Here is a 288,358-nt window from a genome sequence, read left to right as displayed (position 1 = left end):
AAATACAATCGGAATCGAAAATACAAACGCAGCGCAGACGGGGCAAGAGCAGTAACAGCGGTGGACCAGGGTCACAGCTGCGGGCAGCGGCGGCACTTGGCGGGAACAGGGGCAGCCTGGGCTAACTCACGAGGAGTGTGCGCGGTGCGTGGGGGTGACCGGCCCAGAGGGACAGAGATAATGATCTAGGGAGAGAAACATCTCAAGCTGGAGGTTATGAGACAGAGGGTAGTAAGGGGGAAAAGGAGGGCCTCTTTGTATACCCTCTGGATATTAGCTTCACACTGGACGAGATAGTATGTGCAATACAGAAAAGCGCCTAAGGCAAAGCCCCGGGGCCGGATGGTGTCCCAGGTGATGTCTACCGGTCAAATACCGATATTTGGGCACCACTTATAATGAATGTTTTAAATAAGTGCTGTCAAATTGGTTTTATAAAGTCCTGGTCAAATGCAATTTTAATACCAATTTTTAAGAAGGGAAATTGTGACGACCCTAAATGTTATTGTCCCATTTCACGTTTAGATTCTCTTTTAAAGGTGGTTGGGAGGGTAATTTTAAATAAACTACAATTATGGGCTGAGGAAAATGAGGTTTTATCACTGCTACAATATGGTTTTAGGTCTGGACTGGGCACAATAGAGCAAGGACAAAAAAATGGAAACGTGTTGTTAACATTTGTCAATTTATCCTCCGCGTTCGACTGTGTTATACACAAAAAATTATGGGAAACTTTATTTGAGTTGGGCGTCGAAAGTGATATTTTATTATTTATCAGAGAACTTTACCGAGAGGCGGGAGCTAGGGTGAGATATGGGGAGTGCTCGGCTATATTTGCCATTGGAAAAGGAGAGAGGCAGGGATGCGTCCTTGCCCCGTTCCTTTTCACATTATACATCAATAGCCTGGGTGAACGACTGGCCGAGCTCTCCCAAGATTACCCAAGCATTAATGGAAATTCACAATCCCAATATTACTATACGCGGACAACGCGGTTTTAATGTCAAGGACACCAATAGGCCTACAGAAAACAGTTACACACTTTGTTAACTACATGCAGGTGAGGCGGCTGTAAGTGAATATAAGTAAAACTTTTAGCATGAAATGTGGGAAAAGAACTGCAAAGAATTGTAGTATCTCTATCAATGGTAAAAAAATTGTGTGTAAAAAACTTTGCCTACTTAGGGATACATTTTGATGAGAATGGCACCTGGCCAGCTGCAATATTAGCCCGGGAAACTATGTTTCTAAAAGCTACCGGGGCACTTGTCAGCATGTCAATACAACTGGGTTCTCGACCGGTTCCAGAATTGCTTGCAATCTATAAGACCAAATGTGTTCCAACTGCCACTTATGGTGCCGGCATATGGGGCTTTACCAATGTTCAAACTATACAGAGTTGTGAAAATAATTTTCTGCGCTACTTATTAGCTGTCCCTAGATCAACTACTACATACATTTGTCATTCCGAGGTAGGTTTGAATCATATTGTAGATATTATAAAATCTGGCCCTTTATTACTTTGGCACAAGATTTGGAATTCCCCCGAAGCAGTTTTTAACCGGAATGTCATCATGGACTGTTTAAAATTGGATAATGTACATTGCATCCCATGGCTACGACATATTAAGGAAACGGCAGACGAAATTGGCCATCCAGATTTATTTTCAAATCCAGAATGTATGAATATTACTTCCAGGATGTTATTAAAAAAGAAATACTTGTCCTATCTGGAGGAAAAGCGCTGGTCTGTGGAGAAAGAAAAACATTCTGTCATGGAAAAGCACATTATGTTATTATGCACTGGGATTCAGCCATATCTGTCATATGTGACACGCCCCTTTGATTGAATGTTACTGACACGTTTTCGTTTAGGTATTGTGCATAGGGTCATTACATTTCCAATGATGAACGATTGGTCACGTACCTTAGCACTATGTCCTTGTGACGGTACCTCGTCACAATCTACACTGCATGTAACTCTGTTTTGCAGGTTTTATACGGCACCAAAGAGGTTGTTTTTATTACCGATTTTAAAACAGTATGGTTTAAGACATAGCAGAGCAGCCTACCTAAAAATACAATGTATGGAAGAGGACTTGACAATGGGGTGTGTAGGAAGTTATTTAAAATGTGTGATCAGATTAAGAAAGACAATCAGGTTGTAAACTAACTGTACCCCCTTATTTATTGTTCTGGAAAATTAAATGGCTAAAGGATATAAAAGCACTGCGATGTGACCTTGACCTCCTAGAGGCGTGGACGAATAGAACTGCTCCATCAAAGGCAGAACTCAAGAAGGCCTATTGGTCCTGGGTCCGTACCAAGGGTTTCCTCGATCTGAAATTAGGCAGGTTATCTGAGGAGTTTATGCAACATAAGCACTCTACTTGCTACGAACCATACCTAGATATCGTCCAAAAACCGTATGACAGAGCACTGTTTTCGAGTTCAGGGTTGGTTCGCTCCTCACTCGTGAAATGACCGCTTGCTGGAAGGCTCGCTATCAGACACCAGCCTCCTGCCCGAACTGTGAGGCAAATTGCGAGTCAATAGGGCATGTTATGTTCGCCTGTCCAGCTTATAAAGTGCCAAGGGAACGCTGGCTGACCACTCTGCAGGGAGTTGGGTACTCGTAGCCACTTTGTGGCATTGCGCATTCTAAGATCTGACACACTTATCATGAATATTTTAATCAATTTTGTTATACAGTCATTAGGGTATATTTACTATGTCTCATCCTTTTTAATAATATTGCTTTTTAATTGGAGTATTACTGCTTTTAAGATATGTTTTTATTGAAATAAAGCAAAAATGACAGACTGTTCTGGAAATGTATTTTTATCTGTGCTTTTATGTTTTTCAAATGAAATACGAATAAAGTAATTTGACTTTACTTGACTGGACACCACATGCAGATTTTTTTCCATTTAAGCCTGTACGTCTTAACAGTGGCAGGCGCTCAAGTGTTAGCTAAAACCTATTTACAATCCGCAGGAATGTTTAAATGAGCGAATTCAATGTGTTCAGGCGTCAGGCTGCTAATCTCAGAGATGCAAGGTCCGGGTGGTAGATCTGTCTGTTCTGTATGGACAGGAGGTTCAGTATTGGTCAAAACTGAATGGGATTGCTTTCTGATAGAAGGAGAATTTCGGTGAACCAGAACTGGCGAGGCCATCTGGGAGCAATAAGAATCAGGCGACAGGGTTCTCTTCCTTTTCCGGAGAACTCTGGGAACCAACTGTATCGGAGGAAAGGCGTAAGCATATACCCGAGACCAATTCATCGAAAACTTGTTCCCCTAAGACACCTTGTGGGGAAGCCAACTTGCACAGAATGGGCATTTGTGGTTCTGATTGGACGCAAACAGGTCTAGATCGGGACGACCCTACGCAGGGGCTGTCGTCGTCGTCGGTTGAGCTGAAGTCAAAGGAGTGACCATCGTAGAAAACTTCCTCATCCACAATGAGGAAGTCTTCGTTGACGAGGCAGTCTTCGTCGACATGGTGGCCGTCGACGACGAGGTAGTCTTCGACGACAAGGCGGCCGTCAATGACAATTTGGCCCTCGACGAGGCAGCAGTCGACGAGATCCTTCCAACCTTCGTCTTCGATGAGATCCTTTCAACCTTAGTCGTCGACGAGATCCTTCCAACCTTCGTCGTCGACGGAACGTCGACAGTAGGCAATATCTCCCTTGTCGACGAGATTGGCTTCACAGAGACAGAGACTAGCGTCGACGAGGATGACACCAATGACAATCATTTGAGATCTCGGCGACGACAGTGGATGTAGAATTCGCGTCAATGGTGATCGTCAATGAAAAAGTCGTTGACGACACTGTCGACGACGAGGTCTTTTTCTGAGGTAAATCCTTCTCAGAAGGCTGTTTTGAAGCGAGAGACTTTGCAGGTTTTCTCCGGGGTGTAGAGGGCAGAGGCTTGCCCTTAGAAGGTGGAGGAGCCTTTTTTGAGGTGGAAGGCAATTCCGAACCCTTAGAGGGTTGTTGTTTCTCAAAACCTTAGCCCAGGAGAAGATAAGTCCTCATTGGCAACCCGCTTCCTAGAGGACATAGTTGAACCAGAGGCAATACTTCCCACCTCAGATAAGGGGTTGTCTTGGTCCTTAATCTTCTGTAGCCACAGAAGTGGACTCCCTTCTCTGTCCCTGACGGTTTTCTGAGGGAAGGTCCTGCATATCTTGCAGTCTCTCCCCTGGTGATCCGGGTAAAGGCAGTAAATACACTTTTTGTGGGAATTTCCGGAGAACAGCCAGAGCTTCCCACAAGACTCACAAGGTCTAAAGAGAGATTTCTTTGAAGAAGACATCTTGATGTGAAGAAATTCCTGAGGAATTAGGAAAGTACTGAGCAGAGCTCAGGGAGACTCCCTTCACACGACATGCGGTAGAAAATCTGAGAGCCTGAGCCTCTGAGGAGAACATTCTGGAGGGTGCTGTCGCCTGATTGGCTGCAGTTTGGACTGTATATAATGACTTGAACAAGTCATGGATGTGGAAGGTTTTTTTTCCTTGTAGTTCCTGACTACTTTACTTCCTTTTTCTATGTTACCTATGTTATGGTTAGCATTAGCATAAATATTGCTTTTTTTTGTACCGTTGGACTCTCACTCTGATGACGGGAAATGATTCAGGCATGTGAATCTATGAAAGACACCAATACTGGAGAATATTACTTTCCAAGGGATCGTTTTCAAAGCCAGTAAAAGGAATATGCTACTTACCAGTATGCATCTGTTCTTGGCATGTAGGGCTGCTGACATTCATATCTGTGCATAGATCGCCGCCTAGTGTTGGGTCCGGATGATTGCACTTTGTTGTCCTGGAAGAGTCTTCGAAGTATTACGAGATAGGTGACTCCTCCCCTGGACTACAGTGCGCATGGGCATCTTCTCCATCCTCAGATTGTTTTTCGCCATTGTGGCAGAGATGGAGGTAGGAAAGTAAGAGATGGCCATGCCAGAGATAATGCTGCGACAGGCACCGGGGAGGAGGGAGGGCGATATGAATGTCAGCAGTCCTACCTGCCAAGAACAGATGCATACTGGTAAGTAGCATATTCTGTTCGAGGCATGTGGGCTGCTGAATTCATATCTTAGCCTAGACTGAATAGCAGTATCTCCTCTAGCGGTGGCCACCTGTGCCAGCTGCAGCAGTTTGGAAAAGAGTTTTAAGGACAGCCTGGCCTACAGCAGCTTGCTGTTTTGCTTGCACGTCTACACAGTAGTGTTTAGTGAAAGTGTGTATGGTGGACCATGTGGCTGCCTTACAGATGTCTTCAAGAGGAATATTCCCTAGGAAAGCCATGGATGACCCCATTTTCCGTGTAGAGTGTGCTCTAGGGGGGACGGTTAAAGTGTGTTTAGCTTTTAGATAACATATTTGAATGCATTTAACTATCCATCTGGCTATTCCTGACTTTGAAACAGGATTTCCTTTGTGTTGTGGTGCAAAAGAAACAAACAGTTGTTTTGTCTTTGTAAATGATTTAGTTCTGTCCACATAATAAAGTAGAGCTCTTCTTACATCTAATGTGTGTAGGGCTCTCAGCTACTGACTGTGGATTTTGAAAGTATACTGGCAGTTCAATTGCTTGATTGATATGGAAATTGGATACAACTTTAGGCATGAATTTAGGGTTGGTTCTAAGAACCACCCTGTTAGCATGTACCTGCATGAAAGGTTCTTGAATTGTTAGTGCTTGTAATTCGCTCACTCTTCTGAATGAGGTAATGGCAACTAAGAATGCAACCTTCCATGTCAAGAATTGTAGTTCGCATGAGTGTAGAGGTTCGAAAGGAGGTCCCATGAGTCTGGTAAGCACTATGTTTAGATTCCAGACTGGGGACGGGGGATGTCTTGGAGGGATCACCCTTTTTAAACCTTCCATGAAGGCTTTGATTGCTGGCACTTTGAACAGTGAAAGGTGTTGCCTGTTCTGAAGGTATGCTGCTATAGCAGCAAGGTGTAGTCGTATAGAAGAGTATGCTAAGTTACATCTTTGTAAATGGAGCAGGTAACATATAATGTTTTGTATGGAAGCGTCTAATGGGTTGATTTGGTTATTGTTGCAGTAAATAACAAATCTCTTCCATTTAGCTGCATAGCATGCTCGTGTGGTTGGTCTTCTTGCCTCCTTAATGATGTTCAATCAGTCTGGGGGCAAGTTAAGGTATCCGAACTCTAAGACCTCAGGAACCAGATCGCTAGGTTCATATGATTGGGATCTGGGTGTCTTATTTCTCCATGGTTCTGAGTTAGAAGATGGGGAGCAAGGCACAGTCTTTGATGAGGGACTACTGAAAGTTCTAGGAAAGTTGTGTACCATGGTTGTCTCGCCCATGTGGGAGCAACTAGGATTAGTGTGAGTGAGTGTTGCCGCAGTTTGCGTGCCACCAGCAGGATCACAGGCTGGGGGAAAAGTGTACGCAAATTTGCCTGACCATATCGCATTGCCCAGTGACAACGGATATGGAAACCTGGCGGCAAAGTACTGGCATTTGGAGTTTTCTTTTGTGGCAAACAGGTCTACCTCTGGGTGACCCCACTCTTCGAAGAATGGCTGGAGAACTTGGGGGTGAATCTCCCATTCGTGTAGTTGCTGGCTGTGCCTGCTGAGCAGGTCGGCAATCTTATTGTCCTTCCCTGGAAGATGTTCTGCTTAGAGAATGATGTTTTTTAAAATTGCCCACTTCCATATGCTTTGTGCCAGATGGGACAGCTGTGGAGAGTGCATTCCTCCCTGTTTCTGGATATAGTACATTGCGGTCATGCTGTCCGTCCGGATCAACACCGTCTTGTTGTACAAGTATTTTTTAAATGCTTTCAGGGCTAGGAATATCGCTAGCAACTCTAGTTGGTTAATATGCAGCTTTTTCTGTTTGTTTGTCCAGAGCCCTTGTACTGTGTATTGAAGGAGATAGGCTCCCCAGCCTGTTAGTGATGCATCCGCTGTTAGTACTAGTTGTGGAACCGGCTCTTGGAACAGTCGCCCCTTGGAAAGGTTTTGTGGGTTCCACCACTGCAGAGGTGTGAGGGCGACTGTCTACCAACACTAGGTCTTTTATTTGTCCACGAGCCTGGTTCCATCCGAGCTAGGCATTCCTGTAATGGCCGCATTTGGAGTCTGGCATGGGGGACAATGAATATGCAAGAGGCCATCATGCCTATGAGCTGCATAAAGACTTGAGCTGGCAGGGAGTGTTGTGGCAGGAATTTGCGAGTGAGTATCTGCATGCTGGCTAGCCTTGCTGTGTTTGGATATGCCTTTGGCACTGAGGTGTTTATAGTGGCTCCCAGGTATTGCTGTACTTGGGAAGGTTGCAGGTGCGATTTTGTGTAGTTGATTGAAAAGCCTAGGCTGTGTAGCAACTGGATTGTTTGGGACGTGTGTGCTGCACACTCTTGGTACGATTTTGCTTGTATTAGCCAATCGTCCAGGTAAGGGTACACATGCACGTGTTGCCTCCTGAGATGTGCCGCCACTGTCACTAAGCATTTTGTAAACACTCTTGGAGCCGTGGTAACCCCGAAGGGCAAAACCTTGAATTGGTAGTGTTGACCTATTGTGAACCTGAGGTATTTTCTGTGGGCTGGATGGATGGGTATGTGAAAGTACGCATCTTTGAGGTCCGGTGTTGCTAGGAAGTCTCCTTGCTGTAGCAAAGGGAGCACTTGTTGTAATGTGATCATATGGAAGTTCTCTGATAGTATATGTTGATTTAGGGGTCTGAGGTCCAATATTGGTCTGAGGGAACCGTCCTTCTTTGGAGTTAGGAAGTATAGGGATTATACTCCTGTCCCTTGTTGGTGGAAAGGGACTTGCTCTATGGCCCTCTTTTCCAGCATGCATTTCACCTTTTGTTGTAGCATGGTGATGTGTTCTGTGGATATAGGACGATGTCTGGGTGGTATGTTTGGTGGCGTAGAAGTCAGTTCTAGGCAATAACCAGACTGGATAATTTCTCTCACGCACCTGTCCATGGTAATTGCGTGCCAGACAGGTAGGAACTGCTGTAGTCTGCCTCCGACTGGTGTTAAGTGGTCTGGAGGCAGCGTAATGAAGTCACTGTTTTGTGGCGGTGGAGGCCCTGGTGTTATTGCCTCCACGCCCTCTTCCCGCATTACTGTTACCTCTGTAAGCTCCCCCGGTTGTGTTCTTGTTGAAGGAACCTTGTGTGTTACTTTTGTATGCGGCAGATGTTTGCGAAGCATTCCCTCGTGTATTTGCTCTGTACGAGGAGCGTCGAAAGGAGCCCCTATGTTGCAGAAATTGCAATGCACCCATAGATTTTGCGCTTTCTGTGTCTTTTTTCATTTTGTCCAAAATGGTATCGACAGCAGGGCCAAATAGAAAATATTGATTGACAGGTTGGTTAAGAATGGTGGGCTGCACCTCATTCTTAAACCCGGAAATACGCAGCCATGCATGTCTGCGTAGGAGGACACTAGTATTAATTGACCTAGCTGCGGTGTCTGCAGCGTCAAGCGCACATTTGATGGAAGCGTTTGATATGAACTTTCCCTCTAGGATGAGATTATTGGCTTGTGCTTTAAAAGGCTTGGGCAGGTGTTGCATAAGGCTTTCGACCTGATCATAGTGCGCCCTGTCGTAACGAGCCAGTAGGGCTTGTGTACTAGCAATCCTCCATGAGTTGGAGGCTTGTGCAGCTACCCTTTTGCCTGATGCCTCTAGAATTGTTGACTCTTTGTCAGGGGGAGGTGCTTCCCCTGTTGTCTGAGAGTTACCAGTGAGTCTAGTGGCAACTGGCCATTGATGTAAGTAGGGTCTGTAGGAGCTGGTCTATACTTTTTTTCTATTCTTGGATTGATTACCCGTGTTCTGGCTGTATCCTTAAATATGTTAGGTGCATGTTTTAGAACTCCCTTTAACATGGGAAGCATTTTGACACTTTTTTCTGCAGTAGTGAATGTGTCAAAAAGGAAGTCTTCTTCCACGGGGTCACTATGAATGTCCACATTATGGAATTGTGCTGCCCTGTCTATGAGCTGGTTGAAGACTACTGTGTCATCAGTAGGTGACGGCTTAGTAGGATAAGTGGGTACATCAGGGATGGGATGGGTGTCATAAGGGTCTGTTGGCTCTTCCCAAGGTTCCTCTTGGTTAGGATCTTGTGGGAAATCATATAGGGGCTGTGGCTAATTCCCTGTGTCCCCCTCACCGTCCCATTGGTGAGAAGGTGAGGAAGGTGCAAAAGGTGTGGTAGGCATGATAGGTTGAAAAGGGCTGAAGGGTCTTGAGGGAGAAGTCCCAAAGTCCCTTTTCTTCAGTGGAATAGGTGAATCAGGTTGAAAGTCCAAAGGCCTCTTTTTCCTATGCAGGATGGTAACTTTACCAGTCTCTGGATTAATGTATATTTTAGCTTGGTCGTCTGAAGGATCTGGGTGGAATAGTTCTTCCTCTACAGTCCTGGGTTTAGTGTTAGACTTTTTTCGGTCGGTAACACTTGGTTTTTCGACGACTTTTGGAGTTTTGTTGGACTTTTTCGGCTCGGGCACTGAGGGCAGTACTTGAACGGACTTCGTTCCATCGACGGTCAGTCCACGTGGTTTCGAGAAGGCCTCACGGCCCGATTCGACAACTGGAGTGCAACCGAGTTGTAAAAAGGTGTATCGGCACCGAGCGCTTAACAATACCGACGGATCCGAAGGCCTTTTGGCCTTTTGAGAAGTTTTCTTGATTCCGAACTTGGAGAGTAGGAAAGTACATCCGAACCCAATGGCGGAGAAAAACAATCTGGGGATGGAGAGGATGCCCATGGGCACTGTAGTCCGAAGGAGGAGCCACCTATCTCGTGATACTACGAAGACTCTTCCAGGACAACAATGTGCAATCATCCGGACCCAACACTAGGCGGCGATCTATGCACAGATATGAATTCAGCAGCCCACATGTCTCGAACACTCAGTTTATCAAGTAGAAACGGATATACACTAAAATGGCAAAAGGTGGATCCCACAGCGTTTTTGGGGCAACTCGTACATGAAACACAAGAGGATTTTAATGTGTGTCTAGCAGAGGAAAACAATGGAGCTGACGTGATAGAAGCATTCTTGAACATTTCAGCTAAGATTAAGAAAATTCTTACGGTTAAACAGAAGATGACATTGGGCAAAAGATGGGGGTGGTTTGATAATGAATGTAGCAAAGCACATAAGAATCTAAAAATAGCCCTGAAAAAGCTACCTAGGAATAGAGAAGAGATAAGGAAAGCAGAATTGCTTTATAAACATGCCTAAAAGAACAGAAAGCATAAATTAAAAGAGGAAGTTTGGCTAGATCTACATGAGGCTTGTGTTAAGAAATATACGTTTTGGAAGATAGTGAATTCTCCAGATTTAACAGTGAGGGACCGTGATAAGTTGGACATAGCAATTACAGAAGATACCTGGATTGGCTAATTCAGTGATTTATACTGCGCCGGGTCAACCCCAATCAATCAATCAATCACTGCATTTATATAGCGCACTACTCACCCGGAGGGTCTCAAGGCGCTTGGGGGGAGGGGGTCCGCTACTGCTCGAACAGCCAGGTCTTGAGCTGCTTCCTGAAGGCGAGGTGGTCTTGGGTCAGGCGGAGGTGGGTCGGGACGGAGTTCCAAATCTTGGCGGCCAGGTAGGAGAAGGACCTTCCTCCTGTGGTGGCTCTTCGGATGCGGGGGACGGTGGCGAGGGCGTGGCTGGTCGATCGAAGCTGGCGTGTGGGAGTGTAGAAGTTGAGGCGACTGTTGAGGTATCTTGGGCCTTGGTTGTGTAAGGCTTTGTGTGCGTAGGTGAGGAGGCGGAAGGTGATTCTCTTGTTGACCGGGAGCCAGTGCAGGTCTCTTAGGAGTCCGGAGATGTGGCTGTGTCGGGGGATGTCGAGGATGAGTCTTGCTGAGGCGTTCTGGATCCGCTGGAGTCTCTTCTGGAGCTTGGCGGTGGTTCCGGCGTAGAGGGCTTTGCCGTAGTCCAGTCGGCTGGTGACGAGGGCCTGGGTGACCGTCTTCCTGGTCTCGGTGGGGATCCACCGGAAGATCTTACGTAGCATGCGTAGGATGTTGAAGCACGACGAGGAGACGGCGTTGACTTGTCTGGTCATGGAGAGGGAGGAGTCCAGGACGAAGCCCAGGTTGCGTGCATGGTCTGTTGGTTTGGGTGCGCTGCCCAGGGCGGGGGGCCACCAGGAGTCGTCCCAGGCGGAGGGTGAAGATCCCAGGATGAGGACTTCCGTCTTGTCTGAGTTCAGATTCAGGCGGCTGTTCAACATCCACTCGGCTACATCTTTCATCTCTTCGTGTAGGTTGGTTCTGGCGGTGGCGGGGTCGTTGGTGAGGGAGAGGATCAGGTGGGTGTCGTCGGCGTAGGAGATGATGTTGAGGTTGTGTTGGCGTGCGATGGCCGCAAGGGGGCTCATGTAGACATTGAAGAGGGTGGGGCTGAGCGAGGAGCCTTGAGGAACGCCGCAGATGACTTCGGTGGCTTCTGATCTGAACGGGGGGAGGCGGACTCTCTGTGTCCTTCCGGCGAGGAAGGAGATGATCCATTCTAGTGCCTTCTCCTGGATTCCGACGTTGCTGAGGCGCTGCACTAGGGTGCGGTGGCAGACAGTGTCGAATGCTGCGGAGAGGTCCAGGAGGATGAGGGCCGCTGTTTCTCCGTTGTCGAGCAGGGCTCGGATGTCATCGGTGGCTGCGATGAGGGTGGTATCGGTGCTGTGGTTGGCCCGGAAGCCAGACTGCGAGAGGTCGAGGGATCCGTTCGTCTCGAGGAAGGCGGCCAGCTGCTTGTTGACGGTCTTCTCGATGACTTTGGCCGGAAACGGGAGGAGCGAGATGGGGCGGTAGTTTTTGAGTTTGGTGGGGTCAGCTGATGGTTTCTTCAGCAGAGCGCTGAGTTCGGCGTGCTTCTAGCTCTCCGGGAAGGTAGCGGTGTCGAAGGAGGTGTTGATGATGTCCCGCAGATGGGGTGCGATGACAGCGTCGGCCTTGTTGAAGACGTGGTGGGGGCAGGGGTCGGTTGGAGATCCGGAGTGGATGGAGTTCATCATGCGTATGGTCTCCTCGGTGTTGATCGGGGTCCAGGCGCGGAGGGTGGTGGTGAGAGGCGTTGGTGCGTCCGTGGGGTGCGTCAGTTGTGTCTTGAAGCTGTTGTGTATGTCTGCAATCTTGTTGTGGAAGTAGGCGGCGAGGGAGTTGCAGAGGTCTTGTGATGGGGTGATGTCGTTGATTCCGGCGTTGGGGTTGGAGAGCTCTTTGACGATGTTGAAGAGTTCCTTGCTGTTGTGTGCGTTGTTGTCCAGTCGTTCCTTGAATGCTGTTTTCTTGGTGGTGTGGATCAGTTGGTGGTGTTTTCAGGTGGCGAGCTTGAGGGTGGTCATGTTGTCTGGTGTTGGGTTTCTGCGCCAGGCTTTCTCGAGGGCTCGGCAGTTCTTCTTGGAGGTCTTGAGTTCGTCGGTGAACCATGGGGCTTTCTTGCTGCCGGGTCTGCTAGGCGGGGTCCTCAGAGGAGCGAGGTTGTCTGCGCAGTTGCTGATCCACTTCGTGAGGTTGTTTGCGGCCAGGCTGGGGTTCGCTGAGCTGGCGGGGGGTCCTGGCTCAGGGATGCGGCGAGCTGGTCGGCTGTGATCTTGTTCCAGCTTCTGCGTGCAACCTGTTGCTGGTGGTGGTGGGTCGTGTTCTTTCTGAAGCTGAAGTGAATGCAGCTGTGGTCCGTCCAGTGGAGTCCGGTGGCGTGGCTAAAGGTGATGTCCTTGCTGGATGAGAAGACGGGGTCGAGCGTGTGTCCGGCGTAGTGGGTGGGGGTGGTCACCAGCTGCTTGAGACCAAGGTTGGCGAGGTTGTCCAGCAGGGTGGTGGTGTTGCGGCCGTTGTTGTTCTCCAGGTGGAAGTTGAAGTCCTCGAGGAGGATGTAGTCAGCGGAGGGGAGGGTGAGCGGGCTGATGAAGTCGGCGATGTCTTCGCTGAATTGTGTGCGTGGTCCCGGGGGTCTGTAGATGAGGGTGCCTCTGAGGGTGGTCCTGGGGTCGGTGTTTATCTGGAAGTGCAGGTGTTCGGCGGTTGTGAGGGTGTCGTCGGTGTTGGTTGTGATGCGGATGGTGTTCCTGTGGATGATGGCGATGCCTCCTCCGGTCTGGTTGCCGCGGTCCCTCCGGGTGATCTTGTATCCGTCCGGGATGGCGATGGCGATGTCGGGTTCTGAGGAGGCGTTCATCCAGGTTTCCGTGAGGAAGGCGACGTCTGGTGATGTTTTATCGAGCAGGTTCCAGAGCTCAACGGCGAGTTTGTGGACGGAGCGGGTGTTGTGTAGGATGCACTTCAGGTGGTTGCTGCTGGTGCTCGGCATGGTGGGTGCGGGTGTAGTGCAGGTCCGGATGCAGGTGAACTTGCAGGAGTGGCAGCTGAAGGGTCCGTGGGTGCGTCTCGGGGTGGCTCGGTAGCATCCCGGAATCCGGTCGGCGTTGAGTGCGTTGAGTTCGGTGGCGTCGTACGTCCGGCGGGAGGGCTAATGTCTGCGGGGGCCAGGGGATCTGGCGCTGGGCGCGGTCCAGGCGCGGACGGGCGCAGACGGGCTTACCTTTGGCGCGCCTTCGACGCGCTTAGGGCGTGCCCGCTGCGCGTCAACGCTGCGTGTTTGCCACTCTGCCATATGTGGAGAGTGGGGGGGGGCAGAGCGAGGGAGGAGCAGCTGGTAGGCAGGAGCGGGGCGGCGAATGGGAAGGGCTGCAGAGGGAAGGGGGCGGGGCCGCAGGGTGCAGCGGCGGGGAGGTTGCGGGAAGCGCGGCAGGGGCTGGGTGCGACGAGAGGAAAACAATCACAAAATAAAACAACACGGGGCACAGGGAGAGAAACAGAAATTAAACAAGGAGCAATAACACAGGGGAAATACAATCGGAATCGAAAATACAACGCAGCGCAGGCGGGGCAAGAGCAGTAACAGCGGTGGACCAGGGTCACAGCTGCGGGCAGCGGCGGCACTTGGCGGGAACGGGGGGCAGCCTGGGCTCACTCACGAGGAGAGTGCGCGGTGCGTGGGGGTGACCGGCCCAGAGGGACAGAGATAATGATCTAGGGAGAGAAACATCTCAAGCTGGAGGTTATGAGACAGAGGGTAGTAAGGGGGAAAAGGAGGGCCTATTTGTATACCCTCTGGATATTCGCTTCACACTGGACGAGATATTATGTGCAATACAGAAAAGCGCCTAAGGCAAAGCCCCGGGGCCGGATGGTGTCCCAGGTGATGTCTACCGGTCAAATACCGATATTTGGGCACCACTTATAATGAATGTTTTAAATAAGTGCTGTCAAATTGGTTTTATAAAGTCCTGGTCAGATGCAATTTTAATACCAATTTTTAAGAAGGGAAATTGTGACGACCCTAAATGTTATTGTCCCATTTCACTTTTAGATTCTCTTTTAAAGGTGGTTGGAAGGGTAATTTTAAATAAACTACAATTATGGGCTGAGGAAAAGGAGGTTTTATCACTGCTACAATATGGTTTTATGTCTGGACTGGGCACAATAGAGCAAGGGCAAAAAAATGGAAACGTATTGTTAACATTTGTCGATTTATCCTCCGCGTTCGACTGTGTTATACACAAAAAATTATGGGAAACCTTATTTGAGTTGGGCGTCGAAAATGATATTTTATTATTTATCAGAGAACTTTACCGAGAGGCGGGAGCTAGGGTGAGATATGGGGAGTGCTCGGCTATATTTGGCATTGGAAAAGGAGAGAGGCAGGTATGCGTCCTTGCTCCGTTCCTTTTCACATTATACCTCAATAGCCTGGGTGAACGACTGGCCGAGCTCTCCCAAGAATACCCAAGCATTAATGGAAATTCACAATCCCAATATTACTATACGCGGACAACGCGGTTTTAATGTCAAGGACACCAATAGGCCTACAGAAAACAGTTACACACTTTGTTAACTACATGCAGGTGAGGGGGCTGTAAGTGAATAGAAGTAAAACTTTTAGCATGAAATGTGGGAAAAGAACTGCAAAGAATTGTAGTATCTCTATCAATGGTAAAAAAATTGTGTGTAAAAAACTTTGCCTACTTAGGGATACATTTTGATCAGAATGGCACCTGGCCAGCTGCAATATTAGCCCGGGAAACTATGTTTCTAAAAGCTACAGGGGCACTTGTCAGCATGTCAATACAACTGGGTTCTCGACCGGTTCTAGAATTGCTTGCAATCTATAAGACCAAATGTGTTCCAACTGCCACTTATAGTGCCGGCATATGGGGCTTTACCAATGTTCAAAGTATACAGAGTTGTGAAAATAATTTTCTGCGCTACTTATTAGCTGTATCTAGATCAACTGCTACATACATTTGTCATTCCGAGGTAGGTTTGAATCATATTGTAGATATTATAAAATCTGGCCCTTTACTACTTTGGCACAAGATTTGGATTTCCCCCGAAGCAGTTTTTAACCGGAATGTCATCATGGACTGTTTAAAATTGGATAATGTACATTGCATCCCATGGCTACGACATATTAAGGAAACGGCAGACGAAATTGGCCATCCAGATTTGTTTTCAAATCCAGAATGTATGAATATTACTTCCAGGATGTTATTAAAAAAGAAATACTTGTCCTATCTGGAGGAAAAGCGCTGGTCTGTGGAGAAAGAAAAACATTCTGTCATGGAAAATCACATTATGTTATTATGCACTGGGATTCAGCCATATCTGTCATATGTGACACGCCCCTTTGATTGGATGTTACTGACACGTTTTCGTTCAGGTATTGTGCATAGGGTCATTACATTTCCAATGATGAACGATTGGTCACGTACCTTAGCACTATGTCCTTGTGACGGTACCTCGTCACAATCTACACTGCATCTAACTCTGTTTTGCAGGTTTTATAGGGCACCAAAGAGGTTGTTTTTATTAACGATTTTAAAACAGTATGGTTTAAGACATAGCAGAGCAGCCTACCTAAAAATACAATGTATGGAAGAGGACTTGACAATGGGGTGTGTAGAAAGTTATTTAAAATGTGTGATCAGATTAAGAAAGACAATCAGGTTGTAAACTAACTGTACCCCCTTATTTATTGTTCTGGAAAATTAAATGGCTAAAGGATATAAAAGCACTGCGATGTGACCTTGACCTCCTAGAGGCGTGGACGAATAGAACTGCTCCACCAAAGGCAGAACTCAAGAAGGCCTATTGGTCCTGGGTCCGTACAAAGGGTTTCCTCGATCTGAAATTAGGCAGGTTATCTGAGGAGTTTATGCAACATAAGCACTCTACTTGCTACTAACCATACCTAGATATCGTCCAAAAACCATATGACAGAGCACTGTTTTCGAGTTCAGGGTTGGTTCGCTCCTCACTCGTGAAATGACCGCTTGCTGGAAGGCTCGCTATCAGACACCAGCCTCCTGCCCGAACTGTGAGGCAAATTGCGAGTCAATAGGGCATGTTATGTTCGCCTGTCCAGCTTATAAAGTGCCACGGGAACGCTGGCTGAACACTCTGCAGGGAGTTGGGTACTCGTAGCCACTTTGTGGCATTGCACATTCTAAGATCTGACGCACGAGCCCTGTATGTGGGTGGTTTGGCCAAATACCTGAGTTGGGCTGGGAACATTAGATCGAGAACCCTTAAAGCCAATCCCCAAGCATTGAAGATGCTATGAGCTATCTGTACCTCGTGAATTGAACTTTCTCTTTCTTATGTTGTATACATCTTTTTAATGTCATTTTTAAAATTCCTTATCATGAAGATTTTAATCAATTTTGTTATACAGTCATTAGGGTATATTTACTATGTCTCATCCTTTTTAATAATATTGCTTTTTAATTGGTGTATTACTGCTTTTAAGATATGTTTTTATTGAAATAAAGCAAAAATGACTGACTGTTCTGGAAATGTATTTTTATCTGTGCTTATATTATTTTTCAAATGAAATACGAATAAAGTAATTTGACTTCACTTGACTGGACACCACATGCAGAATCTTTTCCATTTAAGCCTGTACGTCTTAACAGTGGCAGGCGCTCAAGTGTTAGCTAAAACTTATTTACAATCCGCAGGAATGTTTAAATGAGCGAATTCAATGTGTTCAGGCGTCAGGCTGCTAATCTCAGAGATGCAAGGTCCGGGTGGCAGATCTGTCCGTTCTGTATGGACAGGAGGTTCAGTATTGGTCAAAACTGAATGGGGTTGCTTTCTGATAGAAGGAGAATTTCGGTAAACCAGAAATGGCGAGGCCATCTGGGAGCAATAAGAATCAGGCGACAGGGTTCTCTTCCTTTTCCGGAGAACTCTGGGAACCAACGGTATCGGAGGAAAGGGTAAGCATATACGCGCGACCAATTCATCACTCGTGAGTGGATACGGTTGATCTGCTGTGGGAATCCGTTAAAACATTGGAAACTCTCGGCACATGGATCGCTGATAGGCTGACTGTGTCGTATGGCCCAGTCCCAGATTTCCTAGGCTTGTTGAGAGAGTAGGGCAGACCTTGTTCCTCCTTGTTTGTTCAAGTAGTGCATACTTGTTGTATTGTTCAAGTTCAAGTTCAAGAATTTGTATAGCGCGCTACTCACCCAGAGGGTCTCAAGGCGTTTGAGGGAGGGTGTGTGCCTTACTTATCGAATAGCCAGGTTTTAAGCTGCTTTCTGAAGGAGAAGTGGTTCTGTGTAAGGCGGAGGTGAGTGGGGAGAGAATTCCAGGTTTTGGCCGCTAAGTAGGAGAAGGATCTTCCTCCCATGGTGGATCTATGGATGCGCGGAACTGCGGCGAGGGCTTGGTTGGATGATCGTAGTTGGCGGGTGGGTGTGTAGAAGGACAAGCGTGTGTTGAGGCATTCAGGACCTAGGTCGTAGAGGGCCTTGTGTGCGTGGGTGATGAGGCGGAACGTTATTCTCTTGTTGACGGGGAGCCAGTGGAGGTCTTTCAGGTGGCCGGAAATGTGGGCTTGACGGGGGATGTCCAGTATGAGTCTGGCTGAGGCGTTTTGGATGCGTTGGAGTTTTTTCCTTAGTTTGGCTGTGGTTCCTGCGTAGAGTGTATTTCCATAATCCAGTCGGCTAGTGACCAGTGCGTGGGTGACTGTCTTTCTTGTCTCGGTGGGGATCCAACGGAAGATTTTTTTTAGCATGCGAAGGATGTTGAAGCATGAAGCTGAGACGGCGTTGACTTGTCTGGTCATCGAGAGGGAGGAGTCTAGGATAAAGCCCAGATTACGTGCGTGATCTGTAGGTCTGGGTGCTGTACCCAGGGCCGGTGGCCACCATGAGTCGTCCCAGGCAGAGGGGGATGATCCTAAGATGAGGACTTCCGTTTTGTCCGAGTTTAGTTTTAAACGGCTGTTCTTCATCCATTCGGCTACTTCTTTCATTCCCTCGTGTAGATTGGTTTTGGCCGTGTTAGGGTCTTTGGTAAGGGAGAGGATCAGCTGGGTGTCGTCAGCGTAGGAGATGATGTTGAGGTTGTGTTGGCGTGCGATGGCCGCAAGGGGGCTCATGTAGACATTGAAGAGGGTGGGCTGAGCGAGGAGCCTTGAGGAACGCCGCAGATGACTTCGGTGGCTTCTGATCTGAACGGGGGAGGCGGACTCTCTGTGTCCTTCCGGCGAGGAAGGAGATGATCCATTCTAGTGCCTTCTCCTGGATTCCGACGTTGCTGAGGCGCTGCACTAGGGTGCGGTGGCAGACAGTGTCGAATGCTGCGGAGAGGTCCAGGAGGATGAGGGCCGCTGTTTCTCCGTTGTCGAGCAGGGCTCGGATGTCATCGGTGGCTGGGATGAGGGCGGTCTCGGTGCTGTGGTTGGCCCGGAAGCCAGACTGCGAGAGGTCGAGGGATCCGTTCGTCTCGAGGAAGGCGGCCAGCTGCTTGTTGCCGGTCTTCTCAATGACTTTGGCCGGAAACAGGAGGAGCGAGATGGGGCGGTAGTTTTTGAGTTCGGTGGGGTCCACTGATGGTTTCTTCAGCAGAGCGCTGAGTTTGGCGTGCTTCCAGCTCTCCGGGAAGGTAGCGGTGTCGAAGGAGGTGTTATTGATGTCCCGCAGATGGGGTGCGATGACAGCGTCAGCCTTGTTGAAGACGTGGTGGGGGCAGGGGTCGGTTGGAGATCCGGAGTGGATGGAGTTCATCGTGCGTATGGTCTCCTCGGTGTTGATCGGGGTCCTGGCGCGGAAGGTGGTGGTGGGGGGCGTTGGTGCATCCGTGGGGTGCGTCGGTTGTGTCTTGAAGCTGTTGTGTATGTCTGCAATCTTGTTGTGGAAGTAGGCGGCGAGGGAGTTGCAGAGGTCTTGTGATGGGGTGATGTCGTTGATTCCGGCGTTGGGGTTGGAGAGCTCTTTGACGATGTTGAAGAGTTCCTTGCTGTTGTGTGCGTTGTTGTCCAGTCGTTCCTTGAATGCTGTTTTCTTGGTGGTGTGGATCAGTTGGTGGTGTTTTCGGGTGGCGAGCTTGAGGGTGGTCATGTTGTCTGGTGTTGGGTTTCTGCGCCAGGCTTTCTCGAGGGCTCGGCAGTTCTTCTTGGAGGTCTTGAGTTCGTCGGTGAACCATGGGGCTTTCTTGCTGCCGGGTCTGCTAGGCGGGGTCCGCAGAGGGGCGAGGTTGTCTGCGCAGTTGCTGATCCACTTCGTGAGGTTGTTTGCGGCCAGGCTGGGGTTCGCTGAGCTTGCGGGGGGTCCTGGCTCAGGGATGCGGCGAGCTGGTCTGCTTTGATCTTGTTCTAGCTTCTGCGTGCAACCTGTTGCTGGTGGTGGTGGGTCGTGTTCTTTCTGAAGCTGAAGTGGATGCAGCTGTGGTCCGTCCAGTGGAGTCTGGTGGCGTGGCTAAAGGCGATGTCCTTGCTGGATGAGAAGACGGGGTCGAGCGTGTGTCCAGCGTAGTGGGTGGGGGTGGTCACCAGCTGCTTGAGACCGAGGTTGGCGAGGTTGTCCAGCAGGGTGGTGGTGTTGCGGTCGTTGTTGTTCTCCAGGTGGAAGTTGAAGTCCCCGAGGAGGATGTAGTCAGCGGAGGGGAGGGCGAGCGGGCTGATGTAGTCGGCGATGACTTCGCTGAATTGTGTGCGTGGTCCCGGGGGTCTGTAGATGAGGGTGCCTCTGAGGGTGGTCCTGGGGTCGGTGTGTATCTGGAAGTGCAGGTGTTCGGCGGTTGTGAGGGTGTCGTCTGTTTTGGTTGTGATGCGGATGGTGTTCCTGTGGATGATGGCGATGCCTCCTCCGGTCTGGTTGCCGCCGTCCCTCCGGGTGATCTTGTATCCGTCCGGGATGGCGATGGCGATGTCGGGTGCTGAGGAGGCGTTCATCCAGGTTTCCGTGAGGAAGGCGACGTCTGGTGATGTTGTATCGAGCAGGTTCCAGAGCTCAACGGCGTGTTTGTGGACGGAGCGGGTGTTGAGTAGGATGCACTTCAGGTGGTTGCTGCTGGTGCTCGGCATGGTGGGTGCAGTGCAGGTCCGGATGCAGGTGAACTTGCAGGAGTGGCAGCTGAAGGGTCCGTGGGTGCGTCTCGGGGTGGCTCGGTAGCATCCCGGGATCCGGTCGGCGTTGAGTGCGTTGAGTTCGGTGGCGTCGTACGTCCGGCGGGAGGGCTGGTGTCTGCGGGGGCCAGGGGTTCTGGCGCTGGGCGCGGTCCAGGCGCGGACGGGCGCAGACGTGCTTACCTTTGGCGCGCCTTCGACACGCTTAGGGCGCGCCCGCTGCGCGTCAACGCTGCGCGTTTGCCACTCTGCCATATGTGGAGAGTGGGGGGGGGCGGAGGGAGGCAAGAGCAGCTGGGAGGCGGGAGCGGGGCGGCGAATGGGAAGGGCTGCAGAGGGAAGGGGGCGGGGCCGCAGGGGCAGCGGCCGGGAGGTGGCGGGAAGCGCGGCAGGGGCTGGGTGCGACGAGAGGAAAACAATCACAAAATAAAACAACACGGGGCACAGGGAGAGAAACAGAAATTAAACAAGGAGCAATAACACAGGGGAAATACAATCGGATTCGAAAATACAAACGCGGGGCAAGAGCAGTAACAGCGGTGGACCAGGGTCACAGCTGCGGGCAGCGGCGGCACTTGGTGGGAACGGGGGCAGCCTGGGCTCACTCACGAGGAGTGTGAGCAGTGCGTGGGGGTGACCGGCCCAGAGGGACAGAGATAATGATCTAGGGAGAGAAACATCTTAAGCTGGAGGTTATGAGACAGAGGGTAGTAAGGGGGAAAAGGAGGGCCTATTTGTATACCCTCTGGATATTAGCTTCACACTGGACGAGATAGTATGTGCAATACAGAAAAGCGCCTAAGGCAAAGCCCCGGGGCCGGATGGTGTCCCAGGTGATGTCTACCGGTCCAATACCGATATTTGGGCACCACTTATAATGAATGTTTTAAATAAGTGCTGTCAAATTGGTTTTATAAAGTCCTGGTCAGATGCAATTTTAATACCAATTTTTAAGAAGGGAAATAGTGACGACCCTAAATGTTATTGTCCCATTTCACTTTTAGATTCTCTTTTAAAGGTGGTTGGGAGGGTAATTTTAAATAAACTACAATTATGGGCTGAGGAAAAGGAGGTTTTATCACTGCTACAATATGGTTTTAGGTCTGGACTGGGCACAATTTATTTATTTATTTATTTATTTAAACGTTTTGTAGAGCGCGTAGTAACCCTAGAGCATCCCAGCGCTGGAACCTGAGTTCGGGAGGGAACAGTAGCGGAAGGGAGGAAGGGTTTAGGGGAAGAGAAGAGTTTTCAGTGCCTTCCTGAACTGAAGGAGGTTAGGTTCGGTTCTCAGTCTCCGAGGGAGACTGTTCCACTGTTTGGCAGTGTGTACCGAAAAGCGACGTCCTCCAGACCGAGCTTTTTTTACTCTGGGAACAGTGATAAAGTTCTCTTCTCTTGATCGAAGAGCTCTTGTCGCTTTATAGGGAACGATGAGATTCTTGAGGATTGGTGGTCCTTTGTTATGGAGAAGTTTGTGGGCCAGACAGAGGGCCTTGAAAGCAACCCTCTCTCTGACTGGGAGCCAGTGAAGGAGCTTCAGAGCTGGCTTAGCCGAGGATCTGGCTGGGGTGAGAGTGAGTAGGCGGGCCGCGGCGTTTTGGATTCTCTGCAGGGTGTTGAATGTGGCTTCCGGGGCGCCCAGGTAGATTGCATTGCTGTAATCTAACCTCGCCAGAATGAGGCCCTGGATCAGAATAGAGCAAGGGCAAAAAATGGAAACGTGTTGTTAACATTTGTCGATTTATCCTCCGCGTTCGACTGTGTTATACACAAAAAATTATGGGAAACTTTATTTGAGTTGGGCGTCAAAAATGATATTTTATTATTTATCAGAGAACTTTACAGAGAGGCGGGAGCTAGGGTGAGATATGGGGAGTGCTCGGCTATATTTGGCATTGGAAAAGGAGAGAGGCAGGGATGCGTCCTTGCCCCGTTCCTTTTCACATTATACATCAATAGCCTGGGTGAACGACTGGCCGAGCTCTCCCAAGATTACCCAAGCATTAATGGAAATTCACAATCCCAATATTACTATACGCGGACAACGCGGTTTTAATGTCAAGGACACCAATAGGCCTACAGAAAACAGTTACACACTTTGTTAACTACATGCAGGTGAGGGGGCTGTAAGTGAATATAAGTAAAACTTTTAGCATGAAATGTGGGAAAAGAACTGCAAAGAATTGTAGTATCTCTATCAATGGTAAAAAAATTGTGTGTAAAAAACTTTGCCTACTTAGGGATACATTTTGATCAGAATGGCACCTGGCCAGCTGCAATATTAGCCCGGGAAACTATGTTTCTAAACGCTACCGGGGCACTTGTCAGTATGTCAATACAACTGGGTTCTCGACCGGTTCCAGAATTGCTTGCAATCTATAAGACCAAATGTGTTCCAACTGCCACTTATGGTGCCGGCATATGGGGCTTTACCAATGTTCAAAGTATACAGACTTGTGAAAATAATTTTCTGCGCTACTTATTAGCTGTACCTGGATCAACTGCTACATACATTTGTCATTCCGAGGTAGGTTTGAATCATATTGTAGATATTATAAAATCTGGCCCTTTATTACTTTTCACAAGATTTGGAATTCCCCCGAAGCAGTTTTTAACCGGAATGTCATCATGGACTGTTTAAAATTGGATAATGTACATTGCATCCCATGGCTACGACATATTAAGGAAACAGCAGACGAAATTGGCCATCCAGATTTATTTTCAAATCCAGACTGTATGAATATTACTTCCAGGATGTTATTAAAAAAGAAATACTTGTCCTATCTGGAGGAAAAGCGCAGGTCTGTGGAGAAAGAAAAACATTCTGTCATGGAAAATCACATTATGTTATTATGCACTGGGATTCAGCCATATCTGTCATATGTGACACGCCCCTTTGATTGGATGTTACTGACACGTTTTCGTTTAGGTATTGTGCATAGGGTCATTACATTTCCAATGATGAACGATTGGTCACGTACCTTAGCACTATGTCCTTGTGACGGTACCTCGTCACAATCTGCACTGCATGTAACTCTGTTTTGCAGGTTTTATACGGCACCAAAGAGGTTGTTTTTATTACCGATTTTCAAACAGTATGGTTTAAGACATAGCAGAGCAGCCTACCTAAAAATACAATGTATGGAAGAGGACTTGACAATGGGGTGTGTAGAAAGTTATTTAAAATGTGTGATCAGATTAAGAAAGACAATCAGGTTGTAAACTAACTGTACCCCCTTATTTATTGTTCTGGAAAATTAAATGGCTAAAGGATATAAAAGCACTGCGATGCATTTATGTTTCCTATGTAACTCTGAAATGTATATAAAGCTCAAGCTTTCTGAATTCTTCAGACTACCTCCTACAGTTGCCACGGCTTCTGTGTGACGTAGGCTCAACTCATGTGAGTTTTAATAGAGATGTTTCTTTGATATTCTAGCATTCCAACTTCTGTGTCAACTTTATGTAGCTTTTAAAGGATTAAGCATCAGTGAGACCCCTGATATAAGAATGGAGTTTCAACAGATGGCGCCCAACGTGGGGCTCATCAGAGAGGTGGCTGTCTGAAGGAGTGATCTTGACAGGAGGCAGAAAATCTACCGAGGACGACGGGGCTGGAGTCTGCCAGGAAGGTATTCTGTGCACGGCGCGTCTTGAGATTCTTCGTCTTTGCAGCCCGGTGTCTTTCTGATTTTCCTGCTTTGATCCTCCATATGCTGTCACCCCTGACTGAGAACATTTTTGGCGTGAGTATTTAAAAAAAAAAAAAAGAGAAAGACCGTTAGGTCATTTTGAACTTGGCAGTTAGAATTTGGACAGCCTATGATTGGTAAGAGTCGCTTTGCGGCGCTTGCCGCCTGTTGTAAGTTTTGGCTTTCTAAGGCTCCCGTATTGGCAAGGCAGTTTTAGGAACGCTTGCCTGAGCATTCTATGTTTGGATAGACTTGTCTACTTTAGTTTGGTTTGGTTTCTATGTAGCAATATGTGGGTTGCAACTCATGTAGGCAGGCGAATACACGGAGTTTTCTCCGCCTCTTCCGATGTATAGCGCGTCGTACTATGAAAGTACCTTACGCGTTCTTTACCTGTGGTAGTGTATATTTTGCACTATTTTTTTTGAAGCAATGCCTGTTTGCCGCGCACTTCGAAAGATGTGCTGCTTGTTTGGTGGGCGCCAGTTTATGACTTGAGGAATCGCAGCCGGCTTCCCTTAGAAGGGATGCCTAAATAGGTTTAGGTGTACAACATATTTCTTCCTTGGTGATTTTGTGTCCCCAGGGAATTAAAATATGACATAATACATGTAAGGATCCTTTGTTCTGTGTAATTTTATGAATGGAGATGCAGAACAAATTTTGGTGTTCTGCCAGTATTGAGAAGCGGTTCTTGTAAATATGACTTACATTTAGTATTTACAAAATGGTTTGGTTTGGGTACAGTCTTTGTAGCTGTCCTCTGTTTCAGTCCTATGTGTTGACCTGTGGGTTCCATGTGTGTTTAAATGCGTTTTTTTTTTACCGTTACTGTAACGTCTGTTGTGAATAGCGTTGGCACGAATTTATGAAACAAATGCCTACAGCGCTGTCTTGCGTGTCCTGAATGTTTTGAACACTTTCTGTTTCTGTTTGAAATGAGCTCAATATGTATATTGTGGGTTTCTTGATGTTTTTCAGTTTGTTGAGTGAAATGTTTGATTAATTAATATTAGGTGGAAATTAAATGAACATGCAGCAACTTACCATGCGACATGCTAAAATCGCTATATGTTGCTATTTAATTTATACATTAAGCAAAACGCATATGTGCAAAATGTTAAAGGCTTAAATTAGATAAAGTTAAAATTCGCATTCACTTGGAATATGAAAGGCCTCAAAAATAAATTGTGTGTTTAGTAGAAAAACGAATTTATAGCATTTTTGTACCTACATGCATTGTAGTTTATGTACATGATAAAAACTTCAGCTAAAATGAATCTTTGCTACATTTAAATGCATCTTATTGCACACGCATTTTAAAACTTGAAATGTCTGTTGTGGAAAAGTAAATTTTGCCATGTTGTATGTGCCTACGTGTTCCCCATCTTATGTTATATGTGCATGATCGATATGCATGTATTCCCCTCTGATCGATTAAAGACGCAATTACAGTTGTGTCCATCTTTAGTATGCCAGTTTCCAGTCTTCGTGAAAACAACGAGTATTAGGCCTATGTAAACCTATGTTGCCACGTTTTACAGTGTGCACGTTAATTCATTGAATTGTCCCCGTTCCTAGGCCTCAAAAGGGCCCGGACACCAGATTCAGCTCCTGTCTTCTGAACCCTCTCCGAGGAGCGATACAGCCCCCACCTGCATCCCTGACCCTTCGCTTACTTCCTGCCACGCAGTGCCCGGCCCGGCCTGGCTCTGCCTCCCAGTCTGCCAAGAGTATGTTATGCTTCTAGTTATCAGTCCAGCCCTCCTTCTCTGCATTCCTAAGCTACTGCATCGCATCAATAGTTTCCGTCATGGTCTAGCCTTTATGTCTCCATATAAGAGAAATACTGTATTAATATTCATAGAATATTCCTAGCACACGCAATACATGTAGAATTATGCACGCACCAGTCTTAGTGTCTAGTAGCCTTTGCCCTGATAACTTTTGGATTCTATCAATATGTACTCCAAACATTAGATACTAGATATGCCTTGGGTACATGTCGCTCTGACACTGCAGACTTTAGTCTCCTCTTCTAGTGCAGAAGTCATAGCCCCCAGTTCTCCTTGGTAAACACGTCATTGCCCGTTTGCGCGCACTACTAGGTTAAAGGTCCCAGCTGCTCAGGTAGCCCCCTCCATGTTTTCCGCCCCGTTTATGACACTTCTGTTACGTTTACATCACATGTCTATGTACACGCCCTCTTGTTACACCCATCTTGTCCTTATCTTTCGCGACTGCTACAAGCTACGCCTACTGCTACGCCTACTGTATTGAATGTAATGTATTTGTTTAAGTATAAATACTGTGTCATGTTACTTTTCGGTGTGCAGCTGCCGTCCCGTGCTTTCTATTGCAGGCTGTCCTGTTCCTGTCCCTTATGCCTGATTAAAGCCTGTAGACTCAAGATACCTCGAATCCTGTCTCTTATTTATTGAGCTATCTGTTTCATTCACTGTATTAAAATATAGAACCGGTAATTAATTATTTATTTACCACACTGTTTTCGGTAACATTGAAAGCGCTCAGATTTCAGCATTGTGCAGAGAGCCCTTGCTTCCAGCCGTTAAGGCAGCAGATGTTGTTTTTCGAAGGCCATGAATAGCATTGGAATGTTTATTTAGCCCAGGACTTCGCCGTTAGTTCATTGTAGTTGGGTTTTTTTCATTTCAGAATAGTGGTTTAGAGGGTTACAAAAATAAGGTTCATCGTTTTTGAATCACTGGAAGACATTTCAACTCTTTATGCATTCTTTTTTCAAAATATATTTTTGGGTTTTTTGCTAAATACTGAGTGTCCTTTTAAAATGAAAGAAATTTGTGGCGCGAAAAATGTCATGTTTCAAGTTAGGCTTTTTGTGCTTCGGCGCATAAATGGATGCATATAAAATGATAGGCAAGGGATGCAGCTTACCTTTATATGTGGAATTCTCATAAAAAAGATAATTGGTTTCATTGAAAGAAAAATTATTAATTATGAAAAAATTATCTGGAAAAAAATAAGTGCTTTTTAATATCGTTTTTTGATATTTATAAAGCTTAGTACTCATACTATGACCCCCTAGCATTCAAATTTGATTTAAGTTATGTGTTACTGAATAATTAGGTAATTTGCATGTCGGTTTTCACTTGGCGTAGGCGTAAAACACTAATTTTTCTAGGATTTACATGAGAGATGTCCAATGTTCAACCTCTGTAATGTATAAAGGACATTCTGAGGATGATTAATCTGTAAAGCAATCATAGGATATTAACTTTTAAGTTCCCTAAATTCCAAAGTCGAAAATGGGTAAATTAGACTATTAAAAAAGGCATTCTTGCCATTTAGAGTAGTTTTTCAAGTGCCTTAGGTTTTAGTAAATGCATACATTTAGGTATCATACACATTTGCATGTTGTTCTTATTTGGATTTGTTTTTCATAGCTCAGTGAGCCAATGTGCCTGGTGCATAGGGTCGAGTTTAATATCGGGATTGAAGGTTCTAACTTTGGCAGGGCCCATTTGGTCGTTCATCTTTAGGATTGCTAAAATGAGTACCATTGCAGGGGGTGGTAACAAGCAGTTGTTTTAAGATGGTATGTTGTGTTGTTGTGCTCAGCAAATTCTTCACAGTGAATGTTTTAATAATCTAAGAATAAATGAATTTTAGCCCCTAAAAGAAGTCATTTATAACATGTCTTTCAATAGGGTTGATTATTGGAGGGTTAAAAAGAGTTGGACAGCTTTTTGCCTTTGTCAGCTCGAGAGACGAATAGGAGGGGGGCCAAGGAACACGCGGAGTGCGCCAGGCAGAGTTTGACCTGAAGGTCAGTGAGGTGGGGGTTTAGGAGTAAGTGAAAACAGATGTTCTGCTGCGGTGTTATCAAACAGAGGCCTCCAGGGCCTCAGGGCCTGCTGGCGCAGGGGATGTTGAGTGTCTGTGAATGAGTTTTGCTTTTGGAAAGTTGAAATTTAGTATGTTTACGGAAGATGGTTAATTACAGTTGGTATTTTTGTATGTTATGTGCAGTCAGCAGTATGTTGAAAAGAGATGTTTTTTTTATTATGACTCCTTTGCAAAGAAATGTTTGTGTGTTTTTTTCATGATTTTGCATTTCCCCCTTTATGAATGGTTCCTGCTGGTCCAGTGTGTCAGAAGCGACACTGTAAGTTTTATTTGACAGTTCGATCTCCAGTGACTGGTGATCTCCTGTCAAAGGGTGGGAGTAAGTGAAAGTGTAATTTTGGGACTAGATGAAAGTATAATTTTGGTGCAATTTTGATTTTGATTCTAAACCTGACAAATTAAGCAGGCCTGCATTTCTGGGTTTTGGGATGCATGAATGCATGCATCACTGCTTATTTGCATGTGCTATTGTAATTTGTCTATGTTTTTTGTGCTAGCTATACTGCATGTATATCTGATGGCTTGGCATATGTTGTTTGTGTTTTATGTTGCTGCTTTTGATATTATTACAAGTTTGCCTGTGTTGTGAATGGACATGTATGACGATATGTGTCACTTTACAATAGTTGGGTAAAATTTGTGTTGATACTAAATTTCACAGACATGATGTTTGCATGCTGTGGACAAGAATAGACAACACCTCACCAGTGTATGTCAAAATTTGGCCATAATAGTATTGAAGTAAAATAAGAAATGCGTTACTTACCTGTAACGGCAGTTATCCAGTATTGGTGTCTTTCCTAGATTCACATGCCTGAATCATTCCCCGTCGTCGAGATGGGAGCCCCGGTAATAGAAAAGTAATGTCCTATAGACATACATAGAGAAAAATAGGCCTAAGGGCCTTGCCTTAGTAGCCTATCTATGTCCTTTTGTAAAAAGGACCAAATTCCTAAAGGTAGCCAATCAGCTACCACCTCCCTCTAGAACCTTCCTGCCAGGAGCCTCAGTCTCTCAGATTTTCGTACGCACCAAGCTAGGTAGACGTAACATATGCTCTGTAGTGAGAGATGAGCCCTTCCTGGGGAGGTGGGAGGGTTGCATGTGAATCTATGAAAGACACCAATACTGGATAACTGCTGTTACAGGTAAGTAACGCATTTCTTATCCAGTATTATGGGTGTCTTTCATAGATTCACATGCCTGAATCAGAATAGCAAGCAATACATTATGCACATATGCGATGGAATATAACAGTCTGAGATAATACATATCATGTGACTAGATACCATCAGTAATATAAAGAGTAAAGTAAAGAAATGTGCATACCATTGCAGGACGGTGGGAAGTAGGAAGGCTCATCTTACTGGAATAGATGGCGAAGTACAGCTTGGCCCACAGCTGCATCCTGCATCAGTTCCGTGTCCAGGCAGTAGTGTCTGGTAAAGGTGTGCGGCAATTTCCAGGTGGCCGCTCTGCAGATGTCCAGAATCGGTACTCCAGCGAATAGTGCTGCCGATGTGGACACAGCTCTCGTGGAATGTGCTCGGACTGAGGAATGTAATGGACGTCCGGCTTTGTCATGACAAAATGCATTTGCTGCCGATATCCATCTGGAAATGGATTGTTTGGAGAGTGGCATGCCTTTTCTCGGCCTGCTGAAGGCAACGAAAAGTTGTTTTGTCTTTCTGAAATCTTTTGTTTTGTCCAGGTAAAATTTTAGACATCTCTTAATGTCCAAAGAGTGAAGAGATCTTTCAGCCACCGTGCTTGGGTTCGGGAAGAATGAGCGAAGCACAAGCGGTTCATTGAGATGGAAGTCCGAGGGGACTTTAGGAATGAAACGGGGGTTGGTTCTTAAAATGACTCTGTCCTCTCTAAATTGCAAGAAAGGATCCTGTATCGAAAGAGCTTGTAACTCACTGACTCTTCTGGCTGATGTTAAAGCTAAAAGAAGTGCAGTTTTCCAGGAAATGTATTTGATATCAGCCCTATGGATAGGTTCAAATGGATGCTTCATTAATTGATTGAGTACAATATTCAGATGCCACGTTGGTGGTATTCGTCTTGGTCTAGGGAAAGATCTGTAAAGCCCTTTAAGAAACTGTTTTATCAGTCTGTTGGACCATAGTGAAGGACCTTTTGAAGACCTTGTGAAGCGTGAGATTGCTGCTAGGTGTACCCTGATGGAAGCATGCGCAAGACCTGCTTGGGCCAGATGTAGGAGATAAGGCAGTATCTGCTCTGGAGTGATCCTGAAAGGATGTATATTGTTGTCTTTACACCAAATACAAAAGCGTTTCCATTTCAAGGAATACGTTTTGTTCGTGCTAACTGCTCTTGCTTTAGCTAGGACTTCCTTGCACTCCTGCGGGATGCGTAGGTGACAGAATTCTCGGTACTCAGGAGCCAAGCCGATAATCTGAGAGATTTCAGATTCGGGTGGAGTATCTGGCCTTTGGACATCGAGAGTAGAGAGGGATGTTGATGCAGTTGGATTGATGGTCGGACTGAGAGGCGACGGAGGTCCGCGAACCAATGTTGTCTCGGCCAGTATGGGGCAATGAGAATCAATGTGCAATGCTCCATTTTCATTTTCCGGATGACTCTGCTTATCAGGGGAAATGGCGGAAATGCGTACGCAAACACGTTGCGCCATGCGATGGAAAATGCATTTCCTAATGACCTCTGTTGGGGATGCCAACTTGCGAAGCTGCGGCATTTTTTGTTCTCCTTGGTGGCGAAGAGGTCTATTTGCGGTTTTCCCCATGCCAAGAAGATGTTGTCTAGAACTTGTTGGTCCAGTTCCCATTCGTGGGACAGTGACCTCTGTCTGCTGAGAGCGTCTGCTATGACGTTGTCTTTTCCTGGGACATACTCCGATGTTAATGTGATGTTGTTGAGCAGTAGCCAGTTCCAAATTTTTTGTGATTCGCGAGACAGTGTCAGCGAGCGTGTCCCTCCCTGCTTGTTTAAGTAGTGCATTGTGGTCGTGTTGTCCGTCCTCACGAGCACTGCTGAGTTTTTGATGCGAGGGAGGAATGCCTGTAGAGAGTGAAGGACTGCACGTAGTTCTAGGAGGTTGATATGCAGAGCCTTCTCTTGCTCCGACCATCTGCCGCTGATTTGTAAGTCTTGAAGGACTGCACCCCATCCTTCGAGAGATGCGTCCGTCGTTATGACGTGTGGAGTTTCTGGTAACAAGAACGTGAGACCTTTGGATAGGTTCTTGTTCTTCATCCACCAATCCAGCGTCTCGGATATTTGTCGAGTGATGACTATGTGATCCTCGAAGGAATCTGTACATTGGGTCCACTGTTTGGTCAGGGCCTCCTGAAGGGGGCGCATTCTGAGCCGACAGTGAGGGATGAGTAGTATGCAGGAAGACATCATCCCTAGAAGAGATTTGAAAATCCGTACTTTGATGGTTTGTTTTGAAGATATTGCGGTAGCTAGAGTCATCAGTTTGTGTTTTCTTTCTTGAGACGGGAAAGCTTTGGAGGAAATGGTGTTTATAGTGGCCCCCAGGAATGTTATAATCCTGGTGGGTTGTAAAGTAGATTTCTCGAAGTTGAGAGTCAAACCTAGGTTCCGGAAAATATCGAGACAGGCGTTGGAAGACAGCTGCGCGTCTGTGAGAGACGGTGCTTTCACCAGCCAGTCGTCCAGGTAGGGGAAGACCTGGTGATTCTGTTGTCTCAGGAAAGCTGCCACAGGAGCCAGGCACTTTGTAAAAATGCGTGGCGCTGATTTGAGGCCGAATGGGAGGACACAAAATTGGTAGTGGAGACCTGCTACTTCGAATCGTAGGAATTTTTTGTGTCGTCTGTGTATTGGGACATGGTAATATGCATCTTGCAGGTCCAAAGACGCCATAAAGTCTCCTTCCTCCAGGGAACCTAAGATTTCCTGGATAGTCACCATTCAAAACGATTGGCTTTTCAGGAAGGCATTGAGCGCCCTGAGATCTAGAATGGGCCTCCATTTCTTCTTTTTCTGTTGGATTAAAAAGAAGCGGGAATAAAATCCCTTTCCCTTTTGAGCTGATGGGACTCGCTCTATTGCTCCCTTTTTTATCATGGAAGAGATTTCCTTTAGTAACATACAAAGGTGTTTGTGAGGATGTTTGTGAGGAGGAGTTAACGGTGGGATGGAGTTGAATTCCAAGGTGTGACCGTGTTGAATTAATTGTAGTACCCACCGATCTGTCGTAATCGATTTCCAATTGTGGAGGAAGTGTGTCAATTTGCCTCCAATTTTGAGCGGACAGGACGGTGGGGGGACTGGCTGCGGGAAATGGTCATTGTCTTCCGCCAGCCGTTTTCTTTTGAGATTTGCCCCTGAAGTTCGATCTCCCGTAGGAGGTCTGACGACTTTGTTTTTGCTGTCGCTGCTGATATTGTGAGTGATTTTGATTGTATGAGTATGTGGATTTTCCTTGATAGGATCCTCTGTATGTGGATTGTCCTCTTCCTCTGTGCCCTCGAAAGGACTGGTTTCTGAATTGTAAAGTCCCGAGAGCCCTTGCAGTGTCGGTGTCTTTCTTTATCGTCTGCAAGGCTTCATCTATTTTTGCTCCAAATAGTTGTTGTCCGTCATAGGGCATATCTACAACTTTGGTTTGGACCTCTTGTCTGAAGGATGTCGCCTTGAGCCATCCTTGTCTGCGCAAAACTGCGGCGCCTGCCAGCTGTCTGAAGCCTGTCATGGCGACATCGACAGCTGAATCTATGATTTCCGATGCTGACATTTGACCTTCATGAAGGAGTGCCTGGACCTCATCTTTCAAGTTGTCAGGTACGTGCGTGAGATATGGAGCAACATCTTCCCATAGTTGCCTATTGTATCTGCCTAGCAGAGCAATGGCGTTGGCCACTTTGACCGTCATGGCTGACGTTGTGGAGAAGCGTTTGCCTATGCCATCTAATTTCCTGCCCTCCTTGTCTGGTGGTGCTGACAGTGGCGAGGATGGGTTTCTGGAGTTCTTCTGGGCGGCTTGAGTGACGACCGAATCTGGTTTAGGATGTGAATTAAAGCAAGTGGGTGCCGTTGACGGAGCCCTATATTTTTTATCCAGTCTAGGGACCACTATTGAAACAGATGCAGGTGTTTGCATGAGTTGTAGCCCCTGTTCCCAGATGTGATCTATTATGGGAATGGACCTTGCCTCTTTCTTTATGGGATCTTTAAAGTCATATAAGAAACAATCCGTTACTTTTGTTTCCATTGTCATGTGAAATCTAGTGGCCGCTCTCTCTATTAAATTGTGGAATCCACCGATATCCACTGGTGGAGAGTCTGACGTGCTGGGTTCCGGTGTGGCCGGAGAATGAGCAGCGTAATCTTCGTCATCTCTGTTTTGAGAGAGGTCATCTCTAACCTCACCTTCCTCAGGAGGTTCGTCGTCCTCATCAGAGGATTGGATGTTGTGAACCTGTTCACTATCTTGAGGAATAACCAAAGGCGCTGGTCTTGTCCTTGGTGATCTGTGCTGTTTGGAAGATTCTTGAGAATTGTCATTTGAAGGGGTCGCTGACGATTCTGGGAATCGTTTTTTATAGTCTGTGATCAGGAATTGAAGATCAGTGACTATCTCAGCCGGCAATACGATCATTGGAGTGACTCGAGTATTTACTTGAGCCTGAACAGTTTCCTCTGTAAAAATAACATCATCTCCGTCATCGTCAGTACTCTGGCATTTGACATTGAGATCTGACGGGCTAGTAGCTTGTTCGAATTGTTCATCAGCTGATTCCTCATCTTGTAGTATGCGAGAAGGGAGCAGTGTTTGAACCCTACTGGGTGATGTTAAATCGGGCGTAATAGGGAGTTTGGTGACCTTTTTTGATGGAACTAACTCCGCTTTTTTCCATGGCGTCGACGATGTCGTCGTCGACGAGGTCGTCGTTGGTGCCGTCGACGGTATCGACGTCGATCGTTTTTCAAGCGTCGACTGTCCCTTCGCCGATGAAGCTGTCGTCGACGGAGCGGGCGTCGACGGTGCGGCCGTCGACGATGTCTTTGTGGTCGTCGACGGTGCCTTCGCCGTCGTCGATGTGGTCGTCGACGGTACTTTCGCCGTCGTCGATGCGGCCGTCGACGGCACTTTCGTCGTCGGCGGCGTAGTAGGCGTCGACGGTGCATTTGTCGTCGGCGGTGCTCCTACCGTCGTCGGTGTCTTCGTCGACGATGCGGTTGGCGTCGACTGAATTCTCGTCGACGATGTAGGTGTTTTTTGTTTTGTCGACGTCGACAGTGATGACGACGGAGTTTTGACAAACGACTGCTGCTTTTTAATAAGTACAATCGACGATATTGGCTTACCCGTCGTCGACGAGTGGGTGGTCATCGTCGTTGAAGTCAAGGCTGACGATGCCACCGTCGTCGAGACCGTCGTCGTCGATGTGGAGACATAGTTCGTTTTTCTTGAGGAGAACGTCGTGGAAGTAGACGACGAGGACTGTGATGGCTTTCTGAAGGTTGCAGCATCCTTCACAGACGTGTCAGATCTTGCCTCAGAAGACTTTGAAGCTGTCTTTTTGTGAGGGACGTCTGAATGGCCAGGGGAAGCCTCCCTTGGCCTTTTCAAGGACAGTTTTGAAGAAACTGAAGCCATTTCACTGCCCTCCGAGGAGAGCACCTCATCATCTCTGGTTTTGAGTCTGTTTACCCAGAGGAGCAGTCTTCCTTTTCTATCCTTAGGTGTTTTGGTAGAGAATGTTCTACATACCCTGCAGTCCTTTACTGTATGGTCAGGGTAGAGGCAGTAGAGGCAAGTCTCATGCTTGTCGTCGACGTGCAGTCTCTTCTTGCCACAAGAAGAACAGGCTCTGAAGAGTCCTTTTTTCTGTTGTTCAGTCACAGTTGAAGTATAATCCAAGTTTTTAGAAGAAAAGGAGAGAAATTGAAGAAACCTGAGGAGAGCTCAGGTGGGGACTCCCTAGCACAACGTGCGGTAGAAAATATGAGAGACTGAGGCTCCTGGCAGGAAGGTTCTAGAGGGAGGTGGTAGCTGATTGGCTACCTTTAGGAATTTGGTCCTTTTTACAAAAGGACATAGATAGGCTACTAAGGCAAGGCCCTTAGGCCTATTTTTCTCTATGTATGTCTATAGGACATTACTTTTCTATTACCGGGGCTCCCATCTCGACGACGGGGAATGATTCAGGCATGTGAATCTATGAAAGACACCCATAATACTGGATAAAAAGAGAGATACAGGTGTCATGATACTGCCCTCTCCCTCATGGACCAGGTAGTTCTAGATTTATGTATCCTTGATTGGACCTAAGGATGAAATTATAGATTTGTGACTCTTGTTAAAGGTGACCTAAACTTTTCATTTTTTCCCTGCAGAAGGAACTGGACCATTAGCTGAGATTACCGTATATGGTGTAGGGGCCAGTGGTAGAGTCCAAATTTCTGCACTATTGTGACTTTTGTGTCCATGCTTTTGGTATTATGTCACAAACTTGACTATCACCCAAGTAATTTTCGTTCTTCCTATAGATTTTTCTTTTGTGGCTTCTCCCCTGATGTTGCATTGTGCCTATTTATTGGGGATTTTAGCCGTGTCCTACTTCTATTTCTTCTTTCCGTATTCCTTTGTTCAGATTCACACTTCTAGAATGCAGTGATGTACTAGGAACCACCATATTATGTATAATTCTCTTTTGTATGACCACACTGATTTTTAGGAATTTTCTTTAGGCCTATTTTTGATGTTTTCCAGTCTGACTGATAAGGTAGTGATAGTCTGGTTAACTGACTTAATATTATAGTAAGATAAGTTTTCCACCTCAATAGGAGACACTATACATTTAGTTTTTCTGCTGCTTGAATTTTTTGATAGACCAGATGTGTTTTAATAATGGAAACACCAGGACTCTCTAGTTCTTTTCTTTTGTTTCCACATTCTGATAATTAGCCTTTGTCTACATGTCCCTGATAAAAGGCATTGTGTGATTTCGCTTTTGAGATGTTCTAGATAAGGAATTTAGGAACACCCATGTGTAATCATTGAGAGAAAAATGTGTTTACCCCATTAGACAATGTCATTATGTATTATGTGTGAGGACATCCACTCACATAGATTCTTCATGTAGCTATCTACCCTTAGATGGTAGAGGATATACTCTCATATGGAAATCCAATTGAAGAAACTAGAGTCACTGTTTTGTATTTGTATTCTATGAGAATGACAGAGTATTTTAGATCATGATAGTCCCATGGCGTATGGCCACTCTTTTGAAGATTGCAGGCAACCTGTTTGCAGCCCCTTTGCTAGATATTGAACAGTTTTTTGTACTCAATTGAAGGAAACTAATAATTGTGTTACATTTCCTATATCATTAGGTTCTGCAGGATCTTCCAGAGTCAAAGGGAGAATGATACCCTGCAGAACAAATGGCCAAGATGAATCCTAACTCCCATTATTGACAGCTAGATGAAAGCAGGAAGTATTGGTCTGCAGTCCCAGCACCCAGAAAGCAGCAAAGCTGAATAAGTGATCGCCAGCACGTTAAATGGTCACTCCGAAATTATTTTGTTTGCATCATCAACCAGCGGTGAAAAAAAAAATCAGAGAAAAAGGAGGATCTGATTTTGCCACAAAACAAAAGTTTCAATGAAAAGAGCAAAAGCTACCTGTCATGTACTGGCAACCTCTGACAGTGTACAGTCCCTTGATCCCCTTGGCCTGAGTTTTTGGCCACTCCCCTCTTTCTTTTGCTCCAACGGAATGGCAGTGCACCGGAAGGTCTAAGATTGGAAGAAGGCACTACATGTGTGGTACCCATGAAAGAGCAGCCTGAGCATCCTCTGACACCGAGTAATGAGTGTTGGAGCCTGAAAATGTTGAAGTTTGTTGCTCTTTTACTTGAGTTTGCACGAGATGATCTGTGCTCATGATCCATGAAGAGCACACTATCTGTAGTGTCTGCCACAAAGGAGAGAGATGGGTGCCATGCCATGAGACATTGAGACTTTCAAGTGAGCTATGAGTGTTTGCCAGGAGGGCACTCCAACGGATACTGAGAAGCACCATCTTCATGGAAAGCCTGAATCAAGAGGCCCAATAAGACAATGGAAGGAGATTCAATGGACGATAGAGGTCTGCCAGAGAGACTTCGAATTGACTCTGGCTACAGTTGTAGTTGCGTGAAATGGGTGCTGGGGAACTGATTTTGGCAGTGTTTTAGAGTAGTATTGCGTTTAGTAAAAAGGTAGAGCGAAGTTCATTCTTTGTGAAAGAGTATCCCTATTTCAACCTGAGAGCATTGAAGGATTGCCACTGTTTCACCTGAGTATATAGTGTTTTCTGAAAGATTTTAGGATTTGCTTCTGCTTAGGGTTGTGAAAATGCTAATTTTCTCTGTAATAGTGGTTGTTATTTTCTCCTACTGTCTGTATGTAAGTTTATGACCTAATGTCCCGTTCTTTTAAATTCCTGCTCATACCTTAATGAAATGTTTAGGATGCAAAATGCTTATCTGACAATGAATTAGGAAATTGATAAATTTATGCGAATTAATGAGCACACCTTTTCTATGTTCCTACTGGATTATTCTAATGTCTTCAGCTAACGCTAAAACGGGCGACTGTTGTAAATTGGCAGTAATGGGTTAGCGTTAGCAGAAGCCATCTTGTATTTAGAAGTTATCTTGTCCGCTTTATAGAAGCCATTTTGTGTTTCTGGCAGCCATCTTATCTGCCATGTGCTGCCATGTGCTCACCATGTGCTTTGTCCTACCTTCTTTTTAGCTGCGCCTGAAGTCTGCCCAGTAACAGGATATATTTAGCCTCCTCCACTTTAACGCATGCTCAGAAATGCCCGGTAGGGTCTGCATCTGGTATTGATTAGTCTCACATAGGAATGTGTTTACTACGTTCTGAAAACTGTTAGCTCCTCCCACTTGGTTGAACAAAGAGAACTTGTATGTCCATATTAGGTAGTTTTTTGTGCTCACATGAGCCAGGACTGCCCCTTGCATTTATGTTTCCTATGTAACTCTGAAATGTATATAAAGCCCATGCTTTCTGAATTCTTCAGACTACCTCCTACAGTTGCCACGGCTTCTGTGTGACGTAGGCTCAACTCATGTGAGTTTTAATAGAGATGTTTCTTTGATATTCTAGCATTCCAACTTCCGTGTCAACTTCATGTAGCTTTTAAAGGATTAAGCATCAGTGAGACCCCTGAGATAAGAATGGAGTTTCAACACGATGTGACCTTGACCTCCTAGAGGCGTGGACGAATAGAACTGCTCCACCAAAGGCAGAACTCAAGAAGGCCTATTGGTCCTGGGTCCGTACCAAGGGTTTCCTCGATCTGAAATTAGGCAGGTTATCTGAGGAGTTTATGCAACATAAGCACTCTACTTGCTACAAACCATACCTAGATATCGTCCAAAAAACGTATGACAGAGCACTGTTTTCGAGTTCAGGGTTGGTTCGCTCCTCACTCGGGAAATGACCGCTTGCTGGAAGGCTCGCTATCAGACACCAGCCTCCTGCCCGAACTGTGAGGCAAATTGCGAGCCAATAGGGCATGTTATGTTCGCCTGTCCAGCTTATAAAGTGCCAAGGGAACGCTGGCTGACCACTGTGCAGGGAGTTGGGTACTCGTAGCCACTTTGTGGCATTGCGCATTCTAAGATCTGACGCACGAGCCCTGTATGTGGGTGGTTTGGCCAAATACCTGAGTTGGGCTTGGAGCATTAGCTCGAGAACCCTTAAAGCCAATCCCCAAGCATTGAAGCTGCTATGAGCTATCTGTACCTCGTGAATTGCACTTTCTCTTTCTTATGTTGTATACATCTTTTTAATGTCATTTTTAAAATTCCTTATCATGAAGATTTTAATCAATTTTGTTATACAGTCATTAGGGTATATTTACTATGTCTCATCCTTTTTAATAATATTGCTTTTTAATTGGTGTATTACTGCTTTTAAGATATGTTTTTATTGAAATAAAGCAAAAATGACTGACTGTTCTGGAAATGTATTTTTATCTGTGCTTTTATGTTTTTCAAATGAAATACGAATAAAGTAATTTGACTACACTTGACTGGACACCACATGCAGAATCTTTTCCATTTAAGCCTGTACGTCTTAACAGTGGGAGGCGCTCAAGTGTTAGCTAAAACTTATTTACAATCCGCAGGAATGTTTAAATGAGCGAATTCAATGTGTTCAGGCGTCAGGCTGCTAATCTCAGAGATGCAAGGTCCGGGTGGGAGATCTGTCCGTTCTGTATGGACAGGAGGTTCAGTATTGGTCAAAACTGAATGGGATTGCTTTCTGATAGAAGGAGAATTTCGGTGAACCAGAACTGGCGAGGCCATCTGGGAGCAATAAGAATCAGGCGACAGGGTTCTCTTCCTTTTCCGGAGAACTCTGGGAACCAATGGTATCGGAGGAAAGGCGTAAGCATATACCCGCGACCAATTCATCGAAAACTTGTTCCCCTGAGACCCCTTGTGGGGAAGCCAACTTGCAAAGAATGGGCATTTGTGGTTCCGATTGGACGCAAACAGGTCTAGATCGGGACGACCCTACTCCTGAAACGTTGGTTGATGCAGTTCCCACTCGTGAGTGGATATGGTTGATCTGCTGTGGGAATCCGCTCAAACATTGGAAACTCTCGGCGCATGGATCGCTGATAGGCTGTCTGTGTCGTATGGCCCAGTCCCAGGTTTCCTAGGCTTGTTGAGAGAGTAGGGCAGACCTTGTTCCTCCTTGTTTGTTCAAGTAGTGCATACTTGTTGTATTGTCTGTCCAAATTAGCACTGAAGCTCCCAGAATGACGGTTCGAAAGGATTTCAGGGCCAAGAAGATGGCTCGCAATTCCAGAAGGTTGATATACCACTTCCGTTGTTGGACATTCCCTTTGCTGCTGACCGTCAGCCCTTGAAGATGTGCCCCCCCCATCTCTCGAGGGGCGCATCTGTGGTGATGGTAACATTTGGCGCTTCTTCTAGGAATGCGCATCCTTCCTTCACATTCTTTTTTAGTGTCCACCAGAGGAAGGCTTCTCGCATTCGAGGAGTGATGTGAATGAGATCAAATGATCCCGAAACCTGCAACCATTGGTGGTTCAGTTCCTCTTGTAGGGGCTTCATTCTGAGGCACAGTTGGGTATCAAAGGGATGCAAGAAGAAATCATCCCTAAAAAAGACTTGAACTGCCGGACTGAAACGCACTCTTTTGATCGTAATAGGGGGGCCAGTTTGCAGATCTTTTGCTGTCTTTCGTTTGAGACAAAGGCTTGAGTCAGCTGCGTGTCCAACGTGGCTCCAAAGCATGTCTGTCTTTGTGAAGGAACAAGATGAGACTTGTCGAGGTTGATAGAGAGACCCAGAGATAAAAACAGGGACAAACATCTCTGGATGTGGGTGCTTGTGGTTGAAAAAGAATTCGCCTTGATAAGGCAGTCGTCTAGGTATGGAAAGATTTGAATCCCTTCCAGACGAAGGTGTGCCACCGCCGGTGCTAGAACTTTGGTAAGCACATGGGGTGCTAAACGTAATCCGAAAGGAAGGACTTTGAACTGGAATTCCCTGCCAGCCACTCTGACCGCAAGAATTTTCTGTGTCTGGGAAGAATTGGCACATTGAAATATGCGTCTTGGAGGTTGAGGGTGGCCATATGATCCCCGCCGAAAGGAGTTGAAGGATTTCTTGAAGCGTTAACATCCGGAAGGACAACTTCTTTAAGTATTTGTTGAGGGAGCGAAGATCGAGAATGGGACGCCACTCTCCCGATTTCTTCATTATCAGGAAAAAACTCAAATAAAATCCTGCTCCCCTCTGTAACTGAGGGACCCTTTCGATTGCTCCTTTTTTTATCATCAAATTTATTTGGGAAAAAAGCTCATTGAGATGAGCTGGAGGTGGGCCTCTTGGAGGAAAGTTTGGAGGAATCTTCATGAACTCTAAAGCATGGCCTCTGGCCACGATGTCCAGGACCCACTTGTCTGATGTTATTGCAAACCAGTTCAAGTTAAATTGGGAGATCATTCCTCCAACTTTTGCATGGGAATGCGGTAGAAGAGGTGGCAGGTGGCAGTTCTCATTGTTTCTTATTGGAATCCTTTCCGTGGTAGGAGGGCTTCATTTTATTCTGCGAATAGGATGTATTACGTTGTCCCTACGACTGTTGTCTTTGAGACTGATATCGCTGATTACCTTGCTAGAACTGGCATGATCTTTGTTGGTTGTAGCCCCCTCGATTAGGGAATGATCCCCGTCCTTTAGCACCCCAAAAGAGCGGCTTACGGAATTGCAGAGTACCGAGAGATCTTGCTGTTTCTGTATCTTTTTTGATGGTCTGCCGGGCCTCTTCCACGTGCTGGCCGAATAGTGACTCTCCATCAAACAGCATGTCAATAATCTTTGCCTGACCCTCCTGGCGAAAAGATGTTGATTTCAACCAGCCTTGTCTCTGTAGCACTGCAGCACCCGCTAGCTGCCTAAATCCTGTGGATGCGACATCTACGGCCGAATCTATGATCTCAGCAGATATACGCTCTCCTTCTAGTAGGATATTTAAAGCTTCAGCCTTTGATGCTTCCGGGAACATGTTGATATATGGCGAAATGTCCGACGACATTTGCCTGTCGTACCGACCTAAGATGGCCGGTGAATTAGCAGCACTGACTATCGTGCTGCCAATGTGGAAACCTTCTTGCCAATTGCGTCTAATTGTCTGCCATCCCTGTCTGGAGGAGCTGTGATTGGAGAAGCGGGATTCCTAGCTCCGTCTTTGTGCCGCTTGTACAAATAACGAGTCCTTTTTTGGCTGACCTATGAGGCATGCCGGTGTGTTGTCTGGCGCTTTATAGTTTTTTGTCGAGCCGAGGCAAAACCAGAGGGATAGAAGCAGGAGCTGTCATAACCTTCAATCCTTCCTTCCAGATAAAATCAATAACGGGGATAGTCCGTATCTGCTTCCTTGGTTGATTCTTGAAATCGTATAGGAAGCATTCATCCTTCTTCATTTCCATAGGTAGAAGGAACCTTTGTGTTGCCCTTTTCATCAGGAGGTGGAAGCCTCCGATGTCCACTGGAGGAGAATCAATGGGAGCTGGAGTTGAAGGAGACAGAGTTTGAATTTGGTATTCTTCCCACTCCGACATAAGAGATCTATCATTAACTTCTCCTTCCTCCCTATCCTCATCATCAGATGAGTTCTCATCATGGGAATGATGAGACGGTAACGGAGAAGGCGGTCTAGGAGACCTGAAAGCAGAAGTGGAAGCTTGAGTTACAGGTGTCGGTGGAATGGACTGCGCAGATTCAGATGGAAGAAACCCGCAATAGTCGTCTAACATATATTGAAGATTGTTTAGCAGAGCTAGAGGCATCTGTGCTGTAGGTAACGTATCAGGAGGTGGGGCCACAGGCTCTGGGGAAAGCTGTTCATCCTGGTCATCCTCCTGATATTTAATGAACAATTCTGAAGGGCTTCTGGCAGTAAAAAATCTGTCGTCCTCTTCAGAATCCTCCTCATTCTCCTCTGACTCCAGTAATTGTTCGGGGACCTCAAGAGGTACCTTGGTTGGAGAAATATGCAATGGAGAGAGGGCCTCCAGTGAAGAACCACATCTCTGTAATAAAGAAGATGCTGTAGTAGACTATGTAGATGTAGCCGTAGACGCTGACCAGACCTGCAATTCTGTGCAAGATGATAAATGTAGCGTTGACGCAGGGGCTGTCGTCGTCGTCGGTTGAGCTGAAGTCAAAGAAGTGACCATCGTCGAAAACTTCCTCATCCACAATGAGGAAGTCTTCGTTGACGAGGCAGTCTTCGTCGACATGGTGGCCGTCGACGACGAGGTAGTCTTCGACGACAAGGCGGCCGTCAATGACAATTTGGCCCTCGACGAGGCAGCAGTCGACGAGATCCTTCCAACCTTCGTCTTCGATGAGATCCTTTCAACCTTAGTCGTCGACGAGATCCTTCCAACCTTCGTCGTCGACGGAACGTCGACAGTAGGCAATATCTTCCTCGTCGACGAGATTGGCTTCACAGAGACAGAGACTAGCGTCGACGAGGATGACGCCAATGACAATCATTTGAGATCTCGGCGACGACAGTGGATGTAGAATTCGCGTCAATGGTGATCTTCGTCAACGAAAAAGTCGTTGGCGACACTGTCGACGACGAGGTGTCAAGCCCGCTCTGGTGTCGAAGCATTCTGGTCCCTTGTCTTTGCCTATGCGGAGAGACCGTTTATTCCAGTTACGATCCACTCCCAGCTGGTGTGAATTGGTGGCTCAGTTTAGGCGGAGAGTACCCAGTTCTTCCGCTTAATGTTGGAACGCTAGCCCTTAGGTTAGTGTTCTAGTTTCCTGCAGCAGTTCCGCCATTTCGTGCGCGCGCTGCTTTAGCGCTGCGCACTTCAACTGAAGTTTTGACGGAGCCGGTCGCGTCCCTGAGAGCCTCTCCTGAGGTGTCTCAATTATTTTCTCGCGGCTCGTCAAAAGAAGATTTCCAGAGCTTAGAGAAGAACCGGAGTGTTAAGAAGACTTGTGAGCATTCCTGACACCGCAGTTAAGTCCCGGCGTTTGAAGTTCGTAGTTGCCGTTTGTCTCTCACTCTCTCATATGCCGTGCAGTTTGGTTAGAGAGTAAACGGTAAGCTTCAGTCCAATTTTGACGTTCAGAGATTTCAATGTCAGAGGCAATTTTCATTTCCTGAGGTGCAGTCTACGTGAGCTAGACTCCTACCTAGTGTTTGAATATATATATAATTCTACAAGACACTTTCAGGAAAATATAATTGACAATACTCAGCAGCTTCCAAGAGAAATACTAATACAATATTAACTTGGCCAGAAATTCAAGTTCTCAGTGCATCCAGACCTGATAAAAGTTACTGGAGGATATGTACAGTGACAGAGAAACTACGAATTGCTTCAACAGAACATTGCTGTCTAGGTAGTGTTTAGGGGGATATCTATATGCGCATGTAGTTATATTCTCTTACTCGCACCTTTAGCTTGAACATAGTAGCGGCAAGAACTTTACACTCTTCCACCAAATGTTGAAGCAGAATCTACTTTTGGTTGTTCTTTCAATCTGCATCTAAGCAAGAGAGAGGCGCATTCCACACCAAACACAGGTATACCAGAACCTTCTTCCGGACCTGGGATTAGACTGAAATTGAATGTCAAGTTTTGTGGGAATGTATTAATTTTGTGTTACTCTTCTAGGTGCCAGAAAACTGAAGACACCAGGGTGTGGCAGTCTCTGTTTGTTATCCACTTCCCCTTTCCCCCTCATTCCTGAGCTCAGAGTTCTCTGGGACCAGGGGTGTTTGGGAATTGGGAAATTCTCTTCGAAAAGGCCCTCATCAGATCGTCCCCACAGACTTAAGGAGGTTCAGGTACAGCATTCTTGACAGATTGAAGTGCCCAATAGGTTGCCTTCTGTCTGGGCGAGATGGCTGAGGGTTGGGACGTTAAGGCTTTGACCTCAATCCTTGAAAGTATGCAGAAGCAGTTGGTTGAAACCAGGGAGGAGGTTAAGAAGTCCAATTTAGAGACTAGTTATCTGCGTCAGAGAATAGATGAGATTGCAGCAACTCCCAGTCCCAGTTTTGAAAAGGTTAAGTTCCAAGGTTTTGCTCCATCCCCTTCCTCGTCTGAGTTAACAACACAAGTGGTGCATGCTATGTCTCCCACTATACCTTTGGCCCCCCGGAAAGATTCCAGGGAGATCCTCATAAGGCTCAGATTTTCCTTACGCAGTGTGCCTTGCATTTTTTATGTAAACCAATTTTGTTTAAGGAGGATCAATCTAAAGTGGCTTTTGTTCTGTCTTACCTGAGTGGGGATGCAGCGGCTTGGTCGATGCCTTTGGTATCTACAAATGATCCAGTGTTGTACAAGTTTGAGGATTTCAAGACAGAATTTTTGCGAATCTTTGACAGAAGAACCATATCTCAGACAACTGACAATGAGTTACTAGATTTGAAGCAAGGAAATAAGGAATTGATAGCGTACCTAGCTCAATTTAATAAATTGATTGTAGAGACTAGTTGGCCAGCGGCAAAGAGAGCAGCCATCTTCTATCGTGGGCTTAAGGATGAACTTAAGGATGGTTTAGCCCAGATTCCAAAGAGGCCTACAGATTTATCTGAGCTGATTGATTTGGTCTTGCAAATTGACCAACGTCAATCTGAAAGACGTAGTGAACGTCGAAAGGATTCTAGAATACTTCCACCCAGGTTTGATCGAGCTCGTTTGGAAGTGAGTAAGAGTTCTGAAGGAAGCTCTAGTGAAGAACCGATGCAAATTGGAACCGTTCGTGGCCCTCTGAGTAAAGAGGAGAGAGAAAAAAGACGTGCTGGTAAGCTTTGTATGTATTGTGGCCAATCGGGTCATTTTGTTCGAGAATGTCCAAGGAAGCCCAAGTCATCAGCTTGGGTAAAAGATCGGCTCCACCAGTAGACGGAGTTGCTCTGGTGGGAGCTGAATCTGAATCGACTCCTGCATTACAATCCTTGGCTAATACTCTTCAGTCTTCTGCTCCGCATTTAATCCTATCCAGTCGGATTAGTTTTGGAGAAACTGAGAATTATGACATCTCCATAATGATTGATTCTGGAGCAACTGGAAATTTCTGTGACATTCAGTTTGCCAAGTCAATGGGAATCCATTTTGAAAAGAAGTTGAGACCTGAGCCTGTTCGCGCAGTGGACGGCACCAATTTGTCATCAGGCCCTATAGTTGCTGATAAAGAAGTAATCACTGTGTACGGTCCAGGAGATCATAGAAGTTTTGTACGCTTCAACCTGATTGATGCCCCTCAGTTTCAGCTTATTCTGGGGTTGCCTTGGCTCACCGAGCATAATCCAAGGATAGATTGGGCAACACGCACAGTGGAAATGAATTCTGAATTCTGTCATGAACATTGTTTCAAAACTTCCACTGGAGTTCCTATTCAGACGATGTCCTCCAGTTTAGCCAATCAGACTCAAACTATTTGTGCTTTAGAAGTTCCAGAGATTCCAAACGAATACTTAGATTTGAAGGAAGTATTTAATGAAAAAGAAGCTAGGAAACTTCCTCCACATAGGCCATATGATTGCAGGATCGAGTTGGAATTGGGTGCTGCATTACCTTGCAGTCGCATCTATGCTTTATCGGAACCGGAGAATTTGCATTTGAAAGAATATATTGATCAGCACCTTGCCAGTGGATTCATACGGCCGTCCAAGTCTCCTGTGTCTTCCCCTCTTTTCTTTATTCCGAAGAAGGATGGAACCTTGAGGACCTGCATTGATTATAGGGCGCTGAATTTGGTCACAAGAAAGAATCGTTACCCTTTGCCACTCATATCTGAGTTGTTGGATCAAGTAAAAGAGGCTCATATTTACACCAAGTTGGATCTGCGTGGGGCGTACCATTTGGTTCGCATGGCCGAGGGGGAGGAGTGGAAGACTGCATTTTGCACTCGGCTGGGATTATTTGAATATCAGGTGATGCCCTTTGGGTTGTGCAATGCCCCGGCAGCCTTCCAGCACTTCGTGAATGACATCCTTCGTGAGTATTTAGATCATTTTGCAGTCGTCTACATTGACGATATTTAGATTTTCTCAAACAGTCTAGAAGAACATGTAATTCATGTGCGTGCCATTTTGGAGCGGCTACTAGAACATCAACTCTTCGTGAAATTGGAGAAATGTGTCTTTCATTCTTCGAAGGTGGAATTTCTAGGTTTCATACTTTCTCCAGAAGGAGTGTCTATGGGCGATTCTAAACTTCAAGCCATTAAGAATTGGCCTGCTCCTCGTTCAGTCAAAGAGATACAGAGTTTCCTTGGCTTTGCCAATTTCTACAGGCGGTTCATTCTAAATTTTTCTAACAAGGTGAGCCCAATAACTCGATTGTTAAAGAAGAACGAGAAGTTTGTTTGGGGACCAGCCACTGAGGAGGTATTTCTGCAGTTAAAGGAGGCTTTCACCACTGCTCCAGTGTTGCAACATCCAGATTTGAATGAATCATTCTTTGTGGAGGCTGACGCTTCAAACTTGGCTATTGGAGGAATTTTGTCGCAGCGACAGAAGAATACTGGACAGCTCCACCCAGTTGCTTATCATTCTCGGACATTGTCTCCAGCAGAGATAAACTATTCAATCGCCGATAAGGAACTGTTGGCAGTTAAGGATGCCTTCCAGGTGTGGCGACATTATTTATTGGGAGCCGGACATGTCTTAACTGTTTTTACTGATCATAGAAATTTGCAATTTTTAAAGTCTGCTCGCACGCTCACTCCTCGACAATTGAGATGGTCTCTATTTTTTGCAGACTATGATTTTGTTTTGACTTAAAAACCAGGTGCAGCAAATGCCAAAGCGGATGCCCTATCTCGGCTGGAAACGGGGAGTGAAGCGGAACCTCTGATGAAGCATTTTGTCATTCCGGAAGAAAAAATTGTAGCCACTTCTGTAGAAGATGATTTGGGCAATAGGATTCGAGAAGAATTTGCTAAGGAGGAGTTTCAAGATTGGAAGAATGAGGGTCCTGATCGGGAAGTCAAGGATGGAAAACCCTATCTTCACGGAAAGATATTTGTTCCTAATCAAGATTTGCAAAATGAAATCATTCAATTGTCTCATGATCATATGTTGGCTGGACACAAAGGCTTTGCTAAGACTTTGGAATTGGTGAAGAGAAACTTTATTTGGCCTAGCATGGACACTCAGGTGAGACAGTACGTTGCCACATGTGAACAATGCCTTAAGGGGAAAAGTGTAGGCAGTCTCCGCAGGGTCTACTTCAGCCACTGCCTGTAGCCCCGTCCCCTTGGCATACCATATCTATGGATTTTATTGTGGATCTGCCATCTAGTCAGGGTACTTCAGTCATCTGGGTGGTGGTGGATCAATTTACCAAGATGAGTCATTTCATTCCTTTGAAAGCCCTTCCCACTGCTCCCCAGTTGGCCACATTATTTGTTCAGCACATATTGAAGCTTCATGGAATTCCTAAAGTTGTGATTTCCGACCGAGGACCACAATTTGCGTCCCGTTTCTGGAGGTCTTCTCTGAAAGGAATTGGGGTAGATTCCCGTTTGTCCACCAGTTTCCATCCAGAAACGGATGGACAGATGCAACGCGTGAACCAGGATCTTGAGCAATATCTTCGTATGTATTTAATGGATCATGAGGGCGAGTGGCCCTCCTTGCTTAGTACTGCGGAGTTTGCTTACAATAATGCTGTTCATTCGGCTACTGGTTTCTCCCCATTCTTTTTTAATTCTGGCAGGCATCCTAATATGTGGGTTGGTAAGGTTGAGGTTGAAGTTCCAGCAGCCCAGGAGGTACTATTTAAATTGCAACAATCCTATCAGTCAGCATCATCCCACCTTTCCAAGGCCAAGATCACTTACAAGGAACAGGCAGATCGTAAGCGTAGGGAAAGTCCCATTTTTGAATCTGGGGATCTGGTTTGGGTTTCCACCAAGCATATGCGCTTGCGCGGAAACCGCAAGTTTCAACCGAGATTTGTGGGTCCTTTTCCTGTAGATAAGATGATCAATCCTGTTAGTGTTAGTCATCCTTCCTAAGACCATGAAGATACATCCAACCTTTCATGTCTCTTTGGTCAGAAGAAGTCCCCCCCATCTTAGACAGAAGAATCCTCCAACTTCCATTCAAGTCCAATCCTCGGAAGAGTTTGAGGTAAAGAGAATCCTAGATTCTAAGATTAAGAGAGGGAAATTGTTTTACTTGGTGGACTGGAAAGGTTTCGGGCCAGAGGAGAGATCTTGGGAGCCTAGCTGTAATGTTCACGCTCCCAGGTTGGTGACTGCATTTCATAAGACTTACCCACAGAGGCCTGGGGAGGGGTCTTTGGTGGGGGGTACTGTCAAGCCCGCTCTGGTGTCGAAGCATTCTGGTCCCTTGTCTTTGCCTATGCGGAGAGACCGTTTATTCCAGTTACGATCCACTCCCAGCTGGTGTGAATTGGTGGCTCAGTTTAGGCAGAGAGTACCCAGTTCTTCCGCTTAATGTTGGAACGCTAGCCCTTAGGTTAGCGTTCTAGTTTCCTGCAGCAGTTCCGCCATTTCGTGCGCGCGCTGCTTTAGCGCTGCGCACTTCAACTGAAGTTTTGACGGAGCCGGTCGCGTCCCTGAGAGCCTCTCCTGAGGTGTCTCAATTATTTTCTCGCGGCTCGTCAAAAGAAGATTTCCAGAGCTTAGAGAAGAACCGGAGCGTTAAGAATACTTGTGAGCATTCCTCACACCGCAGTTAAGTCCCGGCGTTTGAAGTTCGTAGTTGCCGTTTGTCTCTCACTCTCTCATATGCCGTGCAGTTTGGTTAGAGAGTAAACGGTAAGCTTCAGTCCAATTTTGACGTTCAGAGATTTCAATGTCAGAGGCAATTTTCATTTCCTGAGGTGCAGTCTACGTGAGCTAGACTCCTACCTAGTGTTTGAATATATATATAATTCTACAAGACACTTTCAGGAAAATATAATTGACAATACTCAGCAGCTTCCAAGAGAAATACTAATACAATATTAACTTGGCCAGAAGTTCAAGTTCTCAGTGCATCCAGAGCTGATGAAAGTTACTGGAGGATATGTACAGTGACAGAGAAACTACGAATTGCTTCAACAGAACATTGCTGTCTAGGTAGTGTTTAGGGGGATATCTATATGCGCATGTAGTTCTGTAGTAGGGGATCTCTGTGTATAGTCATAATCTAGTGAATAGTCCCGCCCATGTGCGTGGACCCCGGCAATCAAAAATAATCTCTTAAGCTGTCAAAAAATTGCAGAACTGCAAAGACACTTAAGAGAAAATTTAAAGACAAATAATGCAGCCTATATCCACAGGCTACACTGTCCAGTACTTCAACTAGAAATTCCACCAAAAATCCACAAACAGCAAAGCCTGTCCAGATTTCCCTTGCCTTTACTGCAAAACCCCTCAGAAATGATAGAGAGGAAGGCCTGGACAGACAAGCCCCATAGGCTGCCATTATGTGGCTTAAACAGGATACTGTGCCTTTAAGGAAACCTTCTAGAACCTTCTCCCAGTATCCCAGAATGCATAGCAGGTCCCACTGACTTCAGTTCTTTTTTCCGGCTCCTGCTTACAGGACCCTGGCATTGAGCTCTCCCTTGTTTCAAGGGGTTATTGCATGTTTTGGCACTTTTGCATTCTAAAAGTGTTGCAGTTTACTTTCTTGGTTTTCTCTTCTCTTCTGTGTGCTGCTTCAGGTGTTTTAGGGCTCTAAAATGCCTGGCCTCTTTGTGAAGTGTCCAGCATGTGAGAGGAAGAAGGCCAGAGGTGATCCACATGATATCTGCATCGTCTGCCTCCCTGAAGATCATGTCCCTGAGGAGTGTGTCATCTGCCAGCAGTTTACAACTCGCACTCTGAAGGAAAGGGCGAAGATCAGGCTGTCTGGCCTTGAGGAGAGGCGCCTGCAGGCTGCAGGTGGGTCTGGGCAGTCAGGGAAGGTTCCCTCTGCCTCTGCTGAGGCCTCTGGGGGGCTCCCCAGAGGCAGGAAGCCCAGCAAGCGATCCCGGTCTCCGTCGACGTCGATAGCGTCGACGACGACGTCGAGAGGGATGACGGCGGTGTGCTCCCCTTCTCCCCGGGGCTCCGGGTCGAGACATCGGGACGACTCGACGTCGAAGCCACCGTGGACGAAGCCGCCGTCGACGTCGTCTTCGGCGTCGACGTCGAGGGCTTCATACCGACGTCATGGACATCGGCGCTCGCCGTCGAGGCGACACCGCCGGTCGACGTCGAGGGGATCCTCGACGTCGAGAACATCCAGACGACGACGGCGACGCTCGTCGTCGAGGAAGGACCGTTCGACGTCGAGGAGGCGTGCGACGTCGAGGAGAAAGAGGTCGACGTCGAGAAGAAAGAGGTCGACGTCGAGGAGTCGGCGCTCGACGTCGAGGGATCGGCGTTCGACGCCGAGGAAGAAGAGGTCGACGTCGCGGAGGCGGCGTTCGACGCCGGAGTCAAGGAAACGCCCTTCGACGCCGGAAAAGCGACGCTCGACGTCGAACAGACGGAGGTCGACGTCTAGGAGTCGGTCAGGCTCTCCAAAACGTCGCAAGAGGGATTCTAGTCCCAGGAGTTGTGGTAAATAAATAAATAATACCTCTATTTTTGAATGCTTAAATGAATAACAGATAGCTCAATAAATAAGAGTCAAGATTCGAGGTAGTAGGAGTTTTGCAGGTTTAATACAGCATAAGGACAGGAACAGAACAACCTGCACAGGAACAGGATGGCAGCGCTGCCGGGGGCAGAATCGGGACAAGGACCAGGATAACTTTTTAATAACAGTACATGAGCATATATACATAACGCAAACACATAGCATTACATTGCAATAGGCGTAGCAGTGGGTGGGGTAATAGGCGTCGCGAAAGATAAGGGTGAAAGTAGGTGTAACAGAGGCGTATACATAGACATTTGATGCAAACGTAACAGAATATGTCATGAATGGGGCGGAAACATGGAGGGGGCTACCTAAGGAGCCGGGACCTCTGACCTAATGGTGCGCGCAAACTGGCAATGACGTGTTACTAGGAGAAGCTGGGGGCTTCGAACTCTGTGCTAGGAGCAGAGACTGAAGTCTGGAGAGTCAGGGCGACATGTACCTAAGCAGTATCTAGTATCTGATGTTTAGAGAACATGTTGATAGAATCCAAAAGTTATCGGGGTAAAGGCTAACAGACTCTAAGAATGGTGCATGCATTATTCTACATGTAGTGCGTGATGAAGAATATTAAATGACCATTAAATACAGTATTTCTCCTACGTGGAGACGTAAAGGCTAGACAATGACGGAAACTATTGATGCGGTTCAGTAGCTTAGGAATGCAGAGAAGGAGGACTGGACTGATAACTGGAATCATAACATACTCTTGGCAGACTCAGAGGCAGAGCCAGGCTGAGCCGGGCACTGCGAGGCAGGAAGTAAGTGAAGGGTCGAGGATACAGGTGGGGGCTGTATCGCTCCTCAGCGAGGCTTCAGGAGACAGGAGCTGAATCTGGTGTCCGGGCCCTTTTGAGGCCTAGAAACGGGGACTTTACAATGGAATAACGAGCACACTGAGAAACGTGGCAACGTAACTTTACATAGGCCTGATATTCGTAGTATTCACGAGAACTGGAAACTGACATACTAGAGGTGGACACAACTGTAATTGCGTCTTTAATCGAACATAGGGAATACATATGCATATTAATCATGCATAGATAACATATGATGGAGGACGCGTAGGGACACAGAACATGGCAAAATTTACTTTTCCACATTCCCTCCTTGTCACTACGTTTCCGTCAGGAAACATCAATATTCATGATACCATCTATCATTTCATACAGTATCATTTGCTCGTCTCGAATTTTCTGGGAACGGGTTTTAGAACGGGGCTTGGGACTAGGAATACAAGAGGTAGCACAAATGCCGCAAATCGCAGGGCCACATTGTATACAGAGGCAGCAGCTGAATATGATCGCTACTGCAATACCTAGAAAGGACAAGACTTTCCATCCCCAAGCGGAAATTATATTCCAGAACCAACCGGACCATGTCCAGGTGCCTGGATCTTGGTGTAACAGATGGGCAATTTTATGGAGTCTGGTTATAGCTGAATAAACAGACGGTGCGTTATTTGGAATGAAAATGCAGCAACTAGATCCGATGACTCTACAGGCCCCGCCCCTATCGGCCAATATGACGTCAAGGACGAGACGATTCTGTAAAACGACAAATCTCATAGCAGATTGCTCTTCGGTTAAGTTACCTAGAGCAGAGGCAGTCTCATTGACTACTGCTTCAAGGGTTCTGGTTAACCTACGAATTAGCTTACTATTCTGGATAGGTCCTATAAAGAAGAAGAAACCTCTATTGAAATCTGTATACTGTTCTAGAGCAGTTTCAGTATAATCGACAATGGGGGACTCCCTTCTATGTCTAAGGTGTACTAGATGTGTGTTTCTATGATAATCAGATGGGGCTAGGAAAACAGGTGGCAGTAGGAAGGCAATGTAACAGGTTCCCTCCCAATCGAGGGGCAGACGAACATATGCGGTCTGACCACAAATAAAATAAGAATGACGTGAAGCTTTGAAAATAGATTTCCCACTGTCACTATACTTGACAATAGTAGTACAATCGCTATGTCCTACATGTACGGAACCATTATTTCTAACACATAATTCGCCTTTGACTGGTAGTACTGAAATAGCAGGTAAGTCTGGAGTGGAATCAGACTGAACATTCAGGACCATGAAATTCGAAGAATAATTACCTAAGTTGTAAACTTCGTTTTCTAGATCTAACCCTGTTCTGTGGGGAAGACCTTGCTTGTCTGGGAAACATGTACTATTAAGAAAAGACATATCTGTTGAGGATGACGTTAACGTGGACCATGCTCCACACGAACCATTATGTGAAAATGGATAAGGAAAGAGTGGCAGAACTCCCTTCGGTGTCTGGAAAGGGGGGAGTCGACCACACACCCAACAATTAGTGGCATTGCTGGTCTGGTGTGAATAATGTAACATGCGGATGAAGGAATTGTTACGCATAGCGAGGCGGTAAGAGAGTTCATGAGGAGGCAGATCACTAAACGTGTGCTCTACTGTAGCATTGGCAGACTTATTTACATGAGAAACTGGAAAATACAAGTAGAATGCATAACTGGTGCAGGAAATCATAATACTGAGAAATAATATGAAACATAGAAAAACGATACATCGGATTGAGTTTTGACTAACTCTCTCACTATGGGGGTCTATTTTATACATGTCAGAAACCGGTCTAACCGTTTCACCTAGGGGAGGACTTAGACAATCAAACTGGCTGACTTATTTTACTAGACCTTAACTTGAGTTTATACTCCTGTTGCGGAGTTTTCTCTAACAGGGGGGGTGCAGTAACATTGTCTTTTGCGGGACAGTCCTTAAGAATAGTACTTTGGCAGTCCTTTGAATCCTGGGAAATGTTCTTTGAGACAGGTTTCAGTCCATTAAATTTTTTAATATGCGAAAGATGCACCCAGCCTTTGCGTCCCTCCAACTTCACGGCTGTACGGGTGGCCAGGAGGACCTGTCGGGGCTCCTTCCAGCGAGGCTCCAGCGGACTTGAACGGTCGAAATTTCGCACTAGGACCATGGATCCGGGAACGATTTCATGCGGTGCCACCTCGGTATTGTCTGGAAATGCGGCAGCAACCTGTGAACGACAAGAGTTGAGGGCAGACATCAAGGAAGCTAGGTAATCTGTCAGCATATTACTTGAAACATCGGTAATACTTCGGGGTCTAGGTGTACCCCACATGTTAGGGGGGCGGCCGAATACGACCTCGTACGGGGACAGACCTGATCTGGAATGTGCGACTATGCGCATATAGAACAGGGCGACCGGCAGAGCTACTAGCCAGTCCACACCTTTCTCTTGACAAACTTTTGCAATTCGGATTTTCAGGGTCTGATTATGTCTCTCTACGAGACCGGCTGCTTCAGGATGGCGTACACAATGGAACTTCCACTGGTACCCTAACAAAAGGGACACATGCTTCATGAGTTCAGATGAGAATGGCTGGCCGTTGTCAGAATATACGACCCTAGGGAGTCCATAACGGGGGAAGAACTCACGAACCAACTGCTTGGCAGTGGTCGCGGCTGTGTAATCTGGAACTGGATATGCCTCTGTCCATCTGGACAGAGCGCATACGACTACAAGGACATACTTGAAACCTCGACATCGCTCCATCTGAATATAATCCATCTGGAGGACTTCAAAAGGGTGGTCAGGGGGCTGGAATCCACCTTGTTCCACCGGGACACTTTTACCTGGATTAAACTGACAACATATCATACAGGTACGGACTTTCTGCTTGGCTGCAGCTCGTAAATGCTTGTTGAACCAAATATTCTGGATACTGCCTAACATAGCTTTTTCTCCTAAATGTGCTGGACTATGTGCGGTATTAATAATAACTTGAACCATGGAGTCGGGGAGAAACCAAGTGGCTTTACCCTTCGTTAACCATCCTTGATCTGTCTGGACCCCTCCTTGTTCGGACCATTTCTTGATTTCATCGGGAGTAGCATGTAACTGGATATCTATGACATCTTGAGTAGGGTCTTTAACTGTCATACATGTAGTCGGATCTGGAGTGTGTGTCTGTGTCGGATTAACTGAAGTGTCTGGTGTCTGTGCTGTAAGCTTGGCTGTGCGATCTGCTAGATCATTACCCTGGGAAATAATGTCAGTAACTTTCGTATGTGCTTTGCACTTCATGATAGCAATGGATGTCGGTAAATGTATGGCATCTAACAGAGCCTGAATGAGGAGACCATGCTGAATCTTGGTTCCATGAGAAGTCATGAAACCTCTCTCTTGCCAGAGCACTCCGAAGTCGTGTACGACTCCAAATGCATAACGTGAATCTGTGTAAACATTAACTTTCAAGTTCTTGGCGTGTATGCAGGCTTGTGTCAGAGCAACTAGCTCTGCTGCTTGAGCAGACAGGGTGTCAATGCGGTGTGTTTCTATAACGTCGGTGTCGGTAGTCACTGCATACGCGGCTACTAGTTCTCCTGTACTTGTTCTCATACATGAACCATCCACATAAAGTGTCAGGTCGGGATCTGGTAATGGAATATCAGTCAGATCTTGTCTTGGCTTTATCATGATGTTAACTATTTCCACACAGTCGTGTGTGGCAGAATTCGAAGTAACTGATGGCAACAATGTAGCAGGATTTAAAACGTTGCAGCGTCTGATTTCTATGTGTGGCTGGAACAGTGTCAATTCATAACCTGTTAAACGTGCAATTGTCAAGTGCTGAGTTTGTGTTCGGTTTAAAAGAACTTCCACGGAGTGTGGAACTTGTACTGTCAGGGAGTGTCCTAAGACTATGGAATCACTTTGTCTGATAGCTAGTGCTGTGGCTGCAACTGACTTGAGGCACGCAGGCAGAGCCTGGGCTACAGGATCTAATGTGCTCGAAAAATAAGCACAGGGCTTGTACTGTCCTGCTTGATCTTGTGTGAGAACAGATAATGCTGTACCTTCACGTTCAGTGACGAAAAGTGTAAAAGGCTTACTGTAGTTCGGTGTTGCTAGAACTGGAGCTTGACATAGGGCTTTCTTTAACTCATTGAAACTAAGTGTATGTTCAGATGTCCAAGGGAGAACAGTCGATACGGCTGCCTCCTGTGTCGTTAACTGTATCAGTGGCTTGGCTAGAAATGCATACTGAGGAATCCATTGTCTGCAATAAGAAGTAAGGCCGATAAAAGCACGTACCTCCTTCTGGGTCTTGGGCTGAGGAAGACTCGCTATTAACTGGATACGGTCTGGTGTCAACTGCCTACCCCTCTTGGACAGTAAGTGTCCTAAGTAGACCACTTGCTGGACACAGAATTGAAGCTTAGAAGGGGACACCTTGTGTCCCATCTCGGCTAGGAAATACAAGACTGTAAGGGATGCTCGCTCGCAAGCACATTCAGAACGGGCTGTGATCAGTAGATCATCGACATACTGGAGCAGGGCAGTGTCAGTTGGCATGTGAATGTTATCTAGTTGTCTCTTGAGTGCTTGACTGTAAATACTAGGACTTTCTGTGAAACCTTGAGGAGCGCGTGTGAACATATAGCTCCTTCCATTTAAACAAAATCCGAAAAGAAACTGGCTGTCTGGATGAATGGGGACACTGAAAAACGCGTTCTTGAGGTCTATGACAGTAAAAAATGAGGCTTCGGAATCAATGGCTGTCAACAGGGAAGAGATATCTGGGACAACTGGATACTGGGGAATAATACATTTATTAAGTTCTCGGAGATCAATCACTAATCGATATACTGGAGGTGCATTTGGATCAGTACGTTTCATGACTGGAATGATCGGAGAATTGCATACATTGGAGTCAGTTTCTACAACTACTCCTTGAGCCATGAGCTCGTCAATAATTTTGGATAAGGCTGCTACAGCCTCTGGTGGCAATCTGTACTGTCTGATTCGTGGCAGGACTACACCTGGCTTGAGAGTCACACGATGGGGTGTGATTTGCATAAAGCCAACATCAGTTGGACCTTGCGCCCATAGATGCTGCGGAACATTGGACAATCTCGGATCAAAATCTCGTAATACATAGTGACCCTTGAAGTCACGTAGGAACAATCGTATTCCCTCTGGGGAACAGCATATAACTGCACCTAATTCTTTCAGTGTTTTAATACCTAATAGATTTTCTGGACATGACTTAGTAAGTAACAGATCAGTAGTGCGGGACAATGGACCTACTTCTAGAGTAACTGGCTTTGATATTTCATTTACAATAGGTTTTCCTGAAAATCCAAGGGAAACATTTCTTGAGCCTGAGAGCGGAGCCCCTGGAACTTCGGCGTGACTGATGGTGGTCCTACTTGCCCCTGTATCAATCAAAAACTTTCTGTCTTTCCCTAATACTTGACTGTGAACATAGGGACCTTCTTGATCTACAGGTATCTCGATGAGAGGCAAGCCTACCTCCCTCTCTAGGCTGTTTCATGAATATGGCTGATACTCTGGATACTCAGACTGTGCATACTGGTACATCTGCTGTGTAACATGCTGTGTTGCAGCGATAGGCTGCGGTGCTGTAACTGTCTGTGGTGCATTCTGTGACTGAGGAGTCTGTGTAACTTGTTCTTGTCTAGGTGGACGTGGTCTTTCTTTAGTCTTACCGGTAGCTATGTTGTGTTTCAGAACTGCACACTCGTTTATAAAATGACCTGGCTGTTTACAATAATTGCAGTTCCCTTTAACGGGAGCTGCAGGATGACTGGCTTGATTCGGACCCCTCTTCTGACTGTCTTGAGGAACAGATTGTGCAACTAGTACTTTCATTTTCGTGTCTTTCATACGTTTCCTTTCGTGTTCTTGCTCTTCTCTGATTCTATTCTGGTGATATTGAAGCATCTGTAACATCTGGGACGGGGTATTAGCTTGCCAGGTACTTTCGACTTTCAAAACTCGATTCTTAACTTGTGGACTTGAATTCTCGACTAGTTTAGTAACAAAAAGATGAGGGTATGACTCGCTACTTGTCTTGAGGCCACTGTTTATGGTAAAACATTTCTCAAATCTGGAATAATAATCACTAATATCTTCGTCTTGTTTCTGTTTACAGGCTGAGATTGCATCCCAGTCTTCTTTTCTAGTTGTCAATAACCTGGGCAAAACTTGTATTAACAGTTCTGGTAATTCTTTACATTTATCTCCAAGACCGGTACCTGGTACTCGTGCCTTATCTTCAGCTTCTAGAACTGCCCAATCGATCTTTTTCTCTCCCACCTCCCATTCTTTTTCTTTGAGTTTCTCATATACCCCTGCGGGCAACAAGACTTTTAACATTTTAATGATATCTGGATACGTGTATTCTCCCATACGGAGCATGTCTTTTAATTCTCGGTGGAACCCTGCTGGATCTTTATCATGACAGGGAATTAACTTTTTCATCTCTAAGAGTTCCATCTTTGTGATCGGGGTGTAAACAAACACTCGTTGCATTTCACCACCGTCTGTCTTAACTGGATGTACTTCTCGTAACGGATTCTGTCTGTCTATGTAAAAGGGTTTACTTTCTGGGGGTGAGACATGAACAAAATGCGGGTTCAGAAACGTTCTGTATTTGTGGCGCTGTTCTAAAATGACACTAATTAAATCGGTACCTAAACCTTTCCATCTATACTGGAGTAACTCATTCAGGACATCGTGTAACGGACCTGGATCAGAATGTTGACCCTCATACAATGTAATGAGGTGCTGGATCATATACATACCCACCAGTCGTTGCTCGGCTGGGGGCAATTTCAGAAACATTTGTGCCACTATTTCGTCTGGAAAAGTGGTAGAATCAGTAATCCATCGGACTGCTGATCGGACTAGTTCTTGTTCATGCATAGTACTTAACTCGCTATAACCGATTCGTGATTTCAGAATGTGATCGGTAGCTTGAAATACTTGTTCTAGAGAACCTTGTTCTGGTGCTGGATGATGAAAAATTGACTTGTGTTCTAAGCGCAAATGGCGATCTGGAAATCTTGATTTTCCTACATACGCTATTCTGTCGGGATTCTCGTCCTCTACCTCTTCTGTAGAAGAGTCATTTTCTTTCTCGCTTACTTGTGCTTCTTTACGTTGTTCGTGTACCCTTATTATTTCTTTACGGATTTTCTTGTACATACTCTCTATACTACCGATAGTCTTATGCTTACCCTCGGCTATATTATCACTCCACCTTGTCAGGACTTTCATTTCGGCTCGATCTTTGGTCGGATAATCTTGTTCCCTTATTAGACAATTAATCAGAAACTTTAATATCATGAGCTGGACTTCAACTTTTCTTTGGCACATGACGTCAATAATACTTTCTGGATCATTCCCTGTACGGATGAAACGATATATTCTGTCTAGATCTTCTTTCATATCTGGTAGGGTGACTAGATACTCGGTCACCTTTCTCACGCGTAATGAATACAAAACCATACTATCCTCGCCTGGGACTGGATCATAGCCACATTCGGTAAGGGCTTTTCTTATTTCTGCAACAGACTGATACCTGGGCGTACGCTGTGACGCTTGTGCATGTAATTCGGCTAACGTTAAACGCTTGTGTGGCGGCGGGGTTTGAGGAGGACCTCCCCCTGCGGCCCCTAAACTAGAGTCGTCTACTGATGCTCTTCGTCCTGGCAGAGTGGGAAATGGAAATGCAGGCTGGACTTGTATGGCGGGCTGGACCGGGGGTACCGTAACAGGTACTCCGGTGTCTGGAGGAGCGGGAAGTGCCTGATTTACAGGGACTGGCGGAGCAGGAACAGGATTTGCATATTCTGGGACTGTGTCGTCCAAATAGGACGAAATGAAAATATCAGCTGCGGTCGGTTTGTGACGTAGCTTGGTCGGAACTAATGGTGGCGGGAAATTACTGGATGCCTCCGGGGTCGCTTTTGGCAAGCCCTCGGCAAGAAGAGGATACATACCCTTAATAAGAGCATGCCTCTGTCTGTCTGACTGTTCGGTTTTAACTCGTTCACCAATCTCGATTAATTCCTTTTCTTGGGCTCGTTCTAAGGATTCTCTACTTAATTCTGACTTTCTGATTTCTTTTTCGGTTCTTTTATGAGATTCTTTGCGCCATAACTCAATGGCATCTTTCTGTGACTGTCTGGCTTTCTTTTTCCATAATGCTTCTTCTACTCTCATGATGCACTCGGCATCCCATGTACCCGCTACGGGCCATCTATACTTTTCTTCTAACTGTTTGGTATACTCTACCCATAAATCTAGATACAATATGGCGCTTATGCCATGCTTTTGATACATAAAATGACCTGGACTGTCCCTAGGCGGAACAGGAACTGCTGCTTCTAGCAGACCTTTTCTGGTTTTTAACTGACGCAGTTTTGAAAAGAGTGGCCTGACTGAACTATAATCTGGACACAACACAATACACAATAAACACGATAATTACTTCGCACTCATACCACGACATTAAAATACATGAATAACATTCAGAATAACAGTTCGAACAGAATACTACCTGGAATACGGAAAACAGAATACATGAATTTTCTCGAGAACAGAACTGACTAGAACAGAAACTAGATGCACTGCTGAAACAGTACGAAACTTACCGGTCTCATACAGAGACACGTCAGGACCCGCATCCACCGAAGTGGACACTTCGTTTGTGGGTCTGTGTACCACCAACCCACGGACCAGAGTCAATTAGATTGACCCTGTCTAGATACTACCCCAGCAACGGTACTCACCGGGCAGCAAGAACGGAAGGCCTCGGACGGGACTGGACTGCTTCGACGCCGGACGGACGAACTTCGGACTTCTGTTACGGGTGGGCCTCTGGATACCTCGGACCTTGGACTCTCGGCTTGGGCTCTGGTCGGGACTCGCCGCGTTCCTCCACCGTCTCGTCTGGATGCTGGACCGCCTCCTCCGTCTCCTCCGTGGGCCTGAGGGATACTTGAAGCAGAAATATCTGCCGGTGCGCAGAAGAGTTCCGTCACGACTGCAGAGGGTCAGGGGGTCGGCGTGGCTTCACCGACGCGTGGGGAAAGGGCAAGTCCCTGTTCGGGCGCCATTATGTGGTAAATAAATAAATAATACCTCTATTTTTGAATGCTTAAATGAATAACAGATAGCTCAATAAATAAGAGTCAAGATTCGAGGTAGTAGGAGTTTTGCAGGTTTAATACAGCATAAGGACAGGAACAGGACAACCTGCACAGGAACAGGATGGCAGCGCTGCCGGGGGCAGAATCGGGACAAGGACCAGGATAACTTTTTAATAACAGTACATGAGCATATATACATAACGCAAACACATAGCATTACATTGCAATAGGCGTAGCAGTGGGTGGGGTAATAGGCGTCGCGAAAGATAAGGGTGAAAGTAGGTGTAACAGAGGCGTATACATAGACATGTGATGCAAACGTAACAGAATATGTCATGAATGGGGCGGAAACATGGAGGGGGCTACCTAAGGAGCCGGGACCTCTGACCTAATGGTGCGCGCAAACTGGCAATGACGTGTTACTAGGAGAAGCTGGGGGCTTCGAACTCTGTGCTAGGAGCAGAGACTGAAGTCTGGAGAGTCAGGGCGACATGTACCTAAGCAGTATCTAGTATCTGATGTTTAGAGAACATGTTGATAGAATCCAAAAGTTATCGGGGTAAAGGCTAACAGACTCTAAGAATGGTGCATGCATTATTCTACATGTAGTGCGTGATGAAGAATATTAAATGACCATTAAATACAGTATTTCTCCTACGTGGAGACGTAAAGGCTAGACAATGACGGAAACTATTGATGCGGTTCAGTAGCTTAGGAATGCAGAGAAGGAGGACTGGACTGATAACTGGAATCATAACATACTCTTGGCAGACTCAGAGGCAGAGCCAGGCTGAGCCGGGCACTGCGAGGCAGGAAGTAAGTGAAGGGTCGAGGATACAGGTGGGGGCTGTATCGCTCCTCAGCGAGGCTTCAGGAGACAGGAGCTGAATCTGGTGTCCGGGCCCTTTTGAGGCCTAGAAACGGGGACTTTACAATGGAATAACGAGCACACTGAGAAACGTGGCAACGTAACTTTACATAGGCCTGATATTCGTAGTATTCACGAGAACTGGAAACTGACATACTAGAGGTGGACACAACTGTAATTGCGTCTTTAATCGAACATAGGGAATACATATGCATATTAATCATGCATAGATAACATATGATGGAGGACGCGTAGGGACACAGAACATGGCAAAATTTACTTTTCCACAGAGTCACACTGCTTCCAGTGGGGGACGCAAGAGGAAGCGGTCTCCGGCTGAAGGGGCGGGCTCTCAGCCCTCTTCGCCTAAAGGATCACAGGGCACGGTGTACTCTGCGGTGTACACTCCTTCTCGGCCTCGGTCGACGCATACACCTGTTCCGAAGGAGGTCACTCCTCCTCCTCCTCTGCCTCAAGAGGATCCTCCGACGCTGCCTCCACTTCCAGCGGACGACCCGCCGCCACCGGTCCCTCCGCGTGGGCCGGCACCGCAGCCGGAGGTGCCTCCGCCGAGGTCCACTTCGCTGCCGTTTTTGCCTGTACCTCCTAAGGGGACCCCTAAACCTGCGCCCAAGGAGGCTCCGGGGAAGACTCCACCACGGAAACCGGTGGGGAGGCCACGGACTGGCAGGTCTCGCTCTCGCTCTCGCTCTGGGAGACGGGACAGGTCGCGACACAGATCGTCCTCGCGGTCGAGACGCCGCCATAGGAGGCGCGAGTCTCGCTCCTGCACGGGATCCTCTGGCTCCAGGGATCGTTCTCCTACCCTGTCGGGATCACCGGATACGAGGGTGTCCCCTATTGATGACCTGGTGGCGTTCCAGGATGTCCTCTTGAGGGGCGCTGCGAAGCTGGGCATACCCCTGACAGTGCCCACGCCGAAGACGTCCGTGATCTTTGAGACGTTGCACCAAAAACACTCGTCGCGCCCTCTCCTTCCTCTGGTACCGGGCCTGGAGGAACCAGCTATGGACCTTTTCCTCACCCCAGCGGTGACAAAGGCGGCGCCATCTAGGTTGCTGAGGAAGTACCGGGCCCCGGATTCGGATCCGGCTTTTCTGAGAGCGGAACCACCTCCGGACTCCGTCATTGTGACGGCGGCACGCAAACAACATGCCTCCGCTCCGTCATCCACGGTTCCCCCGGATAAGGAGTCCAGGTGGATGGATTCGGCAGGGAGAAAGGTCTGTGGAACTGCCGCCACCTCCATGAAGGCTGCGAGTGCCACGGCGCTGTTGGGTCGGTACGCCCGCGCCCTCTGGGACTCCCTTGAGCGTTTTGCGGAGCACTTGCCTCGTGAACAGCGTGAGGATTTTCAGGAAGTGCTGAGTGAAGGGATGCTGGTGGCCAACCAGATCATCAGTGCGGCAGCGGACTCTTCCCTGTTGGCTGCTCATGGGTTTTGCCATGGGGTCAACCAGAGGCGTCACGCCTGGCTCCGTCTTACGTCCCTGAAACCGGACGCACAGCAGAGGGTGGCCAACCTGCCGTTCTCCGGCACGTCTCTTTTTGGACAGCATGCGGACGACGAGATGGCCCGCATGAAAGCGGAGGCCGAGACGCTCACGGCGGTGGGCCTCGAGAAGCCTAAGGAGACGAAGAAGCCGTACCGCTCTTTCCAACGGCGGTCCGGTGGACAAGGCCGTGGACGTGGCCAGGCTTCGGGACATTCGCAACAGTAACAACAGTTCCGTAAGCCGTTCCAGAAGCGCCAGAGGGGCAGGGGAGGCCAGCAGTCGGCTCCGACGCCCAAGGGCCAGGCTGGGTCTAGGCCCTAGGAACTTACTTCCCCCGGATCCGTTACCCACTCCGGTAGGGGGAAGCATCCAATTTTTTCCGGCAGAGCGGAGAAAAATTACTCAGGACAAGTGGGTGCTGAATATTGTTTGCAATGGATACAGTCTTCGGTTCACCAGCCCGCCTCCATCGATTCCTCCGGTCAGCTCGCGGTTTCAGCTGCTAGAGCTCCAGGTGGAGGCCGATACCCTGTTAAGGAAAAGGGCGATAGAAGACGTGCCTCTGTCCCAGAGGGGAAGAGGCCTGTACTCCCGGTTCTTCCTGGTTCGCAAGAAGGGCAAGAACGAGTTTAGGCCCATTCTGGACTTGCGACAGGCAAACAAGTGGATTCGCAGGGAAAAGTTTTGCATGCTGTCGTTGCATCAGATTTATCCTCAGTTGCAACAAGGGGACTGGCTCTGTGCCATAGACCTACAGGATGCATACTTCCATGTGCCCATTGCGCGCAAACACAGGAAGTTCCTGCGGTTCCAAGTCGGCACCAATCATTATCAATACACAGTACTCCCATTCGGACTGAAGTCTGCGCCGAGAACATTCTCGAAGTGCATGGCGGTGGTGGCGGCGCACCTGCGGAAGAACAAGGTGTTTGTCTACCCGTACCTGGACGATTGGTTGATCAAGGCATCCTCCTTCTCGGAAGCGCGAGCACACTTCCAGAAGACGTGCGTTCTCTTGGACAAGCTGGGGTTGCACATCAACATAGCCAAGTCGGTCCCGACTCCGGTCCAATGCATACAGTACTTGGGAGCCTCCATCGATACGCTGTCAGCAAGCGTGTCTCCTTCGGAAGAGCGACGGTTATCTCTCCTTCGGAAGGCTCAGGCTCTTATGTCGACTCCATCTACAACAGTGAGGACGGTGTCTTCTCTACTGGGTTCGATGGCCTCTTGTATCTTCCTGACGCCGCACGCACGCCTGCACATGAGACCGTTGCAGGAGTGCTTGGAGGACCAGTGGGATCAGAGGACAGGATCCTGGGACGACAGGATACGTCTGTCTCTGCATGCTCTTCAGTCTCTGAAGTGGTGGTGTTCGGCGGAGAATCTCCTCAGAGGGGTTCCTTTTCACAAGGACATTCCCACGCAGACTGTCGTGACGGATGCTTCTCTCCTGGGATGGGGAGCGCACTCCGGGACTCTGCAGATTCAGGGAACGTGGTCTCCGGTGGAGGCCACTTATCACATCAACTTCCTGGAACTCAGAGCTGTTCACTTGGCACTGAAGGCTTTTCTTCCGTCCTTCCAGACCAGCTCCCTGCTTGTGCAAACGGACAACACTACCACGATGTACTACCTCAACAAGCAGGGGGGCTCGAGATCTCGCACTCTGTCACAGGAGGCGCAGACGATCCGGCACTGGCTCCTGGCCAGAGGGCTGACGGTGACGGCTACCCATCTGCCAGGTGTGCAGAATGTTCAGGCGGACGAACTCAGCAGACTCATTCAGGAAAACCACGAATGGGTCATAAACGACGAAGTGCTGGGAGAAGTCTTCGCAAGGTGGGGAACTCCGGACGTAGATCTGTTCGCCACCGCCGAAAACAGCAAATGCCGAGACTTCGCCTCCAGGTACTACCAGCCGGGGTCGCTGGGGAATGCGCTATGGATCAGCTGGTCGAACAGCTTTCTGTACGCTTTTCCACCCATTCCCCTGATTCCGGCGGTACTCATCAAGCTGGCCCGGTCCAGGGCTCGGATGATTCTCATTGCCCCGGAGTGGCCCAGGCAGTGGTGGTTCACGGACCTGCTTCACCGATCTCTCCTTCCTCACATTCGGTTGCCGTGCAGGCCGGACCTTCTCACGAAGTTCGGGGGGCGGATGTTACACCCCAGCCTCTCGTCTTTGAGTTTGGCGGCATGGCTCCTGAGATAGTGCAGTATGGACATCTGAATCTGCCCGCGGATTGCATGGACATACTGAAGGAGTCTAAGAGACCTTCCACTAGGACTTCATATGCTTACAAGTGGAAGAGGTTTTGTATCTGGTGCCAGTCTAGGAACCATGACCCTACGACCTGCAAGGAAGATGTCATCCTTCCTTACCTTTTACATTTGGCGCAGTCTGGCCTTAATGTTCATTCCATTAGGGTTCATCTTGCTGCATTGACTGCCTACAGGAAATGCCCTTCACAGACTTCTTTTTTCCAGATCCCTGTGATCAAAGACTTTCTGGAAGGATTGAAGAAGGTGTTCCCTCCTGTCAGGCTTCCCTCGCCTTCATGGGAATTGAATGTGGTGCTGTCCAGATTGATGAAGGAGCCCTTTGAACCCATTCACAAGGCTTCGTTGCAGCACCTGTCCTGGAAGGCGGCGTTCCTCGTGGCCATTACATCGGCCCGCAGGGTGAGTGAAATTCAGGCGTTGTGTTGTACTGAACCTTATACTGTCTTTCATGCTGCTAAGGTTGTGATGCGTACTCACCCTAAATTTCTTCCCAAGGTTATTTCTGATTTTCATGTCAACCAGACCATAACTTTGCCTACGTTTTTTCAGAATCCTTCCTCTCCGGCGGAACGATCTTTACATTCCCTGGATGTGAGGAGGGTGTTGAAATTTTATCTGGATAAAACCAAAGATATTCGTAGGTCAGACCAATTGTTTGTCAATTATGGATCAGTCAGGACGGGTCTTGCTACCTCTAAGCAGTCCATTTCTAGGTGGATTGTGTCCTGCATTCAATTGTGTTACCAAAAAGCTAATAAGACCTTAGGAGGTAAGCCTAAGGCTCATTCCACCAGGGGCAAAGCTGCCACGACAGCCTTGCTCCGTAATGTGCCGATTGCAGAAATCTGCAAGGCCGCCACTTGGAAGTCGGTTCATACCTTTGCTAAGCATTACTGCCTGGACTCTGATGCCAGGGCAGACGCTCAGGTTGGGCAGGCTTCGCTGCGGAATTTGTTCGCACAGTAGTGGCGTCATGTTCTTTCTCCACCGCCGCTTTGGTGTGGGGATGGGCTTGCCATTCTATTCACTAGATTATGACTATACACAGAGATCCCCTACTACAGAAGGAGTAGTTTCTGTTCTGTAACTCCAGTTCTGTAGTAGGGGTATCTCTGTTATAGTCATAAGCGCCCGCCCTCCTCCCCGGTGGAGAATTGTTCATGTAATTAATGCTACAGGTCTGGCGTTTTACGCCTTCAAAAAGAACTGAAGTCAGTGGGACCTGCTATGCATTCTGGGATACTGGGAGAAGGTTCTAGAAGGTTTCCTTAAAGGCACAGTATCCTGTTTAAGCCACATAATGGCAGCCTATGGGGCTTGTCTGTCCAGGCCTTCCTCTCTATCATTTCTGAGGGGTTTTGCAGTAAAGGCAAGGGAAATCTGGACAGGCTTTGCTGTTTGTGGATTTTTGGTGGAATTTCTAGTTGAAGTACTGGACAGTGTAGCCTGTGGATATAGGCTGCATTATTTGTCTTTAAATTTTCTCTTAAGTGTCTTTGCAGTTCTGCAATTTTTTGACAGCTTAAGAGAATTTTTTTGATTGCCGGGGTCCACGCACATGGGCGGGACTATTCACTAGATTATGACTATAACAGAGATACCCCTACTACAGAACTGGAGTTACAGAACAGAAACTACTCCTTATATTCTCTTACTCGCACCTTTAGCTTGAACATAGTAGCGGCAAGAACTTTACACTCTTCCACCAAATGTTGAAGCAGAATCTACTTTTGGTTGTTCTTTCAATCTTCATCTAAGCAAGAGAGAGGCGCATTCCACACCAAACACAGGTATACCAGAACCTTCTTCAGGACCTGGGATTAGACTGAAATTGAATGTCAAGTTTTGTGGGAATGTATTAATTTTGTGTTACTCTTCTAGGTGCCAGAAAACTGAAGACACCAGGGTGTGGCAGTCTGTTTGTTATCCACTTCCCCTTTCCCTCTCATTCCTGAGCTCAGAGTTCTCTGGGACCAGGGGTGTTTGGGAATTGGGCAATTCTCTTTGAAAAGGCCCTCATCAGATCGTCCCCACAGACTTAAGGAGGTTCAGGTACAGCATTCTTGACACGAGGTCTTTTTCTGAGGTAAATCCTTCTCAGAAGGGGGGCGTGGCTAGCGGCCGAACATGGCGGCAGCGTAGAGGACTAGCTCCGATCACGAAGCGGCCTCTCTGACGATCCGAATATACATCCGTGGCAGACTTGTGCCTCAGGCGGGGGCACCGAGGGCCCGGAGCCGGGCGGTGCAGGCGGCGAGCAACCGGGAGGAAATCGGGTGCCGGGAGGCTGAGTTGCGACCGAGGATCAGCGAGCCCAGACCACAGGCCAGAGACCGGGGAAGCCAGTTGCCAGCGCGCCCGGCCGGAAGTGTGTGCGGCCCGGCGGTGACAGACCGGAAGTGGCCGGGACTGGTAGGAGACCCCGCAGAAGGCTCGGCGACCTTTCTTGCCTACGCTGGCTCTACCGGTGCAGCGCCCACGCTATCCTGCGCAGCTGGTGGGGCGGAGGACCTGTCGTGGACCGAGGCGCTGTGAGGAGGGAGCTGGAGGGGTAAGGTGAGGAGCCAGCAGTGATTACCACCGGAGCGGGCAAGATCCGCGGGGGTTGCGGAGTACCTGGGAGCTCTCCCCCCCCCCTCATTTCCACCTTCTGCGTGCGTTTAGCAGGGAGGCAGCACCAGGCGCTACGCCTGCAACGCAAATCTGCGCGACTCCAGTACTGGGGGACACAAATGGTGGACCGGTGACTGCCTACCAACTTCCATAGCAAGGGCCCGTGGTAACGCCCAGGGACACACTAGACACGAGGCGCTCCCAGTGGCGCCCCGGAGCCATAGTGGGACCCCGCACTGCTCCATAGCTGTGACCCTGCAAACGTAATTGGGGTGAAGCTACCGGAGGGGGCGGAAAGCCTGGCGGGGCAAACGTACCGTGGCTGACTCTCCACCATCGTTGGGGGCGTGAACCCCTTCTCCATCCGACTGTCTGCCCTGGCAGTGCTGCAGGTGGGGCCGGGCCCGTGGCTGACCTTATTTCTCTTGATCCGTCCCACCAACTGACCTGCTGCGCTCTACAGTGGTCATCATGGCAGGAAAGGGCGCCAAGGGCGGCACGACCCAGACACGTATCGAGAGATACACCAGTGATAAAACGGCCTCCCCTCCGGCGGAAGGACGGCATGCATCTACGAGACCGGCGGACACTGCGGGGTCGAAGAAGGCAACCCTGGACGACGTAATGAGAGCTCTCACGCAAGTCCAGACCACGGTGGGTTCGATCTCGACGGAAATCACCCTCATCCGAGCAGACCTCCACAAAATGGCCGAAAAAGTGGGCTCGCTGGAGGTTGTCACGAAATCACTGGTGGAGGATGTCTCGGAGCTCCAGACGGCGATGGAGGCAGTTGTGGCTGAGAATAAAATACTGAAGGACAAGCTGGACGACCAAGAAGGACGCTCCAGACGGAACAACGTCCGTATTCTTGGAATTCCAGAGTCGGAAGGTACTAGAGCGACTGACCTTTTTGTGGAAGACCTCATCAAATCGCAGCTCCAACCGAAGGGATTGTCATCGTTCTTTTCGTCGAGAGGGCGCATAGAGTACCTGGTGGTCAGCCTAAACCGGGAGCACCCCCTAGACCAATCCTGGCGAGACTGTTTAACTTCCGAGATAGGGATGCCATCCTACAGGCTGCGCGAGTGTCCCCACCTATAAAGGTCCAGAACTCCACCGTGGCTTTTTTCCCGGACTATACAGCGGAGGTGGCCAGAAGAAGGAAAACGTTCATGGACGTCAAAAAGGAACTTAGGAGGAGGGAGATCCAATACTCCATGATCTTCCCGGCGAAACTGCGGGTGGTAGCGGAAAATCGAACCTGGTTCTTTGATAATCCTGAGACTGCCCGGGACTGGCTGGACGGATGGCGGCCAGCCTCACAACCCCGCCATCAAGGGCGAAGTCAAAAGGGCCGACTTCTGGTGGACCAGGGCGAGAATCGAGGTGAGGGCTCTGAAACCGAAAGGACTTCGCCGCTGAGAGACAATGCTGATGCTGATCTGGAGGTTGATGTTTAGTGACCCGGCAGGTACGAGACTATTTTTTGACACTATGGCTGCTGCCTGTGCTGCCGTGCGCACTGGCCTGAGGGCCCCTGCAGAGGGTACGAGGGGTCGCTGACATTGGAGTCCTCCTCACCCCCGACGAGCAAGTAACTTTGTACTTTTACTTGGGTGGGTTCAAGCACTCTGCTGAGTTGGGGTGGCGGGCAGTTCTGAGTCCGTGTGGCAGGGAAGCAGGGAGGGGGGGAGTTTTGGGGAGGGGAGGGTTGTTGTGGTTTCATGGTTTGTATTGTTCGACTCTGCTAATTACATTGGTATCCACATTTGTCGCGTTGGACCGGACTACACACGGCGAATGGCCTGCTGTTGACTCGAAGACGCCAGGCCAGCCACTGCTGGCGAGGGGGGAATGCCCCGGGACTGGGTACTCATCAGACATGTCACTGCCGAGCCTTACAGGTCCTGGGTCTCTACATACAGATATACAATGGCGGGAATGTCCCAACCGAGTAACGTGATGGATGCTCCTGGAGTGGGGCCTGTGCCTCCGTTACAAATTATGTCCTGGAATGTGAGGGGCCTGGGGGATAAGGTGAAGAGAGGGTTGGTTCTTCAAAGTATTAGGCGGTTCCACTGCGACCTGATCCTTCTTCAAGAGACACACTTAGTTGGTGCGGCTAGTAAGGCTCTGAACAGGCGGGGATACCACATGATCGCACACTCGGACTTCACTACGGGGTCTCGTGGGGCTGGCATCTTACTGAAGAAAGCGTCTAAATTTATTTTACAGGCTACCAAGATTGATAGTTATGGGCGCTTTGCGGCAGCTTGTGGGCAGTGGGAGGGAGTCTCCCTTAATGTGGTGTCTGTATATATCCCCCCGGCATTGCATGCGGCTGCACTTCCGGACCTGGGGAAGTTCCTTCTGGAACTCCCGGACGGAGACCTAGTGGTGGGAGGAGACTTTAACGCATTGGCCCATGCTACGAAAGATAGGTTCCCGGCCCGGACACAAACACCTGGCCTGTCCAGATTTAGTGACTTTGTTGAGGCACAAGGGTTGGTAGACATATGGCGACACCTGCACCCCGAAGATCTCCAGTACTCCTATTATTCTGCTACACACGACTGCCTATCTCGCATTGATTACTTCCTCACACTGGGGGGTGGTCGACTCACGGTGGAGGATGTATGTATTAGACCTCGGGGTATTTCGGATCACTCCCCCTTGACTATGTCCCTGTCCTGCGCAGCGATCGCTCGTAAAAGAATTTACCCCATTTACCCAGGATACCTCAGAATACCTCAAGTCCGTAAAGCGTTGAAGGAAACAACCAAGCTATACTTCGCGGAAAACTTAGGCACGGTGTCCTCCCCTACGACTTTGTGGGAAGCATATAAAACAGTGTTCAGGGGCCAGGCGATTGCAGCGATAACGCGACATAAACGTGAGCAGAAAGCTGACCTGCTGGCTCTGGAGCTGCAAATGGAGCAAGCTAATGCGGCCCATATGGTGCTCCCGACGGAAGACACACGCCACACACTCCACCTCCGCCAACAGTTGCATACCGATCTCCTCAGAAAGCGAACGGTGGAAAACATTGAGACGACTGCGCAAAGAGTCTATAATGTGGGAGACAAGGCCAACAAACTACTGGCTTGGCTAGATAGGAAGAACGAGGGCGGCAGGCACATTTTACAATTAATGGATCCGATGGGTACGCCCCATACACGTCCCTCCGAAATTATCGAGATCCTGGCTGACCACTACCAGACGGTCTACACCCCACTGGAGGTTGTCACTGCGGAAGCTGCGGCAGCAGCGCTGCAAACCATACCGGTCGCAACTTTACCTTCGGAAGCGATGACTGAATTGGAGGCTGATCTGACGGAGGAAGAACTCCGGGCGGCCATTGGTGCATTACGTACGGGCAAGGCGCTCGGCCCTAACGGGATTCCAGTTGAGTGGTACCAGTCAGTCTCTGACACCCTGAGCTCGCCACTCCTGGCCATGTTCGCGGAGTGCAGGGAGACGGGGGTTCTGCCCCTGGATCAACGGGTAGCAACCATAGTGACTGTCCCAAAACCAGGTAAACCACCCGCGGAATGTACGTCGTATCGCCCGATTTCACTGCTTAATGCTGAAGCTAAAATACTGGCGAAACTCATTGCGAACAGACTGACCCCACACTTGCAATGTCTGGTCCACCCGGATCAGTCGGGCTTCATGCCACACAGAAGCACGGCACTTAACCTCCGACGCGTGCATGGGGTGGTGGCGCGAGCCCACTTACTGCAGGAACCGGCGGCCATTCTGTCACTAGACGCCAGAATGGCTTTCGATATGGTGGAATGGCAGTACCTCTTCGCGGTCCTGGCTCGTATGGGCTTTGGTCCCAAATTCGTTTCGTGGATCAAACTACTCTACACGGATCCGGTGGCACACGTAGCGGCCAACGGCCACATCTCTCGAGCGATTCCCTTGGCTAGAGGGACGCGTCAGGGATGTCCACTGTCCCCCTTGCTGTTCGCCCTCGTGCTGGAACCACTGGCTACTGTCATTAGGGCCACTCCCCTGCTAAAAGGTCTCACGTGGGGGGACGCCTGGGAGGACAGGATATCCCTATATGCCGACGACATGCTAATTTACCTGTACCACCCGGACACGGGCATCCCGAATTTGCTGGCGATCTGCGACGCGCATGGATTACACTCCGGATACATGATTAACTGGACGAAGTCAGTCGTTTACGTGCTGAAAGGCCCGGTGCCAATCCTTCCCGATAACTGCCCGCTGGTTATAGCTGATACCTCGTTTCAATACTTGGGCGTCCGGGTCACCAGTGACACGGCTACGTTCTATGACTTGAACTTGGCGCCCCCTCTTACCCGTCTACGGGCGGATGTGCGACACTGGAAAACCTTGCCCCTTACGCTGTTGGGACGCGCGGCGCTATTCAAAATGAAGGCTTTACCGCGCCTCCTGTATGTGCTAGAAAACACCCCGATCCTGGTTCCACCATCCTATTTCCGTAAAGTGACGGCGCTGATTTCCGAGTTGCTCTGGGGAGAACGTCCACCCAGAATTGCGCACACGAAGCTTAACCGTGGATGGTACGACGGAGGGATAGCCTTACCTAATATTGAGCTCTACTACTGGGCATCGCAACTCAAAGTTATTAATCACTGGTTACACGTTCCACAGAATGACCCGGCGTACTTCTCAGATAGAACGCAATTAGGGACACACAGTTTGCTGGCCCCGCTTTATACTCCTACCCTTGCGAAGACGCTGCTCGGTCCAACCAAACACACGGTCACTATTTGGCACAGGGCACTGACACGACTTAAGTGGAAGGGAGTCTTAACCAAACTTACTCCACTGTGGGACACTGCACAATTGGGCTGTCTTAGATCAAGTAAAGGTTTTACTCAGTGGGATAATATCGGCATATCGACAGTGGGAGACCTATGGACTTCTACGGGAATGATCCCTTTTCCACACCTGCAGCAACAATATGCGTTAGGTCCCAATGAAACTTACCGATACATACAGATTCGACATGCACTCATGGCGGTCATTGAGCCGGGCACTAAAATCCCGGATTCCTCACCTCTGGAGGACCGTCTCCTCACGGAATTCATGCAAACACGCGCCACCTCACTCACGTACCGCAAGTTATTGAATAATTTACCTGATCCCTTGCAGAAGTTGAAGGAACGGTGGGAATCTGAGTTAGGGTCCATGGATGAGGTAGAATGGAATGCCGCTCTGGCATCACCACGGGAGGCGGGTGTATCGGCCCGATTCCGGCTGATACAGCTCAAAATACTGCACAGGGTATACTACACCAGGTCCTCACTACACAAAATGCATAGGGCAGAAACCCCGTATTGTCTTAGAGAATGTGGGGAGGAAGGAACATTACTACACACACTTTGGGAATGTCCTCTTATCTCGAATTACTGGCGGCAAATCATGCGCACTATTTCCCAAACCCTTGACACTTCCATACCGCCAGACCCACGTCTATGCCTTCTGAATGTGTGGGAGGGGGTTGACCTGCCGCACCGGAGACGGCAGTGGGTCACCATTGGGACTATGGTAGCCAAGCGCGACATTGCGCAGAGGTGGGGTGTGGCGGAAATCCCTACGCTGGCGTTGTGGTGTAGAACGATGGACAAACTGATGATTGTTGAACGTGCAGTTTACAAAATGAGGGCTAACCCGCGCAAGTGGAATGCAATCTGGGTGGCTTGGAATAAGTATAGGGGGGACCTCTGTGAGCCGCTCCCGGAGGATGAGGACGATAGCTCAGACGAGGGTGAAGACCTGGAGGACTAGATTGAAGGGAGTGGGTGGATAGACTGGCGAAGTTAGGGGTCGAGTGCCAGGGATAACAGTGGAGCGGGTGTGGGGAAGGAGAGGGGTGATAGCGTAGGAACCTGGTCCTAATCAAGTGACACTGGGATATATGGGTAGATTCGACGTAACTGTCCTTATTGGCATGAGTCTAAAGTTTGGATTGTTTGTTATAAAAAGCATAAAACAGTAAGACGTCTTACCAACTATTGATATATCATGATTGCCTTATGTGTTTTGTCAAACATTTGCTGCCGGACCGGAAGGATGTCGGCTAAATAGCTGTGTCACAATGTACAACCTTGGCTGACCGAGAACTCGTTCCCTCCATTGTGTTGTACAATTACTGTAAGTTTGACAAATGCTAATAAAGTCTTACCAAAAAAAAAAAAAAATCCTTCTCAGAAGGTTGTTTTGAAGCGAGAGACTTTGCAGGTTTTCTCCGGGGTGTAGAGGGCAGAGGCTTGCCCTTAGAAGGTGGAGGAGCCTTTTTTGAGGTGGAAGTCAATTCCGAACCCTTAGAGGGTTGTTGTTTCTCAAAACCTTAGCCCAGGAGAAAATAAGTCCTCATCAGCAACCCGCTTCCTAGAGGACATAGTTGAACCAGAGGCAATACTTCCCACCTCAGATAAGGGGTTGTCTTGGTCCTTAATCTTCTCTAGCCACAGAAGTAGACTCCCTTCTCTGTCCCTGAGGGTTTTCTGAGGGAAGGTCCTGCATATCTTGCAGTCTCTCCCCTGGTGATCCGGGTAAAGGCAGTAAATGCACTTTTTGTGGGAATTTCCGGAAAACAGCCAGAGCTTCCCACAAGACTCACAAGGTCTAAAGAGAGATTTCTTTGAAGAAGACATCTTGATGTGAAGAAATTCCTGAGGAATTAGGAAAGTACTGAGCAGAGCTCAGGGAGACTCCCTTCACACGACATGCAGTAGAAAATCTGAGAGCCTGAGGCTCTGAGGAGAACATTCTGGAGGGTGCTGTCGCCTGATTGGCTGCAGTTTGGACTGTATATAATGACTTGAACAAGTCATAGATGTGGAAGGTTTTTTTTCCTTGTAGTTCCTGACTACTTTACTTCCTGGTTCTATGTTACCTATGTTATGGTTAGCATTAGCATAAATATTGCTTTTTTTTGTACCGTGGGACTCTCACTCCGACAACGGGAAATGATTCAGGCATGTGAATCTATGAAAGACACCAATACTGGAGAATATTACTTTCCAAGGGATCGTTTTCAAAGCCAGTAAAAGGAATATGCTACTTACCAGTATGCATCTGTCCTTGGCATGTAGAGCTGCTGACATTCATATCTGTGCATAGATTGCCGCCTAGTGTTGGGTCCGGATGATTGCACTTTGTTGTCCTGGAAGAGTCTTCGAAGTATTACGAGATAGGTGACTCCTCCCCTGGACTACAGTGCGCATGGGCCTCTTCTCCATCCTCAGATTGTTTTTCGCCATTGTGGCAGAGATGGAGGTAGGAAAGTAAGAGATGGCCATGCCAGAGATAATGCTGCGACAGGCACCGGGGAGGAGGGTGGGCGATATGAATGTCAGCAGTCCTACATGCCAAGAACAGATGCATACTGGTAAGTAGCATATTCTGTTCAAGGCATGTGGGCTGCTGAATTCATATCTTAGCATAGACTGAATAGCAGTATCTCCTCTAGCGGTGGCCACCTGGGCCAGCTGCAGCAGTTTGGAAAAGAGTTTTGAGGACAGCCTGGCCTACAGCAGCTTGCTGTTTTGCTTGCACGTCTACACAGTAGTGTTTAGTGAAAGTGTGTATGGTGGACCATGTGGCTGCCTTACAGATGTCTTCAAGAGGAATATTCCCTAGGAAAGCCATGGATGACCCCATTTTCCATGTAGAGTGTGCTCTAGGGGGGACGGTTAAAGTGTGTTTAGCTTTTAGATAACATATTTGAATGCATTTAACTATCCATCTGGCTATTCCTGACTTTGAAATAGGATTTCCTTTGTGTTGTGGTGCAAAAGCAACAAATAGTTGTTTTGTCTTTCTAAATGATTTAGTTCTGTCCACATAATAAAGTAGAGCTCTTCTTACATCTAATGTGTGTAGGGCTCTCAGCTACTGACTGTGGATTTTGAAAGTATACTGGCAGTTCAATTGCTTGATTGATATGGAAATTGGATACAACTTTAGGCATGAATTTAGGGTTGGTTCTAAGAACCACCCTGTTAGCATGTACCTGCATGAAAGGTTCTTGAATTGTTAGTGCTTATAATTCGCTCACTCTTCTGAATGAGGTAATGGCAACTAAGAATGCAACCTTCCATGTCAAGAATTGTAGTTCGCATGAGTGTAGAGGTTCGAAAGGAGGTCCCATGAGTCCGGTAAGCACTATGTTTAGATTCCAGACTGGGGACGGGGGATGTCTTGGAGGGATCACCCTTTTTAAACCTTCCATTAAGGCTTTGATTGCTGGTACTTTGAACAGTGAAAGGTGTTGCCTGTTCTGAAGGTATGCTGCTATAGCAGCAAGGTGTAGTCGTATAGAAGAGTATGCTAAGTTACATCTTTGTAAATGGAGCAGGTAACATATAATGTTTTGTATGGAAGGGTCTAATGGGTTGATTTGGTTATTGTTGCAGTAAATAACAAATCTCTTCCATTTAGCTGCATAGCATGCTCGTGTGGTTGGTCTTCTTGCCTCCTTAATGATGTTCAATCAGTCTGGGGGCAAGTTAAGGTATCCGAACTCTAAGACCTCAGGAGCCAGATCGCTAGGTTCATATGATTGGGATCTGGGTGTCTTATTTCTCCATGGTTCTGAGTTAGAAGATGGGGAGCAAGGCACAGTCTTTGATGAGGGACTACTGAAAGTTCTAGGAAAGTTGTGTACCATGGTTGTCTCGCCCATGTGGGAGCAACTAGGATTAGTGTGAGTGAGTGTTGCCGGTTTGCGTGCCACCAGCGGGATCAACGGTGCTGGGGGAAAAGCGTACGCACATTTACCTGACCATATCGCATTGCCCAGTGACAACGGATATGGGAACCTGGCGGCAAAGTACTGGCATTTGGAGTTTTCTTTTGTGGCAAACAGGTCTACCTCTGGGTGACCCCACTCTTCGAAGAATGGCTGGAGAACTTGGGGGTGAATCTCCCATTCGTGTAGTTGCTGGCTGTGCCTGCTGAGCAGGTCGGCAATCTGATTGTCCTTCCCTGGAAGATGTTCTGCTTAGAGAATGAATATGCTACTTACCAGTATGCATCTGTTCTTGGCATGTAGGGCTGCTAACATTCATATCTGATGCATAGATTGCCGCCTAGTGTTGGGTCCGGATGATTGCACATTGTTGTCCTGGAAGAGTCTTCGAAGTATCACGAGGTAGGTGGCTCCTCCCCTGGACTACAGTGCGCATGGGCATCGACTCCATCCCCAGATTGTTTTTAGCCATTGTGGCAGAGATGGAGTGAAACAGTGTAAAGGATGTCCATGCTAATGATGAATATAGAGAGAGTATCTGCAGCCGCTACGGGCACCGGGGAGGAGGGCGGGCGATATGAATGTTAGCAGCCCTACATGCCAAGAACAGATGCATACTGGTAAGTAGCATATTCAGTTCGAGGCATGTGGGCTGCTAAATTCATATCTGATGCATAGAATACATAGCAGTCCCTCCATTAACGGCGGTTGCCCGTGCCAGCTGCAGAAGCTTGAAAAAGTGTCTTGAGAACAGCCTGTCCTACAGCTGCTTGCTGTTTTGAATGCACATCCACACAGTAATGTTTGGTAAATGTGTGTGGTGTAGACCATGTGGCTGCTCTACAAATGTCCTCTAAGGGAATGTTCCCCAGGAAAGCCATGGAGGCCCCCAATTTGCGTGTGGAGTGCGCCCTTGGGGGTATTGTTAAAGTGCGTTTAGCCTTTTGATAACAGATTTGAATGCACTTAACAATCCATCTGGCTATTCCTGCTTTGGAAATGGGGTTGCCTTTGTGCTGTGCTGAGAAGGCAACAAAAAGTTGTTGTGTCTTTCTAAAGTGTTGTGTTCTGTCAATGTAGTACATTAGCGCCCTCTTAACGTCTAATGTATGAAGCATTCTTTCTGCTACTGTTTGTGGGTTTTGGAAGAATGCAGGCAGGTCAATAGTTTGGTTGAGATGAAACTGTGACACCACTTTAGGAAGGAATTTGGGGTTAGTGCGGAGCACTACCCTGTTGGAATGTATTTGTATGAAGGGCTCTTGGATTGTGAGCGCTTGCAGCTCACTAACACGTCTGAGCGAAGTAATAGCAATGAGAAAAGCCACTTTCCATGTGAGAAACTGAATCTCGCAGGAGTGCAGTGGCTCAAAAGGTGGGCCCATCAGCCTAGTGAGGACCACATTGAGGTTCCACACTGGAACTGGCGGTGTTCTTGGAGGAATGACCCGCTTCAGTCCTTCTAGGAAGGCTTTAATGGCAGGTACTCTGAAAACAGAGAGGTGTTGCCTATTCTGGAGATAAGCCGCTATGGCGGATAAATGTATCCGAATGGAAGCGTACGCTAGATTGCATTTGTAAAGATGTAACAAATAGCAGATGATGTTAGGAATGGATGCATCTAGCGGGTTGATCTTGTTGTCTGCACAGTACATGACAAACCGCTTCCATTTAGCTGCATAGCAAGCTCGGGTAGTGGGCTTACGTGCCTCCCGGATGATGTCCATGCATTCCGGAGGCAGGTTGAGGTAGCCAAATTCTAAGACTTCAGGAGCCAGATCGCTAGATTGAGCTGTTGCGGATCTGGGTGCTGAATGTCGCCATGGTTCTGCGTTAAGAGCCGGGATGTGAGATGCAGCCTTTGATGCGGTACCACGGAAAGTTCTAGAAACGTGGTGTACCATGGTTGGCGTGCCCATGTTGGAGCAACCAGGATGAGAGTCATCGAGTGTTGCTTTAGCTTTCTTGCCACCAGCGGAATGAGAGGCGCTGGGGGAAAAGCGTACGCAAATTTGCCTGACCAGTTCATCCATATCGCATTCCCTTGCGATTCTGGGTGAGGGAACCTGGCGGCAAAGCTTTGGCATTTTGCGTTTTCCCGTGTGGCAAACAGGTCTATCTCTGGATGACCCCATTGCTGGAAGTACGGGTGGAGTACTGATGGATGTAACTCCCACTCGTGCATTTGATGGCTGTACCTGCTGAGCAGATCCGCCATCTGATTGTCCTTGCCCGGGAGGTGTTCTGCCATGAGGAAGATGTTCCTCTGAATGGCCCACTTCCACATGCTCTGAGCCAGATGAGACAGCTGTGGAGAGTGAGTACCTCCCTGCTTCTGGATGTAGTACATGGCTGTCATGTTGTCCGTCCGGATCAACACGACCTTGTTGCACAGATGTACTTTGAAGGACTTGAGCGCCATGAAGATTGCCATCAATTCTAGGTAGTTGATGTGCAACTTCTGCTGCTGTGTGGACCACAGTCCCTGCACAGTGTAGTGGAGCATATGGGCTCCCCACCCTTGGAGAGATGCGTCCGTTGTTAGGATTATCTGTGGCACTGGCTCTTGGAACGGTCGGCCCTTGCAAAGGTTGTGTGGATTCCACCAATGCAGAGAGTTGTATGCCCGACCGGTCACCAACACTAGGTCTGTTAGCTGTCCCTGAGCCTGTGTCCACTGATTTGCCAAGCATTCTTGGAGCGGGCGCATGTGCAGCCTCGCGTGCGGGACTATGAAGATGCAGGAGGCCATCATGCCTATCAACTGCATGAACACTCTCGCTGGGAGGGAGTGTTGTGGTCTGAATTTTTGGCACAGCGACTGAATGCTGTCGATTCTGACTGGGTTTGGCTGAGCCATAGCAGTCAGGGTGTTTATTGTCGCGCCCAGATACTGCCGCACATGGGCTGGTTGAAGGTGCGACTTCAGGTAGTTTAGCGAGAACCCCAGGCTGTGAAGGAGCTGAATAGTGTGGGACATGTCCGCGGCGCACTGTTGTTCCGACTTTGCTTGAACAAGCCAGTCGTCTAGGTACGGGTAGACATGTATGTTCTGTCTCCTGAGGTGCGCCTCCACTGTCGCCAGACACTTTGTAAATACTCTGGGGGCAGTAGTTACCCCGAAGGGCAGGACTTTGAACTGATAGTGCCTGTTTAGAATGGTAAACCTGAGGTATTTTCTGTGGGATGGGTGGAGTGGTATGTGGAAATAAGCATCCTTGAGGTCTAAGGTTGCTAGGAAGTCCCCTTGATTGAGCAGGGGAAGGATTTGTTGCAGTGTCAGCATGTGGAAGTGTTCTGACAGTATGTACATGTTGAGGGGCGTAGATCCAGAATAGGTCTGAGGGATCCGTCCTTCTTTGGGATGAGGAAGTACAGGGAATAGACCCCCGTGCCTTCCTCCTCCACTGGCACGAGCTCGATTGCGCCTTTTTGCAGCATCACCAGTACTTCCTGCTGCAATAAGTGCAAGTGCTCTGCCGACATAGGACGGTGTCTTGGGGGAATGTTGGGGGGAGTGGATATCAACTCCAAACAGTAACCGTACTGGATAAGTTTTCTCACCCACCTGTCCGTGGTGATGGACGTCCAGACTGGCAGGAACTGCTGGAGTCTCCCCCGACCGGAGTGGTATGGTCGGGGGGCAGTGACAGAGAGTCACTGTTTGTTGGCGGCAGAGGAGCGGGAGTTGTTGTTTCCTCTGCCTCTGCCCTTGGCACTGTTGCCTCTGTAACCCCCTCTACCCTGCTTGGGGTACGAGGATTGCGCACCACCCCTCGCGTATTGTGTTTGTTGACCCAATTGTCCTCTGGTAACACCACGTGCTCCTGAGCGACGAAAAGTGTTTCCCCTGAATTGTTGAGACTGAAGCGCCCCCATGGACTTAGCAGTCTCGTTGTCCTTTTTAATTTTTTCAAGGGTGGTGTCTACATCTGGACCAAACAGGGTGTCAGGATTGACGGGCTGGTTGAGGATTGTAGTTTGGATGTCAGGCTTAAATCCAGATATACGAAGCCAAGCTTGTCGCCTCAACATGACGCTAGTGTTAATCCCCCTAGCCGCTGTATCTGCCACATCAAGTGCACACTTTGTTGCAGCATTGGAGATAAGCTTTCCCTCTTGTATGAGTGTTTCGGCTGCTTCTTTAAACTCATCAGGTAGGTGTTGAAGGAGCTGTTCTAGGGTGTCGTAATGCGCCCTATCGTATCGTGCCAATAGTGCCTGCGTGTTTGCGATACGCCATACATTTGCAGCCTGCGCTGCCACCCTCTTGCCCGATGCCTCAAGCACTTTCGACTCCTTGTCTGGGGGAGGAGCTTCACCCGTTGTTTGGGAGTTTGCCCTCTTGCGGGCATTTGCGACCACCAACGAGTCCAGGGGCAACTGTCCTCGAATATATGCAGGATCTCCAGGTGCTGGCCTGTATTTTTTCTCGATACGTGGGTTCACCACCCTTGCCCTGGTAGGTTACTTAAAGATCTCTGGGGCATGTTTTAAGGACACCTTTAAGCATAGGAAGTATTTTAACTGTTCTCTCTGAGACAGAGAAAGTGTCAAATAAAAAGTCTTCCTCTACCGGGTCAGCATGCATGTCCACATTATGATTTGCTGCTGCCCGTTCGAGTAAAGCATTAAATGCAGCAGAATCCTGTTGGAGATGTACGTGCCTCAAAGCCTTGTGGATCATGTACCACCTGATGCCCACTTTGGTCCCCAGCGTCGCCATATGAGTCTTGCTGAACATCAGGGTCATTGTCCACTGGGAAATTGTATTGGTCCTGCTGGTCATCATCATCCCCTCCTGATTGGTTGGGGGAAGGCGATGGACTCCTTCTCGGTGGAGGCAGAATAGGCTCAACAAGTAAAGGAATGTCTTGTGCCGGCCTCTTCTTCTTCAGTGGAATAAGATACGATTCCAGTGGTTGTGAAGTGATTTTCCTTTTATAAAGGGTCAATTTCCCTGTGTGGGCATCGATGCAATGCGCAGATTGCTCCTCAGAGGCAAGATATGGATCCGAGAGGCCTTTTGGTGTGGAGGGATCCGACGGTTTTGGCACCAACGTGGTTGCGAAGGCCTTTGGGGCCACCTTTGGTGGCAGAGTGTAAAGAAGCTTGCTTGAGGACTTCTGAGGTGTGTCCACCGATTTCGGAGCCGATGGCGTGGAAGCCGTGGACGATAATGCCTTTTCCTTTATACGTTTAAGGGAGTCACTAACCTGCTTCGTAAAGGAGGCAGAGGGTTTCGGAACCGACGGACGATCTTCGGAGTCGTCGGGGTTGTGTGGCGTCGACGGTATTGGCGTCGACGAATCTTCGGCCGCAATGCTTTGGGGCTCCGTTGAAGGCTTTGGCGCCGATGCCGCAGATCCCGCATCCTTGTGCCGATGCGTTGAGCTAGCGGCCTTTGGGTCGTGGCTTTTAGTCGACTTTGGGTCGGCCGTGCGTTTACCGGACGGCGCTGTCGCAGCGCCCGAAGGCGTCTCAAGAGGTTTAGGTGTCCGCGCCGGAGCAACCGAGGTCGACGGCTGGTAGACGGCCTTCTTGGAGGAGGGTTCTTTGTGCACCTTTTGCGGCGCTGTCGACTCAACAGCCTTCTTCGACTTTTGTGGGCCGGAGGGCGACGGAGTCGATGAAGGAGCAGGCTTTGTTATTTTTTGTAGGACGTCGGCCATCTTAGTTTTTGTCGAGTCCGTAGGTTTCGGTTTCGTTTTCGACTGAACGTCGGCCATCTTGTGTCCCGTAGGATCCGAAGGTTTCGGTTTCGAAACGGGCAATTGCGGCTCCGCTTGAGTGTCCGTGGCCGGGCCAGAAGGCGGGGCCGGGGAGAGCGGTGCATGGTCGTGGGTAAGGCCGAGTGGCGATCCCGTGACCTGAGCCTCAATAACGTAGACCTCGGGGCATAGCTCTTCCTCTGAGCTATCTTCCACGGCCCCATAAACTTCTTCGTCGTCCCCTACCTCCTCGACGTATTCAAGGTCTGGGGCCTGTCCTCCGATGTATTCCTCAGGATCGGCCAGGACCTCCGTCGACGGTGGCGAAATCTGGAGATGATGGCTATCGCCTTCCTCCTCGGGGTCGCCGAAGATGTTGTCGGGTGCCGGGGTTGCTCGCTGGGCCTCAAGGCGCACCGCGCGCCGAAGCTTGAGCGTCTTCTTGGACCTGAACTTGGAGCAGGCCATGCAGTTTTCTTCGTTGTGGTCCGGCGAAAGGCATTTATTACAGACCGGATGCACATCGATGTGTGGATATTTGGATCCACAGACGGGGCAGAACTTGAACGGGCTCCGCTCCATGTTAAGTTCGTCGGGTCTTGCTGCGACGAGAAGGCCTCGATGTCCGAAGAGTTAGTCGACTCCGGAGATATCCGGCTTAGAGAGCCGGACGACGCTCGAGACCGTACGCAAACAATACCGACGCAGGTAACGAAGGCCTTTTGGCCTTAAGATGAAAGTTTATCGGTTCCGACACGGAGACGTCGAAACCACATCCCAACCCAATGGCGGAAAAAAACAATCTGGGGATGGAGTCGATGCCCATGCGCACTGTAGTCCAGGGGAGGAGCCACCTACCTCGTGATACTTCGAAGACTCTTCCAGGACAACAATGTGCAATCATCCGGACCCAACACTAGGCGGCGATCTATGCATCAGATATGAATTTAGCAGCCCACATGCCTCGAACAGATGTTTTTTGGAATTGCCCACTTCCATATGCTTTGTGCCAGATGGGACAGCCGTGGAGAGTGCATTCCTCCCTGTTTCTGGATATAGTACATTGCGGTCATGTTGTCCGTCCGGATCAACACCGTCTTGTTGTACAAGTATTTTTTAAATGCTTTCAGGGCTAGGAATATCGCTAGCAACTCTAGTTGGTTAATATGCAGCTTTTTCTGTTTGTTTGTCCAGAGCCCTTGTACTGTGTATTGAAGGAGATAGGCTCCCCAGCCTGTTAGTGATGCATCCGCTGTTAGTACTAGTTGTGGAACCGGCTCTTGGAACAGTCGCCCCTTGGAAAGGTTTTGTGGGTTCCACCACTGCAGAGTTGTGAGTGCGACTGTCTACCAACACTAGGTCTTTTAGTTGTCCATGAGCCTGGTTCCATTGCCGTGCTAGGCATTCCTGTAATGGCCGCATTTGGAGCCTGGCATGGGGGACAATGAATATGCAGGAGGCCATCATGCCTATGAGCTGCTTGAAGACTTGAGCTGGCAGGGAGTGTTGTGGCAGGAATTTGCGAGTGAGTATCTGCATGCTGGCTAGCCTTGCTGTGTTTGGATATGCCTTTGGCACTGAGGTGTTTATAGTGGCTCCCAGGTATTGCTGTACTTGGGAAGGTTGCAGGTGCGATTTTGTGTAGTTGATTGAAAAGCCTAGGCTGTGTAGCAACTGGATTGTTTGGGACGTGTGTGCTGCACACTCTTGGTACGATTTTGCTTGTATTAGCCAATCGTCCAGGTAAGGGTACATTTACAAGGGTACACATGCACGTGTTGCCTCCTGAGATGTGCCGCCACTGTCACTAAGCATTTTGTAAACACTCTTGGAGCCGTGGTAACCCCGAAGGGCAAAACCTTGAATTGGTAGTGTTGACCTTCTATTGTGAACCTGAGGTATTTTCTGTGGGCTGGATGGATGGGTATGTGAAAGTACGCATCTTTGAGGTCCGGTGTTGCTAGGAAGTCTCCTTGCTGTAGCAATGGGAGCACTTGTTGTAATGTGATCATATGGAAGTTCTCTGATAGTATATATTGATTTAGGGGTCTGAGGTCCAATATTGGTCTGAGGGAACCGTCCTTCTTTGGAGTAAGGAAGTATAGGGATTATACTCCTGTCCCTTGTTGGTGGAAAGGGACTTGCTCTATGGCCCTCTTTTCCAGCATGCATTTCACCTCTTGTTGTAGCATGGTGATGTGTTCTGTGGACATAGGACGATGTCTGGGTGGTATGTTTGGTGGCGTAGAAGTCAGTTCTAGGCAATAACCAGACTGGATAATTTCTCTCACGCACCTGTCCATGGTAATTGCGTGCCAGACAGGTAGGAACTGCTGTAGTCTGCCTCCGACTGGTGTTAAGTGGTCTGGAGGCAGCGTAATGAAGTCACTGTTTTGTGGCGGTGGAGGCCCTGGTGTTATTGCCTCCACGCCCTCTTCCCGTATTACTGTTACCTCTGTAAGCTCCCCCGGTTGTGTTCTTGTTGAAGGAACCTTGTGTGTTACTTTTGTATGCGGCAGATGTTTGCGAAGCATTCCCTCGTGTATTTGCTCTGTATGAGGAGCGTCGAAAGGAGCCCCTATGTTGCAGAAATTGCAATGCACCCATCGATTTTGCGGTTTCTGTGTCTTTTTTCATTTTGTCCAAAATGGTATCGACAGCAGGGCCAAATAGAAAATATTGATTGACAGGTTGGTTAAGAATGGTGGACTGCACCTCATTCTTAAACCCGGAAATACGCAGCCATGCATGTCTGCGTAGGAGGACACTAGTATTAATTGACCTAGCTGCTGTGTCTGCAGCGTCAAGCGCACATTTGATGGAAGCATTTGATATGAACTTTCCCTCTAGGATGAGATCATTGGCTTGTGCTTTAAAAGGCTTGGGCAGGTGTTGCATAAGGCTTTCGAGCTGATCATAGTGCGCCCTGTCGTAACGAGCCAGTAGGGCTTGTGTATTAGCAATCCTCCATGAGTTGGAGGCTTGTGCAGCTACCCTTTTGCCTGATGCCTCTAGAATTTTTTACTCTTAGTCAGGGGGAGGTGCTTCCCCTGTTGTCTGAGAGTTGGCTCTTTTTCGTGCGTTAGCAACCACCAGTGAGTCTAGTGGCAACTGGCCCTTGATGTAAGTAGGGTCTGTAGGAGCTGGTCTATACTTTTTTTCTATTCTGGGATTGATTACCCGTGCCCTGGCTGTATCCTTAAATATGTTAGGTGCATGTTTTAGAACTCCCTTTAACATGGGAAGCATTTTGACACTTTTTTCTGCAGTAGTGAATGTGTCAAAAAGGAAGTCTTCTTCCACAGGGTCACTATGAATGTCCACATTATGGAATTGTGCTGCCCTGTCTATGAGCTGGTTGAAGACTACTGTGTCATCAGTAGGTGACGGCTTAGTAGGATAAGTGGGTACATCAGGGATGGGATGGGTGTCATAAGGGTCTGTTGGCTCTTCCCAAGGTTCCTCTTGGTTAGGATCTTGTGGGAAATCATATAGGGACTGTGGCTAATTCCCTGTGTCCCCCTCACCGTCCCAGTGGTGAGAAGGTGAGGGAGGTGCAAAAGGTGTGGTAGGCATGATAGGTTGAAAAGGGCTGAAGGGTCTTGAGGGAGAAGTCCCAAAGTCCCTTTTCTTCAGTGGAATAGGTGAATCAGGTTGAAAGTCCAAAGGCCTCTTTTTCCTATGCAGGATGGTAACTTTACCAGTCTCTGGATTAATGTATATTTTAGCTTGGTCGTCTGAAGTATCTGGGTGGAATAGTTCTTCCTCTACAGTCCTGGGTTTAGTGTTAGACTTTTTTTGGGTCGGTAACACTTGGTTTTTCGACGACTTTTGGAGGTTTGTTGGACTTTTTCGGCTCGGGCACTGAGGGCAGTACTTGAACGGACTTCGTTCCATCGACGGTCAGTCCACGTGGTTTCGAGAAGGCCTCACGGCCTGATTCGACGACTGGAGTGCAACCGAGTTGTAAAAAAGTGTATCGGCACCGAGCGCTTAACAATACCGACGGATCCGAAGGCCTTTTGAGACGTTTTCTTGATTCCGAACTTGGAGAGTAGGAAAGTACATCCGAACCCAATGGCGGAGAAAAACAATCTGGGGATGGAGAGGATGCCCATGCGCACTGTAGTCCGAAGGAGGAGCCACCTATCTCGTGATACTACGAAGACTCTTCCAGGACAACAATGTGCAATCATCCGGACCCAACACTAGGCGGCGATCTATGCACAGATATGAATTCAGCAGCCCACATGTCTCGAACACTCAGTTTATCAAGTAGAAATGGATATACACTAAAATGGCAAAAGGTGGATCCCACAGCGTTTTTGGGGCAGCTCGTACATGAAACACATGAGGATTTTAATGTGTGTCTAGCAGAGGAAAACAATGGAGCTGACGTGATAGAAGCATTCTTGAACATTTCAGCTAAGATTAAGAAAATTCTTACGGTTAAACAGAAGATGACATTGGGCAAAAGATGGGGGTGGTTTGATAATGAATGTAGCAAAGCACATAAGAATCTAAAAATAGCCCTGAAAAAGCTACCCAGGAATAGAGAAGAGATAAGGAAAGCCAGATTGCTTTATAAACAGGCCCAAAAGAACAGAAAGCATAAATTAAAAGAGGAAGTTTGGCTAGATCTACATGAGGCTTGTGTAAAGAAAGATAAGTTTTGGAAGATAGTGAATTCTCCAGATTTAACAGTGAGGGACCATGATAAATTGGACATAGTAATTACAGAAGATACCTGGATTGGCTAATTCAGTGATTTATACTGCGCCGGGTCAACCCCAATAGATAATGATCTAGGGAGAGAAACATCTCAAGCTGGAGGTTATGAGACAGAGGGTAGTAAGGGGGAAAAGGAGGGCCTATTTGTATACCCTCTGGATATTAGCTTCACACTGGACGAGATAGTATGTGCAATACAGAAAAGCGCCTAAGGCAAAGCCCCGGGGCCGGATGGTGTCCCAGGTGATGTCTACCGGTCAAATACCGATATTTGGGCACCACTTATAATGAATGTTTTAAATAATTGCTGTTAAATTGGTTTTATAAAGTCCTGGTCAGATGCAATTTTAATACCAATTTTTAAGAAGGGAAATTGTGACGACCCTATATGTTATCGTCCCATATCACTTTTAGATTCTCTTTTAAAGGTGGTTGGGAGGGTAATTTTAAATAAACTGCAATTATGGGCTGAGGAAAAGGAGGTTTTATCACGGCTACAATATGGTTTTAGGTCTGGACTGGGCACAATAGAGCAAGGGCAAAAAAATGGAAACGTGTTGTTAACATTTGTCGATTTATCCTCCGCGTTCGACTGTGATATACACAAAAAATTATGGGAAACTTTATTTGAGTTGGGCGTCGAAAATGATATTTTATTATTTATCAGAGAACTTTACCGAGAGGCGGGAGCTAGGGTGAGATATGGGGAGTGCTCGGCTATATTTGGCATTGGAAAAGGAGAGAGGCAGGGATGCGTCCTTGCCCCGTTCCATTTCACATTATACATCAATAGCCTGGGTGAACGACTGGCCGAGCTCTCCCAAGATTACCCAAGCATTAATGGAAATTCACAATCCCAATATTACTATACGCGGACAACGCGGTTTTAATGTCAAGGACACCAATAGGCCTACAGAAAACAGTTACACACTTTGTTAACTACATGCAGGGGAGGGGGCTGTAAGTGAATATAAGTAAAACTTTTAGCATGAAATGTGGGAAAAGAACTGCAAAGAATTGTAGTATCTCTATCAATGGTAAAAGAATTGTGTGTAAAAAACTTTGCCTACTTAGGGATACATTTTGATCAGAATGGCACCTGGCCAGCTGCAATATTAGCCCGGGAAACTATGTTTCTAAAAGCTACCGGGCACTTGTCAGCATGTCAATACAACTGGGTTCTCGACCGGTTCCAGAATTGCTTGCAATCTATAAGACCAAATGTGTTCCAACTGCCACTTATGGTGCCGGCATACGGGGCTTTACCAATGATCAAAGTATACAGAGTTGTGAAAATAATTTTCTGCGCTACTTATTAGCTTTACCTAGATCAAGTGCTACATACATTTGTCATTCCGAGGTAGGTTTGAATCATATTGTAGATATTATAAAATCTGGCCCTTTATTACTTTGGCACAAGATTTGGAATTCCCCCGAAGCAGTTTTTAACCGGAATGTCATCATGGACTGTTTAAAATTGGATAATGTACATTGCATCCCATGCCTACGACATATTAAGGAAACGGCAGACGAAATTGGCCATCCAGATTTATTTTCAAATCCAGAATGTATGAATATTACTTCCAGGATGTTATTAAAAAAGAAATACTTGTCCTATCTGGAGGAAAAGCGCTGGTCTGTGGAGAAAGAAAAACATTCTGTCATGGAAAATCACATTATGTTATTATGCACTGGGATTCAGCCATATCTGTCATATGTGACACGCCCCTTTGATTGGATGTTACTGACACGTTTTCGTTTAGGTATTGTGCATAGGGTCATTACATTTCCAATGATGAACGATTGGTCACGTACCTTAGCACTATGTCCTTGTGACGGTACCTCGTCACAATCTACACTGCATGTAACTCTGTTTTGCAGGTTTTGTACGGCACCAAAGAGGTTGTTTTTATTACCGATTTTAAAACAGTATGGTTTAAGACATAGCAGAGCAGCCTACCTAAAAATACAATGTATGGAAGAGGACTTGACAATGGGGTGTGTAGAAAGTTATTTAAAATGTGTGATCAGATTAAGAATGACAATCAGGTTGTAAACTAACTGTACCCCCTTATTTATTGTTCTGGAAAATTAAACGGCTAAAGGATATAAAAGCACTGCGATGTGACCTTGACCACCTAGAGGCGTGGACGAATAGAACTGCTCCACCAAAGGCAGAACTCAAGAAGGCCTATTGGTCCTGGGTCCGTACCAAGGGTTTCCTCGATCTGAAATTAGGCAGGTTGTCTGAGGAGTTTAAGCAACATAAGCACTCTACTTGCTACGAACCATACCTAGATATCGTCCAAAAACCGTATGACAGAGCACTGTTTTCGAGTTCAGGGTTGGTTCGCTCCTCACTCGTGAAATGACCGCTTGCTGGAAGGCTCGCTACCAGACACCAGCCTCCTGCCCGAACTGTGAGGCAAATTGCGAGTCAATAGGGCATGTTATGTTCACCTGTCCAGCTTATAAAGTGCCAATGGAACGCTGGCTGACCACTCTGCAGGGAGTTGGGTACTCATAGCCACTTTGTGGCGTTGCGCATTCTAAGATCTGACGCACGAGCCCTGTATGTGGGTGGTTTGGCCAAATACCTGAGTTGGGCTTGGAACATTAGATCGAGAACCCTTAAAGCCAATCCCCAAGCATTGAAGCTGCTATGAGCTATCTGTACCTCGTGAATTGAACTTTCTCTTTCTTATGTTGTATACATCTTTTTAATGTCATTTTTAAATTCCTTATCATGAAGATTTTAATCAATTTTGTTATAGTCATTAGGGTATATTTACTATGTCTCATCCTTTGTAATAATATTGCTTTTTAATTGTTGTATTACTGCTTTTAAGATATGTTTTTATTGAAATAAAGCAAAAATGACTGACTATTCTGGAAATGTATTTTTATCTGTGCTTTTATGTTTTTCAAATGAAATACGAATAAAGTAATTTGACTTCACTTGACTGGACACCACATGCAGAATCTTTTCCATTTAAGCCTGTACGTCTTAACAGTGGCAGGCGCTCAAGTGTTAGCTAAAACTTATTTACAATCCGCAGGAATGTTTAAATGAGCGAATTCAATGTGTTCAGGCATCAGGCTGCTAATCTCAGAGATGCAAGGTCCGGGTGGCAGATCTGTCCGTTCTGTATGGACAGGAGGTTCAGTATTGGTCAAAACTGAATGGGATTGCTTTCTGATAGAAGGAGAAGTTCGGTGAGCCAGAACTGGCGAGGCCAACCGGGAGCAATAAGAATCAGGCGACAGGGTTCTCTTCCTTTTCCGGAGAACTCTGGGAACCAACGGTATCGGAGGAAAGGCGTAAGCATATACCCGCGACCAATTCATCGAAAACGTGTTCCCTTAAGACCCCTTGTGGGGAAGCCAAATTGCAAAGAATGGGCATTTGTGGTTCTGATTGGACGCAAACAGGTCTAGATCGGGACGACCCTACTCCTGAAACGTTGGTTGATGCAGTTCCCACTCGTGAGTGGATACGGTTGATCTGCTGTGGGAATCCGCTAAATCATTGGAAACTCTCGGCACATGGATCGCTGATAGGCTGACTGTGTCGTATGGCCCAGTCCCAGATTTCCTAGGCTTGTTGAGAGAGTAGGGCAGACCTTGTTCCTCCTTTTTTGTTCAAGTAGTGCATACTTGTTGTATTGTCTGTCCAAATTAGCACTGAAGCTCCCAGAATGACGGTTCGAAAGGATTTCAGGGCCAAGAAGATGGCTCGCAATTCCAGAAGGATGATATACCACTTCCGTTGTTGGACATTCCCTTTGCTGCTGACCGTCAGCCCTTGAAGATGTGCCCCCCATCCCTCGAGGGACGCATCTGTGGTGATGGTAACATTTGGCGCTTCTTCTAGGAATGCGCATCCTTCCTCCACGTCTTTTTTAGTGTCCACCAGAGGAAGGCTTCTCGTATTCGAGGAGTGATGTGAATGAGATCAAATGATCCCGAAACCTGCAACCATTGGTGGTTCAGTTCCTCTTGTAGGGGCTTCATTCTGAGGCACAGTTGGGTATCAAAGGGATGCAAGAAGAAATCATCCCTAAAAAAGACTTGAATTGCCGGACTGAAACGCACTCTTTTGATCGTAATAGGCGGGCCAGTTTGCAGATCTTTTGCTGTCTTTCGTTTGAGACAAAGGCTTGAGTCAGCTGCGTGTCCAACGTGGCTCCCAAGAATGTCTGTCTTTGTGAAGGAACAAGATGAGACTTGTCGAGGTTGATAGAGAGACCCAGAGATAAAAACAGGGACAAACATCTCTGGATGTGGGTGCTTGTGGCTGAAAAAGATTTCGCCTTGATAACGCAGTCGTCTAGGTATGGAAAGATTTGAATCCCTTCCAGACGAAGGTGTGCCACCGCCGGTGCTAGAACTTTGGTAAGCACATGGGGTGCTAAACGTAGTCCGAAAGGAAGGACTTTGAACTGGAAGTCCCTGCCAGCCACTCTGACCGCAAGAATTTTCTGTGTCTGGGAAGAATTGGCACATGGAAATATGCGTCTTGGAGGTTGAGGGTGGCCATATGATCCCCCGCCGAAAGGAGTTGAAGGATTTCTTGAAGCGTTAACATCCGGAAGGACAACTTCTTTAAGTATTTGTTGAGGGAGCGAAGATCGAGAATGGGAGGCCACTCTCCCGATTTCTTCATTATCAGGAAAAAACTCAAATAAAATCCTGTTCCCCTCTGTAACTGAGGGACCCTTTCGATTGCTCCTTTTTTTATCATCAAATTTATTTGGGAAAAAGCTCATTGCGATGAGCTGGAGGTGGGCCTTTTGTAGGAAAGTTTGGAGGAATCTTCATGAACTCTAAAGCATGGCCTCTGGCCACGATGTCCAGGACCCACTTGTCTGATGTTATTGCAAACCAGTTCAAGTAAAATTGGGAGATCATTCCTCCAACTTTTGCATGGGAATGCGGTAGAAGAGGTGGCAGGTGGCAGTTCTCATTGTTTCTTATTGGAATCCCTTCCGTGGTAGGAGGGCTTCATTTTATTCTGCGAATAGGATGTATTACATTGTCCCTACGACTGTTGTCTTTGAGACTGATATCGCTGATTACCTTGCTAGGACTGGCATGGTCTTTGTTGGTTGTAGCCCCCTCGATTAGAGAATGATCCACGTCCTTTATCACCCCAAAAGAGCGGCTTACGGAATTGCAGAGTACCGAGAGATCTTGCTGTTTCTGTATCTTTTTTGATGGTCTGCCGGGCCTCTTCCACGTGCTGGCCGAATAGTGACTCTCCATCAAACAGCATGTCAATAATCTTTGCCTGACCCTCCTGGCGAAAAGATGTTTATTTCAACCAGCCTTGTCTCTGTAGCACTGCAGCACCCGCTAGCTGCCTAAATCCTGTGGATGCGACATCTACGGCCGAATCTATCTCAGCAGATATACGCTCCCCTTCTAGTAGGATATTTAAAGCTTCAGCCTTTGATGGTTCCGGGAACATGTCCGACCACATTTGCCTGTCGTACCGACCTAAGATGGCCAGTGAATTAGCAGCACTGACTGTCGTGCTGCCAATGTGGAAACCTTCTTGCCAATTGCGTCTAATTGTCTGCCATCCCTGTCTGGAGGAGCTGTGATTGGAGAAGCGGGATTCCTAGCTCCGTCTTTGTGCCGCTTGTACAATTAACGAGTCCGTTTTTGGCTGACCTATGAGGCATGCCGGTGTGTTGTCTGGCGCTTTATAGTTTTTTGTCGAGCCGAGGCAAAACCAGAGGGATAGAAGCAGGAGCTGTCATAACCTTCAATCCTTCCTTCCAGATAAAATCAATAACGGGGATAGTCCGTATCTGCTTCCTTGGTTGATCCTTGAAATCGTATAGGAAGCATTCATCCTTCTTCGTTTCCATAGGTAGAAGGAACCTTTGTGTTGCCCTTTTCATCAGGAGGTGGAAGCCTCCGATGTCCACTGGAGGACAATCAATGGGAGCTGGAGTTGAAGGAGACAGAGTTTGAATTTGGTATTCGTCCCACTCCGACATAAGAGATCTATCATTAACTTCTCCTTCCTCCCTATCCTCATCATCAGATGAGTTCTCATCATGGGAATGATGAGACGGTAACGGAGAAGGCGGTCTAGGAGATCTGAAAGCAGAAGTGGAAGCTTGAGTTACAGGTGTCGGTGGAATGGACTCCGCAGATTCAGATGGAAGAAACCGGCGATAATAGTCGTCTAACATATATTGAAGATTGTTTAGCAGAGCTAGAGGCATCTGTGCTCTAGGTAACGTATCAGGAGGTGGGGCCACAGGCTCTGGGGAAAGCTGTTCATCCTGGTCATCCTTCTGATATTTAATGAACAATTCTGAAGGGCTTCTGGCAGTGAAAAATCTTTCGTCCTCTTCAGAATCCTCCTCATTCTCCTCTGACTCCAGTAATTGTTCAGGGACCTCAAGAGGTACCTTGGTTGGAGAAACATGCAATGGAGAGAGGGCCTCCAGTGAAGAACCACATCTCTGTAATAAAGAAGATGCTGTAGTAGACTATGTAGATGTAGCCGTAGACGCTGACCAGACCTGCAATTCTGTGCAAGATGATAAATGTAGCGTTGACGCAGGGGCTGTCGTCGTCGTCGGTTGAGCTGAAGTCAAAGGAGTGACCATCGTCGAAAACTTCCTCATCCACAATGAGGAAGTCTTCGTTGACGTGGCAGTCTTCGTCGACGCGGTGGCCGTCGACGACGAGGTAGTCTTCGACGACAAGGCGGCCGTCAACGACAATTTGGCCCTCGACGAGGCAGCAGTCGACGAGATCCTTCCAACCTTCGTCTTCGACGAGATCCTTTCAACCTTAGTCGTCGACGAGATCCTTCCAACCTTCGTCGTCGACGGAACGTCAACAGTAGGCAATATCTCCCTCGTCGACGAGATTGGCTTCACAGAGACAGAGACTAGCGTCGACGGGGATGACATCAATGACAATCATTTGAGATCTCGGCGACGACAGTGGATGTAGAAGTCGCGTCAATGGTGATCTTCGTCAACGAAAAAGTCGTTGGCGACACTGTCGACGACGAGGTCTTTTTCTGAGGTAAATCCTTCTCAGAAGGCTGTTTTGAAGCAAGAGACTTTGCAGGTTTTCTCCGGGGTGTAGAGGGCAGAGGCTTGCCCTTAGAAGGTGGAGGAGCTTTTTTGAGGTGGAAGGCAATTCCGAACCCTTAGAGGGTTGTTGTTTCTCAAAACCTTAGCCCAGGAGAAGATAAGTCTTCATCAGCAACCCACTTTCTAGAGGACATAGTTGAACCAGAGGCAATACTTCCCACCTCAGATAAGGGGTTGTCTTGGTCCTTAATCTTCTGTAGCCACAGAAGTAGACTCCCTTCTCTGTCCCTGAGGGTTTTCTGAGGGAAGGTCCTGCATAGCTTGCAGTCTCTCCCCTGGTGATCCGGGTAAAGGCAGTAAATGCACTTTTTGTGGGAATTTCCGGAGAACAGCCAGAGCTTCCCACAAGACTCACAAGGTCTAAAGAGAGATTTCTTTGAAGAAGATATCATGATGTGAAGAAATTCCTGAGGAATTGGGAAAGTACTGAGCAGAGCTCAGGGAGACTCCCTTCACACGACATGCAGTAGAAAATCTGAGAGCCTGAGCCTCTGAGGAGAACATTCTGGAGGGTGCTGTCGCCTGATTGGCTGCAGTTTGGACTGTATATAATGACTTGGACAAGTTTTTTTTCCTTGTAGTTCCCGACTACTTACTTTACTTCCTGGTTCCATGTTACCTATGTTATGGTTAGTATTAGCATATTTATTGCTTTTTTATGTACCGTGGGACTCCCACTCTGACGACGGGGAATGATTCAGGCATGTGAATCTATGAAAGACACCAATACTGGAGAATATTACTTTCCAAGGGATCGTTTTCAAAGCCAGTAAAAAGGGGTGTATTAACGATAGCCCAGAATCTTGAGCTATCCCTTAAAACTTCAACCAATAAAAGTGCGTTCCAAGCCTCATCTTTAATCTAATTTTTCCGTATGTGGACCGCTAACTTATATTGCTTTCTTAGACTGGCTATTAGTTCGCTATCTCGAGGTATGTTTTTCAGGGCCTGGAGTAGATTACGGTGGGCCGTGAACAGTTATTATCAAACCATCTTTCTCCCTTATTCGATCTAGGTTTGGTTGTAACGGTCAGCTCAGATGCTATCTGGTCACAAATATCTTCAAAGGCTCTAAGGACCTCAACCCTTGGGGTGGTGTGATCAGCACATTTCACAATGTTTTTTTTCAGCCTTCGTACAAAGATCTGTAAAAAAGGAATCTGGGATTACTTTGGACCATTTAAGCCTCCTACCTTGATCACTAGTTGCCACAGAATTAGCGACCACTTGCTTTCCCGCTGGACCCAGAATACCACAGTCTTCTTTATCTAACTCTAAAATGACAGGTTGTGATCACTAAAAGGGGACAACCTAGCATTATAAAATTATACCTTAGCTAACCGCGAGGGGGACAAGAATATATAGTCAATAATGGTGTCCCTATCCATTGCTTTAAACGTAGGAAACCGGTCAGTTCGATCATTAAAACTAGGTTCATAGAGATCAGCTCCAGCCAAGAGGTCCTTCAGGGCCTCCCCTGCTCCGTATGCTCGAAATGGGGAGTCACCGAATGAGCTTGCCCTAGATGATCATCAATATAGCATTTCAAGTCACACAAATAAATATTAAAATCACCCAGAAGTACAATGTAATACAATGTAAAAGTGGATTGCTTCGACCTGTAATCTTCTAAAAAAACATTTCAAATAACATGGATGTTGATCCATAACATCATATTCCCCAGAATTATAAAATATTAACAAATAGTATTTTGGGGCAATTAGGAGTAGTTAATTCCATTATCAGGCAGTTATGGGAGGCCATATCCAACCTCTTCAGTGACCCTTTTAGCTTTAAGGAGAAAAGAAACTTTAGACCCCCCTTAGCACTACCTGCCGGGGCAGGGAGAGCTGGTAAACAATATGATGTGAAATTATCCCCCCTATCCCAAGTTTCCTGGAGAGCGATGATATCATAATGTTTTATAAAGTTCAGCCAACTTGGATCTGCTCTTTTTGTTCTAGGACCCGCAATGTTCCAGCTGATAATTTTACATTTAGGATGAATTTCTTCTACTTTGGCCGGACCGTTATGACTAAATACAGGTAAATACAGGTAAACAATCATCCGGCACCTCCAGTCAATTGTTTACATCTAACTGGGACAATGGGAGGAATCGGTTTGTTAGAGCTAAACCGCCTGCTTCGAACCCTAAAGGTGAGGATGGCAATTGGGGGGCTGTCACATCACTCCCACGGGGCCTTTCTGGACAGAACTCAGAGACTATATTACGAGATGGACGATTAGAAATCTGATAAGTCCTCTTCAAGTGAGCCTCAGTATGAGATCTTTCAAATACTAATGATCCCCCTGCAGGGGGGTAGAAAAAGCCCAAAGGCAAAGCCCAAATGCTCCCCTTCTCTAAATCAGAGGCACCCAAGACAACCTGTTTGGGTCTATTCCCAACCCACCCCACTTGTCTGGCCATTATGATGTTAGGTAAAATCTCCGGGTTACCAGAGCATTGTTGGTCGCACCAATTTTTGGTTTTGCGTATCAGAGCCAGTGTGGATTCATTATCGTGGACTGCAAGTGGAGGGACCCCTACTACAACTGCTACCAAAGGGGTGGCTTCTGGGGGGAGATTAATTCTACAATGTTTGGGTCCTGTAATCCCTCGCACAGGGCCGGCAGCCTTGTGCTCGCCACAGTTGTACCATTAACGGGCAGATTTAAGTGGGTCAGGTCTGCGTGGATGGGCAGCACCCCCCTCCCCCCCCCGCATGATGGTCTTGGGGTACCTCAGGTCTAACTTAAGAACTGCTTGTTAACCTAGTCCGCGACTGAGATAGAGATTGGAGGTCAAGGTAGTTTTCTCCAGTATGAGACCTAGTCTCTGATTGGGTATTGGGTAGCATGCTTATACTCGTAGAACTGGGTCGAATTCTTTGATCCCTATGATAGGAGTCAATTAACTCGCATTTATTCAAAATGCCCGCAATACAAGTGTTCAACGTATCAATAATATCTTTGGCAATACCAGTAAGTATAGATTCAAACCGAGTACTAAATATGTCCTCCACCAAGTTTTGCAATGTCAATTGAATGTTCTTCTCCACCGTGTGCCCCTGCTTCTGTGTACTCTTTTGTTGAGCCCTTATCCCCTTTGTTAACTTTTCTACTGTCCCTCTTTTTCCCAGTAGCCCCCAGGGTCGGCCCATTTGCTACCCTTTCCAAGTCCGGCGGGCTTTCATTAATTATGGCATCCAAGTCCCCCGTCAAGACAACGGCATGTTTCAATGCTTCTCTCCCTGCCATCGGGCTATTTATCAACACCGTTGATTTCAGGGCAGCAGGAATTATAGTCAGGGGTTCAGGTGCAATATTTACCTCTTTACAGTTTTGGCTCATACCCAAACCCAGTTCCTGTTCTGCATTAGCTATCTCCTGGTTTAAGGCTCCCACCGCCAAGGTCAGATAAGAGATAATGGACGCAGACTTTCTTGCCATTTTTGATTTTAGGCCCCCCTGTTCTTGAGTGCAAAGATGCTTGTGCATACCCATTGCAGAGGTAAAGGGGGTGGCCCAGCCCGGTTTCCTTTGGACTCTGACGGGCTCAGATGGGCCTGCCCTTGGCCCGGGCTTTGCACAGGCGCACCCACGCGTGTCCCGCGCTGCGGGAGCGCTGTCCCCTTCTTAAACGCCTCCTGGCGCTTCAGGTGCGGTGTACGTGCCGTGAGGGAAGATGGGGGATGTAGTCCCCAGTAGCGATGGTGTGGCCCAGCAGCGAGTAAGGCCCCCAGAAGCAGCAATGTTGTGGCCCAAAACGCAGGTAGCAATAACGGGCTTCCACGCTGCGGGAGCCATGTCCCCTTCTTATGCACCTCCTGGCGCTTCAGGCGCGGTGCACGGTGTGCGTGCCGTGAGGGAAGATGGGGGATGTAGTCCCCAGCAGAGATGGTGTAGCCCAGCAGCGAGTAAGGCCCCCAGCAGCAGTAATGTTGTGGCCCAAAACGCAGGTAGCAATAACGAGCTGTCACTGTAGAAGCTGTCCAAGCCCCTTCCTGGGGTACTTAAGGGATACTGTGAGGGTGGGGCCCTAGATTTGCCTGGAACAAGATTCCTCTGCAAGACTGTTCCAAAGACTCTTCTGCTGCTCGACACTGGACTCTGCTGCTGGACTTAGCCAGGAACCAAGACAAGTCTGCTTCTGGTAGAAAGGCTCCTGCTGCAACTGCGCCACCGTCTGCAAAGACTCTGCAACCTCAACGGACGTGCATCCTCTAGGGTCACGAGGACTTTGAGTGAATCAAGGACAGCAAGAAGGAGTCACTCCCCTGCAGCTGCAGGCACCTAATTGACGACTGGCTTATGGATCCTGCTGTCCCACGGACTCTTCCAGGAGCTACAACACAGGTGGTGGTTTGGTGATGATCCAGAGGCCTGACCTGTTTCTGTGCAATTTGGAAGACTGCAATCCCTTGTGGAGCTGCTGAAACCAAACCCCTGTGCATTATGTCTGCTTTATGTTACCAATGCTTGTTGGCACTCCTGTCCAGAAGTCTCCTAGACGTGGGCCTCCATCTTCGCTGTGCTGCAGAGGCCTCCCTGCGACTGCCTGTGCCTGCTGACAGAGGGTCCCTCCGGGGTCTTCCATCAATTCCTGCTGGCACTTTGCATCCTGAGGCCGACCTAACTTACCTTTGGTGGGTGGGTTACTTGGACCTTGCTGGTCCTCCTCTCTGCAACTCTTGCTGCAACACATCTGATGCATTTATCAATGCTTATTGGTGGTCCTGCTGGCCACTGACCTTCCTGCAATTTGTCGACCGTCATGGGACAGCTCGTGGATGGCTCCTGAGATCCTACATCCTCCCCTCTTCTTCACAGCTGCAACTCCAAGACCTCCGTTCTACCATGAAGTACCCCCAAAAAGGGCAGGCACGGTGCTCCTGAACCTCCTGGATGACTCTGGGTGGTATGGACTAGGTCTCCTCTCTCCTTGTACAGAATCCATGCCTGAGTTCCACAACCTGGTCCATCAAGGTAGAAGCTGGATATCCTAAGATGACTTCAACGGGCGGTTCCATCACCACTTCACACCTATGCACCCGGGCTCCTTGGTGTAGGTATCCTGCTTCTCTGGAAATCCACAGGTGGGGGTAGGTCTACAACCCCCCTGGTTCCAAAGGGTTTCCTAGGGGTCCTCTGGGAAGGGCCCTGAATGCTAAAACGACTAAATGTGCCTTTCCCGTGTTTTCATATGGACACTGACTTTGGGTATCACCTCTGCCCCCGGACGTCTAGGGACTCCTAGTTACTTACCTTTGGTGGTTCCATCCTTTCCCTGGCCTACAAATCTTTGGGTAGAAGTCTTGCTTAGGTACTCCTTTTGCATTCCACTTAAATCATGTATGGTTTGGCCCCCAATAGGGGCCCATGTGTTTATGTGTTTACTTACCTGGTTTGCTGATGTATTTATTGTGTATCCATATCTCCGGGTAGGAGATATACCAACGTAGTTAGTGATTGATGTTGTAATAAATAGTACCAACTTTTGTAACACTGGTGTGGTTTTTTCCTTTGTTTACATCACTGTCTGACTTGTGCGGTAATTGCACCTGCTTTAATCTCTACTGGATAAGCCTTAGCTGCCCTCCGCAGCTACCCCTTGAGAGCTTTGGTTATCAGGGACCTCTTACACTATCGCTAATGGTTGCCTGGACTGGAGAGCAGCATGGATCACCAATAGGTGTACACCATATACTGAGCTAGCCTCCTACATTGGTGGCAGCGGTGGGATAAAGACTTGGATTGCTTTACAACTTAATCACAACTGAGGTTTCCACAGGAAACCACTGCTAGCATAGGTATGCACTATACCTGTAAGCTTTTTGAAGTGAGTGTCAAGGGTCTAACACAACACTTTCTATAATTCCTTAAGTATAGAACATTGGGGTAGCTTAGATACACTTACACTACACTAGTACCATGTCTTCTAATGGGGAATATAGTCATACTCGGGTGTCTGTGTACAGTGTGTAAGAAGTTGGCTTTTTATATATTATACCTAAGTAAGTTATAGTGTGCACGGCGTCCAGTGGATCCCCAGAGACTTTCCAGAGGCTGACGTAGATAATACCTTACTCTCTTTTGGGGTAGTGTGGTTGAGTAGTTAGGCTTTTCAGAGGGTAGTGTTAAGCATGTATTGTACACACATAGTAAAAAAAAACTGAGGCTCACACTCAATGACTAATTCCAAGTTCAATGTGTGTATAAAGGTGAACAACACTTACAAAGAAACTTTTACAACGCACTACCATTACAACGCGGTCATTACAACGCAAACTATTACAACGCATTGCTCTGGGGGGCGCTCTAGGATAGGGAATAGGTTAATTTACTATCCAATAACCTTCCCTACTACGGGGACTGGAGTTGGAATAGTAAATTAAACTATTCACTATCCAGCACACCAAAGCGCTATGCGTTGTAATGGACTGCGATGTAAAAACCGAGTTGTAAAGGCAGGCATTGTAATAGCCTGCGTTGTAACGTCATACATCCGTGTATAAAAATATTACTTTGTTACTTTTATTTTAGAACCAAGAACAACTCATTGCATTGGGGCAGACTTGGTATGAAGGAGGAGCTTAGTAATACCCTACTCTGCCTCAACACCAGGTTGCATGAACTGGGCACTATGGTGATGCTAGATGAACATGTACAAACCCGACTCAGGGAGGCCAGGGAACACTAGAGCGAATAAATGGAGCACTTACAGTGCCACGTCTATAAAGAATAACATAGCACAGGCGCATGATGAGGAGAGTAGACCTAGTAGGTTGTCGGCATGGCTCATTAGACCTGAGACCCGAGGGACGTCCATCACCCAAATCAGTTTGGATGACAATACCCCAGCCTATGCTCCTGGGGAGATTAATATGGCATTCCAAGTATACTCTGAATCCTTATATGGATGAGCGGACCCCTTGGACGAGAATGGCCTGGCGAAATTTCTTAACAGGATACCCCTGGCAATGCCCGACAGGTAGGGAAGAACTAGGAGGCCCCCTCGTGGTCCAAGAAATTTGAGCCGCCATTAAAGCTATGGCTAGTGGGAAGCCTTCAGGGTCAGATGGTCTCCCAGGGCAATTCTGTGTGACCTTTAACTTTGACTCTGCGACCCCCCCACCCACAGTTGGAGGCCTTGTATGCCACATTGGTGCATAGAGGTTCACTACCTATATCCACCAGGAGACAATGGTGATTCCCCTCCCATGACTACGGCCCACAGCACCCGTCACTGCGTTCCGTGTTGAATATGGATTTTAAGGTGCTTAGTAAAATACTGGTACACCAACTACTCCTATACATGCAGATGCTGGTACGTAGTGACCAGAATGTATATATTCCAGCAAGAAGCACATCCCTGAACCTCCGTAGGGTATACCGTGTCTTATACCACCAGACTAACAGAAGACCTCACGCTACTATTATTTGCAAATGACCTGGAGAAGGCATTAGATGGGATTACCTATACAAAGCAATGCTTCGGATGCAATTGGGGGAGCACTGGGTGAAATGGATTAAGCTAATATATGAGTCTCCCAGCGCACGGGTTAGGATGGGCCACAGCATCTCAGCACGGTACAGCGTTTATAGAGGCACGAGACAGGGATGTCCGTTGTCGCCCCTGCTATTTGATCCCGCCATAAAACCATTGGCTGAGCTGTTTAAACACGAGGGCGTAGGTTATGGCATAGAGATAGACAGTAGGGAAGATACTATTTTATTGGATGCAGATGATCTCCCACTTTATCTGGATGATGCATCAGCAGGCTCACAGCACGCCATGGTCATACTGGAGGAATTTGCACTAAATTCGGACCACTGAGTAAATAGGACTAAGACCTGTGTGTTCCCCGTGGTAGAAGGCAGTCGACAGAAGGATCCCATGCCACCAAGTTTGGGGTGGTCCCCAACAGCATTTAAGTACCTAGGAATCCGAGCGTTTCACTTGTTTGATGATTTGAGAGAAGGAAAATGAATATGCTACTTACCAGTATGCATCTGTTCTTGGCATGTAGGGCTGCTAACATTCATATCTGATGCATAGATCGCCACCTAGTGTTGGGTCCGGATGATTGCACATTGTTGTCCTGGAAGAGTCTTCGAAGTATCACGAGATAGGTGGCTCCTCCCCTGGACTACAGTGCGCATGGGCATCGACTCCATCCCCAGATTGTTTTTAGCCATTGTGGCAGAGATGGAGTGAAACAGTGTAAAGGATGTCCATGCTAATGATGAATATAGAGAGAGTATCTGCAGCCGCTACGGGCACCGGGGAGGAGGGCGGGCGATATGAATGTTAGCAGCCCTACATGCCAAGAACAGATGCATACTGGTAAGTAGCATATTCAGTTCGAGGCATGTGGGCTGCTAAATTCATATCTGATGCATAGAATACATAGCAGTCCCTCCATTAACGGCGGTTGCCCGTGCCAGCTGCAGAAGCTTGAAAAAGTGTCTTGAGAACAGCCTGTCCTACAGCTGCTTGCTGTTTTGAATGCACATCCACACAGTAATGTTTGGTAAATGTGTGTGGTGTAGACCATGTGGCTGCTCTACAAATGTCCTCTAAGGGAATGTTCCCCAGGAAAGCCATGGAGGCCCCCAATTTGCGTGTGGAGTGCGCCCTTGGGGGTATTGTTAAAGTGCGTTTAGCCTTTTGATAACAGATTTGAATGCACTTAACAATCCATCTGGCTATTCCTGCTTTGGAAATGGGGTTGCCTTTGTGCTGTGCTGAGAAGGCAACAAAAAGTTGTTGTGTCTTTCTAAAGTGTTGTGTTCTGTCAATGTAGTACATTAGCGCCCTCCTAACGTCTAATGTATGAAGCATTCTTTCTGCTACTGTTTGTGGGTTTTGGAAGAATGCAGGCAGGTCAATAGTTTGGTTGAGATGAAACTGTGACACCACTTTAGGAAGGAATTTGGGGTTAGTGCGGAGCACTACCCTGTTGGAATGTATTTGTATGAAGGGCTCTTGGATTGTGAGCGCTTGCAGCTCACTAACACGTCTGAGCGAAGTAATAGCAATGAGAAAAGCCACTTTCCATGTGAGAAACTGAATCTCGCAGGAGTGCAGTGGCTCAAAAGGTGGGCCCATCAGCCTAGTGAGGACCACATTGAGGTTCCACACTGGAACTGGCGGTGTTCTTGGAGGAATGACCCGCTTCAGTCCTTCTAGGAAGGCTTTAATGGCAGGTACTCTGAAAACAGAGAGGTGTTGCCTATTCTGGAGATAAGCCGCTATGGCGGATAAATGTATCCGAATGGAAGCGTACGCTAGATTGCATTTGTAAAGATGTAACAAATAGCAGATGATGTTAGGAATGGATGCATGTAGCGGGTTGATCTTGTTGTCTGCACAGTACATGACAAACCGCTTCCATTTAGCTGCATAGCAAGCTCGGGTAGTGGGCTTACGTGCCTCCCGGATGATGTCCATGCATTCCGGAGGCAGGTTGAGGTAGCCAAATTCTAAGACTTCAGGAGCCAGATCGCTAGATTGAGCTGTTGCGGATCTGGGTGCTGAATGTCGCCATGGTTCTGCGTTAAGAGCCGGGATGTGAGATGCAGCCTTTGATGCGGTACCACGGAAAGTTCTAGAAACGTGGTGTACCATGGTTGGCGTGCCCATGTTGGAGCAACCAGGATGAGAGTCATCGAGTGTTGCTTTAGCTTTCTTGCCACCAGCGGAATGAGAGGCGCTGGGGGAAAAGCGTACGCAAATTTGCCTGACCAGTTCATCCATATCGCATTCCCTTGCGATTCTGGGTGAGGGAACCTGGCGGCAAAGCTTTGGCATTTTGCGTTTTCCCGTGTGGCAAACAGGTCTATCTCTGGATGACCCCATTGCTGGAAGTACGGGTGGAGTACTGATGGATGTAACTCCCACTCGTGCATTTGATGGCTGTACCTGCTGAGCAGATCCGCCATCTGATTGTCCTTGCCCGGGAGGTGTTCTGCCATGAGGAAGATGTTCCTCTGAATGGCCCACTTCCACATGCTCTGAGCCAGATGAGACAGCTGTGGAGAGTGAGTACCTCCCTGCTTCTGGATGTAGTACATGGCTGTCATGTTGTCCGCCCGGATCAACACGACCTTGTTGCACAGATGTACTTTGAAGGACTTGAGCGCCATGAAGATTGCCATCAATTCTAGGTAGTTGATGTGCAACTTCTGCTGCTGTGTGGACCACAGTCCCTGCACAGTGTAGTGGAGCACATGGGCTCCCCACCCTTGGAGAGATGCGTCCGTTGTTAGGATTATCTGTGGCACTGGCTCTTGGAACGGTCGGCCCTTGCAAAGGTTGTGTGGATTCCACCAATGCAGAGAGTTGTATGCCCGACCGGTCACCAACACTAGGTCTGTTAGCTGTCCCTGAGCCTGTGTCCACTGATTTGCCAAGCATTCTTGGAGCGGGCGCATGTGCAGCCTCGCGTGCGGGACTATGAAGATGCAGGAGGCCATCATGCCTATCAACTGCATGAACACTCTCGCTGGGAGGGAGTGTTGTGGTCTGAATTTTTGGCACAGCGACTGAATGCTGTCGATTCTGACTGGGTTTGGCTGAGCCATAGCAGTCAGGGTGTTTATTGTCGCGCCCAGATACTGCCGCACATGGGCTGGTTGAAGGTGCGACTTCAGGTAGTTTAGCGAGAACCCCAGGCTGTGAAGGAGCTGAATAGTGTGGGACATGTCCGCGGCGCACTGTTGTTCCGACTTTGCTTGAACAAGCCAGTCGTCTAGGTACGGGTAGACATGTATGTTCTGTCTCCTGAGGTGCGCCTCCACTGTCGCCAGACACTTTGTAAATACTCTGGGGGCAGTAGTTACCCCGAAGGGCAGGACTTTGAACTGATAGTGCCTGTTTAGAATGGTAAACCTGAGGTATTTTCTGTGGGATGGGTGGAGTGGTATGTGGAAATAAGCATCCTTGAGGTCTAAGGTTGCTAGGAAGTCCCCTTGATTGAGCAGGGGAAGGATTTGTTGCAGTGTCAGCATGTGGAAGTGTTCTGACAGTATGTACATGTTAAGGGGCGTAGATCCAGAATAGGTCTGAGGGATCCGTCCTTCTTAGGGATGAGGAAGTACAGGGAATAGACCCCCGTGCCTTCCTCCTCCACTGGCACGAGCTCGATTGCGCCTTTTTGCAGCATCACCAGTACTTCCTGCTGCAATAAGTGCAAGTGCTCTGCCGACATAGGACGGTGTCTTGGGGGAATGTTTGGGGGAGTGGATATCAACTCCAAACAGTAACCGTACTGGATAAGTTTTCTCACCCACCTGTCCGTGGTGATGGACGTCCAGACTGGCAGGAACTGCTGGAGTCTCCCCCGACCGGAGTGGTATGGTCGGGGGCAGTGACAGAGAGTCACTGTTTGTTGGCGGCAGAGGAGCGGGAGTTGTTGTTTCCTCTGCCTCTGCCCTTGGCACTGTTGCCTCTGTAACCCCCTCTACCCTGCTTGGGGTACGAGGATTGCGCACCACCCCTCGCGTATTGTGTTTGTTGACCCAATTGTCCTCTGGTAACACCACGTGCTCCTGAGCGACGAAAAGTGTTTCCCCTGAATTGTTGAGACTGAAGCGCCCCCATGGACTTAGCAGTCTCGTTGTCCTTTTTAATTTTTTCAAGGGTGGTGTCTACATCTGGACCAAACAGGGTGTCAGGATTGACGGGCTGGTTGAGGATTGTAGTTTGGATGTCAGGCTTAAATCCAGATATACGAAGCCAAGCTTGTCGCCTCAACATGACGCTAGTGTTAATCCCCCTAGCCGCTGTATCTGCCACATCAAGTGCACACTTTGTTGCAGCATTGGAGATAAGCTTTCCCTCTTGTATGAGTGTTTCGGCTGCTTCTTTAAACTCATCAGGTAGGTGTTGAAGGAGCTGTTCTAGGGTGTCGTAATGCGCCCTATCGTATCGTGCCAATAGTGCCTGCGTGTTTGCGATACGCCATACATTTGCAGCCTGCGCTGCCACCCTCTTGCCCGATGCCTCAAGCACTTTCGACTCCTTGTCTGGGGGAGGAGCTTCACCCGTTGTTTGGGAGTTTGCCCTCTTGCGGGCATTTGCGACCACCAACCAGTCCAGGGGCAACTGTCCTCGAATATATGCAGGATCTCCAGGTGCTGGCCTGTATTTTTTCTCGATACGTGGGTTCACCACCCTTGCCCTGGTAGGTTACTTAAAGATCTCTGGGGCATGTTTTAAGGACACCTTTAAGCATAGGAAGTATTTTAACTGTTCTCTCTGAGACAGAGAAAGTGTCAAATAAAAAGTCTTCCTCTACCGGGTCAGCATGCATGTCCACATTATGATTTGCTGCTGCCCGTTCGAGTAAAGCATTAAATGCAGCAGAATCCTCTGTTGGAGATGTACGTGCCTCAAAGCCTTGTGGATCATGTACCACCTGATGCCCACTTTGGTCCCCAGCGTCGCCATATGAGTCTTGCTGAACATCAGGGTCATTGTCCACTGGGAAATTGTATTGGTCCTGCTGGTCATCATCATCCCCTCCTGATTGGTTGGGGGAAGGCGATGGACTCCTTCTCGGTGGAGGCAGAATAGGCTCAACAAGTAAAGGAATGTCTTGTGCCGGCCTCTTCTTCTTCAGTGGAATAAGATACGATTCCAGTGGTTGTGAAGTGATTTTCCTTTTATAAAGGGTCAATTTCCCTGTGTGGGCATCGATGCAATGCGCAGATTGCTCCTCAGAGGCAAGATATGGATCCGAGAGGCCTTTTGGTGTGGAGGGATCCGACGGTTTTGGCACCAACGTGGTTGCGAAGGCCTTTGGGGCCACCTTTGGTGGCAGAGTGTAAAGAAGCTTGCTTGAGGACTTCTGAGGTGTGTCCACCGATTTCGGAGCCGATGGCGTGGAAGCCGTGGACGATAATGCCTTTTCCTTTATACGTTTAAGGGAGTCACTAACCTGCTTCGTAAAGGAGGCAGAGGGTTTCGGAACCGACGGACGATCTTCGGAGTCGTCGGGGTTGTGTGGCGTCGACGGTATTGGCGTCGACGAATCTTCGGCCGCAATGCTTTGGGGCTCCGTTGAAGGCTTTGGCGCCGATGCCGCAGATCCCGCATCCTTGTGCCGATGCGTTGAGCTAGCGGCCTTTGGGTCGTGGCTTTTAGTCGACTTTGGGTCGGCCGTGCGTTTACCGGACGGCGCTGTCGCAGCGCCCGAAGGCGTCTCAAGAGGTTTAGGTGTCCGCGCCGGAGCAACCGAGGTCGACGGCTGGTAGACGGCCTTCTTGGAGGAGGGTTCTTTGTGCACCTTTTGCGGCGCTGTCGACTCAACAGCCTTCTTCGACTTTTGTGGGCCGGAGGGCGACGGAGTCGATGAAGGAGCAGGCTTTGTTATTTTTTGTAGGACGTCGGCCATCTTAGTTTTTGTCGAGTCCGTAGGTTTCGGTTTCGTTTTCGACTGAACGTCGGCCATCTTGTGTCCCGTAGGATCCGAAGGTTTCGGTTTCGAAACGGGCAATTGCGGCTCCGCTTGAGTGTCCGTGGCCGGGCCAGAAGGCGGGGCCGGGGAGAGCGGTGCATGGTCGTGGGTAAGGCCGAGTGGCGATCCCGTGACCTGAGCCTCAATAACGTAGACCTCGGGGCATAGCTCTTCCTCTGAGCTATCTTCCACGGCCCCATAAACTTCTTCGTCGTCCCCTACCTCCTCGACGTATTCAAGGTCTGGGGCCTGTCCTCCGATGTATTCCTCAGGATCGGCCAGGACCTCCGTCGACGGTGGCGAAATCTGGAGATGATGGCTATCGCCTTCCTCCTCGGGGTCGCCGAAGATGTTGTCGGGTGCCGGGGTTGCTCGCTGGGCCTCAAGGCGCACCGCGCGCCGAAGCTTGAGCGTCTTCTTGGACCTGAACTTGGAGCAGGCCATGCAGTTTTCTTCGTTGTGGTCCGGCGAAAGGCATTTATTACAGACCGGATGCACATCGATGTGTGGATATTTGGATCCACAGACGGGGCAGAACTTGAACGGGCTCCGCTCCATGTTAAGTTCGTCGGGTCTTGCTGCGACGAGAAGGCCTCGATGTCCGAAGAGTTAGTCGACTCCGGAGATATCCGGCTTAGAGAGCCGGACGACGCTCGAGACCGTACGCAAACAATACCGACGCAGGTAACGAAGGCCTTTTGGCCTTAAGATGAAAGTTTATCGGTTCCGACACGGAGACGTCGAAACCACATCCGAACCCAATGGCGGAAAAAAACAATCTGGGGATGGAGTCGATGCCCATGCGCACTGTAGTCCAGGGGAGGAGCCACCTACCTCGTGATACTTCGAAGACTCTTCCAGGACAACAATGTGCAATCATCCGGACCCAACACTAGGCGGCGATCTATGCATCAGATATGAATTTAGCAGCCCACATGCCTCGAACAGATGTTTTTTGGAATTGCCCACTTCCATATGCTTTGTGCCAGATGGGACAGCCGTGGAGAGTGCATTCCTCCCTGTTTCTGGATATAGTACATTGCGGTCATGTTGTCCGTCCGGATCAACACCGTCTTGTTGTACAAGTATTTTTTAAATGCTTTCAGGGCTAGGAATATCGCTAGCAACTCTAGTTGGTTAATATGCAGCTTTTTCTGTTTGTTTGTCCAGAGCCCTTGTACTGTGTATTGAAGGAGATAGGCTCCCCAGCCTGTTAGTGATGCATCCGCTGTTAGTACTAGTTGTGGAACCGGCTCTTGGAACAGTCGCCCCTTGGAAAGGTTTTGTGGGTTCCACCACTGCAGAGTTGTGAGTGCGACTGTCTACCAACACTAGGTCTTTTAGTTGTCCATGAGCCTGGTTCCATTGCCGTGCTAGGCATTCCTGTAATGGCCGCATTTGGAGCCTGGCATGGGGGACAATGAATATGCAGGAGGCCATCATGCCTATGAGCTGCTTGAAGACTTGAGCTGGCAGGGAGTGTTGTGGCAGGAATTTGCGAGTGAGTATCTGCATGCTGGCTAGCCTTGCTGTGTTTGGATATGCCTTTGGCACTGAGGTGTTTATAGTGGCTCCCAGGTATTGCTGTACTTGGGAAGGTTGCAGGTGCGATTTTGTGTAGTTGATTGAAAAGCCTAGGCTGTGTAGCAACTGGATTGTTTGGGACGTGTGTGCTGCACACTCTTGGTACGATTTTGCTTGTATTAGCCAATCGTCCAGGTAAGGGTACATTTACAAGGGTACACATGCACGTGTTGCCTCCTGAGATGTGCCGCCACTGTCACTAAGCATTTTGTAAACACTCTTGGAGCCGTGGTAACCCCGAAGGGCAAAACCTTGAATTGGTAGTGTTGACCTTCTATTGTGAACCTGAGGTATTTTCTGTGGGCTGGATGGATGGGTATGTGAAAGTACGCATCTTTGAGGTCCGGTGTTGCTAGGAAGTCTCCTTGCTGTAGCAACGGGAGCACTTGTTGTAATGTGATCATATGGAAGTTCTCTGATAGTATATATTGATTTAGGGGTCTGAGGTCCAATATTGGTCTGAGGGAACCGTCCTTCTTTGGAGTAAGGAAGTATAGGGATTATACTCCTGTCCCTTGTTGGTGGAAAGGGACTTGCTCTATGGCCCTCTTTTCCAGCATGCATTTCACCTCTTGTTGTAGCATGGTGATGTGTTCTGTGGACATAGGACGATGTCTGGGTGGTATGTTTGGTGGCGTAGAAGTCAGTTCTAGGCAATAACCAGACTGGATAATTTCTCTCACGCACCTGTCCATGGTAATTGCGTGCCAGACAGGTAGGAACTGCTGTAGTCTGCCTCCGACTGGTGTTAAGTGGTCTGGAGGCAGCGTAATGAAGTCACTGTTTTGTGGCGGTGGAGGCCCTGGTGTTATTGCCTCCACGCCCTCTTCCCGTATTACTGTTACCTCTGTAAGCTCCCCCGGTTGTGTTCTTGTTGAAGGAACCTTGTGTGTTACTTTTGTATGCGGCAGATGTTTGCGAAGCATTCCCTCGTGTATTTGCTCTGTATGAGGAGCGTCGAAAGGAGCCCCTATGTTGCAGAAATTGCAATGCACCCATCGATTTTGCGGTTTCTGTGTCTTTTTTCATTTTGTCCAAAATGGTATCGACAGCAGGGCCAAATAGAAAATATTGATTGACAGGTTGGTTAAGAATGGTGGACTGCACCTCATTCTTAAACCCGGAAATACGCAGCCATGCATGTCTGCGTAGGAGGACACTAGTATTAATTGACCTAGCTGCTGTGTCTGCAGCGTCAAGCGCACATTTGATGGAAGCATTTGATATGAACTTTCCCTCTAGGATGAGATCATTGGCTTGTGCTTTAAAAGGCTTGGGCAGGTGTTGCATAAGGCTTTCGAGCTGATCATAGTGCGCCCTGTCGTAACGAGCCAGTAGGGCTTGTGTATTAGCAATCCTCCATGAGTTGGAGGCTTGTGCAGCTACCCTTTTGCCTGATGCCTCTAGAATTTTTTACTCTTAGTCAGGGGGAGGTGCTTCCCCTGTTGTCTGAGAGTTGGCTCTTTTTCGTGCGTTAGCAACCACCAGTGAGTCTAGTGGCAACTGGCCCTTGATGTAAGTAGGGTCTGTAGGAGCTGGTCTATACTTTTTTTCTATTCTGGGATTGATTACCCGTGCCCTGGCTGTATCCTTAAATATGTTAGGTGCATGTTTTAGAACTCCCTTTAACATGGGAAGCATTTTGACACTTTTTTCTGCAGTAGTGAATGTGTCAAAAAGGAAGTCTTCTTCCACAGGGTCACTATGAATGTCCACATTATGGAATTGTGCTGCCCTGTCTATGAGCTGGTTGAAGACTACTGTGTCATCAGTAGGTGACGGCTTAGTAGGATAAGTGGGTACATCAGGGATGGGATGGGTGTCATAAGGGTCTGTTGGCTCTTCCCAAGGTTCCTCTTGGTTAGGATCTTGTGGGAAATCATATAGGGACTGTGGCTAATTCCCTGTGTCCCCCTCACCGTCCCAGTGGTGAGAAGGTGAGGGAGGTGCAAAAGGTGTGGTAGGCATGATAGGTTGAAAAGGGCTGAAGGGTCTTGAGGGAGAAGTCCCAAAGTCCCTTTTCTTCAGTGGAATAGGTGAATCAGGTTGAAAGTCCAAAGGCCTCTTTTTCCTATGCAGGATGGTAACTTTACCAGTCTCTGGATTAATGTATATTTTAGCTTGGTCGTCTGAAGTATCTGGGTGGAATAGTTCTTCCTCTACAGTCCTGGGTTTAGTGTTAGACTTTTTTTGGGTCGGTAACACTTGGTTTTTCGACGACTTTTGGAGGTTTGTTGGACTTTTTCGGCTCGGGCACTGAGGGCAGTACTTGAACGGACTTCGTTCCATCGACGGTCAGTCCACGTGGTTTCGAGAAGGCCTCACGGCCTGATTCGACGACTGGAGTGCAACCGAGTTGTAAAAAAGTGTATCGGCACCGAGCGCTTAACAATACCGACGGATCCGAAGGCCTTTTGAGACGTTTTCTTGATTCCGAACTTGGAGAGTAGGAAAGTACATCCGAACCCAATGGCGGAGAAAAACAATCTGGGGATGGAGAGGATGCCCATGCGCACTGTAGTCCGAAGGAGGAGCCACCTATCTCGTGATACTACGAAGACTCTTCCAGGACAACAATGTGCAATCATCCGGACCCAACACTAGGCGGCGATCTATGCACAGATATGAATTCAGCAGCCCACATGTCTCGAACACTCAGTTTATCAAGTAGAAATGGATATACACTAAAATGGCAAAAGGTGGATCCCACAGCGTTTTTGGGGCAGCTCGTACATGAAACACATGAGGATTTTAATGTGTGTCTAGCAGAGGAAAACAATGGAGCTGACGTGATAGAAGCATTCTTGAACATTTCAGCTAAGATTAAGAAAATTCTTACGGTTAAACAGAAGATGACATTGGGCAAAAGATGGGGGTGGTTTGATAATGAATGTAGCAAAGCACATAAGAATCTAAAAATAGCCCGGAAAAAGCTACCCAGGAATAGAGAAGAGATAAGGAAAGCCAGATTGCTTTATAAACAGGCCCAAAAGAACAGAAAGCATAAATTAAAAGAGGAAGTTTGGCTAGATCTACATGAGGCTTGTGTAAAGAAAGATAAGTTTTGGAAGATAGTGAATTCTCCAGATTTAACAGTGAGGGACCATGATAAATTGGACATAGTAATTACAGAAGATACCTGGATTGGCTAATTCAGTGATTTATACTGCGCCGGGTCAACCCCAATAGATAATGATCTAGGGAGAGAAACATCTCAAGCTGGAGGTTATGAGACAGAGGGTAGTAAGGGGGAAAAGGAGGGCCTATTTGTATACCCTCTGGATATTAGCTTCACACTGGACGAGATAGTATGTGCAATACAGAAAAGCGCCTAAGGCAAAGCCCCGGGGCCGGATGGTGTCCCAGGTGATGTCTACCGGTCAAATACCGATATTTGGGCACCACTTATAATGAATGTTTTAAATAATTGCTGTTAAATTGGTTTTATAAAGTCCTGGTCAGATGCAATTTTAATACCAATTTTTAAGAAGGGAAATTGTGACGACCCTATATGTTATCGTCCCATATCACTTTTAGATTCTCTTTTAAAGGTGGTTGGGAGGGTAATTTTAAATAAACTGCAATTATGGGCTGAGGAAAAGGAGGTTTTATCACGGCTACAATATGGTTTTAGGTCTGGACTGGGCACAATAGAGCAAGGGCAAAAAAATGGAAACGTGTTGTTAACATTTGTCGATTTATCCTCCGCGTTCGACTGTGATATACACAAAAAATTATGGGAAACTTTATTTGAGTTGGGCGTCGAAAATGATATTTTATTATTTATCAGAGAACTTTACCGAGAGGCGGGAGCTAGGGTGAGATATGGGGAGTGCTCGGCTATATTTGGCATTGGAAAAGGAGAGAGGCAGGGATGCGTCCTTGCCCCGTTCCATTTCACATTATACATCAATAGCCTGGGTGAACGACTGGCCAAGCTCTCCCAAGATTACCCAAGCATTAATGGAAATTCACAATCCCAATATTACTATACGCTGACAACGCGGTTTTAATGTCAAGGACACCAATAGGCCTACAGAAAACAGTTACACACTTTGTTAACTACATGCAGGGGAGGGGGCTGTAAGTGAATATAAGTAAAACTTTTAGCATGAAATGTGGGAAAAGAACTGCAAAGAATTGTAGTATCTCTATCAATGGTAAAAGAATTGTGTGTAAAAAACTTTGCCTACTTAGGGATACATTTTGATCAGAATGGCACCTGGCCAGCTGCAATATTAGCCCGGGAAACTATGTTTCTAAAAGCTACCGGGCACTTGTCAGCATGTCAATACAACTGGGTTCTCGACCGGTTCCAGAATTGCTTGCAATCTATAAGACCAAATGTGTTCCAACTGCCACTTATGGTGCCGGCATATGGGGCTTTACCAATGATCAAAGTATACAGAGTTGTGAAAATAATTTTCTGCGCTACTTATTAGCTTTACCTAGATCAAGTGCTACATACATTTGTCATTCCGAGGTAGGTTTGAATCATATTGTAGATATTATAAAATCTGGCCCTTTATTACTTTGGCACAAGATTTGGAATTCCCCCGAAGCAGTTTTTAACCGGAATGTCATCATGGACTGTTTAAAATTGGATAATGTACATTGCATCCCATGGCTACGACATATTAAGGAAACGGCAGACGAAATTGGCCATCCAGATTTATTTTCAAATCCAGAATGTATGAATATTACTTCCAGGATGTTATTAAAAAAGAAATACTTGTCCTATCTGGAGGAAAAGCGCTGGTCTGTGGAGAAAGAAAAACATTCTGTCATGGAAAATCACATTATGTTATTATGCACTGGGATTCAGCCATATCTGTCATATGTGACACGCCCCTTTGATTGGATGTTACTGACACGTTTTCGTTTAGGTATTGTGCATAGGGTCATTACATTTCCAATGATGAACGATTGGTCACGTACCTTAGCACTATGTCCTTGTGACGGTACCTCGTCACAATCTACACTGCATGTAACTCTGTTTTGCAGGTTTTGTACGGCACCAAAGAGGTTGTTTTTATTACCGATTTTAAAACAGTATGGTTTAAGACATAGCAGAGCAGCCTACCTAAAAATACAATGTATGGAAGAGGACTTGACAATGGGGTGTGTAGAAAGTTATTTAAAATGTGTGATCAGATTAAGAAAGACAATCAGGTTGTAAACTAACTGTACCCCCTTATTTATTGTTCTGGAAAATTAAACGGCTAAAGGATATAAAAGCACTGCGATGTGACCTTGACCACCTAGAGGCGTGGACGAATAGAACTGCTCCACCAAAGGCAGAACTCAAGAAGGCCTATTGGTCCTGGGTCCGTACCAAGGGTTTCCTCGATCTGAAATTAGGCAGGTTGTCTGAGGAGTTTAAGCAACATAAGCACTCTACTTGCTACGAACCATACCTAGATATCGTCCAAAAACCGTATGACAGAGCACTGTTTTCGAGTTCAGGGTTGGTTCGCTCCTCACTCGTGAAATGACCGCTTGCTGGAAGGCTCGCTACCAGACACCAGCCTCCTGCCCGAACTGTGAGGCAAATTGCGAGTCAATAGGGCATGTTATGTTCACCTGTCCAGCTTATAAAGTGCCAATGGAACGCTGGCTGACCACTCTGCAGGGAGTTGGGTACTCATAGCCACTTTGTGGCGTTGCGCATTCTAAGATCTGACGCACGAGCCCTGTATGTGGGTGGTTTGGCCAAATACCTGAGTTGGGCTTGGAACATTAGATCGAGAACCCTTAAAGCCAATTCCCAAGCATTGAAGCTGCTATGAGCTATCTGTACCTCGTGAATTGAACTTTCTCTTTCTTATGTTGTATACATCTTTTTAATGTCATTTTTAAATTCCTTATCATGAAGATTTTAATCAATTTTGTTATAGTCATTAGGGTATATTTACTATGTCTCATCCTTTGTAATAATATTGCTTTTTAATTGTTGTATTACTGCTTTTAAGATATGTTTTTATTGAAATAAAGCAAAAATGACTGACTATTCTGGAAATGTATTTTTATCTGTGCTTTTATGTTTTTCAAATGAAATACGAATAAAGTAATTTGACTTCACTTGACTGGACACCACATGCAGAATCTTTTCCATTTAAGCCTGTACGTCTTAACAGTGGCAGGCGCTCAAGTGTTAGCTAAAACTTATTTACAATCCGCAGGAATGTTTAAATGAGCGAATTCAATGTGTTCAGGCATCAGGCTGCTAATCTCAGAGATGCAAGGTCCGGGTGGCAGATCTGTCCGTTCTGTATGGACAGGAGGTTCAGTATTGGTCAAAACTGAATGGGATTGCTTTCTGATAGAAGGAGAAGTTCGGTGAGCCAGAACTGGCGAGGCCAACCGGGAGCAATAAGAATCAGGCGACAGGGTTCTCTTCCTTTTCCGGAGAACTCTGGGAACCAACGGTATCGGAGGAAAGGCGTAAGCATATACCCGCGACCAATTCATCGAAAACGTGTTCCCTTAAGACCCCTTGTGGGGAAGCCAAATTGCAAAGAATGGGCATTTGTGGTTCTGATTGGACGCAAACAGGTCTAGATCGGGACGACCCTACTCCTGAAACGTTGGTTGATGCAGTTCCCACTCGTGAGTGGATACGGTTGATCTGCTGTGGGAATCCGCTAAATCATTGGAAACTCTCGGCACATGGATCGCTGATAGGCTGACTGTGTCGTATGGCCCAGTCCCAGATTTCCTAGGCTTGTTGAGAGAGTAGGGCAGACCTTGTTCCTCCTTTTTTGTTCAAGTAGTGCATACTTGTTGTATTGTCTGTCCAAATTAGCACTGAAGCTCCCAGAATGACGGTTCGAAAGGATTTCAGGGCCAAGAAGATGGCTCGCAATTCCAGAAGGATGATATACCACTTCCGTTGTTGGACATTCCCTTTGCTGCTGACCGTCAGCCCTTGAAGATGTGCCCCCCATCCCTCGAGGGACGCATCTGTGGTGATGGTAACATTTGGCGCTTCTTCTAGGAATGCGCATCCTTCCTCCACGTCTTTTTTAGTGTCCACCAGAGGAAGGCTTCTCGTATTCGAGGAGTGATGTGAATGAGATCAAATGATCCCGAAACCTGCAACCATTGGTGGTTCAGTTCCTCTTGTAGGGGCTTCATTCTGAGGCACAGTTGGGTATCAAAGGGATGCAAGAAGAAATCATCCCTAAAAAAGACTTGAATTGCCGGACTGAAACGCACTCTTTTGATCGTAATAGGCGGGCCAGTTTGCAGATCTTTTGCTGTCTTTCGTTTGAGACAAAGGCTTGAGTCAGCTGCGTGTCCAACGTGGCTCCCAAGAATGTCTGTCTTTGTGAAGGAACAAGATGAGACTTGTCGAGGTTGATAGAGAGACCCAGAGATAAAAACAGGGACAAACATCTCTGGATGTGGGTGCTTGTGGCTGAAAAAGATTTCGCCTTGATAACGCAGTCGTCTAGGTATGGAAAGATTTGAATCCCTTCCAGACGAAGGTGTGCCACCGCCGGTGCTAGAACTTTGGTAAGCACATGGGGTGCTAAACGTAGTCCGAAAGGAAGGACTTTGAACTGGAAGTCCCTGCCAGCCACTCTGACCGCAAGAATTTTCTGTGTCTGGGAAGAATTGGCACATGGAAATATGCGTCTTGGAGGTTGAGGGTGGCCATATGATCCCCCGCCGAAAGGAGTTGAAGGATTTCTTGAAGCGTTAACATCCGGAAGGACAACTTCTTTAAGTATTTGTTGAGGGAGCGAAGATCGAGAATGGGAGGCCACTCTCCCGATTTCTTCATTATCAGGAAAAAACTCAAATAAAATCCTGTTCCCCTCTGTAACTGAGGGACCCTTTCGATTGCTCCTTTTTTTATCATCAAATTTATTTGGGAAAAAGCTCATTGCGATGAGCTGGAGGTGGGCCTCTTGTAGGAAAGTTTGGAGGAATCTTCATGAACTCTAAAGCATGGCCTCTGGCCACGATGTCCAGGACCCACTTGTCTGATGTTATTGCAAACCAGTTCAAGTAAAATTGGGAGATCATTCCTCCAACTTTTGCATGGGAATGCGGTAGAAGAGGTGGCAGGTGGCAGTTCTCATTGTTTCTTATTGGAATCCCTTCCGTGGTAGGAGGGCTTCATTTTATTCTGCGAATAGGATGTATTACATTGTCCCTACGACTGTTGTCTTTGAGACTGATATCGCTGATTACCTTGCTAGGACTGGCATGGTCTTTGTTGGTTGTAGCCCCCTCGATTAGAGAATGATCCACGTCCTTTATCACCCCAAAAGAGCGGCTTACGGAATTGCAGAGTACCGAGAGATCTTGCTGTTTCTGTATCTTTTTTGATGGTCTGCCGGGCCTCTTCCACGTGCTGGCCGAATAGTGACTCTCCATCAAACAGCATGTCAATAATCTTTGCCTGACCCTCCTGGCGAAAAGATGTTTATTTCAACCAGCCTTGTCTCTGTAGCACTGCAGCACCCGCTAGCTGCCTAAATCCTGTGGATGCGACATCTACGGCCGAATCTATCTCAGCAGATATACGCTCCCCTTCTAGTAGGATATTTAAAGCTTCAGCCTTTGATGGTTCCGGGAACATGTCCGACCACATTTGCCTGTCGTACCGACCTAAGATGGCCAGTGAATTAGCAGCACTGACTGTCGTGCTGCCAATGTGGAAACCTTCTTGCCAATTGCGTCTAATTGTCTGCCATCCCTGTCTGGAGGAGCTGTGATTGGAGAAGCGGGATTCCTAGCTCCGTCTTTGTGCCGCTTGTACAATTAACGAGTCCGTTTTTGGCTGACCTATGAGGCATGCCGGTGTGTTGTCTGGCGCTTTATAGTTTTTTGTCGAGCCGAGGCAAAACCAGAGGGATAGAAGCAGGAGCTGTCATAACCTTCAATCCTTCCTTCCAGATAAAATCAATAACGGGGATAGTCCGTATCTGCTTCCTTGGTTGATCCTTGAAATCGTATAGGAAGCATTCATCCTTCTTCGTTTCCATAGGTAGAAGGAACCTTTGTGTTGCCCTTTTCATCAGGAGGTGGAAGCCTCCGATGTCCACTGGAGGACAATCAATGGGAGCTGGAGTTGAAGGAGACAGAGTTTGAATTTGGTATTCGTCCCACTCCGACATAAGAGATCTATCATTAACTTCTCCTTCCTCCCTATCCTCATCATCAGATGAGTTCTCATCATGGGAATGATGAGACGGTAACGGAGAAGGCGGTCTAGGAGATCTGAAAGCAGAAGTGGAAGCTTGAGTTACAGGTGTCGGTGGAATGGACTCCGCAGATTCAGATGGAAGAAACCGGCGATAATAGTCGTCTAACATATATTGAAGATTGTTTAGCAGAGCTAGAGGCATCTGTGCTCTAGGTAACGTATCAGGAGGTGGGGCCACAGGCTCTGGGGAAAGCTGTTCATCCTGGTCATCCTTCTGATATTTAATGAACAATTCTGAAGGGCTTCTGGCAGTGAAAAATCTTTCGTCCTCTTCAGAATCCTCCTCATTCTCCTCTGACTCCAGTAATTGTTCAGGGACCTCAAGAGGTACCTTGGTTGGAGAAACATGCAATGGAGAGAGGGCCTCCAGTGAAGAACCACATCTCTGTAATAAAGAAGATGCTGTAGTAGACTATGTAGATGTAGCCGTAGACGCTGACCAGACCTGCAATTCTGTGCAAGATGATAAATGTAGCGTTGACGCAGGGGCTGTCGTCGTCGTCGGTTGAGCTGAAGTCAAAGGAGTGACCATCGTCGAAAACTTCCTCATCCACAATGAGGAAGTCTTCGTTGACGTGGCAGTCTTCGTCGACGCGGTGGCCGTCGACGACGAGGTAGTCTTCGACGACAAGGCGGCCGTCAACGACAATTTGGCCCTCGACGAGGCAGCAGTCGACGAGATCCTTCCAACCTTCGTCTTCGACGAGATCCTTTCAACCTTAGTCGTCGACGAGATCCTTCCAACCTTCGTCGTCGACGGAACGTCAACAGTAGGCAATATCTCCCTCGTCGACGAGATTGGCTTCACAGAGACAGAGACTAGCGTCGACGGGGATGACATCAATGACAATCATTTGAGATCTCGGCGACGACAGTGGATGTAGAAGTCGCGTCAATGGTGATCTTCGTCAACGAATAAGTCGTTGGCGACACTGTCGACGACGAGGTCTTTTTCTGAGGTAAATCCTTCTCAGAAGGCTGTTTTGAAGCAAGAGACTTTGCAGGTTTTCTCCGGGGTGTAGAGGGCAGAGGCTTGCCCTTAGAAGGTGGAGGAGCTTTTTTTGAGGTGGAAGGCAATTCCGAACCCTTAGAGGGTTGTTGTTTCTCAAAACCTTAGCCCAGGAGAAGATAAGTCTTCATCAGCAACCCACTTTCTAGAGGACATAGTTGAACCAGAGGCAATACTTCCCACCTCAGATAAGGGGTTGTCTTGGTCCTTAATCTTCTGTAGCCACAGAAGTAGACTCCCTTCTCTGTCCCTGAGGGTTTTCTGAGGGAAGGTCCTGCATAGCTTGCAGTCTCTCCCCTGGTGATCCGGGTAAAGGCAGTAAATGCACTTTTTGTGGGAATTTCCGGAGAACAGCCAGAGCTTCCCACAAGACTCACAAGGTCTAAAGAGAGATTTCTTTGAAGAAGATATCATGATGTGAAGAAATTCCTGAGGAATTAGGAAAGTACTGAGCAGAGCTCAGGGAGACTCCCTTCACACGACATGCAGTAGAAAATCTGAGAGCCTGAGCCTCTGAGGAGAACATTCTGGAGGGTGCTGTCGCCTGATTGGCTGCAGTTTGGACTGTATATAATGACTTGGACAAGTTTTTTTTCCTTGTAGTTCCCGACTACTTACTTTACTTCCTGGTTCCATGTTACCTATGTTATGGTTAGTATTAGCATATTTATTGCTTTTTTATGTACCGTGGGACTCCCACTCTGACGACGGGGAATGATTCAGGCATGTGAATCTATGAAAGACACCAATACTGGAGAATATTACTTTCCAAGGGATCGTTTTCAAAGCCAGTAAAAAGGGGTGTATTAACGATAGCCCAGAATCTTGAGCTATCCCTTAAAACTTCAACCAATAAAAGTGCGTTCCAAGCCTCATCTTTAATCTAATTTTTCCGTATGTGGACCGCTAACTTATATTGCTTTCTTAGACTGGCTATTAGTTCGCTATCTCGAGGTATGTTTTTCAGGGCCTGGAGTAGATTACGGTGGGCCGTGAACAGTTATTATCAAACCATCTTTCTCCCTTATTCGATCTAGGTTTGGTTGTAACGGTCAGCTCAGATGCTATCTGGTCACAAATATCTTCAAAGGCTCTAAGGACCTCAACCCTTGGGGTGGTGTGATCAGCACATTTCACAATGTTTTTTTTCAGCCTTCGTACAAAGATCTGTAAAAAAGGAATCTGGGATTACTTTGGACCATTTAAGCCTCCTACCTTGATCACTAGTTGCCACAGAATTAGCGACCACTTGCTTTCCCGCTGGACCCAGAATACCACAGTCTTCTTTATCTAACTCTAAAATGACAGGTTGTGATCACTAAAAGGGGACAACCTAGCATTATAAAATTATACCTTAGCTAACCGCGAGGGGGACAAGAATATATAGTCAATAATGGTGTCCCTATCCATTGCTTTAAACGTAGGAAACCGGTCAGTTCGATCATTAAAACTAGGTTCATAGAGATCAGCTCCAGCCAAGAGGTCCTTCAGGGCCTCCCCTGCTCCGTATGCTCGAAATGGGGAGTCACCGAATGAGCTTGCCCTAGATGATCATCAATATAGCATTTCAAGTCACACAAATAAATATTAAAATCACCCAGAAGTACAATGTAATACAATGTAAAAGTGGATTGCTTCGACCTGTAATCTTCTAAAAAAACATTTCAAATAACATGGATGTTGATCCATAACATCATATTCCCCAGAATTATAAAATATTAACAAATAGTATTTTGGGGCAATTAGGAGTAGTTAATTCCATTATCAGGCAGTTATGGGAGGCCATATCCAACCTCTTCAGTGACCCTTTTAGCTTTAAGGAGAAAAGAAACTTTAGACCCCCCTTAGCACTACCTGCCGGGGCAGGGAGAGCTGGTAAACAATATGATGTGAAATTATCCCCCCTATCCCAAGTTTCCTGGAGAGCGATGATATCATAATGTTTTATAAAGTTCAGCCAACTTGGATCTGCTCTTTTTGTTCTAGGACCCGCAATGTTCCAGCTGATAATTTTACATTTAGGATGAATTTCTTCTACTTTGGCCGGACCGTTATGACTAAATACAGGTAAATACAGGTAAACAATCATCCGGCACCTCCAGTCAATTGTTTACATCTAACTGGGACAATGGGAGGAATCGGTTTGTTAGAGCTAAACCGCCTGCTTCGAACCCTAAAGGTGAGGATGGCAATTGGGGGGCTGTCACATCACTCCCACGGGGCCTTTCTGGACAGAACTCAGAGACTATATTACGAGATGGACGATTAGAAATCTGATAAGTCCTCTTCAAGTGAGCCTCAGTATGAGATCTTTCAAATACTAATGATCCCCCTGCAGGGGGGTAGAAAAAGCCCAAAGGCAAAGCCCAAATGCTCCCCTTCTCTAAATCAGAGGCACCCAAGACAACCTGTTTGGGTCTATTCCCAACCCACCCCACTTGTCTGGCCATTATGATGTTAGGTAAAATCTCCGGGTTACCAGAGCATTGTTGGTCGCACCAATTTTTGGTTTTGCGTATCAGAGCCAGTGTGGATTCATTATCGTGGACTCCAAGTGGAGGGACCCCTACTACAACTGCTACCAAAGGGGTGGCTTCTGGGGGGAGATTAATTCTACAATGTTTGGGTCCTGTAATCCCTCGCACAGGGCCGGCAGCCTTGTGCTCGCCACAGTTGTACCATTAACGGGCAGATTTAAGTGGGTCAGGTCTGCGTGGATGGGCAGCACCCCCCTCCCCCCCCCGCATGATGGTCTTGGGGTACCTCAGGTCTAACTTAAGAACTGCTTGTTAACCTAGTCCGCGACTGAGATAGAGATTGGAGGTCAAGGTAGTTTTCTCCAGTATGAGACCTAGTCTCTGATTGGGTATTGGGTAGCATGCTTATACTCGTAGAACTGGGTCGAATTCTTTGATCCCTATGATAGGAGTCAATTAACTCGCATTTATTCAAAATGCCCGCAATACAAGTGTTCAACGTATCAATAATATCTTTGGCAATACCAGTAAGTATAGATTCAAACCGAGTACTAAATATGTCCTCCACCAAGTTTTGCAATGTCAATTGAATGTTCTTCTCCACCGTGTGCCCCTGCTTCTGTGTACTCTTTTGTTGAGCCCTTATCCCCTTTGTTAACTTTTCTACTGTCCCTCTTTTTCCCAGTAGCCCCCAGGGTCGGCCCATTTGCTACCCTTTCCAAGTCCGGCGGGCTTTCATTAATTATGGCATCCAAGTCCCCCGTCAAGACAACGGCATGTTTCAATGCTTCTCTCCCTGCCATCGGGCTATTTATCAACACCGTTGATTTCAGGGCAGCAGGAATTATAGTCAGGGGTTCAGGTGCAATATTTACCTCTTTACAGTTTTGGCTCATACCCAAACCCAGTTCCTGTTCTGCATTAGCTATCTCCTGGTTTAAGGCTCCCACCGCCAAGGTCAGATAAGAGATAATGGACGCAGACTTTCTTGCCATTTTTGATTTTAGGCCCCCCTGTTCTTGAGTGCAAAGATGCTTGTGCATACCCATTGCAGAGGTAAAGGGGGTGGCCCAGCCCGGTTTCCTTTGGACTCTGACGGGCTCAGATGGGCCTGCCCTTGGCCCGGGCTTTGCACAGGCGCACCCACGCGTGTCCGGCGCTGCGGGAGCGCTGTCCCCTTCTTAAACGCCTCCTGGCGCTTCAGGTGCGGTGTACGTGCCGTGAGGGAAGATGGGGGATGTAGTCCCCAGTAGCGATGGTGTGGCCCAGCAGCGAGTAAGGCCCCCAGAAGCAGCAATGTTGTGGCCCAAAACGCAGGTAGCAATAACGGGCTTCCACGCTGCGGGAGCCATGTCCCCTTCTTATGCACCTCCTGGCGCTTCAGGCGCGGTGCACGGTGTGCGTGCCGTGAGGGAAGATGGGGGATGTAGTCCCCAGCAGAGATGGTGTAGCCCAGCAGCGAGTAAGGCCCCCAGCAGCAGTAATGTTGTGGCCCAAAACGCAGGTAGCAATAACGAGCTGTCACTGTAGAAGCTGTCCAAGCCCCTTCCTGGGGTACTTAAGGGATACTGTGAGGGTGGGGCCCTAGATTTGCCTGGAACAAGATTCCTCTGCAAGACTGTTCCAAAGACTCTTCTGCTGCTCGACACTGGACTCTGCTGCTGGACTTAGCCAGGAACCAAGACAAGTCTGCTTCTGGTAGAAAGGCTCCTGCTGCAACTGCGCCACCGTCTGCAAAGACTCTGCAACCTCAACGGACGTGCATCCTCTAGGGTCACGAGGACTTTGAGTGAATCAAGGACAGCAAGAAGGAGTCACTCCCCTGCAGCTGCAGGCACCTAATTGACGACTGGCTTATGGATCCTGCTGTCCCACGGACTCTTCCAGGAGCTACAACACAGGTGGTGGTTTGGTGATGATCCAGAGGCCTGACCTGTTTCTGTGCAATTTGGAAGACTGCAATCCCTTGTGGAGCTGCTGAAACCAAACCCCTGTGCATTATGTCTGCTTTATGTTACCAATGCTTGTTGGCACTCCTGTCCAGAAGTCTCCTAGACGTGGGCCTCCATCTTCGCTGTGCTGCAGAGGCCTCCCTGCGACTGCCTGTGCCTGCTGACAGAGGGTCCCTCCGGGGTCTTCCATCAATTCCTGCTGGCACTTTGCATCCTGAGGCCGACCTAACTTACCTTTGGTGGGTGGGTTACTTGGACCTTGCTGGTCCTCCTCTCTGCAACTCTTGCTGCAACACATCTGATGCATTTATCAATGCTTATTGGTGGTCCTGCTGGCCACTGACCTTCCTGCAATTTGTCGACCGTCATGGGACAGCTCGTGGATGGCTCCTGAGATCCTACATCCTCCCCTCTTCTTCACAGCTGCAACTCCAAGACCTCCGTTCTACCATGAAGTACCCCCAAAAAGGGCAGGCACGGTGCTCCTGAACCTCCTGGATGACTCTGGGTGGTATGGACTAGGTCTCCTCTCTCCTTGTACAGAATCCATGCCTGAGTTCCACAACCTGGTCCATCAAGGTAGAAGCTGGATATCCTAAGATGACTTCAACGGGCGGTTCCATCACCACTTCACACCTATGCACCCGGGCTCCTTGGTGTAGGTATCCTGCTTCTCTGGAAATCCACAGGTGGGGGTAGGTCTACAACCCCCCTGGTTCCAAAGGGTTTCCTAGGGGTCCTCTGGGAAGGGCCCTGAATGCTAAAACGACTAAATGTGCCTTTCCCGTGTTTTCATATGGACACTGACTTTGGGTATCACCTCTGCCCCCGGACGTCTAGGGACTCCTAGTTACTTACCTTTGGTGGTTCCATCCTTTCCCTGGCCTACAAATCTTTGGGTAGAAGTCTTGCTTAGGTACTCCTTTTGCATTCCACTTAAATCATGTATGGTTTGGCCCCCAATAGGGGCCCATGTGTTTATGTGTTTACTTACCTGGTTTGCTGATGTATTTATTGTGTATCCATATCTCCGGGTAGGAGATATACCAACGTAGTTAGTGATTGATGTTGTAATAAATAGTACCAACTTTTGTAACACTGGTGTGGTTTTTTCCTTTGTTTACATCACTGTCTGACTTGTGCGGTAATTGCACCTGCTTTAATCTCTACTGGATAAGCCTTAGCTGCCCTCCGCAGCTACCCCTTGAGAGCTTTGGTTATCAGGGACCTCTTACACTATCGCTAATGGTTGCCTGGACTGGAGAGCAGCATGGATCACCAATAGGTGTACACCATATACTGAGCTAGCCTCCTACATTGGTGGCAGCGGTGGGATAAAGACTTGGATTGCTTTACAACTTAATCACAACTGAGGTTTCCACAGGAAACCACTGCTAGCATAGGTATGCACTATACCTGTAAGCTTTTTGAAGTGAGTGTCAAGGGTCTAACACAACACTTTCTATAATTCCTTAAGTATAGAACATTGGGGTAGCTTAGATACACTTACACTACACTAGTACCATGTCTTCTAATGGGGAATATAGTCATACTCGGGTGTCTGTGTACAGTGTGTAAGAAGTTGGCTTTTTATATATTATACCTAAGTAAGTTATAGTGTGCACGGCGTCCAGTGGATCCCCAGAGACTTTCCAGAGGCTGACGTAGATAATACCTTACTCTCTTTTGGGGTAGTGTGGTTGAGTAGTTAGGCTTTTCAGAGGGTAGTGTTAAGCATGTATTGTACACACATAGTAAAAAAAAACTGAGGCTCACACTCAATGACTAATTCCAAGTTCAATGTGTGTATAAAGGTGAACAACACTTACAAAGAAACTTTTACAACGCACTACCATTACAACGCGGTCATTACAACGCAAACTATTACAACGCATTGCTCTGGGGGGCGCTCTAGGATAGGGAATAGGTTAATTTACTATCCAATAACCTTCCCTACTACGGGGACTGGAGTTGGAATAGTAAATTAAACTATTCACTATCCAGCACACCAAAGCGCTATGCGTTGTAATGGACTGCGATGTAAAAACCGAGTTGTAAAGGCAGGCATTGTAATAGCCTGCGTTGTAACGTCATACATCCGTGTATAAAAATATTACTTTGTTACTTTTATTTTAGAACCAAGAACAACTCATTGCATTGGGGCAGACTTGGTATGAAGGAGGAGCTTAGTAATACCCTACTCTGCCTCAACACCAGGTTGCATGAACTGGGCACTATGGTGATGCTAGATGAACATGTACAAACCCGACTCAGGGAGGCCAGGGAACACTAGAGCGAATAAATGGAGCACTTACAGTGCCACGTCTATAAAGAATAACATAGCACAGGCGCATGATGAGGAGAGTAGACCTAGTAGGTTGTCGGCATGGCTCATTAGACCTGAGACCCGAGGGACGTCCATCACCCAAATCAGTTTGGATGACAATACCCCAGCCTATGCTCCTGGGGAGATTAATATGGCATTCCAAGTATACTCTGAATCCTTATATGGATGAGCGGACCCCTTGGACGAGAATGGCCTGGCGAAATTTCTTAACAGGATACCCCTGGCAATGCCCGACAGGTAGGGAAGAACTAGGAGGCCCCCTCGTGGTCCAAGAAATTTGAGCCGCCATTAAAGCTATGGCTAGTGGGAAGACTTCAGGGTCAGATGGTCTCCCAGGGCAATTCTGTGTGACCTTTAACTTTGACTCTGCGACCCCCCCACCCACAGTTGGAGGCCTTGTATGCCACATTGGTGCATAGAGGTTCACTACCTATATCCACCAGGAGACAATGGTGATTCCCCTCCCATGACTACGGCCCACAGCACCCGTCACTGCGTTCCGTGTTGAATATGGATTTTAAGGTGCTTAGTAAAATACTGGTACACCAACTACTCCTATACATGCAGATGCTGGTACGTAGTGACCAGAATGTATATATTCCAGCAAGAAGCACATCCCTGAACCTCCGTAGGGTATACCGTGTCTTATACCACCAGACTAACAGAAGACCTCACGCTACTATTATTTGCAAATGACCTGGAGAAGGCATTAGATGGGATTACCTATACAAAGCAATGCTTCGGATGCAATTGGGGGAGCACTGGGTGAAATGGATTAAGCTAATATATGAGTCTCCCAGCGCACGGGTTAGGATGGGCCACAGCATCTCAGCACGGTACAGCGTTTATAGAGGCACGAGACAGGGATGTCCGTTGTCGCCCCTGCTATTTGATCCCGCCATAAAACCATTGGCTGAGCTGTTTAAACACGAGGGCGTAGGTTATGGCATAGAGATAGACAGTAGGGAAGATACTATTTTATTGGATGCAGATGATCTCCCACTTTATCTGGATGATGCATCAGCAGGCTCACAGCACGCCATGGTCATACTGGAGGAATTTGCACTAAATTCGGACCACTGAGTAAATAGGACTAAGACCTGTGTGTTCCCCGTGGTAGAAGGCAGTCGACAGAAGGATCCCATGCCACCAAGTTTGGGGTGGTCCCCAACAGCATTTAAGTACCTAGGAATCCGAGCGTTTCACTTGTTTGATGATTTGAGAGAAGGAAAATGAATATGCTACTTACCAGTATGCATCTGTTCTTGGCATGTAGGGCTGCTAACATTCATATCTGATGCATAGATCGCCACCTAGTGTTGGGTCCGGATGATTGCACATTGTTGTCCTGGAAGAGTCTTCGAAGTATCACGAGATAGGTGGCTCCTCCCCTGGACTACAGTGCGCATGGGCATCGACTCCATCCCCAGATTGTTTTTAGCCATTGTGGCAGAGATGGAGTGAAACAGTGTAAAGGATGTCCATGCTAATGATGAATATAGAGAGAGTATCTGCAGCCGCTACGGGCACCGGGGAGGAGGGCGGGCGATATGAATGTTAGCAGCCCTACATGCCAAGAACAGATGCATACTGGTAAGTAGCATATTCAGTTCGAGGCATGTGGGCTGCTAAATTCATATCTGATGCATAGAATACATAGCAGTCCCTCCATTAACGGCGGTTGCCTGTGCCAGCTGCAGAAGCTTGAAAAAGTGTCTTGAGAACAGCCTGTCCTACAGCTGCTTGCTGTTTTGAATGCACATCCACACAGTAATGTTTGGTAAATGTGTGTGGTGTAGACCATGTGGCTGCTCTACAAATGTCCTCTAAGGGAATGTTCCCCAGGAAAGCCATGGAGGCCCCAAATTTGCGTGTGGAGTGCGCCCTTGGGGGTATTGTTTTAGCCTTTTGATAACAGATTTGAATGCACTTAACAATCCATCTGGCTATTCCTGCTTTGGAAATGGGGTTGCCTTTGTGCTGTGCTGAGAAGGCAACAAAAAGTTGCTGTGTCTTTCTAAAGTGTTGTGTTCTGTCAATGTAGTACATTAGTGCCCTCCTAACGTCTAATGTATGAATCATTCTTTCTGCTACTGTTTGCGGGTTTTGGAAGAATGCAGGAAGGTCAATAGTTTGGTTGATATGAAACTGTGACACCACTTTAGGAAGGAACTTGGGGTTAGTGCGGAGCACTACCCTGTTGGAATGTATTTGTATGAAGGGCTCTTGGATTGTGAGCGCTTGCAGCTCACTAACACGTCTGAGCGAAGTAATAGCAATGAGAAAAGCCACCTTCCATGTGAGAAACTGAATCTCGCAGGAGTGCAGCGGCTCAAAAGGTGGGCCCATCAGCCTAGTGAGGACCACATTGAGGTTCCACACCGGAGCTGGCGGTGTTCTTGGAGGAATGACCCGCTTTAGTCCTTCTAGGAAGGCCTTAATGGCAGGCACTCTGAAAACAGAGAGGTGTTGCCTATTTTGTAGATAAGCCGCTATGGCGGATAAATGTATCCGAATGGAAGCGTACGCTAGATTGCATTTGTAAAGATGTAACAAATAGCAGATGATGTTAGGAATGGATGCATCTAGCGGGTTGATCTTGTTGTCTGCACAGTACATGACAAACCGCTTCCATTTAGCTGCATAGCAAGCTCGGGTAGTGGGCTTACGTGCCTCCCGGATGATGTCTATGCATTCCGGAGGCAGGTTGAGGTAGCCAAATTCTAAGACTTCAGGAGCCAGATCGCCAGATTGAGCTGTTGCGGATCTGGGTGCTGAATGTCGCCATGGTTCTGCGTCAAGAGCCGGGATGTGAGATGCAGCCGTTGATGCGGTACCACGGAAAGTTCTAGAAACGTGGTGTACCATGGTTGGCGTGCCCATGTTGGAGCAACTAGGATGAGAGTCATCGAGTGTTGCTTTAGCTTTCTTGCCACCAGCGGAATGAGAGGCGCTGGGGGAAAAGCGTACGCAAATTTGCCTGACCAGTTCATCCATATCGCATTCCCTTGCGATTCTGGGTGAGGGAACCTGGCGGCAAAGCTTTGGCATTTTGCGTTTTCCCTTGTGGCAAACAGGTCTATCTCTGGATGACCCCATTGCTGGAAGTACGGGTGGAGTACTGATGGATGTAACTCCCACTCGTGCATTTGATGGCTGTACCTGCTGAGCAGGTCCGCCATCTGATTGTCCTTTCCCGGGAGGTGTTCTGCCATGAGGAAGATGTTCCTCTGAATGGCCCACTTCCACATGCTCTGAGCCAGATGAGACAGCTGTGGAGAGTGAGTACCTCCCTGCTTCTGGATGTAGTACATGGCTGTCATGTTGTCCGTCCGGATCAACACGACTTTGTTGCACAGATGCACTTTGAAGGACTTGAGCGCCATGAAGATTGCCATCAATTCTAGGTAGTTGATGTGCAACTTCTGCTGCTGGGTGGACCACAGTCCCTGCACAGTGTAGAGGAGCACATGGGCTCCCCACCCATGGAGAGATGCGTCCGTTGTTAGGATTATCTGTGGCACTGGCTCTTGGAACGGTCGGCCCTTGCAAAGGTTGTGTGGATTCCACCAATGCAGAGAGTTGTATGCCCGACCGGTCACCAACACTAGGTCTGTTAGCTGTCCCTGAGCCTGTGTCCACTGATTTGCCAAGCATTCTTGGAGCGGGCGCATGTGCAACCTCGCGTGCGGGACTATGAAGATGCAGGAGGCCATCATGCCTATCAACTGCATGAACACTCTTGCTGGGAGGGAGTGTTGTGGTCTGAATTTTTGGCACAGCGACTGAATGCTGTCGATTCTGACTGGGTTTGGCTGAGCCATAGCAGTCAGGGTGTTTATTGTCGTGCCCAGATACTGCCGCACATGGGCTGGTTGAAGGTGCGACTTCGGGTAGTTTAGCGAGAACCCCAGGCTGTGAAGGAGCTGAATAGTGTGGGACATGTCCGCGGCGCACTGTTGTTCCGACTTTGCTTGAACAAGCCAGTCGTCTAGGTACGGGTAGACATGTATGCTCTGTCTCCTGAGGTGCGCCGCCACTGTCGCCAGACACTTTGTAAACACTCTGGGGGCAGTAGTTACCCCGAAGGGCAGAACTTTGAACTGATAGTGCCTGTCTAGAATGGTAAACCTGAGGTATTTTCTGTGGGATGGGTGGAGTGGTATGTGGAAATAAGCATCCTTGAGGTCCAAGGTTGCTAGGAAGTCCCCTTGATTGAGCAGGGGAAGGATTTGTTGCAGTGTCAGCATGTGGAAGTGTTCTGACAGTATGTACATGTTGAGGGGGCGTAGATCCAGAATAGGTCTGAGGGATCCGTCCTTCTTTGGGATGAGGAAGTACAGGGAATAGACCCCCGTGCCTTCCTGCTCCACTGGCACGAGCTCGATAGCGCCTTTTTGCAGCATCACCAGTACTTCCTGCTGCAATAAGTGCAAGTGCTCTGCCGACATAGGACGGTGTCTTGAGGGAATGTTGGGGGGAGTGGATATCAACTCCAAACAGTAACCGTACTGGATAAGTTTTCTCACCCACCTGTTCGTGGTGATGGACGTCCAGACTGGCAGGAACTGCTGGAGTCTCCCCCCGACTGGAGTGGTATGGTCGGGGGGCAGTGACAGAGAGTCACTGTTTGTTGGCGGCAGAGGAGCGGGAGTTGTTGTTTCCTCTGCCTCTGCCCTTGGCACTGTTGCCTCTGTAACCCCCTCTACCCTGCTTGGGGTACGAGGATTGCGCACCACCCCTCGCATATTGAGTTTGTTGGCCCAATTGTCCTCTGGTAACACCACGTGCTCCTGAGCGACGAAAAGTGTTTCCCCTGAATTGTTGAGACTGAAGTGCCCCCATGGACTTAGCAGTCTCGTTGTCCTTTTTAATCTTTTCAAGGGTGGTGTCTACATCTGGACCAAACAGGGTGTCAGGATTGACGGGCTGGTTGAGGATTGTAGTTTGGATGTCAGGCTTAAACCCAGATATACGAAGCCAAGCTTGTCGCCTCAACATGACGCTAGTGTTAATCCCCCTAGCCGCTGTATCTGCCACATCAAGTGCACACTTTATTGCAGCGTTGGAGATAAGCTTTCCCTCTTGTATGAGTGTTTCGGCTGCTTCTTTAAACTCATCAGGTAGGTGTTGAAGGAGCTGTTCTAGGGTGTTGTAATGCGCCCTATCGTATCGTGCCAATAGCGCCTGCGTGTTTGCGATACGCCATACATTGGCAGCCTGCGCTGCCACCCTCTTGCCCGATGCCTCAAGCACTTTCGACTCCTTGTCTGGGGGAGGAGCTTCACCCGTTGTTTGGGAGTTTGCCCTCTTGCGGGCATTTGCGACCACCAACGAGTCCAGGGGCAACTGTCCTCGAATATATGCAGGATCTCCAGGTGCTGGCCTGTATTTTTTCTCGATACGTGGGTTCACCACCCTTGCCCTGGTAGGTTCCTTAAAGATCTCTGGGGCATGTTTAAGGACACCTTTAAGCATAGGAAGTATTTTAACTGTTCTCTCCGAGACGGAGAAAGTGTCAAATAAAAAGTCTTCTTCTACCGGGTCAGTATGCATGTCCACATTATGATTTGCTGCTGCCCGTTCGAGTAAAGCATTAAATGCAGCAGAATCCTCTGTTGGAGATGTACGTGCCCCAAAACCTTGTGGATCATGTACCACCTGATGCCCACTTTGGTCCCCAGCGTCGCCATATGAGTCCTGCTGAACATCAGGGTCATATTGGTCCTGCTGTTCATCATCATCCCCTCCTGATTGGTTGGGGGAAGGCGATGGACTCCTTCTTGGTGGAGGCAGAATAGGCTCAACAAGTAAAGGAGTGTCTTGTGCCGGCCTCTTCTTCTTTAGTGGAATAACATACGATTCCAGTGGTTGGGAAGTTATTCTCCTTTTATAGAGGGTCAATTTCCCTGTGTGGGCATCGATACACTGCGCAGATTGCTCCTCAGAGGCAAGATATGGATCCGAGAGGCCTTTTTGTGTTGATGGATCCGAGGTTTTTGGCACCGACGTGGTTGCGAAGGCATTTGGGGCCACCGTTGGTGGCAGAGTGTAAAGAAGCTTGCTTGAGGACTTCTGAGGTGTGTCCACCGATTTCGGAGCCGATGGCGTTGAAGCCGTGGACGATAATGCCTTTTCCTTTATACGTTTAAGGGAGTCAGTAACTTGCTTCGTAAAGGAGGCAGAGGGTTTTGGAACCGACGGCCGATCTTCGGAGTCGTCGGGGTTGTGTGGTGTCGACGGTATTGGCGTCGACGAATCTTCGGCCGCAATGCTTCGGGGCTCTGTTGAAGGCTTTGGCGCCGATGCTGCAGATCCCGCATCCTTGTGCCGATGCGTTGAGCTAGCGGCCTTGGGGTCGTGGCTTTTCGTCGACTTTGGGTCGGCCGTGCGTTTACCGGACGGCGCCGTAACAGCGCCCGAAGGCGTCTCAAGAGGTTTAGGTGTCCGCGCCGGAGCAACCGAGGTCGACGGCTGGTGGACGGTCTTCTTGGAGGAGGGTTCTTTGTGCACCTTCTGCGGCGCTGTCGAATCAACAGCCTTCTTCGACTTATGTTGGCCAGAGGGCGATGGAGTCGATGAAGGAGCAGGCTTTGTTATTTTTTGTAGGACGTCGGCCATTTTAGGTTTTGTCGAGTCTGTAGGTTTCGGTTTTGTTTTCGACTGAACGTCGGCCATATTGTGTCCCGTTGGATCCGAAGGTTTCGGTTTCGAAACGGGCAATTGCGGCTCCGCTTGAGTGTCCGTGGCCGGGCCAGAAGGCGGGGCTGGGGAGAGCGGTGCATGGTCGTGGGTAAGGCCGAGCGGCGATCCCGTGACCTGAGCCTGAATAACGTAGACCTCGGGGCATAGCTCTTCCTCTGAGCGATCTTCCACGGCCCCATAAACTTCTTCGTCGTCCCCTACCTCCTCGAAGTATTCAAGGTCTGGGGCCTGTCCTCCGATGTATTCCTCTGGATCGGCCAGGACCTCCGTCGACGGTGGCGAAATCTGGAGATGATGGCTATCGCCTTCGTCGTCGGGGTCGCCGAAGATGTTGTCGGGTGCCGGGGTCGCTCGCTGGGCCTCAAGGCGCACCGCGCGCCGAAGCTTGAGCGTCTTCTCGGAACTGAACTTGGAGCAGGCCATGCAGTTTTCTTCGTTGTGGTCCGGCGAAAGGCACTTATTACAGACCGGATGCACATCGATGTGTGGATATTTGGATCCACAGACGGGGCAGAACTTGAACGGGCTCCGCTCCATGTTAAGTTCGTCGGGTCTTGCTGCGACGAGAAGGCCTCGATGTCCGAGGAGTTAATCGACTCCGGAGATATCCGGCTTAGAGAGCCGGACGACGCTCGAGACCGTACGCAAACAATACCGACGCAGGTAACGAAGGCCTTTTGGCCTTAAGATGAAAGTTTATCGGTTCCGACACGGAGACGTCGAAACCACATCCGAACCCAATGGCGGAAAAAAACAATCTGGGGATGGAGTCGATGCCCATGCGCACTGTAGTCCAGGGGAGGAGCCACCTATCTCGTGATACTTCGAAGACTCTTCCAGGACAACAATGTGCAATCATCCGGACCCAACACTAGGTGGCGATCTATGCATCAGATATGAATTTAGCAGCCCACATGCCTCGAACCTAGGGGGCGCCCTTAGATCCCTTGGTTAGAGTATCCCATTCTGGCTGTCTCTGAAACTGCCCATTATAGCATGTATCTCCTGATCAAAAATGATTATGTTACCAAGATTGTTACATTATTTATTGTACCAACCTTCCAGTCAGAATCCCCGGGACCTGTTTTAAATAATTGGACACATTACTCAGAAAGCTGGTGTGGGATGGTGGTCGGCACAGGTTGTCATTGGAGAGTCGTCTACGCCCACCCAGTCACTGTGTCTTCGGAGCGCCAGACTTCGAATTGTATTACTTATCTGCCCAACTGCAGTGGGTGGCTTAGTGGCTGGCTGATACTGGTCAGGAGGAAATGTGCCTGAAGGGTAGATTTACTCCTCAAGAAGCATTGCTTCCGGCTCGAAAGGCTGATCTCCCATGGCCGAAGGTTCTGTTGTTTGTGGTACTGGAGTGTTGGAAGTGAATTACACGAAGAACAGCTGGTAACCTACTATACACCCCAGCATTACCACTGGTAGGGTTGTTTGTTGATATAGGTTTACACTTCGTTTTTTTTTTGCTTTGTGGAATGGCCACTGCAGTAGTTCCTATCTTAGACACCTGTGGTGCACTGCAAAAAGGAAGCAGATCTTATACAGTATCCTGGTATCCCGGAAACTCTTATAGAGGTATTTTATGCACAGGGAGCATAAATGGGGGAATTAAGGTATCTGGGTAAATAAGTCAGACAGGCAGAATCTGTAACCTGTGGATATACACATTGAAGCCCTGTGGTACCACGAGCCGGTGATGCATGTGGGGTCATATCTTATACTGGTGATAAGTTAAGCTGATTGATTACATCCTTGTGAAGTGCTACGAGTATATGATTGAGATGTATGTTGTAAAATGCTGATAAAAACGTTTTTTAATAAAAAAGCATTCTTGGCACTGCCAGGAGACACAAAACAAGAGCAAGGTTGCCTTGTGCGACTGTACAAAGTTGTGTTTTGGCTCTGCTGGCAGCAAAAGCACCTCAGTGAGGGCATTAGCACAAGGCAAGCTCCAAGTCACATACCTACAAACATTCCCTAGGCTAAACATGTGTAGTTGCTGGTTGCATACGCGCCTCGTCCACCTAGAAGGGGAAAAAGAGAGAGAGAGTGCCTACAACCTGTCCCTGTACCCAACATTTTGGAACCACCAGGAGACATAAAACAAGAGTGAGGTTGCCTTGAACCAACTATAAAAAATGGTGCTGTGGGTCTCGTGGCAGCAAATGCACCACAGTGAGGGCATCGGAGGAAGGCAAATTTCAAAGATTGATTCAATGATGCTGAGCTAATTCTGGGCCTGATGTAGGTAGCCCTTTACCGATAGGAATCGGCCGAAAATACCGATTTTCGGCCGTTTCCGATCGGTAAAGGGCTATCGAGATGTAGGGGCACATTTTCGGTAATTTTACCGATTCGTTATCATTACCGAATCGGTAAATATACCGATTCGGTAATGATAACGATTCGGTAAAATTACCGAAAATGCAATGTAGGTAGCCTATGTTCCATCAGCACATGGCTTACAGAATCGGTATTTTACCATGGAATACAAATCCATGGTAAAAAACCGAATCCTGTGTACATGCACATCTGTGCATGTACACATGTGCCATGTGACAGACAGACGTGCCCTTAGGGCATGTCTGTGTGCCACATTGCACACATGCCCGTTTTGGGGGTGCTAGAGGGTGTCAAAGTGACACCCCCTGCACCCTTGTGAATTCTTTAATTACCGATTCGGCAAATACCGAATCGGTAATGCCTAATCATTCCTATGGGCTTCAAAGCCCATAGGAATGAATGGGCATTACCGATTCGGTATTTACCGAATCGGTAATTAAAGAATTGTTAAGGATTCGGTAACGAATCCAGATGTTGGGACCTACATCCCATTTACCGATTTTGAAATACCGAATCGGTAAAATTCGGTATTTCAAAATCGGTAAATGGGATTTACCTACATCGGGCAAGTGATGTCTGTGTTTCCATGTTTAGTGGTTCACCTGCAAAAACAAAAAGGTATGCCTATAACCTGATCTTATGCTAATCAAGATGTTTTTTTTGGACCCCCAGTAGGTCCACAGATTTGGTAAACCTTCTAGTCATCGACTTACCTTAATGACACCTCTTCGGCAAAGGTCAGCGTCTTGCCTACAGGGCATCGTGTTTCTTCAGGTTCTTATTCACTTCACCTCCAGCACAGCCACCACCACCATGGTAAAGTTTCCACTATGTGAGGAAAAAAAATAATTTTAACATTCAAGGGCTAGTAGTCAACAGCTACAATGGTCTTCACAGCAATAATAGATGTTTTTGTCTTACAGTAAGCATTGTATTTACAGAAAGCTGTGTGAATAAAGCTATAACTGATGCATTGTTGAGGGGCAAATGCTTGAAATCATAGATTCTGAGATTCCACTGTAGATAATTAAACTGAAGAGACAGAATTGTTGACAGAAGTTAAGCTGCCATTCTGCCTGGTCCCAAATATGAAAGCATGTGTGACCCCCCTAAACACACTACCGTCCGTGTGATCCATTCCTGTCGAAGGCACTAGGCCCAGGCACACAAGTGGGGTCGGGTTTGTATTGGGACAAGTGGGGGAACTCTGGCTGTTAGGACGTTTGTGGATCCAGTCACATTCCTGTATTTTACGTCACAAAAATTAAAGGAAAATTAGTGTTTTTATTCAACATTTCACCTGTGCAGGGTATTCTGTGTAAGAAGACGTTGGGGGATCCATGCAACCAACATGCAACCAACATCTCCCTGGACTTCCTCGGGTGTCTAAATTTAAAAAATGTGTGTGTTTGAATGATTTCTCTACATGGTCGCAAACCCACGACTAATTAGTACACCTATCATAGTTATCACTATCGCCACAATATGATTTGTGGCAGTCACCTGGATCGCCACACAAGTGAGATAGCATTTTTATCGGGAGACCACTGGGAATGCTGGTGGGTAGGAAATTTGAGACAGCCGGGTGATCCCAAAACTTCCCCACACCGAAATGTGAGGAAACTATGACTTTTTTAGCTAAATTTGAGGTTTGCCTGGGATTCCGGTTACAAGGACATTGGGGATCCATGCACGCCACATCTCCCTGGAATCCCTTGGGTGTCTATTTGTCAGAATGTTTGGGTTTGGTAGGTTTCCCTAGATGACTACTTAGCCCGGGAACAAAACCACAGGTACCCCCCTTGAAAAACCAGGTCGTTTTGTGATAGATCATTTTGATGTCTCCACAACACCTTTTGGGCCCTTCCCTGTCACAGGCACTTGGCCCACCCACACAAGTGAAGCACAGCTTTGCTCGGGATACTTGGGGGAATGCTGAGTGGAGGACATTTGTGGTTGCCTGCAGATTCCAGGACTTTTTTTTAACTCTTCAGGGTGTTCTGGTGAGTGCCATGCAAGTCACCCCACCCTGGACTCCTCAGCTGTCTAGGTTTGAAAAATGGGCTGTTTTGGTAGGTTTCCCTAGGTGCCAGCTTGTATTATACTGGGTAAAACATGATGTCTCCTCTGTCAACTTTTGGGGTGTTTTGTGTCGCAAGGCCCAGCCACACAAGTGGGGTACCATTTTTGTGAATACAGAATAGTAGAACATTAGTTATTATCACACACACAGGTTAATTTAGAGTCTGCGTGTGACTTCATCCTGAGAATGTTAATCTCTCTGAGCCATGTCCTCTTTTTCTGAATAGCTCTGCCTTTACCTGCCTACCTCTCCAAATATAGCTCACTTTCCTTTTTTAGGATGGTGTGTGAGGCATGTGTGGGGAAGGATGGTGTGGGGAAGGGTGGTGCAGGGAAGGGTGGTGCAGGGAAGGGTGGTGCAGGGAAGGGTGGTGCAGGGAAGGATGGTGCAGGGAAGGGTGGTGCGGGGTAAGGGCGGTGTCTGAGGTAAGGATGGTGTGAGGCATGCGTAGGGTGGGGTGGGGTAAGTCTGGTGTGGGGTAAGGGTGGTGTCTGAGGTAAGGATGGTGTGTGAGGCATGCATGGGGAAGGGTGGTGTGGGGTAGGGTGGTGTGGGGTAAAGGTGGTGTGGGGTAAGGGTGGTGTTGGGTAAGGGTGGTGTGGGGGAAGGGTGGTGTTGGGTAAGGGTGGTGTGGGGGAAGGGTGGTGTGGGGTAGGGTGGTGTGGGGTAAGGGTGGTGTTGGGTAAGGGTGGTGTGGGGGAAGGGTGGTGTGGGGTAAGGGTGTTGGGTGGGGTAAGGGTGGTGTGGGGTAGGGTGGTGTGGGGTAGGGTGGTGTGGGGTAAAGGTGGTGTGGGGTAAGGGTGGTGTTGGGTAAGGGTGGTGTGGGGGAAGGGTGGTGTTGGGTAAGGGTGGTGTGGGGGAAGGGTGGTGTGGGGTAAGGGTGGTGTTGGGTAAGGGTGGTGTGGGGTAAGGGTGGTGTGGGGTAAGGGTGGTGTGGGGGAAGGGTGGTGTGGGGTAAGGGTGGTGTTGGGTAAGGGTGGTGTGGGGTAAGGGTGGTGTGGGGTAAGGGTGGTGTGGGGTAAGGGTGGTGGGTGGGGTAAGGGTGGTGTGTGGGGTAAGTAAGGGTGGTGTGTGGGGTAAGTAAGGGTGGTGTGTGGGGTAAGGGTGGTGTGTGGGGCAAGGCTTGATACAGGGGGGCCGTGGGGTAGAAGTTATTTCCATTTCTATAGGTTACCATGGCAAATACAATAAAAGTGCTCTCAAGCCGAGCAGAAAGAAATACACTTGTTGCGTTATACACACCCTGCCGTGCTGCCATCAAACGCCCCCTCGGATCACCCTCTTCACATGCCCCCCACCCTCTACACATGATGCCCCCCGCTCTTCACATGCCCCCACCCTCTTCACATGCCCCCACCCTCTTCATATGCCCCTCCACCCTCTTCACATGCCCCCCACCCTCCTCACATGCCCCCACCCTCCTCACATGCCCCCCACCCTCATCACATGCCCCCAACCTCTTCACATGCCCCCCACCCTCTTCACATGCCCCCCACCCTCTTCACATGCCCCCCACCCTCTTCACATGCCCCTCCACCCTCTTCACATGCCCCCCCACCCTCTTCACATGCCCCCAACCCTCTTCACATGCCCCCCACCTTCTTCACATGCATCCCTCCCCCCCCCCCCCCGCTCTTCTCATGCACCCCCCTCTTCCCCCCTCACCCTGGGTCATCATTTCTCAATAAGTCATTCACCAGGTCTGGTGCTCCCCGCCCTGCGGGCTCAGCAGCCGAGGGGGGCTCGATGGCGCTCTCACGTCGCGGAGGGGGGGGGGTCTCTGCACCCTGGGCCTGAGGGTGTCTCTGAGCCCCACCCTGTGCCAGGAGCGTTCTCGTCTCGGGGCCCCTGATTGTCCACGCCCAGGGGGTCCTGCTGGCGCTCTCTCAGGCAGGCGGCTGGGCCTGGGGTGCTCGCACTTCTGGGGGCCTCTTGGGTCCTGAGGAGTCTTTGGGGGGGTCTCTGGGGGCCTCTCGGGTGCTCAGAAGACGACGGCTGAGCTTGGGGTGTGAACACCTCCGGGGTGCCCCTTGGGTTCTCTCACATTTCTGGGGTCCCCTAGGGTGCTTTGGACTGTTCACACCTCAGGGGGGCTCTCTCATTTCTGGGGTGTCTCTTCGGTCCTCTCACATTTCTGGGGTGCCTCAGGGGGCTCTCACATGTCCAGGGAGCCTCAGGGGGCTCTCACATGTCCAGGGAGCCTCAGGGGGCTCTCACATGTCCAGGGTGTCTCGGGGTGCCTCTCGCGTCGACTGGTCGGTGGCTCTGGGGCGCTCACTCTTTGGGGGGGGCTCTTCTGTGCTCGCCGCGCCCCCTCCTCAGCTCTTGCACGTGCCCCTCACACCCCGCACCCCAGGGGACGGGCATCACCTGCAACCAATCCTGTGACCTGCAGGGAGGCAAGGCGGGCGGACCTCCGCCAATCAGCACCAGGCGCATTTTAGAAATCCGAGTCCTGCGTAGAGACAGCCAATCAGAGCCCGTGCTTGCGCTGCGCTCGAGGAATGCCGCGGTCCCGCCCGCGGCGGATCCAGCCAATGGGAGGCGGGAGCGGCTCCGCGCGGTGACGCACCGAGGCGCGCGGGTGAGGAGAGACCTCGAGGCGCCGCACTGTGCGTAGGGGGCGGGGGTCACGTGATTCTATTTGAATATTTGTGGAGCGCGCGGGACCCTCCATCTGAAGCCCTCTCACCATTAACATTAGGAAGAGGCCAGGATTGTGAAAGCGACGAGCACATACATGACCCCCGTGCACATACATGACCCCCGTGCAGGCAGGAGGTGGCGCAGGCCTCTCGGTGCCGGCGGGGAGGGGGGCTCCCGGGTTCAAGGCCCCTCCGCATGCAGAACCCCGACAGGGACCGGACTTGTGTGACTCGGAGCAGAGGCCACCGAGAGTCACATTGGGGGGGGGGGCATCAAAGCCTCATTAACAAGCCAAAGGTCTTTAAAAGACCTGTGAAGTGCGCGGGTAACGCTCTCATATCCCGGGCTGACACACACTGGGGGGGGGGAGGGCTGGAGCCCTTTGAGCCCAATGGGTGTTGCGCGTCTGACTCGGAGGATGGACGCTAGACACCTGCACAGCATGTGTGCAGGCCGGCTCCAGGGCGGTGCGAGCGGTGCCACCGCACCGGGGCTGACTTGGGGTGGGGGCGCCTGCTTGCAAGTATATTTTCCTTTTAGAAGCCCCTGCTGCCGCGCTCCTGGCTGCCAGCAATTTTCAGGCGTCAATAAAAACGCCAAGATCCCTCCAGTGATGAATGTCCCGCTGGAGAGAGATGGAGGTTTGTCTGGTGGACGTTTAAGCTCATCCTAAGGTACTGCAGTGGGTTAATGTGCACATTGCAAAGAATATATACCATGCAGATCACAAAGTACATATAATGTAAACAGGTCAGTGGGTTACTGCTGGTTTCCCAGGGATCCTTTGTTACTTGCAGTTTATAAGTTAAAATCCTAATATAGCACAGTGAGCTATTAACTGTCATCAAAGAGCTCCGTACATACTACAAGATACGTATTAGCGCTATGTCTTTTTCCACAGTCTTTCGTTATCCTAAACTTTAAAAAAAGAGTTCAGTTGGGTAAAAGAAATCAATTTGTATTAAAGGAAACCCCTAACAATGTTACATTTTAAATTCTGAATTTGTGCTTTTCCAGACCAAAGTATACGGCCTACCAGTATGCATGACATGTGACTCCTACACCTTGTAGTCCTCTTACTTTTTACTGACTTACACACGTATGATTGTCTCTGTGCCAATCTGTGTGTGATTTAAAGTGCTCTGACACCCTGCACCGGTATGAGTGGCGCTATAAAACTAAATCAGTCAGAGAGAGTGGTTACAAAGACTTGAGGACCGCTGTTACATGGTGGCAGAGAGTGAATCGGTGGTAGATGTGGTTATTGGGGTGTGCCAACAAACATTGTCACACAGGATGCCACAATTGCTAAAGCCAACCCTGCATGTGTGTAAAGGGCCGGTACACAACATGTGTTTCAATGACTGGTGCACAACATGTGTGTCACGAGCCAGTGCACATGTATGTCAAGGGCTCTGCACAACGTGTGTCAAGGGTCGGTGCACAACATGTGTGTCACAAGCCAGTGCACAACATGTGTGTCAAGGTCCGGTGCACAACATGTGTGTCACGAGCCAATGCATATGTGTCTCAAGAGTTGCCCACAACATGTGTGTCAATGACCGGTGCACAACATGTGTGTCACAAGCCGGTGCACGGCATGTGTGTCAAGGTCCGGTGCACAACATGTGTCTCAAGGGCCAATTTACAACATGTGTGTCAAGCGCTCCCTGCCTGTCATAACTCTTTCTCCGTGCTCCTGACAGCTAAGGAAACAAGCATTTACAATGCAACGGTCTCGCCTTTGCAAAAGTTAGAGCTATTGGCATTGTAAATGACAGAATTGTTGTTTATGTGTTGTTTTTGAAAACATAAATAAATGGCATTGTCATTTACAATGCCAATAGCTTAATCTCTCACAAATGCGAGACCTATTGCATTTGCACCCACACACACACAGCCACACACACAGCCACACACACACAGAGCCACACACACACACACACACACACACACAGAGCGCCACACACACACAACGCCACACACAGAGCGTCACACACACAGAGCACCACACACACACACACAGAGCGCCACACACACACAGAGCGCCACACACACACAGAGTGCCACACACACACAGCGCCACACATACACAGCGCCACACACACAGCACCACACACAGAGCCACACAAACAGAGCCATACACAGAGCCCCAGAGCATAATTCCAAGAGCCAGCAAAGGCTCGAAGCATAGGAGCCAGGTTACACAGTATTCCCTTTTCATGGCTGCCTGCCCCCTCCTTCCTCCTGCCCCCTCTCTCCTCTCGCAAGCATGTTCTGCTCTCTGAATCAATGATCAGTTGAGATTTCCAAAGCTGGTCAGTTAGCATTCGGGCAGTCATTCCTCAGTTTAGGGCGATCACCTACTTACCTACTCATTGCCCGAGTTGTCTAACCTCGTTCCCACAACTGCCTCGCCTCTGCACATCTACTGAATAACACCGCAGCACTGCACATTCCCAAACAGCTGCGCAAACACCCCATGGGACGCCAGAAATGTACAATAGCTGCTTAAGAGGCATCTGCAAACCCATTCCCTGGGGGTGTAACAGTCTCTAATGACATTTCCACAATCGTAAAGAATCTAGAATTATGTGGTTAGGCTTCCCTGTAACCTTTGACATTGGTAGTCACACTGAAAGCGTAACAGGATATATACAGCTACATACTACAGGGACATTTACACACCTACGTTTCCTGGCTGTGGAGGTTACATCATCTAGTAATTCCAGTGTGTACACATATATGGTTACATTCCAGTCATTCCCTTGTATTAAGACATCTAGGACGGTACTTTCAGGTCATTCCCTTCACAGACAGGCCTTCTGGCACTGTCCCCTGTGAGGACAGACGTCTAAGGTTACACCCCCTTGGTAGGGAGCATCACTGGTTACATTCTCTGGGTATCCCGGCATCCTCCGCTACCCTCCTGTGGTATTGTGGTCCCTACACTGAAGGAGACCCCAAGCCCTTCATAAGTCTGGGGCTGAGAACCCACAGGGTCACCTTGGAGGGGACAAGGTGTCGACCACCTTCTGCATATTTGTGACTCTGTGAATAGCGATCCTGTTGCTGTTTTGGGTGGAGGAGTGAAGACTTGGAACATATGAGAGTGGGGTGTCAAAGGAAGTGCACTCGCTTCAGTGGGAGAAAGCCTTGTGGCAGATTAGAAAGTGTGCGTGAACGGGTCACTGGCGAGAGGCGTCCACTGCAGGGTAAGAGGGAACTGTACTCCCTTTAGCAGTGAGAGGGGGGCACAAATTAGTCAGTACATGTGAAGGCAAAGGTGTAAATTAGGACCATCAGACTTTGGATCAATCGGCGTCTGACAACGGGAGTGGGGTGCTATCCGGGACATATGGTTGGATGGAGAGAGATAATCCTCAAGAAGGTGGGACAGCGAACAGTGAAGGCACACTATACAGCGCCCCCTACAGCCCTGCAGAATGGAGCAGCCGCAGCGCCTAGATGCGACTTCAGAGACCTTGGAAACGAAACACACCCCGCGCTCTCCAAATCACAACATAAACACACCACGCGCTCTCCAAGTGAAATACGCAGCATTTTCAGAGAGCGATAAAACTGTCTTGCGAGCCCAACCCTCCATAAGGGTGAGTGAGGGTGAGGAAGTGTGATAGTGAGAGGCTGTGTGAAGGTGAGAGGGTGAGAGGGGGGTGAGGCTGAGAGGGTGTGTCAGGATGAGAGAGTGAGGGTGTGAGTGAGAGGGTTTGTGGGTGAGGGTGTGTGGGTGAGAGGGTGTGTGAGAGTGAGGGGGGATGAGAGTGAGGGGGTGAGAGGGTGTGTGAGAGTGAGGTTGAGGCAGTGAGGGTGAGGAAGGGTGAGAGGGTGTGTGAGATTGAGGTAGTGAGAGGGTGGGTGAGAAGGTGTGTGAGGGGGTGCGTGAGGGGGTGTGAGAGTGAGGGGTTTGAGGGTGAGAAGGTGTGTGAGGGTGAGAGGCTGGGTGAGATGGTGTGAGGGGGTGAGAGGGTGGGTGAGGGTGAGAGGGGGGTGTGAGGGTGAGCAGGTGGGAGAGGGTGAGGCGGTAGAGATTTGTGCTTGCCATAGTTTGGGCACTCGCAATCCCACCAGGCACTCGTGTGTGGCTTTTAACAGTAGTCATACTAGAAAAAGAAGGTGGGTTTCACTACAATTTCTTCTTCTCCAGGGATATTTATCACAGACTTTTTCCAGAACTCTACAGAATGCCACGCAGGTCTTTATAAAGCACTTAAAGGGCGGCTCATTAAATCACTCCATGCAAGTGCACACCATAATAGTCCTACAAAACAGCTTTGGGATATTTACAGAACCAACAAGCCGCCCTTGTCACCTTTTTGCATCTTTCTCCCATGCAATATGACCGGAAGTAACCAGACCTGTGGCAGCCGACGAAGAAACACGTTCCAGCTCTTTAAATGGACACACACCAACTTGTTGACTTGAACACACAAGTGAGATTGTGTCAGAGACGTGGAAACTGACCCAGCCCCTTCTTTGAATTCTGCGTGACTGTTGGTGTGCAAGGACTGTTTAATTTCATGAAAGTCTTCGACCAATAGCGAGAATGAAACCGTAACCCCTAATTCCAAAAGCAAACCCATGATCGGATAGAAGAGCGGAGGCCAAACACTGCCAGGTGCAAAGTGACGCACGACCCGCGAAGAAGTACCAGAACCACACCTGGAGTCTGGCCAGAGTCAGAATCAAGGACGCAAACATTTAAATTTAAAAAAAAGTGGATAGGAGAACAATTCAGTAAAAAACACGACTAACCATGCCAAACAAGCGCTCGCCATGACACAGCCTTTTGTCTGTAAGCCCCGTCCTTTTCAGACTGGGGGGCGTATTTTTGACTGTTGTAGGCGGAGACCTACAAACATCAAAGAATGTAAGAAACAAAGTCAAAAACACGCCTCCCTGTCTGAAAAGGACGGGGCTTAGATAGAAAGAAGACCATCACTAGGACCTCTTCTCCAATGGCTGATCACCATTTAGGAGGCGAGAGAATGGAGAAGAGAGGCGGGGCTTAACCTCGCTAGTGATGTTCTCTCTATCCCATTAAGTCTCGTTAGCGAGACTGCGCATGTGCGCAGTCTTTCGCTGGTGGAGACCTAAAAATGTATATTTGCATTTCTGATATTCAAACCTTCAGCAGCGCACGTGCAAGTCCCAAACACACCAATAGAGCTGATTCAGGCGGCAATGGAGAACAAGCATTGGCATAGCCAATAGGTCTCGCCTTTGGGACCTTATAAGTGATTAGCCAGAGTTATTGGCTTTGCCAATGTCTGTAAGCTATGCAGCATGTTGAAAATTTGCCAAGTAGGAACTCCGCTGCCTAGGCAGCAACGGCTCAAAGCGGGGGTGATTCAGGCTATGAAGGGTGCATTCCAGGCTCCACAGCAGAGCTTTGTCTAGTAAGGGTTGTGCTTTTAAACACAACAAAACTCCTGGCTAGGCCAACATTGAACCTCACCAATGTCAAAAGAGAGTAGGTTCCTAGCTAGGAATAGTTTCTGCCAGTGAGCTGCAGCAGTGTAACTTCTGCAAAAACCTAGCCACACAAATTAAGCACAGTCCTGACTAAGAAGGATCCCCTCACGCTGCTCAAAATGAGCACATTGGTGGCTAATGTTCTATTTTAGCAGCCGACTATTTTTCAGGAAGAATTTTTTTTAACTGCCCAGGACAGGTACTTTTGAGGTACCAAAAGAAGTGGTGCTCCGAGCTACCAAGTAATATTCCTAACTGCCCAATGCCCACAGGCAAAAACCCAGGTGGCCATGAGATAGGGTGACCGAAACTATGAGTCATTCCAACAACATAGAAGTAGGACTACAATTTGTACGACCCAGGATTGAAGAATGACTTTGATGATGATGGTATTGATCAATATTGAAAGCACATATATTGTGGCACTAAAGGAAATTAAATGCTAAGTTGAAACATAGTATTATCTGTGTTAAGTAAATTGAAGTCTGTTTGGGACTGCTACGTAATTCTGCTCTAAAACACATTGGGACGTGGCTCCCTCTTTGTCCCGTCGACCTTCTCTAAAAACGTATTTTCTACTAAATGTAAAACATTTTTTTAAATGACAGACCAGATGTTGAAAAAACTGTAGTTAGGAGCAAATTGAGGGCACTTGGTCACCCTACCATGAAGGGGGGAGGGGGGTTTCTAGCCTCCAAAATTGCGCACACCCTTGCCAGAAATGCCTCAGTGTTCACGGGCAGACAAGTAGGGTTCCTTCCAGTCACACTCGTGAATAATGTGGCTTCGCTTTACTCCACGGCAACTTCAACTGGAAACTGGGGAGGAAGCACAAGTTTTTGGTTCCGGATTTGATTAGAAAACCATGAACTGCACACAAGGCATTTCAATTAAACAAGTTCTTCCTAATGCATGTTTTAATAAGGAGTAAATGTGACCTACATTTCACGTGTTGCCTCGGAGAGCGCACACACGGCAGTTCATCAAATGCGCACTTTTAAAATCCAGAATTGCTAATTGCATTCTGACAGGAAGACTTCTGGCAAGATAGTACGCCCGACAAACTGGCAGAAATTAAATGAGTTCCATGGAAAATAATACTCTACCAAAGGCAAAGGTGCATACAAAAAGTAAAGATTGCGAGTAAAATACTATAGCCTAAGTAGTGCTGTGATCTCAAAAATTCCTGGAGCTTCCTACCCCACTTGACATCTTACGAGTAAACAAAGATATTCTTATATGGAGCACTTTCACTCAAACATGGGTTCTTGGTTATAAGAAAAACAGAGGGCTCATCTCCATGTGAAAGAATCTTCAAGGAAGAACAGAATAAAGAACAACCAGGTTCTTCACGTTTTGTAAAGAAGGGAATATTACAAATGCTGTGCAAGGAGGTAGGCAGCGTGTTCTTGATCGCAACAGTGCCACTTTTGACTTAAAACCGGGGACAAGCATTGGTTAAAATATTTCAATGCTCCAAACAAGCAAACAAATCCCCCCGGCCCTCACTTACCTACCTCCGGCTGCTGGAACACGCTGTGACGCACACCGCAAGTCGGCCTGGAGCGCGCCTCGGCAGAGACGCGGGAGGACAGGAGCGTGACGCGCGTGAACGTGCACATTGACGTTCCCGCGCGTTCACGGACCTGAGTCGGCTCGTTCACAGGTCTGGAGCTGCTCGTTCACAGCTCTCACTCCCTTGGCAGGGAGGAAGGTGACTGTAGAACTCGCTGGCGGGAGTGCTTCGCGCTCCAACGCCAGGCGAGCCCTAAAAAAGGGAATAATACATCCCCGATTATGTGTTTTAACTCGTCCACTTTCCTCTTCTAAAATGTTGGCATGTATGCACATATGAAGTGTGGGAGCAGAGGGGGTCACTGACTGTGGGAGCTGAGATGGTTGCTGACGATGTGTAAGCTTAGGGGTTCACTGATGGTGTGGGAATAGAGGGGTTCACCGAGGGGCGTGGAAGCAGAAGGAGTTACTGACGAGTGTGGGAACAGAGGGGTCACTGACAAATGTGGGAGATGAAGGGGTCACTGATGGTGTGGGAGGAGAGGGTCAATGAGAGATGTGGGAGCAGAGGGGGCACTGAGGGTGTGGGAGCAAGGGGAAATCAGACAGGTGAGGGAGCAGAGGGGCTCACTGACAGTGTAGGAGCAGAGTGGCTCACTGACAGTGTATGAACAGAGCGGTCACTGAGGGTATGGGAGCAGAGGGGTCACTGACAGGTGTGGGAGCAGAGGGTGTCACTTACGGTGTGTGGGAGCAGAGGGTCACTGACGGTGTATGAGCAGAGGGGTTCACTGACAGGTGTTGGAGCAGAGGGGTCACTGAGGGTGTGGGAGCAGAGGGGGTCACTGACGGTGTGTGGGAGTAAAGGGTCAATGACATATGTGGGAGCAGAGGGGGTCACTGACAGGTGTTGGAGCAGAGGGGGTCACTGACAGGTGTTGGAGCAGAGGGTGTCACTGACAGGTGTTGGAGCAGAGGGGGTAACTGACGGGTGTGGGAGCAGAGGGGTTCATTGACACGTGTGGGAGTAGAGGGGGTCACTGTGGGAGCAGAGTCTGTGGCTGAGGCTGTGGGAGCTGAGATGGTCGCAGACGATGTATGAGCAGAGGGGTCACTGAGGGTGTGGGAGCAGAGGGGTCACTGAGGGTGTGGGAGCAGAGGGGTCACTGAGGGTGTATGAGCAGAGGGGTCACTGAGGGTGTGGGAGCAGAGGGGTTCACTGACGGTGTATGAGCAGAGGGGTCACTGAGGGTGTGGGTATATGTGGGTCACTTTGTTGTAACTTTTCATGAATGTGTAAATATCATCCGAAAATTATTTTGAAAATGAATGGTTTAATGATGCACAGAATTGTAACCGATGAATTAATGATGTTGGACTTGAAAGACATGTACTAAGTTGCTTCGAAATGTAATTCATTCTGTTAAATAGTTGTGCCACATTTCCGTGTGAGTCACCATTTATTTATTTTATTATGGATGCGGGTTCTGGAGTTCTGCTCTTTCCTCATCCCAGCCCGTGTCCCTCTGCCAACAATCTCTCCTCTCGTTTCTGCAGAGCACCTTGTGAATCATATCCAAAATTTGAACATGAGCAACTGTGTTAGGAAGCCAATAACTCTTTATTGCCAATTTGTGAAAATCATTAGAATTCCAGACAACGTATCAGCTAACAGCATTAATAAGATGAGCACGTGAGAAGTTAAAACAATGGCTGAGGTAAATCGTTAAGGCAGGCCACGTTAGGGACCGCAGACGATCAGGTTAAAAGAGAGGATTACCCTAGAATAAACGTCACATTCAAACTGGACAATCATGAGAGTATAATTTGTAATGCGGACTGGCATAGTTGTGGCTGGCGGAGCGTGTTGAGTTTCAGCACACCGAGGGTGATATGTACAAGGAAGTGTCGGAGCGTGTTGAGTTTCAGCACACCGAGGGTGATATGTACAAGGAAGTGTCGGAGCGTGTTGAGTTTCAGCTCACCGAGGGCGATATGTACAAGGAAGTGTCGGATCGTGTTGAGTTTCAGCACACCGAGGGTGATATGTACAAGGAAGTGTCGGAGCGTGTTGAGTTTCAGCACACCGAGGGTGATATGTACAAGGAAGTGTCGGAGCGTGTTGAGTTTCAGCTCACCGAGGGCGATATGTACAAGGAAGTGTCGGATCGTGTTGAGTTTCAGCACACCGAGGGTGATATTGATGGAGCGAGATAGAAAACAAAATTTTGTTTAAACTCGCAAAGTCACATTTCCATAACATGAATAAAATTATTAATGATTTGTGATATGTCGTGCTAATACAACCTAGATTAAACTTTACACGTGGGGGGACTAACATGTGTGCTCATAAACGTGCATATTTGTTGCATCTTTTTGTTCGTGCAAAATAATAAAATAATTTATTGTTTTCGTTTTTGTCATTACTAACTGCTGCATATTTAAAATAAGCATGTGCTTGTTTTGCTTTTTCTTGTCTGTGTGATGTCATTTCTACTATTCTAGGTGCATATGGGTCTCATAGAAAAACGGAGACTGGTAAATATAAACGCTGCTTTATTTGTTTGCAATGGCTAGGTAACATTTTGATTAATCGGGTGGGCTAATTATTTAGTAAACCATGGGGTGGATACAGAATATACTTTATTTCTTACATTAATACTTTTCTTGTGTTTGTTTTATACTAGAAATCATAAGTTGCCTGCTTTTGAGGCCTAGCTATTTGAGCCGAAAAATAAAAGCTGATCTATAATTCTGCAGAAAGTCACGAGACGCCCATTCTGAATTAAAACGTTTACTGAAGCTGCATTCACAAAGCAAAAACTGATGAGCTGACATCATTCTGTCGGACATGGCCAAGGTCGAAAGTGAACTTTTTGTCAGTCCTTAACTTGGCATCCGCGGAAGTTGCACTGTAAGACTATGGAAGCTGCGAGGATGACTTAAAACAAAGTTGCAATCGCAGGAAGCCTCTGGCTTCACGTGGAAGAGACAATGGTCTTTGTAAGACATGATTTTGTGGAACTTTTCAAGAATCGGGTGACATGTCACTTGTCACTCTCAGCCAATGGGACGTCGAGTATTTCTGAAAACTTTCCTTTGCTAGTTTAGTTAGCGTAGAAAGGTATAAAAAGTCATGCCCTTAGGGTTGGACTGGCTGCTGCTTTCTGACTTTCCGATGAGGGTGATGTGCTGCTGGACTTTGCGTGGAGCACGTAAGAATCCTCAAAGAACTTTACTTTAATTTCTGTCTATTTAGCTCAGTTAGGGAAATAGGTTTTAGAAATGCTAAACTTTATATAATTTCTTTAAATTGATTCAATTGCTTAAATTGTAATTTTCTTATTTCTTACCATCATGCTTGCTTTATTGCAAATAAATTTCATTTATAAAACTTACATACCATAATTTAGAAAATAAAATCTTACTTTTGACAAACAAGCTGGTCTTGATTATTTAGAAGTATAGGTTACCATTAGCTAGATCACGTCGCCTATGGTGGTCGTTTAAATGATTGGGTTTTATTCTAATGACAATATTCTTTCTGCAAATGTATAAAATGTTTATAGTTTGTAAATAATGTGTATATAGATTTATTCTGACCACCTGATTCAGTAGGCCCAAAATATATCAGGTTCATAAATGGGTCCATATTTAGTATAGAATTTTGTTTATAGGTTATGAAGTTGGGTAGCGTAGTTTATGATATATTTTCTATAGCCCGCTGGATCAATTATCTGGTAGCAGAGGATGGTTGCTAAGCGGTAACCAAGGTAACATGTTGGTTGCTAAGGATTGCGTCATGGTATGAAAATAGGATCAATGTTTTAACACTCGTTAAGTTCGTTTTTCGTGCCTATCTGTAAGCTATACCGGTATAGATTGTGTGGCGAGAAATTAGTCACGCAAGCCATCTGTTCGTTTGTAGTGATATCGCCGAGTATCACAAGAGGTATCGCCGTGTACCATAGTGTTGTCGCCGAGCAGCACAGTTTTAGGGCTAGGTCTGATTCTTGTATAGTGAGGATTTTCTAAGAAATCAAAGCAGCATGAGAATAGGGACAAAGCGCCTTCCATAAAACTCACTGTGATGAGAGTAATAGTTATATCCAAGCTTGAGTGAAGGGTAAAATTAGCGTCGGTGCATGATTATCTATAAACAGGTTAGAGTCCTGTACGGGTACATGTTTCATATCTATAAACAGGTGAGAGCCCTGTACGGATAACGTCGTTATTTTGCTAACGGTGCATGATTTCTATAAACAGGTGAGAGTCCTGTACGGATTTCGTGTGTGTTTGAATTTAGGGAATTTTCCGTGTAAAAGTGCGAGTTTGAGTTGTATTTTATGTTCAAGTGGAACTCTTAGAACTTTCACTTCGCGGTGGGTTCAGAGCAAAGCGAGTTCATAATTATACTTGCTTGAAGGGTGGGGTAAGGTTACTCTACTGACAATTGAATATTATCCTTAGTGTGAATAGCGCCGCCTATTCCGAAGTGTGGATACTTGAATGTATGTAAACTATCCTAATTAGTGAAACGAACAGATGTTGTCTTTATAAGTCATTGTTAAGAATTAATTTACACTGAAAAGTGTTCTTAAAATGGCGCTGTGAAAAGATTTTGTGAAGGAGGGGTAAGCGCCAGGAGTGAGAAGCGAGAAACCGCAGCTGCTGTGTACGTCACAGAGCCGCGCTGGGATTGGGTGACCTACGTCACAAGCTGTATTCTGATTGGCTCCTGAGTCTCTGACGGCCTGTGAGCTGATTGGTCCTTAGGAAAATCTCCAAAATTATTGGTCGAGCTGAAAAGTGACGCAGCTCAACTGCCATTGGCTTGTTGGTGTGTTTCGCGCACGGATTGGTTGTTTTGCGGAACAATCCCGGAAATATTTTACGAACGATTTTGTGAATTAAATTTAACTTTTAAAAAATGAGTTATCATTTTAAACATGTTGAGAAAAAGACAACATTATTTCAGAAATTTAAGAATTTATTTTCACCTGACAAGAAAATCGAAACGCGAGGTGGTAAACTACTTCATAAGTATAAAACACCTGCAGCGTACATGGAAGGTGAATACGGATATCATACTGTCTTATGGTTCGACAGTTGGAAACGTTATACTAAAAACGATGGTGTTTTGGCTTGGCCTGATGATGGTTCATTTAATGTAAGAGTTTTAAGAAACTTACGAGAGAAAATGAATGCTCTTGTTCCAAAACCGAGACCAACTCAATTTGAAGCTTTAGTTGAGTGGGAAGATGAGATGTATCAGTTACAAAGAGAAGCTAGTGGAATTAAAAGACCTTCTAAAAATCCATCATGGAAAAGAGAAACTCATGAAGATAGATTGCGAATGTGGAGACAGGGAAACATGAGTGAAGGATTGTATTTAATTCATGAAATGGTAATGGGTTCTCCTACAGGGAAATCTATGGAAAGTGAATCTGAGGATGCAATTATGGAAGAAATATATACAACTGCTAGAAATAAACAGCCTAATCAACCTTTGAGACCTCCTAGATCATGGTCTACTCCGGTGGTTTCTACTGAAACTTCACCGAGTGCACCTCCAATTAATGAAGCTCCTAAACTTTATCCAAATAATTGTGAAATCACTGAAACTCCTAGAAGACCAGAATTTGAGAATGCTCGAAATGAGGGTAGACATTTTTCAATGACTCCAAGAGCAAGGGAACCTCCAAAAGATTATACAAGAGAAACAAGAAATGTTGAGGATGATGATTATAATGAATACTTAAGGTCTAAAGAAGAATTAATCAAAAGAATGACAAAAGGCATGGAAGCTGTCACAGTTCCAGTAACAATAGGTCCTGTTCAGCCTGTATTTGAACAAAGAAATACAAACAAAACTGGATTAACTATTCCTTTAAATACAGAAATTCAAAAGCCTGCTGAAAAATTTTATTCAGACTTGACAGAATTAAACACTTCTAGATCGAGAATGCCTGATTTAACCTTTAATGAGGATTTATCTCCAAAAACACCAATGGGTGCTATGTCAGATGTAGGAAGTCCTGAAGTCAGGGTAACTACACCAAAGCTTGATGTGGCCAAATTAAAAGCAAATATTGAAGAATTAATAATTGGAACAATTGGCCCAGATAGTTTAAATTACTATCGGGATGATGAATTATTATTCATTTGCAAAAGTATTCAATGGAAAACGAAAAATAAATATGATCAATTAGAGGATCTAGCTGCAGAACTTGAAATCGATGTGAGTAAACAAAAGAATTTTGCAAAACATTACAGATTAGATTTCTCAGAAAGCGACATTGAGAGTTTGAACTCAATGGGAAGAATAGTTCACATTAAAGATTTAATTGTCTATATCAAAAAGCTAGGAGAACTGAACAAATGGAGAGTGAAATGGACTAAAAGGAAGGAAGATGAAAGATTGGAAAGAATGTCAAAACAATTTCCAATGAGAGAAGTTGCAGGTGGAGGATATGTTCATGTCCCATGGTCGAGACAGGACATTCTGTTATTCACAAATGACTTTCCTAAATTAAGAGAGAAACCTGTTGAGTGGTACAGGCAAGTCGATAGATTTATCAAAGTATCAAAAGTTCTGTGGATTGATTTGGATGGATTTTTTGACATTGTTGTTCCATCTGATCTTTGGACAGAATGTAAAATATCTATTAGTTGGCCAAAAACAGAACCTGAGCGAATCAAAGAAACAGGTGCCCCAAATCCACTCGTAATGGATTTTTACGAGAAAGTAATTGTTTGGATGAAAAACAAAATTCCACCCAAAGAAGTTGATTGGGTTAAAATAGAAAGAACAGAGCAGGAAACAAAAGAATCCGTTCATTCTTTTTATGAAAGACTACTGTTAATCTTTAAACAATACAGTGGTTATGAAAAATTAGATGAGAAAGACATGAGTCATTTTATCTATAGATTTGTTTATGGACTAAAACCTGAAATTGGAGAAATGATCAGAACTAGTATTGTCGGATGGCAAGCACTATCTATTGATGATATTCTGAGAAAGGCAAAATATTGTAGCGATGAATTAGAAGTAAAACAGAAGAAGCTGAAGGAGAAAGCCATGTGGGCACAGGTAAAAGTGGCTGAGCAACAGATTGCCAGCATGGGAAATAAGAACACTAATTTTGTTCAAACTGGAAATACGAACCAGATACAAGGAAAGTTTAAAGGTAATAATTTCCAAAAGAAATTTAGCCCAAAGATAGAAGAACTGAAACAAAGATTACCTTGTTTTAATTGTGGCGAAATTGGACATTGGAGGGACGAGTGTCCTCATCCTCCTAGAAACTTAAAGAATCCCTTATTGAATCCACAGATGCAGAATGGTGTTAACGTGCAGCAACAGCTACAGATGCAACAGGGATTAAATGAATTTAATATTCAGCGACAATTACAACAACAGCAACAACAACAGGTGAATAATCGTCAAGACCAGTTGCCACAACCACCTTTTCCGAATTGTGGGGGAGTTCAAAAATATAATCCAAACGTGGGATTTCAGGGATGTGAACAGGTAATAAAACCACAAAAACAGCAAAAGCAGCAAAGGGTTCAAATACAAAATGCTTCACAACAATTTTTATTAACAGAAAGCCAAGACAGTGATTCTGATGATTATTGCTGACGGTGCCCGAGAGAGGAGGAAGAGTGTGTTGTTGGAGCCACTCTTGAGGTTGACCAGTCTGGTCCTTATGTAAACGGGAAAGTTAATGATGTAGACATCACTTTTCTAGTGGACACTGGTGCTACCCGTTCTACTGTTAGATCAGTGGAAATTGAAAACCTACCTCTCTCTGGGGATACCATCCAAGTTGTCGGAGTAAGTAATCAGCAAATTAAAACAGACCTAACTGATCCAGTACCAGTTGAAATTGGAAATTACAGAGACAAACACAGATTTGTGGTTTGTAATAGTAGTCCAGTAAATCTATTAGGTAGAGACATACTATGTAAAATGAATTGCAGAATATATTGTTCTCCTGAAGGAGTTGAATTACAAACAATGGAGGAAGATGGTTTGTACAGAATGACAATGATGATGATGGAAGCAGAAGAAACAAAATTGTTTCCTGCATTTGAAGAAAAAGATTTACCTGAAGAGCTAAAAGAAACAGTGAAATCTGAAATATGGGATTTTACTGGGAATGAGATGGGTCTGATGAAAAACGTAGATCCTGTTAAAATTGCATTGAAGCAGGGAATAGAATTTCCAAACACTCCACAGTATAAATTGAAAACAGAGACAATTGAAGGTATTACACCTGTAATTGAAAAATTAATCAAGCAAGGTGTATTGGAAGAAATGAAGAGTAGCTCTTGTAATTCACCAATTATGGGAGTTAAAAAGGCTAACGGAACATTTAGGATCGTACAAGATCTGAGAAAGGTTAATCAAATTGTTATTCCATGTTGTCCTGTGGTTCCAAATCCAGCAGTGATTCTATTTCAGATTCCATATGATGCTGAATGGTACACAGTCATTGACCTTTGCAATGCATTCTTTACTGTTCCTCTACACCCAGACAGTTATGAAATCTTTGCTTTCAGATTCCAAGGTAAGACCCTTGGATGGACAAGAATCCCTCAGGGCTATACAGAAAGTCCTTCAATCTTTAACGAACTGTTAAAAAGATCATTAGAAGATTTAGACTTACCAGGTAGGTCTACGCTGGTGCAGTATATTGATGATTTGTTAATAGCTGCTAAGACAAGAGAAAATTGTGTAACAGACACAATAATTCTGTTAAATCGCCTTGCAGAAGAAGGACATAAAGTGTCCCCAGCAAAACTACAGTTTTGCAAACAGGAAGTGAAATATCTTGGTCACAGAATTGCAAAGGGAAGAAGACAAGTAACAATAGAGAGAATAAAAATGATTCAAGCAATGTTACCGCCAAGAACACAAAGACAGGTCAGAATGTTCCTGGGAATGGTAGGTTACTGTCGACAATGGATAAGTGGATTTTCAGTAATTGCGAAACCACTACAAAGACTGACCAAATCAGATGTAAAGGATCCAATTATTCTCAATGATGTTGAGATGGAATCTTTTGAAAATCTGAAAAAGAGCTTATGCCAAGCTCCTGCTTTGGGTATGCCAAATTATGAGAAAGATTTTGAACTGTATTGCAGTGAGAGAGAAGGATGTGCATTATCTGTGTTAATTCAGAGACATGGAAACCTAAAGAAACCTATTGCATATTTCTCTGCAGTTCTTGATCCAATTGCAAAAGCATTACCAGGTTGTTTAAAAGCAGTTGCAGCTACAAGTATCAGTCTTGAACAAAGTGAAGGAATCATTATGGGATTTCCTGTGAAAGTTTTTGTGCCTCATTCAGTTGAAATATTACTGACAAGAGGTAAGACTCAACATTTAACAAGTAGCAGATTGACAAAGTATGAGAAAATCATACTAGGAGCAGATAATGTTTCGATTTCAAGATGTTTGAATCTGAATCCTTCTACATTACTGCCTGATTCAGAAATCGTTAATGACATTGAGACAGAACATGAATGTTTAGATGTCATGGAATTCTGCACAAAACCAAGAAAAGACATCAAAGACAGACCTTTGCCTGAATCGGATTTTGTCTACTTTGTAGATGGCTCATGCTTAAGATCCGAAGGAGGTGTGTTGAAAGCTTCATACTCAGTTTGTACAGTCGAAAACATTAAAGAAGCATCATGTCTTGAAGGAGTTCGTTCAGCTCAAGTAGCTGAATTGATTGCTTTAATTCGTGCATGTGAAATATCAAAAGATATAAGAGTTACCATCATTACTGATAGCCAGTATGGGTACGGAGTTGTGCATGATTATGGACAACTCTGGTCACAGAGAGGATACATGACATCAACAGGATCACCAATTAAAAATGCAGTTTTCATTAGAAGATTAATTGAAGCAATACAATTGCCAAAAGAAATTGCCATAGTCAAGTGTGCAGCACACACTAGAGGAACTGATTATATTTCCAAAGGAAATGCCTTCGCAGATGAAACAGCAAAGTACTGCGCAAGGAAAAATTATTCTTACAATCGGAATAGAAGTACAGAAACTGATTCAAATTCATTAATGCTAACAACTATTGTAGAAACATGGAATGAGATTAGAGATTTACAAAACGAAGCAGATGATGAAGAAAAAGACCAGTGGTTAAGATCAGATTGTAGACAACGTGATGAAGATGGAGTGTGGGTTTACAAAGATGGCAGAGTAGTTTTACCAAATTGCATGATTTCTGACATGGCCAGATTATATCATGGTCCTGCACATTTGGGAAGAGATTCCATGGTCAGACTGTTCAAAGAGACATGGTTCAATACCAAATTTAGAACCATTGCAGAATCTTTTTGTCAAAGGTGTTTGTCATGCCAACAAATGAATCCAAACAGAAAATCAGTGGTGGGGACAGGAATAATTGGTCGAGAGGGTGGTCCCTTTACCAGGTTACAAATAGATTTCATTGAAATGCCATTACACAACTGTTTGAAATATGTACTTGTAATTGTATGCTTGTTCTCAAGGTGGGTAGAGGCTTTTCCTACACGACATTGTGATTCAATTACAGTAGCTAAACTAATGCTCAGAGAAATCATCCCAAGGTACGGTTTTCCAGTTACTATTGAGAGTGATGGAGGAAGCCATTTTGATAACAAACTGTTGAAGTTAATTTGCGAAGCTATGAGCATTGAGCAGAAAATACACTGTGCATACAGACCAGAGGCATCAGGTGTAGTTGAACAAATAAATGGAACTATCAAAAACAGAATTGGAAAAATGTGTCTAGAGACAGGAGTGAAGTGGACTGATGCTCTTCCACTTGTTTTGATGTCAATAAGAAGTACACCAGATAAAAAGACAGGTTTGAGTCCTCATGAAATTTTGATGGGAAGAGTTATGAGGCAAGCTTTTGTACCTGTAGGTAAACTGTTGAGCATAAATGACAGTGCAATTTTGGATTACTGTAAAAGGTTATCTGATATGGTAACTTCTGTGTCTAATCAGGTGGGAACTGAAGCACAATCAAATGACAAAGTTTTGACACATGATCTGAGACCTGGAGACTGGGTCAGAACGAAAGTACATCGGAGGAGGAATTGTCTATCTCCTAGATGGCAGAAACCTAGGCAGGTAATCTTGATCACTACTAATGCTGTAAAGTGCAGAGGATTGAAGCGCTGGATTCATCCAAGTCATACTATTCCAATACCAACTCCTGAGAATTCTGATGTTGAAAGTGATACCACAGATGACTCTGATTCTGAAGCAGAAGACAGAACAGAAGGTGAAGTAATTCCAGATTCTGAAGATCGACAAGAAAGTCGACATCTGGAAACTGTGCCAGTGAATGGAAATCTGACAAGAAAAGACTTAGAAATAATTGAAATAGATTCTGAAGGTGAAGAGAATCTGCTAAAAGGAAAGATAACTGAGGATTCGGTTGTCTATGTTGAAGACAGAGAAGCTGAACCAAAAGAAGTTTCAGACCAGGAGAGTATCGAAAGGCAGAGAACAAGCTCTGAAGTAAGGAACAAAATTCCGAAATCTGGGAAGCTAGAGGTAATTGAGGAAGAGGAGGAGAACGAATTACCGAGTACCAGTGATGGAAGACAAAGTGAAGTTCCTGAAGGAGTGAAATTGCCGTATAGAGAAGTTCCTGAGTCAATTGAAATTTCAGACTACGAAACTGAGGAAAGTGACGTGGAAGGTGGAAGTGAAAGCAGAAAGAAAAGGACTTGGAAATCTGAATCGAATAATTCTGAACCAAAGAAAAAGTACGTGAGAAAAGCAGACTACTGGCCTGGTGGAAGATTGAGAGTCAGATTGATTAAAAAGCCAATAGAACAAGTTGAAGAAATCAGTAGTCAAAAGAGTCCTGGAAAAGAGGTTGGAGTTGGAAGGAAAATAGAAGTGATATCAAGAAAAGGGAAGAGAATAATTAGACCAAACCAGAAATACAAGTCTCCTGAGTGGACTTACTTAGTAATTCCACCTGTTATAGACATATATGATAGTAGTGAAGAAGAAAACGAAATCCAAGAAATTAGTGACAATGATTGAAGTACAAAATTATTAAATTGGCATAAGGCTGAAGAAATCCTGTTAGTTGACACAAGGTCGAAGAAAACTGTCTAATAGAAGAAAACTTATGTATGACATAAGGTCGAAGAAATCTTGTTTAGGGTTATAAAAGAAAAATATATTTTAAAAGGGGGGTGTATATAAATTTTAAAATTTATTTTTATTTTTATTTTGAGGCTAAAACTAACCTAAAAATGCCTTATATTAAGGAGAGCACTTCAAAATGCTCTGTTTTTAAAAGATGCTGTAAGATGACTCTGGTATGTCTGCTCATTTTAGTTCTGCTCTGGTTGGTACTAGCTGTGATTATACCTTTAGAAATGAATAGAGAATTACACAAAGTTAACTTAACAAGCAAAGCTCTGGTTAGCCAAACTAAACATAGTGCATCTGCAAAAGTAATTGATCATCAGCCTAACATTCATCAAGATAAATCAATAGGTGATTTTTCAAGCAATACTTTCACAAAGCTTTTGAGTGAATATGTAAAGGTAATGGATGCAAAGGATTGTTATGTATGCGTTAAGTTACCAGCTTCTGTTTCTGAGGGAGTAACATATAATATGCTTCCTCTCACTTATGCTGTTACATGTAGTGTATTAACTAGTTTATTTTATCAAACTGGTCGTTTAGAATATTACTATTCAAATTATGATGAGATTTTTGCTAATGTCAAGATTGATAATGCTTTAAATAAGCATAAGAAAGCTAAACAAATGAGAGAATATTTCCTTGTTACTAACGAACTCACTTATGAGTATGCTTATAAGAATAATTTAACATGTAAATTGAGTGCTGAAGGAAAGAAATTTTTGAATATGGTTGAAGAGAGAAGAGCAATTTATAAGCGAAATGAATTAGTCAAGCAGACTAAGTCATCGTTCTGGCAAAAAGAGGATGAGAAACTAAATGGCAAAATGCTTGAAAATATTGCAATTCACATAGACAAACCTGTTAGTGGAAAGCTTTGCATTAGAAGAGATAACACACTTTTTGATAATTATTTTGTAGGTGCAAGCAACTGTGAAGATACTTATCAGATTATGGGAGGTTGGGGATTTAAAGGTGGAAAAGATCCTATCTTTCCTGGAATTTATTTTGTTTGTGGTGACAAAGCCTACTACAACCTTCCAGACCATTGGTATGGAACTTGTTATGTGGGAATTGTTTTTCCTAAAGTGTTTCATGTTGACAGAGATTCAGAAGGATTATTTAAAATCCATAATTATGTAAATAGAGCTAAAAGAGAAACTTTTACTGAAGTTCTGGGAGATATTTTCCAAGCTGTAATACCTTTTGTTGGTATAACCCTAAATGCAGGGAGAATCAGAAAATTGTCCACTATAGTTGATAGATTATCAACTGACACTGCTGATGGGTTTCAATTAGTGAATGTTGAAGTTATTGCAATTAGATCCATGGTAATTCAAGACCGTCTTGCTTTAGACATACTCCTAGCAAAGGAGGGAGGAGTCTGTGGCATTTTACATGTCCAACATTGCTGTACATATATACCCGATGAAAGTAAAAATATTGAAATGTATATTAAGAATATTACACAAATGCATTCTGAAATAATTCCTTTAGAAGAAGAAGATTTTACTGGGAAACTTTCAAATAGGTTTCAAGCAATTAAAAACTGGTTTCATAATATCGGAAGTTCAATTCTTGGCAAGATTCTGGCACCTTTGATTATAATTATATTTATTTTTATTTTGACTAAAATAGGTTGTCTGTTGCATAAAAGAAAGAAGCATTTAAGAGAAAAGAAGAGAATTTATAAACTCAGAAAAGAAGAGGAAAGGGAGATTGAGTTGCAGGAGTTACATAGAGAGCGTCATGTTAATTGCAAGGATTATGCTGAAACAGATTTTTAGGTTTACTAATACAAATGAATTTGAATCGATTTCTTTAAAATTTAATTTACCAAAATTTTGAGTGCTGGTGTGGTGATTTGTTAATCACCAGATGAGGGAGTTGATGGAGCGAGATAGAAAACAAAATTTTGTTTAAACTCGCAAAGTCACATTTCCATAACATGAATAAAATTATTAATGATTTGTGATATGTCGTGCTAATACAACCTAGATTAAACTTTACACGTGGGGGGACTAACATGTGTGCTCATAAACGTGCATATTTGTTGCATCTTTTTGTTCGTGCAAAATAATAAAATAATTTATTGTTTTCGTTTTTGTCATTACTAACTGCTGCATATTTAAAATAAGCATGTGCTTGTTTTGCTTTTTCTTGTCTGTGTGATGTCATTTCTACTATTCTAGGTGCATATGGGTCTCATAGAAAAACGGAGACTGGTAAATATAAACGCTGCTTTATTTGTTTGCAATGGCTAGGTAACATTTTGATTAATCGGGTGGGCTAATTATTTAGTAAACCATGGGGTGGATACAGAATATACTTTATTTCTTACATTAATACTTTTCTTGTGTTTGTTTTATACTAGAAATCATAAGTTGCCTGCTTTTGAGGCCTAGCTATTTGAGCCGAAAAATAAAAGCTGATCTATAATTCTGCAGAAAGTCACGAGACGCCCATTCTGAATTAAAACGTTTACTGAAGCTGCATTCACAAAGCAAAAACTGATGAGCTGACATCATTCTGTCGGACATGGCCAAGGTCGAAAGTGAACTTTTTGTCAGTCCTTAACTTGGCATCCGCGGAAGTTGCACTGTAAGACTATGGAAGCTGCGAGGATGACTTAAAACAAAGTTGCAATCGCAGGAAGCCTCTGGCTTCACGTGGAAGAGACAATGGTCTTTGTAAGACATGATTTTGTGGAACTTTTCAAGAATCGGGTGACATGTCACTTGTCACTCTCAGCCAATGGGACGTCGAGTATTTCTGAAAACTTTCCTTTGCTAGTTTAGTTAGCGTAGAAAGGTATAAAAAGTCATGCCCTTAGGGTTGGACTGGCTGCTGCTTTCTGACTTTCCGATGAGGGTGATGTGCTGCTGGACTTTGCGTGGAGCACGTAAGAATCCTCAAAGAACTTTACTTTAATTTCTGTCTATTTAGCTCAGTTAGGGAAATAGGTTTTAGAAATGCTAAACTTTATATAATTTCTTTAAATTGATTCAATTGCTTAAATTGTAATTTTCTTATTTCTTACCATCATGCTTGCTTTATTGCAAATAAATTTCATTTATAAAACTTACATACCATAATTTAGAAAATAAAATCTTACTTTTGACAAACAAGCTGGTCTTGATTATTTAGAAGTATAGGTTACCATTAGCTAGATCACGTCGCCTATGGTGGTCGTTTAAATGATTGGGTTTTATTCTAATGACAATATTCTTTCTGCAAATGTATAAAATGTTTATAGTTTGTAAATAATGTGTATATAGATTTATTCTGACCACCTGATTCAGTAGGCCCAAAATATATCAGGTTCATAAATGGGTCCATATTTAGTATAGAATTTTGTTTATAGGTTATGAAGTTGGGTAGCGTAGTTTATGATATATTTTCTATAGCCCGCTGGATCAATATGTACAAGGAAGTGTCGGAGCGTGTTGAGTTTCAGCTCACCGAGGGCGATATGTACAAGGAAGTGTCTAGAGCGTGTTGAGTTTCAGCTCACCGAGGGTGATATGCTCAAGGAAGTGTCGGAGCGTGTTGAGTTTCAGCACACCGAGGGTGATATGTACAAGGAAGTGTCGGAGCATGTTGAGTTTCAGCACACCGAGGGTAATATGCTCAAGGAAGTGTCGGAGCGTGTTGAGTTTCAGCACACCGAGGGTGATATGTAGAAGGAAGTGTCGGAGCGTGTTGAGTTTCAGCACACCGTGGGTAATATGCTCAAGGAAGTGTCGGAGCGTGTTGAGTTTCAGCACACCGAGGGTGATATGTAGAAGGAAGTGTCGGAGCGTGTTGAGTTTCAGCACACCGAGGGTGATATGTAGAAGGAAGTGTCGGAGCGTGTTGAGTTTCAGCACACCGAGGGTGATATGTACAAGGAAGTGTCTGAGCGTGTTGAGTTTCAGCGCACCGAGGGTGATATGTACAAGGAAGTGTCGGAGCGTGTTGATTTTCAGCACACCAAGGGTGATATGCACAAGGAAGTGTCGGAGCGTGTTGAGTTTCAGCACACCGAGGGTGATATGCAGAAGGAAGTGTCGGAGCGTGTTGAGTTTCAGCACACCGAGGGTGATATGTACAAGGAAGTGTCTGAGCGTGTTGAGTTTCAGCACACCGAGGGTGATATGTACAAGGAAGTGTCGGAGCGTGTTTAGTTTCAGCACACCGAGGGTGATATGCAGAAGGAAGTGTCTGAGCGTGTTGAGTTTCAGCACACCGAGGGTGATATGTACAAGGAAGTGTCGGAGCGTGTTGAGTTTCAGCACACCGAGGGTGATATGTACAAGGAAGTGTCGGAGCGTGTTGAGTTTCAGCACACCGAGGGTAATATGCTCAAGGAAGTGTCGGAGCGTGTTGAGTTTCAACACACCGAGGGTGATATGTAGAAGGAAGTGTCGGAGCGTGTTGAGTTTCAGCACACCGAGGGTAATATGCTCAAGGAAGTGTCGGAGCGTGTTGAGTTTCAGCACACCGAGGGTGATATGTAGAAGGAAGTGTCGGAGCGTGTTGCGTTTCAGCACACCGAGGGTGATATGTAGAAGGAAGTGTCGGAGCGTGTTGAGTTTCAGCACACCGAGGGTGATATGTACAAGGAAGTGTCTGAGCGTGTTGAGTTTCAGCGCACCGAGGGTGATATGTACAAGGAAGTGTCGGAGCGTGTTGATTTTCAGCACACCAAGGGTGATATGCACAAGGAAGTGTCGGAGCGTGTTGAGTTTCAGCACACCGAGGGTGATATGCAGAAGGAAGTGTCGGAGCGTGTTGAGTTTCAGCACACCGAGGGTGATATGTACAAGGAAGTGTCTGAGCGTGTTGAGTTTCAGCACACCGAGGGTGATATGTACAAGGAAGTGTCGGAGCGTGTTTAGTTTCAGCACACCGAGGGTGATATGCAGAAGGAAGTGTCTGAGCGTGTTGAGTTTCAGCACACCGAGGGTGATATGTACAAGGAAGTGTCGGAGCGTGTTGAGTTTCAGCACACCGAGGGTGATATGCACAAGGAAGTGTCGGAGCGTGTTGAGTTTCAGCACACCGAGGGTGATATGCACAAGGAAGTGTCTGAGCGTGTTGAGTTTCAGCACACCGAGGGTGATATGCACAAGGAAGTGTCTGAGCGTGTTGAGTTTCAGCACACCGAGGGTGATATGCACAAGGAAGTGTCTGAGCGTGTTGAGTTTCAGCACACCGAGGGTGATATGTACAAGGAAGTGTCGGAGCGTGTTGAGTTTCAGCACACCGAGGGCGATATGTACAAGGAAGTGTCGGAGCATGTTGATTTTCAGCACACCCAGGGTAATATGCACAAGGAAGTGTCGGAGCGTGTTGAGTTTCAGAACACCAAAGGTGATATGTACAAGGAAGTGTCTGAGCGTGTTGAGTTTCAGCACACCGAGGGTGATATGTACAAGGAAGTGGCGGAGCGTGTTGAGTTTCAGCACACCGAGGGCGATATGTACAAGGAAGTGTCGGAGCGTGTTGAGTTTCAGCACACCAAAGGTGATATGTACAAGGAAGTGTCTGAGCGTGTTGAGTTTCAGCACACCAAGGGCGATATGTACAAGGAAGTGTCGGAGCGTGTTGAGTTTCAGCACACCGAGGGTGATATGCACAAGGAAGTGTCGGAGCGTGTTGAGTTTCAGCACACCGAGGGTGATATGTACAAGGAAGTGTCGGACGTGTTGAGTTTCAGCGCACCGAGGGTGATATGTACAAGTGATATGTACAAGGAAGTGTCTGAGCGTGTTGAGTTTCAGCACACCGAGGGTGATATGCACAAGGAAGTGTCGGAGCGTGTTGAGTTTCAGCACACCGAGGGTGATATGCACAAGGAAGTGTCTGAGCGTGTTGAGTTTCAGCACACCGAGGGTGATATGCACAAGGAAGTGTCTGAGCGTGTTGAGTTTCAGCACACCGAGGGTGATATGCACAAGGAAGTGTCGGAGCGTGTTGAGTTTCAGCACACCGAGGGTGATATGCACAAGGAAGTGTCTGAGCGTGTTGAGTTTCAGCACACCGAGGGTGATATGTACAAGGAAGTGTCGGAGCGTGTTGAGTTTCAGCACACCGAGGGTGATATGCTCAAGGAAGTGTCGGAGCGTGTTGAGTTTCAGCACACCCAGGGTGATATGTACAAGGAAGTGGCGGAGCGTGTTGAGTTTCAGCACACCGAGGGCGATATGTACATGGAAGTGTCGGAGCGTGTTGAGTTTCAGCACACCGAAGGTGATATGTACAAGGAAGTGTCTGAGCGTGTTGAGTTTCAGCACACCGAGGGTGATATGCACAAGGAAGTGTTGGAGCGTGTTGAGTTTCAACACACCGAGGGTGATATGTACAAGGAAGTGTCGGAGCGTGTTGAGTTTCAGCGCACCGAGGGTGATATGTACAAGGAAGTGTCTGAGCGTATTGAGTTTCAGCACACCGAGGGTGATATGTACAAGGAAGTGTCGGAGCGTGTTTAGTTTCAGCACACCGAGGGTGATATGTAGAAGGAAGTGTCGGAGCGTGTTGAGTTTCAGCACACCGAGGGTGATATGCTCAAGGAAGTGTCGGAGCGTGTTGAGTTTCAGCACACCGAGGGTGATATGCACAAGGAAGTGTATGAGCGTGTTGAGTTTCAGCACACCGAAGGTGATATGCACAAGGAAGTGTCTGAGCGTGTTGAGTTTCAGCACACCGAAGGTGATATGCACAAGGAAGTGTCTGAGCGTGTTGAGTTTCAGCACACCGAGGGTGATATGCACAAGTGTGGGGTTTCGGGAGGTTCGTCAAAAAGGTTGACCGACACAGGAACTCTGGGTAAGGATGCTTTTATTGTTTTATACAGTCTTCGTTTTTGAACAGGCACTCTGTAGAAAGGAAGTGGTGTTTCCGTTTCCTCCGTCGTGGTTTTTCCTGCTCCCGGCCGCCGTTCCCACTGCCTCCTGGGAGTTGTAGGCCGTCTCTCCGCCGTCTCGATAGCCTCTCGACACCGGCAAAGGAAAAATAACAAGTCTGAGTCAGTCTGTCCTTAACCTAGGACTCGGTGCAGGGGAAAAGGGGTGAGGATTTCACACGTGCACTCCAATACCCTGAACGAGTGTCGGGGGTCAGTGAGGGGGGGGGTTTTAGTGCTGAGGGTGGGTTGTGCGTGACCTCAGGGTGGCTTGCTCCTTCTAATGCCCGCCCACCCGCTGAATCTGGACCGTACCTGGTCAAGCCACACTTCGCGGGAAGTGTGGCTGGGCGATGCGTTATCCCGTTGGCCTCCTGGCTTGATGTAGTAGCTGCCGTCACGGTCTCCCAGCTTCTCCGACCTCGGCGTCTCTGCCCTCAGTTCCTCCGACCTCCGCTCCTCCTGCGGGTACTCGTCCTCCGTCCTCCGATCTTCCTGCTTGTACTCCTCCTCCGTCCTCCGATCTTCCTGCTTGTACTCCTCCTCCGTCCTCCTATCTTCCTGCTCGCTCAAATCCCACTCTGCTTCGCTCTCGCTCCACTCTCGCCACCAGTCTCCTCCGCCTCCTCCGGGTGTCTCGCACACCTGTGTGGATTCAGGGATGGGTTTTACCTCTGTGCCGGGGGGGTGTCCCAAGTCCGGCTCCGCCCACTTAAAGGTGCAGGGATGCAGGGTTTCCAACCCGGGCCGGCAACCGATGACGTCGGGGGTTTTCCAGGACTCCGTGTGCTGCACAAAGAGAGGAGACACATGAATAGGCAGGCCAGGGGGCCCCGCATCCGGGTCCCCCTCGTCACAACAAGGAAGTGTCGGAGCGTGTTGAGTTTCAGCACACCGAAAGGTGATATGTACAAGGAAGTGTCGGAGCGTGTTGAGTTTCAGCACACCGAGGGTGATATGTACAAGGAAGTGTCGGAGCGTGTTGAGTTTCAGCACACCGAGGGTGATATGTACAAGGAAGTGTCGGAGCGTGTTGAGTTTCAGCACACCGAGGGTGATATGCACAAGGAAGTGTCTGAGCGTGTTGAGTTTCAGCACACCGAGGGTCATATGTACAAGGAAGTGTCGGAGCGTGTTGAGTTTCAGCACACCGAGGGTCATATGCACAAGGAAGTGTCGGAGCGTGTTGAGTTTCAGCACACCGAGGGTCATATGTACAAGGAAGTGTCTGAGCGTGTTGAGTTTCAGCACCGAGGGTGATATGTACAAGGAAGTGTCTGAGCGTGCTGAGTTTCAGCACACCGAGGGTGATATGTACAAGAGAGTGTCGGAGCGTGTTGAGTTTCAGCACACCGAGGGTGATATGTACAAGGAAGTGTCGGAGCGTGTTGAGTTTCAGCACACCGAGGGTGATATGTACAAGGAAGTGTCCGAGCGTGTTGAGTTTCAGCACACCGAGGGTGATATGTACAAGGAAGTGTCGGAGCGTGTTGAGTTTTAGCTCACCGAGGGCGATATGTACAAGGAAGTGTCAACTCGTGTTGAGTTTCAGCACACCGAGGGTGATATGTACAAGGAAGTGTCGGAGCGTGTTGAGTTTCAGCTCACCGAGGGCGATATGTACAAGGAAGTGTCGGAGCGTGTTGAGTTTCAGCTCACCGAGGGTGATATGCTCAAGGAAGTGTCGGAGCGTGTTGAGTTTCAACACACCGAGGGTGATATGTACAAGGAAGTGTCGGAGCGTGTTGAGTTTCAGCACACCGAGGGTAATATGCTCAAGGAAGTGTCGGAGCGTGTTGAGTTTCAGCGCACCGAGGGTGATATGTACAAGGAAGTGTCGGAGCGTGTTGATTTTCAGCACACCGAGGGTGATATGCACAAGGAAGTGTCGGAGCGTGTTGAGTTTCAGCACACCGAGGGTGATATGCAGAAGGAAGTGTCGGAGAGTGTTGAGTTTCAGCACACCGAGGGTGATATGTACAAGGAAGTGTCTGAGCGTGTTGAGTTTCAGCACACCGAGGGTGATATGTACAAGGAAGTGTCGGAGCGTGTTTAGTTTCAGCACACCAAGGGTGATATGCAGAAGGAAGTGTCGGAGCGTGTTGATTTTCAGCACACCGAGGGTGATATGTACAAGGAAGTGTCGGAGCGTGTTGAGTTTCAGCACACCGAGGGTGATATGCACAAGGAAGTGTCGGAGCGTGTTGAGTTTCAGCACACCGAGGGTGATATGCACAAGGAAGTGTCTGAGCGTGTTGAGTTTCAGCACACCGAGGGTGATATGCACAAGGAAGTGTCTGAGCGTGTTGAGTTTCAGCACACCGAGGGTGATATGCACAAGGAAGTGTCTGAGCGTGTTGAGTTTCAGCACACCGAGGGTGATATGTACAAGGAAGTGTCGGAGCGTGTTGAGTTTCAGCACACCGAGGGCGATATGTACAAGGAAGTGTCGGAGCATGTTGATTTTCAGCACACCGAGGGTGATATGCACAAGGAAGTGTCGGAGCGTGTTGAGTTTCAGAACACCAAAGGTGATATGTACAAGGAAGTGTCTGAGCGTGTTGAGTTTCAGCACACCGAGGGTGATATGTACAAGGAAGTGGCGGAGCGTGTTGAGTTTCAGCACACCGAGGGCGATATGTACAAGGAAGTGTCGGAGCGTGTTGAGTTTCAGCACACCAAAGGTGATATGTACAAGGAAGTGTCTGAGCGTGTTGAGTTTCAGCACACCAAGGGCGATATGTACAAGAAAGTGTCGGAGCGTGTTGAGTTTCAGCACACCGAGGGTGATATGCACAAGGAAGTGTCGGAGCGTGTTGAGTTTCAGCGCACCGAGGGTGATATGTACAAGGAAGTGTCTGAGCGTATTGAATTTCAGCACACCGAGGGTGATATGTACAAGGAAGTGTCGGAGCGTGTTTAGTTTCAGCACACCGAGGGTGATATGTAGAAGGAAGTGTCGGAGCGTGTTGAGTTTCAGCACACCGAGGGTGATATGCTCAAGGAAGTGTCGGAGCGTGTTGAGTTTCAGCACACCGAGGGTGATATGCACAAGGAAGTGTATGAGCGTGTTGAGTTTCAGCACACCGAAGGTGATATGCACAAGGAAGTGTCTGAGCGTGTTGAGTTTCAGCACACCGAGGGTGATATGCACAAGGAAGTGTCTGAGCGTGTTGAGTTTCAGCACACCGAGGGTGATATGCACAAGTGTGGGGTTTCGGGAGGTTCGTCAAAAAGGTTGACCGACACAGGAACTCTGGGTAAGGATGCTTTTATTGTTTTATACAGTCTTCGTTTTTGAACAGGCACTCTGTAGAAAGGAAGTGGTGTTTCCGTTTCCTCCGTCGTGGTTTTTCCTGCTCCCGGCCGCCGTTCCCACTGCCTCCTGGGAGTTGTAGGCCGTCTCTCCGCCGTCTCGATAGCCTCTCGACACCGGCAAAGGAAAAATAACAAGTCTGAGTCAGTCTGTCCTTAACCTAGGACTCGGTGCAGGGGAAAAGGGGTGAGGATTTCACACGTGCACTCCAATACCCTGAACGAGTGTCGGGGGTCAGTGAGGGGGGGGGGTTTTAGTGCTGAGGGTGGGTTGTGCGTGACCTCAGGGTGGCTTGCTCCTTCTAATGCCCGCCCACCCGCTGAATCTGGACCGTACCTGGTCAAGCCACACTTCGCGGGAAGTGTGGCTGGGCGATGCGTTATCCCGTTGGCCTCCTGGCTTGATGTAGTAGCTGCCGTCACGGTCTCCCAGCTTCTCCGACCTCGGCGTCTCTGCCCTCAGTTCCTCCGACCTCCGCTCCTCCTGCGGGTACTCGTCCTCCGTCCTCCGATCTTCCTGCTTGTACTCCTCCTCCGTCCTCCGATCTTCCTGCTTGTACTCCTCCTCCGTCCTCCGATCTTCCTGCTCGCTCAAATCCCACTCTGCTTCGCTCTCGCTCCACTCTCGCCACCAGTCTCCTCTGCCTCCTCCGGGTGTCTCGCACACCTGTGTGGATTCAGGGATGGGTTTTACCTCTGTGCCGGGGGGGTGTCCCAAGTCCGGCTCCGCCCACTTAAAGGTGCAGGGATGCAGGGTTTCCAACCCGGGCCGGCAACCGATGACGTCGGGGGTTTTCCAGGACTCCGTGTGCTGCACAAAGAGAGGAGACACATGAATAGGCAGGCCAGGGGGCCCCGCATCCGGGTCCCCCTCGTCACAACAAGGAAGTGTCGGAGCGTGTTGAGTTTCAGCACACCGAAAGGTGATATGTACAAGGAAGTGTCGGAGCGTGTTGAGTTTCAGCACACCGAGGGTGATATGTACAAGGAAGTGTCGGAGCGTGTTGAGTTTCAGCACACCGAGGGTGATATGTACAAGGAAGTGTCGGAGCGTGTTGAGTTTCAGCACACCGAGGGTGATATGCACAAGGAAGTGTCTGAGCGTGTTGAGTTTCAGCACACCGAGGGTCATATGTACAAGGAAGTGTCGGAGCGTGTTGAGTTTCAGCACACCGAGGGTCATATGCACAAGGAAGTGTCGGAGCGTGTTGAGTTTCAGCACACCGAGGGTCATATGTACAAGGAAGTGTCTGAGCGTGTTGAGTTTCAGCACCGAGGGTGATATGTACAAGGAAGTGTCTGAGCGTGCTGAGTTTCAGCACACCGAGGGTGATATGTACAAGAGAGTGTCGGAGCGTGTTGAGTTTCAGCACACCGAGGGTGATATGTACAAGGAAGTGTCGGAGCGTGTTGAGTTTCAGCACACCGAGGGTGATATGTACAAGGAAGTGTCGGAGCGTGTTGAGTTTCAGCACACCGAGGGTGATATGTACAAGGAAGTGTCGGAGCGTGTTGAGTTTTAGCTCACCGAGGGCGATATGTACAAGGAAGTGTCAACTCGTGTTGAGTTTCAGCACACCGAGGGTGATATGTACAAGGAAGTGTCGGAGCGTGTTGAGTTTCAGCTCACCGAGGGCGATATGTACAAGGAAGTGTCGGAGCGTGTTGAGTTTCAGCTCACCGAGGGTGATATGCTCAAGGAAGTGTCGGAGCGTGTTGAGTTTCAACACACCGAGGGTGATATGTACAAGGAAGTGTCGGAGCGTGTTGAGTTTCAGCACACCGAGGGTAATATGCTCAAGGAAGTGTCGGAGCGTGTTGAGTTTCAGCGCACCGAGGGTGATATGTACAAGGAAGTGTCGGAGCGTGTTGATTTTCAGCACACCGAGGGTGATATGCAGAAGGAAGTGTCGGAGCGTGTTGAGTTTCAGCACACCGAGGGTGATATGCAGAAGGAAGTGTCGGAGCGTGTTGAGTTTCAGCACACCGAGAGTGATATGTACAAGGAAGTGTCTGAGCGTGTTGAGTTTCAACACACCGAGGGTGATATGTACAAGGAAGTGTCGGAGCGTGTTTAGTTTCAGCACACCAAGGGTGATATGCAGAAGGAAGTGTCGGAGCGTGTTGATTTTCAGCACACCGAGGGTGATATGTACAAGGAAGTGTCGGAGCGTGTTGAGTTTCAGCACACCGAGGGTGATATGCACAAGGAAGTGTCGGAGCGTGTTGAGTTTCAGCACACCGAGGGTGATATGCACAAGGAAGTGTCTGAGCGTGTTGAGTTTCAGCACACCGAGGGTGATATGCACAAGGAAGTGTCTGAGCGTGTTGAGTTTCAGCACACCGAGGGTGATATGCACAAGGAAGTGTCTGAGCGTGTTGAGTTTCAGCACACCGAGGGTGATATGTACAAGGAAGTGTCGGAGCGTGTTGAGTTTCAGCACACCGAGGGCGATATGTACAAGGAAGTGTCGGAGCATGTTGATTTTCAGCACACCGAGGGTGATATGTACAAGGAAGTGTCGGAGCGTGTTGAGTTTCAGAACACCAAAGGTGATATGTACAAGGAAGTGTCTGAGCGTGTTGAGTTTCAGCACACCGAGGGTGATATGTACAAGGAAGTGGCGGAGCGTGTTGAGTTTCAGCACACCGAGGGCGATATGTACTGTAGGAAGGGGGAGTCTCTGGTTGGCGCAGTGCAACACTGGCGACAAGCAGGGCCTCTCTCTTCCTCGTCAGGGCTGAGGGTTACCTTCAAGACAACCTCTGCTTACCCTCTAGGTAGTGTGGCTTAAGCAGTCTTAGGCTAATCTCTGGGGCATGTAGGGTTAAACATTTGCAATATTACACCATCACAACCAACCCACCACACAATGACACCAAACTGTATTTGTGAAAATATATCTCTTTATATAAATCTCAAGCAGGCTTGTAAATACAGTCTTGGTTACTTTTTGAAAGCAGGTTCCAGTTACTCTTTTATCAATGTCACAGTTCTTTCTCAGCAATAAGCAATCTTTTGGGCCTTCTGCCCAGGTTCCAGCAAGGTTCAGTGTCTTGGAGCGCCTCAATGCGTGTTCCGCTGTCTCCGCTCGTTTCAGAGAGGAGAACGGGCCCGGCCGGCTAAAGCTCACGCTTCCCGCGTGGGCCTCGTCGATCTGGCACAGTGCGAGCCTTGGTTTCAGGGGCGGCTCGCGCTGGGAAGCAGGGAGCGCGGTGCGAGCTCAGGACGTAGGACGCTCACACCGCGAGGTCAAAGAACACAGTACCTTGGCTTGCTGGTAAGTCTTGGAGCGGACGGCTGTCCGGGGATCTGTCCCGCGTCGCGTTGTCTTCCTGGAGGGTGCGGCGGCCTGCGAGTCTCAGCGCAGGTAACAGGGCACCCGGGATGACGGTGCAGATGCGGGGCAGGATTCTCCGGAGTCCGGCTCACTCGTGCTGAAGGGGGAAGCTGCAGGCAGGCGGGGCTGAGGGGGGTGCACTCCACGGAGCGCGGGGCACAATTCCGGCACGGCTCCACAGCGAGCCACTTCCAGCTGCGGGGGCCAGGGGGTCTCAGCGCCCAAGTCACGAGGGGCACAATCTTGGCAGTGCCGGTCTTTGCGGAGCAGCCTGTACCTCGGGGGTCACACAGGCGGCGATGCTTGGACCGGGCAGGTCCTCCCTTTCCGTTGCAAGGGCGGCTCAGCGCGGACAGTCACGGCGCTCGAACCAGCGCGGGGCTGATCCTTACTTTGCGGCTGGCACACGAACAGGCCACAGTCACGGTGGTCAGGGAAGGGGCACAGCTGCACAAATTGGTAGAGAGCGTGGCGGCAGGCACAGCGCTCTCAACTCTCCTTTCCTTGGCGCTGTAGAGACACACAGCACACGCCAGCAGCAGCTTTTCTTCAGGGGGGTAGCGCTCACTGTTCCTGGAGCGCTGGTCAGGGGGCAAGTTCACAGGCAAGCCCTTGGAGATCTTTCAGCAGAGTTTGGCACAAAGTTCAAATAAGCAAAAGTCTTTGGTAGTCTTTTCTTTCCTCTCCTTTGGCAGCAAGGCACCAGACACAGGCCAGAGTCAGCACTCCTCCTTGTAGTCCTTCCAGGTCCTTCTCTTCGGGCAGAGTTTCTCTTGTAGCACAAACAGGATCTAATTTACAAGGAGCAGGGCTCCTACTTTTATACCCAGTTTCTTTTGTTCTAGTAAGCCAGGGGGGCCTCTGCATAACTGCTCCAGTCTCTGAGTACTTGTTGTGGGTACTTATGACTTCTGCATTCAGTGTGAGGGCAGGCACATCAGCCGCTCCCCAGGGGGGCGGAGCCGGCATTGAGAGGGCAGGAGTGGCCTGAGCACTTTGTTTACAAGCTTCGGTCCTTCCTGGGCCAGGTGCAGGCTGAGTCATCAGTCGCTCCCCAGGAGGGCGGAGCCAGCATTGTGGTGGCAGGGGCACAGCCTGATGCATCATTCAGGGGAAACTCCCACCACCCATTAAGGGGTCCTCCTGCTAATCACTACCTGTCAACTCCCAGCCCTGTCACTCACACACACCAGACAGTCAGATCCACATCCAAGCAGAGGCGGGCTGAAATGGTTAGGCAAGCAAATGCTAACTTTCTAAAAGTAGCATTTGCAAACACAGGATATTAAAATAAACTTTACTAAAAGAAGTATTTTATTATTCTGAGTTCAGGCATACTAAACACGAATTTCTACCATGTTCCCTGAGCCTGCTGGGATTATAGAGTGTAATAATTCCAGCAGCCCATCTGGCCTAGAAGGGAACAGGTAGCCTTACAATAGTGAAAAACGACTTTGGCAGTAATTCACTATTAGAACATGCCACACACATCAGGGCATGTTCTACCTTACACTTACAATGCACCCTGCCCTCTGGCCTACCATAGGGGTGACTAATATGAAGGTTAAGGGAAGGTTTAGGGGCTGGCAAGTGTGTGCACTTGCCCAGCCAGGGTGACAGTACCAGACTGCACGCAGGTTCTGCAATGGCAGACCCTAGACACATTTTAAGGCTGCTTCTGTGGGTGGCGCAACCAGCGCTGCAGGCCCACTAGCAGTATTGGCATTCACAAGCCCTGGCACTCCTGGTGCACTTTACTAGGGACTAACAGTGAATCCAATGAACCAATCATGGACATCAATCATATGTACACTTTACAGTAGGGAGCACTTGCACTGCGGCACGGGTTGGCCGTGGCGCAGTGCCCTGAGTAGCAGACACCATCAAAACATTGGAGGCACAACAGCAAAAAGTGGAAGGGAAACTCACGCCAAGGTGCCAGGTCTAACACGTGTCCCCTCCAGCTGAAATGTGGGGAGAACTACCCTTCCCCAGGGAGTTCCTCATCACTAAGGCGGAAAAATCTGGACAGACCATCAGCGTTGGCGTGATCTGTGCCAGGGCGGTGTTCCACCGTGAAGTCCATACCCTGTAGGGAGATGGACCACCTCAACAGTTTTGGGTTCTCACCCCTCATTTGCATCAACCATCTGAGGGGCCTGTGGTCCGTCTGAACCCGGAAGTGAGACCCAAACAAGTAGGGTCTTAGCTTCTTCAGCGCCCAGACCACAGCAAATGCTTCTCGCTCTATTGCACTCCACCTACTTTCCCGTGGAAGTAACCTCCTACTGATGAAGGCTACGGGTTGGTCCCAGCCCTCCTCAGTCATCTGTGAGAGAACAGCCCCTACACCATGCTCTGAAGCGTCTGTTTGCACTATGAATTCCTTGGAGAAATCAGGAGCCAGGAGCACGGGCGCCGTGCACATGGCAGTCTTCAGGGTGTCAAAAGCCTTCTGACAGGTGTCAGTCCAAATCACATTCCTGGGCTGCTTCTTAGAAGTCAGTTCTGTCAAGGGGGTCACAATAGTGCCATAGCCCTTGACAAACCTCCTGTAATACCCAGTGAGCCCCAGGAAGGCTCTCACTGCAGTCTGGGTCTTGGGGGGTTCCCAAGCCAGGATGGTCTCAATTTTGGGTTGCAAGGGTGCCACCTTGCCACTCCCCACTTGGTGTCCCAAGTACACCACTGAACCCTGCCCAATCTGGCACTTGCTTGCCTTGATTGTGAGGCCTGCCTTGCGCAGCGCCATCAACACTTCCCAGAGGTGCCGCAGGTGTTCTGGCCAGGTGCCACTGAACACTGCGATGTCATCCAGGTAGGCGGCACTGAACTCATCCAGCCCGACCAACACCTGGTTGACCAACCTCTGAAAGGTGGCAGGGGCATTCTTCATCCCAAATGGCATCACCCGGAACTGGAAATGCCCATCTGGTGTGGAGAATGCTGACCTCTCCTTTGCCCCATCGGTCAAGGCGATCTGCCAGTACCCAGACGTTAAATCAAACGTGCTGAGGAACCGGGCAGCCCCTAGCCGATCAATGAGATCATCAGCTCTGGGGATAGGGTGCGCGTCAGTCTTGGTGACTGAATTGAGTCCTCTGTAGTCCACACAGAACCGGAGTTCAGGTGTGGCTCCCGGCACAGCAGCCTTTGGGACCAAGACCACGGGGCTGGACCAAGGACTGCTGGAAGACTCAACCACCCTAAGAGCAAGCATCTTGGAGACCTCCTCCTTGATGCAGGCCCGGACCCTGTCAGTTACCCTGTAAGCCTTATGCTTCACAGGTAAGCTGTCTCCTGTGTCCACATCATGGACGCACCAATCTGTGACACTAGGAACCAGGGAGAACAGGTCTGGAAACTGCCCCAGCAACTGGCGGCAGTCTTCCTGTTGCTCAGGGGTCAGGGTGGGTGAGAGGTTAACTCCATCCACTGACCCATCCTTCTCACAGGCCACTAAGAGGTCAGGAAGAGGCTCAGACTCCTCTTCCATTCCATCATCAGTGGCCAACAGCATGCCCACTTCGGACCTTTTCAAGTGGGGCTTGAGGCGGTTGACATGTAAGACCCTTAAAGGATTCCTGGGCGTCTTCATGTCCACCAAGTATGTCACTGAGCTCTTGCGCTCCACAACCTCAAATGGGCCTGTCCACTTATCCTGAAGTGCACAGGGTTCCACTGGGGCCAAGACATACACCTCCTGTCCAGGCTGAAGCTCTACCAGAGTGGCATTCTGGTCGTACCACCGCTTCATCTCCTCCTGGCTTGCTTCCAGATTTGCCTCAGCAAGTTGTCTGAAGCGCCTGGTTTGGTTTCTGAAGGCCAGCATGTAGCTATATACATTCTGGGGAGGTTTCCTGGGAGATTGCTCCCAGCCTTCCTTTACCAAACTCAGTGGTCCTCTCACGGGGTGGCCATACAGCAGCTCAAAGGGGCTGAACCCTAGAGACTTCTGTGGCACCTCGCGGTATGCAAAGAGCAGGCATGGTAAGAGGACGTCCCACTTACGCCTCATTGGACCTTCCAGGCCCATGATCATGCCCTTCAGGGTTCGGTTGAATCTTTCAACCAACCCATTTCCTTGGGGATGGTAAGGTGTGGTGAACTTGTAGGTTACACCACACTCTTGCCAAAGGGACTTCATATACTTGGATATAAAGTTGGTCCCCCTGTCGCTCACCACCTCTAGAGGGAACCCCACTCTGGAGAAAATTCCCATTAGTGCACGCCCCACCACGGGGGCCGTCACTGTCCTCAGAGGGATGGCTTCAGGGTACCGGGTGGCATGATCCACCAAGACCAGGATGAACCTGTTGCCCATGGCTGTCTTGGGGTCCAGAGGCCCAACAATATCAATACCCACTCGTTGGAATGGCGTACTGACCACAGGGAAGGGTTGGAGGGGAGCCTTGTTCTTCCCTCCGCTCTTCCCACTTGCCTGGCAAGTTGGACAGGTCCTACAATGAGCATCTGAGCTCTTGTGCATTTGGGGCCAGTAGAAGTGGGTGACAAGCCTGTCATAGGTCTTGTCCATCCCCAAATGTCCTGCTAAAGGCACATCATGAGCCAGTCCCAGTAGGAAGGCTCTGAACTTCTGGGGTACCACCAGCACACGGGCTGACCCAGGTTCAGCAGCCTTAGGCTCTGAGTACAGGAGGTCATTCTCCCAGTACACATAATGTGTTTTGGCCTGAACACCATTGGCCTGGTCTGCAGCCTGCTGCCGCATACCCACGAGAGAAGGGCATTCTTTCTGCTCCCTGCAGAATTCCTCCCTGGAGGGGCCTCCTTCTTGCTGCCAATGGGTCAGCTCAGGCAGGTCCCCCAGTTCGGCAATCTGTTCCCCAGTAGGCTCCAGGGCATCCCCCTCAAGGTCTGCTTCCTCCTGGACCGTGGGAACTTCAGGGGCCGGTTTCCCGCGCACCCTGCGCCTTCTCCCTAAGGCCGGTTCCTGGGCCTCTCCGTCAGGCCCCAGGACCTCTTGATCACCCCTACTGGCTGCCATTGACCGGGTGGTCACGCACGCCCAGTCAGGTAGACCCACCATCTTCAGGTGAGTCGTTTTCTCCACCTTTTCCCAAGGGGAGTCCTCCAAGTCATTCCCTAGCAAACAGTCAACAGGCATGGTTTTCCTCACACAGACCTGCAGAGTACCAGAGACCCCCCCCCACTCGAAGGGAACTTGAGCCATCGGACACTGACTCTCTGAATTGTCAGCGTTGACAACCCTACAGTAGGCATGGGGTACAACCTGCTCCTGAGACACCAGGTGATGCCTCACTGCAGTCACACTGGCTCCTGTGTCTCTAAGAGCCTCAGCTTTCTTACCATTGATGGTAACCACCTGCCCATATTTTTTAGTGTTAGAGGGCAGGTAGCTTGTAGGGACCATCTCACTGTCTCCTAGTGAGACTAGGGTCATCTGAACAGGATCTCCACCCCCCGGGACCATCACTTCTTCTCCTAAGTGAACACTGGTCACTTGTCGGGGCGGAGCACCAGTGGGTGCTGGTTTTCCAAACAGGCGACACTTGGGGTCACTGGCTATGTGCCCCGGGTCACCACATTTGTAACAATTGAAGGGCCCCTTTGGAACAGGTCGACCTGTCGGGGCCCCATTCTGCTTAGGGGGTGGGGGAGGCTGAGAACCTTTCTGCTGGTCCCCTTGGGGATTACTTTGGGGGCCTTTTTGGAACCCTTTCTGTTTTCCCTTGTCCCCCCCACTCTTCTGCTGGGGACCCTGCCCACCCTTGGCGGAGTCTCCCACTGGACCCTTGTGGACCCTGGTGCTGAGCCAGCGGTCCGCCTCCTCAGCAAGTTTCCTCGGGTTGGACAACTTGCTATCAATCAGGTGCTGGCGTAACTCAGGAAAACATTGATCAGACAAGTGCTCCCATGCAATTAAATCAAAGAGACCTTGAAAATCATTCACTTTGTTACCCTTCACCCAACCATCCAGTGCTCTGCAAAAAAAAGTCACAAACTCCACATACGTATTCCCAGGCCGCTTATTACACCCCCTAAACTTCTGCCTATACATTTCAGGGGTAAGCCCATACCTGGTCATTAAAGCTTCTTTCATATGGGGATAGGATCTCTGGTCTTCAGTGGGCAAATCTAGCAGGGTGTCCCTTCCTTCGCTAAGGAACCTTCCCCATAACCCCGCTCCCCAATCCTTCTCAGGGACCCGGTGGGAAAGCATGGCTACCTCATATGCCCTAAACCACTGTCCTATGTCATCCCCCTTAAAGAACTCTTTAACTACATCTTTGGGGATGTGCACTCTTGACTCTACCTGCACCGGCGTTGTGCTGCCACCAGAGGGAGGACGATCCAAGGCTTTCTCTTTTAGACTCATCTCCCTCATTTTCATATCAAACTCAAACTGGAGTTTTCTTTCTTCCAGAGCCATTTTTTTGCTTTCAAGCTCCATTTGGCCCTTCAAATTCAATTCTGCCATCTTGATCTCATGATCCCTGGTTGCCTGTCTGTCTGCCAGCTCCTCTGGCGACAGGCCTCTGCCAAAGCTAAGAACGCTGTCTGGTTTTTCCAGACCCACAGGATCCACAGGTGCATTCTGATCCTCAGGTGCCTTCCTAGATTCAATCCAGGCCCTCATGGCCTTGTAGAACTCAGGTTTGTTTCTGCATCCTGCGTGTGGAACCTTGAGTTTCCTGCAAAAATAACTCAACTGCTTCTTTGTGTAGTCATCCAGCTTTGATGCATCCCATTCTAGCCCCTGCGCACTAGAGGCTATGGACTCTCCTCCATCAATGCTGTTTGTGCCAGGCATGTTTGCAACACTAGGGATCTTCTTCTTTTAGCAAAATCAAAAAATCAAAAAAGTCTGTGGCTAAGTTACTGGACTGTAATCACTATGCAATGGTCAGTAGCTAAGGTAAAACACTGCAAATGTAAGTTCGCAAATCCTCACCGCTGCGTCCAATGTAGGAAGGGGGAGTCTCTGGTTGGCGCAGTGCAACACTGGCGACAAGCAGGGCCTCTCTCTTCCTCGTCAGGGCTGAGGGTTACCTTCAAGACAACCTCTGCTTACCCTCTAGGTAGTGTGGCTTAAGCAGTCTTAGGCTAATCTCTGGGGCATGTAGGGTTAAACATTTGCAATATTACACCATCACAACCAACCCACCACACAATGACACCAAACTGTATTTGTGAAAATATATCTCTTTATATAAATCTCAAGCAGGCTTGTAAATACAGTCTTGGTTACTTTTTGAAAGCAGGTTCCAGTTACTCTTTTATCAATGTCACAGTTCTTTCTCAGCAATAAGCAATCTTTTGGGCCTTCTGCCCAGGTTCCAGCAAGGTTCAGTGTCTTGGAGCGCCTCAATGCGTGTTCCGCTGTCTCCGCTCGTTTCAGAGAGGAGAACGGGCCCGGCCGGCTAAAGCTCACGCTTCCCGCGTGGGCCTCGTCGATCTGGCACAGTGCGAGCCTTGGTTTCAGGGGCGGCTCGCGCTGGGAAGCAGGGAGCGCGGTGCGAGCTCAGGACGTAGGACGCTCACACCGCGAGGTCAAAGAACACAGTACCTTGGCTTGCTGGTAAGTCTTGGAGCGGACGGCTGTCCGGGGATCTGTCCCGCGTCGCGTTGTCTTCCTGGAGGGTGCGGCGGCCTGCGAGTCTCAGCGCAGGTAACAGGGCACCCGGGATGACGGTGCAGATGCGGGGCAGGATTCTCCGGAGTCCGGCTCACTCGTGCTGAAGGGGGAAGCTGCAGGCAGGCGGGGCTGAGGGGGGTGCACTCCACGGAGCGCGGGGCACAATTCCGGCACGGCTCCACAGCGAGCCACTTCCAGCTGCGGGGGCCAGGGGGTCTCAGCGCCCAAGTCACGAGGGGCACAATCTTGGCAGTGCCGGTCTTTGCGGAGCAGCCTGTACCTCGGGGGTCACACAGGCGGCGATGCTTGGACCGGGCAGGTCCTCCCTTTCCGTTGCAAGGGCGGCTCAGCGCGGACAGTCACGGCGCTCGAACCAGCGCGGGGCTGATCCTTACTTTGCGGCTGGCACACGAACAGGCCACAGTCACGGTGGTCAGGGAAGGGGCACAGCTGCACAAATTGGTAGAGAGCGTGGCGGCAGGCACAGCGCTCTCAACTCTCCTTTCCTTGGCGCTGTAGAGACACACAGCACACGCCAGCAGCAGCTTTTCTTCAGGGGGGTAGCGCTCACTGTTCCTGGAGCGCTGGTCAGGGGGCAAGTTCACAGGCAAGCCCTTGGAGATCTTTCAGCAGAGTTTGGCACAAAGTTCAAATAAGCAAAAGTCTTTGGTAGTCTTTTCTTTCCTCTCCTTTGGCAGCAAGGCACCAGACACAGGCCAGAGTCAGCACTCCTCCTTGTAGTCCTTCCAGGTCCTTCTCTTCGGGCAGAGTTTCTCTTGTAGCACAAACAGGATCTAATTTACAAGGAGCAGGGCTCCTACTTTTATACCCAGTTTCTTTTGTTCTAGTAAGCCAGGGGGGCCTCTGCATAACTGCTCCAGTCTCTGAGTACTTGTTGTGGGTACTTATGACTTCTGCATTCAGTGTGAGGGCAGGCACATCAGCCGCTCCCCAGGGGGGCGGAGCCGGCATTGAGAGGGCAGGAGTGGCCTGAGCACTTTGTTTACAAGCTTCGGTCCTTCCTGGGCCAGGTGCAGGCTGAGTCATCAGTCGCTCCCCAGGAGGGCGGAGCCAGCATTGTGGTGGCAGGGGCACAGCCTGATGCATCATTCAGGGGAAACTCCCACCACCCATTAAGGGGTCCTCCTGCTAATCACTACCTGTCAACTCCCAGCCCTGTCACTCACACACACCAGACAGTCAGATCCACATCCAAGCAGAGGCGGGCTGAAATGGTTAGGCAAGCAAATGCTAACTTTCTAAAAGTAGCATTTGCAAACACAGGATATTAAAATAAACTTTACTAAAAGAAGTATTTTATTATTCTGAGTTCAGGCATACTAAACACGAATTTCTACCATGTTCCCTGAGCCTGCTGGGATTATAGAGTGTAATAATTCCAGCAGCCCATCTGGCCTAGAAGGGAACAGGTAGCCTTACAATAGTGAAAAACGACTTTGGCAGTAATTCACTATTAGAACATGCCACACACATCAGGGCATGTTCTACCTTACACTTACAATGCACCCTGCCCTCTGGCCTACCATAGGGGTGACTAATATGAAGGTTAAGGGAAGGTTTAGGGGCTGGCAAGTGTGTGCACTTGCCCAGCCAGGGTGACAGTACCAGACTGCACGCAGGTTCTGCAATGGCAGACCCTAGACACATTTTAAGGCTGCTTCTGTGGGTGGCGCAACCAGCGCTGCAGGCCCACTAGCAGTATTGGCATTCACAAGCCCTGGCACTCCTGGTGCACTTTACTAGGGACTAACAGTGAATCCAATGAACCAATCATGGACATCAATCATATGTACACTTTACAGTAGGGAGCACTTGCACTGCGGCACGGGTTGGCCGTGGCGCAGTGCCCTGAGTAGCAGACACCATCAAAACATTGGAGGCACAACAGCAAAAAGTGGAAGGGAAACTCACGCCAAGGTGCCAGGTCTAACATGTACAAGGAAGTGTCGGAGCGTGTTTAGTTTCAGCACACCAAGGGTGATATGCAGAAGGAAGTGTCTGAGCGTGTTGAGTTTCAGCACACCAAGGGCGATATGTACAAGGAAGTGTCGGAGCGTGTTGAGTTTCAGCACACCGAGGGTGATATGCACAAGGAAGTGTCGGAGCGTGTTGAGTTTCAGCGCACCGAGGGTGATATGTACAAGGAAGTGTCTGAGCGTATTGAGTTTCAGCACACCGAGGGTGATATGTACAAGGAAGTGTCGGAGCGTGTTTAGTTTCAGCACACCGAGGGTGATATGTAGAAGGAAGTGTCGGAGCGTGTTGAGTTTCAGCACACCGAGGGTGATATGCTCAAGGAAGTGTCGGAGCGTGTTGAGTTTCAGCACACCGAGGGTGATATGCACAAGGAAGTGTATGAGCGTGTTGAGTTTCAGCACACCGAAGGTGATATGCACAAGGAAGTGTCTGAGCGTGTTGAGTTTCAGCACACCGAGGGTGATATGCACAAGGAAGTGTCTGAGCGTGTTGAGTTTCAGCACACCGAGGGTGATATGCACAAGGAAGTGTCTGAGCGTGTTGAGTTTCAGCACACCGAGGGTGATATGTACAAGGAAGTGTCGGAGCGTGTTGAGTTTCAGCACACCGAGGGCGATATGTACAAGGAAGTGTCGGAGCATGTTGATTTTCAGCACACCGAGGGTGATATGTACAAGGAAGTGTCGGAGCGTGTTGAGTTTCAGAACACCAAAGGTGATATGTACAAGGAAGTGTCTGAGCGTGTTGAGTTTCAGCACACCGAGGGTGATATGTACAAGGAAGTGGCGGAGCGTGTTGAGTTTCAGCACACCGAGGGCGATATGTACAAGGAAGTGTCGGAGCGTGTTTAGTTTCAGCACACCAAGGGTGATATGCAGAAGGAAGTGTCTGAGCGTGTTGAGTTTCAGCACACCAAGGGCGATATGTACAAGGAAGTGTCGGAGCGTGTTGAGTTTCAGCACACCGAGGGTGATATGCACAAGGAAGTGTCGGAGCGTGTTGAGTTTCAGCGCACCGAGGGTGATATGTACAAGGAAGTGTCTGAGCGTATTGAGTTTCAGCACACCGAGGGTGATATGTACAAGGAAGTGTCGGAGCGTGTTTAGTTTCAGCACACCGAGGGTGATATGTAGAAGGAAGTGTCGGAGCGTGTTGAGTTTCAGCACACCGAGGGTGATATGCTCAAGGAAGTGTCGGAGCGTGTTGAGTTTCAGCACACCGAGGGTGATATGCACAAGGAAGTGTATGAGCGTGTTGAGTTTCAGCACACCGAAGGTGATATGCACAAGGAAGTGTCTGAGCGTGTTGAGTTTCAGCACACCGAGGGTGATATGCACAAGGAAGTGTCTGAGCGTGTTGAGTTTCAGCACACCGAGGGTGATATGCACAAGTGTGGGGTTTCGGGAGGTTCGTCAAAAAGGTTGACCGACACAGGAACTCTGGGTAAGGATGCTTTTATTGTTTTATACAGTCTTCGTTTTTGAACAGGCACTCTGTAGAAAGGAAGTGGTGTTTCCGTTTCCTCCGTCGTGGTTTTTCCTGCTCCCGGCCGCCGTTCCCACTGCCTCCTGGGAGTTGTAGGCCGTCTCTCCGCCGTCTCGATAGCCTCTCGACACCGGCAAAGGAAAAATAACAAGTCTGAGTCAGTCTGTCCTTAACCTAGGACTCGGTGCAGGGGAAAAGGGGTGAGGATTTCACACGTGCACTCCAATACCCTGAACGAGTGTCGGGGGTCAGTGAGGGGGGGGGGTTTTAGTGCTGAGGGTGGGTTGTGCGTGACCTCAGGGTGGCTTGCTCCTTCTAATGCCCGCCCACCCGCTGAATCTGGACCGTACCTGGTCAAGCCACACTTCGCGGGAAGTGTGGCTGGGTGATGCGTTATCCCGTTGGCCTCCTGGCTTGATGTAGTAGCTGCCGTCACGGTCTCCCAGCTTCTCCGACCTCGGCGTCTCTGCCCTCAGTTCCTCCGACCTCCGCTCCTCCTGCGGGTACTCGTCCTCCGTCCTCCGATCTTCCTGCTTGTACTCCTCCTCCGTCCTCCGATCTTCCTGCTTGTACTCTTCCTCCGTCCTCCGATCTTCCTGCTCGCTCAAATCCCACTCTGCTTCGCTCTCGCTCCACTCTCGCCACCAGTCTCCTCCGCCTCCTCCGGGTGTCTCGCACACCTGTGTGGATTCAGGGATGGGTTTTACCTCTGTGCCGGGGGGGGTGTCCCAAGTCCGGCTCCGCCCACTTAAAGGTGCAGGGATGCAGGGTTTCCAACCCGGGCCGGCAACCGATGACGTCGGGGGTTTTCCAGGACTCCGTGTGCTGCACAAAGAGAGGAGACACATGAATAGGCAGGCCAGGGGGCCCCGCATCCGGGTCCCCCTCGTCACAACAAGGAAGTGTCGGAGCGTGTTGAGTTTCAGCACACCGAAAGGTGATATGTACAAGGAAGTGTCGGAGCGTGTTGAGTTTCAGCACACCGAGGGTGATATGTACAAGGAAGTGTCGGAGCGTGTTGAGTTTCAGCACACCGAGGGTGATATGTACAAGGAAGTGTCGGAGCGTGTTGAGTTTCAGCACACCGAGGGTGATATGCACAAGGAAGTGTCTGAGCGTGTTGAGTTTCAGCACACCGAGGGTCATATGTACAAGGAAGTGTCGGAGCGTGTTGAGTTTCAGCACACCGAGGGTCATATGCACAAGGAAGTGTCGGAGCGTGTTGAGTTTCAGCACACCGAGGGTCATATGTACAAGGAAGTGTCTGAGCGTGTTGAGTTTCAGCACCGAGGGTGATATGTACAAGGAAGTGTCTGAGCGTGCTGAGTTTCAGCACACCGAGGGTGATATGTACAAGAGAGTGTCGGAGCGTGTTGAGTTTCAGCACACCGAGGGTGATATGTACAAGGAAGTGTCGGAGCGTGTTGAGTTTCAGCACACCGAGGGTGATATGTACAAGGAAGTGTCGGAGCGTGTTGAGTTTCAGCACACCGAGGGTGATATGTACAAGGAAGTGTCGGAGCGTGTTGAGTTTTAGCTCACCGAGGGCGATATGTACAAGGAAGTGTCAACTCGTGTTGAGTTTCAGCACACCGAGGGTGATATGTACAAGGAAGTGTCGGAGCGTGTTGAGTTTCAGCTCACCGAGGGCGATATGTACAAGGAAGTGTCGGAGCGTGTTGAGTTTCAGCTCACCGAGGGTGATATGCTCAAGGAAGTGTCGGAGCGTGTTGAGTTTCAACACACCGAGGGTGATATGTACAAGGAAGTGTCGGAGCGTGTTGAGTTTCAGCACACCAAGGGTAATATGCTCAAGGAAGTGTCGGAGCATGTTGAGTTTCAGCACACCGAGGGTGATATGTAGAAGGAAGTGTCGGAGCGTGTTGAGTTTCAGCACACCGAGGGGAATATGCGCAAGGAAGTGTCGGAGCGTGTTGAGTTTCAGCACACCGAGGGTGATATGTAGAAGGAAGTGTCGGAGCGTGTTGAGTTTCAGCACACCGAGGGTGATATGTAGAAGGAAGTGTCGGAGCGTGTTGAGTTTCAGCACACCGAGGGTGATATGTACAAGGAAGTGTCTGAGCGTGTTGAGTTTCAGCGCACCGAGGGTGATATGTACAAGGAAGTGTCGGAGCGTGTTGATTTTCAGCACACCGAGGGTGATATGCACAAGGAAGTGTCGGAGCGTGTTGAGTTTCAGCACACCGAGGGTGATATGCAGAAGGAAGTGTCGGAGCGTGTTGAGTTTCAGCACACCGAGGGTGATATGTACAAGGAAGTGTCTGAGCGTGTTGAGTTTCAGCACACCGAGGGTGATATGTACAAGGAAGTGTCGGAGCGTGTTGAGTTTCAGCACACCGAGGGTGATATGTACAAGGAAGTGTCGGAGCGTGTTGAGTTTCAGCACACCGAGGGTGATATGTACAAGGAAGTGTCGGAGCGTGTTGAGTTTTAGCTCACCGAGGGCGATATGTACAAGGAAGTGTCAACTCGTGTTGAGTTTCAGCACACCGAGGGTGATATGTACAAGGAAGTGTCGGAGCGTGTTGAGTTTCAGCTCACCGAGGGCGATATGTACAAGGAAGTGTCGGAGCGTGTTGAGTTTCAGCTCACCGAGGGTGATATGCTCAAGGAAGTGTCGGAGCGTGTTGAGTTTCAACACACCGAGGGTGATATGTACAAGGAAGTGTCGGAGCGTGTTGAGTTTCAGCACACCGAGGGTAATATGCTCAAGGAAGTGTCGGAGCGTGTTGAGTTTCAGCACACCGAGGGTGATATGTAGAAGGAAGTGTCGGAGCGTGTTGAGTTTCAGCACACCGAGGGGAATATGCGCAAGGAAGTGTCGGAGCGTGTTGAGTTTCAGCACACCGAGGGTGATATGTAGAAGGAAGTGTCGGAGCGTGTTGAGTTTCAGCACACCGAGGGTGATATGTAGAAGGAAGTGTCGGAGCGTGTTGAGTTTCAGCACACCGAGGGTGATATGTACAAGGAAGTGTCTGAGCGTGTTGAGTTTCAGCGCACCGAGGGTGATATGTACAAGGAAGTGTCGGAGCGTGTTGATTTTCAGCACACCGAGGGTGATATGCACAAGGAAGTGTCGGAGCGTGTTGAGTTTCAGCACACCGAGGGTGATATGCAGAAGGAAGTGTCGGAGCGTGTTGAGTTTCAGCACACCGAGGGTGATATGTACAAGGAAGTGTCTGAGCGTGTTGAGTTTCAGCACACCGAGGGTGATATGTACAAGGAAGTGTCGGAGCGTGTTGAGTTTCAGCACACCGAGGGTGATATGCAGAAGGAAGTGTCTGAGCGTGTTGAGTTTCAGCACACCAAGGGTGATATGTACAAGGAAGTGTCGGAGCGTGTTGAGTTTCAGCACACCGAGGGTGATATGCACAAGGAAGTGTCGGAGCGTGTTGAGTTTCAGCACACCGAGGGTGATATGCACAAGGAAGTGTCGGAGCGTGTTGAGTTTCAGCACACCGAGGGTGATATGCACAAGGAAGTGTCTGAGCGTGTTGAGTTTCAGCACACCGAGGGTGATATGCACAAGGAAGTGTCTGAGCGTGTTGAGTTTCAGCACACCAAGGGTGATATGTACAAGGAAGCGTCTGAGCGTGTTGAGTTTCAGCACACCGAGGGTGATATGCACAAGGAAGTGTCGGAGCGTGTTGAGTTTCAGCTCACCGAGGGCGATATGCACAAGGAAGTGTCGGAGCGTGTTGAGTTTCAGCACACCGAGGGTGATATGCACAAGGAAGTGTCGGAGCGTGTTGAGTTTCAGCACACCGAGGGCGATATCTACAAGGAAGTGTCGGAGCGTGTTGAGTTTCAGCTCACCGAGGGTGATATGCTCAAGGAAGTGTCGGAGCGTGTTGAGTTTCAGCACACCGAGGGCGATATGTACAAGGAAGTGTCGGAGCGTGTTGAGTTTCAGCACACCGAGGGTGATATGCACAAGGCAGTGTCGGAGCGTGTTGAGTTTCAGCACACTGAGGGTGATATGCACAAGGAAGTGTCTGAGCGTGTTGAGTTTCAGCTCACCGAGGGTGATATGCACAAGGAAGTGTCGGAGCGTGTTGAGTTTCAGCACACCGAGGGCGATATCTACAAGGAAGTGTCGGAGCGTGTTGAGTTTCAGCTCACCGAGGGTGATATGCTCAAGGAAGTGTCGGAGCGTGTTGAGTTTCAGCACACCGAGGGCGATATGTACAAGGAAGTGTCGGAGCGTGTTGAGTTTCAGCACACCGAGGGTGATATGCACAAGGCAGTGTCGGAGCGTGTTGAGTTTCAGCACACTGAGGGTGATATGCACAAGGAAGTGTCTGAGCGTGTTGAGTTTCAGCTCACCGAGGGTGATATGCACAAGGAAGTGTCGGAGCGTGTTGAGTTTCAGCACACCGAGGGCGATATCTACAAGGAAGTGTCGGAGCGTGTTGAGTTTCAGCTCACCGAGGGTGATATGCACAAGGAAGTGTCGGAGCGTGTTGAGTTTCAGCACACCGAGGGCGATATGTACAAGGAAGTGTCGGAGCGTGTTGAGTTTCAGCACACCGAGGGCGATATCTACAAGGAAGTGTCGGAGCGTGTTGAGTTTCAGCTCACCGAGGGTGATATGCTCAAGGAAGTGTCGGAGCGTGTTGAGTTTCAGCACACCGAGGGCGATATGTACAAGGAAGTGTCGGAGCGTGTTGAGTTTCAGCACACCGAGGGTGATATGTACAAGGAAGTGTCGGAGCGTGTTGAGTTTCAGCACACCGAGGGTGATATGTAGAAGGAAGTGTCGGAGCGTGTTGAGTTTCAGCACAACGAGGGTGATATGCTCAAGGAAGTGTCGGAGCGTGTTGAGTTTCAGCACACCGAGGGTGATATGCACAAGGAAGTGTTGGAGCGTGTTGAGTTTCAACACACCGAGGGTGATATGTACAAGGAAGTGTCGGAGCACACCGAGGGTGATATGTAGAAGGAAGTGTCGGAGCGTGTTGAGTTTCAGCACACCGAGGGTGATATGCTCAAGGAAGTGTCGGAGCGTGTTGAGTTTCAGCACACCGAGGGTGATATGCACAAGGAAGTGTCTGAGCGTGTTGAGTTTCAGCACACCGAGGGTGATATGCACAAGGAAGTGTCTGAGCGTGTTGAGTTTCAGCACACCGAGGGTGATATGCACAAGTGTGGGGTTTCGGGAGGTTCGTCAAAAAGGTTGACCGACACAGGAACTCTGGGTAAGGATGCTTTTATTGTTTTATACAGTCTTCGTTTTTGAACAGGCACTCTGTAGAAAGGAAGTGGTGTTTCCGTTTCCTCCGTCGTGGTTTTTCCTGCTCCCGGCCGCCGTTCCCACTGCCTCCTGGGAGTTGTAGGCCGTCTCTCCGCCGTCTTGATAGCCTCTCGACACCGGCAAAGGAAAAATAACAAGTCTGAGTCAGTCTGTCCTTAACCTAGGACTCGGTGCAGGGGAAAAGGGGTGAGGATTTCACACGTGCACTCCAATACCCTGAACGAGTGTCGGGGGTCAGTGAGGGGGGGGGGTTTTAGTGCTGAGGGTGGGTTGTGCGTGACCTCAGGGTGGCTTGCTCCTTCTAATGCCCGCCCACCCGCTGAATCTGGACCGTACCTGGTCAAGCCACACTTCGCGGGAAGTGTGGCTGGGCGATGCCTTATCCCGTTGGCCTCCTGGCTTGATGTAGTAGCTGCCGTCACGGTCTCCCAGCTTCTCCGACCTCGGCGTCTCTGCCCTCGGTTCCTCCGACCTCCGCTCCTCCTGCGGGTACTCGTCCTCCGTCCTCCGATCTTCCTGCTTGTACTCCTCCTCCGTCCTCCGATCTTCCTGCTTGTACTCCTCCTCCGTCCTCCGATCTTCCTGCTCGCTCAAATCCCACTCTGCTTCGCTCTCGCTCCACTCTCGCCACCAGTCTCCTCCGCCTCCTCCGGGTGTCTCGCACACCTGTGTGGATTCAGGGATGGGTTTTACCTCTGTGCCGGGGGGGGTGTCCCAAGTCCGGCTCCGCCCACTTAAAGGTGCAGGGATGCAGGGTTTCCAACCCGGGCCGGCAACCGATGACGTCGGGGGTTTTCCAGGACTCCGTGTGCTGCACAAAGAGAGGAGACACATGAATAGGCAGGCCAGGGGGCCCCGCATCCGGGTCCCCCTCGTCACAACAAGGAAGTGTCGGAGCGTGTTGAGTTTCAGCACACCGAGGGTGATATGTACAAGGAAGTGTCGGAGCGTGTTGAGTTTCAGCACACCGAGGGTGATATGTACAAGGAAGTGTCGGAGCGTGTTGAGTTTCAGCACACCGAGGGTGATATGTACAAGGAAGTGTCGGAGCGTGTTGAGTTTCAGCACACCGAGGGTGATATGCACAAGGAAGTGTCTGAGCGTGTTGAGTTTCAGCACACCGAGGGTCATATGTACAAGGAAGTGTCGGAGCGTGTTGAGTTTCAGCACACCGAGGGTCATATGCACAAGGAAGTGTCGGAGCGTGTTGAGTTTCAGCACACCGAGGGTCATATGTACAAGGAAGTGTCTGAGCGTGTTGAGTTTCAGCACCGAGGGTGATATGTACAAGGAAGTGTCTGAGCGTGCTGAGTTTCAGCACACCGAGGGTGATATGTACAAGAGAGTGTCGGAGCGTGTTGAGTTTCAGCACACCGAGGGTGATATGTACAAGGAAGTGTCGGAGCGTGTTGAGTTTCAGCACACCGAGGGTGATATGTACAAGGAAGTGTCGGAGCGTGTTGAGTTTCAGCACACCGAGGGTGATATGTACAAGGAAGTGTCAGAGCGTGTTGAGTTTCAGCTCACCGAGGGCGATATGTACAAGGAAGTGTCAACTCGTGTTGAGTTTCAGCACACCGAGGGTGATATGTACAAGGAAGTGTCGGAGCGTGTTGAGTTTCAGCTCACCGAGGGCGATATGTACAAGGAAGTGTCGGAGCGTGTTGAGTTTCAGCTCACCGAGGGTGATATGTACAAGGAAGTGTCGGAGCGTGTTGAGTTTCAGCACACCGAGGGTAATATGCTCAAGGAAGTGTCGGAGCGTGTTGAGTTTCAGCACACCGAGGGTGATATGTAGAAGGAAGTGTCGGAGCGTGTTGAGTTTCAGCACACCGAGGGTAATATGCGCAAGGAAGTGTCGGAGCGTGTTGAGTTTCAGCACACCGAGGGTGATATGTAGAAGGAAGTGTCGGAGCGTGTTGAGTTTCAGCACACCGAGGGTGATATGTAGAAGGAAGTGTCGGAGCGTGTTGAGTATCAGCACACCGAGGGTGATATGTACAAGGAAGTGTCTGAGCGCGTTGAGTTTCAGCGCACCGAGGGTGATATGTACAAGGAAGTGTCGGAGCGTGTTGATTTTCAGCACACCGAGGGTGATATGCACAAGGAAGTGTCGGAGCGTGTTGAGTTTCAGCACACCGAGGGTGATATGCAGAAGGAAGTGTCGGAGCGTGTTGAGTTTCAGCACACCGAGGGTGATATGTACAAGGAAGTGTCTGAGCGTGTTGAGTTTCAGCACACCGAGGGTGATATGTACAAGGAAGTGTCGGAGCGTGTTGAGTTTCAGCACACCGAGGGTGATATGCAGAAGGAAGTGTCTGAGCGTGTTGAGTTTCAGCACACCAAGGGTGATATGTACAAGGAAGTGTCGGAGCGTGTTGAGTTTCAGCACACCGAGGGTGATATGCACAAGGAAGTGTCGGAGCGTGTTGAGTTTCAGCACACCGAGGGTGATATGCACAAGGAAGTGTCGGAGCGTGTTGAGTTTCAGCACACCGAGGGTGATATGCACAAGGAAGTGTCTGAGCGTGTTGAGTTTCAGCACACCGAGGGTGATATGCACAAGGAAGTGTCTGAGCGTGTTGAGTTTCAGCACACCGAGGGTGATATGCACAAGGAAGTGTCTGAGCGTGTTGAGTTTCAGCACACCGAGGGTGATATGCACAAGGAAGTGTCGGAGCGTGTTGAGTTTCAGCTCACCGAGGGCGATATGCACAAGGAAGTGTCGGAGCGTGTTGAGTTTCAGCACACCGAGGGTGATATGCACAAGGAAGTGTCGGAGCGTGTTGAGTTTCAGCACACCGAGGGCGATATCTACAAGGAAGTGTCGGAGCGTGTTGAGTTTCAGCTCACCGAGGGTGATATGCTCAAGGAAGTGTCGGAGCGTGTTGAGTTTCAGCACACCGAGGGCGATATGTACAAGGAAGTGTCGGAGCGTGTTGAGTTTCAGCACACCGAGGGTGATATGCACAAGGAAGTGTCGGAGCGTGTTGAGTTTCAGCACACCGAGGGTGATATGCACAAGGAAGTGTCTGAGCGTGTTGAGTTTCAGCTCACCGAGGGTGATATGCACAAGGAAGTGTCTGAGCGTGTTGAGTTTCAGCACACCGAGGGCGATATGTACAAGGAAGTGTCGGAGCGTGTTGAGTTTCAGCACACCGAGGGCGATATCTACAAGGAAGTGTTGGAGCGTGTTGAGTTTCAGCTCACCGAGGGTGATATGCACAAGGAAGTGTCGGAGCGTGTTGAGTTTCAGCACACCGAGGGCGATATGTACAAGGAAGTATCTGAGCGTGTTGAGTTTCAGCACACCGAGGGTGATATGCACAAGGAAGTGTCGGAGCGTGTTGAGTTTCAACACACCGAGGGTGATATGCACAAGGAAGTGTCGGAGCGTGTTGAGTTTCAGCACACCGAGGGTGATATGTAGAAGGAAGTGTCGGAGCGTGTTGAGTTTCAGCACACCGAGGGTGATATGTAGAAGGAAGTGTTGGAGCGTGTTGAGTTTCAGCACACCGAGGGTGATATGCTCAAGGAAGTGTCGGAGCGTGTTGAGTTTCAGCACACCCAGGGTGATATGTACAAGGAAGTGTCGGAGCGTGTTGAGTTTCAGCACACCGAAGGTGATATGTACAAGGAAGTGTCGGAGCGTGTTGAGTTTCAGCACACCGAGGGCGATATGTAGAAGGAAGTGTCGGAGCATGTTGATTTTCAGCACACCGAGGGTGATATGCACAAGGAAGTGTTGGAGCGTGTTGAGTTTCAGCACACCAAAGGTGATATGTACAAGGAAGTGTCTGAGCGTGTTGAGTTTCAGCACACCGAGGGTGATATGTACAAGGAAGTGGCGGAGCGTGTTAAGTTTCAGCACACCGAGGGCGATATGTACAAGGAAGTGTCGGAGCGTGTTGAGTTTCAGCACACCAAAGGTGATATGTACAAGGAAGTGTCTGAGCGTGTTGAGTTTCAGCACACCGAGGGCGATATGTACAAGGAAGTGTCGGAGCGTGTTGAGTTTCAGCACACCGAGGGTGATATGCACAAGGAAGTGTCGGAGCGTGTTGAGTTTCAGCACACCGAGGGTGATATGTACAAGGAAGTGTCGGACGTGTTGAGTTTCAGCGCACCGAGGGTGATATGTACAAGTGATATGTACAAGGAAGTGTCTGAGCGTGTTGAGTTTCAGCACACCGAGGGTGATATGCACAAGGAAGTGTCGGAGCGTGTTGAGTTTCAGCACACCGAGGGTGATATGCACAAGGAAGTGTCTGAGCGTGTTGAGTTTCAGCACACCGAGGGTGATATGCACCAGGAAGTGTCTGAGCGTGTTGAGTTTCAGCACACCGAGGGTGATATGCACAAGGAAGTGTCGGAGCGTGTTGATTTTCAGCACACCGAGGGTGATATGCACAAGGAAGTGTCGGAGCGTGTAGAGTTTCAGCACACCGAGGGTGATATGCAGAAGGAAGTGTCGGAGCGTGTTGAGTTTCAGCACACCGAGGGTGATATGTACAAGGAAGTGTCTGAGCGTGTTGAGTTTCAGCACACCGAGGGTGATATGTACAAGGAAGTGTCGGAGCGTGTTGAGTTTCAGCACACCGAGGGTGATATGCAGAAGGAAGTGTCTGAGCGTGTTGAGTTTCAGCACACCAAGGGTGATATGTACAAGGAAGTGTCGGAGCGTGTTGAGTTTCAGCACACCGAGGGTGATATGCACAAGGAAGTGTCGGAGCGTGTTGAGTTTCAGCACACCGAGGGTGATATGCACAAGGAAGTATCGGAGCGTGTTGAGTTTCAGCACACCGAGGGTGATATGCACAAGGAAGTGTCTGAGCGTGTTGAGTTTCAGCACACCGAGGGTGATATGCACAAGGAAGTGTCTGAGCGTGTTGAGTTTCAGCACACCAAGGGTGATATGCACAAGGAAGTGTCTGAGCGTGTTGAGTTTCAGCACACCGAGGGTGATATGCACAAGGAAGTGTCGGAGCGTGTTGAGTTTCAGCTCACCGAGGGCGATATGCACAAGGAAGTGTCGGAGCGTGTTGAGTTTCAGCACACCGAGGGTGATATGCACAAGGAAGTGTCGGAGCGTGTTGAGTTTCAGCACACCGAGGGCGATATCTACAAGGAAGTGTCGGAGCGTGTTGAGTTTCAGCTCACCGAGGGTGATATGCTCAAGGAAGTGTCGGAGCGTGTTGAGTTTCAGCACACCGAGGGTGATATGCACAAGGAAGTGTCTGAGCGTGTTGAGTTTCAGCACACCGAGGGTGATATCTACAAGGAAGTGTCGGAGCGTGTTGAGTTTCAGCACACCAAGGGTGATATGTACAAGGAAGTGTCGGAGCGTGTTGAGTTTCAGCACACCGAGGGTGATATGTACAAGGAAGTGTCGGAGCGTGTTGAGTTTCAGCACACCGAGGGTGATATGTACAAGGAAGTGTCGGAGCGTGTTGAGTTTCAGCACACCGAGGGTGATATGTACAAGGAAGTGTCGGAGCGTGTTGAGTTTCAGCACACCGAGGGTGATATGCACAAGGAAGTGTCTGAGCGTGTTGAGTTTCAGCACACCGAGGGTCATATGTACAAGGAAGTGTCGGAGCGTGTTGAGTTTCAGCACACCGAGGGTCATATGCACAAGGAAGTGTCGGAGCGTGTTGAGTTTCAGCACACCGAGGGTCATATGTACAAGGAAGTGTCTGAGCGTGTTGAGTTTCAGCACCGAGGGTGATATGTACAAGGAAGTGTCTGAGCGTGCTGAGTTTCAGCTCACCGAGGGCGATATGCACAAGGAAGTGTCGGAGCGTGTTGAGTTTCAGCACACCGAGGGTGATATGCACAAGGAAGTGTCGGAGCGTGTTGAGTTTCAGCACACCGAGGGCGATATCTACAAGGAAGTGTCGGAGCGTGTTGAGTTTCAGCTCACCGAGGGTGATATGCTCAAGGAAGTGTCGGAGCGTGTTGAGTTTCAGCACACCGAGGGTGATATGCACAAGGAAGTGTCTGAGCGTGTTGAGTTTCAGCACACCGAGCGTGATATCTACAAGGAAGTGTCGGAGCGTGTTGAGTTTCAGCACACCAAGGGTGATATGTACAAGGAAGTGTCGGAGCGTGTTGAGTTTCAGCACACCGAGGGTGATATGTACAAGGAAGTGTCGGAGCGTGTTGAGTTTCAGCACACCGAGGGTGATATGTACAAGGAAGTGTCGGAGCGTGTTGAGTTTCAGCACACCGAGGGTGATATGTACAAGGAAGTGTCGGAGCGTGTTGAGTTTCAGCACACCGAGGGTGATATGCACAAGGAAGTGTCTGAGCGTGTTGAGTTTCAGCACACCGAGGGTCATATGTACAAGGAAGTGTCGGAGCGTGTTGAGTTTCAGCACACCGAGGGTCATATGCACAAGGAAGTGTCGGAGCGTGTTGAGTTTCAGCACACCGAGGGTCATATGTACAAGGAAGTGTCTGAGCGTGTTGAGTTTCAGCACTGAGGGTGATATGTACAAGGAAGTGTCTGAGCGTGCTGAGTTTCAGCACACCGAGGGTGATATGTACAAGAGAGTGTCGGAGCGTGTTGAGTTTCAGCACACCAAGGGTGATATGTACAAGGAAGTGTCGGAGCGTGTTGAGTTTCAGCACACCGAGGGTGATATGTACAAGGAAGTGTCGGAGCGTGTTGAGTTTCAGCACACCGAGGGTGATATGTACAAGGAAGTGTCAGAGCGTGTTGAGTTTCAGCTCACCGAGGGCGATATGTACAAGGAAGTGTCAACTCGTGTTGAGTTTCAGCACACCGAGGGTGATATGTACAAGGAAGTGTCGGAGCGTGTTGAGTTTCAGCTCACCGAGGGCGATATGTACAAGGAAGTGTCGGAGCGTGTTGAGTTTCAGCTCACCGAGGGTGATATGCTCAAGGAAGTGTCGGAGCGTGTTGAGTTTCAGCACACCGAGGGTGATATGTACAAGGAAGTGTCGGAGCGTGTTGAGTTTCAGCACACCGAGGGTAATATGCTCAAGGAAGTGTCGGAGCGTGTTGAGTTTCAGCACACCGAGGGTGATATGTAGAAGGAAGTGTCGGAGCGTGTTGAGTTTCAGCACACCGAGGGTAATATGCGCAAGGAAGTGTCGGAGCGTGTTGAGTTTCAGCACACCGAGGGTGATATGTAGAAGGAAGTGTCGGAGCGTGTTGAGTTTCAGCACACCGAGGGTGATATGTAGAAGGAAGTGTCGGAGCGTGTTGAGTATCAGCACACCGAGGGTGATATGTACAAGGAAGTGTCTGAGCGTGTTGAGTTTCAGCGCACCGAGGGTGATATGTACAAGGAAGTGTCGGAGCGTGTTGATTTTCAGCACACCGAGGGTGATATGCACAAGGAAGTGTCGGAGCGTGTTGAGTTTCAGCACACCGAGGGTGATATGCAGAAGGAAGTGTCGGAGCGTGTTGAGTTTCAGCACACCGAGGGTGATATGTACAAGGAAGTGTCTGAGCGTGTTGAGTTTCAGCACACCGAGGGTGATATGTACAAGGAAGTGTCGGAGCGTGTTGAGTTTCAGCACACCGAGGGTGATATGCAGAAGGAAGTGTCTGAGCGTGTTGAGTTTCAGCACACCAAGGGTGATATGTACAAGGAAGTGTCGGAGCGTGTTGAGTTTCAGCACACCGAGGGTGATATGCACAAGGAAGTGTCGGAGCGTGTTGAGTTTCAGCACACCGAGGGTGATATGCACAAGGAAGTGTCGGAGCGTGTTGAGTTTCAGCACACCGAGGGTGATATGCACAAGGAAGTATCTGAGCGTGTTGAGTTTCAGCACACCGAGGGTGATATGCACAAGGAAGTGTCTGAGCGTGTTGAGTTTCAGCACACCGAGGGTGATATGCACAAGGAAGTGTCTGAGCGTGTTGAGTTTCAGCACACCGAGGGTGATATGCACAAGGAAGTGTCGGAGCGTGTTGAGTTTCAGCTCACCGAGGGCGATATGCACAAGGAAGTGTCGGAGCGTGTTGAGTTTCAGCACACCGAGGGTGATATGCACAAGGAAGTGTCGGAGCGTGTTGAGTTTCAGCACACCGAGGGCGATATCTACAAGGAAGTGTCGGAGCGTGTTGAGTTTCAGCTCACCGAGGGTGATATGCTCAAGGAAGTGTCGGAGCGTGTTGAGTTTCAGCACACCAAGGGCGATATGTACAAGGAAGTGTCGGAGCGTGTTGAGTTTCAGCACACCGAGGGTGATATGCACAAGGAAGTGTCGGAGCGTGTTGAGTTTCAGCACACCGAGGGTGATATGCACAAGGAAGTGTCTGAGCGTGTTGAGTTTCAGCTCACCGAGGGTGATATGCACAAGGAAGTGTCTGAGCGTGTTGAGTTTCAGCACACCGAGGGCGATATGTACAAGGAAGTGTCGGAGCGTGTTGAGTTTCAGCACACCGAGGGCGATATCTACAAGGAAGTGTCGGAGCGTGTTGAGTTTCAGCTCACCGAGGGTGATATGCACAAGGAAGTGTCGGAGCGTGTTGAGTTTCAGCACACCGAGGGCGATATGTACAAGGAAGTGTCTGAGCGTGTTGAGTTTCAGCACACCGAGGGTGATATGCACAAGGAAGTGTCGGAGCGTGTTGAGTTTCAACACACCGAGGGTGATATGCACAAGGAAGTGTCGGAGCGTGTTGAGTTTCAGCACACCGAGGGTGATATGTAGAAGGAAGTGTCGGAGCGTGTTGAGTTTCAGCACACCGAGGGTGATATGTACAAGGAAGTGGCGGAGCGTGTTAAGTTTCAGCACACCGAGGGCGATATGTACAAGGAAGTGTCGGAGCGTGTTGAGTTTCAGCACACCAAAGGTGATATGTACAAGGAAGTGTCTGAGCGTGTTGAGTTTCAGCACACCGAGGGCGATATGTACAAGGAAGTGTCGGAGCGTGTTGAGTTTCAGCACACCGAGGGTGATATGCACAAGGAAGTGTCGGAGCGTGTTGAGTTTCAGCACACCGAGGGTGATATGTACAAGGAAGTGTCGGACGTGTTGAGTTTCAGCGCACCGAGGGTGATATGTACAAGTGATATGTACAAGGAAGTGTCTGAGCGTGTTGAGTTTCAGCACACCGAGGGTGATATGCACAAGGAAGTGTCGGAGCGTGTTGAGTTTCAGCACACCGAGGGTGATATGCACAAGGAAGTGTCTGAGCGTGTTGAGTTTCAGCACACCGAGGGTGATATGCACAAGGAAGTGTCTGAGCGTGTTGAGTTTCAGCACACTGAGGGTGATATGCACAAGGAAGTGTCGGAGCGTGTTGATTTTCAGCACACCGAGGGTGATATGCACAAGGAAGTGTCGGAGCGTGTTGAGTTTCAGCACACCGAGGGTGATATGCAGAAGGAAGTGTCGGAGCGTGTTGAGTTTCAGCACACCGAGGGTGATATGTACAAGGAAGTGTCTGACCGTGTTGAGTTTCAGCACACCGAGGGTGATATGTACAAGGAAGTGTCGGAGCGTGTTGAGTTTCAGCACACCGAGGGTGATATGCAGAAGGAAGTGTCTGAGCGTGTTGAGTTTCAGCACACCAAGGGTGATATGTACAAGGAAGTGTCAGAGCGTGTTGAGTTTCAGCACACCGAGGGTGATATGCACAAGGAAGTGTCGGAGCGTGTTGAGTTTCAGCACACCGAGGGTGATATGCACAAGGAAGTGTCGGAGCGTGTTGAGTTTCAGCACACCGAGGGTGATATGCACAAGAAAGTGTCTGAGCGTGTTGAGTTTCAGCACACCGAGGGTGATATGCACAAGGAAGTGTCTGAGCGTGTTGAGTTTCAGCACACCGAGGGTGATATGCACAAGGAAGTGTCTGAGCGTGTTGAGTTTCAGCACACCGAGGGTGATATGCACAAGGAAGTGTCGGAGCGTGTTGAGTTTCAGCTCACCGAGGGCGATATGCACAAGGAAGTGTCGGAGCGTGTTGAGTTTCAGCACACCGAGGGTGATATGCACAAGGAAGTGTCGGAGCGTGTTGAGTTTCAGCACACCGAGGGCGATATCTACAAGGAAGTGTCGGAGCGTGTTGAGTTTCAGCTCACCGAGGGTGATATGCTCAAGGAAGTGTCGGAGCGTGTTGAGTTTCAGCACACCGAGGGTGATATGCACAAGGAAGTGTCTGAGCGTGTTGAGTTTCAGCACACCGAGGGTGATATCTACAAGGAAGTGTCGGAGCGTGTTGAGTTTCAGCACACCAAGGGTGATATGTACAAGGAAGTGTCGGAGCGTGTTGAGTTTCAGCACACCGAGGGTGATATGTACAAGGAAGTGTCGGAGCGTGTTGAGTTTCAGCACACCGAGGGTGATATGTACAAGGAAGTGTCGGAGCGTGTTGAGTTTCAGCACACCGAGGGTGATATGTACAAGGAAGTGTCGGAGCGTGTTGAGTTTCAACACACCGAGGGTGATATGTACAAGGAAGTGTCTGAGCGTGTTGAGTTTCAGCACACCGAGGGTCATATGTACAAGGAAGTGTCGGAGCGTGTTGAGTTTCAGCACACCGAGGGTCATATGCACAAGGAAGTGTCGGAGCGTGTTGAGTTTCAGCACACCGAGGGTCATATGTACAAGGAAGTGTCTGAGCGTGTTGAGTTTCAGCACCGAGGGTGATATGTACAAGGAAGTGTCTGAGCGTGCTGAGTTTCAGCACACCGAGGGTGATATGTACAAGAGAGTGTCGGAGCGTGTTGAGTTTCAGCACACCGAGGGTGATATGTACAAGGAAGTGTCGGAGCGTGTTGAGTTTCAGCACACCGAGGGTGATATGTAAGCATGGGCGTAAAATCCGCTCCGCTCGCGGATTTTTCGGATTTTCGGCAAATTCGCAATCCCCGAACTCTCGCGTATTTGTCGAAAATCCGTGAATCCGCTCGCGGCGGATTTTTTGCTTGGTTGCGGCGCGCGGCGTGGTGCACGGCGATTACTTTCCGTCATTAAGCGTTTGCCGAGTTGTTTTTCTCGATCATATTTTGCGAGTGCTGCGCCATTTTGGATCTTGCTGCGTGATCCCGCGGGAGTTTGGCGCCCGCGAATACGTAATCACGGCTTGCCACCTTGCACAGCACACCTCGCGAGAGTTCGCAATTGCGAACACGTAGTTGCGGCGGAAAGGAACAATCTCGCACTCGCGAAATAGAGATTTTGCAATCCTGCACAAGAAATCCACCAGCAAACAGGATAAACCTTCAGAAAATGATTATTTTTATCAGAATCACTCCTCAGGTTGACATTTGCATGGCCTTTTTTTTTTTGCAAGGAGTCCATTTTTGGGGGGGGGGAGGGAAGGAAGTGCCCCACAGTCTCCAACTTCCTGTTCCTGTCCAGCAGGCTCCTCCCAGTGCTTTGTCCATCTCCTGGTCACTTTCATTTGGATCTGGAGCTGGAAGGATTACTTTTTGTGGGTGCTGCTGGATATTTGGATTTGAGGCCTTTTTGACTTTCTTTGGATCACTTTTGGATTAGAAATCAACTTTCACAAGTAAGTTTGTTTGGGGCATTACAGTTGCTGCAACTACAATTTTGGAACTTTTTCAGAACATTAAATAAATTATATTGTGGGTAGCCACAGTAACCAGTAGGACCAGGGTTGGTTATGGGTGCATGATACAACTGTTTTGTTGAATTTAAACACCATTGAGGCCATGGATGGGCTGGGATTGTGCTGATTTTTGTTGTTTTTGTCGTTTTTTTTGGGCTGCTGGTGGGGCCCTTTGCCCAGGGGCGGTGAGTGTTGCATGGGCCTAGTCTTTCTGTGGGGTGTCTTCTTGAATTTAAACATCATTGAGGCCATGGATGGGCTGGGATTGTGCTTATTTTATTGTTTTTCGTCGTTTTTTGGGGCTGCTGGTGTGGCCTTTTGCCCAGGGGTGGTGGTGCATGGACTGAGTGTGCCTGTGGTGTGGTCTCACTCTCTTTAATGTAAACATCATGGATGGCATTGGATTGTGGTGATTTTTGGCTGTTTTTCTGTTTTTTGGGGGTGCACTGTTGATGTGGACTGGCCATGTGGGTGGTGGTGGTGGCCATCTTGAGTGCTGGCTGGTACAGGCAACATGTGCTTGGGGTGCAAGGGGCCATTTTGAAGAGAGGCAGTGTCTGAGGCCTGCACTTATTTTGCCTACTTTTCATCCATTATGCCCAGGGGTAGTGAGTGTTGCATGGGCCTAGTCTTTCTGAGGGGTGTCTTCTTGAATTTAAACACCATTGAGACCATGGATGGGCTGGGATTGTGCTGATTTTATTGTTTTTTTGGGGCTGCTGGTGGGGCCCTTTGCCCAGGGGTGGTGAGTGTTGCATGGGCCTAGTCTTTCTGTGGGGTGTCCTCTTGAATTTAAACACCATTGAGGCCATGGATGGGCTGGGATTGTGCTGTTTTTTGTGTTTTTTGTCGTTTTTTTGGGGCTGCTGGTGTGGCCTTTTGCCCAGGGGTAGTGGTGCATGGACTGAGTGTGCCTGTAGTGTGGTCTCACTCTCTTTAATGTAAACATCCTGGATGGCATTGGATTGTGGTGATTTGTGGGTGTTTTTCAGTTTTTTTGGGGTGTACTGTTGATGTGGACTGGCTTGGGGTTTAAGGGGCCATTTTGAAGAGAGGCAGTGTCTGAGGCCTGCACTTATTTTGCCTACTTTTCATCCATTGTGCCCAGGGGTAGTGAGTGTTGCATGGGCCTAGTCTTTCTGTGGGGTGTCTTCTTGAATTTAAACACCATTGAGGCCATGGATGGGCTGGGATTGTGCTGATTTTATTGTTTTTTGTCGTTTTTTTGGGGCTGCTGGTGGGGCCCTTTGCCCAGGGGTGGTGAGTGTTGCATGGGCCTAGTCTTTCTGTGGGGTGTCCTCTTGAATTTAAACACCATTGAGGCCATGGATGGGCTGGGATTGTGCTGTTTTTTGTGGTTTTTGTTGTTTTTATGGGGCTGCTGGTGTGGCCTTTTGCCCAGGGGTAGTGGTGCATGGACTGAGTGTGCCTGTAGTGTGGTCTCACTCTCTTTAATGTAAACATCCTGGATGGCATTGGATTGTGGTGATTTGTGGGTGTTTTTCAGTTTTTTTGGGGTGTACTGTTGATGTGGACTGGCTTGGGGTGTAAGGGGCCATTTTGAAGAGAGGCAGTGTCTGAGGCCTGCACTTATTTTGCCTACTTTTCATCCATTATGCCCAGGGGTAGTGAGTGTTGCATGGGCCTAGTCTTTCTGTGGGGTGTCTTCTTGAATTTAAACACCATTGAGGCCATGGATGGGCTGGGATTGTGCTGATTTTATAGTTTTTTGTCGTTTTTTTGGGGCTGCTGGTGGGGCCCTTTGCCCAGGGGTGGTGAGTGTTGCATGGGCCTAGTCTTTCTGTGGGGTGTCCTCTTGAATTTAAACACCATTGAGGCCATGGATGGGCTGGGATTGTGCTGTTTTTTGTGGTTTTTGTCGTTTTTTTGGGGCTGCTGGTGTGGCCTTTTGCCCATGGGTAGTGGTGCATGGACTGAGTGTGCCTGTAGTGTGGTCTCACTCTCTTTAATGTAAACATCCTGGATGGCATTGGATTGTGGTGATTTGTGGGTGTTTGTCTGTTTTTTTGGGGTGTACTGTTGATGTGGACTGGCTTGGGGTGTAAGGGGCCATTTTGAAGAGAGGCAGTGTCTGAGGCCTGCACTTATTTTGCCTACTTTTCATCCATTATGCCCAGGGGTAGTGAGTGTTGCATACTTGCATGGGCCTAGTCTTTCTGTGGGGTGTCTTCAATGTAAACATCATGGATGGCATGGGATTGTGCAGATTTTTCTGTGTTTTGTCGATTTTTTGGGGTGTATAACTGAACTGATGTTCCTCTGTCTTCCATTGCTTTTAGGTGCACAAGACTCAAGAGAACCACCAGTGCCAGGAAGAAGTCCTGCAGCGGTGTGTGTGTGCAGCATAACGTCACGCGACGTCACGTCTGGACACAGACAACTCTGCAACTCGTGCAACTGCTGCCTGCTGTTCTGACCTGCTCTGAAGAAGATGGCCCCAAAAAAAAGTTACCCGTAGCTCCTCTAACAAGAAAGGTGCCAGTAAGGAGCAGAAGAAGCAAGTTACCAAGGAGACTGGTGTGCCGGCCGCCCCTTTTTTTGGGAGTAAAAAAAAAGTATGCCTGCAGCAGCAGCGGGATCTGCTGGGGACCAAGCTGGGAGCAGCACCCCCGCTCCATTGGGCTCAGTGCCACCACCACCACCACGCCAACTTAAGTCCAAGCCCTTGAGTGCTGCAGAGGCAGCCAGTATAGTTGTTCAATCACCATCGACCAGTGATGTTGGCTCATCGCAAGAAAGCAGCAGCAATGTCCCTCAATCAACACAGGTTGTTGTAGCTCATCTGACGAGTGTTGAACAACCACAGCCGCAACAACTATCACATGTGCAAGTACAAGCCCAAGTACATGTGGAAGGAGAGGCAGCGCAAGGAGATGCGCAAGCAGAGGTGCATGGAGGGTCACAAGTGCCCACAATAGTTGTACCTCCCGAAGTAGGGGCACATCAGGAAATCGACAATCAAGGCGAGGTATCATTTGAGGAAGACACTCCTCCTGATGATCATTCATTGTCTTCCACACCCCTAGCAAGGAAGAGATCAAGGGTGGTGTCTACATCTTCTTCAAGCACACCTCCTTCTGATGATACGGATCAAAATTGGGAACCAGCACCACTGCCGTCTGAGAGTGAGGCACACCATGATCTGACAAAGGTAGTTAAGCGTAAAAGGAAGCTCGTCCAAAGTCTCAGACTTATGGAGTGTGATGATGAGGCTCAACAAGAAGTGGCGGATACTGCTGCTGATGAAGACTCTGACAACGACGACCCAGTCATCATAAAGGTCACTGCAGCCCCAGCGGGCATGCAGCAAACAGACATTTTGACCCTATCCCGAAAAGCTGCTGAGTGTGATGATGATGATGTTGTCGACGAGGAGGCAGTGGAAACCCCACCACAATCATTGGAGTTAAGTAGTACACCAACTCGTACCGCTTCCATATTTCTTTCTGGCAAGAAGGGACCTCCATCCACCTCGACCTTAATTAGTGGCGGTGAAAGTGCACAACGTACAAAAGTTGGGCAATCCAGATCCTCCACTTCATCTGGCATTAGCAGCATGACCACCACCACCAGTATCGCCGCCTCCTCCGGCCCCCACAGACACTTCAAGTCCCCAGTTTGGGACTTCTTTACTGTTTGCCCACAAAGGGAAAAGTTCGCCATTTGTACCATTTGTAAGCTTGCAGTTAGTCGTGGTAAGTTAGGTACCAACTATGGTACCGGAGGCCAGAGAGGTCATCTTAGGAGACAGCACACTGTCCAATGGTTTGCGCACCTAAAGGCGATCAAGGAAGCCCGAATTGGAAGTCAAGAAAACGTTGATGTTTCATCTGATGATGACGAGGAGGAAGAAGACGTGTCAAACACTTCACTTACACCCAGTACCCCTGTCAGCAGCACACCCAATGTGAGGCACACTAAGAGTGTTGGAGCGAGTGAGACACCAACGCGCAAAAGTTCACCAGCGAGCAAAATTGGGCCAACGAAGTCATTATCATCCCGTAAATGCTTGGTCCAGGGCAACATTAGAACCATGTTTTCTTCAGACGCACCATATGAACGCAACCACCCACTGACGCGTCTGTATAACACTAAGCTGGCTAAAATGCTAGCTGTGGACCTTCTCCCTTTTTCTTTTGTAGAAGCGGTAGGTTTTCTAGAATTAGTGGAAATGCTCTGCCCTAAATGGAAGGTTCCTAGCCGGTTCTATTTTGCCAGAGTTGCGGTTCCAGCACTACATGAAGATGTGCTGGAGGCGATTGGGGCAGCTTTGCAGAAGAGTGCTGTTCACACTATACATCTGACAACAGACATGTAGACCAGTGGCGCAGGCGCTGATTACATGTGCATCACTGCACACTGGGTCTCTTTTTCAGGTGTTAAAGCAAAGCTAAACGCAGGTGTTGACCCGGACCAAGTTTTTAAAGCTGCTCGGAAACATGCAACACTAGCCATGTTTGGCTTGGAGAAAAGTCACACAGCACAAAACATTTTGGACGAGTTTAAGAAAAAGGTCTTTCACTGGCTGTCCCCAAAAAAACGCCAGATTGGTTATGTTTCCACGGATAATGGCGCCAATGTAGTTAAGGCCATGGCGCTGGGTGAATATTTCAGAGTGCCGTGTTTGGCGCACTGTATCAACCTGGTAGTTCAAAAATTCTTGAGTGATAAAGACAGTACAGCGTTCCAGGTAATGGCCACCTGCCGCAAAATGTGCAACCATTTCAGCCATTCTTTTAAGGCCCGGAAGCATCTGAGGAGCCTGCTACTTGAACGTCGAATGCCAGTGAAAGCACTCATCCAGGAGGTGGCAACACGTTGGAACTCAACCTTCTACATGCTTGAGCGTCTGTATGAGCAGTATACGGTACTCGATCACTATTTCTTAACAGAGGGTACAGCTCAGAAGGACCTGCGGATGGGTGCGGCGCAATGGGACATAGTTAAAAGCCTGACAGACATGCTTCGTCCTTTTGAGTTCTTCACGCGTGCAGTCAGCCAGGAGGACTGTAATTTGGGAAAAGCTATCCCATTGTTGTGCATACTGGAGCACCAACTGATGGCGGTGTCTTCTGAGTTAGAAAAAGATGAAAAAAAAAAAGACCCTTTTATTTTGTCGGAGAAATTATTAGAGCGCCTACGTGGTGATGAACGTCTTAAAATGATCAACTCAGAACAGCATTACATTTGTGCTACTATTCTGGATCCACGCTACAAAAAGGCGCTGGCAGGCCAAGCATTCTTTCCTTTTGCTGATGGAGATGTTAAAAAGTACAAACGTTGGCTAGCCTGGTCAGCCAAGAGGTTTGAAAAAGAACGGCAGGATATTGAAGGAGAAGGCAGTACATCAGCATCAGCAGGCCATCCCCAGTCAAAAAAATCCACTTCTGCACCTGTGGCTGTGGCACAAGTGACCTCTCAGCCGTTAAAGACACCGGCAACCGGATCATCTGCACCACACACAAGAGTAACAGTGGCTGCTGAAGAGGATTGGCTAACTTTGCTTGGGTATGGTTCTCGAAAAAAGGTCACAGGCACAGCAAAAAGTAAGCAAAGTGGAGGAACCGTTGAGGACCTTGAGTCGATGGTGCAGGACTATCTGAATGACTCAACAGAGGTCTTTCTTAATGATGAGCCATTGCAGTATTGGCATGGGAAAAAACAATTGTGGCCACAGCTCTCCAACCTGGCTATAAACTATTTGTCTTGCCCACTCGCAAGTGTGTCTTCTGAACGTGTTTTCAGTGCTGCTGGTGGCATTGTAACTCCCAAACGGAGCCGCCTCTCGCCCAAAAATGTGGAGCGGCTAACAATGATCAAGATGAATCAGCACCTCATACCACCAGATTACAAAGTACGAGAAAGCACGCCGCATGAAGACGAGGAGGACGGCAACGTAGATGAGGGGATTTGTTCTCTGTTCGGTGACACTGACCTCCTCCTGCCTGAATTCGCAGAGTATGATGACGAAATCTTCTTCTTATTCCCTGACACCGAGCCCTGAAAATGAGACAATGAATCAATAACTTTCTTTTTCGTCCTTATTCACTTTTTTCCTGTGTGTCTGTCTTTCTTTGTTTTGCACAGTTAAATTAATTCAAACTTTAATCACCTAATCCCAAAAACAAGCCCATCAGCAGACCTGTCTTCACTTGTTTGCTTATTGATTTGAAGGTGCCGCAGTCTACATTCCTCAGGTTCACAAGTTCAGATGAACATGCTCCTCTATCCTCCTCCTCCAGACTCTGATTTCCCTCAAAGCAGAGGGCTGGATTACGCCCAATGAAGAAAGACTCAGCACTTGTGGGGGTGTTCTACTTCTTTGCGGGTGAGTTGACGGCTCTGGGCCCATTGCTGTGAAGCTCTAATAACGGATAAAAGTGTTTTGGACCAAATATGAGGCTGAAATTTCTTGCAGTTTTTGCTCACTTGCTTGCCTTTGAGGTGCTCTTTGGCGGGGTTCCGGGTGTTTGTAGGTGAGTTTTGGGGTCTGGGAGCACTGCTGCAACAGTCTAATGTTGATTGCATTTGCTTTTCAGGAAATCCGTGGTGGAAAACAGGAGTTATGATGATGACCTAGCTGCACAGCGCGTTTGGACCGAAGGCCGAGAGATATTGTAAGTATGAGATTTTGCTTTTTTGCTGTTTGGGGGTGTTGTCGCGTGCTTTTTTGCGGGTGGGTTGGCGGGTCTTGGGGCATTCCTGGGAAGGTCTAATACCGGATAGAAGTGTTTTGGACAAAATCCATAAGGAAAAGCCTTTTTTTTGCTATTTCTTCTGACATCTTGCTCAATGTAGCGTTTTGGGGGGCTTCCTGGTGTTTGTGGGTGGGTTGCGGGGTCTCTGTCGAAGCACTGCTGCGACAGTCTAATCTTGATTGCATTTGCTTTTCAGGAAATCCGTGGTGGAAAACAGGAGTTATGAATCTATGATGATGACCTAGCTGCACAGCGCGTTTGGACCGAAGGCCGAGAGATATTGTAAGTATGAGATTTTGCTTTTTTGCTGTTTGGGGGTGTTGTCGCGTGCTTTTTTGCGGGTGGGTTGGCGGGTCTTGGGGCATTCCTGGGAAGGTCTAATACCGGATAGAAGTGTTTTGGCCAAAATCCATAAGGAAAAGCCTTTTTTTTGCTATTTCTTCTGACATCTTGCTCAATGTAGCGTTTTGGGGGGCTTCCTGGTGTTTGTGGGTGGGTTGCGGGGTCTCTGTCGAAGCACTGCTGCGAAAGTCTAATCTTGATTGCATTTGCTTTTCAGGAAATCCGTGGTGGAAAACAGGAGTTATGAATCTATGATGATGACCTAGCTGCACAGCGCGTTTGGACCGAAGGCCGAGAGATATTGTAAGTATGAGATTTTGCTTTTTTGCTGTTTGGGGGTGTTGTCGCGTGCTTTTTTGCGGGTGGGTTGGCGGGTCTTGGGGCATTCCTGGGAAGGTCTAATACCGGATAGAAGTGTTTTGGTCAAAATCCATAAGGAAAAGCCTTTTTTTTGCTATTTCTTCTGACATCTTGCTCAATGTAGCGTTTTGGGGGGCTTCCTGGTGTTTGTGGGTGGGTTGCGGGGTCTTTGTCGAAGCACTGCTGCGACAGTCTAATCTTGATTGCATTTGCTTTTCAGGAAATCCGTGGTGGAAAACAGGAGTTATGATGATGACCTAGCTGCACAGCGCGTTTGGACCGAAGGCCGAGAGATATTGTAAGTATGAGATTTTGCTTTTTTGCTGTTTGGGGGTGTGGTCGCGTGCTTTTTTGCGGGTGGGTTGGCGGGTCTTGGGGCATTCCTGGGAAGGTCTAATACCAGATAGAAGTGTTTTGGACAAAATCCATAAGGAAAAGCCTTTTTTTTGCTATTTCTTCTGACATCTTGCTCAATGTAGCGTTTTGGGGGCTTCCTGGTGTTTGTGGGTGGGTTGCGGGGTCTCTGTCGAAGCACTGCTGCGACAGTCTAATCTTGATTGCATTTGCTTTTCAGGAAATCCGTGGTGGAAAACAGGAGTTATGATGATGACCTAGCTGCACAGCGCGTTTGGACCGAAGGCCGAGAGATATTGTAAGTATGAGATTTTGCTTTTTTGCTGTTTGGGGGTGTTGTCGCGTGCTTTTTTGCGGGTGGGTTGGCGGGTCTTGGGGCATTCCTGGGAAGGTCTAATACCGGATAGAAGTGTTTTGGACAAAATCCATAAGGAAAAACCTTTTGGCACTTTTTGTAACTTAGGGTTCGTTAGGGTTAGCCCTAGCAGCAGGATTGCATGTGTTTCGGGGTGTTCTATTGCAACTCAGTTCTGGGGTTTTAGAGCACTCTTGGAGCGATGCTGGCTATGGATACTTTTGCTTGCTTGCAAGTGGTTTGAATACAATCCACGGTGGGTAAGGGTGTATTTGGGCCTACTTTTACTTTCAAAGTACGTTTTGTCACCATTTTTCTGCTAGGCCTCGTTTTTTGAGATCTGATTGGGGGTCTTCTACATTTTTGCGACTGGCTTTAGTAAGGGTCTTGGTGGGAGCATTGCTGGGAAGGTCAAATTTTGTTCTAAAACACAGTTTACAGTACACCTAGCTTGAGGGGAATGAGGTTCCGTGACGATTTTTCTCGTGTTTGTAAACATTGTCGTAAATACATAATTTCGGTATCAGTGAACCGCAAATGATCCATTTAGTATATCCTGGTGTTTTCGCTATGCTACGAGCAAGAGCACTCCTGTTACCAACACATTTGTGATTTACCCATGACATCCATCTTAGAACACGGAAGCCATTTTGTATTCCTTGCCCTCACATAGTCAATGGACACGCAATGACCTCTTTTTATTTAAGGACACGTAGGCCTTAACCGGCGATTCACCTTGCGAGTGACACGTGCACCTTAGGCCAGCAACGCTGTAGCAGCATGACTCGGCAAGAACTGCCTCCCCAGCCTGAGGCCAGTCCTGCTATACTGGTTCTTGTGTTCGTTGGCCTGATCATGATTAGGCGGCTGAAGCTGGTAACCGTGCCCATTTACGACCCACAAACATTTCTTATCCTGTCTTTCTATCTTCTACACCTGGCTCTGCTCCTTTCCTTCTGGGCCTTTATTAGGGGGAGGTAACGAAATTTACGATGAGGCGGTCCGGGTCTTGAATGAAGAATTGACATGGGATTATGATGGACTAGTGGGAACCCCTCATTCGTAATGTTTTGACATCAGATACTGTTGACGATTCCTGTGCAACGCCAAATATTTATTGTTTAAGACACGAATGTTTAGAACTGTGGTAACATGTAAAGAATTTGCCTGAAGCCCAATATTTAGTATATAAGGAGCAACCCTCTTTGTACAAATTGAACAGGCTCCTAGATACTGCCCATGTGTAGTTTCTGTGACTTCTGTGTCCCTGCAGTAATAAACCTTTGGTCTTTGACGCCACCATCGAGAAGCCCGTGTTTCTGTTTGTTTTGTGCACCGAGACAGGTGGAACTCCGGGGTCTTCGGGTGTTATCCCTGACACCTCTGGACGGAACCAAAAAGTCCAGAACTCCAATTGGCGCCCAACGTGGGGCGACGTCATTCGGTACCGGTCCAAAAGCCTGAAGAGTTCGAGGAGCTTCGTGTGAAGATTTCAGAGGGAGGCGCCCCACTTCATCGATCCCGGCATATCGCAAAAGTGGCCCCGACGTTCTCTTCCACGAGGGTTCCCGTTCAGACGGCTGCAGTGGTCCGTTGCCTTGACCGTCGCCCTGTCTTGGACCCGAGGTGCAGTCCTTAGTACGGCGAGACGTGACGGGTTTCTCCTTGGTGACGTCTTCAGTACCTCAGTTAAGTATTTTGTGAGGGTTGCTCCTGTTTGGATAATCCTTTTAGTTCTCAGTTCAGTTCAGTTCTGTAAGATTATCACTGGTTATTCTGGTTACGATAATCATTCTGTTCAGTTCAGGTATCGATACATTTGTCAGTTCTGGTAGGCCTAAGTTCTTGGTTCGAGTGCGCATCTTTTCTGTTTGTGTCTTGTTTGTTTTGTGTTCCGGATTATAAAATGGTAAGTCGGAAAAATTGTATGTTGTCTTGTTTTAGTTGCAACAGTGATTCCCAGTTGGAGGACTCGTGTTTGGTTCCTCCGATTGGAACTCCCCTTTATGATCTATATTGCAAATTTGGTGTGGGCCCTATCTCTTATAATGAGGTATGGATCCGCTTCACAGAGAAAGATGGTGTCCTTAGTTGGCCACTACATGGTAGTTTTGAACCAGAAGTTCTCGATAATCTAGAAAGAAGGTTGTTTAAGAAGAAAGCCCGGCCGGCAATGTTTGATTCTTTCCGTTATTGGCGAAAAGAATCTAAACAGAGAGAAATTAAAAAGTTGAAGAAAGAACAGAAAGAGCAAGAGTTGACTTTAGAACAGTCTGCTAGGCAGCTGCAACTCAACGAGTCTGAGAAAGCGATGGAGGTGGCCGATAGAGAGCGTAATTTAGCGATAGACAAGTGCTATCCTGCTTTGCCATCAAGTACGGCTAAGATAGTAGAGGACCCTGAAAAGGATCCCCTGTTGTCTTACTTGTTACGATCACCCCCACCGTATGCACAGGGTGCTACGGCTCCACCTATACCGAATGTTCAATTACCGGTTGCTGGACAACCTGGTGTCCCTGTTCCCGCTCCCCTGAATCAAGTTCCTGTACCTCCTGTGGTCAATATTAATGTTCCTTCGACAACCCCTCTTCTAGGGTTGCCGGCTTCTTTACCTATGCCTGTGTCGCTCACACCTGCTACTTCACAAGCTATTTTTCCTGCTACTCCTACTGTTCCTAATCTATCTGTTCCAACTGCTACTCTATTTACTGCCTCTGCTAATATTATGACTCCGCTTTCTGTTCGTCGAAGAATCACTGATTCTGTCTCCAATATTCTATCTCCCTTCTATAAAACTCTGATTAAGACTCCTACCTCTGACTCTGTGCAGAGGCGTAGTCAGCTTCCCAGTACTGAAGAAAGAGGAATACTAGATTCCACTGCTCTTAGATGGGTTTCGAAAGTTGGAAGATATAATGTACAAGATGTATTAGATACATTTATGCAATGGAACGAACCGACACAACGATATGTGTTCGATGAAATGTGTTTCCTTCTACGTGAGGAATTGGAAGAGGATGACCCTGAATCAAATCTAGGAGAATTAATTAATGTTCAGAAAGAGTTTGCTACAGGTATGATAGTTGGTCAAAATATAAAAGAAACGATGGAACTGATTTTAAGTTATAGGAATGACCCATCCCTTCGTTCACCAAGAGAGTTAGGGAAACGTAGTACGAAACAAAATCGTCAATATCCAATGAGAGAGGTTCCACCAATTTGGCGTGAAGCTGTGCAAGCTAATGTAAACCTTGGTATTGCAGCCGCTCCGGCCCAATTCCAGAGAGTCTGGATACATATTCCATGGAAGCGAGCTGAAGTGTTAGCAGTAAAACAGGCCTTGCCAGATCCGCGTAAAAATCCTGCAGGGTACTACAAAGAGTTGGCTCAAACAGTTGACGCTTGTGTATTGAATCTTGCTGACATAGATCTGCTATTTGGTAATGTAGTACCGCAACCAATTTGGGCTAAAATTCGTAAAGAGAATCATCCAGTTGCCCTAGGTGGTGACTGGGCAGCTATAATTGCAGCGGATGGTCAACAAATAGGTGGTTCCAAACCTGAACCTTTAATTGCTAATTTGCCTGGTAGAATAATCGATTTAATGAAAACCTTGATGCCAGCATTGCGCGTTAACTGGGACAAATTGTCCGCGTGCAAACAAAAGAAAGACGAAAGCGTCTCCGACTTTTTCACAAGATTCGAAGAGACTTTTGTGGATCATAGTGGTCAGGATATGAGCACAGAAGGAGGCCAGAGATTATTTGTTGATAAATTCGTGCACAATCTGTTGCCAGAACTTAGTAGTAAATTAAAGAATTCTGAAAGTGCGTGGGCTGTCTCTACGACTGCGCAAATACTTGCGACTGCCCAGTACTATGAAAATAGGGATAAAGAAGAGAAGGAAAAATCAGATAAAAAGACGAAAGATTTAAAAACTAAAGTACTTTTACAGCAAGCTTATCCGCCTCGCACGAATCAGACTAATATGCAGCAAGGGTCATGTCAAAGAACGGAATATAATTTTCAAAGACCACAATACCAATGGAATCAATGTGCTTATTGCAAAGTGGAAGGTCATTACAAAAATGAGTGTCCAGTTCGGGCACAAAATAATGCTGCGGCAGCTCAGAGAGGTCGTGGTAGTTCTATGCAAAACTCTAGAGGTCGAGGACGAGGTGCTATGCCTCCACAGACAAGTGATCGCCCCTCTAATTATTTCGACCAGCGAAATGAACAATCTGCCCAACAGAATAGGTCTCCACAATATCATGTGGAAGACTATTATGAAGCTAGTGAGGAAGGTCAGCAAAGCGAGTACTAGGACAGCCATGGACAAAGAGAGGGAGTAGTATCAGTACCAGTAGATCAGAGTGGGCCTTATGTCGCAGTAGCAACATCAGGTATAGTCGAACCGTTTCTGTTGGATACTGGTGCAGCAAAAAGTTCTATCATACATGCGAAACTCCCTGGCGCACCTTTGTCTGGCTCAACAAACGTTTCAGTAGGTTTTTCGGGCGCCCCTGTTCACAACCCTGTTTCTGGTCCTTTGTCTATTTCTGTTGGACCCCGTCAATTGAAAGCACCCCTGATTTTGACGACAGGTTGTAACGAAAATCTGCTTGGTTTAGACTTGTTAAAACGCCTGTACGCGACATTGTACTGTTCTCCAGCAGGAGTACAACTTACGTTGGGTAAAAGAATAATCTCTCCGATGTACTTGTCGATGGATGCGCTCCCACCAGAGCTGCGTTCACTCCCTGATACTCTTTGGGCGACTGGTCCTAATGATGTAGGTCTATTGGAAATTCCACCCTATGTAGTAACTTTGAAAGCAAATGTCAAACTTCCAAGAATTCCACAATATAGAATCTCTAGTGAAGGTGAGCGTGCGCTCCTACTGATAGTACAAGACCTGATCAAGAAAGATGTTGTAGAAGAGACTAGAGGAAATGTCTGTAATAGTCCTGTACTGCCTATTTTGAAACAAACTGACCCAACAAAGCCTCCAGTATATAGGTTCGTAATTGATCTTAGAGAGGTTAATAAAATTGTGATCCCACAGTTTCCTGTGGTTCCAGACATTACTGCATTGTTAACGTTGATTCCTGCTACAGCAGCATGGTTTTCAGTTGTCGACTTGAAAAATGCCTTTTTCAGCATTCCGATAGCCGAGGAAAGCAGAGATATCTTCGGTTTCTCTCTAGGAGGACGTAGCTTTAGGTTTAAACGCGCTCCACAAGGCTATTGTGAAAGCCCATCCATTTACAGTCAAGCATTAAAAAGCCAGTTAGATTCCTTCGTACTTCCTCGTGGTTCTGCTTTAGTACAGTATGTCGATGATCTTCTAGTGGCTGCCGATGACAAGGAAACTTGCAAAACAGCTACGATTTCTTTATTGCATCACTTGTCAGATTTGAATCACAAGGTGTCACCTTCAAAAATGCAATACTGCTGCCAAGAAGTGACCTACCTAGGTCATCTCTTGTCAAAATAGGGAAGGAAGTTGACCCCAGAGAGAATAAAAGCAATTACACAGATGAATGTTCCTAGCACGCAGAGAGAAGTACGTGCCTTTTTAGGTATTACCTCATATTGTAGGCAATGGATCCCGAATTTTTCTCTTCTAGCAAAACCATTGGTAGCCTTGACTGGGAAAGGTGTTCCGAGTCCGGTGCCATGGCCTGCTGAATGTCAGCAGAGTTTTTCTGAGTTACGAAATGCACTGTGTTCAGCACCTGTATTGGGTACACCCGACTACAGTAAGCCATTCACGCTCTATGTCCACGAGAGAGAAGGTTGTGCATTGAGTGTTTTGACGCAGAAATTTGGTGATAAACAACGCCCTTGTGCGTATTTTTCATCAACATTAGATCCAGTAGCTAGAGCATTGCCTAGTTGCTTGAGAGCTACAGCCGCAGCTGCAGCTTCCATTCGACAATCTGCTGGTTTAGTAATGAACAACATGCTAGTAGTTATGGTTCCTCATGCTGTGGATACACTCATGAACCGAACCAAGACGCAACACCTTACCAGTGCTAGATTATCAGGTTATGAACTGACACTATTAGCTAGTCATATTCAGATCAAAAGATGCAATGTATTGAATCCAGCAACATTGTTGCCGACTAGCCAAGAGTCGAGTGATTCCGAACCACACGACTGTTGTTTCAAAACTGAGGAAGAAACAAAAGGACGAATTGATCTAAAAAACACTCCGTTGTCAGATCCAGATGGCACGTTGTATGTTGATGGGTCTTGCTTCAAATTGGAGAATGGTGATGTGACTGCTGCTTATGCAGTAACGACCTTGAGTACGATTGTGGAGACTGCAAGAGTGAGTCAGAATTCTGCCCAGGCTGCAGAATTGATCGCGCTAACAAGAGCGTGCGTTTTAGCTAAGGGAAAGAGAGTGAATGTGTTCACAGATAGTCAGTACGCGTTCGGCGTGGCCCATAGTTTTGGCCGTTTGTGGAAAGAGAGAGGTTTCATTACGTCCCATGGGACTAAGATTCAACATGGTCAGCTAGTTAATGACTTGTTGGAATCTCTAACCTTACCGACTGAAGTTGCGATTGTGAAATGCAGTGCTCATAAAGCAATCACGGATGATGTTGGTCGTGGGAATGCTTTTGCTGATGAGACTGCAAAACAGACAGCTAGAAATATGATGAGTAGAATGTATGTTGCAACGTCTGCAAGATGGATTTCTGAGTCTGGAATGTGTGAGGACACAGTGGAAAGCGTGAAGGAAATTCAGAAAGAGGCGACTGAGGAGGAAAAGCTTGCATGGAGAGAGAGCACGGGTAAATTGGACTCGAGTGGGTGTTGGATTGACTTGTCGGAACAACAGCGTTGGATGTTGCCTGATGCGTATGTGCTTGCAGTAGTAACGATGGCACATGGAACAGCGCACATCAGTTCAAAAGGGATTTGTAAGATGTTGGCTCCGGTCTGGAAGAATGATGGGATTAGTAAGTGTGCAGAGAGAGTGGTGAGAAATTGTATGGTATGCTTGATGCATAATCCTGGCAAGGGAATCCCCACACCTGCAGGTCACTTCGCTCCTCCTTCCTGCCCCTTTGAAGTGATCCAGCTAGACTTCATTCACATGGATCGTTGCAATAATCTGAAATACGTCCTAGTGGTAGTTTGTGCTTTCTCCAGATGGATCGAAGCATACCCACTGAAGGACAATACTGCCTTATCCACTGCCAAAATTCTTCTTAAAGAATACTTCCCCAGATACGGAATGCCACGGATTGTATGGTCAGATAACGGAAGTGAGTTCGTAGGGAAAGTTATGCAGAGTGTGTGTGCCGGCCTAGGGATTAGACAGAAGTTTCATAGTGCGAATCATCCCCAGTCCGCGGGTTTAGTCGAGGGTTACAATGGCACCCTTAAACTGAAACTTGCTAAGATACAAGCATCCACGGGTTTGTCCTGGCCAGACGCATTGCCTTTGGCTTTGCTATCAACAAGAGCAACCGTACATTCTAGAGTAGGGCTTAGTCCTTATGAAATAGTTTTTGGCCGTCCTGCAAATGTTTGGGGGGTACCTAGACCGAAAGAATTTAAGCAGCTGGAATACCCAATGTTAATTGATTACCTTTTCGACTTGACTGCTAAATTGAGTCTTATTCACCAACAGGTTTTCGATGCATTGCCAAAGCCACCGGAGAGTCCAGGCCATCAGCTGAAACCGGGTGATCAGGTGGTCATCAAAAATTTTGCAAGAACAAAAAATCTTCAGCCCAGATTCATTGGCCCTTTCCAAGTCCTGCTAGCAACGAGAACTGCTATTCGTGTGGCCGGAAGGAAAAACTGGATCCATACGACACATGCTAAACGTGTGCCTCTGCCACTTCCTTACGACAACTGGGTAAAGAAAGGAATCGGTACCTCTGAAACGGAACAAATCCCCAGGTTCATACCTTTCAGCGATGCAGAACTGATCACGGATTCACCAAATTCTGACTCTCCTCCTGAAACTGCTCTTTTGAACCCTGAACATTTGTCATCCACACCCAATAAACATTTGCCATCTGCACCAAAAGAACATTTGCCATCTGCGAACGTGAACATTGCAACGTCAGCTGAAAATACATTGTTTCCAGATCAGACAGCTCCTGCAAAACTGAGATACAACTTACGTTCTCGCAATATGGACAAATAAAGCAGGAAACTGCCTATTTTCAGATTTGAATTTGCTATACATTGCCTCCAGCCAGGAAGTTTGCTAATACTTTCTTTTTGTTTTAAAATTGCCTTGCCGTCTGGGTAGCCGTAGGGTCGTGGCTGTGTGCCTAGTTGAATCTGCGGGGGTCAGACACAAGGTCGATCTTTCTGTTAGTTCTGGGAACTCCCAGGGCTGATAGAGGCATTTTCATCTACGTACACATCATCAGTGGTCGCGAACGGTCGTAGAAGATGGAGCTTCCTGAGCTACAACGAGAAAATGTAATTTATGTTCGCAGAAATAGACTGTACAGAATACTTCACAGCAAATGCTTTCTAATGCAATGTGCAGTTACATTTTTAATTGTTTTGATAACGTTGGTGGGTGGAATCGTCTTTGGTGTACATTTGATTTTTATGCCAGTAACTACAGTACCTTCCCTTGATCCTACTACTTCTACGGTTTCTTCTATGCATTCTTTTCACTCATTTCCTGAACACGAACAAGCTCGACGCTCAGAATTTATTAACAATACATTTGTACAGCTCTTGCATCAACACCAACTGGTAGTTAATACTACAGACTGCTGGGTGTGTGGCTTGATACCTCACACTATGGATAAAGGCATTCCCTATCTAGTCTTGCCTTTTAGCTACAATGGATCATTTCAGGCCTTTCAGACCATTTTTTCATATGCCCTTGAGACCTATCCTCCGCGTCCACCACGGTCCACTAAATACAACTCAGCCAGCAAAGCTTTAGTCCAGGGAATTATTGACATGATTAAAGACGTCAATAATACTCCATCTTATCCTAGAGATGAATTACGGGTGTATTTGAGTTGGAACTCTACAGAGTATCGCCTTAGTTTGGGAGAAAGCAAGCGTAAAAGCTCCACTTCAGTTTGGGTCGTGCCTCACCGAGGTCAGGTCTGTTTGCAAGGAAATGGGAGAAATCTGAGAGCTCAGCTAGGGAGGAGTGAGTGCGTTGAGACTTACGTATTTCCGTCTAACTCCTCCCCTGCCTTTCTGACTGCTAGGGGTACCTACTTCATCTGTCAGGACAGAGCATATACATGGCTGCCTGCTGACTTTTCAGGTTCATGTTATATTGCTCGATTGTTACCCCCGACATACACTGCTTCTTCAGATTATCACAAAACCAGAGTAGCAAGAGGTGTCTTCAGCAAGGAAGATACCGCTGGTCAAGAAGCTGGAGACTTTTTCAAAGGTTTCCTTCCGTTTTGGGGGCCTATGGCCAATAGTAGAAATCTACGTCAACTAACACGGGTAGTTGAATCTACTATTACAGAAACTGCTGGTGCCCTTAGTAACTTAACAGCTGAGCTTCAGGCGGATCGTCTCATGACGTTGCAGAACCGTATGGTTCTAGATGTAATACTTGCAGATCGAGGTGGGGTATGCAGAATGATCCAATCGAGCTGCTGTGTCTTTATTCCAAATAATGCTCCAACAGTCTATGAAGCAATCTCTAAGCTACACAAGATTTCCGACTCTATACACGTAGATAAGGGAAACTGGTCCTTCATGGAGTGGTTTTGGACTCTGGTATCAGCGTGGGGATGGAAGGTTCTGATGGTCATTGGTGTCATCCTAGTATTTCTGTTCTCGTGCTGTCTTATTATCCAATGTGGTCCCGCTCTGTGTAGTCTCTGTGCTGCAACCTGTTTCAGAAAACCACCTGCATTAGGAGAAAAGGCACGAGACAGGATGATGATACAACAACATGTCACTGACCTAATGAGCATAGAATTAGACTCTGACTCTGATATAGACTGAGTAATTGCCTATGTAAGGGCAAAAGGAGGGTCTGAGGTTCCGTGACGATTTTTCTCGTGTTTGTAAACATTGTCGTAAATACATAATTTCGGTATCAGTGAACCGCAAATGATCCATTTAGTATATCCTGGTGTTTTCGCTATGCTACGAGCAAGAGCACTCCTGTTACCAACACATTTGTGATTTACCCATGACATCCATCTTAGAACACGGAAGCCATTTTGTATTCCTTGCCCTCACATAGTCAATGGACACGCAATGACCTCTTTTTATTTAAGGACACGTAGGCCTTAACCGGCGATTCACCTTGCGAGTGACACGTGCACCTTAGGCCAGCAACGCTGTAGCAGCATGACTCGGCAAGAACTGCCTCCCCAGCCTGAGGCCAGTCCTGCTATACTGGTTCTTGTGTTCGTTGGCCTGATCATGATTAGGCGGCTGAAGCTGGTAACCGTGCCCATTTACGACCCACAAACATTTCTTATCCTGTCTTTCTATCTTCTACACCTGGCTCTGCTCCTTTCCTTCTGGGCCTTTATTAGGGGGAGGTAACGAAATTTACGATGAGGCGGTCCGGGTCTTGAATGAAGAATTGACATGGGATTATGATGGACTAGTGGGAACCCCTCATTCGTAATGTTTTGACATCAGATACTGTTGACGATTCCTGTGCAACGCCAAATATTTATTGTTTAAGACACGAATGTTTAGAACTGTGGTAACATGTAAAGAATTTGCCTGAAGCCCAATATTTAGTATATAAGGAGCAACCCTCTTTGTACAAATTGAACAGGCTCCTAGATACTGCCCATGTGTAGTTTCTGTGACTTCTGTGTCCCTGCAGTAATAAACCTTTGGTCTTTGACGCCACCATCGAGAAGCCCGTGTTTCTGTTTGTTTTGTGCACCGAGACAGGTGGAACTCCGGGGTCTTCGGGTGTTATCCCTGACACCTCTGGACGGAACCAAAAAGTCCAGAACTCCAGGAAAGATCCGCTATAATATTTTGGCCATACTCATTTATCCTTAAAAAGGTGACTCAGACAGAGTACGCAATTTCAAAAATATTGTACTGTCTATTAGGGAAATCAAAGTGTGACTTTTTGCACCACACAGCGTACATACCTTATATTTATTTATCAGTGGTATTGTAATAGCACTTCCTGTTTTCCGTTCAATAATTACAGGCCGGGTTTCAGTCAACATCCGCCAGGCAGGCAGTGGACAGGGTGTCTTCTGTCAGTGGTCACCAACATTGATGGACGAAGCGTCAGCTGGAATGGAGGAGTGCCGCTAATAAGAGGAATTGTTTGCTGCATGCAACTTACTTACCAAATTCAACAGGACAACTCCAACAACATACAGAATACAGATACAGTATCCATTGTTTTCTTCTATGAGTGTGACTGCATGTGGTTAGCTTTAGTTTGTACCCAAAGATTTCTTTATCTTCAATTATTGTTTGTCCATGCTGTGCTTTTTTTTTCTTCGCTCAACAAAACCTACCCAAAAAGAAACCCCCATTCCCATCCATTTTCCAAACCCTAACCCTCTTCCCCCGGGCTGTGTGGTTTTGCTTGATGTCTGACTAAATGACATCAATAATTCCACACACTTGCTGGGGAGGATAAGGTCATAGCAACAGGCTGGTGAAGGAATACGAGGATATCTTCTAGACTTACTCAGCTTCAGTACTATTTCTTGTAGTAGTAGGAGCCAATGTCAAATAAATTCAACGCAAGTACTAGTTATACTTGCAATACTTTACCATTTGTTAGGCTACATTGTGGCACTGTTCTAGTGTACTGTCACCTGCTATATTCTCGATCGTACCGTAACCGTTGTAATGCTACAGTAAGGACAAACCAGGTTTCGTTTTCTTTTTTTCCATAGGCATGCAACTGCCACTGTGTCACACCACTAGTACCACCGCAATGAGGAAATTTCATCCGCCCAGGATTGCCAACCTTAATCCCCATTTCACGTGGAGCCAGTCCTGGGCCTAGCCCTAATTTCTAACACAAATTACAGGTAAGATAAGCGTTTGGTGGGAGGTAGTATAATGGAGTATTAGGACTAGACGAGAGATTGACGGTAGGACTACTAAAGTCCTATGACTCTTCAGGAAAACAAACTTACTGTTACACCCCCACCCACCAGACTGAAAAGCAGTAAAAAACAGGTATGGTCAGATAAAGTTCAAAAAAGTATATTTATGTAGCCCTAACAAAATAATCTCCCTCAAGACCCTCCCTAACCCCAACGATTGTCTTTGAAAAGTCCCAAAAAGAACCCAACTCCCAAATCCCACCCCCCAAAAGTCTCTAAAATAAGGGCAAGGGACACTCCACTACTGGAGGGTGCTGGTGAATTTTGCGGCCAGGGCATCATACTCCTTGCGGAGGGTGGCAAGGTCGAAGCGGAGGCCCTCCACCAAGTTCTTGTACCTAAGGACCTCCTGCTCCAGGTAGGACATTCTGACTCCTAGGCGGCGCTGGCGTGCCTTGCAGCTCCTGTGGGGGGCAGCTGGTCTTTTTGCTGCTTGGCGGTGGCGGTTGGCTTTGTTAGCCCGGCTCCGTACCGCTGGAGCACTGCGCTGGCTGGCAGCCCGTGGGGTCACGGAGGAGGATGCAGCTGTCCCAGTCGAGGATGTTGTGGTTGCACCGGTCGACTGCGTGTCCTCCTCCTCCTCCAGGGCCACCAGCCGCCGATATTCGGCGACAGTGGCATCCAGCCTCCGTTGCCGGGCCATTCGAGCCTGCTCCCTCCGTGATGTCGATTTGGAAGGAGCAACTATATGAAGAAAGAAAGACATAGTCTGTAACCAATGCTCCTTCACATTAATAACACAAAGTGATTGAGCCGAAAGTTGTGTCACAGTACAAGTAGCAAATTGAAAGCACAGCACATAACTATTGAGGACAGTATCTATCTAACCTCCCACTTCTGCATCCTTGCTCTAACATTAGTGGTAGTTTAATGAACAAATTCTACGACCACTATGGACTTCCATTACAGTCGACTATGACAGTACACCAGTCTTATTCTTCTTCTTCTCTCTTGGTTAGGAAAATTGGTACGTTATCTTATGCAAGCCGGCAGAATGCCAGCGCAGTGAACTTGCACCCGAGAAAAAAAGACGCACACCATGATGAGTGAGACAGACTTGCGTTACTGTACCGGTCCAGTACATGCAGGTGGTGAAGCTATTACTTTTCTATTACGGGTGGCACTGAGAATACTCTGTTACAAGGGCTACTGCTTAATTAATTTACCTTTCACCCTACAGTGCAAATGAGTACTAGAAAAGGAAAATGAAGAAGCTAAATAATTAGATTCTCTATCACTTCACATGGGATGTATTTGATGACATATGGGATGACTTTAGGTGCTTTACTTATTATTGAGTGAACAGTGATACACCCACACATGAATGACGTACTACTACTAAACTAAAGTTATTAAGAGAGGTACGGAGTGTCCACCGTAATAACCGGATATATGCTGTGCTTGCAGTTGCAATACAAACTACTGCTACTATTCATGGTAGTATTGGACACATTTACAATTTCTTTTCCTTGCCTTCCCTACACTGGAACGGACGTGCGGGTGCGGTGTTACATGCTCTTCAAGGTAACACTTAGTTCATCCAGCGACCATCTACTCTCTCTAGATACACATGTGCTATCTAAGAGTCAGATAATCCCATGCTCCAGGCATCCATCCATTCAAAGTATATGCACAAATACAGTTTCTGTTTCACCCACCCAGGCTGTTGTCCTTCCACCCATCCTTGCTTCATCATTGACCCAGCCATGCACCATACCATATTCTTTCCTTCCCAGCCACCTCGGGGGCCAAGCAAACACATATCATTCTTCTTTGCCAGCCATCATAAAATTTCTCGTCCTTCCACACTTACTTACACCCTTGTTTCGCTTTTCGTTCATCCCATCCATCAAGTTCATCTAAGATCTTATTGGGATTCTTCTCACCAAAAACTTCACAGCTAAGTCGAAGTACATTTCGAGGAGGCTACTACCTGGTTGATTTGTAATACACCCGTGCAGAAAGCACACTATGCAGTCTTCAATCTCAATAAGTAAGGAATATAGCTTACCTCTTCCCGCCACCACCGTGCGAACCCTCACAGGAACGTCCGCCGGCACTTCAACCGCATCCTCCCCAGAGTCCTCGTCCAACACCACCACCTCCGCGCTGGCCCCGCCACCAGATGTTACACCTACAAAGTACATTTAAGAATGTTAGAAATGCACCACTCACTACTATATAATATTTGGTCTAGGAGGAATAAAGAAATTTAAAAAAAACGAAATACAATGTAATAATTTGTAACTGTATACTCTACAGTAAAAATGTCCCTTTTTCCAGGGAAGGCTGTTGTCTTGCTGCACTTTTTGGCACAACTGATGAATGCTTGCTTTTTATTTTTAACACACAACACTTTTTCTCCTAACAAAAGCTTGACTTCTAAGAACACGATCAGGGTCAAGCTCAAGTTCAAACCAGGTGAGAGCTCAGCTCGACCACAAGAAATGTGTCCAATTAATCGTTAGCACTAAGCACTTTTCCATTTTCAGTTAAACGTTTACTTTTATGACAAAGTTGATTTTAATAAATGTGTTTAGTTTTAATAAAGCTTTTAAACTTAAATAGACCCTGTGGTTTTTGGTCCTCCAGACTATAGTGGATGAGCTAAAGGTTTTGGAATTTTTGCAAGCATGAGTGCCTCTGACACTTCTTGACTGTGACTCCGTACTCTTGTCCTGCGTAGGATAATCTAATGATCATTGGGGATCAATCATCGGTGACTTAGGGAGCTAAATGACTCTGCCACACTATCTAGTCAGTAAGGAGATTGGGGGTTCTTCAAAGTCTGATATCACTGAGGTATGTGGAAAGAAAGTCTACCTGCGCCTATTATAATTGATAAACAATGCACTATTTAGTGTTCATAGTTCGGTTTGTGCAGATTTGTCCCTGCAACAGTAGTAGAATGGATTGTCCTCCTATCCAAACCAAAAGTAAAGTAGTATCTTATTCTTTCTTGGTGGTCATTCACCTTTATATTGTTGGCAATTGTCAAAGCATAAACATTTAGAAGACTTGAAAAGACATTATGGACAATCCCAGAGCACTGCACTCAGTGCATAGAGTATTGCTGACTAGAATGGGAGTCCAATGGAATTGCCAAATGTGCAATCTTAGTTAGCTACACAGACAGACTAATAAGAATAATCTAGTAATACCACAGGGAGTCATAGTCGAGGCAGGATAAGAATTTAGATCCAGTCTACAAGAAGATCAAAGACGATTTAGAAAAAATCGAATGAGGAACGCTAGGAAAAAATAGGTACTCTTTATTAAAATTAAAACTTACTGGGGCCAGCAAAGGAGCCCTCGCCTGCCCGATCCTGGCCTGCATCCTCCTGAACAGCACCCTCCTCCTCCTCCTCCTGTGTCCTCTTGCCCTTGGGAGGAGCTGATGTACAACATGAAAGAAAGAAAGACCAGAAAACATGGATGAGATTTGTCAACCAAATGAAACATTTCAAAAGAACAATAACAAAATATTTTGGAGAAATAGCAAATAGATAGACAACTATTCCACGGGATATATTGACCTATCTCATGTGGTATACTACGTTATTCGTATTGCCTGATTTGCGGACCGTTGACTTTGAAAGTTCCTATGTAACTCAATAAACAGACTACTAAAAAGGTTTGCCTAGGCCTGGCAGGCAGCAGTCCGCAGCACGCGAAGTGACAGACAAAGTCCATCCTGCTTGCAGATCAGTGAATACTCAAACTATCAATCCACCGACCACCACCACTATTTCTTCTTATAGCCATGTGTCTAAAGGAAGGACTGGACTTCAGTCTGTTGGGGCTGATTTAGAAGTCCCTTGCGGCTCATTTTCCTCCATTGTTGCGTGACTTTTGTGACGCAGCGGCAGAACAAAAGAGTCGCCATGGTGCGGCGTATATATTTTAAAAAACGCATATGGGAGATGCATCACGTTGTAAAGCCCTGCGCCATCAGGGGGCGTTCCGGCGCAAGGGAGGGCGTTCCTGCGCAGGAACGAATCCTAAAAGTGGCTGAGGGAAATCTACAAGATGTCAATCAGTCACTTTTAGGACAATGATGCGTGACTCAAACCCTGCGCCTGCTTGAAGCCGACGTACGGCTTGATGCAGCATTGGGGAGCTAGGGCACCCCAGAGCATTGCTGGAGCTGCGCCGTCGTTGGCACGCAACTCCAGCAATGCGCCGCCTTTACGGCACAGATGCGTAAGGCTTCTGTGACGTTTTGGGCCAATGGGTGGTGGTGGCATGGCGCACAATTACTGCCGCATCCCTGCTACTTTGCAGGGATGCGCCGGTAATTGAAAATATGACCCTTAGTGTCTAGCATTACGCAGTTCTTATCTTTACACTACACTCATACATAATTTCTCAGGCCAATGAAATGAACACAAAATACAAAACAAATAAGCATAGTAGCAAGCAAGGCTACTGAGAAGGAGAGCAGTGCACCTGAAATGCATAGAAGATTTTGAAATATAATTTACCTACAATGTAATCGGCAGCATTATTGCTCTTGGTAAAGAACAAAGATTTGCAAATAACAGAGCCGGATAAAACAGAGTAGTGATGAATAGCTACTACTACTCACCAAGCCCGGGGACCTCTACGCCGAGCGCGTCCAGCAAGTCCCGTTCCCGGTCCATGACATCCGTCCAGCGGTGGGTGGCCTGGTTATAGGTGCGCCGGACCCCAGAGAGCTTAAACATGGCCCGGCACACCTTCTCCCACCGCTTCCGGTGCTCCCGGATGCCATAGCCGGTTGCGATCTTGCCCCCTCCCAGGATGGTCTTGGGTGGGCGGCGCTGGACGTAGAAGATTAGTGCGCCCACCTCCTCCGCGCTAAAGATCTCCCGTGGCATCACTTGCTCCCCCCTCAAACGCCCGCACGGAAGACGGGCACGGGGTGCGGGACCCTTCCCCTTCTCAGGGTGCTTCCCGGCTCCCTTTACCATGGTCTGGGCAGAAATAAAGTTAAATGATAAAGAAGAAATAGAATAGGGAAGAAGAAAAGAAAAGAGTTTAAAAAAGTAGTTTAAAATTAACTAAAAGTAGCAGAAAACACAAAAATATAGAGCTAGAAAAATAGAGGGATAGATAATAAGTAAAATAGATCAAATAAACTTCAAACAAGCAAAGGATGGCAGAGATTCAGAGAGGATACAGAAAGCATGCCCAGAACCATAGCAATGAATGAGAAACAAGATGGCCGCGCCCATTCACGACCGCGTGGGTAAGTTTGCGCGAGATTTTCCTCGCAATCACGCGCGAAATTGTACTAGCGAGCAGCACACTTTGCGAGATTACACATAGCGGCCGGAAACGGAATTAGGTCACACAAACAAGATGGCCGCGCCCGTGTACGACCGCGTGGGTAAGTTCGCAAACGTATCACTACAAGTGCCTTGCGAACATGCAAAAAATCACGCGAACATACACGCCGCAAAAAAAGAAAATAGTGTATTCGCACGCATTCGCGGCTTCCGAAATCGATCTCGCACGGATTTGCGCCCCGCAAATCGCGCGAAATTGCAGAAAAACGATTTTTGCTAAACTGAAAGCAATCACCAGGTGCAAAAGTTCAAACTTAACATTAGTAACCATTCACTCTAGTGCTCCCTGAGGGGCCCCTCCAGAGTTCAGTTGCCTATTTGCAACTATTCTATGACCCTGCTATGACCCAAACAGCAGGCTCATAGAATAGCTACAAGTAGACCATAAAGGTCCTGTGAAAAAAAATTGCACTGCAACAGAAAGCAAATTACAGATAAGGAAGGAAGCAGGTGCCAGCCAGACTGGAAGTTTCAAAATTACTGACACATTAATCACCCCCAAATTAATTCATGGCAGTTGAAGAAGGGCAGGTGTGCTTGCTTTCACTGCAACAGAAAGCAAATTACAGATAAGGAAGGAAGCAGGTGCCAGCCAGACTGGAAGTTTCAAAATCACTGACACATTAATCAACCCCAAATTAATTCATGGCAGTTGAAGCAGGGCAGGTGTGCTTGCTTTTTTTCACCCCCATAATCTACAGTGATAAACAAACCTAATGGGTGGCAGTGAGGATGTACCAGAGGGTGGCATGGGTGTACCAGAGGGTGGCAGTGGTGAAACAGAGGGTGCTGTGAACCTGTGATGATAAACCAGACGTAGAAACAACATAGTCGCGGCCGTTGCGAGACGAAAAGTAAGTTCGCAATTGCGAAATGGTCCACAAATCCTCGTGAACGCGCGCCAACACAAAAAACGTTAAAATCCGCAAATCCGCGAGAGTTCGCGTATTTTTGCGGATTGCAAATCCGTAAATTTGCAAATTCGCGTACGCGAGATCCGCTAGATCCGCCCATGCTTAGTGATATGTACAAGGAAGTGTCGGAGCGTGTTGAGTTTCAGCACACCGAGGGTGATATGTACAAGGAAGTGTCGGAGCGTGTTGAGTTTCAGCACACCGAGGGTGATATGTACAAGGAAGTGTTGGAGCGTGTTGAGTTTCAGCACACCGAGGGACATATGTACAAGGAAGTGTCGGAGCATGTTGAGTTTCAGCACACCGAGGGTGATATGCACAAGGAAGTGTCGGAGCATGTTGAGTTTCAGCGATGCGATGAGAGCAAGGCTAGAGCTCACACCTACAAAAGAGACAGCCGGGAGGGAGGCAACGCGATGAGAGCAAGGCTAGAGCTTACACCTACAACAGAGACAGCCGGGAGGGAGGCGAAGCGATGAGAGCAAGGCTAGAGCTTACACCTACAACAGAGATAGCTGGGAGGGAGGCGACGCGAGCAAGGCTAGAGCTTAAACCTACAACAGAGATACCCGGGAGGGAGGGGACGCGACGAGAGCAGGTCTAGAGCTTACACCTACAACAGAGACAGGCCGTGAGGGAGGGGACGCAACGAGAGCAAGGCTAGAGCTTACACCTACAACAGAGACAGCCGGGAGAGAGGCGAAGCGACCAGAGTAAGGCTAGAGCTTACACCTACAGCAGAGATAGCAAAGAGGGAGGCACTTTGACAACCATCTAGCATCTCGCGTGGGGTGGAGGAGCATTCTCCCTGCATCTGCAGGCACTGACCGCATCTGGCGGGTTCACCGGGTTTTTGGCCATAAGAATCAAAGAACTGAAGAGTACTTATCTTGCTGCGTAGCAGGGAAGAAAGAGGAAGGGGGACACTGTTGATGTACTATGTTGGGCTGGATGGCCCCTGATTGGACATTGCTCTCCTGTGAGATGATTGGTTGTTACCACGTGTTATTTGTTGGACTACCTTTTCCCTTATGTTCATGGGAAATGTAGTCTTTTGTTGTACACTTCGCTGTTATGGAATAAAGTGAAGAAAGAAGGCATAATTCTCGCCTCCGAGTCCTTATAGAATTGAAACTTTCCGTTACGTTAGCTAGGAAATTTTTCATTCACGAACAGAGTGTCCCTGCTGTTTTGTTTTTCCTCCCACAGCAGAACTACCAACAACTGTGAGAGCGTCCAACATAAGTGGCCAGTCAAGTCCCTCTGCACCCGAGCCCGGTTCACAACTTCTGACAGTGTCCCGTTGGCCTAGGAGTCCCTACAACCTGACCCCCCTCTTTGGGTCCTGCTGGACTTGTCCCCAAGTCTCCCACTGCAGTTGCTTTTTTCAGGACCCTTTAAACTTTACAGCCCTAGCGCTCGAGGGTACCAACCTGATCAGCACCTCTGCACCAGGACACACGAGGCATGTAAACCTAAACTGCTGTTGGTACTTTGGACCTTGGCCCTCTAGCACCTTACGTTACAAAAGGCCCCTCTGAACTTCAATTGCAAGTATTGTTTTGCTACATGTGTTTTTCTTCTCATAGGTTAACACTGTAGAGTTTAAGGCTCCTGCCTCAAAACAGTTATTTGAAGTATTTATTTTGTGCATTTCTTCTAAAATTGATCGCTTTGAATGTAAGAAAGTTATTCTAAAGATCTTGGTGTCTAAATTTATGTAAAAATCTACTTTATTTTTATTAATTGATTTCAGATTTCTTGTTGAGTGTGTGAACCATTTATTGACTGTGTGTGTACAACAAATGCTTACCACTCCTCTCTGATAAGCGTAAACTGCTCGACCACACTGCCACTAATGTAGCATTTGGGATAATTAAAGTAAGCCCTGTAAACCACTAAGGGTCTTCTGAGACACCACCACATAAAGCCACTTTCCTATGCATGCCAGCAGGACGCAGGTACCCCTACCACATCCGACTACTCCCTTGGACCACAGGAAGAGTGGAGTGACCATCTTGTTTCATAAGTCCCTGGCGATCTGCATACTGTGGATGTGGAGAGATTTCCTCATCCCAGCCAAGCCACGCCCCAAAACCTGCCTCAGCACGGAAAAATAAAATGATAACATTGTGTTGAGATTATTTTATTTGTCCTTTTTGTGCACGGCTGGAAACCAGTGTGGCAGCATTGCTTGGAAAACATTTAGGGGCGATTTAAGTTTGTATGAACTGTTTAAACATTTTATTTCAAGTGGGAATAAACACCAGGATTCCCTGAGGTTCCACGTTTTCTTTTATCGGCCTTTTTAAAAAAATACCATCCATTTTACAAACAGGCAAGAGACGAGTATGATTGAGGTAGGTGAGGGCAACACATTAACAGGGAGAGCCGAGCCAGAGCCGAAACACGATCCGGGCTCAGATCTTAGAGCCCGTGGCCGAGCCGGAGCCGAGGCACGGGTCTGGCTCAGAGTCCGTGGACGAGCCGAGCCACAGCCGAAGCATGGGTCTGGCTCAGATCTTAGAGCCCATGGACGAGCTGAGCCAGAGCCGAAGCACGGGTCTGGCTCAGATCTTAGAGCCCGTGGACGAGACGAGCCAGAGCCGAAGCATGGGTCTGGCTCAGATCTTAGAGCCTGTGGACGAGCCAAGTCGGAGCCGAAGCACGGGTCGGGCTCAGATCTTAGAGCCTGTGGACGAGCCAAGCCGGACCCGAAGCATGGGCCAGGCTCAGATCTTAGAGCCCGTGTACGAGCCGGAGCCGAAGCACGGGTCGGGCTCAGATCTTAGAGCCCGTGGACTAGCCGAGCCCAGAAAATATTTGCTGTTAATCATACAACAAACATCAGGTAAAACATGTAACATTTTCTTCAAAATTCAAAAAAGTATTTCTTTAAAGTGTGGAAGCTTTGCCAGTTTAGGGCACATTATAGCACTGTATTGAGAAATACTTGTTATAAGTGATAGTTTTGTGCAAATGGTAATTCGAACTCATGTATTTTAATGTGCTTTCATACACAAAAATATGAAGAAAAAAGATTTGATGAAATGAAATATCAACCTATGATCACACAGTTTAGAGGGGAAGCTGCGCTTTTCGGACCTGTAGTGGGACGGACTGTACCGAGGACCCTTTCTGGACCGGGATCACTTTATCCGGGATACTGTGCCAATTAAAGAAAACTTACCTGCCAAAACTTTATGGAAATTAACTGTTGAGGAAGCGCATTAACTAAATTCAAAAAATTTTCCATCCTGAATATAAGAGGGATTACCAATCAGAATATCCGTACTTTGTTTTACAAGCCCTGAAGAAGTCCCTGGTTGGGACGAAACGCGTTGGCGGTTTCAAAAGATTTTAAAGACTGAAAAATAAAGGATGAACTGAAATTTAACATCGACTCGCCTTTGAAACACCTTCTTTATCACTGATTGTGTACTTTGTGACATTTGTATATTGAGTGTGCTGGGCTAACATGTCGAAGCTGCAATTTATCCATGGTTTCTGGTTTCACTTTGCAGAAATTTGCCAGTAAATGGGAATCTATGTGCCTTTCATTGTGTTTAGGGTTTGTTTTTACCTCTTAGTGCATTTTTTAAAAATTTTGCAAATTTGACCCAAAAGTATTGGAACGTGTCACATGAGCACCGGTTCCATTACACAACAGCATGTGCTATGTTTATAGGGTTAGAGAGATGAAGTGATCGACCCATAATCACAGGATGTTGAGCCAATGCTGAGACTCGAACCTGGATTCCCAGTCCCCACTCTAACGGTGACGCCACATCTGGGGTAGAGGAAGACAGGACAGCTCGGCCTGGGCTCGAGGTTCCAACAAGACCGCGAGCTGAACCAGGCCAGGCTTCAGGCTCAAGCTTTCATTGGCTCGCCCGCCTCCAATGTCTGCCGGGCAGAACCAGAAACAGGCTCCAGGCTCGAACTTTCAGTAGCTCGCCTGCCTCTAATGCCTGCCCGGCAGAACCAGAGACAGAGCCAGGCTTCAGGCTTGAGCTTTCAGTGGCTCACCCGCCTCCAAAGTCTGCCGGGCCGAACCAGAAACAGGCTCCAGGCTCGAACTTTCAGTAGCTCGCCTGCCTCCAATGCCTGCCGGGCAGAACCAGAGACAGAGCCAGGCTTCAGGCTTGAGCTTTCAGTGGCTCTCCTGTCTCCAATGTCTGCCGGGCAGAACCAGAGCCAGTGGCTCGCCCGCCTCCAATGTCTGATGGGCAGAGCCAGGCTTTAGGCTTGAGCTTTCAGTGGCTTACCCGCCTCCAATGCCTGCCGGGCAGAACCAGAGACAGAGCCAGGCTTCAGGCTTGAGCTTTCAGTGGCTCACCTGCCTCCAATGTCTGTCGGGCAGAACCAGAGCCAGACCCCAGGCTCGAGCTTTCAGTGGCTCGCCTGCCTCCAATGTCTGCCGGGCAGAACCAGAGCCAGGCCCCAGGCTCGAGCTTTCAGTGGCTCGCCTGCCTCCAATGTCTGCCGGGCAGAACCAGTGCCAGTGGCTCGCCCGCCTCCAATGTCTGCTGGGCAGAGCCAGGCTTCAGGCTTGAGCTTTCAGTGCCTCACCCGCCTCCAATGCCTGCCGGGCAGAACCAGAGACAGAGCCAGGCTTCAGGCTTGAGCTTTCAGTGGCTCTCCCGTCTCCAATGTCTGCCGGGCAGAACCAGAGCCAGGCTTCAGGCTCGAGCTGTCAGTGGCTCGCCTGCCTCCAATGTCTGTCGGGCAGAACCAGAGCCAGGCCCCAGGCTCGAGCTTTCAGTGGCTCGCTGTGAGAAGTTAGCCTGGCATTTGATGTCCACTACTTCTAGTGGGCACCTTGCACCAGTCTAATCGACCCTTATTGATGGTGGTTGTAAAGTCAACCTTATAGAAAGCTATCCTAGTGGTAGCATGAACCAGTAGTCAATAGTCTAAGACTTCAGAGAGCATATGAAGCTAGTTGTTTTACCAATTATAATCCCTTGAATACCAAATGAAAGGACACCACACAATGTATATATCAAATACATATGTATTTATTCTAAACACAACCCCTCTGCACTCTTTATGAGGTCAGAGGTAAAAGCACAATACAAGTTACTCAATTAGCATACGATAATTTGCACGAATACAGTTATGCCCTAGGGGCCTCACAAACCATATACTAAAATAGTGGTATAAGAACCACATCTGGAATAGAAAGTAGGCCTAGGGCATCGCTGGGGCTACACTAAACAACCAACGGTTAGGAAGGGTGGATCAAAGATCTGAAGAACCTGAAAGCAGAAGGGACAGTGTCTGGGTCAATTGCCAGTGACCAGGAAGGAAGCAGGCGATGTCGCGATGATCTCAGGTGAACAGGTGAAGCTTGTCCCTGCAGCCATGAGGTCCAGAAAGTAACGGCGATGACCAGGAGCTGGATTCGAGCTGTAGGAAGGTAGATCCCTGACTATGGTTGCCCCCAACTTTTTGCCTGGTGTTTTGCTGGTTTTCTGACTTAGTTGACCTGGGGCCCTGCTATTCAGGACCCCAGGCCCACTGCTCTCTCTGTTAAAATGGATTCCATGTGCCCTAGGTACATATCCAATTGGCACTGGGCCCTCTCTGAGTCCCTGTACCCAGGGCTGAGGTGCACCCAGAAGTCTCCCAGGGGCTGCAGCATGTATTATGCCACCCCTGGGCTGACTAACTAAATAGACACAACTGGCTGCTTGACAGCTGGGAGCAAGGGGGTGTAATCACCCTTTGCTTTACATATAGTATACCTATATCTAAACCTAAATGGACACACAGATCTCCTATCAGTCACTCCTATGGCAGGCCTTAACAATCCTGAAGGCAGAGTGCTTGGAATTGTGTGAGATGGTGCTCTGGCATGAGCTGAGCCTGTCTGCGGCTTTCGGGATCTATCCCTTAGCCGTTTCCATGATAGCGTCAGACCATATACTCTTAAGTGCCTTATAATCCTCGCGGTTATGGTAACTTTGGACTGACATTATCTAAACATGTCGTGTAAGGTGTCATACGCTTTGGAATACTACCCCCTCGCCAGTTCTGGCGACGGGGGTAGCATTCCACCCCTCTAGAGGGAGAAGACATGTTGGTAACCTGTAACCCCGGTTAAAGTCAGACATAGCCTCAGCTCCACAAGATGGATGCTGCCACCGAGACACAAGTCTGCCCTCCTGCTGCTGGGAGTCCTTCCAGCGCGGGAGGCAAGGACAAAGGGTTTCCTGCCAGGGGCGGTGCAAGCACCGTCCCAGACAGGATTTTGTGTATCCTAGGTAGGCAGGGCTTTAGAGGAAGGTGACTGCAAGTGGCACCCCGGTGCTCACTGTGCATATGCCGGCTTGAACCAGTTCCAGGGGCACACCAGCCCCTGAGCTGGGGAAAGCCCGGCATGGGAGAGGGGTGTAACCACCCCCCTTCCTAGTCCCACCCATAGGGCAGGACTTAGTCGCGTGCCAGCCCCCTTTTGCAGGATAAAGGTAGGAACAGGCCCCCTTCCAAATTAGATCATCTTTGAATCCTGAAACTACTTTCCACGAAAGGAACTCAAGACTCTTCTCAAGATTTTTCCCTTGTGACTAAGGAGTAGTCACCCTGCAGCAGCAGGCACCATCCAAGCATCGCGGTCTGCTGTAAGTCTCTCCTCCGGATCAAGACTGCCCAGCTCGACGAGAACCGGCTTCCCTGGCACCTCTGACCTCTACCTGCATCATCAGCCCAGCTGAGATTCGTGGGTGTGACGAGACCTCGAGGGACCGGCCATCTTCAAGACTGCCCGACGCTTGCCCAGCATGACTACTGAGGGATCCTCACGTGAGTGCTTTGGGGTCCGAGAAGCCCCAACCCTGAGCAGCTTCAGCACCGAAGTCCAGCCCCCTTGCATCCACGAGATCTGCGTGGTGCCCTTCTGCTATTTGCTGCTCACCGCGTTGTCCAGGTCACTTGCCCGTTGGCTAGTGGCCCTTCTGACGACGAACCACGACGACAACACCACTGGTCTGGTTGCTCCAGACTGGCCCTTGCTCCCCTCCAACAGAGGAGCACCCCGGACCCTCCTGGTCCACTCCAGACGCCATTTTGAGTCCACCGCGTGGGCTTGCATTTGCCAAGAGTTGTTGCCCCAATCCTGGGTCCAGCGACATCGACAGCAGATACCACCGTGGGACAGCTCGCACATCCATCCTGGTCGCCGACAACGCCTCCTGGTCCGAGAGACTGCAGAGCCCAGCGTCGCCCACTCACCTGGTCGAGGTGACTTCGTCCGGTGCCATCCTGGTGCCCACCTAATCACTGGCTAGTGATTCAGAACTTGGTCCCCTCTGCTTACAGGTACCCATCTTCATCGATCCAGGCTTGGATCACCACGAACTTCTTCACTGGTCCCCTGCCAGCAACTTCTTTCTTCAGGCTCCATAGACTGCAACGAGGATCTCCGACGTCTTTTCAGCCCTATGCAGCCGCAGCCCCTGGGCTAGGTAACCTGAGCATTTCGGTGCTCCAGCATAGCTTAACTATCTAAGTGTCCAGATCCTTTGTCGTTTCAGCTCTACTTAGTCGGGTTCGCCCGAGAACACTAACTTTGCTTTTACTAGCCTCCATAGACTTTTTCCCGCCTTACGCTTGAGAGTTCCCACTCTGCACACGACGTCCCTAGGCCTCCTGCTTGTAATCTGAAGGTTCAGTAGATTAGTCCTAGCGATCCTAAAGCCTATGAGAATAGTTACTTACCTGCTAGTAATTCGCATTCCACTTGTGTAGCATATGGTTTTTCGTGCCCCTCGGGCATTTGTGTAAATTGTGCGACTTTAAGTATTTCTTCAAGAGTTTTGTTGTGTGCTTAGCTCCCTGTCTCATAAAGAGCTTGGGTAGTCTTGTTATAAATAAATATACTTTATTTTTGATAACAACTTGTGTGCTGTCCTTTCACTTGGTGTTCAAGGGGTAAATGTGATGGTAAAACAGCTGGCTTAACACGCCCTCTAGAGTTTAGCCTAAAGACTGCACGTGTCCATGCTACTAGGATAGCTGGTCTATCAGGTTGACTTACAACCAAACATCAATAAGGGTTGTTGGAATGATACATAGTGATCACTAGAATAGTGAGCACTGCATATCAGGCCAACTTCTCACACGAGCTGTCCCACGAAGCATCTAGTTGACTGCGGAGTCGGTATCCGGATTGGACCTAACAAGCCTTGGCAAACGCAATCCACGAAGGAGATGAAGATTGGCTTCGGTGCAGACCAGCAAGGTCTGTGGCGCATTCTCCTTTGTAGGGAAGCTGAAGCAAGCCTGGAGCAACCAGAAAAGCAAGTTAGATTCAAGATGGAGTCCTCCGGGGGCTCACTAGCCAACGGGATAGGAACCGGCAAGAAGCGTCAAGCTGAAATGCAAGAGAGGGCACCACGGGACACTTGTGGAGTGTGGAGGGCTGATCTTCGGTGCAAATGGTGCTCGGGTCTGGGGTTTCTCGTACCCCAATGCACAACTGCGAGTTACTTCAGGAGTCGATGAAGTTAGCAAAATGCAGGATGTCCAGGAGTTCCGGTCCCCCGTCTCTCGTGTCCGCCACAGGTCTCGGGTTTGCTGGGATCGTTGAGCAGGGCCAGAGATGTCTGGAAGTCCGTGTCCTGAGTCGCAGAGTCTTCGAGTTCCGGCAGGAGCCTCAACAATGCAGACCGGCAAGTTACTGGTGGTGCCTGTTTGCACAGGGTGGTCACTCCTTGACCACAAGGGAGATGTCTTCCGTCTTCCAGTTGAAATGGAACATCGAAGGTCCGGGATATGTCTTGTGAAGATTCGTCCAGGGTAATCTAAGGTCCTAGGGACACAACTCCTACACTTATACTCAGTTTAGGGGTTGGACTACCTGGCAGGTCCTTCTTATGGGTGGACCTGGGAAGGGGGTGGTTACACCTCTTTCCCTTTGTCCAGAGCGGGGCTGGAGTGCCTCAGCAACTGGTTTGAACCAGGCTATGCATGGAGCACCTTGTGTGCCCCAGGCAGTGTCTGGAAAAGCATCTTTCCATTCAGCCCACCCTGCCCCAATACACTACAGGCTGTCTGGGGAGGTGCTAGCACCTCCCTCGACAGGAAACCTATTGTCCAGGCCTCTCCTGCCGGAGTTACGTCCAGCAGCAGGAGGTCAGACTCGTGTCTGTGGCAGCAGCATCCATTTTGTGACGCTGAGGCTCTGTTTAACTTTAACCGGGTTTACCAGTAACTACATGTCTTCTCCCTCTAGGAGGGTGGAGTGCTACCCCCGCCGCCAGGACTGGCCAGGGGGTAGTATTCCAAAGTGTTTGACACCTTACAACGACATGTTTTGATAAAGCCAATCCAAAGTTAGCATTAACCGCGAGGATTATAATGCACTTAAGAGTATAGGGTATGGCCATATCATAGAACAGCTATAGGGAGATGGTTTCGAAAGCTGCAGAGGGGCTCAGCTCATACTAGAGCACCATCTCAGATAAAACAAAGCACTCTGCCTCCATGGTTTTTTAAGGCCTGCCATAGGAGTGACTTATAGGTTACTATGTGTCTATATATAAGGTATATATAGGTATACTATATCTAAGTAAGGGGAGATTACACCACCTTACCCAGGCTGTGTTAACAGACCTGTTGTGTCAGTTTGGAGGGCCAGCCAGGGGTAGCATAATACATGCTGCAGCCCCTGGTAGGCCTTGGATGCATCTATGCCCTGGGTACCTATGGTACACTATACAGGGGCTCACAAAGGTGACCAAATACCCAATCTGGTATGTACCTAAAGTACATGGTATCAATTTAGAGAGAGAACAGCTGGGCTGTGGTCCTGATTAGCAGGGCCACAGCCAGTCTAAAGTCGAAAAACCAGGTAATCACAGCAAAAAGTGGGGGTGACCATAGGAAGCAGACCCTACTCTCCTACACTCGCCTGCCTCCAATGTCTACAGGGCAGAGCCAGAGCCAGGCTTTAGGCTCGAGCTTTCAGTGGCTCGCCCGCCTCCAATATCTGCCGGCCAGAGCCAGGCTCCAGGCTTGAGCTTTCAGTGGCTCGCCCGCCTCCAATGTCTGCCGGGCAGAACCAGAGACAGAGCCAGGCTTCAGGCTCGAGCTCTCAGTGGCTCGCCCGCCTCCAATGTCTGCCGAGCAGAACCAGAACCAGAGCCAGGCTTCAGGCTTGATCTCTCAGTGGCTCGCCCGCCTCCAATGTCTGCCGAGCAGAACTAGAGACAGAACCAGGATTCAGGCTCAAGCTTTCAGTGGCTCGCCCGCCTCCAATATCTGCTGGGCAGAAGCAGAGACAGAGCCAGAGACAGAAGTGAGAGGCTCGGGAAAGGGGAAAGATAAAGAGTAGAGCATGGAAGTGAGAGGTGCATATAGGAGAGCTTATAACAAGAATGTAAAACTAATAGGAGAGGGAAGAGAGAGGGAGATGTAAGAGAGGCAGGACCGGCAAGAGAAGAGAAGCTGTTGGGAGGGGAGACAAGAGGTGGATGGAAGAGGGACAGGACCAGCACGAGAAGGAAAGAGCTCGGCAGAGAGAGGCCAGGGGAAGACTCTAGACTCTCACCCGAGACACCGCCTCGTCTGTGGTGAGATCTCCTTGGTACAGGTAATGTGAATCTTATTTTTCGAGGTAAACAGATGAAATCTGTGAAAAGGAGATGTATTATTTGCAAGAAACAGTATTAATGTAACAAACCCACCACAAACAATACAAAAGGCCAATTATGCTTGATCTCTCTTTGTATAATAACAAATGTATTTACATGTTCATAAAATAGAGAAAAAGAAGAACTGCAAACTGCAGTAAGAGAAAGGGGGTGCTCAAGTGAATTGAAAGGAGAAATAGTTTAAAGGACAAAGTTAAGATAATTAAATATAACTCAAATTACAATTTTTCAGTTGGACAACCAAGGAAGCCTACCCATACATTACTATCCATATAAATCATACAAAAGGAGGGAGGGGCAAGGACAATGACGAATTGATGATGTAGGCCTCAGAATGATAGGGGCGTGATAGTCTTTTGACTATCACGCCTCACTCTGAATCTATTCTACGTGCCCGGTGAGTGGCAGGTGGACGACAAGTGGTGGAGAATGCGAGCATGAGGCCATCCGACCAAAGATGGAGGACATTATACATCAACTAAAGGAGGGCCAAAGCAAGACGAAATGGGCCCTCGAGAAACACATGACTCAAGACAATCGACCGCACTGTGTCTGAACCATGACCAAATTGTCTGAGGGACAGACGTGGCTGGGATGGAATTAGGAAGTGGACATGCCATGCCAGGGGCTATGGTTCCTCTGCAGAATTATGTATCAGGCAAAAAGAGATTATGGATAAAACCTATCGAGAACATACCCTTGAAGCACTCCCGTTCCATACACAAAAGTGGTTACGGCAACATGCCGGACGAACCCTGGAACTAGTTGTAGAGACGGCCACGACATTTGCTTGTGCTCAGCCCATGGGCCCAATCAGACTTTGAGAAACCAAACAAACGCATAACACCAACGGGACATAAGTTTGAGGAAAAGCCCAACAAAGTAACACCAGAGCCACCAAGAATCGAGTTGGGGCGACTAGACCCATTGTAAATCCTGGCCCTCGGTGTTACAAGGGTGGGGAGCGAGGCCGTACCACCCAGTTCTGTAAAAAGAAGACGGAAGGGAGAAGAAGAGTAAAGGGGTATCAGCTCTGTCCCTCCCTCTGTCTTATATGCTCAGTAGATGGGACCTGTGCATTATGGGAGTTTGCTACTTAATGGTAATCATGTAACTGCCGTGCCAAACTAAGGTAGCAGAGAGTCCGTGATAACGACCAAATTGTTCTCTCCCTCTCAAATAAGACAAACAAATATGTGGCGCTATGTTCTGTGCACAGGGATACCAATCCTACCCAGTAGCCCGAGGTACTTTCACCAGCGCACCGGGCGGACAAGTAGAGTTGAAGTTGGGGTGCTCCCTTTCCTTCCCGAGAAGATTATTCTTGGAACAGATAACCCCTATTTCCTTGATTTGTTATTAAGTGACCTCACGCACTCGAGCAACCCACACCGTGAAGGACCTGTGGTAGAAGCCCCTGTGCAGGATGCTCTTCTTACCCCTGAACCGTGGGCATTGGACAAATGCTTTCGAGTGTCCCAGCTGAATGATAAAGCATTACAGAATGCAATGCACAGTGCCTCTGACTCCCCTAGCGTGGTCTAACGAAGGGCTGTTATACAGAAGGGGCCGCTCTATCGTATTGGCAAAGTAAACGAGAACCCTCAGCTTTTGGTGCCTCTCGAGTTCAGAGACCAAGTCTTATTTTTTGCACACTCCCACCTTATGGCTGGGCACTGTGATATGGAAAACACCAGCCAAGCTATCCCACAACACTTCTTTTGGCCAGATATATACGCGCAAACCGAGCAATACCATCAGGAATGAGCGTATGCCAGAGGAAAAATCCATATCAACCACCCAGAGCGACTCTACAGCCCCTACCTATCATTCATTCATTAAATCTTTATTTCGACATTTTTCAGTCATAAAAGATTACAGTAAAAACAGTATACATAAAAAGCATAAAATTAATTAGATAAAAATGAATTTGTCATGAAATGTACACAGTCACTGTATAAAATCACCCTTGGGTGCCACTGTAATAAAAGAGGATCTTTTGGACCACATTACTAAAAGGAATTTTGAAAGTGCAAAAACTATATGTGGTGATGCATCTGTCTTGAGAACTCTCAATGCAACAGAGCATTTATCAAAACCCAAGTTCTTGCATAGGGGTACAAGCCAGTACTTTCTAGCTTTTCTATAGGCAGGGCAGAAGAAGAGCATATGCATTTCATCCTCCTTGGACGCACCACACCCAAGGCAGGATTTGCTCATGGAAGACGACCACTTGCCTACAAATACCCCTAACGGTAGTGATCCATGCCTCCATTGAATGTATTTTTTCTTTTTCTTGTAAACAAGGGAACCCAATAAGTACCTTTGGACCATGGGTAATTCAGCTATTAAAGGAAAACAGGGGTCCTCAGGAGTTTCATAGAAATAACAATAAACTTATAGACCACAATCAGTACTAAAGTCAAATTTCCAAACCCAGCCGGGTGAGGAAATATTTAATTCAAGATAAACAAATTTGGTTGACCTGAAGACGGTCATATACAAACATTCAGATAGGGCACAATCCTGTACCTATCCCAAGAGACGGAAAAACAGATAAAGAAAGGGTTAGGAAAAGTTTTTTCAGGCAAAAAGGTTTGGAGCCAACTGTCGCTTGCAAGTTATTAATCAGTTTCAGCAAGTTTCGACATACAGTATTTACAGAATAATATACAATTAGATTTCCTGTAACACTGTTTAAGCGTCAACGTTTCGATCCCCTGGCTCCTAATGAACCGGGATCATCATCAGGACTATATTAATCATTGCCTGTTTTTGTTACGAACGCCTGTGGAAGTAAAGGGAGAAAGATAAAAGAACAACTTAAGGCATCCGCCCAGAAAAATAGAAACATAGAAAAAGTTATACTAGCGAGGTCCAACTGTATGGTTCAGTGGCCAGTTCAAGGTTGTGAGGCAATTCTGCACCCAATACATGCAGGTGAGGGCCAACGTAGCCGTCGCAGCTCGGTGACAGTGTGAATTGCCGGCGTGGGCGCTCTGGGTGGCCATCATATCATATAAATCAAGGTGGTGACTAACGGTCGATCTGAGTAATAAATAGTATTCGGGTCGGTGACCTATTAGGTGACCGCTTAGTGAGGTAGCTAAGTGGTGCAGTGGGTGGCTATTGGGCAGTGACACGAAAAAACTTTGAGGAATCGTTTGTGAGTTAGCCATTCCAATATTTAAAGTGGTGCTTGTGGAGGTGGTGAGGGTTATGGCGCAAGCGTACGAGATACTTCGTGATCCACAGTCTAAGTGGTTCTTAAGTGACTAGCATACAATAATCTGGGTGGTGGTTGGTGATACATTACATGGCAGCACTGACCTTCTGGGTCAGTTGGATAGTATTTGTCAGGCGTTGGGAATTGTAAGTCAGGTGCCCAGGTTTTTCGGTACCTAAAACAAAAGGATCAAGGTCAGGGGCGGGGCAGTGCCGGTGGTGATTCTACGACACAGAGTGCAAGGGAATTGGTTTACCTTGTCTTGCTCGGACTGGTTCCCCGATTGAACCGTGAACTCACGGGCGAGTCTTTCTTAGTGGTTGGGCTCGGAATTTAGGAGTACGTTGCTCCTTTTGTTGTAGCGCCACTTAATTCGGCGGTCACGTGCTAGTAAGGGGGGGAAAAAATTGGGGTCGGTAAGCCTGGTAGTCCCGTTGAGACAGTGCTCCGCCACATTAAGGCATGGAGTATCTCTTATCTTACGTCGCGGTCTGGCCGGCAAGGGGTGGATGGTGGAGACACAATGGTCTCTCTCCTCATCTCTGCAAGCGAGAATCCGCTGCTAGTGGCCTGGGTTGCCGGTGGCTTTAACCAATCGATAGCCAAAATGGAGAAAGGACTACTCGTTTTACATTACGTTTGCGGCAGCCATTTTGGAGTGGGCTAGCCGAACCAATCGGAAGAAGGACTAACGGAGTCCACAGGATAACCGAGGGGGCCATTTTGTGGTGGCCCGATATATAGTGATTTATAAATTAAATTAACGTGATTGTGATTCTACCAAGTCGACCATTAAGTGGGTTTAAAAATTGTGAATTCCAATTGGTTGAGCGTGCTCATAACAGTGAGGGAGTGACCTGTGGAACCTACTCTCTTTTGCACATAGGACTATATACACTAGATTACATGTTTAGCAATGTTAAAAGGTTAAATTAACAATTCATTTCAGTTCCTTAGACTCAATATGGGCTCAAATCTCACTCACAGAATAGATATGTTAAGTGCTCCGATAAATATAGTTCAGTTCGTGGAAAGGATAACAAAGCCGGACTCAGAGGAGGGAGGTCCAGTCCTCTCTCCGGTTTAATCCATTGCGAATTGAGTCCAACATTATTATGCATTTCAGTTCCTCTTTGTTTAGGAGACTCGCCATGCTGCCTCCTCTTTGGGGTAGTTTTAGCGCCTTTAGTACTGTCCAGCGGATGTCATCCTCGTCATGGTTTGCATCAGTGAAATGTTCAACCAGTGGAGCGTTCGGTGTCCTGCACCTGATGCGGCTTCTATGCTGTCAGATGCGCGTTTTAATTCTTTGAGACGTTTGACCCACATAAACTTTTTTACACGGGCATTCAATGAGACAGTTTGTTAGAGTGTTACATCTAAACGTAATGTTGTTAAACACTAAGGTTTTACCTTCAATTGTCAAATTACATACAGTACAACCACCACATTTGACATGTCCAACAATGGGGGACAGACCCCATGCTGCTTCAAGAGTAGAGGGTTGATTAGGAGCAGGGAGGGCTGCCCGGACCAGGTGGTCCTTTAGATTCTTACTTTTTTTGAAAGCGAAAAGGGGGCGCTCAATCTCAAGAATGCCTGCATTAATCACAGGCCAATGTTGCAGAATCATCTTCCTCAGTTTGTAAGAGAGGGGAGTGAAAGTTGTTACACATGCTATTCTGTCCATATCTTTCTTTGGGTTTGGGACAAGTAATGTTTCTCGGTGACGGTACCATGCCCTTTTTAAAGCGTTCTTCACAACTTTCCTAGGGTAACCCCTATCTTTGAGTTTATTGGCAAGGATGGCGCTTTCCTTAAAGTAATCCTCCCTGTTCGAGCAGTTTCTCCTTATTCTTAGGAACTGAGAGAAAGGTAACGAATCCCTCAGAGCCCTGGGGTGATTGCTGGTATATTCTAACAATGTGTTTCTCTCAGTCGATTTTCTGAATAAGCGTGTGAGGAGTTCACCTTCATGGTGGAAAATTGTTAAGTCCAAGAAGTTTATGGAAGACTTATCAGACATGGAAGTAAAAATGAGGCCCGAACAATTGTTGTTCATCCAGTGTAGAAAGTGGCGTAGAACATTGGTGTCAAAACTCCATAACATAAAAATGTCATCAATGTATCTACGCCACATGATGATACCAGTGAAGAAGGGGTTAGAAGGTGTCAGAATTACCTGCCTTTCTATTTTGTCCATGAATAGTATGGCAAAGTTTGGGGCAAAAATAGCGCCCATGGCCGTCCCCTTTATTTGTTGATAAAAGAGGCCCTGGAATGTAAAAAAGTTTCGGGTGAGGCAAAGTTCCAATAGTTGACAAATGAACGTTGTGGGTATAGCATGAGGGCGTGGTCGTGTGTATAGGACTTTCTGTATAATACGAAGCGCCGCAGTCTGCGGGATATTAGTATACAGAGATTCCATGGTACACAGGGTGTCAGTTGTGGGATTAAAGGGATGATGTTCGATCAGATTAATCATGGACATGGAATCTTGTACATAGCAAGCTGTAGGAGGGACAAATTCTTTCATAAAGAAGTCAACAAATGCCCCTAATGGTTCCTGAACCGCATGCCGACACAATGGGGCGTCCTGGTGGCGTAGTCATATCTTTATGAATTTTGGGCAGTGTGTAAATTACCGGGGTCCTGGGGCTTTTTACGTTTAAATAGTTGAATTCCTCCTTTGTCAAGAAATCCTCTGACACTGCATCTGACGTAACTTTCTGTATTAACTCATGAATCTCTTTGGTGGGGTTGGATGCTAACCTGATGTAATGATCCCTATTGTCCAGCTGCCTTTGAATTTCTGCAGTGTATGAGTCACGGTCTTGTGGATTGTGCCATATCTGAATGTTTGTATATGACCGTCTTCAGGTCAACCAAATTCGTTTATCTTGAATTAAATATTTCCTCACCCGGCTGGGTTTGGAAATTTGACTTTAGTACTGATTGTGGTCTATAAGTTTATTGTTATTTCTATGAAACTCCTGAGGACCCCTGTTTTCCTTTAATATCTATTGAATGTAGAGCTTCCTTGCTCCTACTGGGTAGATAACATTAAAAAACTCCTCAAAAGCAAAAGAATGTTTGAGTGTTAGAAAAGTTATTGTCAGGGAGCCAGCTTTAGAATCTTGCAACCATATATTCTGTTTATAGTCCATAAAAGATTTCGCAAGCATTTTGCCGGAAACCCCCCTGCATGCCTGTTCTGGATCGTACCAGACGTCCAATAGTCCCATTTTTCCTAGTTCGTTTTTCATGAATACAAGCCAGGGGATTTTAGCTGCGCTAGCATGGCTCAACACATCCTTCAATTCATGCCTATAATTGGACAGTTCTGGTGTTATCCATAGCCTGCGCCAAAACCTTAAAGGTTTCAGAGCTAGCTCATCCTGGACAAAACTCAGTCCTAAGTCCAATCTCAATGGAAGGAGAGGAGTGCTTAGAGGGAGTGCAAGTAACTGCCTCATAAACTTGTTCTCCACTTTACCGATATCAGAGTTGCAGGAGTGCCCCCAGAGTTCCCCACCATGGAGTGCAGATGCCCTTGCCCTAACTTTGTAGATCTCCAAAGCGGGGCTCACTGGTTTAAAAGTGGATGTATTTGCCATTTTAACGATACCACCCGCTAACTGGGAGAGTCTGAGTTGGGCTTTCACCTGTTGGGGACCCTAAGAAAGATTTTCATTGATCGTCACCCCCAGGTATTGAAACGTCTGTACCCTCTCTAGTCTGACACCACCAAGAAGCGGTGTTGGGCGACACCTACCTATCATAGGGAAGCCCTTTGATAGAATAGAAATCGAACTCATTGGACCCTTACCACGCTCTACCAAAGGCTACCAATACTTGTTGGTGATGTTCAACTATGCTACGTGGTATCCAGAAGCCATACCATTAAGGGTTACCTCCACCACTCTGTCGTGTAGTTCCTATAAAACTATACTGATCTGCGTGTTTGGACAGCATACACTATAGGATTGGTATCAGACTGATTCCGAACACCCCCAACGGGTATGTTGGCCTTTTTGTATCAGCTAGCTCACAGTTCCACTAGAATCCCCTCGTACCAAGGAGAGATTAGTTCTTGGCAACTATCGAACATGACAACCCTGATACCTCAGAACTGTGGAAAGATTATACTACTTTTTGCTCAGTCACTTGTGCTTACTTAGTCTCAGAGAGATACACAGAATAAACAGGCTGGGTGTTTTCAATATGTATTTATTGAACAGTTGTTATTCTGGTATAGAATAGATGAGTTGAAACAACCGTTAGACAGTAAAAAATATGGATGATTAGCAGTACTATAACGGTATATGGATGTTAAAGCTCTACCATCTTGCAGTAATCATGAACACACACAAGTATATAAAGCACATGCTAATAAAAGTGCGTACTCCTACAATGCCTCCCTAACTAGATGTACCTAGCATGTGTGTAACTGTTAGGCCAAGAATCCCTCTAGGATAAAGTCAACCCTGTGAGAAGTTGGCCTGGCATATGCTGTCCACTATTTATAATGGGCACCTCGCACCAGTACAAACGACCCTTATTATTGATAGGTTGAAGACAACCTTTATTAAAAACTATCCTAGTGGTAGCTATGGAGAGCAGCCTTCAGGCTAAGTCTTGAAGGAGTGTAAAGCTACTTGGTTTACAAGATTATAACCTCTTGAATGACCAAATAAAAGGGGATCCACACAAGGTATATATAAAATATATGTATTTATTACTAAACACTCTCTACTAACATCTTTATGAGATTAGAAAACAAGACACACAATATCAACACAACAGAACTTCAGTAAAGAGCATAATATACAATGTGCCCCAGGGGGAGACCAAACCATATATTAATAAAGTGGTATAAGAACCACGACTTGACTAGACACAGTGCCTAGAACCTGTAGAATCACCTGGATCCCAAGGAACTACCCAAGGTAGTTACACAGGGGACCCACGGGGGAAGTGTGCAGTGTGAGAACACAGCCGCGAGCTCCATTAGCTTCTAGTGGGAAAGTCGCGGTTGGAAATTTATAGATTAAGGGCACTTTGGAGAGGACTTTGAGCAAACCCCTTTAGACTTAGGGGGTTCTAGGGCCCACACCCACAGGAGCACCGGAGTACTCGAGATACCTCACCAGGGAAGCCGGGTGCATAGGTGTCAGCTGGTGTTGGGTTGCGTCATAGTTTTCAATGGCGACATGCTGCAAAGTGCTGCTGCCGGGAAGAAGGAAAGTGTCCAGAGGGATCCAAGCCTGGATCGAAGATGTGAAGAACCTGAAAGCAGAGGGGACAGAGTCTGGGTCACTTGCCAGTGACCAGGGGCACGATAGTCGAATGCCCACCGATGCTGGGTGATTTCAGGTTGAAGAGGTGAAGCTTGACTCTGCAGCCTCGAGGACCAGGAGCGTCGACGATGACCAGGAGCTGGACTTGAGCTGTCCCACAAAGGATGTTGAGTGCTGCAGCGTTGGTGCTTGGATTGAACACAACAAGCCTTGGCAACAGCAATCCACGCAGGAAGAGAAACTATGCTTCGGTGCGGACCAGCAAGGTCCTGGCGACTTCCCAAGTGGTGGAGAGTCAACGCAAGTCTGGAGCAACAAGGTAAGCCTGTTGAAAGTTAGAGATGCCTTCACAGGGACCCGCCAGTCAACGGACCAGGGATCGCGAAGGGACCTCAAGAGGAATCACACAATACCAGTCCATGGGACACTCGTTGAGTGTAGGCCAGTTATCTTCGGTGGAAACGCTGCTCGGGGCTTGGACTACAAGTAGCCAAAAGCACAGCCTCAAGGACTGCCAATAAGCATATGCACTTGCAAATGTGCACGGTGTCCAGGGGTTCCGGTTCCACGGTCCCCACGAGGGTTACGGGTTTCAGCTTTGCTGGGAGCTCAGGTTGACCTCTGGAAAGTCTGGAAACCCACCCCCTGTGTTGCAAATACTTCGGAGTCTGGCGGGAGCTTCGGAGATGCAAACCGGTCAGGTGCCTTAGGTGTCTGCCAAGCAGGGGAGTAACTCCTTTACTCCAAGGGAGATTCTTCAGTTATCTAGCGCCTTGTAGATCGCCAAAGTTCCAGGATTATGTATCAGAGTTTCGTCCAGGTAAATCTAAAGTCCTGTAGTCAGGGGTTCCTACTTTATACCCAAGGAAGGGGTGGGACAAACTCTGGGGACCCACCTATGGGAGGGTCAGGATAGAGGGGTGGTTACACCCATATCCTTTGTCCAGTTTCGTGCAAGAGCAGGGGCTGGTAGCCCTTGCAACCGGTTTGAGTTGGACTATGCTCAGGGACACCAAATATGCCCCCAGTGCAGACATCTAAGCACTCTTGGAGTGCACCCCCCACCCCAGCCCCAATACACTAAAGCCTGTCTGGGAGGTGATAACACCTCCCTGTGACAGGAAACGTATTGTCCAGCCTCCCCTGCCGGAGTTTCGTACAGCAGCAGGAGGCCAGACTCGTGTCTGTGGCTGCAGCATCCATTTTGTGATGCCAGGGTTCTGTTAAGCTGGTACCGGGTGTACTGGTGTAGTCACATGTCTCCCTCTAGGAGGGTGGAATCATACCTCCACCGCCAGGACTGGCGGGAGGTATGATTCCAAGGTGATTGACACCAAACAAGACATGTTTCCTTGCAGCCATTCCAAAGTTAGCATTTACCGTGAGGTATTAATGCACTTAAGAGTATATGGTCCGGCTGCATCACAGAACAACCCTGGATAATAGATTCCAAAGGTTGCAGAGGGGCCTGCACATGCATGGGCACCCTCTCACACAAAACCCAGCACCCTGCCTTCAGGATTGACAAGGCATGCCATAGGGTGACTGACAGGTTTATATGTTTAGTGATATAAGGTATATATAGGGAACCTATATCTAAGTAAGTGGTTCATACACCACCTTACAAAGGCTGCTGTAGCAGACCTCTTGTGTCATTTTGAGTGGTCTCTCAGGGGTGACATCTCACATGCTGCAGCCCCTGAGAAGCCTCTGAGGTACCTATGACCTGGGTATATAGGATACCATATACTAGGGACTTATAAGGGTACCCCAGAATCCAATCTGTGCTGTACCTAGAGTTCATACAATCATTTTGGAGAGGAATCAGCTAGGCTGGAGTCCTGGATAGCAGGGCCCCAGCCAGACTAAAGTCGAAAAACAGTGAAACATCAGCAAAAAGTGGGGGTAACTATAAGATAGCAGATCCTACTTTCCTACATAACCCCCCCAAACGTAAGGACATTAAACTAACCTTGACCAGTTGAGTCTTCATGTTCTCAATGGAAACATCTGGAGAGTCCATCTGCATTGGCATGGTTACTCCCAGGTCTATGTTCCACTGTATAGTCCATCCCCTGTAGGGAAATGGACCACCTCAAAAGATTGGGGTTTTCACCCTTCATCTGTTTTAGCCATAGGCGGGGCTTATGGTCTGCCTGATCCACGAAGTGAGTGCCAAATAAGTATGGCTTCAGCTTCTTCAGAGCCCAAACCACAGCAAAGGCCTCCCTCTCAATAGCTGACCAACGTTTCTCTTCGGGGGTCAGCCTTCTGCTAATAAAAGCTACTAGCTGATCCTGACCCTCATCATTCAATTGTGATAGCACAGCCCCTACCCCCAACTCAGATTAATCTGTTTGGACAATTATTCTGAGGAGTAGTTAGGACTTTGCAGAATGGGAACAGTGCACATGGCCTGCTTCAGGTCATCAAATGCCTTTTGACAGCTAACTGTCCACTGAACTTTCTTCAGCATTCTTTTAGAAGTTAAGTCATTCAAATGGGTCATTATGGATCCATAACCTATGACAAATCTTCAATAGTACCCAGTAAGGCCCAAGAAAGCTCTGACCCGAGTCTCGGTGGTTGGAGTAACCCAGTCCATGATGGTCTTAATTTTGCACTGCAATGGTTAAACCTGGCCTCCACCCACAAGGTGGCCCAGGTACACAACCTGACACTGCCCTATCTGGCACTTGGTGGCCTTGATAGCTAGGCCTGCTTTCTGCAGGGCCTCCAAAACATTTCTCTGGTGGACCCGGTGATCCTCCAAGGTGGAGCTAAAGACAGCAATATTATCTAGACATGCTGCACTATAGTCTTCCAGGGCTTTAAGGAAATTGTTCACCAACCTTTGAAAAGTGGCAGGTGCATTCTTCAAGCCAAAGGGCATTACCACAAACTGGTAGTGCCCACTAGGGTTAGAAAATGCTGTTTTTGGCTTTGTATCATCAGCTAATCTGATCTGATCTGCCAGTAGTCAGCTGCCAAGTCAAATGTGCTCAGAAACTTGGCTGAGGCCAAAGTATCTAAAAGCTCATCTGCCATTGGAATTGGGTGAGCACCTGTCCTAGTGACTGCATTGAGACCCCTGTAGTCAACACAAAACCTCATTTCTCTCTTGCTCCCATGGGTGTGGCGTTTTGGGGACTAAGACTACTGGACTAGCCCAAGGGCTATCTGAGGGGTCAATAACTCCTAAATCCAACATCTTCTGAACTTCAGTCCTGGTACCGTCCCTGACACGATCAGGTTGCCTGTAAATCTTATTTTTAACAAGCAGACTGCCCCCAGTGTCCACTTCATGAGTGTACCAGGTAGTCTGACTTGGAGTCAGTGAGAATATATGTCTGAACTGTTGTAAAACTTTTCTACAATCAATTAGCTGCTGGTCAGTGAGGCTGCCTGCCAAGGCTACACCATCTACTGACCCATCATCAGGGTTCAGTGAGAGCAGGTCTGGGAGTGGACCACTCCCTTCCTCCTGTCCCTCATCAGCAGCCATGAGCAAACCCATGTCTGCCCAGTCAACATACGGTTTGAGCCTGTTGACATGGAGCACCCTATGGGGGCTCCGGGAGTTCATAAGTCCACCAGATAGGTAACCTCTCCCTTTTGCTCAATTATAGTATGAGGGCCACTCCACTTATCTTGGAGGGCTGCTGGGGCCACAGGCTCCAACACCATAATTTCTGCCCTGGCTGGTAAACAGTCCTTCCACTTTGTACTGACCGGAAGAGGAGGAGCAAGCCGAGCCCGCGGACCGTGGACCGTGGAGACCGTTGTAGGAGGAGACGTTGGGTGCCGGCTGAGGCCGCCGAAAAAAAACCCACCAAAGCCGTAGCCCGCAGCCGCCTGCACCGAGGCAAGGGAGGCGAGCCGAGTGAACCACGGAGACTGCAGCAAGGGGAGACGCTGGGCATCAGCTGATGTCGGGTGCCAGCTGCCGCTGCCGCGGCCAAACAAAAAAAAGCACCGTAACACAGCTGCAGCCTGTTGCCGAGGTGGCTGAGTGCCGCTGGGGTGCCACCTTAGGAGCTCTGCACCCGCACCCATGCCCATCAGTTTACCGCCCCCTCAGCACCTCCTCAGTGCCTCCTTTGTTCTTGTTCTGTGCCAGGTGTTGTTGCGCGGCCGGGTGGACGGGCCGACGGGCAGAGTGGACAGAGTTGCCCAGGAGAGGAGGCATAACGGCGGGAGACCCACACTGTGCTGCTGTGTTGCCATGAGGCAGGGCAGTTAGAGCAACCGCCCAGCGGGTCCTAGGAGCAGCGGAGGAGCAGCGCGCCACCAACGCCACTCCCACACGCTACCACAATAGAGGAGAAGGGATGTAGCGGTGAGCGGAGGAGGCAAGTGGTCGATGCCCGCCGGGAGCAAGGAGAACTGGGAGCCAGGAGAACAAGGAGCCAGGTGCCAGGAAACGGGGGTAAAATTGCCAGAGTGACAGAGTGCAAGAGTACCCAGGGATCCGAGTGCCCGAGAGAGCCCGAGAACTGAGCCAAGGAAAGCAGTGTGGAGCAGAGCGGTAAGGAGAGGCAAGCAAGCATTGTAATCCCTGGGGTGCACATCCAAGCCATTGCGGAACCCGCTGCAATTCAACACGGTAGGAGCCACTAGATAAAATAACACTCCCTGAATAAAGTACGAGGGGGAGGACCTGGAGATAGAGAACCCCTGAAGGACCGGTTGTATGACTTGTATGATCGGCCGCACCCTTACTTCCGCACTCAACCAGCCGGCCGGGCCGTTTATACATCTACATCCCCTCCGACCCCGACAAGTCCACATCGAATATAGTTACTAACAAACACGACCAGATCCTCTGACAGAGTCAAAAGGATCGCGAAGTCCCGACCGGAGAAATGAGATCGGGGAAAACGCGACAACCAGTGGAAAGCAAAAAATCCCAAATAAAATCAAGAAAGACAACTGCGGAAGCTAAAATGCCATCGGTAACAGGGCCCAAATCAAATCCCAGGGAGAGGTTGGTATCGGCACCAACCCCTGAGTTAACACCAGATCCCAGACGGAAATCCGGACTCCTAAAATTCTTTTATCTTAAGGACCCAATGGCGGCGATCTACGCACAGACTGCGGAGGCTTGTAAGTTACCAAGTCCCATCGCGCCACTGAACGTACCCTCCCCACGGGCCTATAGCTTGCAGAACATGTCAAGCAGTGACACAGAGTGTTTATCCCCACCATCGCGTTCGGGTCCCTCCCGCCAAGGCAAACCAGCGTTAGTCACCGCCCAGGTGCACATCCCAATATTTCTGCAGCCACAAATGAGACTAAGGGAGGCAGAGCCGAAAATGGCATCTCAGGAAATTGCCTCGCGAAGGACATCAGGCTGAGCTAGAATAAAAGTGTGACAATCGTGGTGCAAGTCGAAAACAGTGACCACACAACGGCAAGCAAGGGCGAGCAGGAGGTAAACACAGTTCACAAAAATCCATCCACCTTATCCGGGCACGAAGGAGACACATGTTTAAAGCCTCTCTTCCTATCAAACGACTCTCAACTTGAGGAACTAACTGAGAGAATTACAAAGTATATCGACTCACAAGGGAGAGTGCCACGAGTAGAATATGGTTTTGACGACCGACATCTGAGTCCGGATATGATGGTCTCAACCCCGCGCGGCCCAGAGCCAAAAAGAGACCAACAAAAAGCATGCATAAATGACAGCATTATTATGCAGGCAAACCAACTACACCTCACCCATTCTGTGCCAATCACAGTTTCATCGGGGAGCTCGTCGGACTTAGAGCCCAAGGACCTAAGCAAAATCCAAAAAGACGAGCCCTCCACGTCATGGACTCAATCCCTGTTAAGCACTCTAGAGCAAGTAATAAGGGTGCAGAATTACCAATCCAATAAAATGGAATTCCAGATCGATCTTATTACATAGGTGGCAGGGCACATTTCGAGTATAAACACAAAACTGGACTCCCTATCATCGCTTTTGACAACTCAGGGGAAATTAGAGCCCAATACCAGCTGGAGTAATCAACAAGGAAACTGTGGATGTGGAAGTATCATTGAAAAGCTGGCAAGCCTCCCGGCCATCTTGATGGACATTCTAGGGGAGGTAAAAAGAATCTCGCGGTCACAGTCAGACGACAGAAACTAAGCCTACCCCGGAGAAATAACAAACATTCAAGAGAAAGCTCATAAACGGCCCTACAAGCAGCAAGCAAATAATGGATCAAGCACAATTATCAAAGGAATGTGGTCTAGATAAAACAGTCTCAGACATTGAAGAAATACAACTTACCCAACAACCCATTATTGAGGACAGTCCGACAAAGGAAAAGGGCAAGGAAGGCCAGGCTCAAGTACGAGAATCAACCAAACGCATATCCTGGCAAAACCTTCCCCATATTCAACTCCAACATCCATCATGAAAACAAATCCAATCTTTTGAACGGGTCATCATCGGGTGAGGAAATTCCTGCAGACCAATTTGACAAACTAAACCCATCAAACATATCAGGGGGCGAAGGCCCCAGGTCAGGAGCCAAATCGACCATATCCCCATCTATAGGGGACAATAGTCAAACTGTCACAAAATCCAACCAGCAATTACAAGCACAAGAGCCGGGAAGAAAAAAAACGAAGCCAAAACAAGCGGTCGAACATGGAGGTTGTGAGCAACATGAGCTGACATCAGCCCCGGTAAAAAACTGTTTGGATACAAAACGCAATTACAAAGAGGGTCGTAATCCTGGCACAAAAATTATTATTGAGCAACAACCACCTACAATATTTGAAAGAAATGCATATGAACCTCACGGACCGGCAGCAGCACTCGAAATCCAAACGGTGTCAACCCCATGCGGATTACTGTCCTGGAAAAGGAACGCAAATGTTCGATATTGCGGAGGGAGCAAAGTACAGCCCAAATGAAGTTAACTAACACAGCCCCAACCTAAAAAAAAGCAAACACAACCGAGGCAGAACAGAAAGAGCAAGAACAACAATTGATCCATCCCGTTTGCGATAGAATTCAACCTTACAACCCGCCATCTTGCAAAGCAGGTTCAACGCAAAAGGAGCCAAGCAATCATCCAGAGCCGTCAGACCTAAAACTAACTTTTATCCCCGAATATCCAACTAGGGGGACGCACGACTTTCTGAATCGAGGCAACTTGTTAAAACTGTTTAACGAAATATCGGCTCTACAAGAAATTACTTCCCAGGACCTCCACTCCGTTGAATTCCAACAAAACGTAAACAATGCGGCCATTGAAGAAACAGTTACAACTTGGGCCGCAAAGGACCTGGTAGATAGGATATACCTGGGCAAGACCTCAGTTCGAATCATGGAGAATATCCATAATGCGACACAAGCGTCCGAGGTACCCCTATCCCCTACAATGTAACACACGTGACCAAGACAAGGGGCAAGGGAGCAGAGGTCAACATACCTCTTGTCTACGCAGTGCCCGGGCCTCCACGCCAGAGCCATCAAGCGAAAGTCACAAACTACAATCAACTGGTCTCCACCACGCAGACAGAACGGATTGGTCTTGGATACCCAACGTCTTGTGCAACAAAGCTACCTAACCCAGACCCAAACTCCTCCGTAACCCAGCGGAACGAGATGCTCCCCCAGAATCTAACAAAGAAATCAACAGTTTCAATTTTCTCGTGGAACGTGCACGGCTTTCAAGAAATGGCCCATGATCACGAAACCCAAGCCTTCTTCCTACGACAAGATATAATTTTGATCCAGGAGTCATGGAAATTGCAATCGACCCCAATCCAAGGTTTCAAAGAACACCAAATATATGCAGAAAGCCTCTCCACGCACGGTCATCCCTGCGGCGGATTATCAACTTATGTAACCCACAAATATAACTGGACATCTGAGGAGATAGACGTGGGCCTGAAGTGGGCCCAAGTGATCAGAATCACCGAAGCTTCGTCATCGGGGATAGAACCATGGAAAATTTTAATATTTAATGTTTACATCCATCCTGACAGAAAGGCACAAAAAGAAAAACACGCGTCCCTGCTGTCACTTATTAAGACCATGCAAAGGATTTACTCGCAATACCCACTGGTTATTTCTGGGGGCTTCAACAACACCCTCATTGACCAAAACAAGGTGAAGGTGAAGATGACTGAAAACAGTGGCGGAAAAAAATTAGCATCCAGACTGAACGAATATGGACTGTCAATCCAGAATGGCAACATAAAGGGGGATATGTCGGCAGCCGTCACTTATTTGAGCGGCAGGGTCCACTCAATAATTGACTACTCTATAGTAAGTGAAGAGTTAATTTCCAGCATCGAATCATTTGGTATAGAACATCGAGTAGAAAGTGACCATTTCCCCCAAATAATAACTTTGGATATTGCACCAAGTACGGCGCCAACAACGACCTCCCTTCTGCAGCACGCATGAAAGTTCAACTTGAGAAAATTAAAATGGCACCGAGAGGGGTTGGGCAAAATTAGGAACTTAGTTAAAACCCATATGGCCAACCTTGGAACCCAAAAGGAGGAGGACCTAGTACCCAATTGGGAGCAAATGATTTAGGTCCTGCAGCAAAAGTTCCCAGCAAGGTCAGGGAACCATAGTAACCTTAACATCAAGAAGGAGCCATGGTTCAACATGGACTTAAGAGCCAAAAATAGAAAGGTCGCCAAGGAGGTCCGAGCCTTCGCAAGCCAAGAAACGTCTGGGTCAGTGGCAAACCAATCCAATCTGAGGGGAGCCAGGAATACCTACAGGAAGGCACAGAGGGCCGCAAAGCACTTATATAAAGAAACCATCTGGAACAAACTGCTAATCGTGGGAAAACATCCTAATAGTCGGGACTTTTGGGGTATCATAAATGAGCTTAACCAAGGGGTAAAACTCCAAAAAGAAGCCTGGGTTGGAGCAGAAACCTGGATCAGACATGTGCAAACTTTATACAGCAACACAGATTCAGGCCACGTTAAAGGCTTAGTGGTAGCTGAGGTCAAAACGGAGGAACCAAAAGGAGTGAACAACAAGGAATATAGGGAATCCGAGCGGGAAATACCTAACAAGAAGGGGCCAATAGACCCAGATGACCTAACCTCCAAAAATGAACTGAGGACGTTAATTTCAGGATTAAAGTCAGAGGGTGCAGCAGGTCCAAACGGGCTGCCGAATGCGATCTTTAAGCACGACCCGGACCTGTGGGCAGAGACCCTAATGCCTCTTTTCAACCAAATATACAATCTACCAAAGTTACCCGCCTCCTGGAAAGGAAGTATCATCCATCCCATATTTAAGCACGGCGACCCCCGCAATCCCTCAAACTTTAGACTGATATCCTTATTTACGAATTACAAGCCTGGATATCAGAAACAAAGATTATGCCAAAATTTCAAACAGGATTCAGGCAAGGAATGGGAACAACAACTAACCTAACTTGCCTGTCTATCCTGACGGACCAAGCGATAGCAAAGGGCACCCGCTTGTATGCCTGCTTCATAGACATCAAATCTGCCTTCGACCGGGTGAACAGAGAGCGTTTGTGGAGTAAATTAGAGAGCTGGGGGATGCCACACCAACTCTTAAGAGCTATCAAAGCCCTACATCACCGCACTTGGGTAAGAGTGAAACTGGGAAACGGAGGCAGTACAACCAGTAGCATCCAAACGCACCAAGGCCTAAAACAAGGCTGCGTATTAGCCCCCACCCTCTTTAACCTTTTTCTCTCCCACCTCACAAGCGCGATCGAATCAGCAGATAGCCACCCTCCATCTTTGGCAAATAATCCAATACACTACCTACAATACGCCGATGACATCGTACTATTGAGCAAAACACCTATCGGCCTACAAAGAGCCATCAATAAATTAACTTTGTATTTAGGACGGGAAAGCCTAGAACTTAAGAAAGAAAAAACTAAAGTGGTCCGTCTAGTAAACCGGCAAAATTTAAAGTATAAATGGATGGCCCAAGGGGCAACAGTGAAAGAACAAGAGCATTATAAGTACTTGGGAATCACAATAACAAAAGGAGCAAATTACAAGGATCACAAAACAGCACTAAAAGCAAAAGTACAATCTTTATTTTTTGCGTACCGTTCTCTAAAGGAAAAAATGGATTGCCCCAACTATAACCATCTATTAAAAGCAATTGGCAGCGCAGATTATGCCCACCCTATCTTATGGCCTAGTCACGTGGTGTGGCAAGGAGGTCGATCTTCTAAATGATCTACAGATTAAAATTTACAAAGCGGTCTTCAATCTGCCAAAATCCTCCTCAGCCTCACAAGTCAGGCTTGAATTTGGACTGCAAAACCAGAAGTTCCGGAGCATGAGCGGCTTCGTGAAATTCTGTTATAAACTTAGATCTGCAGACCCAGACTCATTGGACTGGCTAAGCTGGGAGGAAATTAAAAAATGAGGGGAAACTGAAACCCCGAACAACTGGGGAAAGTATCTGAAATTCTGTGTGGAAAAGATAGAGCTGGAAGAAGTCTGGAAATCTGGGACAGACAAAGCAAGTCTAAGTAAATTAGCCAACGCGGCAGCAAAAAGGAAATCCTTTTTGGAGGATAAAGAGTTACTGGCAAAACGTCGGCACGCCTGGACCATCATGAACTCTTTTACAACCCCAAAACCACATGTATATCTAGTATCCCACTTCAGTGGTCATCTAAAAAAGGCTATCGGATGGGGATGCACGTCGCAAATGATTTACTACCGGCTTGGATACCGTCCCACCAGACGAAACAATGTCGCCTCTGCGGGTACAAAATCGAAACCCTTGTCCACCTTTTCTGTATATGTCTGGCTTGACAAGTCAGAGACAACTCTTATTGAAACCCATTTTCAACGCGCTAAACATTCGTTCTTGCAGGCATGCAGTCACAAACTGGCTCGGAGGTTCCTCCATAATTCTGGCATGCTGTGGAGTCAAATTCCTGGCAGAAGCAAGAAAATGCTTAGAATTAACAGAACAGGAGGACCACCCAGTTGGCGGCCCAACAGGGTCACCCTAACCCTGGATCTTATACGCCCTGTCCCCAACAAAAATAGAGGCCGAGAGACAATAACTTCAGTATTTTTAATACATTTTGTACAGTTATTTTATTATGCGAATTCTGTAACAATTTTAACTAATTATGCAAATAAAAGTTTATGACTTTTGACCGTCAGCATAGCTTTTTGGTCATGTCAGGCTTTCTGTAATTCCTGGCTAGCCTCAAGGTTTTTAGTTGCCTTCTTCATGTACTCAGCCATAATCTGAGAGAGGAGACCAAGTCCATAGTCCACAATATCCTTTTTAGGGAGTTTGAGGGGTAACGCCCATCCCTCCTTCACTAGACACAATGGACCCCTAACTGGATGTCCAAACAGAAGTTCAAATGGGCTGTAACCAACCCCCTTCTGTGAAAACTCTGTAGGCAAATAGAAGGCAGTGCAAAAGTATGTCCCATCTGCGCCTAAGCTTTTCTGGGAGACCTTTAATCATGGGCCCTTGCCACCACAGGAGCTGTGGTGGTCCTAAGTGCGATTGCCTCCGGATACCTGGTGGCATGGTCCACCACCACTAGTTTAAATCTTTGCCCAGATGGAGTTTGGGGATCCATGGGACCAACAATGTCAATCCCTACCCTTTCAAAGGGAACCCCCACCACAGGTAGTGGTATCAGGGGGGCCTTTGTTGTACCACCTGCCTTACCACTGGCTTTACAGGTGACAGAGGAGCGACAGAACTCCTTGGTGTCTACAGACATGTGAGGCCAATGAAAGTATGGAACTATTCTGTCCCAAGTCTTGTTTTGGCCTAGGTGACCTGTTAAAGGGATATCCTGTGCTAGTGTCAATAGGAAGCCCCTAAACCTCAGAGGTGTAGTGTAGTTCCTATTTCCCTTATAGGCTCTGTGCATTGGAATAATATACACTATAGTTTTGGCATAGGACTGAGGTCAGTATGCCTCTATCGAGTACTTAAACTTAATTACTTTGTGTGCCAGCTAACTCAGAGGTCACTAGAAACTTCTCAAATAAACAAGAAGGGAGTAGTTTCTGACAACCACATAAACATGACAACTTTGTTTCCCTTAGTATCGGAACAGTCTCAGAATCGTGGAAACAATAGATAACAGTTTCACTCAGTCAATCGTGCATGCTTAGTTTCATCAGAGTTACACAGAAATAGATAGACGGACGTTTCAGGATTAAAGGATTTATTGAACAGTCTTATTTTTCGTGTAAGAGCTATGAGCTGTTACAATCGCAAGACAGTATGTGAGATATAATACGTACAGCATAAGCAGTAAGAAGAAATAATACTGCAATTGCATTGTCATTTACCTATGACATATATTCATATACACATACATAAATAACACAAGCTAAAATGTGGATACTCGTCTAATTCTTCTAAATAGTTCTACCCCAGTGTACCTAACCTAAGTATAGTACAAGGTAAGAAGTAGGTGCTGTTTTCTATAGTATAGTTCGATTTAATTTTGTATTGCCAAGAGTCCCTCTAGGTTCTAATCTGCTCCATACCTTAGAATGAATGAGGAGGGAATCTCTTTCCAGATCTCAATCTCTAACACCCCGCGAAGGGAGTCCGAACACTGGAAGCTGGATTCTCAGCGAGCAGGATGACAGCATCTGGTCAGTGCGTCAGGCGGGGGACTCGAATTCCTTCCGAACTTGCTGTTGCGAGGCGTATCGAGCTGTGTAGCCACGCGTGGTATGCCATGGTAAGTGAAGGTATATTTATACCGGGAAGGTGCCTAGGAATTCTAGCACTGACGTAAAGTCAGGCAGAGGAAGACGTCATGAATGAACCCCTAAGGAATAGTAGTTCATGCATAATAAATGAGTTCTTGGAGAATTCAATAATCCAAGCAGGGAAAGTCCCAATGGCTTAAGGTTCTGGTTTCTAAGAACTTGTTGTGACGTGGGATGGACGGATGTAGGTGACCATGCCTGTATTTGGATAGCATGACTAATGCCTAAATAAGGACTGGGATTCTATGCCTAAATAAGGGCAATGTGAGTTGTGCCTATATAAGGACATGATTCAGGAAACATGTGTCTGGGTATCTAAATTGAAACACAACAATGGAGTCCCGGGCCCCTGGGCACCTTTTCACCGGGGAGCGTGTTGACTTTCCCCGGCTTAGTTTTCAGCGGGGGCCAGGGTGGGCTCCGAGTACCCAGCGGGGGCACCTTCACTGGGTGCGTGACGGGGCACCTCGGCTTTACTTCATTTGAGGGAAGACCCCGGGACCTGGCCCACCCCAGGGGCATCTCTGAGACCGGCAGCGGAGCCCTACGTGCTTAGTTGTCAGTCTTCTTAGGGGTCAAAGGTCACCTACCTTCCAGGGGGCCATATATCTGCCCCTGGGGGTCCGATCTTCTTCATTTTTGCGTATTCTTGCTCCTGGTTGCGCCCCTCCAGCCACTGGGAGCACTCTCCTTCACCCTCCTTGTCTCCAAGAGGGTGCACTCTGCAGTGAATGGTCTTCCCTGGCTCCCTGCGCCACACTTTTACCTGGCTCTCCTCCTGGACTCTTCTCCTGGTGCTGTTCAGGGCCTTGGGAGGCAGTCAGGGGGTTCCTCCTTTCAACTGCCCTTTGCCAGGCTCCAGCACCTTTTGCCTCAGCAGACCACACCCCAGAGAGAGCTTCTCTTCCTGTGCAAGTACTTTTTTAAAGCTGAGTAGGGGGCTGGCAGGAAGTCTCTGTTTGTCCTATCAAACAGCGACATCACTTCCCTGCCCCTGCTCCCTCCATCCTGCCTAGCCTCTGGGTTTGTGCAAGATGGCGTTGTCCAGGGTCTCTTGCCACATGGTCTCTGAAAAAGCCCCTTCCCCCCTTGCTGCCTTCCCTCCATGGTGCGGCCGGTGCCTGGCACCCAGTGATAGCTGCTGATGAATGAGCCTGTAGCCCCACCCATCTTCTCTTCGTGGAGAGGAGGCCTTAGCTTGTGGAATAAAGTTTATCAATCCATCCAGCTGGGGTCAGCCCTCAGCCAGGCCCTGGTTATGACTGACTCAGAGAAATGTGACATTTCTGGATGACCCAAAAGCAGTACAAATATGACTTTGGACTCTGCAGAATACTTCTTTTCACATCCGCTACAGTGGACTTTAGTACGTGTCTGGAATCTCTAGGCCTTATGGAAGTTACTCTAGCCCATGGGCTCCACATCCCCATAGGGGAATAATGAAGTGAAAAACAGTAGAACACACTGAGCTTCCCTGGCATGTTTCTTCCCAGTGCATAAAGCCTATTCCACGTCACCACCCCATTCTGCATAAGTCCTGCCACACCAGTATATTTCCACCTTTTCTTTGGCTGTGAACGCTAGGAATCTCCCCTGTGCAGCCCCTACACGTGTGCACACGCATGTACACATGTGTCTGCATGTAACCAGCCCGGTGTCCCTTACTCCAGCTGCTGAGCAGTGGCCTAGTCAAGCCAGGGGGACACCAGTAAAATCCCCATGCAGTTTCTTACATCCTGAGTTCACTGTGAGTGAGTCCCAACTTATGAGGCTCCCCCACAGTAAAAGATCAACAATTAGGTGCTCAAAAAGCTGGGCGGCCCATAGTGTCAGAACCACCTTCTAACACTTGTGGAAGAGTTCTTTGCGGTATTGTGTGCAAAATCAGCCACCCAAAGATAAACTGGCCAGTCCCCTTCTTGGTCTAGCAGATACAATCTAAGATATTGTTCGAGCTCTTGGTTGGCTTTCTCGGTCTGACCATCTGCTTCTGGGTGGTAAATAGTGATGTATCTAGTTTTAATGTTTAGTTTTTTGGTGAATGCATACCAGAAATGAGATAGACACTGAGAACCATGATCAGAGATTAGTACCTTCGTAATTCCATGTATTCATACTATGCTTTGACTAAAGGTAGGTGCTAACTCCTTAGCTGTAGGTGATATTTTTAATGGGACAAAGTGGGCCAATTTTGTAAACGTGTCTACACAGACTAATATTGTATTGGAACCCTGATTTGAGGGTAAATCCACTATTAAGTCTAAGGTTACGGTATGCCAAGGATGGGGTGGATTTGGCAGTGGTTGTAATAAACCCTTTAGGGACTGCCTTTCAGGCTTACCACATGCACAGATATCACAAGTAGCTACATACTGATAAATATCACTTGTCATATTTGGCCATTAAAACCTTTGTGTAACCAAATCTTCAGTCTTTTGGATACCTTTGTGCCCGGCTAACACATGATCATGACATTCTTCTAGGGCCTTCCTTTGTAAATCCAATGTGGGTAGAATAAACGCTCCATCTTGGAAGGGTAAATTATCTCGAATCTCTCTGGTTGGCTACTGGTCTACCCATTCCTTCATTTCGCTTCCACTCATGACCTTCCGCACTGAAACTTCCAGCCTACTCTTGAGCACTGCTCTAATGACTCTTGCTTCTGCTATGATATTTTGATCTTCAATTTTTTCTGGAACATTTTCCGTGCCGGAAGCTTGTTTCCTTCCCAGTGTAAGAATTGGCTTTTGTAGTCTGGTCTGCCCTGTTCCCATGATGCACTGGGCCAGGGACAGACTAATTTGCATACAGCCAGGTTCTGAAACTGGGATGGTGCAATGAGCTAAAAAACGGTGTTGGATCTAGCCCTGATCTCTTGACTGGGTGAGAGTACTCTGCTTAATTCAGAGACTCTGTCCATCACCACCCCTTGTTGTAAATAATTTTGTCCACCCTAAGCGTGGAAGGGTATACTTGTGGGACACCCCCGCGCCGCACGGCCACCAGCTGCTGCGTGTGCCCCTTGCCTCGCTGCTGCCTCGTTTCTGCCTCGTTCGCCGGCTGCCGCCGCTGCGAGCGCTTTTTCCCCTTGTTTTGGCTGTTTTGTCAGGTATTTGTGCTTGTCTCACTGATCTGTTGTTTTCTCTGCTTTTTCCCCGTTTTTGTCGCTATTTTGTGCCTGTTCAGTATTGTATCGTGTGTACCCTCCTTCCTGGTTGTCCGCCTACCGCTCCGCCCCCCGCCCTCCCTTGTCCCCGCCCCTTTTTCTTCTGTAACCCTCCCCGCTCCCGCCTCCCAGCTGCCCCGCCCACCCGCGCACTTCGCCTTAAATGGCGACCGTGCGAACGCGCAGCGGTCACGCGCAGCGGGCGCGCCGATTGTGCGCCGAAGGCGCGCCAAAGGTAAGCCCGTCTGCGCCCGTCCGCGACCGGATCGCGACCAGCACCAGGACCCCTGGCCCCCACCGACGGAAGCCGACCCGACGAACCTACAGCGCCGCCGACCTCATCGCACTCAACACCGGCCACATCCCAGGATGTCACCGAGCCGCCCCGAAGCACACCCACGGACCCTTCAGCTGCCTCGCCTGCAAGTTCACCTGCATCCGGACCTTCCCTGCACCCGCCAAGCCGAACTCCAGCAGCACCCACCTCAAGTGTATCCTGCTCAACACCCGCTCCGTCCACAGACACGCCGTAGAACTCTGGAACCTCCTCGACACCACCGCCCCCGACGTTGCCTTCATCACCGAGACCTGGATGAACGCCTCCTCAGCCCCTGACATCGCCATCGCCATCCCAGAGGGCTACAAGATCACCCGGAGGGACCGCGACAACCAGACCGGAGGAGGCATCGCCATCATCCACAGAGACACCATCCGCATCACTACCAACACCGATGACACCCTCACCACCGCTGAACACCTGCACTTCCAGATCCACACCAACCCGAAGACCACCCTCAGAGGCACCCTGATCTACCGACCCCCGGGACCACGCACACGATTCAGCGAGGACATCGCCGACTTCGTCAGCCCGCACGCTCTCCCCTCCGCCGACTACATCCTCCTGGGGGACCTCAACTTCCACCTGGAGAACAACAACGACCGCAACACCATCACCCTGCTCGACAACCTCGACAACCTCGGACTCAAGCAACTGGTGACCACCCCCACCCACCTCGCCGGACACACACTCGACGCCGTCTTCTCATCCAGCAAAGACGTCACCTTCAGCCACGCAACAGGACTCCACTGGACGGACCACAGCTGCGTCCACTTCACCTTCAGAAGAACGACGATCCACCACCTCCAGCAACAGGTTGCTCGAAGAAGCTGGAACAAGATCACAGCCGACCAGCTCACCGCCTCCCTGAGCCAGCACCCTCCCGCCAACTCAGCGAACCCCAGCCAGGCCGCCGACAACCTCACGAAGTGGATCAGCAACTGCGCGGACGAACTCGCCCCTCTGAGGACCCCGCCCAGCAGATCCTGCAGCAGAAAAACACCATGGTTCACCGACGAACTCAAGTGCTCCAAGAAGAACTGTCGAGCCCTCGAGAAAGCCTGGAGAAGGGAACCAACGACGGACAACATGACCACCCTCAAGCTCGCCACCCGGAAACACCACCAACTGATCCGCGCCACCAAGAAAAATGCATACAAGGACCGGCTGGACAACAACGCACACAACTGCAAGGAACTCTTCAACATCGTGAAAGAGCTCTCCAACCCCAACGCCGGAAACAACGACATCACCCCGTCGCAAGACCTCTGCAACTCCCTCGCGTCCTACTTCCACAACAAGATCGCGGACATACACAACAGCTTCAACAACCAACCAACGCAAGCCACAACCGCAACGACGCCACCCACCACCACCCTCCGCACCTGGACCCCGATCAGCACCGAAGACACCATCCGCACCATGAACTCCATCCATTCCGGATCTCCGACTGACCCCTGCCCTCACCACGTCTTCAACAAAGCCGACGCTGTCCTCGCACCCCACCTGCGGGACATCATCAACACCTCCTTTGACTCCGCCACCTTCCCTGAGAGCTGGAAGCACGCCGAACTCAGCGCTCTCCTCAAGAAACCCACAGCAGACCCCACCGACCTCAAGAACTACCGTCCCATCTCGCTCCTCCCGTTCCCGGCCAAAGTCATCGAGAAGACCGTCAACAAACAGCTGGCCGCCTTCCTCGAGACGAATGGATCCCTCGACCCCTCACAGTCCGGCTTCCGAGCGAACCACAGCACCGAGACCGCCCTCATCGCCGCCACCGACGACCTTCGAACTCTGATGGACAACGGAGAAACAGCGGCCCTCATCCTCCTGGACCTCTCCGCGGCTTTCGACACTGTCTGCCACCGCACCCTAGTACAGCGCCTCAGCAACATCGGAATCCAGGAGAAGGCACTGGACTGGATCACCTCCTTCCTCGACGGAAGAACACAAAGAGTCCGCCTACCACCGTACAAGTCAGAGGCCACCAAAGTCATCTGCGGCGTACCCCAAGGATCCTCGCTGAGCCCAACCCTCTTCAACGTCTACATGAGCCCCCTCGCGGCCATCGCACGCCAACACAACCTGAACATCATCTCCTACGCCGACGACACCCAGCTGATCCTCTCCCTGACCAACGACCCCGCCACCGCCAGAGCCAACCTGCACGAAGGGATGAGAGACGTAGCCGAATGGATGACGACCAGCCGCCTGAAACTGAACTCAGACAAGACGGAGGTCCTCATCCTGGGCTCCACGCCCTCCGCCTGGGACGACTCCTGGTGGCCCCCCGCCCTGGGCACCGCACCCAAACCGACGGACCACGCACGCAACCTGGGCTTCATCCTGGACTCCTCCCTCTCCATGACCAGACAAGTCAACGCCGTCTCCTCGTCATGCTTCAACATCCTGCGCATGCTACGTAAGATCTTCCGGTGGATCCCCACCGAGACGAGGAAGACGGTCACCCAAGCCCTCGTCACCAGCCGACTGGACTACGGCAACGCCCTCTACGCCGGAACCACTGCCAAACTCCAGAAGAGACTCCAGCGGATCCAGAACGCCTCGGCGAGACTCATCCTCGACATCCCCCGACGCAGCCACATCTCCGGACACCTGAGAGATCTGCACTGGCTCCCGGTCAACAAGAGAATCACCTTCCGGCTCCTCACCCACGCGCACAAAGCCCTACACGACCAAGGCCCGAGCTACCTCAACAACCGGATCAACTTCTACACTCCCAAGCGCCTCCTCAGATCAACCAACCACGCCCTCGCCGCCGTCCCCCGCATCCGAAGAGCGACAACAGGAGGAAGATCCTTCTCCTACCTGGCCGCCAAGACCTGGAACTCACTTCCGACCAATCTGCGCCTGACCCAAGACCACCTCTCCTTCAGGAAGAAGCTCAAGACCTGGCTGTTCGAGCAGTAGCGGCACCCCCCCCCTCCCAGCGCCTTGAGACCCTACGGGTGAGTAGTGCGCTCTACAAATGACCTGATTGATTGATTGATTGACTCAGATGTGAGTCCCTTGCTCATTGCACCATCAGGATTCAAGCAAGCCGGGCCGAAGACGGCTGAAATGCCAGAAACCGGTCCCCGGAAGCTTGTTTCCTTCCCAGTGTAAGAATTGGCTTTTGTAGTCTGGTCTGCCCTGTTCCCATGATGCACTGGGCCAGGGACAGACTAATTTGCATACAGCCAGGTTCTGAAACTGGGATGGTGCAATGAGCTAAAAAACGGTGTTGGATCTAGCCCTGATCTCTTGACTGGGTGAGAGTACTCTGCTTAATTCAGAGACTCTGTCCATCACCACCCCTTGTTGTAAATAATTTTGTCCACCCTAAGCGTGGAAGGGTATACTCAGATGTGAGTCCCTTGCTCATTGCACCATCAGGATTCAAGCAAGCCGGGCCGAAGACGGCTGAAATGCCAGAAACCGGTCCCCGGAAGCTTGTTTCCTTCCCAGTGTAAGAATTGGCTTTTGTAGTCTGGTCTGCCCTGTTCCCATGATGCACTGGGCCAGGGACAGACTAATTTGCATACAGCCAGGTTCTGAAACTGGGATGGTGCAATGAGCTAAAAAACGGTGTTGGATCTAGCCCTGATCTCTTGACTGGGTGAGAGTACTCTGCTTAATTCAGAGACTCTGTCCATCACCACCCCTTGTTGTAAATAACCATGACAAGGCATCTGCTTTACCAATCTTTGTTTAAGTGATTACAAAATCATAATCAGTAAAGTACAAAGACCATCGAAGTTGCCTAGTCGTTAGTGTTCTTGCAGATTTAAAAATGTTTAGGTTTCGATGGTCCATGTAGACAGTGAAAATGTGTTTCGCCCCAAGTAGATAAAGCCTCCATTCCTTGAAGTCATCCTTTAAGGCTAGTAATTCTTTTCCCGTAACGGTGTAATTCACCTGAGCAGGGGTCAGTTTCTGTGAACGAAATGCCACACGGTGAAGTTGGCCTGTCTTCTTGAGTCTTTGTGACAGGACTCCTCCCAAAGCCAGATTAGAAGCATCCATTTCTACATAGAAAGGCTCCGACGGGTAAGGATGCAACAGAACTGGAGCCGTGGTGAAAGTTCCATTTGTGTGGAGAGGGCGCGGGAGCAGGAGGCGGGGCGGGGCGGAGCCAGGCTGACGCTCTTCCGGGCTGATTGATGAAATGCAGGGGGAGAGCGGACGTGCAGCGGCAAACAGGCTGTATGGTAGTGGCTGGTTAGCGCTCTACCCTTTAACGCACGAGCAGCTTTCTCATTCTTTTTTTTTTTTTTTATATATATTTTTATTGATTATAACACAACAGTAGAAATGTACATATCGGGTATCATTAAGAGAAACATATTTTAGCGGTGAATGGGCAAATGAGTTAAGGAGACATACAACAATTATAGGCATCTGAAAGTCAACAATACCAGCTTAAATCTGGGGCAAAACAATACGGTACAGATAGCCTTAAGCAAGCATCATCGGAACCCGCCCACCCAGGATACAGGATATGAAGATCGGACACTCGACACCCAGATATGAGAAGAAGAAGGCTCAGGAGAATATGCCACATCTCTTGCGAAGAAGGGTAAAGGGGAAAAAGAAAGGTCATAGAACAAAATAAAGGAAAAAAAAAAAAAACTCAGCCCCCCACCCTGCACCCCTGCAGATGGCTACGACCTAACCCCACTAGCAGCGTGCCTGTCACCCACTAAACTAAACCCAAGGAAGGGAAAAGATGGAGGAGGAAATGTCGTACAATACAATACAGGCTCCCGGACTCCCCTCCCCTCCGCCAAAAGCAGACATCCCCTACCGTCGTATTAAACAAATTAAAGCAGACTAATAAGCAACCAGATAGGGGAGTAACAGAAGGAGAAAAAAGAACTTCCCGCCCAACTCCCGGCACTACAGAGGCAGCGAATCCCTTATCGAACATAGCCATTGTACCAACCCCAGTCAATAAGACTTCCATCTGGCCCCTACGCTCAAGGACACAACCCAGCAGAGCCAAAAGAAAGTCACTGTACCGCACTCAGAAAGTCAAATTCAGCCCTGGCCCCTACGACCCATCACCCAAACCCCATCCAGTAGGACCAAAATATTAGCAAAAGAGTCAAAACGTTGTGGAAAAAGGAGACCAAGACATCCTGAAAGGGTCAAAAATGTTAAGTCTTGAAGTAAACCGGATACACGAAGGTCAGTCCAATAAGTATTAATGGAAGTCTCCAGCAGCGAAGGAAGAAATGAGTCCTGCGCGGGCGATGACTCTGCCGATCTTGCTACTTGTTCAGGGGCTCCAGTAACGTTCCGCTGTAATCGTGCATAGACAAATGGCACCAGGTCTTGATTATGTTCGGGGTTCTCCTCTCGAGTTAGATCAAGCTTCGCGGGGGTCACCGTATGTTGCAGGTCTGACACAGGGCTGGAGTCCGGTCTCAAACACATAGACTCGATGCGTACAGTCAATTTGTGGAGAGCGACCTCCATTTGCAGGTGAACGGCCCCGATGGCGGCCATTACGGTCCCCAGTGTTGGTCCACACATCGTCCGATCCATCTCCGCTCGCACAATAACAGAGCAGTTCCTTGGCCCCGGAGGCCGGCTTCTCCGGGGAAACAAACAGGAGTGGGATGGACGGAGGCGACGGGCGACTTGTGGGCTCTGCACTCTTTACACCGGGGCCCCACCCACGGACCCGAGGGCCGCAACAGGGTCCCCGGGACCTGGCCCCCCCACCCACCGCAGCAATCACGTCTCGTCGCCGTCTGTCAAGTATGCGCCGGGACCAAAGACCACCACCAGGATCGAGAATAAGTTTCACTCCGATGAGACCGGACTCCGCCAGGTACCCGCGGCCGATGTTGTTCAACTGAAACCCGGCTGGGTCAGTACTCGAGGCCCCGGCTCACACACTGGAGTAGGCCCAAAAATGAAAGACGGTGTAACTTCGTCAATCAGAGCGATAAAAACTCAGGGATTGCCCCCCTGGACTCAGCAACGATTCAGACACACGGGAGTCGGGCGGGAGATCAGGATGAATTTCAGGATAGGTCCGCCAGCGGCGGAGGTCGACGGAGCCGGGAGCTTATGCGGCCATCTTGGTTGCTAGCGTAGCTCCTCCTCCCAGCTTTCTCATTCTTAATCATTTTAACTCTGCATTTTTTTTTTAGTCGTACGTATAAACTTTATTCGACAGTTAAGTCATAAAAGCATTCCATAAAACATCCAACAATTACAAAACAAAAAAAAACATAACAAAATAAATGTATATAAATATTTAACATGTGATTAAACTCCAAATAGTTACCATCGAATATACTAGTCTACGCCAGTACAATAATGGACGTAGGGTGGCCACATTTTTAACAGAATTCCTACCAAAGTCCCACAACAGTGGTGTTAGTGGAGTACTTTGTGGGACGCAAGTAACTTTCCACAAAAATTCTTGTTCTACCAATGTCAAAGACTTTAGGTTTTCGAACCCCCATAATTCCGATCCATAGAGGGCCGAACTTAGTATCTTCATTCCGTAAATCTCTAAAAGTGGGCTAATAGGTTTAGTTGTTGAACTTTTCAACTTTTTCAAGAGTAGTCTCTGCAGGGTAACCCCCAGATAAGAGAAGGCGCCAACCTGTTCTAGTGGGCAGTTATTCATATAGATATTTCCTCTAAAGGCTTAAAAAACTTGGAAGGCTTATGTTCGTTTAGAGTCACAAACTTTGTTTCGGCAGTATTTATTTCTAGCCCACGCAGCAGGCAAAAGTCTTCGAACCGCCGGAGGGCCCGCTGAAGACCGCTCGGTGTTTTAGAGAATATCAAGGTATCGTCCGCAAACATGAGGATTGGGACTCGGCTACTCTGCATTTTAAATCTAAGTTTTTTACTTGCTGGGGACCTGTATTTTAATATTTCTTACTTGTTGGAGACTGGCATTGTACTCCTGACGCCCTTCGGTCCACCGCGGTTTCCGTTTGTGTGGAGAGGGTGCAGGAGGCAGGGTGGGGCGGGGCCAGGCTGACGCTCTACCGGGCTGGATTGATGAAAAGGCAGGGGGGAGAGCGGAAGCCCAGCGGGTGCGCCGCCGGTGTGCTGAAGGCACACCTAAGGCAAGCCCGTCTGCGCCCATCCGGGACCAGGGGCCAGAACCCCCGGCCAATGGGCTTCCAATATAGTGACTTATACCTCTTTATAACTCATAGAACTTAGGAACTTGGACAAAACAGAGTGCCTACACTTCATGTCCTTAGGCCATGGAGACTCCTCGTTTACAAAATTCCCTTTTACACTGAATAGCAGTCTGGGACACCACAGAGAAGACCTTGTATATACAACCTACAAAATGTTTTCACTTAACTGTAGGTCTCTTCCTGAAAAAACAAGGGAGAGCTTAAAATGCTCATTGAGAACCTTAAGCCAGATGCCCTTTTTTTAACAGAAACATGGATGCACAAAGACTCAGCCCCTGACGTGGTCTGTACTCTACCTCCTGGCTATAATATCCAGCACAATGATCTAGTTGGGACAAAAGGAGGGGGCATTGCCATAATTTATAAATAAATATTTAATTGTAGAACTAAACCCAACCTAGTACTTAACTCTGAGAGCCTTTTCTTCTCTCTCTCTCTCTCTCAGCTACACTGTCCTTTTCGGAAATCCTTATCTATCGACGACCGGGGCCAGAGGGCCTTTTCTTTAGCTCACTCACAGAAGTGGTAGCGGCGCATGCAAAATCCACCAGCAATTTTACACTGGTAGGGAACCTAAACCTCCACTTTGAGGACCCTATTAATAGAAAGACATTTGAGCTGATACATGATCTCGCCGCAATACAACTTATACAAAAAGTTCCGCACCCACGCACATAAAAGGTCATACCTTGGACCCTGTGTTCACTAATAATGTGGAGTTGACAGTAGAGACTCCTATTCCGCTACCATGGACCGATCATTTAATGATCCCTTTCTCTCTAAAATCACTCTCTCACTGTGAATCCAAGGAGCATAAGTCGACGAAAGCCCGTCCATGGTCCAAACTTTCCGCTGAGGCATGGTCAACTCAACTTATAAACTCCAAACCTATTTTTTAGACTGACATTTCCTCGGCAGCTAAGTCATTTAACTATTGGTTGGAATTCACACTGGACAAAGTCATTCCGGTAAAAAGAAAATAATCGTAATATGAGAGAAAATATCTCCCCATGGTACTCACCCCAGCTTATGTCGCTCAAACAAAAATTTAAACAACTAGAGAGGATCTGGAGGAAGGATTTCAGTGAAACAATAAAAATACGTACAGAGAAGCCATAAAGCAATACCAAACCGAAATCAAAAGGGCACAGTCATCTTATTATGAGGACAAAATTAAGGGAACTTCTAACGCACCCAAAGAAATCTTCAGAATTACTAAATCCCTCCTGGAGCCCACGCTCCATGATACCTCCAGAAACTCATCCAACGGACAGTGTAATGAATTGCTGAGCTACTTTCAGGAAAAATACAAGCTACCTATAAGACCCTCCCTGCATCTCCACTACCTAGTGATCTAGACATCCCTTTGATGGAAGTAGTTGGGAAACAGGAGCAGGGAGCAGTGGTAGCAGCTACTCCCACTTTGGAGAAATTTCCTCTCTTGGATATGGGGAATCTTTCCAAAAAATGTGCTATAATAAAATCTGGATCTCCCCTAGACCCTGCCCTTCCGCACAGCTTATCTAAAGCCAAAGATGTGATTCTTCCAGCTATCCAGGAGGTGCTTAACATGTCCATTACCAATGGACTCGTGCCATTGGAATGGAAGCATGCAATGGTAAAGGCACTACTCAAAAAACCCAGCCTGGACCCTGAAGCTTTGAGCAATTACCGGCCCATTTCACTCCTACCTTTGCTCAGTAAGATTCTAGAAAAAACATATAAACTCCACCCTAACAGCCTTCCTAGAAACCCATGAGCTTCTTCATCATTCTCAGACGGGTTTTCGCTGACAACTCGGCACGGAATCTGCACTAACAACTGTGGGTGAGGAAGCTAGGAGGTTAGTGGATCAGGGAGGAGTGGCGGCCATCATCCTCCTGGACCTCAGCGTGGCCTCTGATACGGTCAACTTCAACGTTCTCATCGAACGGTTAAGGAGAACCGGGGTAGCAGGAGGTGACATCTCTTGGATCCAATCATTCCTTAATGGCAGAACCTTTCAGGTCTTTGCGGGGGAATCCACCTCCAGCCCTCTCCCTTTGAACGATGGAGTGCCCCAGGGATCTTCACTGAGTCCTACGTTATTTAACGTATACATTAGGCCACTGGCTGAGGTCATCCTGCCGTATGGGGTCAAAGTGGTCACTTACGCGGATGACACTCAGCAGGTGATATATCTAAATCATCCACGAACTGAACCTGCAGACCTGGAGCTATGCCTAGGAAAAGTAGCCACCTGGATGCAACACTCCTGTCTTAAACTGAACGGAGAAAAAACAGAAATCATGTATGTGGGCAATACTTCCAAGCTTACTCCCATACTGTCATGGTCTCCGTGCTTGGGCGCCCCTCCAGTTCCGAAGTCCAAAATCACGAGCCTCGGTGTGTGGCTGGATGATTCACTCAAACTCGACCAGCAGGCAGTGTTAGTAACGGGGGCTTGCCACAGCATCCTTATAAAGCTACGGAAAGTCCTTCCCCTGTTGCCCACCAAAGCTAAGAAAATAGTAGTCCAGGCACTTATCCTTTCGCGGCTGGACTAATGTAACTCACTGTACCTGGGACCCCCAATGTCTACCCTAAGGAAACTCCAGGTGGCCCAGAACTGCGCCACACGACTTCTGACAGGATGCAGCAGCACGTCAGCTAGCCCCAGTCTAAAATCCGTACATTGGTTACCAATAAAGGAAAGGATCAACTATAAAGCCTTATGTACTGCTCATAAGACCCTTAGGGGCATATGCCCCAGAATCAATCAGACTCTGATCACCACAAACCTACCCAGGAAATCTCTTTGCTCAGAGAATTTAAATCTAGCTGCATTCCTAAAATTATTAGGCAGCGGAGCGGAGGCCGCTCCTTTTTAGGTCTCGTTGGCGTTGCAGCGCGAAGCGCTGCCGCCAACGAGATTTATAGTCACCGTGTTTGCCTCCAAGGGAGACAGACCTGGAGACAGACCTGTGCACGAGCCGATTGTAGTATGGGCACGAGCCGATTGAGGTCTGTGAACGTGCTTCACAGTGGAACAGCTTGTGCGCCGCAAGTAACAATTATCACAGCATGAGACCCCACTTATCACAGCATGTCAACAGGCGCCCCAGGCTGCTGGAGCACTCAACTATAATTAATGTGCAGTTGAGTGCTCCAGCAGCGTGGGGCGCCTCTCTGCATGCTGTGATAATTATCACTTTGGGGCCTCATGCTGTGATAATTAGGGCGGCATGCTCTATTCGCAGCACACAACATTTTCAAAGAAGGCGAAGCAGCGACATTCATTGGAGACACTCACCCTCATGCCCTCACCCACCTCACTCGCCTTCATCCTCTCACACCCCGACCCCTCACACACCTCCTCACCCTCACACCCCCTCACTCTCGCACACCCTCACACACCCTCACCCTCACACACCCTCACCCTCACACACCCTCACCCTCACTCACCCTCTCACCCTCACACACCCTCTCACCCTCACACACCCTCAGCTTCACACACCCTCACCATCACTCACCCTCTCACCCTCACACCCCCTCACCCTCACACCGCCTCACCCTCACACCCCCTCACACCCTCATCCTCACACCCCTCACCCTCACACCCCTCACCCTCACTACCCCTCACCCTCACCCTCCCTCACCCTCACACCCCCTCACACCACCTCACCCTCACACACTCTCACCCTCACACACCCTCACTCACCCTCACACACCCTCACTCACCCTCTCACCCCTCTCTCTCTCACCCTCACTCACCCTCACACCCCCTCACCCTCACACCCCCTCACTATCACACACCCTAGCCCCCTCACCCTCACACCCCCTCACCCCTCTCACCCTCACACACCCTCACTCACTCTAACACCCTCACACCCACTCACCCTCTCACCCTCACACACCATCACCCTCAAAAACCCTCACCCTCACACACCCTCACACACACTCACACACACACCCTCACACACAGCATAGCATAGCAAAACAAACAAAAGCATAGGATAGCAAAAGCACAGCATAACAAACAAAGCATAGGATAGCAAAACAAAACATAGCATAACAAAACAAAACAAAACATAGCATAGCAAAACACAACAAAGCATAGCATAGCATAACAACACACAACAAAACATAGCATAGCCTAACAAAACATAGCATAACAAAACAAAGCATAACATAACAAAGAATAGCAAAACAAAACATATCATAGTAAAACAACAAAACATAGCATAGCATAACATAACACAACAAAACATAGCAGAACAAAACATAGCATAACATAACATAAAACAAAGCATAGCATAGCATAACAAAACATAGCATAACAAAACATAGCAAAACACAGAAAAACATAGAATAGCATAACAAAACAAACCATAGCATAACATAACAAAGAATAGCAAAACAAAACATAGCATAGTAAAACAAAACATAGCATAGCATAACATAACAACAAAACAGCAGAACAAAACAGCATTACATAACAAAACATAGCATAACATAAAACTAAGCATAGCATAACAAAACATAGCATAACAAAACATAGCAAAACACAACAAAATATAGCATAGCATAACTAAACACAACAAAGATAGCATACATAACAAAACACAGCATTGCAAAGCATAGCAAAACATAGCATAGCATAGCATAAGAAAACATAGCATAGCATAACAAAACACAACATAGCATAGCATAACAAAACAAAGCTTAGCATAACAAAACATAGTATAACAAAGCATAGCATAGCATAACAAAACATAGCATAACAAAACATAGCATAGCAAAACAAAGCATAGCATAATAAAACACAACAAAACATAGCATAGCATAACAAATTTTAAACCAGTATCTCCTCCTCTTGAAATTTTTAAGCTGCAGGCACGGGGTGCGGTGATTTACGGGGGCGAGTTATGGGGACACTGCTGCCACCCAGACATTATTACCACCGAAAACAGGTTTATTAGGCAGCTGCTAACTCTACCACCTGGCACGCCCCTTCTCCCCATTAGATTAGATTTGGGCCTTAGATCAATAAAGGAGGAACTAGTCCTAAAACCTCTTGCCTTTTGGAGACGACTATGGGCGACTCCTGAATTGGCCAGTTATAGGAGTGAATTGACTGAACTCCTACAGCTGCCAAACATATGGAATATCCCATGGTTCAAACATATTAGGCAAGAGTTTGACAGATTGGGTTATCCCCAAGTTTGGAGGAACCCCGCAGAAGTATGTAGTGGGCTACCCCGGCGGGAATTGGTGAAAAAATATTACCATAAAAATGTGTCTGATTGCCAATCTAACTCCAAAACAGGGCCATTAACTATGTCATTTCTCGAGCAAAACGATAACTACAAATTCGAGCCTGTCTTGGACATAATTAGCCCGAGCACACATAGGAAGCTATACCTCCTATGGAGATATGACTCCCTACCGCTCAGAGGTCTAACAACACGATGGTATCATAATGCCCCTGCAAACTGCCCAGTGTGCGATGCTGAAATAGAGTCGGACGTACACATGGTCTTCTTCTGCCCCTCCTACATGACTCCTAGGAAGAAGTGGATAATTCCCATCTGCAAAAATCTGGGCATCAGGCACCACCACCAATCATATCGAATATTAAAAACTGACCTGTCGCCATGTATTGTGTTTGGGGTTACGAAATTTCTGGCTTCAATGTGGAATATCAGGAGGAAAAGTCTGGAATAATGAATTATTATGAACGGTGTAACCTGGTAGGGGGTAACGAGTTTATGTTGTATTAAAGGGGTAGCTTAAGGGGCACGCACGTTTCAGGATGTTGGAAAATGTGTGTCTTATTTCCTTTTTTAAACTTTTCATAGCAATTGATGTTTTAACATTTTTAAAGCTGTATTTTACTGTGCTTCTTTTATGACATTCATATGTCGAAATAAAGATAAAGAAAAAATAAAAATAAAAAAAATAACAAATCATAGCAAAACACAACAAAGCATAGCATAACAAAACAAAGCATAGGATAGCAAAACTAAACATAGCATAGCATAACATAACAAAACAAAGCATAGGATAGCAAAACAAAACATAGCATAGCATAACAAAACATAGCATAACATACCAAAACATAGCATAGCATAACAAAACAGCAAAAACCAACAAAACATAGCATAGCATAGCATAACAACACACAACAAAACATAGCATACATAACAAAACATCGCATTGCAAAGCATAGCAAAACCTAGCATAGCATAACAAAACACAACTGAACATAGCATAGCATAACAAAATACAACATAGCATAGCATAACAAAACACAACATAGCATAGCCTAACAAAACAACGCTTGGCATGGCATAGCATAACAAAACATAGCATAACAAAACATAGCATAACAAAGCATAGCATAACAAAACATAGCATAGCAAAACAAAGTATAGCAACAAAACATAGCATAGCATAACAAAAAATAGCATAACAAAGCATAGCATATCAAAACACAACAAAACATAGCATAGCATAACAAAACACAACAAAACATAGCATAGCATAACAAAACAAAGCATAGGATAGCAAAACTAAACAGAGCATAGCATAACAAAACAAAGCATAGGATAGCAAAACAAAACATAGCATAGCATAACAAAACATTGCATAACATGACAAAACATAGCATAACAAAACACAACAACACATAGCATAACAAAACAGCAAAACACAACAAAACATAGCATAGCTTAACAAAACACAACAAAACATAGCACAGCAAAACAAAACATATAATAGCATAGCAAAACATAGCATATCAAACACAACAAAACATAGCATAGCATAACAAAACATAGCATAGCAAAACAAAGCATTGCATAATAAAACACAACATATAGCATAGCATAACAAAACATAGCATAGCATAACAAAGCATAGCATAGCAAAACATAGCATAGCATAACAAAGCGTAGCATAGCATAACAAAACATAGCATAGCATAACAAAACATAGCATAACAAAACATAGCATAGCAAAACAAAGCATAGCATAGCAAAACACAACATAACATAGCATAGCATAACAAAGCATAGCATAGCATAACAAACACAACAAAACATAGCATAGCAGAACAAAACAAAGCATAGGATAGCAAAACATAGCATAGCATAATAAAACAAAGCATAACAAAACATTGCATAGCATAACAAAACATAGCATAACAAAACATAGCATAGCATAGCAAAACAAAACACAACAACACATAGCATAACAAAACATAGCAAAACACAACAAAACATAGCATAGCTTAACAAAACACAACAAAGCATTGAATAGCATAACAAAACAAAGCATAGGATAGCAAAAAACATAGCATAGCATAACAAAACAAAGCATAGAATAGCAAAACAAAACATTGCATAGCATAACAAAACATAGCATAACATAACAAAACATAGCATAGCATAACAAAACACAACAACACATAGCATAACAAAACATAGCAAAACACAACAAAACATAGCATAGCTTAACAAAACACAACAAAACATAGCATAACAAAACAAAACATGTTATAGCCTAGCAAAACATAGCATAGCATACCAAACACAACAAAACATAGCATAGCATAACAAAACATAGCATAGCAAAACAAAGCATAACACACACAACCACACACACAACTATATATCTATCTATCTATCTATCTATCGCCCTCACTCTATCTGTCTTTCGATCTATCACCCTCACTCTATCTGTCTATCTATCTATCGCCCTCACTCTATCTGTCTATCTATCGCCCTCACTCTATCTATCTTTCGGCCTCACTCTATCTATCTAATCGCCCTCACTCTATCTATCTATCGCCCTAACTCTATCTATCTATCTATCGCCCTCACTCTATCTATCGCCCTCACTCTATCTATCGCCCTCACTGTATCTTGCTATTGCCCTCACTCTATCTATCTATTGCCCTCACTATCTATCTATCGCCCTCCCTCTATCTATCTATCTCCCTCGCTCTATCTATCTATCTATCTATCTATCCATCTATCCATCTATCTATCTATCTATCTATCTATCTATCTATCTATCTATCTATCTATCTATCTAACACCTTCACTCTATCTATCGCCCTCACTCTATCTATCGCCCTCACTCTATCTATCTATCTATCTATCTATCTATCTATCTATCTATCTATCTATCGGCCTCACTCTATCTATCAATCTATCTATCTTTTGCCCTCACTCTATCTATCGCCCTCACTCTATCTTGCTATCGCCCTCACTCTATCTATCTATCTATTGCCCTCACTATCTATCTATTGCCCTCACTCTATCGCCCTCACTCTATCTATCGCCCTCACTCTATCTATCTATCTGTCGCCCTCACTCTATCTCTCTTTCTATCTATTGCCCTCACTCTATCACCCTCACTCTATCTATCTATCATTGCCCTCACGCTATCTATCGCCCTCACTCTATCTATCTATCTATTGCCCTCACGCTATCTATCTATCGCCCTCACTCTATCTATCTAATCGCCCTCACTCTATCTATCTATCTATTGCCCTCACTCTATCTATCTATCGCCCTCACTCTATCGCGCTCACTCTATCTATCGCCCTAACTCTATCTATCTATCTGTCGCCCTCACTCTATCTATCTATCTATTGCCCTCACGCTATCTATCTATCACCCTCTATCTATCTATCTATCTATCTATCTATCTATCTATCTATCGCCTTCACTCTATCTATTGCCCTCACTCTATCTATCTATCTATCTATCTATCTATCTATCTATCTATCTATCTATCTATCTATCTATCTATCTATCTATCTATCTATCTATCTATCTATCTATCTATCTATCTATCTATCTATCTATCACCCTCACTCTATCTATCAATGTATCTATCTATCTATCTATCTATCTATCTATCGGCCTCACTCTATCAATCTATCTATCGCCCTCACTCTATCTATCACCCTCACTCTATCAATCTATCTATCGCCCTCACTCTATCTATCGCCCTCACTCTATCTATCTATCTATCTAGTGCCCTCACTATCTATCTATCTATCTCCCTCCCTCTATCTATCTATCTATCTATCTATCTATCTATCTATCTATCTATCTATCTATCTATCTATCTATCTATCTATCTATCTATCTATCTATCTATCTATCTATCTATCTATCGCCCTCACTCTATCTATCACCCTCACTCAACCTATCGCCCTCACTCTATCTATCGCCCTCACACTATCTATCTATCGCCCTCACTCTATCTATCTATTGCCCTCACTCTATCTATCGCCCTCACTCTATCTTGCTATCACCCTCACTCTATCTATCTATTGCCCTCACTATCTATCTATCACCCTCACTCTATCTATCTATCTATTGCCCTCACTATCTATCTATCACCCTCACTCTATCTATCTATCTATTGCCCTCACTATCTATCTATCACCCTCACTCTATCTATCTATCTATTGCCCTCACTATCTATCGCCCTCACTCTATCTATCTATCTATTGCCCTCACTATCTATCGCCCTCACTCTATCTATCTATCTATCTATCTATCTATCTATCTATCTATCTATCTATCTATCTATCTATCTATCGCCTTCACTCTATCTATCGCCCTCACTCTATCTATTGCCCTAACTCTATCTATCTATCGCCCTCACTCTATCTATCTAATCACCCTCACTCTATCTATCTATCTATCTATCTATCTATCTATCTATCTATCTATCTATCTATCTATCTATCTATCTATCTATCTATCTATCTATCTATCTATCTATCTATCTATCTCCCTCACTCTATCTATCTATCTATCTATCTATCGCCCTCACTCTATCTATCGCCCTCACTCTATTGCCCTCACTCTATCTATCACCCTCACTCTATCTATCTATTTATCTAGATACTGATCGCCATCACTCTATCTATCTGTCTAGCTATCTATCGCCCTCACTCTATCTATCTATCGCCCTCACTCTATCTATCTATCCCACTCAGTCTATCTATCGCATCACCACCGCATCACTCAGCACCACCACAGCATCACTAAGGGGCACAACAACATCACTATGCGCTACCACAGGATCATTGAATGCTACAGCATCACTAGTCGCCACCACAACATCACTCAGCGCCACCACAGCATCAATCTGTGCAACCATTCAACAACAACTGGGTCAAATATGTTCTCTCAATGTTTCAAGCTTTATTACAAATGTCACAAAAAGAGGTTAGTATTTCACTTCTGTTCTTGGATTTTCGTCACAATAAAATACACTGGATATATTCTTCACAAAAGTTATTTACAAAAGTTTAAACTATTGCCATTATAAATTACAATAACTTTTATTTAAGTATTAATTATTTATTTTTGCTATTTTCAAAACCAACACATAAATAAAAAATGTGTAATTTACAATACCAATAGCTCAAACGTTCCTAATGCGAGACCTTATGCATTGCAAATGCTTGTCTTATAATGTAGCTGGACTGTGGAACTCCCTCCCTCTCAGCCTCCGACTTGAAACTGCACATCTCTCTTTCCGGAAGGGTCTCAAAACATGGCTTTCCCAGAAGAGTAACTGCTAGCTTCCCTTTTTCAGCCTAACAGCCGCCAGCGCTGGGATGCCTCCGGGTAGCCATGCGCTCTATAAATGTTAATTAATAATAATAATAATAACAGTTGTACAAATGCTTCTTCCGGCAGCTTTGTCCATTTAAAAAGAATTAATTTTCTGAGTAATTTTGTGATCGGAATCAATTTCTTGGCAAACTCTTGAATAAATCTCCTATAGAAATTTGCAAATCCGATGAAGCTTTACACCTCCTTAACAGTTTGCAGAGACTTCCACTCTTGGACTGCCGCTACCTTGTGTTTATCCATAGTTATTCCTTCAGGTGATAAGACAAAGCCCAGAAACTCTACTGATGTCACAATGAATGCACATTTTTCCAGTTTCACAAAGAAACTGTTCTCTCTTAATTTCTGTAGACTCCTCCTACATGCCCCTCATGCACTTCTACACTGTCCGAGTATATTAAGATGTCGTCATTATACACTATTGCACACTGATCGATATATTCTTTTAGAACATTATTGATGAACTGTTGGAAGGCCGCCGGGGCATTACAGATCCTGTAGGGCATGACTTGATATTCAAATAGCTCAAATTTCGTCCTAAAGGCTGTCTTCCATTCTTCTCCTTCTTGGATTCGAATGAGGTGATATGCCCCTCGGAGATCCAGTCTTGTGTATATCCTTGAACCTTTCACTTGATCCAGAAGAACTGATATTAACGGCAGGGAGTATTGATTTTTTACTGTGATTCGGTTTATTGCGCTATAGTCGATGCATGTTCTTAGTTTGCCCTCCTTCCAAGGGATATAAAAAAAACTGGAGATTGTGAGGGGCAAATAAATCTGTTTTCCAAATATTTCTGGAGGTAGTCCTTCAGATGTTGGTTTGCATTCTCTGTTAGAGCATAAATTTGGCTACAGGGCAGATCGTAAGTCCTTTGAGGAGGAAGTTTCTCCGCCTCCTTCTCACTGAAGACATCCTGATATTCTGTGTACTTTTTAGGTAGTTCTACTGTGTGTATTATACATACTGTCGCTCCTCCATTACAGAGATGAGTAGCGGGAGTTAGCCTTTGATCCTGCACAGAATGCTGATAACAATTCTCCTTACAAAACTCGAAATCCATTTTTATTGTTCTGGAACTCCAGTCGATGGTGGGATTATGATCAGTGAGTTAGGGCAATCCCAAGTTTAGTTGAAATTGCGGAGCATATATTATATTGAATTGTAATTTTTCACAATGTCCATCTGTCGATTCCAACTCCACTGGCTCTGTATGACTCACTATGGGACCTGAAGATAAATTGGTGCAGATCAATGCCTTAACAACCTTACTTTTCTCTTCCTTAAGGGCCTATAAACCAATCTTCTCAGCAAACTACAGGTCACAAAAATTACCAGCAGCCCCTGAATCCACCATCACGGTGATTCCTTACAGGTTGCTTTCTCCAAAGCTTAACCTCATGTGCATTATCAAGTATGGGAGGAAGATTGCAAGGAATTTGCCAAAGTGTGCTTCTTAGTGGTTGCATCCAAGTCCGCACCCATCAGTCCAACTTCTTCTACTGATGGTGCTGCCAGTTTTCCTTTGGCGACTTTTTAGGCTTCTTCGGACAGTTTCAGGCAAAATGCCCACCAACCCCACAATAAAGGCACTGCTTGTTTAATCTTCGTTTTTCCTTTTCTTCCTTTGATAGTGGACCTCGAATTGTCCCAAGTAGCATGGGTTCTGTGCCATGGTGACCATAGACTTCTCTTGTTACTTCGGCTTTAGCTTGATCATATCGCGATATACTTGGACGTAATTCCCTTCGCTCCTCTTCTCTTGCTTTGGCGGAAATCTATCTCCAGCACCAAATCTATGAGAGCCGAGATTTCAGTTGGTCGATTGGGCACTTGCGCAAGAGCGTCTTTCAATTCTTCTCTTAGACCACGATAAAATACTGCTGCTCGTTTATTTTCTGACCAGTCTGTTTCCACTACCAGCTTATTAAATTGGGCCACTAGGCTATCAATTCACGATTACCTTGTCTGAGTTCAAGCAACTCATTGACCGTGGCTTGAGAGACTCGTCGGCGATCAAATATTCTATGGAACTCTTTTTTGAATTCATCTAAGTCATAGAGTATGGGATCATTTCTCGATACCAGCGTCATCAACCATGAAGCGGCGTCACCACTAAGATAGGATAGTATAAATTCTACTCATGACTGCGCGTCAGGGAAGACAGCTGGGCTGCACATAAAATGTAATGTACATAGCGTCCAAAATATTTGTGCCTTTCGAAGGGCTCCAGTAAGTATTTCTAGAGGTGCCAAAGGAAAAACTGGTTACAAGGAATGGATTACCGGAGTGGTAACTTTAGACTGTTGACTTGTAGTATCACTAGTGATTTCTACTGGGGATTAAGGAAACTTAAATTTAGGTTCTGTAACTATTCATTTTTAGTGCTAATTGAGAGGTCTCTCTTCTAGAGTTCATTATATCTTGCTTTAAATCTCTATTCTCTTTTCTAACTGCCATTATTTATTTTTGTATTCCTTCTAATACTTCTCCCAATTTTTTAAGATCCAAACCTTCAGCCATTCTGCACGGGTGCAAAAACTACGTGGGCACTTCACTCTCGAATCCGTACCACCAGAATGCACAGGAGCAGGATGAGGCTAATTCCAAATTGCCCTTTCCGACTTCCCAGCCATTCACTGACTAAATACTGTGTGGCTGTAGAAACCAAAGGGGGAGGGGAGGAAGGGGTAGGAGACAGGGAAGAGACAGCTACACCTTTCTTCTGGGTCCTCTCAGCTTTTGTTCCTTCGGAGTTTCATTGTTAAGAACTGCAAGTGAGAAAACATGCGATTTTGCATGTCATTCTAAACACAAATATTACCTTGCACATGTAGGAGAGTAGGATCTGCTTATTATATTTACCCCCACTTTTTGCTGATGTTTCACTGTTTTCAATTTAGTCTGGCTGGGATCCTGCTATTCAGGACCCCAGCCTAGGTGCTTTCTCCCTAAACTGATTGCATGTAGTTTAGGTACACTCCAGATTTGATTCTGGGGTACCCTTATAAGTCCCTAGTATATGGTATACTATGTACCTAGGGCATAGGTACCCCAGAGTCCTCCCAGGGGTTGCAGCATGTATTATACCACCCCTGAGAGGCCACTCAAATTTACAAAACAGGTCTGCCACTGCAACCTGTGTAAGGTGGTGCATGCACCCCTTACTTAGATATAGGTTCACTATATCTACCTTATCACTGCACATATAAACCTATCAGTCACCCCTATGGCAGGCCTTATCAATCCTGAAGGCAGGGTGCTGGGTTTTATGTGAGAGGATGCCCATGCATGAGCAGGGCCCCTCTGCAGCCTTCGGCATCTATTCTCTGGGGTTGTTCTGTGATGCAGCCATACCATATACTTTTAAGTGCATTCTAACCTCGCGGTAAATGCTAACTTTAAAACGGCTGCACAGAAACCTGTTGTGTTTGGTGTCAAACACCTTGGAATCATACCTCCACACCAGTAATGGGTGTGGGAGGTATGATTCACCCTCCTAGAGAGAGAAATATGACAGCACCAGGCACGAGTCGGTCCTCCTGCTGCAGGAGGAAACTCCGGCAGGGGAGGCTGGACAATAGGTTTCCTGTCCCAGGGAGGTGTAACGCCCCTCCCAGACAGGCTTTTCAGTGTCTTGGGGCTTGGTGGTTGCACTCCAGGAGTGCCTTGATGTCTGCACTGGGGGCACATTTGGTGTCCCTGTGCATAGTCCAGCTCAAATCGGTTGCAGGGGCTATTAGCCCCTGCACTGACGCAAAACTGGACAAAGGACATGGGTGTAGCCACCCCTCTGTCCTGACTCTGCAATAGGTGGGTCCCCAGAGTTTGTCCTGCCCTTTTCTTGGGTACAAAATAGGAATCCCTGACTACAGGACTTTAGATTTACCTGGCTGAAACTCTGCTGCAGAAACCAGGTACTTTGATGATCTACACTGCGCTAGGAGACTGAAGAATCTACCTTGGAGTAAAGGAGTTACTCCCTTGCTAAGCAGGCACCAAAGACGCATCTGACCGGTTTGCAACTCTGATGCTCCTGAGTACTCTGAAGACTTTTGCAACACAGGAGGTGTGTTTCCAAGCATCCCTGAGGTCGACTAGTGTGCTCAGCACACCTGAGACCCATATTCCTCGTGGGGACCATGCAACCCGAACCCCTGGCCACCGTGTCCATTTGCAGAACTATCTGCTTTCCGGCAACCCATGAAGCTGTGCTTTGGGCTACCCCGAGCAGTGATTCTACCGCAGATTACCAGATACACTCCACGAGTTTTCCGTGGGCTGGTGTTTTGTGATTCCTCTTGAGGTCCCTTTGCGATCCCTGGTCCGTCGACCTGTGGATCCCTGAGAAGGGAACTTTAACTTTCTTTCAACGGGCTTTCCTGGTTGCTTCAGATGTGCTCTCACTCTCCATCGCTTGGGGAGTCCTCAGGACCTTGCCTGTCCTCACCGAAGCATCTTTTCTCTGACCGCATGGGTTGCAGTTGCCAAGGCTTGGTGGTGTTCAATCCAGACACTGACCCCCCAGCACTTAACATCCTTCACGGGACAGCTCGCCTAAGGACTTTCATCATCTCCGCCATCTCGTGGTCCCCGTGGCTACAGAGACATTCTTCACCTCTTCTCACCTGAAACACCCGACATCAGTGAGCATTCGTCTATTGTGCCCCTGGTCACTGGAAAGCGACCCAGACTCTAAACCTTCTGCTTTCAGGTTCTTATCAGCTCCAATCCAGGCTTGGATCACACCGGACACTTTTCCACTTCATGGCAACAGCACTTTGCAGCATCTCGCCATTGAAAACGACGAAGATTCCTGACACCATTTAACACCTATGCACCTGGCTTCCCTGGGTTAGGTAACACGAGTACTCTGGTGCTCACATGGGTGCTGGCCTTAGAACCTTCTAAGTCTGAAAGGGTTTGCTCAAAGTCCTCTCCTAAGTGTCCTTATTTTTAAAATTCCAACCGCGACTTTCCCATCGGATTGTACTAAACCCGCGGCTGTGTGCTCCCACTGCACGCATCCCCCGTGGGCCTCCTCTGTCACTACCTTGGGTGGTCCTTGGGCTCCCAGCGATTCTACGTGCCCCCGGCACTGTGTCTAGTCAAGTCATGGTTGTTATACCACTTTCTTAGTATATGGTTTGGTTTCCTCCAGGAGCCCGCTGTGTATTGTGCTATTTACTGTTGTTCTAGTACTGTAATATTGTGTGCCTTGTTCCCTAATCTCATTAAGAGGTTGTAGAGAGTGTTTAGTAATAAATACATATATTGTATATATACCGTTTGTGGTTCTCCTTTCATTTGGTCATTCAGGAGGTTATAGACTGGTAAAACAAGCTGCTTTACATTCCTTCTAGACTTAGCCTGAAGGCTGCTCTTCAAATCTACCACTAGGATAGCTTTCAATAAAGGTTGTCTTTAACCTAATCATCAATAAGGGTTGTTTGGCCTGGTACAAGGTGCCCACTATAATTAGTGGTCAGCATATACCAGGCCAACTTCTCACATTGGTGTGCAGCGGTTGGGATTCAAGCTTTCTATTGTTTTACCAGATAATCCCATTGAGTGACTTCTGAGCCCCCTAGTAAACCGGAGGAGACTCCGGCTGGATCCTCTGGGCTTCCTGATGACGTAGCCACTCTAGACCCAGATGAATCCCCTCAGACTTCAGATGGGGATGGGGAGTCGGAGCGCCCGTGGCGCCCATATCATCCCACTCAGTCGACGTCCTCAGATCTTAGTGCAGACATGCTCAACCCTGACGAGTTACTACACCCTCACTCGTCGCAATGGGTCCCAGCCCCCAAGGTAGCGGCCTATATGGCGGCCAGGCTTCGTAAACCTCTAGACCAAGAGGTGCGTAGTTGCCTTCGAGCTGAGTGCTCGCGTACTACCTTAGAAGGTAAGGTTACGGTTACTCCGGAGATAGACCCGAAGATGTCCACCTTCTTGACTAAATTTGAGAAGGATCCCAAAAAAGGCATAGATCGCTCCTGGAGAGTGTGCCAAGATAAACTCTTGGACAGGGCGGGGCCTTTGGCAAAAACTCTAGACATGGCCGAAGACGCCAAGGATTCGGGTTCTCTGATTTCCCCAGACACACTCTTGAGTTGGGCACAGAGAGCAATTATTTTTCTAGGAAATGCTAATATGGCCATTTCAACTGAGAGACGGAGGTCTATTCTGATTAAAATAGACCCTAAGTTAGGAGAACTAGCCACTTCTGAGGCTGGTCCAATTTCGGAGGGTAATCTCTTCGGAGATCAGTTCGTCAAAGAACTTGGCAAGTTCGTCAATACATTTAGCTCCTTAGATAAGGTCCAAACGTCAATCAAGCGTATCTTTACCCCACGTGTTTTTGGCGCAGCCAGTTGTGGCAGGGGGCGCTTGACTGGCAGACCCTACAATAGAGCCTCCTATAAGCAAGGCGAATCCCACAGGGAACAATATCTGGATCCTGACAAGTTAGGAAACTTCTATCTGACCAGAGGGTTTCCCCGCCGCCGCAGAGGCAGAGGAGATGGAGGATACAACAATCAAAGAGGTGAGAGTTCAGAATGTGAGGGGTGTGAGATTGGGGGGCAGGCTTCAGTGTTTTCTTCGCAATTGGTCTTTGCTTACCTCCGACGCTTGGGTCTTGCAAACCGTCAGGGGGTTTCAAATAGAGTACTCAGATCTTCCCACGCAGCCCCTTCGGCCCAGGCCAATAGCCTTTACACGGGCCCAAAGTGTTCTGATAGACAACGAGGTCGCGGACCTTCTACGGAAAGGGGGCATTACTCTATCTACCCTACACCCTTGGGATTCTCAGCAATATTTTCCTGGTGGAAAAGAAGGACGGAGGCTATCGTCCCGTGATCAATCTCAAAGAGTTTAATAGGTGGCTCATTTATCGCCACTTCAAAATGGAGTTCATTCACCTCCTACGGGATCTGCTTCAGGAAGGGGACTGGGTGGTCCATCTGGATCTGAAGGACGCCTACCTTACAACTCCGATTTTCGCTCCACACAGACGTTTTCTTCAGTGTCAGTGGTGGTCGCAGGTTAACGAGTTCACTTCACTTCCTTTCGGGCTGTCCTCCGCTCCGTGGTGCTTCACCAAGGTGATGAAGCCGGTGGTGGAGCGCCTCCGTTCGGAGGGCATCCGATTCATAATTTATCTAGACGACATGCTCTTCATGAGCCAATGTCCGCAGAGGTTGATTGTCCACCTACAAAAGGTGGTGTCCCTCCTAGAGTCGCTAGGGTTTAC

Source organism: Lissotriton helveticus, chromosome 9, assembly GCF_964261635.1.
Source record: "Lissotriton helveticus chromosome 9, aLisHel1.1, whole genome shotgun sequence".
NCBI classification, from domain to species: Eukaryota; Metazoa; Chordata; class Amphibia; order Caudata; family Salamandridae; genus Lissotriton; species Lissotriton helveticus.
The sequence above is the reverse complement of the archived record's forward strand: the minus strand, read 5'-3'. Positions refer to the sequence as shown.